Consider the following 255,702-nt stretch of genomic DNA (forward strand, 5'->3'; position numbering starts at 1 on the left):
GGGGCTGCTTTCTATGCTATCCAATGAAAAAAAAAATGAGTGACCCAGATAAAAGTTTCCTTCTAGTTCATAATAAACCTTAATTAGAAGTAAACCCACTTTGTACTTTGAAGCTTGGTCAATTAGCCAAAATTTTCTTCTCTTCCCAAAAGGGGAAGTCAGAGTTCAATTGAAGGTGATGATACAGATCGTGATCAGAGTCCGTAAAAGCTGCATGCTACTATTTACGGCTGCAATCATCATCACATGTCCCTTCCTTATTTTGCCTAAATAATTATATTTTGATGATAGAAAATAAAGTAAAATTATCTTTAAAAGTAATTATTTAACGGTTATCTATGCTTAAGTGTTAAAGAATTGATATTTCGTTAAATTTTGGTTACAGATATAAAAATTGGAGGTGCCAAAAACAAAAATTAGAAAAAAATAATGAAGAAATGAAGAATCAGCAACAAGGCCTAGCCCAGTGTCTCACTAAGCGCATAGTAGTTTGCGCTAAACGAGATAGGAGACACAAACGCTAAACGAGGCGTTAAGCACGAGAGTTGGTACTCGCGCTCAGCATACACTAAGCGTGCGGAACAGAAACAGAACACGTGCTAAGCGAAAGGAGCTCACTAAGTACATGGTCAGCGCGCTAAGCGAGAGATGTCCGTTAAGCGCAGAATCTACACACACTGAGCGAGGGAGGTCGCGCTAAGCGAGCCTACAAAGGCCCAAAGCCTACTTCAACCGCTATAAATAGAGAATCGGACTAAGGAGAAACGACACAGCATTCTCACTACTACCCAGAGCTTGATAACTTTTACTTAGGGAATTCTTTCCTCTCTTTCATCATTTTTTCCTTTCTTTCACCCTTTTTTCTCTCACCAGTTCCTATACCCCATTCATTGTAAAGTCTTCAATAACCATGAGTGTCTAAACCCCTAGTTAGGGGGCCTGGCAGGCCTAAGCCAAGTAAGATGTATTCTTCACTATTTATCAATGCAATACCAGGTGTTCTTTATCCTATTATCTTCTCTGTTTATCTTTCATGCATTATTCATCATCTTTTCATTCATTTAGGGGTTAGATGCTCGAAAGAGAGTAACTTCTAAATAAGATTTAAAGAAGGTATGCATGCATTAGTTTCAGGGGTTAGACATTCGACAGAGGATAACTTCTAATAAAACAAAAAGAAAAGATATCATAAATAAATCATTGCTAGACATAGAATAATAAATTTTGTACTTCAAAGGAATTTGGAAGATAAATAAATAAAATAGGTTTGTCATTATGAGCCATCAAGAGAAGTAAATGAATAAATGTGGGTAGGATAAAATCACTTGAATTGATAAAGAAAAATAATAAAATCATATATTCTAGTCAAATAGGACATGTTAGGTCCTAACACTTGCATTCCATTGAATTCCCTCTTTAATTATTCTTCTAATTCTTTGCTTTCCATTACTTATAATTTCCTATTATTGTTCCCTATTCTTTCTTCTACCCCTCTTTTATTATTTTTTTTCTTATAAATTAAAAAGTATCAAAGATAAATGCAACACAAAATTCCTGTAAAATTCGACACTCAGATTTCTAAAACTTTATTAGTTGGACATTTGGTACACTTGCGCCTAACAAATACTAATGTTATAATATTCTATAATGATTGAATAATAATACTTAAATATAAGTAAGCACCAGAAAGAAAGAAAGGGAGAGAGAAAGGGTAGCATTAAATTATTATTATGGCATGGCAATGTCTTAGTTCCAACTTCCTAGTTTCCACTTAGGCCTTAACTTTGTTCCAAATTCCAATCCCAAAGATTTTGTGCTTCATCACAACCAGACATATAGATGCAGCTGTAACAGTCAAGTGGCTAGCTGGGATTTTTTATTCCCAAGCTGCTTCTAATAAAAACCTTACCTTTCTCTCTGCTCATCACAATTTCCCCTTTCAAGGTGGGTTTTCCCTTTCTGCATTTTCTTTCTCCTTGCTTCAACTGATTCTTTCTTCTTTTGGGTGGGTTTGGATTATCACTACCCCTTATACTCATATATTTGCTTTCCTTAACGTTTCTGATGTATGCATGTATGTACTCTTTTTGGCAAATGATAATTCTTGTTTACGTACTCGGCATGATGTTTCTGTCGTTTCCTGGTCAATTAAGGTCCCGTACCAATCACTGTTCCTGAAAATTAAAGTGGGAAAAATGAAAATCAAATTGCAAAAAAAAAAAAGTAGTTGTTTTGCTGAAAAAGTGTATATAGTTGAGAGCATGCTCATGAGTTCCTCTGGAGAATTTATAGCCTCTTACCACATGCATCAGATAACAGCGGAAGATTAATGATAAAGATTCTTAATATTATTATTATTATTATTATTGTTGTTGTTGTTTGATCTTTGGATAGAGTAGTACAACAGGATATGATTGGATCATTAATTATCATTGCTTACTGAAATCCTTTCAAAGTTTTGTCATTCATGTGTTGAAAAATCCACTTTCTCTTCTTCAATTGTGACAATGAGTAAGGATGATGTCAATTAACTTAGGACCATACTCTGGGCCTGTTAGGATACAAGTCTAAAAGTGTGAGAGCACTGGAAAAAGTTCTATATTTCCCGTAGAGAAGCTCTCAAACGCACTTCCGACTTGTATCCAAACAGGTATGTAGCTTTGAATCTGTATTAGAGCAAACGGATTCCATTCTTTGTTGTGAGAGAGAGTCAGTGATTCTATGCTTGTGGTTTCAAGTGCAGTTGAAGTGACAATGTCCTCCTCAAGGCTTAGCCAATCATCCAGCAACAATTCTGGGCAGATCTAGATCATCAAGACCCAGTGCTAGGAGGATATCTCAGACAAGTTTAGATGCAAAACCGCATGCAACATTTGAGGAATCAGGTAGTTCTTTTGACTACTCGAATTCAGTGAAAATGTCTCCAGCTGGTACAGGAGGAGGCACTGTCAGTGGAGAGCATGAACCAAAGTCTGATAGAGCAGCAACAACTGCTTACCTCCATCAGATGCAGAAAGGCAAGCTTATTCAGCCATTTGGGTGCTTGTTGGTCTTAGATGAGAAAACATATAAGGTCATCGCTTACAGTGAGAATGCACCTGAAATGCTCACCATGGCTAGTCATGCTGTCCCCAGTGTTGATGACCACCCTGCTCTTGACATTGGCACTTACATAAGGACTATTTTCACTGCCCCAAGTATTGCTTCTATTCACAAGGTACTTGGATTTGGGGATCTTTCACTTCATAACACCATTCTAGTCCATTGCAAGACCTTTGGGAATCCCTTTTACGCAATTATCCATCTTGTTACCGGTAGCACAATCATCGATTTTGAGTCGGTCCAGCCTCCTGAAGTTCCCATGACTGCATCCGGTTCCCTGCAATCCTACTACAAGCTTGCAGCAAAAGCAACAACTAGATTGCAATCCTTGGCTACTGTGAACATGGAAACACTATGTAACACAATGGTTCAAGAGGTTTTTGAGCTCACAGGTTATGACAGAGTGATGGCTTATAAATTCCATGACGATGATCATGGGGAAGTGATTGCTGAGGTGAAAAGGCCAGGCCTAGAGCCATATCTGGGGTTGCACTACCCAGCCACTGATATTCCCCATGCGACGCGCTTTTCTTTATGGAGAACAAGGTGCGTATGATAGTTGATTGTTGTGCAAAGAATGTGAAGGTGATTCAAGACAAAAAAATTCCATTTGATTTAGCTTTGTATGGATCAACCTTGAGGGCTGCTCATAGTTGCCACTTGCAATTCATGGTGAACATGAATTCTAGTGCTTCCTTGGTATTGGCAGTTGTGATCAATGACAATGATGAAGATGGGAATAGTTCTGATGATGCTGCTGTTCAGCAGCCACACAAGAGTAGTATGAGCTATGGGGTTTAGTAGTTTGCCATCACACTACTCCCAAGTTTGTTCCTCAGGGGCGGTTCAAGGACTTGAGAGGCCTAAAGCAAATTTATTTTTTGAGGTATATTAGTACTAAAAAAAAATTTATTGAGGTATATTAGTACTAAAAAAAAAATTATTAAAATTTATTTTCAAATATAATTTTACAATAATTTTTTTTTGAGGTATATTAGTACTTAAAAAAAAATTTGAAGCCTTTTTTTTTGGGGGTGTAAAGCTCTTGTTTGGATTGCTTGGGCCTTAAGTCGGTCTTGTTGTTCCTTTCCCTCTTAGGTATGCGTGTCAATTTCTGGCTCAAGTATTTGTCATCCACGTGTGGGCAAAGAGCTAGAGATTGAGTATCAGATTGTTGAGAAGAACATCCTGCGAACTCAAACACACTTGTTTGATGTGCTGACGCGAGATGAGCCCCTAGCCATTGTTTCACAGAGTCCTAATATGATGGATCTTGTCAAGTGTGATGGAGCGACCCTGTTATATAAAAACAAGGTGTGGAGATTAGGGGTAACGCCAAGTGAATCTCAGATAAGAGAGATAGCTTTGTGGCTCTCTCAGTGCCATAGGGATTCCACAGGTTTTTTTACAGATAGCTTGTCTGATGCAGGCTTCCCTGGGGCTGCTGCTCTTGGTGATATTGCATGTGGAATGACATCTGCCAGAATAACTTCCAAAGATATAGTTTTCTGGTTTTGGTCTCACACGGCTGCAGAAATCCGATGCGACGGTGCAAAGCATGAACCTGGTGAAAGGGATGATGGTAGGAGGATGCATCCAAGATCCATCATTCAAGGCTTTCCTTGAAGTTGTCAAGAACAGGAGCTTACTCTGGAAGGTCTATGAAACGGATGCCATTCATTCATTGCATTTAATACTGAGAGATGCGTTCAAAGAGACAGAGAGCATGAAGATAGCCACATATGCTCCCAATTCAAGGCTTGGTTGTTTGAACATTGAAGAAACGCAAGGACTGGAGGCAGTGACAAATGAGATGGTAAGGTTAATTGAAACAGCAACAGTGCCAGTTTTGGCAGTTGATGTTAATGGGATGGTCAATGGATGGAACACCAAAATTGCTGAGTTGACAGGTCTTCCAAGTGATGAAGCTATGGGAAAGCATTTTCTCACACTTGTAGAGGATTTTTCAGTAGATAGAGTCAAGAAGATGTTGCACATGGCATTGCAGGGTATGCCTTTTTTTCCTATCACCATCTTATTCTTATTCTAGCATTCATGAGCAAACTTTGAAATGAGTGTAATAAGTATTTAGATTTTGAGGATCCCATGTTCTCTACAACCATCCATAAATATTTGATTAATAAAGAATAACAGCTTCCAAGTTTTATTCAATTTTAAAAGACTTGGGAAGGAATGGAACATTGCAAAAGATAATACTTTATCCTAGCTTTCCATATTTCTCTACTTAATTGATTTGTTATTCTACAATATGATTAGGTGAGGAAGAGGAAGAGAGAAATGTCCAATTTGAGATCAACACATATGATTTCAAGATTGATTCTGGTCCTGCCAGCTTGGTAGTTAATGCTTGTGCAAGCAGGGATCTTCAAGATAATATTGTGGGAGTTTGTTTTGTGGCACAAGGTATAACTGCTCAGAAAACAATGATGGAAAAATTCCCCCGAATTGAAGGTGACTACAAGGCAATTGTACAGAACCCAAACCCATCGATCCCTCCATTATTTAGCACAGATGAATTTGGTTGGTGTTGTGAATGGAATTCAGCTATGGCAAAATTAACCGGATGGAAGCGAGAGGAGGTGATGGATAAAATGCTTTTAGGAGAGATTTTCGGGACCCAGATAGCTGGTTGTCGCCTAAGGAATCATGAAGCTGTTGTTAATTTTAGCATTGTACTTAATACAGCCATGGCTGGTTTGGAAACAGAGAAGGTTCCTATTGGTTTCTTTACTCGCGATGGAAAGCATGTAGAATGTCTTCTTTCTGTGGTGCAGTCACTGGTGTCTTCTGCTTCTTGCAACTAGCTAGTCCAGAGCTGCAACAGGCATTACACATTCAGCTCCTATCTGAGCAAACTGCAATGAAAAGACTGAAAGATTTAAATTATTTGAAAAGGCAAATCCGGAATCCTTTATATGGGATTATGTTCTCCCGGAAATTGTTAGAGGGTACTGAGTTGGGAGCTGAACAAAAACAATTTCTGCAAATGAGCACGCAGTGTCAACACCAGCTTAGCAAAATTCTGGATGACTCAGATCTTGACAGCATCATTGATGGGTATGATATCTGTGAATGTGTTGCTTCTAGTTTTTTTTATTTATTATTAGTTGCCATTTGTGTGGTATTTTGAGCATTTATCAACAAGAGTTCCTATTAAATCATACAATTGTAAAGTTAATAAACTTATCATACATGATATTTTGTAATTGGATAACAGTGTAACTGTTCTATATTGTCCATGCATAGACTATTTTCTCTTTTTACATTATACACTCACATTGGTCAAATAAAGACAAACAAGAATGTATGCATGGAGGGGTTGTTTGAATTAATCTTTTGGATGATACCTTCCTATGCTTGATACATGCCGCTTTGAGATTATATACGTAATTTCTAAATCCTTATGTTTGCTTTTGTTATTTTTTGCAGCATTACGCATGATGGTTTTGGGGTTCCAGAAACATTGCTGAACCAGATGTTTGGACGTGATGGACATGAATCTGAGGAGGGTATTAGCATGCTGATTAGCAGAAAGCTCATGAAGGGAGACGTACGTTACATAAGGGAAGCAGGGAAAATCATCTTTCATCTTATCTGTTGAACTTGCCGCAGCACATAAATCCAACACTTAACACTTTGGAAATAATACCAAACCATATTAATTTTTTCTAAATCAGAAAGTGAAGGAAGCAAGAAATTTGCATTCCTTGTTCAATATTTAACTCTTGTTATTAAGTACCCTGATGTAAGGTGATGTAGATATGTAATGTATAACTAACTAGCTATTTACACACTTTATAGACCTGTTCTCGTCTACAGCAATGATGATTCATTTGCAACAAAATGAAACATGGGAACTAACTAGGAGCATGTTAAATGGCATTGTTTTCTACCTTTATTTCCTTTTCTTCCAAAACTTTATTAAGAATATCCTGCTTAAAGATATTATAAGTATTAAATATTAGTATTAAGTATTTCTTATAAATACTTTTAATCACTTAAAAAATAAATATAAATCATTTTGTTTTTTAAAAGTAATAAATAATTTTTGTTATCTTCATTTTTTTTATCTGTAAGTGTCGCTTTAAAAACAATTATTTATTTGTCATTTTCAAATTCTAAAATGACATTAATTATTTTTTTTAAATTATATGCTTATGAAAAAGGAGAGAGACATAATAATGTATGAATGCCGAAAAAAATAAGAGAGGGGAAAACATATTAAGAAATTATAAATAATTTTAATAAAAAAATAGGAATTTATTAAATTTTCTTAATTTATGTTCAATAATAAATAAAAAGAAACAATAATATTTTTAGGGCATATATATATATATATATATATATATATATTAATATATGACCTTAAATAAGAAATAATTTAAAATGAAAGGCTTGCATTTTTATATGGATAATGATTTGTTTTCACAATTTATTAGGATCATTAGTTTTTCTAATAATTACTGTAACCAGGGGCGACTTAGACTCGGATAATAGGAAAGTGAATCATAAAAAAGAATATTCATCTAATAAATATATATCACTAATTTGTATACAAAATATTTACACATTAATATTCCAATACGTTACTTATATTAATAATTAACTTAATTATTTTAGATTTATGTGGCATAATGTCTTTCAACCTTTATTTTGCTGATTTACGCTTCTAAAATTTATAAATTATAACATTTTTTGTCAGTCTAATGATATTTTGAAAAACAAAAACTCTTTTCATTTGAAAAATAAAGTTTAACAAAGCTCGAGAAAAATAAAAATCAATTATATAATAACTAAGATTAATAAAATATAATGTTCAGATAAGTTTTTTTACAAAATGATAAAATTATTATTGATTTTATAATTTAAAAATTCAGGAGATAAAAACTGATGGTATAATAACTAAAATTTGACAAAATATAATGTTTAAATAGATTTTTTTAAAAAAAAATAAGATTGCTATTGAATTTGCACAAAATATAATTTAAAAATTCAGGAGATAATATTATGTTTTTAAAAATATATATAATATTAATATTTTGGATCGGAGTTCGCGCGAAATATTACATTGGTGATCCCTTGCAAGTTGCAATGTGGCTCCGATTATGCGTATATATGGAAAAGTCCAGAGAAATTAGGAAACAAAATTTAGTGGTCATTTTATATATATTGTAAAGCTTGAAAATTTTGTTGGATGATGAATTGCACATGTAATTTGCTCAATCAAATAAATAACTTTTTTTTTAGCAAGTCCGTCTTGTAATTGGAGAAAAGATACGGGGTTATATTGCTAATGCTGGCCCACGAGGGAATATGCCAGTCAGATGAATTTGGGTTGGTGACCTGACATTAGTTAGTTTATTTTGTAGTAATTTGCACCTTCCAGGGGGATGTTCATGGCCAGTTTATGACCTTATAGTATATAATTAAAATTGTCCCATACTTAGGTCACCAGCTTTTGTTGCCTTTTCAAAGATAATTGGAGAAGTGAAAGCGATAACGAATCTTTAACAATAGAATATCATCTTCTAGTACGACTTTATGACATTTTATGTGCATTAGCTACATAACATATGGGATTTAATAAACAGTCTACATGGTTTAAATAACTCATATGGGTTGCTATGCGCAGACACAATAGTATTTTATATAACAAGAAAGATAAAACTATCCGAATCTGTGCTAAAATGACATTAATTTTAAGTAATTATATTTATAGAATAAAAACAAAGAGGTGTGAAATAAAAATGAATGATGCAGTAAAAAAAGTAATTATAATAAAAAAATTTGTAGTAAAGTATTATACCAATAATATAATTAATTTTTTTCATATCAAAGGCTTGGTAGGAAGTTTCTGTAATTTCAAATTCAATGAACTTAAATAGATGATAGATAGTTACCTAGACAAGGAAAAAAGAAGAATGAAAAATACTTATCATAGATTTACTTTTCTCTATATTTATTTTCATTACATTATTTTATTTTTCTCTTTATCTCTTTTTTTTTCCGCTTATACACCTAAAAGAATAAGTGTACATTTGTTGTTGCTCAAATACAGTTAAGAGAGGAAAGTGTATCTCCATTCACATTTCACAATTTGACGGGAGAACAGTATGCAAATTTGTGGAGCATACATTCATAGTAACTATTAAGAAGTCAACACAGGACAGAACCACTAATAGCGCATTTAATTAACAAAACGAAGAAGCATGCAAGGAAGCAAGCATCTAATTTCAAATTCCAATCATCAAAGAAATGAATATGCTCCATTTTATACTCTCATTCCAAATCTTTGAATTTATGAGTTCCCAACAAACATGAATTGTAAAGCAACAAGAACAAGGACAAGAGAGGAAGGTGTAAGAAGTAAGAACAATGAGAGAGACATTACAACCACATCCCACATTAGTATTAATTATTTCTTAGGAGCAAGCCTAGACTTAATTTTCTCAACCTCCTTGGTACCCACCTGGAACGCCTTGGTTAACACATTGTCTGGAACCGGTGGCGTCGCTGCAAACAACGTTAGAGCAATGGACTGTGTGCCAGGCAATTGACTGTTGAATGCTGCAATCACTGAAGCTTGTTCCTTTCCATTGTTCTTTTGGAAGTGAACCAACCCTTTTGGGAACACAAATATTTCACCCTTGCTTATGCTCTTTGATATGAGCACGTTGGCTGTGGTTATGAACCCAACATCTAGTGTTCCTTCAAGCACAAACACTACCTCGGTGGCACGTGGGTGCGTGTGAGGTGGGTTGATGCCACCTGGGGCATAGTCAATGCGTGATAAAGACACGCCAAGGGTGTTGAGTCCTGGGATTTTCTGAACGTTGGCTCCAGTCACTAGGGAGCCATAGGTGTTGTTTGTGGCACCTGGTTTGGCTAGTATGTCTGAGAAGAAATCACTCGCATTTACCTTGGCAGCATCTTTGCATGTGAATCCATTCACTTTAACCGCTGTTGGTACCATCACAATTTACAACCCACCAACAATCAGAAATAATTGCATAAAAAAAATTAGAATATGTAGTAATAGCGTTATCATTCAATTATAAATTATTATGTAACATAATCTTATTAATTTTTATAATAATTACTTCAAACATAAATTAAATTGAAGATGATTTTTTATTATTTCAGATGTTAAAAGGATTTTGTTCTGTCTATTAAATTCTAAGAAAAATTCACCCGTTGAATTATCTCTGAATTAAAAGTTTAGTGTACAAATCATGCTACAAAAATATGCAATGATTCGTGGGATTTGGTAATAAGTTTATTTGAATTGGAAAAGTACAGTGTTTATGTGGTGGTGTTTCAATTACAGCCATACAGGGGAGGGGGGGAGAAAAGTTAATTATATGGTGGGGGTCCTGTACTATATGATTAAACTTTTTTAGTCATTAAAAAGCAGAATTAAAGTAGTTGGTAGGTTTAAGAGAGTGAGTTGGATTAAAGAATAATGAAATAGAAAGGATGAAATCTAATGATTAAGGGGAAAAGTGGAAGTATGCATGAAAGTGTGCATCATCAAGATCAAAGGAAAAGAGAAAAGTGTGATGTGAGAATAGAACCTGAAGCAAGGTCTGCGACACAGAGGTCTTGAAGAGGATCAGGATCTGATGCAGAGACGGTGGCTAACACCAAAGCAAGAGTCACCGCTTGCAGGAAACCTGTGAGCTTCATAATATGATATGTGACAAGTGAAGTTGGGAATCAAAGGACCAAAAGCCAGACTTTTAAAGAGGGGAAAAAAAAGAAAGAAAAGTATGTTAGAATTGTTTGTATGAGTTGGAAGGAAGTGATGGGTGGTTTGGGGTATTTATAACAAGATAGAGAACAATACTTATATACATAGGTTGAGGCGAACAATGGTTGATATAATGGTAAGAAATGAACTCATACCTAAAAAAAATATAGGTTTGATTTTTATAATTTATGTGAAAATTTTATTATTAGATAATCTATAAGTGTATATATGTAAGCGATCATTTAATTGTCAGGTTTGTCTTGGCCCTTCTAATGAATTCTCGAAATTCAACTCATCAAATTTTTTTTGAGAAAAAAAACATAGGTTGAATAAATGCTGCGCGTGTGGATTAATCGCATGCAACATGCCTCTAATTCTTGTGTGAACATAAAACAAAAGAATAGTCATAGACCTCTGTTTTGGTTTGGGCCATTTATGAAGCTACGCTATGTATGACCCAGTCTTGAGTTGTGTTGCGTGTCACCTGATCCACACCGTTATGTATTTCCTTCATTTATCTCTATTATGTAAAACAATAGTCCATTTAAAAGACAAAATTGGACATTGTAATATGTTGACATCTGGAGAGAATGAGGGTGTTTTGGTCATTATGTGAAGTGACTAATGAAAAGAGAGGTAGGTTTCTGCTCTGATTTTCCGAAAGTCCAAATCGTACCTTAGAATTTAGATGCCGTTTACTTTAAATTAAAATGTGTATATTACTTGCTTATGGCCATTCCTTGTGTTTATTTTAGTTCGTGTCTTCTACGGCATGAGCTGCAGCACATGGGTTTCCATTTCATTTTTACTTATAATTTTTCAAATCAATATTAATTATTATTTTGAAATATATTTTTAAAAATATACAAAGAACAAAAAATAATTTTAATGTAAACATGAAAAAAATTCTTAATTTGTACAGTGTAATGTAAATCAATAAATAAAAGAAGCGAATGGTGTATCATAGTAAGTGGTTTGTCTAACACATGATCTATCAGTTGGAATTTTTTGTGAACGAAATGTGGAATAAAACAAGTGGCACTTGAATCATTTTAAAAATTAAAAGCTTATCTAAAATGCATAGAATATAGGAGTCGATGAAGGGGCCAAAATGCCATGCCAACTTCCCCTTATGACTTGAATTGCTTTGGTGAGTGGGTTTTGATCCTCAAATAAAATAAGAGGCATAGATGGCCTCTATGATCTTGCTTGCAAAGAAAAGACTAGAGAGTGATACACGTTAGGTGTTGTGGGGACTTTGGAATATTGTAGTCTATGCTAAGGAAAGACAGAGACAAGCCATCCTCCAAATTCAAACCAACTACTCTTCTAATTAGTAGTAATTAAGGACTATTGTCTCTTGTCTTCCCTCTCTTTCTAATTGTTCTTATCACTACTTGACTTTTCCATCGTACCGTTTCTGCAACACATCTAATGGCGATGGCATCAAAGATGTATATCTACACAAAACGAGGGGTTGAATCAGATGCAATTAAATACTTTTATACAAGCTCCTCCATTTTGGGATGGACAGTGATCATCACAACAATAAAATATTGATGTGTTTGCCTTCTTTACTCCATTTCTCTTGTCTTCTAAATTAAATAACCAGCTACGAGTAGGAACACTTACCACGTCAAGTAGAGGAACATGCCCTCCTCATTCTTGCTATACATATATAGTATTTATTTCCTTATTAGTGATCCCTATTAATATTTATTAGATAAACAGATGAGTGTTATCAATTTTAATTTGTTTGTGCTAGCCTAACCAAACAATATGCATTCTTTATAGGATGTATTTGATTGGAAAAACCTAAAGGAGAGAAGAAGTTGTTTTAATTTTATCTCATTTCATTTTAAAAAAATTAATGGAAAGGAAGGAAAAATACGAGGAGTAAAACTCATTTCTTTCTTCTTTTTTTCTTTTCTCCAAATATTTAGAATTATGAATGAAAACATAAGTGATTTATAATTTTTAAACTGTATTGATTTGATTTAATATATACGTTTACAAGATATGTGTTACAAAATGAAAAACACACATGAATTATGAGAAAAAAGTATATGTAAAAATTATCACATTTTCAAGAACGGAAACTCAAACACATAAAATAAATTTTGGTACATATAAAACTTGAGCTTTTTAATCGTTTTATTTATATTAAAAGATAAGTTTAAAAAATTATAATGATTAAGTTCTTTGTTTTAATAAATAAAAAATTTCAAAAGTCTTGTTTGGAGTCGTTGGAAATGAGAGAGAGAGAAAGAAAAGTATTGTGGGATCTTGCATCTAAATTTTCTCAACTATGCAAAGTAAACAGGGAGAAGATGGTTTCTTATTCGATGACAAAGTACAATATTATATCTTATCATATTGCAGGATTTTAAGGATCGTTTAATATAAATTTATTTTCTTCTTTTTATCCAATAAAATAATTAGAAAGAAAATTTATTTTTTCTCTCTTTCACTTCTTTTTAACTTTTTTTTCCTTAATCCGAATAACCTATAACTGTTTTAATGCAATTTTATTTTCTGGTCTTTCTTTTTTGTGCAGATTTCATTTTTAGGTGACAGAAAATTAGAATAAGACCAACAACTCTATAAATTGGGCCCATATAATATAACTCTTTGTTTTTTGTTTTTTTAAAAATAAAAAGAGAAAACGACTAAAACGTAAGTTAACTAATAATAGAAAAAAAATTGAGGATGATTGTCAGAGATGACGGCCACTAACATTCCTCTTGGTATCAAATACGGTATGGGACACTTGGAATTTCGTTATTAAATTTTCGTTGGCTTACTATCCGTTAATAACGCACCAGCGTAGCCTACACGGTGCGTGCTTCCCACTGGACCATTTTCAAGTGGAAAAAACATTATCTAAAATACTTTAAGGATAAAAAATAAAACAAATATATTTTATCAGGAATAAAATTAAGAATTCTTTTTACTGGGATGAAAATGAAAAAAATACTAAATAGGATTTTTTTTTTATATTTAAGTCAATAAATTGACGTTGATTCAAAAATAGTAGCATTTCTTTAATTGAACTATACACCTTTACAAAATATCATTCAGCGAAAAATAGTAAGCTGTCATCATAGGATTGGTTGAATCGGGCTTGCAAATAATACGTCCAAATTCATTGGGTTCAGCCTAGCCCATTACAATGCATTCGAACTAGGCTTAGTCATAATTCATAAATGGCTCTTACTAAATACGCATCCTTATTTCCTAAGCAAGCCCCCCCTTTCTTTTAATCAAAATTATTATTACTTGTTACCCTTTATTTACACCCCCACTATTTTTTTATTTTATGAAATACACTCCCCACAGTTGTGTTATTCTTTAGAACCCTTTTACACCCTATCATTATATTATATTTAAACCTAATTATGAACCCCCATCTTCGCCCATCTTTATTATTCTTTAAACCTTCTTAATGTAATACCGTGTTTCACATCAAATAAAAATCAGATCTGACTAAAACTTGAATCTAACAGAACAATTGGTGATGGTGGTGGTTCGGTTCGATAGATTCTGGTGAGAGTTATCATGGCTTTTGCGGTGATACATCAGAGGAAAAGAGCATAGAAAGAAGGTTAAACCCTGAACGGTCTAACAAGGCTCTGGGACGAACACAATAGTTGGGGGTGTCGGGTATAATGAGTAATAACAATTTGAATTAAGAGAAAGGGGGCTTACTTAGTAGACATGGAGAGGTGTATTTAGCAAGAGCCTTCATAAATGTATATGAACATGAAAAAACGAAGCAACATACGGTAAAATGGTACGACTGAATATGCAGGTAGTACAGATTTTGTGCTGATTAGGGTGGTAACATTAGAGAGGACAGAAAAGTAAAGGTCCCAACCATGGTCCCTATGCCCTACAAGATCCAACAAACAAAAATGAGCATTATTATCGTAAGTTTTGAACCAACACGCACATCATCTAGCTGATTTTGCAGCTCTTATCTAAGGACCTAAAAATGAAAAAGAATAAGGCACTTAGGCACGTACAAACTTGTGATCTACACTATACACCAATGACAGTTGAACTATTTGCTAATTTTATTTTCTTAAAGGTAAGAAAAGAATCAAAGGTACCTCATGTTAATTTTAAGACATTTTAGTTGCTAGATAAACTTGTATAATTAATATGTTTACATATGGCCCGAAAATAACGAACAGTTGGCTACTTGATTTAGTGATTTAATATAATTGTATTTGAAGATTAGCTTGTGAAATTTTTTCTTATTATTTACATAATCAAAGATGGACACAGAAAGATTTATAATAATTTAGACATCATATTTAATCAGTTAAATTAGATTTCTTTAATAGGTTATGAAAGTTTTTAGTTCCCATCTAGGAGAGATGAGAATATATTGCTTTTAAAAAAATTATAATTTAATTTATATTAAGTTAAATTTGATCAGTCTTTTCTTTTCAAACAATATATTATAAAGTATTTAGAATGAATGTAAGACATGGAATTTGGATTGGAGTTAATTCATTTTTAAAGTAGATAATATCATTGAATTGAATGTTTCATTCTCCCTATTTTTACTTACCTTCTTACGAGACATGGGAGACCTTCAATATTTAAGGACATCTCTTTTAAATATGAGCATACAATGTATTAATTGTGCATTTAATGATTTGAATGTTTGGTGTTGTTTTTATATATTATGAAAGTTACTTTTGTTCCTCTAAAATCGATAGGAAATTAGAGAAAGTAGAACTTATCATTCTTGTATGTGACCAGCTAAATTTTGCTAAAATGTTAAATTATCATTTCACTTCTGTTATATATAATGCTCAAAAGTAATGTACTTTCAGAATTTGACTTTAATGTTTTATCTAGTTTTTATCAATCTTAAAATAATCTTCAACAATTCGAGGATAAAAAAAGTCTCCAAACTTTATTGTGGTATTATTATAGGACGAATATGTCCAGACTATAATCAGATATGGTCTTTTCTTAAAAAAATAAAAAATCAGATATGTTCTTAAGATAATAAAATCGTACATCTTTCATATTAAGTAAATGGCCACTTTTCAATCCTTGTACATTTAAAGTAAACAAATTATGATTCGATCGTCTTATTAATTTGTAATTCGCCAAAGTATAAGATTGAATCATTTTGACGTTAATTAAAATTGATGGAACAAATGCATCTGGCTTTTGTCAAAAATCAATTCGTTTACTTGAAATTTTAAAGTTCATTTTCATTACTTACATTAAATTTAGTCATTAAGAATTTAATAGTTTATTATTAATTAAATATATATTTTCTTTTAAAAATAACATCAAGCATGCTATTAATGTAATTGATGGTTGGATTCCGGAATACATTTTAGTTAATTTTTAATTTTTTTATTAGATTTGACTACTCGATAAATAAGTTTTTTTAATAATTTTTAATATTTTTTTAAATATGACCTAAAGTAATATTTTTTAAGATGTTAGTTTTTATTTTTTAATTTTTTATATTTTCTTTCATTTTTTTATCCTTAAAATTTTCTTATTATTTTTTTAAAATAAATTATGATTTTATTATTTTTATGTAATTTTGCACTTTTCAATTATTTTAATACTTAATTTTATTAAATATTTATAATTTAATAACTTAGTTTTTTAACTTTCAATTTTTACTTACCACTTACTAGTCAGCTTTTTAGTTTTATTAACTAACTTTTTAATCTTGAGTTCTTAACTAACGAGTCAACTTTTAAACTTTTAGTTAATTCGTCGACCTTCAATTAGTTTTTTCGAAGAAAACGAATATAAAATTATCATCTTTGATGCATGACATTAATATTGTATTAATACAGAGTAATTGCCTTTCACAATTAGTATCTAGTAGAGTTATTTTTAAAGAATTATTTTCTCAAATTATATAATTTATTTTTAACTATTATTATGTCAAAGTTAAAGTCCAGTCTTTCATATATAACATGTATTGTCTTATTTATTCGTCATCTTCAAAAAAATTACTCTTAATAATTAAACCAGTGGCACACACGCACAAAGAACTAAAATACAATCTGCCATAAATACCAGAAACTGTTAACATAGTATGTGCACGATGTCTTAGGCACAAGCACAACTAATAACTAATAATAGAACCGCTAAGGTTGAGAACAACTGGTACACGGTGTATATGTTTTTGAAGGAAAATTGTTTTGTGGGGAAAGGGATAACCGATTCAAAAGGAAGTAGAGGGACAGCAAGAAACCCAGAAGATCAATGTTGAGAGAACTGAATCACTCAAGCACTTTGGAAAAAGCATGAACAAGTTTTTGTGGGGAAAGTGATAAGAATGGGTTGTAATTGAAAAAGCATATAATATGTCATGGAATGGAAGGTGGGGTTGTTAATAATATAAATCAAGCTTTATGAGAAAAGAACATTTATGAATTAAGGACCGGAACATTATGCCTTTGAGATAGAGAAGCATCTACAGTCTCTATAAAAAGTCTAGTCATGAACAGAAATTCACCCTCCACGACAAAGGGATGCATGATGTAGATTGAAATTGATAGATCCAAAATTTTAAAGGGGCATTAGTAACTTCCATTAGCAGTGGTTATTGATTTATACTTTAGTACCCACCACGGCAATTGAATGATTTGTTTCTTCTGATTATAGCTGCTGCTGATAAGCAATGAGTAATTTCCTTGCTCCATACTTTATAGCTGGCTTATTATTTTTCTTCAATCAAAAGTGTACAAGAGTTAGTAACCTCAACTCATTTATATATAGTTCAGGTAATTAATAATTGATTAATTGACTACACAGAGGTAGGAACTATTTATTTTCTTTTTAAAAAAATGAAAAATAAAAACATGCTTAATAAGAATAATTTTTTAAAATATTTTTCAAAATTAATATATCTTTTTTATCTTCTAAATTAAAAAATAAAATAATTTCTAAATTATTTTAGTTTTTATTTTCAATTTATATCACATTTGGTGACAATTGATTATTTTATATGATAATCGATTTTTTTTTTCAACAAAACTTACATACAATTATTCGGGTGTTATTAGTGATGTTCTTTAATTAAAATTAGAGTTTTATTTCCATGATATGTTTAATGAATAATTTTATTAAATGTTAATATAATTATCAAGCCAAAACTCCAATTATGGTTGGATAACAACATCAATAGTACCTAAGAAACTGAATTTATCCCTAAAAAATGAAACTGAATTTAAGTTTTGTTTGTGTTTCTTAAAAAATTGATTGTTTACAACTAACAATTGATTATTTGTTAAAAAATATTTTTTTTTCCTATTTCTTGTATATTTCCCCAAAACTAGATGTCTCTATTTATCTTAAACCTAACACTTGTATTCTACTTTATCTTTCACCTATTTTCATTCATTCTATTTCTCTCTTTTTAATTTTTATTCATCCTATTTCTCATCTTTTTCTCTTACTGCAAAACACACCCTTATTGTTTACTTGTGTTTCCATTTTTTGTTTTCATTTTTTATTATAAAATTATCATCTTACTTCAAGCCTATTTCCTGCTATAAAAAAAACTGTACATGACCCAACATGCAACAACAAAAGGAAAATTTTAGTATTTGATATACACATCTTAAAAAAATACAAATTAAAAATAATGTAATAAATTTGTAATTAAAAAGTGAAAGCAAGAAATAAAAACATAAATAAAGGAGATTTTTTTTAATCCTACATTATTTTTTTTTCTTTTCTACTTGTCTTCCTAACCAACCAAACGATATAAAAACACTTTTTCCTTTTTCATTTCTCTCGTCCCAATATCTGTTGAACCAAACCAAGGCAAACTCAAAAAAATTAATGTTTGAAAATACCACCCCCATCCTTTAGAAAGTGGGATGTGGTCCATTTGACATTTCGGTTCCATTTCCCCATATGCATAAAATTTTGGTCACTTACAGCCTTCTGAGTTTTAAACTTTCAAAACTTGTAGGCACTAATGCTTTTAGTTTCATTGAGGATGCCAATTCATTTGAAAAAAAAGGGACACTTGCTCCCATTCTGAACTCTGAATTTTAAACTTAGAGTGATTAATTGTATAAATATCTCTTTTATTCTCCATCTTTAAAACCGGACATTGATAGCATCAGGTGTTTTGATATGTCCCTCAAATGCAATGAACATGATTTGGACTATTATCATGTGCATTTTCCTTTTGACAAGCAGCTACCTGAATACAGATGTTGATGGGCTCATTTACTATAATGTCTTTGTTTCTGTGGGACTAGTTAGCTCTGGCTGGATTAACAAAACCAAAAAACAAAAAAAAAAAAACTACCATGCATTGCATGGTAACTAACATGTCACGTTGTGCAGTTATAAATATCAGGTCAAAGTGAGTCACTTGTAAGGTGAAACTGTGAAAGGCCCTTCCTTTAGGGAAGGGATGATAGCAATAGCAATAGCAATAGCAATACCAGTTCTAACCACACCACACTACACACCAATCAAACAGGATGAGGGAACACTCAAAAAAGTGTTTTTTCAGTTGACAGTGATTTTCAAACAAAAAAGATTTAGCATGATTGAGATACTAGAAGTTAGACTGCTATTTTGAAAGAGACAGTTCAAATGTAAGATGGATTTTATGAATGGAATGAGATTCACAAAGCAAAGCAAAAGGCAAAGGCTCTTGAAATTTTGTGATGTGCATGATAAGAGAGGGAAAGTGACACTCATGGACTTTTATCAAACCAACGTAGCTCTTAAAGGACATTGAGGACACCATATGAGCTGTACCATGTGCCCCATAGTTTCAACTTTGAATATTAATTTGACTTAGGATTTCGGTTTTTCATATCATATATTGTACATCATTTTTTTTTACTGCCCTATCCCCTAGAAGGTCAGCTTTGGCCTAATGGGTAGCTTTATGTGTTCCCTTCGTAGTTCGTACACATGGAAATTTTTGGGCTATATGTGATTTTTTTTTTCCGTAGAAAGAAATAAAATAGATCCTTTTCCCTCTGACAAAGCTGCTTAACCTAAAGGACAAGTTTTCAATTTCAACCTTAGTCCTTTCATACGTATCATGATAATAATTAATTATCCTAGCTTAATACAAGGTTGCTTCTACAAGTGCCAGCTTTAATTTAACTACTAATATTAGTTAAGAGTACATATTTCTGATTTCACACACCCAATTTTGAATTACGAACCATTACAAGTTCTCATTATTAGTCATTAGGGACTATCAATGTTATTGTTATGACATAATTAAGAGCTAAATGATGAGGAAATCACGTGATGTAAGTATGATGCAGCTTTAAAGTTAATAAATAGTTGATGAATTTGAACAGTGATATGACCATTTGATCAAATAATGCTATGTATCAGGCAGAGAAAAGTCCACGCAATTTCGTAAAGCAGTCTTTTCCTTTCAATTTGACCCATGAAAGCTTCTGGTTTAGGAAGTAGATAAATGCCAGCAATGGATTGTTCAACGAAGACAAGCATATAGATGGAGTGTGGGTGGGGCAAGTATGTTGGGTTGATTAAGATAAATTGATTAAACATCCACAATTAGTAAGCCTTAAACAACTACTTGTGCCTCCAAATCAGTGAGTGATGCCCTGTCAAGAATACAACCCAGATCTTTCTTTTTCTGTTTTGGATTTGAAAATGCCAAACTGGTGAGCTAAGAGGCCTTGAAAAAGGAGGGACAGGGAGCATGATGAGTAGCATGGAGGACAATTAGTGAAGGATAGAGGGAATCAATTTAAGGTGGTGGAAATATTATAAACTAGGCCCTCTTGTGCATTTTATGCTCAAAGTTGCTCTCTCCTTTACCATCCTTGTCTGAGCTCTAGCTTTTTTCTCGAAAGCTTCCTTTTTGGGCTATATGTTCACAAAAACCATTTCCCCTGAACACCCCATTCCTGTCTAAAACACACTTCTCTCAATATCTATCTCTAGAACTAGAATGGTAAGCCACTAAGCCTAGTGACTAGTGACTAGTAGTGACTCATTCATTCATTCGGTTCAAGTGTTCAGCCCTCCTTCTCTATCTCTCTTTCTATCTTCTCTCTATGTGTGTATAGTTATGATTTTCAAATTCTTGTCATACAGGCTGACCATGATGCAAAAGAAGAACAAAGGCCCCTCAACCAATGGAGAAGAAGCAAAGGGGGATTCATGGCTTCCATGTTCATTTTTGGTAAGCAAAAGCAAAAAAAAAAAAAAAAAAAAGATTCTAACTTCATGTTTTGTGATTTGCTAGCAAGATATGTATTAAGCTTTTTTGCCCCCCCTTTCCCTTTCTTGTTGTTCATTGTAGTCTTGTCAGCATTGGACAACATGGGCTTTGTGGCAAACATGGTAAGCATAGTCCTATACTTTTATGGAGTGATGCACTTTGATCTAGCCAGTTCAGCCAACACACTCACAAACTTCATGGGCTCAACCTACTTGCTTTCCCTTGTTGGTGGCTTCATCTCAGATACTTACTTGAACAGATTCACCACATGCTTGCTTTTCGGATCACTCGAGGTTCTGGTAAGTGCTGAACACTGAACAATGAATTATATCTTCCAAAAATTCCCAATCCCAATAACCTGCCCAAACATAAAAACAAAATAATGTTATTTGAACAAAATAATTACTTATTTTTCAGTCTGTTGAAAAAGTTTCTGAAAAAACAAACTATCATTTCTTAAAAGGTAATCTCATACCAAACATGATTGTATTTGCATCTGATTTCACACATGGTTGTAGGCTTTGGCAATGCTCACAGTCCAAGCTGCTTCAAAACATTTACACCCTGAAGCATGTGGCAAGTCAAGCTGTGTGAAAGGTGGCATAGCAGTGATGTTCTACACATCACTGTGCTTGTTGGCATTGGGAATGGGAGGGGTGAGAGGATCCATGACTGCATTTGGAGCTGACCAATTTGATGAGAAGGATCCAACTGAGGCAAAAGCCCTTGCAAGTTTTTTCAATTGGCTTTTGCTCAGTTCAACTGTGGGAGCAATCACAGGAGTCACTGGTGTTGTGTGGGTTAGCACACAAAAGGCATGGCATTGGGGTTTTTTCATCATAACCATAGCTTCCTCCGTTGGCTTTGTGACCCTTGCTCTTGGTAAACAATTCTACCGCATCAAAACTCCAGGAGATAGCCCCACTTTGAGAATTGCTCAGGTATGCATCTCTCTCTATTTGGCTTTTCCTTCATTCATGATAATTAGTACTACTATACAACTAAACATACACTTACAGTTACATGCACATTTTATAATGTTCTAAAAAAAACCATTTTATTTTTAAACTACAGGTTATTGTTGTGTCTTTTAAGAACCGAAAGTTGTCATTGCCGGAGTCACATGGAGAACTATATGAAATCAGTGATAAAGATGCTACAGCTGAGAAGATTGCTCACACCAACCAGATGAGGTGACTCAATTTCTTACTTAACAACAGGCATACACAAAATAAAAGGCCTAATAATTTTTGTGCAAATGATAAGACTAATAAACTAAAATAGGTCCCAGCAAATTGGCATGTTAGGATTCTTTTTCATGTACCTCGTAGTAGGTAACGCCAAGCACTATGGCCCCACTACAACCTCTGCACGTTTAGGAACGGCAGAGATATGGGGAATGAATGATTATGGAAGGGGAAAAAAATCTATGCAGTGTGTAAACTGCAAAACACAAAAATAAAAAGTATACTGACAACTAAGGAAGAGGTCTTTAAAGAACAGTATTGGATGCAATCAATTTGTTCTTTTTATTTTTTACTGAGGTATAATTGAACTCAGGGAATAGCAGTGTTTTTTTTTTTGTCTGGGAGTAGTAAATTTAACTCCACTACATGGCAAAGTGACTTAGCTAATAAACTGTCAATGAAAATAAATTTGAATTTTAAATTTTGAGATAAATTTAACGAATGTTTTTTAGCATGATTCAATCATGACATAATATGAATTTAACCTGCTAAAACTCAAAAAAGTTAAACTTTCATTAGACTTACGCTTCATTTTAAAAAGCCTAAATTAAATTCAGATTTTTTTAGTTCGATCTACATACTATAACTTGTAATCTATATTGAGTTGGCCCACACCGAATAAGGTAACTCACCTTGCCACCTCTGTCCCTTCACTTGGAAGAAAAAATGGAAATTGAGAAACTTTTGACTCATCAATTGAGCCAGCCTCATTGATTTTCTTCTTTATCAATATTTAATTATTATTTTGGTTGCTTAAAGCATAGCCTTCCCATGTACAATAATTGAAAAATAATTGATGGCAAGATTTGGGTCTAGACACACATGTCTCCTCCCTTTCTTCTCACATACATGCATATTGAAAAGTTGTGGTTTGTTTGTTCAAATCACGCAGGTTCCTAGACAAAGCTGCCATCATACAAGAAAGCTCAAAACCCCAGGCATGGAAAATTTGCACTGTGACACAAGTTGAAGAAGTGAAGATCCTAACAAGAATGTTACCCATAGTAGCTAGCACCATCATACTGAACACATGTATGGCACAACTCCAAACATTCTCAGTTCAACAAGGGAATGTGATGGACCTAAAACTTGGCTCTCTAACAGTGCCAGCACCATCCATTCCTGTTATCCCACTTGTTTTTATAAGTGTCCTAGTTCCCTTGTATGAACTATTTTTTGTGCCATTTGCAAGAAAAATCACTAACCACCCTTCAGGCATAACACAACTACAAAGGGTGGGTGTAGGGTTAGTACTCTCGGCAATATCAATGGCAGTGGCAGGGATTGTGGAAGTGAAAAGAAGGGACCAAGGGAGAAAAGACCCTTCTAAGCCTATAAGCCTATTTTGGCTTTCATTCCAATATGGCATATTTGGAATTGCAGATATGTTCACCCTTGTGGGACTATTGGAGTTTTTCTATAGGGAATCACCTGCTAGCATGAAATCACTTTCAACCTCTCTCACGTGGTTGTCAACATCTCTTGGTTACTTCTTGAGCACAGTCTTTGTCAATGTTATCAATGCTGTTACCAAAAGGATCACACGAAGCAAACAAGGGTGGTTGCATGGGTTCGACTTGAACCAAAATAACCTTAACTTGTTCTATTGGTTCCTAGCCACCCTTAGTTGCCTTAACTTCTTTAACTACCTTTATTGGGCCTCAAGGTACCAATACAAACGTGAAGACTCAGGCCCAGGTTTTAAGCCTTTAGGTGAAATGCCTCTCAAAAGGGTTGAGAGAAAACAAGATTGTGAAGTTAGCCGAGAGTGAAGAAGAGAGAATGAATGGAAGCACAATGGGATTATTAGTGGATACTGAATAGAATAAGCATAAGAGGCTGCTATGATGTACTAAGCTTTGGGATGTGGAAATAGTTAATTAGTGGTTGAAATCTCTCTACTATTATGGTACATGTTTGCTTGTATGGTTGGTTTTTTTTTGTTGGCTCTGGAACTGTGTGTCCAGACTTCAAAGGTTTTCTTTTTTTTAATTTGTTCCTTTTTTTTTAATGTAAGTTGATTCACTTGGTTTTGTAATTGGCCAATGGCCGTTAAGCGATGTTAATTTAATAGTTAGTCATATAAAAGAAACTAAAATGTAATTAAGTTTGTTTTTTTAAGCAAATTAAGTATGTTACTAGCTTAGTTTTATAATTTGTAATGACTATTTGTGTGTGTGTGTGTGTTGTTGAGTGGGCGGATAAATAAATAGCAAAAACCGTTAGTTTTATATAAATCAAATTTAAGAAAAATGTTAAATTTTATGTTTTAACGTAATTTGAATTTAATATATTCTATTCTTTTTTACTTTATAGCTATTTTCTTATTCTATTTAGTAAAAGTACTAGGATAAAAATACCAGATGAAAAAAGGGAGTTAAAAAGATAAATAATATTTCTAATTTCTAACTAATATTTATACAAAAAAAAGAAGGAATTTTAAGTTAATAAAAAAAAATGTTGCTTGTTTTAAGAATATTGACTAAATACAGTAAAAAAAAAACACTGACTAAAGAACATTTAATACACATCTATCAATTAATATAATAAATTTTATAAAATTATTTATTTCAATCGATATTTATTAATAAATATTTTTAAAGTATTTATTTATTTATTTATTTTTAAATGTAATAAATATTAGCTTTTATTTAATATTTTTAACTTAGATTTGTTCAACACATAACATAACAAATAGCAATGCTAATTAGAAAAACTCTAGCACTAAAATGAATGACACGGATAAAAAGTGGGTGTGTGCTTTTGCTTCTTCTCATAGTAAGTTATTTTCCCCATAAATTTGCAGCGCATGCATCCTTTTGTAGAATCATCACATTCACAATCACAATCACACAGGGGAGAACATGAAAAAGAGAAAGAGAAAACCAAAATAGATGTTTGTTCGTGGATGGGTGTGATGGCGAAGTGACAAGGCGTTCCAACAGAAAAAGGTTGAAAACGAAAACTGAAGGCCCAAGGTTGTCCCTGCCTCCCTGGACTCAAATTACATTAATTCTGTTCTACAACTATAGCTTCTCATGTACCGCAGAGAGAAATTAATAACACCTGAATTTTAGGCAGTATATCTAATAATTTTTTTTTTTGTTTTAACATGAGGAAAAAATTTGTAATATTTTACAAATTGGACGCGGAAACAAATTAAATATGCAACTGAGTAATGAGTATAAACAAAAAACATGACTGCCATTAAAAATGCAATTGATTCTCATAATCTCATTGCACATAATTTGTCTCACCAATGATGAATTAATGAATGTATAATATTTAGTTGAGTATGGAATCCATTAAAAACATTTGAGAATTTAAGAATTAATTACAATCTTTGAATTTAATGGTTCAAATTAAAAATTAGAAGCTAACAAAATAAATAATGATCTTTAATCATAGAAAACATGAATATTAAGTTAGTATACTTATATACATATACAATGAACACCATAGAGAATTCAAATACAACCACCGACGGATTACCTTTTCCCAGAGTTCCAGATCCAGACTGAACTGAGGTCATCTATATATTATTCTTGATTTGCTCAATGGGGCTGTATGTCACTGAGAATAATTAATAAGATAAAATATCATATGCATTTGTACAAACTGGCCATGCGGATATAACAAATGTTTGGTTTATGCACTTCTTAAAGATCATGTCTTGCTAGATGAAAGGCAGCAGAGAGACCAAGATTGCCCCTTCTATTTTGATTCTGCTTCTTCTGCCTTTTACTTTATATTAATAGCTTGCCCTTTTCTCAACTTGTGTTGTTCACATCGGTACCTTGATTAGTGCCTACTCAACTCAATTGTTTGTGCATAACAGCAAATTTGTGGGATTTATACGTATTTATTCACTATTTTTTTTATAGCACTTTTTAGAATATTATATTTCTTTTTCATTTTTGTTTATAGCATAACTTATTTCTCTCTCTTCTCTTTCTATGTTCCTCATGATTATATAACACATTGTTATGAAAAACTAATGTATCAACATGTGGGATTGGCGAATAAATAGCTGTGTGTGCCTTTGCTAAATTTGCATCACGCATGTGATTGCGGGACATGTAGCTCTCACATGCACCCCGGTTATCTTACCCTTTATTTTTGTTATTGTGAGGATCTTGATTCGGGAGGATGAATTGGGTTCAACTTCACCATTAATCTTTGTGTCTATTGCACGTGATCCCAGACAATATTATGATTTATGATATATAATTTGATCATCCCATTACACTTTTTTTTTTATCAATTTTAAATAAAATGAAAATTGAAATTCTTAAATCGGAGTAGTTTTCGTACTTTTAAAACACCCTCCCGATGAAAATTGCATAACTAGTTAACTACTTTCAAAGATTAAGGATCCATTTGATTTGTTTTGCTAAAAAATATAGTATATTGGATGACATAAATGTGTTTGTTTTGTCATTTTTGCTTGATTTAAAAATAAAATTATGAGATGATACTAATCAAATGATAAAGAACAAAATAAAAGCTTAATTTTAAATTATGGAATAATTTTTCATTTCAATTTTTAAGTATAAAATACACCAAAGATAATAAAAAATATTTTTTTCCATCTCTCATTCATCATTATTGATATCATTATGATTGTCACCTATAATATTATTATCTTTTATAACTCTCATCATCATTATTATATTCATTATATTTTAATATTACTATTGTTATTATCATTATTTTCATGACAGTTTAGTTAAGTTTCAATAACATACCAATAATTACCCAAGAGGAACAAGTTGATTGCATGAGTAAATGACACCAACATGTGTTTTACTCGCCTCAATGCAAATGAATGAAATTAATTAAGCTTGGAGAAGAGTGTGTTGAGTGAATATAAAGCTTAGGCGTAAAGCACAACACAGTAACTAACTGCTAGGCACAAATGGAAATGGGATAAATTACGTACACGGAACGGGTGCAAAAGCTTGGGTGTATCTAGGGCTCATGAGGTGCCTGCCGTTTTAACACTAACCACTCATCCACTTAACCTTTAAGTGGGAAATGGAAATTGAAAAGAAACGCATATTTGACCCCAATAAGCAAAAGTTTAGGTATCTATGGCCCAAAGAAGAAGAAAAAAACCCAATTTGTTAGTTCCCTTGTATTCCTCACTTGGCCATGTTGGCTTTGCGCGTCTAGTTAGAAAAGTGATAAAAATGGACCCATGCACTGAATCAGAGCTTCAATTATATTTCTTTGATTTTGGCGGCAACTCTGAACTGGGTACCACGCCTAATTCAAGTGTTGGTTTGCTCATTATGTCAATTCGAAAAAATACGGCTAAATTAACCGATAACTCAACCTAAATTTGGAACTTTCATGGGTGGAAATCATGAAAATGTAATCTGGCGCTTTTATTGTAGGAAGTAAATTGGCGTTAGTTGTACGCCAAAGGTTGCAGGAGAAACTCAAAATATTTACTTTGCACCGATTTTTGAACAATTGATTTATGATTTTTAAAAGTTATTATAATAATAAAGCTAAGTTACCCAATTTTTTTTTTCTACAGAATAGCAAAATTATATTTGATAACTGTTTCGGAGCAGGTATTTTTAGGGTGAAAAAGACGAGCAATAGACATAAATAATATAATAGAAAAATAAAATGAATAAATATCTTTTAAAAATGTATAGTAAACAAAGAAATTGTAAAAGAATGTTCAATAGACATAAATGAAGGAGACAACATTATACTAAAGAAAACATAGCCTAGCAAAAAAACCCTAAAGAAAACATATAGACAATAATAAATTATATCTATAATAATAAATTTAAAATACAAAATATATTACTTTGAAGTTTCTATAAAAAAAAGTTAAATTACACTCACATTTTATGATTTTTTTAATTACACAACATCACCCTTTTTTCTATTCATACACTGATCTCTCTTAATGTTTAAAAATATTGCGTTGATACCTTCATATAAACACGATTTTCTATTTTCTCAGGCTGACGAGACGATCATGGTTAGAAATAAAATAGAAAATCTTAGTAAACAAAAAAGTATAAAACAACAAAACTGGCCACGCCGTAGGTCATTTATTGACAACTAAGAACAGAACAAAGAAGAACGCCACAACAGTCCATACAACTACCGCTCACCGTCATGTCTCGTGCTCTCAGTAAAATCAGAGTGCACTTTTATATTAGATTGCCTTTTTCTTTTCTTTTCTTACACAAACCAAAATGGCGTTTAATCCCATGAATATATGATAATTGGACAACACTTTTGTAAAATAATTTTATTTCGAATTACGCACATAATTAAAATTTGAATTTTTATCTTTTATAAATAAATTTATCTACCCTCTTCACAATTAAAGATAAAAATAATTATTTAGCTATATGTTATTAAAAGTTAGTAACTCTTTACACACTGTCATAAACTTTTGATTACGTAGCTTCATTGAATAATAATCAGTGCATGAAAATTAATGTATAAAAAGAAAAGTGCAAAGAGCGTCCGTGACACGATCGGTGCACACAAGATGTTTATATAGGAAAATCGTATACTTTATAAGATTCGAAACGTGCAGTAATAAAAACCCGGCAAACACTGTCGTGTGTATAAATCTCCCACCTCTTCACTTGTTCCTTCCTTCATTTTCTTCTTTATCTCTTTTATTATTATTATTATATTACCACCTCGTAACTCTTCCTTGATTAGCTCCGAGAAACATTTTCAACAAGAATGGCTTTTCATTTGTTAGATGTGCATTGTTTGCTTCATTAGCCAAACAAATTAAGTAGAGTGTTGTTTGTCGTTTGTCCAATGGAGAGAGTTTTGTGGGTTGACATTGCTATAGGACTTGTTGTTTTCAGCAACTGGGTCGATGGGTTCGTAGGATATGAACATCACTTCAATGAAACAGAGTTGTCTTTATTAGAGGCTCATGAAGCTTCCTTGTCCTACGCCGGGACCGAGAGGAATAATCTTCTGCTGGTAGGACTCACCCTTATTCAAAATGCTGCTGCTAAAGGAGCAGGTAATCTAATATCAATTTCAACCTTTCTTATTTCCTGTCAACTTTGTTAGTATTTTATTTATTTTTAATTTTATAAGCAAAATAACTTATGAAACAGGTTGAAGTATAATTGCTTCATTTTCTTTATGTGCCACCCGGAAACCGTGCCTTCTGCTCATTTTAATATTCGTCTGTTGCTTGGAATGCACTTTGTCTGATTGATTTTTTTTTTAATTTGATTTTATAGAAGTTTCGATTTTGAAATTTTTTATGCACTGATATTTTGTTTGCTCGTGAGTATTTATTTAAGTGTTGGATACTAGGTTGTTATTTAAAGCAAATCTGTTATTATCGGTACTAATAATTAATTTGATCTATTTGTCAACCTCCTCTTTTGTTTCCCTTTTGTTCCTACTAGAACTAAATTCTTGCACTTGTCTCTCCGTTACATTAATTAGTCTTGCGCGTCTCAATTAATTGTTAACTAACTAAAGTATGAATGTTTCTACATGAAGGAACTGCAGTATTTTTTTCGGAAAATTGGAATACGGTCGCAGTTTTTAACCATAATTGAGTATACTTTGCCTTTAACTTGGCTAAATATAATTCCTTTCTTTGACTTTGGCAGTCTGCTTGGACGGAACATTACCTGGTTATCATTTGCATCAGGGATATGGATCAGGAGCAAATAGCTGGCTTATTAATTTAGAGGTATTACTTTTTCTCTTTAGTTGTTCTGTTTCATTGTAATTTTCTGTAATAGATTTGTGTAGCAAACAAAATATGCCTTGCAAAAGTTTGATAAGTCTTTCTTTTAACACTTCAGAAGCATTTCTTGTGAATGTGTTGTTGGAATCTCATTTTTGTCACATGACACGACAAGGCAGAAAATATTAAGAAATAAAAGTTTTAGGATCCCCAAATGTCATTGAGATTTTTCTTCTTTTTTTAAAGCATTAGGTGTTGAACTTCAACTGTTGATCAACTTACTTCCCTACCCTTGCTGTAAGAGTTTATATTTTATAGTGATGTTCACGTGAAAATTCTGTTGCAGGGTGGTGGATGGTGTAATAATATTAGAACATGTGTTTATCGCAAGAAAACCCGGCGTGGATCATCAGATTTCATGGAAAAGGAGATACCTTTTACTGGTATATTAAGTAATAAGGCTGAAGAAAACCCAGGTTTCCATTCAATTAAACTAACTATCTGGAGTGCTCAAATTCTTGTATTTGCTTTTTTCTTGTCACAGGCATTAGCCGTTTTGCTCATGTTATTGTTCCTCGTGTTTGTAGATTTTTTCAATTGGAATAGAGTAAAGCTTCGTTATTGTGATGGTGCCTCATTTACTGGGGATAGTGAAGATGAGGTACAGTTTGATATCTTGGTGTTCTTAAATTGATATTTTTGGTTGCAAGAAGGTGAAATAACAAAAGTTGTTGCTTTACAAATTTAAGTATTATATGTGGAATAGCATTTCTAAACCATGGTTTTACATTTGCAACGGAAATTTTTAAGAATTTTTAAAATTCTTGGTGCATATGGTTTACTGGTAGTGTAAGACTCTTTCCGCTGTTAGTCAAACAAAACTAAATCCAACATGAAGTACAAGGGAAAAAAGCTTAAATGCACAGAGGACTAATTTTGCAGAATATAGATTCTAGGCTCTCTTGGTTGAGTAGATGTGAAGTGGGAAAATGGAATTAGAAAACAGGTTGAAATGAAGTACATCCACTTTCTTATGGATTTATTGTACCAAGAAAATATAAAGTGATTTTTGTTCTAAATTCTTCCTTCATACTTTCCACCTATTCAACCACCCTACAGGAGAATGCAAGATGCGTATGCTTAATTCCTTTTTGTTTCCTAGTCTAGTACTCTAGTTCTTCTGAAATTTTTAATTTTGGCCAAGTTGTAGACACATCTCTTTCTTTGATAAAAGTTAGCTTTAGATTCAGAATTTAATAGCAGAAAACTGTATGAGTGAGGCATTAGAAAGAGAAAATAACATTGTTGACATATGCCCCTTGAATTCACTTGACATTCATATATATATGATCAATTGAGGGTTATTCCACTATATTTACCTCCATAAAATTGTTTGTCAAAATAGACTGCAGAACTGCAATTCAGAGGACAGCGTATTTGGGCAGCTGCAATGGAAGATTTGATGTCAAAGGGAATGCGTTTTGCCAGTCAGGTTATAGACACTCATGTGCATGCACATATGTAAATATAATGCTACTATTTCAGTAATCTTTCATCTCATGTTATGTACATCTAATTTTGCTTCAGGCTATTCTTTCGGGATGCTCTGCGGGTGGCCTGGCTACTATTATTCATTGTGATGAATTTCGTGGTCTCTTTCCAAGGACCACCAAAGTGAAATGTCTTAGTGATGCTGGGTTGTTTCTTGATGCGTAAGTGGCAAACTGCAGTATTTCATGCTTTCAATTCCATTTCCAACATCGTCATAGAATTTTTGTTCTTAAATTTGTGACTAATTGTTGTTTCCTTTGGAATTATAGGATTGATGTATCTGGTGGGCATACCCTTAGGAATTTATACAGTGGAGTTGTAGGATTGCAGGTAAGAAATCTATTAAGAAAGCACTTCCATATTTCATGGTTCTCTTGAGAATTGACTAATAGTATGTGATTCAACAACTAGAGAACAAAAAGCTAATGTTGAATGTAATGTAAAATTTACTCAATCATTGTGTTAGACCTGTCTGGTCACTAATCTTTCCCATGGTTGCTGAACCTGAGCAGGAGGAAATCATATTGTTAGCAGTTAATTGTATTTTGAAAACCATTTTTTAATTAAAACAGCATGTAACGATGCTAATTGCCAAATAGTTTGTATGGTTTCAAAACTCAGTTAATTTACATTAGTATAAGTTTCAAGGCATGCTGATAAATATTTTTTTAATCATTCCAGGGAGCACAGAAGAATCTGCCACAGATTTGTACTAATCACCTTGATCCCATCTCGGTAATAATTGACTTGTCTTATACCAAAAATTTAGGAATATCAATTTCATTTGGAAGAATTTGCAGAAAATGGATACATCATTGTTGCTTGCTCTAATTGAACTTTCAGTGACTTGTTTTCTACCCCTTTTCAGTGCTTCTTTCCTCAAAACTTGATTGCCAGTGTTAAGACTCCGCTATTCATTCTTAATGCTGCTTATGATTCATGGCAGGTAAATTTTCTCACTTTATCAACTGGTAGTCTTAACTGGTAATAAATCATAATTTCTGGGAATAATGATCATTAAATTAATCGTTGACAGATTAGACTAAATAAGTAAATTTTCCTGCTTATCCTCAGATCCAGTCCAGCTTAGCTCCTCCATCTGCAGATCCCCATGGCTATTGGCATGAATGTAGATTAAACCATGCTAAATGTACTGGACCACAAATCCAATTTCTGCAAGGTAATAATATGTATGAGAAATAACATTGATGACAAGTGGAATGAAGTCATCAATAAATCATTCAGTTGATTGAGACGTTTCACTGTCTCTTGATACAGGATTCAGAAATCACATGCTGAATGCTATTAAATACTTCTCAAGATCAAAGCAGAATGGCTTGTTTATTAATTCTTGTTTTTCTCACTGCCAAACTGAGAGGCAGGATACATGGTTTGCTGACAATTCTCCTGTTATCAGGAACAAGGTGAGCCTGACACTTTAGACTAATGCAATTTCAGTGTGATCTATTGATATGAGCTTGTTTTCCTAATGTAAATTGTAGCCATTGAAAAGTTCAAAGAAAATAGAAGAGGAGGGAGAATATTTGATGGTTCTGCCATAAGTTAAACTTATGCAGAAGTTAAAAAAAACTTTTGGAGAAACTAGATGAAAAAACGTCTTTGAATTAGCTTATATATAAGTTAATTTTAACTTCGGGAGAAGCTTAATCTATTTTAACTTCTTATTTTCTTCTTCTATAAGTGCCTATTGAGAAGTTTATCCAAATATGACTTAAATCCTATAGCACTCACTAGAAATTCACCTGTAGAAACATTATAGTAAGTTATAGATGGTTTAAGAATATGTTACTTAAAAGTGTTTGCTTGCTAGTAATATATCATTGCTTTGGTCTGTGTTTGTAAGTCACCTCTGATAAATCTCTTTGATTTAAAGATGTTAATGTTTAGATATTGCCAATATGCAGGCAATTGCTCTGGCTGTTGGAGACTGGTATTTCGATCGAGCAGGTGTTAAGGCCATTGATTGTCCTTACCCTTGTGATAATACATGCCATCATCTGATTTTCAGATGAGCCAAATTCCATCCATCATCTCATTCATTTTTGCACTTCTTCTCATCAGTGGAGGATTATGCTATTCAATCAAGTTATGGAAAACAATAAAAGAAAAAAGGCAGCTGAAAAATGCAAATTTAATCTGTCAAACATTACCATGTTGGTGAAAGTACTTTTCAAGTTAGGAATGCCATGGTGCAGCAGTGATCCAATGTCATCACTTAGTTCCCTTTTAGCTTGGAATAAATAGAACGTGTTCCAACAAAGTTTGGTACACTTAAGATCGTTGTGTTCTTAACTGTCATAGGAGTTTGATTCATTATTGTGTATGTGAAAACACTTAATTAGAAATGGTCAAACTCATTTAGTAATTTACCTCTTCTAAGTTGTTTCGGATACTCTTAGTATATACATAAGTGTTGGAGTAAAAATATGAGGTGAAGTGAAGTTTTATATTAGGTAGGAAAAGGAAAGTTGAACTGAATGAAAAATTAATAAACCCGAGTCTTAAAATTTTAGATTAAATTGTAGTATTAAATTCACTTATGTGATTTGTTCAGTAGCACATTGATGAAAATATCTCTAGTGTTTATCATTTTTATCTATACTTTGTATGACCATGTGTTCCATACAAGCACGGAGATAATATTCGTGTATGACTTTGCCAATGCAAATCTTCGTTGAATAGGTTAACACTATTCTTACCCAAATTTATTGAGGGAATAACTCTTGCAGAGACCTAATTTTAAGGCACTCACCAGCAACATTTTGTTTAAAACGTGGGCACGAAGTCGTCAATTTTTAATTAGTATGTGACATTAACATAGTCCTCTGCATTGTTTCCTATGTAGTAGCTTGTACACATGCCTTCGAATTCATTGTGCACTGCATTAAACTTTGGCCTTAGAATGTTACGATTATTTGCCTTCACTTTCTTTCTTTAAACTATGCATAAATTATCCGTCCAAAGGATCAAATCTTCTGACAAGGTTATTTTATAATCAACACCGTCATTATTAGTTCGATCATTGTCGAAATCATTTTATTAATCTTTATCATAATCAACAAATTGTTTATTAGTTACTTGTCCTTGTATATATAGATTGTCTTGAAGACAATAATTAATAAATTAAAAATGAAAAGTTTTTGTTTAGAAAATGTAACATGATTGCAAATACATTTTTACCGTAATTTTAAGAAATAAAAAAACTATATATTATTTTTTTTAACAAAACCGTGTGTGCTCAAGCAACTTTGTGAACTTTGTTTAACTAGAAATTAATATATTATGGGAGATCAAACATGGGATTGCTTTGCCATTATCCTACCGGAGATTTTTGTTCTGTTCCTGTACAGTGATGATTGTAGGACCCCAGCAAATAAAGCCAATAATTTGTTTCACATGGTTGGAGATTCTAAACATGGAATCAGTAATGTCTGCAAATTAAACAATGAACAAAGTCGGAAATAATTAAATGTGTGTGTGCACATGGACAATAAAACTAATGCGAATAGGAGAAAATAGTGTTTGAAGGGGATGGCTTTAGTATTTGTACCTATGACTCCACAATTTGTCCTTATGTATGAATAAGCAAACTAGAATTTTTGAAAAATATTCGGTCTTCTGCCTCAGCCTTGTAGGGATCTCTCTGATTAGTACGATGTAAGAAGCTTACTTTTCTTCCTTTTCATAAGATGGTTTGTAAAATAATAGTTTATCATGTAATTTGAGAAAAAATAAAAGGCAGGTGTCACAGTCTCAGCAGCTAAAATGCTGTGAAACCGTTTAACTTAAGCTTTTTTGTAGTGGAGAAATGCTTAAGAAAGGAGGGCTACAAATTCATTCGGTTCAGTTTTTGAAGTGTGTTGATACATTGAGACAAAAGAAAACCTGAACATTTTAGTATTAAGTAATTGAGTTACAATATAAGTTTTTGTTTTTCCTGTAATTTAATGGTCAATGAATAATTTTAGTAATTTACTATTCTTAAAGAATATAACAGGAAGAAATAAGAACGGAGTAAGAATATCGTGCATTCTAGGACTATAGGACTCAATACTACATACAAATAGATGTAATACAAAAAGTAAGTCTTTACACATGTTACTCTCTCAACACACTATACAAAATTCAACCTCACCCATAACTATTAATAGAAAACAATAGGGTTTCACACAACAAAACAAAACACATGCAAATTTATTCGCCAGTGAAGTTTTTTTATTTAAAAAGAAAACGAGATGCACTTGCCCACATTGGTCATGAAGAAAAGAGACAATAATATTATATCACACTCTTTTGGAAAGTGAAACCGTAAAATAAAATAAAATAAAATAAAAATAAACTATCGTAAAAGAGTGTGACCGGTGAAGACCTCCATCATATCATAGGTGCGAAAGAGAGATTTATATAGGTAATTAATTAAGGTAAAATGTTAACCAAAATGGAAAATCTTTAGACAAAATTGCTAGGGTGTGTTTATGTCTGGTGTCTGAATTTTCTAAGCAAAAAACATCATTCTCGATGGAGTTGGTACTGACGGACATGAAGGTTTTATGGAGATTTTGTTGGTTTCTTAAATTTTTAATTGAGTTGTATTCAATTTTTTTACGAGTTTTGTTTTAATGCAGGGACATAGAATACGTGTTTTATTTAAGAGGATCCTTATTTATAAGTTTCATAATTATTTTGGAGAGGATTCTGTATACTCCACATTTAACATTTGGTGTTGCTGTAAATGGTGGTAGTTAATTATAAAACTTGTCACCATAATTATAGGCTTACTAGATAATAGTTATGTAGCTAAAAAAAAGTTTGATCTTGTCCCTATTTTTGACATTACGTACCAGGGTTGGATTTGACAGTAATTAATTATCTAGTCGGTAAGTTCATATTAATTAGACATGGTTGATTATATTGATGTGTTAATATATATAATGGGTATACTTATTAACTATTTGCTACAAATGTGTTATGGGATTGCTAATTGGTGTTGGAATTGAGAAACTACTGCATATGAAAAAAAAAAAAAAACTTAAATGCACTTTTGCTCTTACAGTATAATTATGTAATTTTGTCCTATAATATTTTATTTGCGCAAATTGAATTTTTCAAGTATTATAATTACGTTATTTTGTTATCTATTTTTTGTCAAATATTTGACAAATTTTGAGAATGTAGTACTAGATGATAACAATTAATGTATTGTTTGACACGTGTTGACATAATTTAATTGTACTTTGGGTCCTTTAAGATTGTAATATCATAGGGGTAAAAAATTTAATATAATTAAGTCATGTCAATATATTTATTAAGTAATACATTAGCATTAGCATGTATGATGTTATTCACATGTCATTATTTTGTTAAATAATTAATAAAAGATTATCAGAAAGACTAAAATCATATAATTGCAATATCAGGCCAAGATAATTTACAAAATTAAAGTCTTTGAATAAAAATGACACAATTACACTACCTAAATGATAAAAAAATTACAATTAAATCTTTAAAATACTATTATTTTTCCCACATCTTACCCTCACTATCCACTTGAAAGACAAAAAAAAAAAAGAAGCTTAAAGATAAATGCAAATCGTGTTTCTTCAAATCAATTAACTGATTTCACTTTGATTTTAGTATAATAAAAATTGAAAAAGAGTTTAAAAATGAGTAAATTACATAAATCATCTCTGAAATTTTATAAAATTACACAAATTAAATTTTTCCCTACTTTTTTTAAATATTTATAATAACTTTTCTTTATGGAAATTTAACGTAATATTTTTCAAATAATTAAGAAGATGTAGGTGTATATTTTTAAATTATTAAGGGACTAATGTAATGTATAAGAGAATGTCAATGTATATTTTTAATAACTAAGAAAGATTAATGTAAAAATAAATAAAGACAAAAAGTATTTGTGTAATTTCATTAATCCACTATAAGCATTGTAGGACGAGTTGATCCACTAAAGAGATGTGGACTATAATGGTTAGTGGGATGGGGGTGGGGCTTTAGCCCCCCTCCCTCAAACTCCTTTTTAATGTTATATAATAATTAATATTTTTATTAAAAATATTTTAAATAAAAATAATATACTAATAATAATTAATATATATACATATACACTTACCACTAATCATATATTAATTTTTTTTAAAATATATCTTGTAATCAATTATATTTTAATCCAAAGACATATATAGAAGTAATTAATATATGTATATAATAAAAATAATTTCTTTATGATTTTTTTTATTAATTTTTATTACTTATACTAACTATATTTCGTGTATTATTATGATTCTTATTTATCTATTGATATATCTAATTAGTATCATTAATTATTATTAATATTATATTGTAAACATATATATATATATATATATATATTATATAATTGTTATAAAATTTGAATATTTTTAATTATTATTATATTTAATGAGTTTGTAAACATATTTTTAATTGTTATCGAGCTTGTAAAATCAAAAAGTCATCCAAAACTTAAAATTAAAATTAGTATAAATACACATGCTTCTTTCTTTATCAGTTGAAATGAAAACTAATTTTAAATTTATCTGGAAAATAATAAATAATTTTATAAAAATTATTATTTATTAAGTATTTATTTATTTGAGGTTTGATACTTAAATAATTAAAATAAAAAAAATTCAGCCCCGTTTAATGAATTCTCGGATCCCTCCCTGGTTGAGATGTTCAATCTCAGCTAGCCAACCAAAATTAGCAAGATAAATAATTACACAATTATGCTTTATATATAGTAACGGTGTTACAATTTTAGGTATTAATAATTATGTAAACAACATTTTATAAATACTTAGTGATTTTTATCTTTGAGGTGCTTTGGAGAGTAAATACTGGTCAATGCTACCTTTTTCATGCCGCTTAGTCTAGTAACAATGTTTTCAAATTATCACTTATCTAAATCTTGAAGTATTTATATACAACTTATAATCCTTTTCAACAATGAATGCCTCACGTGTATATCAAACCATCAAGTATGTATTTTATAACTTTATTTCTTTAATAGTAGCTTTATATATATATCCCAATAATAAATTCTACTACTTTGAATTCATGATGAAGGAACATATGGTAGTGCTCGTGCTAGTCATATGCTTTTGTTTATGTTTTATATTTATAACTACTGATAGAAAAAAAAAAATTAAAACCTGTGTCCTCAAACTTCAAAGTATAAACAAAGAAAAACCCATATGATAGAACTGTTGTTGCGTAACACTATATACATCTATGAGGTGTTGGTAAGTAGATGGTGGGAGGTCAAGTGTCGTGCAAGGTGGAGGGGGAACAAAAACATGGAAAGAATTCCTAAATAAGAGGTGCACTCAGTGGAAGCATGTTTCTTGCAAAGACTTTGGTTATTGTGTCTTTCTTTTTTCTTTGGAAAGGAAGGTTACTATTAGATAAATACTTTTCTTTCTTTTCTTTTGGGATTAATATTGTATCTTGTGTGTTAACCGGTTAGAGGGAGTAGTGATTTGATTACCTGTTATTTATTTAGTATGTTATGTGATAAATATTCATTAACCTTATACGCCCTCTTGTGATTCTTATAACCTGGTGGTATTATTAGTACCTTATATAATACTCTTTGTTTGCATATATATATATATATATATATATATATATTCAACATGATATGTTTGAAATTGTTTGATCTAGGAATACCATTGCTAGGCCTATTAATGAATAAAAATTAAGGATGGAGAGCAGATTCATTTCAAACCTAAACATATGCATAAAGACCAAAAATTAATAATAAAAGAGTACAATGAAGAATCATTATCTTCCCGTTAATTATTCAACTCTTATCTTTTCTCATCTTTTCTCAATAAGCAATGACCAAGATGCATGTTCTTTGTCTCTAGTGAAAGGCTCTTTAGGGGACATTCAACGGCAAAAACACCAAAAGGGGGTCTTTTTATAAATTATTTATCAAAAAGGGACCCTTTTGTAATTATTTCCGGGGGGGGGGTCTGTTTTTTTATTGCAAAGCGCCCCCCACCCAGGCGCCTCCGCTGTGCGCGTGACACGTGGCACAGGACAGGTAGCGCCCCTGACGCAGGCGCGTCTGGTAGCGCCCTGCCACTGAGCGCGACTGGTAGCGCCCCTGCACCAGGCGCGATCCTAGGCGCCTAGGGACCAGGGCGCCACCCCCTCTTCCTGCCCGATAAAGCCCCCCCCCCCCCCCCCCCACCCTCTCCTGGTCACCCCACTCCCTCTTTCTCCCCCAAACTCTCCTGTGTCTCAGGCTTGTTCCCCCCCTCCCAACACTCCATTTTTGTTTCCATTCTCCCCAGCAAGGTATGTTATTTTTTTAATTGTTTCAAATTTATTTATTTTTTATAAATTGTTATATTTTATTATTTGTATGTTTTTTTTGCAGGTGGTCATCTTGTGTACAAGAAAATTGTATTAACTCACAACATAACAAATTTATTTTTTTTATCTTTATATATTTTTGCTGTTAGTTTAATTTGTTTATTATGTTAGTTATTTTTTATTAATTATATAACAAATTGTTTATTTGTGTTACGGTTGTTTAATTTTTAGAATATAAATTTAATTAAGATTCATAATAAATATTACTGTAATATTGTTATTAGGCGTATTTAAAAAAGAAAGGCATATTATTATTATATATAAAAAATATATATATACGTGTTCTTATATTATTTTCTGAAATTGGTGAAATTGAAGAAAAATATATATATATTTTCTGAAAGTTGAGAAAAAAAATCCTCAATGTGAAGAAATTATTTTTTATTATATATATATATATATATATATATATGTTTATTGAAATTGATGAAATTGACAAAATATATATATATTTTCTGAAAGTTGAGAAAAAAAATTCCTCAATGTGAAGAAATTATTTTATATATATATATATATATATATATATATATATAATTTGAAATTGCTGAAATTGACAAAATATATATATATTTTCTGAAAATAAAGAAAAAAATTTTTGAATGTGTAAAAATTAATTTTTATTATATATATATATATATATATATTGAAATTGCTGAAATTGACAAAAAATATATATATATTTTCTGAAAATGAAGAAAAAAATTTCTGAATGTGTAAAATATATATATATATATATATATATATATTGAAATTGTTGAAATTGACAAAATATATATATATATTTTCTGAAAATTAAGTAAAAAAATTCCTCAATGTGAAGAAAATTTAAATTACGTGTTTGTTTCTAAAATTTAAATTACGTGCTCGTTTCTAAAATTTAAATTACGTGTTCGTTTTTAAAATTTAAATTACGCGTATGTACTTGACTTTATTTATTATTTATGATATGTGTGACTATTAAATTTTTTTTTCTTTCTATACAAGAGTTTTAATATGGCTAGTTCGTCATCTTTTCATCATTATGACGTGGCATCTGGACCATTAGAGGATGATTTATTGTGGATGCAAAAAAATCATGTATCCCAACATATTTGGAATGGTGCTAATGATAGGACATTAAAAATTCGACGAGCCACACCACTGTACAATCATAGAGAAGCACCACCCGAAGAAATTATTCCTCTATTACAAATTTCGGGTTTGTACCCGATAATGAAATTGGCGCAACTGAAAGTGAATGGAGCATTGGTGAATGCTTTTATTGAAAGGTGGAGGCCAGAAACGCATACATTTCATTTGAAGTGTGGAGAGACAACTATTACACTTCAAGATGTTTTTGTGCTACTTGGTATTCCTGTGGATGGAAGACCATTAATTGGAAATACAAATATTGACTGGTTTGAATTGTTTCATGAATTATTGGGTGTCATGCCTGACGATGCTGCAATTGATGGGAACTCAATTAAATTGAGTTGGTTGTCTTCTCATTTTGCAAATATTCATGATTTTACAGGCAACCAAGAAGGCCTTGAAAGATTTGCTCGTGCTTGGATCTTACGATTCATAGGAGGGGTAATGTTTGTTGACAAAAGCAGCAAACAAGTGCATTTGAAATATTTGCAGTTTCTGAGAGACCTTAGAGAGTGCAACAGTTATGCATGGGGAGCTGCTGTTTTGGGTAACCTTTATAGAGAGATGTGCATCGCAACAGACTATAATGCTAAATCAATAGGTGATTTCACTCTCTTGATTCAATTATGGGCATGGGAACGATGCCCAACGTTAGCCCCCTCAGTTATTCCTCCACAACAACAAAACGCGCCACTTGGTTACAGGTATACTTTCCTTTACTATTTTGAATTCATTATTAATAAACATGTTTGGTTGATGTTAATCATTATTCTATGTAACATTTTATTTTGTTATTTAATTTTTTGTGAAGATGGTTGGGAGGTGAATTGCATCACATAGGCAATGACAATTTAATTGAGTTTCGTCGTAAATTAGATGTCATGAAACGCGACAAGGTAACAATTTTGATGTTTGTTTATTAAATGATGTTGTATTTCTTAATTAATTTATTAAATTTAACTTTTATATGCAGTTTGTATGGGTCCCTTATGCTGGACATGTGGAAATAAATTTGAGTCAAGTTTATTTTTTTGGGTCTGTATTATGGACATGTATCATACCACTTATTTGTTTTCAAAAAGTGGAATGGCACCAGCCGGATAGAGTCATGAGACAATTTGGAATGCAGCAACCTATTCCGGGACCAGTAATGCAACCCAACAATATACATGACTTGACATTAAAGGGAAAAAAAGGAAAAAAATTGGATGCGACTAATGCAACCCGCGCTTAATGAATGGAATAGTCGCTATGAAAGGAGAGTAAAGCAGACGCCGCCACAAACAGGGACCCTCAGTCTGAACACTGAATATATGAGGTGGTACAGGCGTAAAACAAAAGTTTATGTCGACCCAAAACATGCAAGAAGAGGACTATTGGTATACATTGTCCATTATAATTTAGAAAAGAATGTTGCGCTTATTTAAGATTATTTTAATAACTATTCATTTATTTTCTATGCATGGTGAAATCACCGAAACACTACATTTTATGGTGTCTCCTGTTGGGAGAAGGGTTTGTACTTTTGACAATTTACTGTCATGTATCGAGAAGATCACTCTTTTGTCTGAGGAAGAGGATAGGATACTTGAGGCACATGAAGATGCTCCCCCTTCTCAGCCACAATTTGAACATCAACAGTTTAATATACTACGACAAAGTGTGGAGACTCGAGGCTTAGCGCGACGTCGGGAAACTGTTGATGCAGCAACATATAGTTTGCCTCCGATGCCAGAACGACAACATGGAATGTATTACACACCGCCGACATTCACCCAAGAACCGTCTCAGATGTCGCCGATGTATTCATACCCACATGATTTTCAACCAGGGTATAGTTTTGCAGGCATATTTGGGTCCTCTCCTTCAACGGAAACTCCTTCATTTACCTAAAGTGGTCAAGTATCGACCCCAAATGCCCCACTTGCTGGTCCGTGGAATGTACCTGGAGATATACCCGACATGGACGACTTATTAGGGGTCGATTTACGTCATGATTTCTCTGCCGAGGCTGACCAAGTGGATGAAAGGGCGAATCCTAGAAGAAAAAAATCCTGATAAGGCAGCTAGAAATTGGGACCGGCCATGTGGGACTTCGTCGCGGCATCACAGACATAGTGATGATTGATTAATAATGAGTTTAACATTTTCATGCACTTTGTATTATTTTTTTTCATGTGTTTCATATTGTCATGTACTTTGTATGATTTTTTTTCATGTTAATTTTATATTATTGTCACTTCAACGTTTCAATCTTATTGTGCAATGCTTTTAAAATAAATAAAAATAAATAACCATGATGTTAATGACACATAAACCAAAAGTGATCTCTAACGTAATTTAATGGCCAAATCAAAAAAGAATTGACCAAATCAAAAAGCATTTTAAAACATTTTAGGATTTCAAAATGTATTTTAGGTGAAAATGTATTTTATTGAAAATGTACTTATATATACTTCAAAAAGAGAGAATAATAAAATATAAAAAAATAACAAATAATACTAATAATAAAAATGAAAAAAAATTTAAATTTTTTATAAACAAATTAAAAAATATACAATTTAGAGTGTATAAAAAATAATCTTATTGAAATTTTGGGGTGGGGGTGTGGAAATATAAAAAATAACAAATAATACTAATAACAAAAATGAAACAAAATTTAAATTTTTGATAAACAATATAAAAAATATAAAATTTTGGGGTGGGGGGTGTGGGAAGAGACTGGGGGGTGTGACAAGAAGAGAGGCTGGGGGTGTGGGAAGAGACTGGGGGGTGTGAGAAGAAGGGGCTGGGGGGTGTGGGAAGAAAAGGCTAGGGCCAGTGTGGGAAGGGGTGGGGGGGGGGGGGGGGGGGCAGGCGCCTGGCTGCCCTGCGCTAGCCGTAGTACCTGCAGCAGGGGCGCCACCAGTAGTGCCTGACCCCTGGGCGCTACCAAAGGCGCCCGCGTCAGGGGCGCTACCTGCTGTGCCACGTGTCACGTGCACAGTGGAGGCGCCTGGGTGGGGGGCGCTTTGCAATAAAAAAACAGACCCCCCTGGAAATAATTGCAAAAAGGCCCCTTTTTGGTAAATAATTTGTAAAAAGGCCCCCTTTTGGTGTTTTTGCCGACATTCAACTCTTATATTTCTTTTAGTTATATCGATCGTGATCCTCTCATAAATGTACACCTTCGTCTAAATCACAATGAGTAAAAAAATCATTTTTTTAAAAGAATAGAAAAAAGAGTTGCACATACCTCTCAATGGATTTTCCAACTTCATGACTTCATCCACCCCATATTTTATATGTTGCAATTGTGTTTCCCATAATCGATAACTGACTCTACTTGTGTGTCATTGAAAATAATTATAAACAATCAATTAAAATTTTAACACATTTTCACCGACAGATCGAGAAAGAATAAGATCATTAAATTTCACTTTCAATTTGAAATTCGATCAGTTTTATGCGCATTCGACAAAATAGAAGAATCAAACGTAACTAAATTAGGATAAAAGAGAAATAGGATCCGGTTAGAGTTGACAAAGGGAAGGAAAATGAAGATTCAATTTTGAAGGATGAGACACATTCCAGTATTTTAAGGTTTTTCATCTTCCTTAGTTTTATCAGGTTCATTCAAGGTTCTTTATTTTAAAGTCTAACATAGAACATATTATTCCAACAACAGTAATTTTTGTCAACATAAAATTGAAATATAGAAGACCAATAATTAGTTCTTCCACTTTTCATTTGTCTGAAAAGTAAAAATGAAGGATCAGAGACAAATAAACAATGTACAATGTACATATCTTGTTTCTTTTGAAAACCTTCAAAATATCTTTAATGAATTCATCCCACATTAAACAATTTTTATCAGAAAATTAAGAGAAATCCAAAAAAATAGAGCAAAAGAGAATTAGTTATTACACTAAAACATGCAATCCTCCCTTTATAGCAACCAAATTTTAAAAAAAAAAACTCAAATTTTTTAAATTAAAAAGCAAAATTATCCCAAAATCTCACAAACCTCTTTGGATTTGATGATTCATCAACTACTCTTAAATCTCCTAAACCTGAAACCACAAAATATGAACTGAATATGAAAAAATCACGAAATGGGAATGAATTGAATTTCAAAAATTAACAAAGAAAAAGACAAAAGGTTAAAAGAAAAAATAAAACCATCACTTACTGTTACAGCTCTGAAAAAAGAAAGCAAAAAGTTTATGATTAGAGAAAGATAAAATAAAGTAGCAGTTGAAAGAAAATTTCACGTAAGTGTGACAGAGGTAGGAATTATATTAGAAAGGGTGAGATAATAGAAACCAAATTATTTTTAATGTAATATCATAATAATGGGAACCAAAAGATGAGAGAGTGCACCGTTGCCAAATATTGAAGAGTGTATAATTATTCAGTTTTCAAGTATCGTTTCAACAAATTGAACATTACACATTTAAGCATCAATCACATAGAATAATGTATAAGATTTTCATGACATTTGAGGGTAAAAGCGTCCAAAAAAAATGGAGACCCAATAAAAGATATTGTCTTTGTCTATTGTTATAGATTTATGAATAAACTAAAATATACTCATTTCTTAGTCTAAACCACGAATTCAATTTCATTTAACTTTTTAGTTTTTGGTTGCGCGCGCCGCGTCTTTACAATAATGTTAACTGATGAAAAAACCCGTTAAACATTTGATGAAACTGAATTAGTCGGTGTGGTGCCATAAATTTTCTTGGTGAGTGGTTTTGGCCTATTTTTCTACCCTTCGGAGACTACAACCATTCAGTTGGGAATTAAAACCGTCAACAGTTTTCGATTGCGTACATTAGAAAGACGTAAATGAAATGAAAACTAGACTGCTCTATAATATTTTTTTATCTACACTCATTAAGGTGAAAGTGAAGGGAGCCAAGTTTGTCCAACAAGTGAAAACACTCTCTTTATCTGTATGAGACAGTGATAGACACCCATTAAAGAAAAACGATGTACCGCGACGCGCACACAAAAAATAACTTCCACTGGATTCTCAATTTGAAAAAGGATCAAAAGTGAAAAGCTGACTGTGTAGTAACAATTTCCAGACATACAAAATATCATCATACTATGTTGTGTTGTGTACTCACACGCCCGCTCCATCACCTTAATGGAAATCTGTTACACAATAATAATAAGAACAAAACAAAAACCCTTATTCAAAAGAATATAATTCTCAATGTGATGTAATCAATTGTATATATATATATATATATATATATATATATATATATATATATATATATATATATCCATAATAGTAACGTATATATAAGAAAGGAAGATCTGGATAGCTGGAACAAGCCTTACTTATTCTGTGTTTAATGAATAACAAAGTGATTAGAAGAAGAAGAAGAAGAAGCTTGAATTAATCAATCACAAATCTTAATTATACTGTAACATAATGCTGATTGCTTTTTTGGGTATATATAAATCAGACACATTTACAATATCAAAAGAAAATTATAAAAAGAAAAAAAAATTTACAGCACACACCTGCGGTCAGAACTCACGACAAATTTCTGACCTACTTCACATTGGAGTTGTCGGCATCTTGCTCTCCTCTCTCTTTGGTTGAGGTTTCCACGTGTTCAGTGCCTGAAAACTACTACAGGGTTTGTCCAAAAGCCACTGAAAATCTCTGCAGATCTTTGGTATATATCTCCGAAGGTTGAAAATTATGCTGGCTGTGGTGCCAACTCATGGTACTTGATTCGTCTGCTATGAAGCCTGTTGTTTCTGGCTTGACCTCATCACTACTGTAGAGAGAGTTTGTGGTTTGATGCTGCACTGGCGTGGTTCCCAGATAGAAAGGGGTGTTGTTGAGATATTCAGACCATTTAATGTCTTCTTGTTCTGCCTTGGTGGCAGATTCTGCTTGCTGCAGCCCCCATGTTATTGTGCTGCTGCTTTGTAATTGGATGCTGCAGCTACTGCTCCCATTGCTTTTGCTTGCATTGTTGTTGTTGTTGTTACTGATGGTACCTACTTCCCAGTTCTGAACACCATCAGAGGATATTGAAGAAGGGTTGTTGTTGTTGTTAGAGTGAAGACTAACAGTGGGTTTTACATGTGTTGGAAACATAGAATGGAACATGGTGGAATTCAGCTCTGACATCATTTGAGAAGAAGTGGAACTTGGTATGAAGCAAAGTGGGGTGTTGTTGGGAGTAGTAGTGAGTCCCATGTTTGGTCCATAGTTGAGGTGCTGGAAAGGAAAATATCCCATTCCCATCATATCAGAACTAGTGATGGAGCTGTCAAACCTGTCTAGGGTGCTGTTGTTGTTGCCACTGCTGATCTTGGAGGTGGAAGAAACTTCAAGGGGATGTCTATCCATAGGCATAGAAGTAGTTGCAGTAGTAGCTATTGGCTTTGGTTTTGGTGGCTCAACAAGACTCATCACCTCATTGGAGGCTTTCTGGTTGCTTTTGTCAGCTGTGAGAGGCTTGTCCTTGTCATTCTCAATCTCAGAGAGGGGTTGGTGTGTGTTTGGGTCAATGCCTCTTTGCCTAAGCTTCTTCTTCAGACAGGAATTCCATAGATTCTTTATCTCATTATCAGTTCTTCCTGGTAACTGAGCTGCAATCTGTGACCACCTGATACAACCATCAAAAACACATATACAAAACCATGAAACAAAGAACATGTTTTACCGACAGCCTCAAGAGACACCGTAATAGCGAAAATACTTGTAGTGATAACAATTAATCTAAACGACGAAAAGGCGAACTAAACTAGCAACAACTTTGAAAACAAAATATAGTAGTACCTGTTGCCAAGGACTGCATGAAGTTCAACAATGGAATTCTCTTCTTGCTGTGAGAATGCTCCTCTCTTCAAATCAGGCCTGAGATAATTTATCCACCTTAATCTGCAGCTCTTGCCACACCTCTGAAGACCTGAGACGCAAAGTTTGAGAGAAGGAAGGTTAATTAAGTAAAATGACTTCTGTGTTGTGTTGTGGACAAACATGATGCAATATTAATATTGATAAAGTGTTGTATAGTACTCATCATCCTACCAGCTAGTTTTGGAACGGAACTCCAACATCCATGGCCATGTTTGGTGATGTAATTCAAAAGCTTCTCGTCTTCCTCCGGAGACCAGAGGCCTTTACGAAGCTTCTGCTTGTAGCAGCAAGAGTGTCTCCCCATATGCACTAATATTATGCCTTAAGTCTTTGTGTCAGAAACCTACGTGGATATGGATTGTTAAGAAGAGCTTTGATGTGGAATTAAATGGGAAACGTTGGAACTTAAGAAAAAATATTGCAACTCTGGTAGAGAATCGAATTAATAGAAGGGAGCCTTATAATAAGAGGGGGTGATTCGACAGTGTTGTTTTGAATTTATATATCTGATGACATTCCAGAACTGGCTTTTCCTCTTTTTTCTTCACGGGACATTCCACATAATTGTTTTGGTCCCACAACCTCAGCCAACGCTCCTGATGCATTTGCTCTCTTCTATCCGATGGATAAGATACCTCCAAAGAGGATCATATGGTTTGACTTATTTATGTGAATGTCCCACAACAAAGGCTAGGCCACCCTTTTTCTTTTAAGAATTTTGTTACCAGAAAAATAGTTTATCAAAGAATTTTACTGTCTCATCTAATTATAATTACTTATATAGTAATTTCTGATTAGACATAATAGGTTAAAATGAGTGTGTTCTTCAGTTTATTGTTAAAAAATGATGTAAGAGATACGTAAAGCAAAAAAATATGTTATAATATTTAAGAAAAAAAAACAGTTGTCAATTTTTTATAAGAAAAAAAGTTCTCTTCCTTGTAAGACAGTGAATGAAATCCTAAAGATAGCTATATGCCAAATTTTGGTGGGTAATTGCTGCAATTCAAGCTAGGACGGTTTTCACTTTTAACCGACCTTGGTGGTTATGTAACATGTACCATGCTGCTTTAGACCATATAGTCGTTATCTCGTGAGTTTGAAACTTCTCGAGTGTGACGAAATGTCTCCATTCCCATATGACTTAGATGAGAGAGAGGAAAAGAAGAACCTTCAATGGAATTTCAAGGAGTGGCTTGGCCTAGGCAAAGCCTACTCCAAGATTAGTAATATGAAGTACAAATAAACTACAAGAATTAAGAAGGGCAAAATTCTCGTGGAAAAGTAAAGCCTTAGAGGGGTAAGGTAAGCAAACAAAGTATACTGCATTAAATTATCGATAACAGAACTTTCTCTAGGTTCCTTTGTTCCTATTGGTGATAATACTTCAAGTTTTGAAAACTCTATAGCCCTTTCCTTTTCTTGTCCAACTTTTCCACAAGATACTCTTCGGTAGTAAAACTGACCTTCTCTTCTTTTTAGCTTTTAGTGATCATTTTTGAAAAATCATTATCGTTTGGAAAAGTTTCATCATTTGGGTACAAATACAAATTTACATTTTGACATCTGAGCAAGTTAATTAAGGTCACATTTCTTCCCATAGAAATTGTTGGAATTCAACCAACTATCCAGATGATTCATCATTTTTGCAATTTGAAAATTACGTATCTTTTTTATTAAATGTGGATTTCTTCAATTTCAATGTTCGACTTTATAAAAATTCTGTGTTTGTGTGGAAAAATATATACTAAAACCGTCGCAATTTTAGGTAGAGTACTATAAAGATGTTAATAATAAAGACAAACAACTCTATGCAAGTGTGACAATCACAATAATATAATTGCCCCTTTAATTTGCTTATTGAAGCCTGCATTTCTGATATATATATATATATATATATATATATATATATATATATATATATATATATATATATATATATATCAAAGCATGAGTTTAAATAATTAATTGATATTCATGAAGCACAGATATTTTAAGCATGGATTGTATTTTGTATTGGACAATACTTTACATACATTACGTGTAAACACATCAAATTTGCTGTGTTACTATGTTTGCATCTGTGACATGCATCTAGTATTTATACTGATAACCATACTTATACTGTTACAGCCTGCAATTGATCAAATAATATTTGGGCTATTGTGTGTATAGTTTGCTCAAAAATATTCTCTGACCTTGCATTACCTCAGCATAAATAAAAATTAAAAATGCATACCGAAGAAGATGCAAAAAAATATGAAATAATTTCGCTAGGACAAAGGGTTATGCCACTTCAACAATATTACAGAATGGGAGACCAAAAACAACTAGACATTATTCATATAAGTGGTAACGATTGCATAAATGATTATGGGACAAATATAAAAATAAATAAAAAATTGAGCAAAAAGCTAGTTAGTTTAAGTAACACATAATTGATTTCTCTCGAGTAAAGTCTCATAATTTGAGCTGTGTGCATAGGAAAATTCTTTCAGAAAAGTTACCTGTGGGCTGTCGTTTAGATAAAAAAAAAAATGTGTTTTGGAAAAGATGTTCAACAATTTTGGCTAACGGTAGCTTTCTCCCTCTCTAGGGACAAAATCACAAAAGCGTAGCAGAGAGATCACAGGTCCAAAAAGCCCATGAGCTTTCTGACTTTTGCTAGAAAAAGTCAATTTTTAATGGCATTGTAATTCGTGCCTTGGATGGACATTGGAGGATTCCTCACTATGTCACTGAATAACTCTTGCATGTATGAAAGGTAAAATATCTAAACTAAGCCTTTCACTCTAAAAAGAGTTCGTCTTGAGAAATCCAAAAGTTAAATAGAAAAAAGATAATACCCACACTAGTTAGTTAAATCAGGGACTAGTGATTGTGTGCTAACAGCAGGACATGGCCATCAAGTAGTAAATTAATCAATTCATAGACATTCGCTTCAATCATTTCTAAACAGGAAAACTTAACAACAATAAGGGTCGCAGCATGTGTCTAAAGTAATGTAAATTGAAGATAGATTAAAAGGGTGACCTACTTTTTTTTTATATAGAAAAAATTAAATAACATTACATATCTTGGAATAGAAGTAATTATAGGACATTGTACGCATAATAAATTAAACTTTTCCTTTGTCCTTCTGAGATGGCACAAATTGTACAATATTCTCTGCGAGTTATTCATGGCACAGAAGAATCCAAAATAATGCTTTGTCTTCGAGTGCTTCATTTTTTCACGAGCACGTTCTAAACCCATAAGGGTATCTTCCTTCACCTCTCAATAATATAAGTTTATATATTAGTCATATTAATTTTGATATCTTCCTGCGATTGCCTGTCTATTTGTTCTGACATTGTGAGCTTCCGCGGCCTAAGCCATGTCCTAATTCAGCCATCCAATTGGAAAATTTGAATTATAAAATATTAGTCCTCAATGGAAAGATGCTTGTAATTGTAATCTCCATAGTCCACGACCATACCTCATCATGAGCCTCTAGGCTTATCTTATATTTCCCATATGAGCTGTTCCAAGAAGTCAAACTCCTAACATTTTAAAATGTTTTTATACTTTATACACTCCATTACTCTTATTGCTGTCTACATACGTCTATAATATGTGTCGGCTTCGTTGTCCTTTGGATATCCACAGCAAAATAATCAATTGGGTCATTTAATTAGTGACAAAAATTAAGTTGGTCAGCTTTATAATTGAACCAATGTTTTCTAGTCGTCGTCTTCTTCCCCCTCTTTTTATTTTTCTTTTCTTGCGTGAAATCAAAATTGATGTCTATGTTTATGGAACAAATGAAGCAGTCTAGTTTTAACAAAATAAGATAATAAATTATTATACTTGTTTTCTTATGATAAACGTTTAGTCTATAGAGGCAAATATTCGGTTCCAGGATAGAGGCTAGGGTGGCACCTTAAATTCTTATTAAGAATAAAACTGTTCAAGAAACACGCTTGTACATGGAATCTGTTTTACATTTTTCATATTATCATTATTATTAAAAAAAATAACTGACCATTAGTCACAGAAGGTAAGAGGCAATAGGTATGTTAAATTCTCTTGAGCCATGCATTTTGATAACCAGAGGCAGACAGTAGTTGAGACAAATCTAATCCAAAATCACTTGGACACTTTGTTGTGTATTTGTCTCACAACTTGCTTAGCTGGGATTGCTCATTGCTTTGAGATGGTTGAACATATATGGCAATTTTTATGGTAATTGCAGCTACTGATCCCCTAGTTATTCTGCAGCAAAGAGGACTGCATAAGAAAGGAATTGTGTGGCATTATCGTCAATATGGGAATATGTGATGTTAATCTTTGTAGGCCATATACCTAAAGTTAAGCTTATTGTTTACGTCCAGTGCATAGTGCCATAAATCAGAGATTAAATGACTATAACCCTCTTTTAAAAAAGAAAAAAAAAATGTACAGTATTCAATTTATCTTCGAAATTGTCCAGGAAATCATTGATTACAAATGTTGAAATTAATTAAACAAAATTTTTGTCCTTACTATGAACCCTCCCATACATCAACACGGTTCTAGAAATTACTCATAAATGTCCTCCTATATTTAAAGACAGATTAAAATACTTAAGAATACTTTCCAAATTCAAAAGTTATACGCATAATCAACAAATTTAAAGAAATCACGAAGCTCGATGTATAACTGAAATTCACGACCTGAATTTTCAAGCAGTAAACAAAATACCATCAGTACAGAACAATTGGTAGAAACCATGACACTTGAATTGGTATTCTTTTGCTTCAGTGACACAATATGGTTGTAACAGGTTCAGTGTAAAATGTCTCTGCGGCCTTCAGATTCTTTATTGACTACATAAAGCAAAAGTATAATTTGGTTTTAGAAATTATCTTTTCATTAAATTTTCTAAAACGGGTGCCAACTTGCATATATTCTGCAAGACCTATCTTATCATGTGGGAGGCTTTAATAACAATTCGTACTACAAACGATTTTAACCATTTTAGCGATAGCAAACGATGCAATCAAGGTAAAGCAAAATGTGTGATTTGAAATGCTTAAACGTTTGCAAGTTATAATATTGATGGGAAGTTTGTGAAGTAAATTTCATAAAGAGATCTTTTTAGATGATCATAATGGGCATTTGAAATAGAAGGAGACATAATCCACTTGCCCTTGAAAAATGAAGATGCCTCTGCATTATCCTAAAAACCAGCATTTCCACATCTAATCCTACAACAGACAACTAATTGACAAGAAAGAGCAGTTGTTACAATTCATAATTTCATGATACTAACCTATCTTTGCTTGGTAATTGGTATAATTGAATTAGCCTGCTAATGGGAAATATTTGATTAAAATAAGCAGCATGAAACTGTAGAAATAGTTGTAACCACTTTCAAGTTAAGCTTATTTTGCAAAATTTAGTCTCTGTCAAAGTTCCCACCAAAAACTATTATTTAGCCTAGGCCTAAAGTGAAGTGTCTTTTCTTGGGTTAGGCCCCAGTAATAAACAAGTAGATTACTCCAGAAGGCAGAAAAGTATAATTATCATTGCAAATTAAGCAGCACAAAAAATCTCAATAGTTTATGCGGTTGTTCCTTAAGATTCAGAGTAGCATTTTTTTTTCTTCCTTAGTTAAGTAATTAGGAAATTCCTATGAGTAGTAGGAGTATTAGTAGTACAACTATGATGGAATAGAATTCGTGGCCAGCGAGTTCCCACCTTGATTTGTTGGATAACTAAAACTAGTAATGTTCACAAAAGTTTCAATCTAAGATAAGAAGACCATATTATCCCGCTAAATTGGCCCATTAAGCGTGATTGGAAACACGGGCACATGCAAGTTTCATGTGTTTTAGTTAACAGCTACTTAGTTATCTTTAGTCTTGTCAAAGCAATAAGCGATGATGATGACAGAAACATGAGTGTCTCATTCATGACGTTGCTTTCCATTTATGGAAGATTAAGATCCAACTAATAATGATTATTAAGTTAAATTCTAGAAGTTATTCCCCACTAATCACTGGGATTAGTTATTTTATTAAGTGCACTGTGCACAACATGTAAGCATCTAGGAAATGACCAATAATAAACAGAGGAAATTGACTTGAAAAACAAGGCAAAATTATTAGTATAAGGGTTTTTTAATATCACACAAACCCATGAAACTTAAAGCCCTAACCCCATCAATTATCAAAAGCTTTGTCTGGTTGAAATGTTCCTTTGTACCCCATTCTTGAATAATTACATTTTCACTTTTGCTTTGTAGTGGGGAAATGATAGTCAACTTTATTGCTACATTTGCATCATTGCTTTTGATTTTGGGGGAGAGCTTATGCCTGTATTTGAACTATTTGAGATTCTAATAGGCATTAGCTCTAGGGGACTTGAGTCTTCTCAATCAGAACTTGTGCGTTGAGCTTGGGGAATACTCCACAGATTTTGATTACAAGGGTCTAATCAAACCCAAAAAGAAAAAAACTTTCAGGAGAACTAGTGCCAGTGCCAGACATTAGAAAGACCAATATCTAATTCGATCAAACTTGGACCTAGTAGATGGTTACTTTACAATACACCTTAATACATCCGAGCCAACCATAATTTATTTGTCCACAACATGCTTCTGTACCATTCTACGCATAATGCCATCATCTTCTTGTTTACATTGCCAGCTTTGCAAATTGACTTTCGTTAAGGATTTTTGGTTACACACTTATTTATATCCGTACACCTTTTGGTATTTTACAACCTTAATTTATCATATTGGATTACTTGAATAATTGTATTTCATTATTAGTTAGCGACATGGAATTTCACGAGGGTGCCTACTCTGATGATTCAAATACAATGTCATATCAAGCTTATCATTATTATTATTGGTGGTCTGGTCTCGTTAAGTTACTCGACAGTATCCATTATACGTATCAATGAGACCAGTTAAATGGTAAGGGCTTGTGATTTCAGTTGTAAGTTCGAAATGGATCGTCATGCTGAAATTCTACGTCTGTTTATAGTTTATATAATTAGATTTTGCAATACTCCTTCTGAATTGTGATGATTTTTTTTCTCTTAAATATTTTTGGTCTTTTGTAATTTAGTATTTTATTTTTTTATTTTCCCTAAAAAAATTGACTTTAATCCTTATAAGATGTGATTGTTTTGTTTTTTTTCTTAATGTGCTTTAGATAAAACGCTTTGAACAGTAAAAAAATATTATCTAAAATATTTTAAAGACAAAAAAATAAAACAATTACATTTTGTAAGGACTAAAACAAAAATAAAAAATAGTAAATTATAAGAACTAAAAATACTCTTTTTTTTACATTATCATGAAATTTACATACAATGTAAACATTTTTTTTAGGGATAATTTTACTAATTACAAACTAACCCAAAAAAATTAGAATGTTCTTTTACCAAATTAGAACAATCAACAGTGAAAAACTTTTGATGTCAACTTTTTTTTTTAATTTCGATTTATTAATGTTACTGTTAGGCGTTTGACAAGTGTATCAAATGTTCAAGTAATAAAATCTCAAAAGTCCGAGTGTCGATTTCTACAGAGATTTTGTGTTGTACTTATCTTGGATACTTTTCAATTTATAAGAGAAAATAAAAGGAAAATAGTAGAAGAAAGAATAGAAAGTAATAACAATGAATAGAGAGTAAAAAGCAAAGAATTAAAAACAGAATAATTAAGGAGGAATTCAATAGGATGCAAATGTTAGGACCTAGCATGTCTTATTGGCCTAGGATATATGAGTTGATGATTTTCTTTATCAATGTGATTAGATCTATTCTACCTATATCTATCCATGTACTTGTCCCTGATGCCTCAGGGTGACAGGCCTATTTTATTTACCTATCTCCCAAATGCCTTTGAAAAGATTCAATAAATAAAATACATGAGGATTAAGTTCTAGATGCTTCCATGAAATGCATGGGCATAAAAGTGTCATTCTATGTCTAGCAATGATCTTTTATGAAATCTTTTATTTTTGTTCTATTAGTGGTTATCCTCTCCCGAGCATCTAACCCCTAAAAGAATGTAAAGACAAAAAATGCAAGATAGAAACAGAAAGGATAATAGAATAGAAAAAATCTAGAAAGAATCCTTTTGCATTGATAAATCTGAAGTACATTATACATCGTTTCGCTTTTTAGGCCTGTTAGGCTCTAACTAGGGGATTAGTCACTCATGGCCATGAATGATGAGAGAAAGGAGAGGAAGAGTTCTCAAGCTTTAGGTAGTAGTCAGAGAACTATGAGACTCAGTATGTCGTTTCCCCTTGACTAAGCTCTCTATTTATAGTTGCTAGGGTGGGCTTTGGGCCTTTGTAGGCTCGCTCAGTGCGGCACCCCTCGCTTAGCGCGTTCAGATCATGTGCTTAATGAGCTCCTCTCGCTTAGCGCGTTCTGCGCGCTTAGCACGTTCTGTTTTTAGTTGTGCCCGCTTAGCCTGTGTTGCGCGTTGAGCGCGAGTAACGGACTCTGACTCTCGTGCTTAACGTCTCGCTTTGCGCGAGTTGTGCACTAAGCAAGAGAATGGGCTAGGCCTTTCTAATTTTTTTCTTCATTATTTCCTTCTTTTTGCTTTTAACACCTCCAATTTTTATATTTACAGCCAAAATTCACGAAACATCAATTCTTTAACAATTAAGTACAAATAATTACTAAATAATTATTTTTAAAGCCAAATTTATTTAATTTTCTATTATCAAAATATAATTATTTAGCAGTTATAAGTTACTTAGGACGTTGTAGTGTTAGTAATATTATCTAAAAACATTACTGACACGGTAGCATCCCAGGTGGAAATCAAGTCACGTTAAAAAATTAAAATTTATTTTTTCTAAAGAAAAGTTGACATGACATTGAAAAATTAGTTTTTTTTTAGCATTTATTGTCCCAATTTGGTAAAGTATTTCAAAATAGCTCTACTTTTGTAATTTATTTGTAAAATTAACTCCTTTAATCAATAGCCCAGTTATGCACAATTGTATATGCGATTCTATTTAAATTCAATAGCATTTTGGTATGGTTATAAGATTTAAATCATCTATTTCTTTTCCAAAAAATGTGATTGACAGTTTAATTTCCTCACTAATAATTATTATTTATGATCTTTGTCATTACTCGCTGTATTTCTCTTTCGGTATCAATTTCATCTCACAAGATAATAATGTGTATGGCTGGGGAGGGGGTTGGGGCTACCTAATGACAGAATCTAATCCTACTCATTTCACAAACTTTCTCACCGAAGTATCCATTGGGCCAATTTTCTCTGTCCATAGTATAGAGCTGCGAAAGAGCATGAAACACGGTCCCCAAAGGAATAATAGGCCCACTGAGCAAAATAGCAAATGTGGCAGCACATCTAACTTGCCTTTCCATACTTGCTTAATGCTCAAAATCTAATAAATAGAGAATAAATAATTTATGTAGATACAATATAATCTACCAGATAAATTTCTTGTTTTTTTGTAATAATTATATTTCTATAGATTATAATAATTATATTAAAATCCATTTTTTATATTATTTGATATTTAAATATAGTTAAATTTCCTCGAAAATATTTTAGCAAGAGAGTTTTAAATATTCCAAATGAATCAAAAGTACTTGTAATTTAATTTTTTATATGAGCCAGTTCTATTGAATTCTTTATTGCTGCATTTGTACTAACTTATTATTTAGGTTTATACACACTGTTAGAGGTGGCAAAAATATTTTTACTCATATCTACGAATAAATTTTCTAACTGATAGAAGATAGATAGTTCGATGAGTACCTGTAGATAATTTAAATGGATATTAAAAAGATCTTAACTAAAATATTAAAAAAAATTAAAAAAACTCAAAATTTGATTTAATAGATAAAAGTTTGTTTTATGAATAATGTGTAGATATCTCACTTTATTTAACGTTGATCAAATAAATTTGAGTGTTAATTAAGAAAATTAAGATAGATGAAAAAAAAAAACTTTTGAATGAATAACTAATTAAGGTATAAAAAAAATTGACATGCAGAACACGTAAGTGTTACATGATAAAAAAAACGTGACTATATGAGAAGGAAAGTATACGTTGAAATTATTTCATTCAATAATCATAAAGATTTAAATTTATAAATATAAAAATTAGCTTCTAAATCTTATAAATATTGACAACAAATATTAATCACTGTAACGTCAAGCACAGAAAGACGTTCATCAAAATTGTGGACGAGAGATGTCTCTTTTTTATTGGATGAGGTATCGAAAAGATGTGGTTGAATATCGTAAGTCGTAAAAACTTATTGATTTGCCATTTTAGTGTAAGAAAAATTTAAAGTTGGAATTTATTTTTATCTTGACTTACTTTATTCCTATATCTTTCTAAGTTATTATCGAGTAACTTACAACATTTATACTTATTCTACTAAGTGTATTGTTTGAATGCATCAAAACATATAGTTCTCAAATTTAAATTTAATCTGTGACCGCCCCCATTCACCCTTTTTTGGCGATGCCTGTCATGTGTACCGGGAATAAATATATAACAACTTTTCAAAAAAAAAAAATTAAAAAAAAAGAAGCTCTCCTACTCCTACAGTCTTATACTCCTATGTGATGATATTCGTATAAGATTAGCTCATTAGTAAGGGACGGTCTCGTTGTATTTTATGTGAATAAATAATTTATTTAACAAGACAAACTATGTTCGCTTTTTTTTTTTTTATGTTCAAAATTGCTTGAAGTCAACCACAGTTATCCATTAGAAGTGAAATTAATATTTAATCCAAAGAATTGGGGGTTAGATATTTGTGATCAAAATAATTCTATGTAATGACGAGTAGTCGAATACTAAGATAACATGTCTTTTGTATAGCTTCACTACCTCCGCACAAGTGTCTTAATCTATTATTAATTAGAATATACATTCTTTACGGTGTAAAAAAATTATACTCTTAATTAGTTAAAAAATGTTATTAATATAACTTTTTTAAAGCATAACTTTTAAAATAATAATTAAAAAAGTCAATATAGCATAAATAGTTTATAAGACTCTACACAATCAGTAGATACTATACTATGTATTCTCTGTTTGAATAACCCAAAGAACTTTAAGATATTTATTGAATAAGTCTCTAAAATGAATGTACAAATATAAGTGTTGTCTCCAAATATTTGCTTTATTAGTTCCATAAAAGGAATGCCAATGATTATTGTGACGGCTCAATCTCAATCGCTTTTAAGTAGTATTCTCTATGAAACACTAGATTGAACTTGCAGAGATGAGAAGCAAGAGAGTTTATTAGCCATAGTCTAGCATTAATCATAATTAACCTACAAGTACAGCTGAATGATTAATTTATAAGTAAAATGTCAAAATAAACACGTATATTTATCACGAGCATCTAGTAATACTTACTAGATTTATCAATCACAAGTGTTTATCTTCTTTACTGGGATTACTAGCTCCTCTGTCATTTGCCGAAGTGGCATGACCACTATTAAGTACCAAAGTTGAGTGTTCAAATCCACCAATGGTTGCTTCACACTAGCATAACAAAAATAGATACAGACATCAACATGCCTATGACTTTAAAAAAAAATGATCATAGAAACTAGCTAAATTTTCAATTAAATGTTTAGCAAACTCAAAAAGGGTCATATCATATCCTTCAAGTTCCACATTTTTTGTAATAAATAGACTTACTATCATGATTATACTAAACCTTAACTCCAACGAACATATATGCCTACAAAATCTTGAGAATTTTGTTAGCAAACAAACCTGTGTTGACATCTGATTTGTTGAATTACAACCGTTGTTGGTGTTTTGTACAAGTTGTGGAATCTGATCCTTTAAGCCAAAGGCTGAAGAAGCCTTATCCACAGTTTCCATCAGTCCTAAAGTTGATGATGGGTTGATCAAAGGTTCTCCTGGAAAAGAAAAGATGGGAGCATGTGGCATTGGCATGGGGTGAACCTGACTAGGATGATGCCCAAACACTTGAGCATTTGGTCTTGCCATCCCATGTAAAACAGAGGATCCAGGTGTATGTGTAATGGGAAGTTGAGTTCCTTGCATTTAGGGCACTTGAATAAATCTAGAGGACTCAATAACATTAGCATCAAGCATGCCCATTCCTAACCTCATTTGCATCCCAACACCTATAGGTGAAAAAGGACCCATATGTGGTGCATGCATGTGTTGCATTCCCGGAGGTAACATCATTGCAGGCACATATAAACCACTTCCCATTGACATAATCTATGTAAAAACATAAGGAACAATGAATGGGTCATAGATAATTTTTTTAAAATTATAATTGATAGCATTAGTGGAGATTGGGGAGAGGGGAAGAGAAAGAGTACTTGAAGCTGGAGTTGAAGTGTTTCGAGATACTCTATCGCCTCATCCAACATTGAAGCTTTATCCGCCTAATACACATGAAATCAGAAAAACCTCGAGTATAAAAATAGAATTTAAATTTGATCCACTAATAATGTGACGCGCTTTATGGTATCAAAGCTAACTAATTATATTGTGCAACCTGTTTAAAAAAATAATTAAAGCTTTTTCTATTAGTGGAAAGGCTTAATTTCTTTATTATTAATTTTAATGAGAGATCATATTGTATATTCAGGATGAGAATTGAAACCCTATAAACAAAAGCTAAACTTTAGTATTGACATGATACTGCCGTAAGTAAGGCAGGGCTAGTTAAAGCCTAAAGAGGGTAAAGTCTTTAATTTTGGTCTATAAAAAAATTTACTTGTTAATAATATTTTAAAAAAGAAAATAATTATAAATTGTATAATAAATAATATTTTTTACAAGGTTTAATAAATAATGTTAGTCCATTAAAAATAATTAAATATGTTTTTTTAAAAAAACGCATCAACTATGACTTTGTCTAAATACATAAACATTAATTATATGTTAAATATATCAATTACTTTTTTTAAGCAAAAAAAAGAGGCAACCAAGAAAAGTCATCCTCTTCCAATCATATTGGCACCCCAACCCCACTGCACCAAGGTTGTCCAAGAATATATATATATATATATATATATATATATAGGAGAGAACAAAATACACGAGAGGGCCTAATCATACCCATAGATACAAATCTAGGGAAATCTATAGAAAGCCTGTATAACTAAGAAGGTTTTGAGAGACAAAAAAAAAAAAAACGGTGGAGAATATATCAACTATTGATTAACACAACTCTTTCAATTTTTTTCACTCTTTATTTATCTCATCCGTCCCTTTATTTTCTTTACTAATTAATTAACATTATTCTCTGTTTCCTTCATTAATTATATCACCAGTCCCCCTCTACGCCTCTACCTATTCGTTTAACACGACCAATTGATAATTCTCGTTTAACAAAGGCCAACTGATTTGCACGATCTATTCTAGCCAATTTGAGTTTTTATATTCTCAAGTTTCATGTTTACCTGTCTCAGTTACTGAGTGTGTTTTCTTTGATTGAAATATAGCTCATTGTGTATTGAAAGATTTCATATCTGTTTGAGCCTCGAGTTCAAGTTTTTTATTTAACTACTTTGAAATGTCTATCTTGTCGCATATATATAACGTTTATCTAGCTAGTCTATCAAGATATTTCCACATTAATTTCAACATCGCGAATCTTACGCATAGCACAATAACAATGACAGAGATTCATAGAAGATGGACAAACTCCTACTTGCATGTACTGATGTACATATATTTCATTATTAATTATTAACACATGCTCAAACTCTCCTAAAATTTGCTTTCAAGCTTATCTATTTTTTATTTTTTTTTGACAGATCTACTAGAAGCTCAAATGATTTGATAAAACATTTTACGTTCCATCAAATTAAACAAACCCTAATATATCCAATTGAAGCTTAAATCCTCAGTGATAATCAACATACTATAATCTTCAAAACTTGCATAAACGAGAAAGCAAAGGTCGACCTTATTGCAATTTGGTATGAGTTCTTGTAACGCACGCATCTTCTCATTGATCCTGTCTCTTCGTCTCTGCGCAAATAAATCCCAAAATCTCATTATCATATACATCAGAAACAATATACTTAACACACACTTAATAAGGAACATTTGTTGTGATTTAATTAACACAACACTGATTCTTACTCACCCTTTCAGATAGATTATGCACTTCTGCTGAACGGCCTCTCGTGGCTCCAAATCCTCGTGCATGAACTTCCTTTTTGACACCAACTGATTCTTCCTCAACATCCTTAAATTAAAAAAAAAAAAAAGTTTATTATAGTGGAACAATATAAAACAATTTCACATAAAAGATAGGGTAATTAAGTCTAAGACACTAACTTCACTTTGGCTCTCAGAGTCCTCAGTGTCTATACTTTTTCGCTTCAAATTTTGATTTGGATCCTCCGAACCCCTCTCTGCACCATTGCCAGAGCAAACAGAGGAAGATACCACAGCTGGCTCCACTCCTTTTTCAACAGCTTCGTGTCCTTTATTCCCACTTTCACCAACAACTATATTTGAAGTTTGATTTTGATCAACCTTGGACACTTCGTTGCAAGAAGGGTCACCCTTTGTAGAAACAGTAACATCCTGATCTTGATTGTGTATGGCTGGTTTCTTTGGACGCTCTCCACGACTTAATTCAACTTTTGTTGATTCATCAGCACTTTTTATCTTTATTCCGACACTTCCTGATCTTGATGCCAAGCCAATGTTCTCAATAGCAGCAGGTTTTGCAAAATGGGAAAAATTCATCATGGTGGAACTATTATTGCTACACATAACTGGACCTTGCTTCTCCATCTTTAAGCTAGAAAAACAACTTGATCCAGATGGAACGTTATTTGCATTGTTTTCAGCTATATCTGCTACCCTGGATCTAACGGATGCAAATGGAGAGTGTTTATGAGTGTCCCTAAATATCTTACTACAATTATTTCTTCTATCTAGCAAAGAAAAATTATTTGATGCTGAAAGCTCATTCATGACCCCAGATGGTTCATGGAAAAAATCAGTACTATATCCATGTTGCAAAGAGTCATCATCCCTTCCATAACTGAACCAAGGCATCACCATGTCTTCCTCTTCTTCACTCAAATCCACTTCACCTGATGGGACTAGCCTTCTAATTTCATTCAATTCAGCACCTAAATTCCCACACTTCCCCATCCTTGTATTGGTAGTAATAGCATTATTAGCATATCCTATTGGAGTGTGAGATGGCAAAGTTTTACAATTTGGGCTCACTCTAGCTCTACTGGACTGACCCTGCACTGAAATCTGGCCCTTTTCCCAAATCAACTCAAACAAATCATTGTTGGGTCTGCCACAAAATTAGTGTTAAAAAACAAAAGAGGAAACAGTCAAGAGAAATAGAACAAAGATCAAATCAAATGGGATTAACAAAAACATGCTATTGAACTTACACAGAAGATTGATCAACTGCACATGTGGTGTTGTTGTTCATCTCTATTGGATCATCAAGTTTCCCTTTAGCCACACGGTATAACTCATGCAGAGGCATGATGAATCAATGTAAAAGAAACACTTACATTAAAAAAACTTAACCACCACTACTGTTGTCGTTCCATCCGACAAAAATACAATGTTAACTGCGAAGTCGAACCACCTTTGACAGCCCAAACACGGAAACCTGACGCTAGCCCCACTACTCTGTTTGATTTGAATATAAGGAGGAGAAAGATAAGAAAGTAGCCGTAATAAACAATTGTTCGTGGAACATGAAAATTTTCTTTTTAGTCCTCGTTAGGAAGTACTGTAACACAAAACTAATTAAATTAAATTAATAACATAGAGCATCAGGTCAAACCAATTCTTTAATAACCATATATCATAAACAAATCAACCTTGCTAAGTAAAGTAATGACCTCAAGACTTGAAAATGATTCGGTCTTATAGTTGTCCAACCAGCATTCAGTTCAAAATACACCCAACTTATAATATACTATTTCTAATATGGATCACACCACACCACAGTGAGACTGATTCAAGGTTGAGATCAAGGGAAAACCGTGCAACTTTTGCAGCATTCCATAAATCTCTTGTGTCCTTGAAAGTGACCTATCATTCGCAAAGAAAACAAAGGTCCTGTTATTAACATCAATCCAGCTACACCCACTCTCTTTCCTCACCCCATTGATCCCCATCAATCTTCTCACCTCATCAGCTTCTTCCAACATCCCGTGTCTTAAATAGATATTCAAAAGCAGCATATAGTTTCTTGGATTATCCGGTTCCAACTTGAAAAGTCTCTCTGCGGCCTCTCTTCCCATTTCAACATTGGCATGTTTTCCACATGCCCCAAGCAAAGCCCCCCAAACCAACGAGTCAGGCTCGAATGGCATGGATTCAATGAACCTACATGCTTCCTCCAATCGACCAACACGACCAAGCAAGTCAACCATGCAAGCATAATGATCAAGCCCGGGTTTAATGTTATGAACATTAGCCATGGAATTGAAGTACTTAAAACCATCATCAATCTTCCCCGTATGGCTGCAAACCGACAAGATGGAAATAAAAGTAATGTATTCAGGCGCAACCCCTTCATTGAGCATCTCCTCAAACAATTCAATCGCCTCATTTGCGCAACCATGTAGATGGAAAACTGTTATCATAGCCGTCCAACAAACCACATAATGTTCCTTAGTTTCTCGAAAAACTTGATAAGCGTCTAACATGCTTCCACATTTCCCATACATAGTCACCAACGAACTTGAAATATGAGAGTCTTTCACATGCCCGGTTTTTAAAACATGACTATGGATCATGGTCCCCTGTGTTAATGCTGCAATACTTGCAGAAGCATGAAAAAGAGAAGTGTATGAAGCCCCGTCGGGTTCTACGCCTTCCCTTATCATAGCTTGGAAATAGGTGCAAGCTTGTTCAAAATTTCGGCAATGAAAGCATCCCATGATCATTACATTCCACGTTACAACATTTCTATCTCCACCACCACAGAACAACTTGGTTGCATCCTCAAACAGCCCGCATTTGCAATACACGTCCACCAGCGAGTTCTTGACATAAACCAACCCCACCAAACCACGTTTAACAATGCTCCCGTGCACTTGATTAAAAATAGTACGTCAATTATTGAGATGAAACTTCCTTATATGGTTATTTTTTTAAAAATAAAAATAAATATAAAGATTGTTTAACCTTTAGGTAGGTTTGGACTTGTAATAAAAGGGATTTGAAATGATGATTTATTGGAGTTTAAATAGAAAAAAATATCAGTAAGAATTCAACATAATATCATAAATTTATAAGAACCATACTTATCCAATCAACTGAACTTTGGTAATTTAAATAAATATATAATTGCACCCGTATAATTTTTTAAAAAAATAAATACATTTTAGTAAGACATTAAGATATATAAAAATTTAACTGATACTTCTCCTCTCATAAATAATTTTTCAAATACCTGCTAAATTTGAGTGCAGTTACCATCCCTAACTCTTTTCAGGAGCTAAAAACACTATCTGGAGAAAACAGAGATCACTTTGGTTGGGTCAGCCAGAAAGCGATTTGGCACCTATAATGTGGACCATTATTTATTTATTATGGAGCATATACCACATCATGAACTGAGGATGAATGATCCTCTTCAAATTCACCAATCAGACCGTAATAATCAGGAAGAGAAACGCTGACTAGTTGCCTGTGGGCGTGGATTTCACGTGCGTGTTCTATCACTTTCTTTCATTGTCGTGAATCATAGTATAACTAATAGATTAGATTAGATGATGAGATGTGACTCAGTCATTTGTGGTTGTTCGTGTTCTATCATCCCTGTCCCTGCATGACTCACGCTGCCTTTGGAGTGTTGCTAGGTGCATTCAGTATTATTGCTGGTGCACCCAGTATTATTTGAAAATGGTAAAACTGTCCTTATAAATTTTTTTCCTTACGAATTAAGTTGAATTAAGTTGTTGACCTGTAAGTTGATTTTTAAGACTTACGGATCAACTTGATCCATAAAAATTTATGGATCAAGTTGATCCGTAAGTCTTAAAAATCAACTTACGGATCAACTTGATCCATAAAAAATTTATGGATCAAGTTGATCCGTAAGTCTTAAAAATCATCAACTTGATCCGTAAAAGACTTACGGATCGTCTTTTAGTGGTTAGTGTTGGGTGCACCTAGTAGCTTGAAAAAAATTATGAATTTAATCATTCATATTAACAAAATTAATAAATTAATCATTAATATTTGACATAAAAAAACTTAATATTAATTGTTAAGATTAATACAAAAAAGTGAAAGTAAACTATTTTTATAAAAAAAAATTCATTATGTTGAAAATATATTTTAAAACATTGTTTTTTTAAACAAAAAGCATATTTTTATTTTCTTAACATCAATTATAAAATCTCTCAAAAAACATCAATTATAAAAACTGGTTTATTTTCTTATTTGAATTAACTAATGTTAATAAAACTAAGTCTTCGGTTATTTATTAGATGAGGTAATTTGATGATTTTTTTCATATTAATGTCTAGACACAAGAATAACAAACTTCTAAGTTATATATAACTTGAATTTGAATAAATTCTTAAGTTATTTATAACTAATTGCTATCATGTGATCAATAGTATAATAGGTCACACATCTCTCAAAAGAAATAACAAAATCAATTATTTATTTGTTTATCATTTTTCCTGTGTCTTTAATAAAAAAATGCCAAGATTTGTACTAGAAACAGAAAAAAAATCAACACTTTTTTTACAAATTTTTAAAAATAAGAAAAAAAATTAAAATAAAACAAAAATATTGTAGTTAAAAAGTTAAGACAGAAAAAGAAAACTCAAGTAAGAAAGCCTCAATATATGTATTAGTAAAAAAAACTAGTTTGTGCAGTTTTAAATATATAAAAACATAAAATATATTTTTTTATTTTTTGATATATTTTCAAATGTTGATTTTAGTCTCTATAAAAATTTAATACGTTTTTAATTCTGTCATTTAGTAAAAGTCATGAAGGACTGATATCACATCAAAATGAATAGATTAAAAATGTATTAAATTTTTATAAAGACTAACACCAACATTTCAAAATATTTTGAAGGAGTAAAAACATTTTATCCATATAAAAAGTCTCAGAAATTATAAATTTAAAAGTGAAAATAAATCTGAATTCACTAATACTATATAATTTACAAAACGTATCTTATCTTTTAGAAATTTTCTTTGTATATTATTTTTTAGTTAATGTACAATGAAAATATTTAACCCTCTTTGATGCTTAACTCTTAAAAGTTAAAATTGCAACATATAATTTCTGGTTTTGGCAAGTGCATCCAAACATGTGACAATGTCTGACATAATAAAAATTGAAATTGAATTTTAAAGTAAAATATTTTAAATTAGTAAATTATATATGTTAAAAATTACTTATACAATATAAAATTTGTAAAAAAAAAAAAAGTCTTACTTCTTTCTTGTTATAGCTGCAACTTTATTATTCTTGACATCAGTGAAAAGGGGAGCTTAGTGACTGCCTCCAAATTAGGCAGTCATGTTCATTTGTTAGATGTGTTTCAAATTCAATCACCAATAATCCATACAAGAGCACGATCCATTTGTGAATCGATGAAACCTATTGATATCTCTAACAATAATTTCTCTCTGAAAAATCTCAGAAGCAAACTTCATAACAGTATGGCAATCACCACAGGTCCTCAAATTCTTCTTTATCCTAACCGGAGACCCAGGTGGGAGGACCAGAAGACCAAATGCAAGAGCCAATTTCTCACTGTGACACCACAAACTCTGCTCTTCAGAGCCTTCCACACTGTTAGTTGCAAACTGGGTCTCAGCCACATACCCTCTTCTCTTTATCAACTCCTTCAACTTTTGCAGCATTCCATAAATCTCTTGTGTCCTTGAATGTGACCTATCATTCGCATTGAAAACAAAGGTCCTGTTCTTAACATCAATCCAGCTACACCCACTCTCTTTCCTCACCCCATTGATCCCCATCAATCTTCTCACCTCATCAGCTTCTTCCAACATCCCGTGTCTTATATAGATATTCGAAAGCAGCATATAGTTTCCTGGATTATCCGGTTCCAACTTGAAAAGTCTCTCTGCGACCTCTCTTCCCATTTCAACATTGGCATGTTTTCCACATGCCCCAAGCAAAGCCCCCCAAACCAACGAGTCAGGCTCGAATGGCATGGATTCAATGAACCTACATGCTTCCTCCAATCGACCAACACGACCAAGCAAGTCAACCATGCAAGCATAATGCTCAAGCCCGGGTTTAATGTTATGAACATTAGCCATGGAATTGAAGTACTTAAAACCATCATCAATCTTCCCCGTATGGCTGCAAGCCGACAACACGGAAACAAAAGTAATGTATTCCGGCACAACCCCTTCATTGAGCATCTCCTCAAACAATTTAATCGCCTCATTTGCGCAACCATGTTGATGGAAAACTGTTATCATAGCCGTCCAACAAACCACATTATGTTCCTTAGTTTCTCGAAAAACTTGATAAGCGTCTAACATGCTTCCACATTTCCCATACATAGTCACCAACGAACTTGAAATACGAGAGTTTTTCACATGCCCGGTTTTTAAAACATGACTATGGATCATGGTCCCCTGTGTTAATGCTGCAATACTTGCAGAAGCATGAAAAAGAGAAGAGTATGAAGCCTCGTCGGGTTCTACGCCTTCCCTTATCATAGCTTGGAAATAGGTGCAAGCTTGTTCAAAATTTTGGCAATGAAAGCATCCCATGATCATTACATTCCACGTTACAACATCTCTATCTCCACCACCACAGAACAACTTGGTTGCATCCTCAAACAGCCCGCATTTGCAATACATGTCCACCAGCGAGTTCTTGACATAAACCAACCCCACCAAACCACGCTTAACAATGCTCCCATGGACTTGTTTCCCAAAATCTAACTCAACCAATCCAGCACAAGCACTCAATACGCTCGAGATACTAACTTGGTCGGGGCCAAGTGAAAGAACCTCCCTGAAAACCCCAATGGCACGACCGTACAACTTGTTCTTAACAAACCCGACAATCATGGAGTTCCATGAAACGAGGTTTCTATGGGGCATTTCGTCGAACACGTTCTCCGCCAACAACATGGAGCCACACTTAGCGTACATGTCTAACAACGCGGTGGCAACAAAAGGGTCATTTAGGAAGCAGTGTTTGTGTATCAATGCGTGGATTTGTTGGCCCTCTGAAAGGAGCGCTGCGTGCGCGCACGCGGGTAAGATCGCTGAGAAGGTGAAGTGGTTTGGGTATATGCCAGTGGTTCTCATGCGGTTGAAAAATGTCAAGGCTTGGAAGGGTTTGTTGGAACGGGAGAGTTGGTTTATGAGTGTGGTCCACGTGACGACGTTGGTTGAGGGGTGAGGGTATGTGTTGAACAAGAGGAGCGTGTGGTGGATGGAGCCGCATTTTGCATACAAGAGGAGGAGGGTGTTGATGTTGGCGAGGGACGCGTGATTATTGGTTGTTACGAGTTGGGAGTGGATTTGGGTCGCGTGTTTAAGGCTCTTCAACTTTGCGGCGTTGTTGAGGAGATGCTTGAGGTCGGGAACTGAGGAGAATTGGTGGAATTTTGGAACACCACTTGTGAATAGCTGCAACTGCAAGACAAGTTTCATAATAATCATCGCTTTGGTAGCTGCTACTAGCTACTTAGCTACACTTGGTTTCTACTTGTGTTGCTACTTGCTAGCCAAACCCAAAAAGCCACCTCACGTGACATTGGGCCAAGACCTTCAAAATTTGAGTTGGGTTTGCTTCGGGGATTTTCTTTCTGCACCTGTAATTTTTCTTCTAGACCCAGTAGTGAGAGTGAAAAACCAAAAATACTTTTACGTATAGTTGATAACTGCTAAATAATTGTATTTTGATAATAGAAAATAAGGCAAAATTGTCTTTAAAAATAATTATTTAGCAGTTACTTGCGCTTAAATATTAAAGAATTGATGTTTTGTTGAATTTTGGCTATAGATATAAAAACTGGAGGTGTAACAAGCAAAAAGACCAGAAAAATTGAAGAAAAGAAGAAAATCTGAAGCAGGCCCAGTCCAATACTCGCGCTGAGCGCGCGTCACGCGCTAAGCCCGCGATCTAACAGAAGCGTGCGCTAAGCCTGCAACATGCACGCTAAGCGCGCGATCTACACGCGCTGAGCGAGGGGGTGTCGCGCTGAGCGCGCCTACGAAGGCCCAAAGCCCACTTCAACAACTATAAATAGAGAGCCAGTCCAAGGGACAGAAGAAACCACGACAGAACCCCCTCTCCTAGGGGTTTCATTTACTCCCTTTCTTTCACCCCTTCTCATTGTAAAGCCCTCAATGGCCATGAGTAGCTAAACCCCCTTAGTTAGGGCCTGACAGGCCTAGAAGCCAATGTGATGTATGATGTACTCTTCACTATTTATCAATGCAATACCAGGTTTTTCTTTCCTATTTTCTTTTCTGTTTTTATCTTGCATACTCATCTTTATACTCTGTTAGGAGTTAGATGCTCGGGAGAGGGTAACTTCTAAATAAGATTTAAAGAAGATATGCATGCATTAGTTTTAGGGGTTAGACGCTCGGGAGAGGATAACTTCTAATAGAACAAGAAGAAAAGATATCATAATATAAAATCATTGCTAGGCATAGAGTGATTGCATTATGCCCATGCGTCAAAGCAAACATCTAGAATTAGAACTTCATGCATTTTATCTATTGAGTCTTTGCAAAGGCATTTGGGAGATAGATAGGTAGAATAGGCTTGTCATCGTGAGGCATCAGGGGCAAGTAAATGAATAGATGTGGGTAGGGTAGAATCACTTGAATTGATAAAGAAAAAATCATAAACTCATACATCCTAGGCAGACAAGGCAAGTCAGTTCCTAATATTATTTTATCGTGAATTTATCCTTTATTTAAATCTTTTATCTTTCTTATCTTTCATCTTTTTCTTTATCTTTAAATATCTTATCTTCTCTTTTATCTTCTAATTTTATCTTTAAATATCTTATCTTTTCTTTAGCTTATCTTCTATCTTTCTTTATCTTTTATTTTAAATTCTTATCTCTTGCTTTTAAATTGGGTTTGCATTAATTTAAGTACAAACAAAGTCCCTGTGGATTCGACACTCGGACTTCCGAGAACTTTACTGCTTGTCACGATTTGGTGCACTTGCCAATGAGTTAACAAGTTTTTGGCGCCGTTGCCGGGGACTTTGTTTTTCGTACTTGATTAATTGCAGATTCCAATTTGTAAGCAATTAGTTTTCAGTTTCTATTTTTATTTCTATTTTTATTTTTTGTTTTTTATCTATTATTTATTGTAGCTGCTTTATTTTATTTTTCAATTTTTTTTTCTTTACTCATTCTTACTTTATTTTTTTTTTTAAATAAAAAAAAAATTTAAAAAAAAATTATTTATTCTGTGATAACGTGCACGGTAGTTATTTCTTCTGTTAACAGTGCACACTCCTTCTTCGAAGAACGCATCATGACAGAAAATCATCCACAGAGAATGACGCTAGAGGACTACTCTAGCCCTATTATACCTCAGTACTTCACCAGCATAGCTAGACCAGAGGTGCAGACGGCCAACTTCTCATATCCATATTCCTTGATCCAGTTGATTCAAGGGAATCTATTTTATGGCCTACCAACGGAAGATCCATACGCACACCTGGCCACATACATCGACATTTGCAACACGGTGAAGATAGTAGGAGTGCCTGAAGATGCCATCCACCTTGACTTATTTTGTTTTTCCTTGGCCGGTGAAGCAAGAACATGGCTTCGCTCGTTTAAGGGGAATAGCCTGCGGACATGGAACGAGGTGGTGGAGAAGTTCTTGAAGAAATATTTCCCAGAGTCCAAGACCATTGGGGGAAAGGTGGAAATCTCATCCTTCCACCAACACCCTCATGAATCATTGAGTGAAGCCCTTGATCGCTTTCATGGGTTACTTTGGAAGACTCCTACACATGGGTTTAGTGAGCCAGTCCAGCTCAACATCTTTATTGATGGCTTGCAACCCCATTCCAAGCAGCTCCTTGATGCCTCAGCCGGTGGGAAGATCAAGTTAAAGACTCCAGAAGAAGCTATTGAGCTAATAGAGAATATGGCGGCCAATGATTATGTCATTCTACGTGACCAAGAGCCCAGCCCACAGGAAGAAAACACTAGGCTAGAAGAATTGCTGGTACAATTCATGCAGGAAACAAGATCACATCAAAAGAGCACTGATGCAGCAATCAGAAATCTGGAAGTACAATTAGCTAAGCTAGTTGCTGAAAGGCCCACCGAAACCTTTACGGTAAATACTGAGATGAAGCCCAAAAAGGAGTGCAAGGTAATTTTAACTGAGGAAGATGTGGAAGAAGAAAAGAAGGAAGAGATAGAAAGAAATGAGGAGAAAGCACAACAATGGGAGAAGTACTCACAAGTAGAAATTCAACAAGAAAGTATTCTCCAAGTCAATACCACTCCTCATCAACTGATTGTCAAGGAAGAAAGACATGGAAAACATGATAAACCCTTAAGTGTCCTTCTCTCCTTGACCACCAACACTTTTCTTGCTACAATATGGAAGGTGTTTCCAGCATACATGAGTTTCATGGCGTCTCTAGCTAAGAGGCGAAAATGCAAGGAAGATGTGTTCTTTGTGACCTTCATGCCACCTTGAAGGCATTTGACCCGTCAAGCTAATGACGTTAAAGAAGCGCTTACTGGGAGGCAACCCAAGATTTCTAACTTTATCTCTTTTAGTTAATTGCAATTTGTTTCTTTTAGGATAGTTGTGTTATTTGTTTTCTTTATTTTGAATTTGTGCATTTTGATTTTATGCATTTTAATTTCAGTAGTTTAAATTTAGTCATTGAATAAAAATTGCATGATATTTGTGAAGTCACTATTTAGGCTTTTTCTGAAGAATTCAACACTTGAAATGCTACATGACAATTGTGAAAATACTGGTTTCCTGGAAGCAAGAGTCAGTCAAACAGTGAGACATGAATCACAAAGAGAGAAAAGGTTAGCTTGATGGAAATAGATCATGTTCCGGTAAGCCAATAACTTTATTTTTTCCCGGAGAGTTGTGTGAACTTAATTATGAGAGAACGTCTGTTTTTAAATTCCTAATTTTGCATCATTCTTAGACTGTTAGATTATTTACATAAGGTGGATATGATCAAGGCCATGTTTTTTATTTTAGCCACATAGCCAAAAAGCCAACCTGTGATGAAATTTATCCCTTGCACCCTTGTTGAGCCAAATTAGTAATTATTTTTTTTAAAAAAACCCCTGAGCCTAATTGTGATATCTCTAACCTTATTTTAGGGTTCTAAGAGAGCATAAAGGTTTTAGTCATAATAAACCCCTAATTTGGGGGATGGGTAGAATGAAGATGGTCTAGGGAATGTAAAAATAGCACATAATAAGGCACCAAAAAAAAAAAAAAAAAAAAAAAAACTTGTAAGCCCAAAGTCTCTTTCCAAAAAAAAAAAAAAAAGGAAAAAGAAAAAAAGGGCAAAAAAAAAAAAAAAAAAAAAAAAAAAAAGTGCCATAAGTGCTAAGGTTGAAAATAAGAAAAATAGATTGCATATGTGTTAAGGCTGAAAAACAAATAAAGCCTAGGCTAAGTATAAGTTTTTCTAGGATGAATGCTCTCTTATAACCTTAAGTTTGAAATCCCAGAAAAACCATGATTTCTTGTCTAGCCAGGCCCCATTACAAGCCAATAAAAGTCCTTAGTGATCCACCAAATGTAAGTAAGAATAACTTTAATTGAGATGAAGTGCAAAATTTGGGAATCATAATTGCAGGTTGTATAAATTTTAAACACTCACCCCAGACACTTGTGCGTAGAGATAAACACTAACCTTGTGAGGAAAGTGAGGCAAACCAACTTGATTGATTTCCGATACTAACCAATTTCATCTTGATGTAATTCATGCTTCCATTGTGGGATTATGACAAATGCGGAAAAGACCAGTTGGAGGAATCTGAGAAATAAATTGTAGCCATTGAAAGTGTTGAAGCATTCGGAGCCTGCTTTTAATTTGATTTGCTTGGGGACAAGCAAAGTTTTAATTTGGGGGATTTTGATAACTGCTAAATAATTGTATTTTGATAATAGAAAATAAGGCAAAATTGTCTTTAAAAATAATTATTTAGCAGTTACTTGCGCTTAAATATTAAAGAATTGATGTTTTGTTGAATTTTGGCTATAGATATAAAAACTGGAGGTGTAACAAGCAAAAAGGCCAGAAAAATTGAAGAAAAGAAGAAAATCTGAAGCAGGCCCAGTCCAATACTCGCGCTGAGCGCGCGTCACGCGCTAAGCCCGCGATCTAACAGAAGCGTGCGCTAAGCCTGCAACATGCACGCTAAGCGCGCGATCTACACGCGCTGAGCGAGGGGGTGTCGCGCTGAGCGCGCCTACGAAGGCCCAAAGCCCACTTCAACAACTATAAATAGAGAGCCAGTCCAAGGGACAGAAGAAACCACGACAGAACCCCCTCTCCTAGGGGTTTCATTTACTCCCTTTCTTTCACCTCTTCTCATTGTAAAGCCCTCAATGGCCATGAGTAGCTAAACCCCCTTAGTTAGGGCCTGACAGGCCTAGAAGCCAATGTGATGTATGATGTACTCTTCACTATTTATCAATGCAATACCAGGTTTTTCTTTCCTATTTTCTTTTCTGTTTTTATCTTGCATACTCATCTTTATACTCTGTTAGGAGTTAGATGCTCGGGAGAGGGTAACTTCTAAATAAGATTTAAAGAAGATATGCATGCATTAGTTTTAGGGGTTAGACGCTCGGGAGAGGATAACTTCTAATAGAACAAGAAGAAAAGATATCATAATATAAAATCATTGCTAGGCATAGAGTGATTGCATTATGCCCATGCGTCAAAGCAAACATCTAGAATTAGAACTTCATGCATTTTATCTATTGAGTCTTTGCAAAGGCATTTGGGAGATAGATAGGTAGAATAGGCTTGTCATCGTGAGGCATCAGGGGCAAGTAAATGAATAGATGTGGGTAGGGTAGAATCACTTGAATTGATAAAGAAAAAATCATAAACTCATACATCCTAGGCAGACAAGGCAAGTCAGTTCCTAATATTATTTTATCGTGAATTTATCCTTTATTTAAATCTTTTATCTTTCTTATCTTTCATCTTTTTCTTTATCTTTAAATATCTTATCTTCTCTTTTATCTTCTAATTTTATCTTTAAATATCTTATCTTTTCTTTAGCTTATCTTCTATCTTTCTTTATCTTTTATTTTAAATTCTTATCTCTTGCTTTTAAATTGGGTTTGCATTAATTTAAGTACAAACAAAGTCCCTGTGGATTCGACACTCGGACTTCCGAGAACTTTACTGCTTGTCACGATTTGGTGCACTTGCCAATGAGTTAACAATAGTCTATACAAATTGTCAATCTGTAAGGCCATTACATATTCACAGTCCGTAAGACCTCACGCTCGCCACGCCCACTCCCTCCCCCTCCCTGACCAGCACCGTCACGAGGATCTCAGCAGCCTCGCGCGACTTCGACGCAACGATGCTGTTGGATTGGACGAGAGGGAGGGTGATGGCCATGAAGGACACGAGGGCAAAGAGTGCCACGGGGTTCAGCCCCGCCTCAGAGGCGTCGAGAGCAAAGATGGTGGCGACAAAGTACGCGAAGGGAAAGTGGTGCGACTAGGTTGGAGCGAAGGGTGACGAGAGTGGCGAGGAGGTGGCGGTGCTGCAATGCACTGGTCCATGAGGTGCTACGGGGCGACGGAGTTGGCGTAGCCGTCCATGAGGTGCTGTGGCGCGACAGTCCATGAGGTGTTGCAGTACTGCGGTGCGGCAAAGTTGGAGCCAAGGGTGGCAATAATGGATAGGAGGTGGCAGTGTTGCGGTGGGGTGGTCCATGAGGTGTTGCAGCACGATGGAGTTGGCGTAGCGGTCCATGAGGTGCTACGACACGGCGGTCCATGAGGTGTTGCGGTACTACGACGCAGCAGAGTTGGCGTGACGGTGGCAAGGATGTAAGGCCATTATGGATTTTCCATCCATAAGGCTATTATGGATTTTCCATCTATAAGACCATTATTGATTTACAATCCGTATGTTTTGGAATATTTCAAAAAGGATAATTTTGAAATATTTCAAAAGGTATTGGGTGTAGAAAATTTTATTCCGGTGTAGGAAGAAAATCCCTTTAGAGTATGTTTGGATGGAGAAATTTAAAATTCTAAAGAATTTAAAATTCTGAGAATTTCAAATGCTTAAATTTAAATTCCTTCATTTTTAAAATTTTGTGTTTGGATAAAAAATTAAATTTTTTCATTTTCAAAATTTTATGTTTGGATAAAGAAATTGAATTTCTTCATTTTTAAAATTTTCCACTTCCAGCAACCACCCATCCTCCCTGCAAATTCCCCACTTCCAGTAACCACCTAGGTTTCCTTTCAATTTTCTCCCTTCAATTGTAGTCCCCAAAACACTCAATTCCCAATGGACTCCAAAAAATACTGCCTGCAGAAACCCGAATTTTCCCTCCCAACAACTCATGACGGGGCAAGAGCTGCGCCACCGCCCGCCTCGTCGTGGCGCAGCTCTGCGACGTTGCGGGGCACCATTGCCTCGGCTATCGATGCCTTCGCTGACGTCGCTGTTCACTACCTCCTCGACCTGGGCCGAACCGTCGAGTCCCACGCCAACCACGCCGGCCGCATGCAGTGCACCGTCTTCGATGCAATTCGCGGCATGGAAGACTTAGAAGCGACGCGAGCCTTTGCCGATGCCAGCAGCATCAGAGAGATCATAAACTTCGTCGAATCCATTGTCGACGAAATTCCGTTCGCTCAACCGATTTCTAATTTTCTGGTTGTTCAGGAATGACGCCGCATCATCCTGAGTTTTGATCAAATGAGCGAGGTTCCACCGGCGAAGCATATACCCGTGTGGCTACTGGTGTGAGAGTGGCTGAGAGGGAGAGAGAGCATTAATGTGTACGTGAGAGTGGTTGAGTAAGGAATTTTAATTCCTTTATTTTTTGTGAGAATTTAAAATTCTACTAAATTAGTATATTAAAAAGCTTTACAAAAATGATAACATTTTAATTATTTCTAAAATATCCTATTCAAATAGATTATTTTACAGGAAGACATTTTAATACCCCTTTACCTACTTTAATTTCCCATCCAAACATACTTTTACTTCATTGTAACTATTTTTGAAGCGAATCCATTGCACTCCAGAATGTAATGGAAAGTCCAAGAAATAAGTGGGAGCGTAGGAAGCAACAACACATAACTATTACCTTTGTTTTCTGGACTTTTTTTTCCTTGAAGCTTGAAAATTTGGCCCTGCTATTGGCTTGTTACTTCTTGCACCTCCAAGTCTCTTCCTGCATTCTTTTTGGAATGTTTTTCTTACGCGAGGTTAAAAAAAGGGTATATTCCAGAATGTAATATTACATTCCGCCAAAAGGGGTTCCGAAATAAAATTGGAGATGCAGGAAGCAACAGCCATGCTATTGGTAATGCAGAGATAATCAAATTAGAAGCAAGCCCAAGGGATGGTGACGTGAGGTCCACGGGTGTTCAAGCATTTTTTTCTTCTTTTAAAATTAATTATTTTTAATTTATTTTTATATCACTTTTATTATTTTTTGGATCTAAAACTGAAATACTATACATTACATGAAATAGTTATTACTTAAATATTTTCTTAAGAATTATTTATATTTTGATTAATTCAGTTTTAAAGAATTGATGTCCTTAGTTTGTTACTTTAAATTGATTATATATAATTTTAATATAGTTTTAGTAATTGATTGTTTATAATATTCACACACAAAAAGTTGATTGTTTATATTTTTTTTAGATTTTCCTGCAATTAATTATACACGTGTTTTTCTAAAAACAAAAATACATTTTCTTAAACTTTGTAACGCAGATCATAATACATTGCTTTTGTCGGCCGACTTTGTCCGTTTGCACCTTGCACAATATCCGGCCACCACGATAGTTGTTGGTTCACATTGGTATTTGATAGTGACGGCTCGCAACACAGAAGAAATAACAAAATGAAAATATTTGATGGTGATGATCTTACAACAAGGAAAAAAAAAAGAAATTTAACATATGTTTGTATGATCCAAATTTATAATTCTCATATCTTAAAATAAAAAATATTTTTACTTAAATCTCATGTCCATTCAATAATTTTTTTGTATATATTAACTTTTATTAACTCAATGGTTGAATATTTCAATAAGAACTCAATGATCATGCACACAAAATTTTAGATAAATCAAACATTTGTAGTTATATAATCTTGTAATCAATACTTATTTGTGTTTTTAAAAAATATATTATATGTTAAATTAAATTAATTTAATGGCGTATCAAATAGATGTTAAATTTTATAAAAAAATATGTAAACATTATTTATCAATAAGAACTTTTAATTTAATCGTTGAATTTATAAATGTAATATTTTAGTATATGCAAAAACTTATTAAAAGTGAAAGTTTTTCTAGATTTACTTTTTAGTATATAATGGTAAGATCGAATAATTAAGTTTTTAAGAATTAGTATTTATGAGATCTTATAAATTAATAAAATAATTGAATGCTTTTATTTTCATAATCTGATAACACAACCATGCATGTGTCTCCTTTTTTTCGAATCATCCATTTAAGCATAAAGCATTTTTTTGATACTACAACTGAACTTATTCATAAAAATATTTTAGAATTTAGCTCCTTTAAAGTAATAACAAAACTGAAAAGGGGGGTTCATCCACATTCACATGTGAGGACAATTTCCTTGATTACTCCATCCCATTGTGCTGCTGAAAAAGAATATGCATCAGTAGCTGGCACACGTGATGGGCCAGTTTCTAACATGGAATGTGCGGTTAGCTTAACCACAACTCCACAAAAGCTAAAGAAAAAAAAAATTATGCTTAAAAATTATGATATACGTTGACGTTGTAGAGAAAAGGAGATGAAGAAGGTGGTATATTACAAGAGAAGAAAACGGTTAGTCTTACAGAGAATTAACTTGAGAGGGTCACACTTAACTTTCACGTACAATTAACAAGAAAGGTTTCCATTGTTATGACTTATGAGCAATTTCTCGAATGGTAAGAGTCATATTATTTGTATACAGTAATAATTTTTTGTAACATTACGTGCTCTTTCATTTTTTTCTTTTTTTCCTCTCTCTATTATACTTTTTTTTTTGTGAAATGTACATGCAAAGAAGAGAAAAAAGAGTGTTAAAAATGTCTCTTTAAAAGTGAGAAAAGTAAAAGGTTCACTATTTAAATTGTATATCCTAAAATTCTAATTTATTATATAAGAGTACACCGTGAATTCATATTATTTTTATAAAACCAATGTAAATAACCGTAAAGAATTAACAAGAAAGTTAACCTAATAATCAGAGTATCAGATACACAACTAAAAGGAGAAAATAAATAAGAAAATGGCGTAGCTCCCACATGGTACCATAAGGTCTTTCTCACTTTTCCTTTTATCTTCAACTTTTAGTCACACGGTGAGCTGTCCCTTGATTGATCCGTTGCAAATGCTAACGTTCCATACTTCAATTGTGTTTTTTCATTATCATTATTAAAATAAAGATCGTTCCATATTCGCATGAAATGATGATCAAAATATCAGATACCATTTACACCCAGGGAATCACGTGCTAGTTACTACTTCTATACTATGTGAGTTAGAGCATTATAAATTTATAATAGTCTTATCAATACATTTTTTATCAAGTTTTTTTTTATTGATTTTGTTCCAAGATGAACTAAGAGTGATCGATTATATATACAATGCCGATGCAATTCTTCTTGGAATAAGTCCAATGTCGTGTATCCATAGCTTCCATGCGCTCCCAATCCATATAGGAAATCCGTATACATGCATAGACTCCAATAATATACTCAAGTTAGAGTTTGATGAAGTAGCAACATTAACAGTTAGATAACATATCTGGTTCAAGTGGCCATGCACAAGGAGTATTTATAAACACAATCACCTCTAGGGTTGTGGTCCTTAGGTGATGATGAATTTGGTCTTAATTACAGTCAAGAGTGCGAGTTTCAAGGTGCAATAATACCTATCCCATCATATATACTATAAGACTTCTTGACACATGCATGAACAACTTCATATGTTAATGACAATGGTATTATTCCTCCAGAACAAATTTATATTCAGATAAATTTCACTAATTGAAGAATGATATTTACTAAATAAAATTCACATATTTAATTATATATATATATATATATAATATTATACTATATATACTTTGTGATCAAATCATAATAGGTACAATGCTGGTTATAAGTTATAAAATTACAATGCTAGGTGATCACAGGTATATAATCAATCAATATATATATATATATATATATATATATATAGTGTCATAATTAACTTATTTTTTCCTTTCTCTGCACATACAAATCGTAAAAGTATCTTTTTTTTATATCAGTAACAAAGAAAAAGAAAAATCGCGTTAAAGGATAAGTTCAGAATTTATTATTTTTACAAATACTTTTTTTTATTAAATTATTCTTACAAATGTTTCCAACATAAAGGTATATTATGTGCATTGAATAGGTTTATTTGAATATAAAAAATATGTTAAAATGAATATTTTATAAGTTTACAAAGTGTTATAAATGATTTATTATAAATAATGTATTTAGAATAATATGTGTATTTTATATATTAAGATTAATGATATTAACTGTTTACTTTTTAATGGGGTTATGATTGAAATTTGAAATATATACAAGAATGTAATTCAATTAATTGATTTATTAAACACTTTATTGTAGATTATATATTTAATTAATGGTGTTTACATATATCTCATTTAATTTACACCACAATAAAAATTAAAAACTTTTTTAAACGTCACTATTGATAACTCAACATATAATTTCTTGACATGAAATATCGGTATCCTTTATAAGAGGTAATTGAACTTAATAGGATCACTATGAATGGGAGGGCAATTGGATTTAGTAGGATCACTATGAATGATAATTTTATTATTTTTATTATTTAATGTAATTGTATATTTGAGACTCAAGTTTTAATATTACTTGATAAGTTAGAACAAGTTAACGTCAGTTGATCCAGATGTGCTTGATCGTCATGCAAACATTATACTTGAGTAAATTATATTGATATTCTTGAGATTTTGTAATATTATATAAATTCTATTTTTTTACTCCTCCACTAACCTCCCTCAATATTGTTTGAAAAATATTAATTGACATTTCTTATATGTTATATTAACTTCCTTGATTTTTGGAAAACAATACACGGCCTCTCTACCAAGAGAGGTTGTTGTTAATGTTTAAAAAAGAAGAGTTTGTACCATCTCACTAAATCACAAAAAAAGTGTGAATGTAATTTATTCTATAATTAATTAGGCATGATAAGACAGATAAGGTAATATTATTAGTTACTTTTGTCAATCAAATTTAAAATTTGTTTTTGTTTTTGAACAATGTTTATTCTTTTAGTTGTGGCAAAAAATTAATTACTGGTCTTTTTTTTACAGGATTATTGATCTTAATAAAAAGAGTCATCATTGTCTTTTTTTTTCCTTCTCTTTTATCTATATTTTACATGTTTTGTTCAAAATTTAGATTTGTACTTTGAGTAAATTGTTCACTGGTTTAAACAAGTATCATTTTAGTATTTTTGTCAAATTCAAAATATATTTTCTCTTCCTTATAATACTAGTATTTTTCTATCACCAACTTGTAAAAATTATATGTCAAATTCATATGATAAATAACTTACTCTATAATCTAAAAATAGAGTTTAATGATTATACAATATCACTTAAAGTTATACTGTCCCCCAATTAGAATAATTGTTGATATAACTTAGTGGTAAGTGGTATGAAAGATAGTATAAAATTATTTTTGTTACATATATTTATTCAAGTGCTTGCTTTCTCCTTAATTATTTTATTTATGAGACTTTCTCTTTAAGTATTTAATAATATTTAGAATATATTATGAATTCTATGTATGAATTAGTAATAATAATGGTGAAGTTTAAATATGTATACGTTATAAGTTAATTAAATCCCATTGTCGTTATTGCAACGAAAATGTATTAATTAAATGCATTTATTATGCTTAAAATTAAATATTTAATTAATAAAAAATTCAAGAATTTATCAAATGATTTTTATATTTTGAATGTTTTAGGGGTTATTATGAAATTTATCACTTAAACAACAACTTGATGATTACACCTTTTATATTTTGAATCTAATAAATAATTTTTATTAAATATTTAATAAATACTTTTTACTAAATATTGTTTCCCCCATAATTAGTGTTTTAATAATTTATGAAAAGGTTAATTAAAAAAATAGATATTCCTACAAGTATTAATTAGTATTAAATATTATACAAGCATTAATTATAAATTACCACTCAAATTAAGAAATTTATTAAAGAATTAAATGTTTCAATATATTTTTTATATTTCAATGTAATAATTAAAAGCATTTATTATAGTTGATGAGGCTATGATTTGAAATATATGAAAAGTTATAGTGGTTCATTAAATTAATTATTAAACACTTTATTTATAGATTGCATTTTTTTACGTAATACTATTAAAAATCACAACTATTTAAATAAGTAATTGTGGATGGTAAAATAAATATTTATACTTTATCAAAGGAGATCAAACTCGATTGATTCAAAATATATATTTTTTTGTGAAAATTTGATTTAACATATTGTATGGAGAGATTTTTTTATTTTTTTTTACTTTTTACTAAAACGAAATGTGCTTAGTTTAGTTAAATTGATAAGGTAAATGTAGAGGGCAGGTTGTCCATAGAGATATGTTCAATCAAATCTATGTATGGCATATAAATAACCACTCCCACCCACATCGTGTTCACTCAGCAGTAGCAAACAAAATTCTTCGTATTTGCTTCTTGCTTTTTTCTTTTTGAACCACAAAATGGCCGACGACAGCACAGCTACCTGCATCGACATCCTCCTTGCCATCATCCTCCCTCCTCTCGGTGTCTTCCTCAAGTATGGATGCAAGGTATATACCCATATATACTCTATCAACTAATTTTCTTTATTATTATTATTATTATTATTTAATTTGTTGCTTCTTCTCTACATATCTATGTTCTTGTAAATTTAATTCATTAATTATTGGTTGCTACTCTGCTCCATATACAGGTAGAGTTCTGGATCTGTTTGGTGCTTACTCTTTTTGGTTACATTCCTGGAATTATCTATGCTGTCTATGCTATCACCAAGTGATCATATTCATCACCTCTTGTAAGTACCTGTGTGCCTGTCCATTTCTTCTTTTAAATTTCTTAAAATTGAAGTGTTGTTTTAAAATTAAACTAAAGCAGAGTACTCATGCCATGCATATGTACAAGATATGCATTGCTCGAACTGAATGAACTCTTTATATCTTAAATTATTATTATTGGATTGATATTCTTTTAAGATCCAACTCCAAGTACATGGTTTTATTAATTTGATATTTATGTAAGGCATTATTTTTTTAATTATCCGTTAAACATGAATTTGTTTTGGTTTTATATAAAGGGACGGGATTTTGATATCCATGGGATGGGTTGGGATTTTGGAATGTGTTTCCTCTTGGATTTAATTATTTATCTCAAGCTAGGCTTGTCTGTTATATAATTCGGAAGCAAGTTGTAACTTGTAAGCAAGCTCAATATATATGCCTCCATCCCCAGGCCACAGATTTATTTCTATTTGTGAGATTGCTTTTATTCGATCTTGAGCACTTTACCAGCCCAACTCCAGCCAAATTAAATAATGAAATTCACAATCACAATATAAACACTAATTATGGTAAAAAGGAAAAAAAAATAATCTCATGGATAGGGATTACGATTTTCTTCAATTAATTATTTGAACACGGAAGTCTGAAGCTGTGTTCTGGCTAAATAATTGTGGTTAGGTAGTACCGTAATATACTTACTTTGCTTTGCTCTGCTTTACTTTTTGTATTGTTGAATTTCGTTCAGTAAGTAATAATAATAAGTGGACCTTCCTTTTTGTTTTTATGTGAAGAAAAAGAGGTGGACCATCTACTAACTAGTGAAAATCAATGTTTTTTTTCTGGCAGGTAGACAATGAATAATTTGTCAAAGTACAACGGTTATGCATGTTTCTCAACTCCAGCATTGATATAATCGTTTGATCTCAGAACAATGTGATTCTTTTTTGTTTTCTGTCTATCAGACTCTATTCGTTTTCAGTTTTCATTGTTGTGTTTTTAATTACTGTTATTGTCTTGTATGGAAACGAAATGTAGACATCGTGGCTTCTAGTCTTAATATATGGTAATCGAATTCAAACGTACTACTTGGTTGGTGTTAATTATCTTGTTCAGCTTTTTTTTTTGGTTTACTATCTTTGTTAATTTTTGTTGTTGAGAGGAACTATCTTTGTTAATTAGACATTAATGTATTCAATAGTTTTAACTATATAGTTAAAAGGGAATGTGTTAGAGCATCTTTAATATAAAAATTATAAAATTCAATTTGAGTTCTTAACTCTTTTTTAGTGGATCCTTTATTTATTTTTTTACATAATAATGGATCCTTTATTACTATATAAGATTTAAGAACATTCACTAATTTTTATTCTAATGATAAAACTCACCTTAAATTCCTAGCTTATTTTTAGTAGATTTAGTTTCGTGTATTTTTTTTTTGTAAAATAGTTCTTATTTTAATTTTAAAAACATTTTTTTATAATTAAACAACTTGATTCTATAAGAATTCTTGTAAAAAAGTTGCTCAAATGATATGCTTAATTTTAAGAACTAACTTGTAAATTAATGGTTCTACTATCTATTTCTTTAAAATTAATAAAATTGGGATTTTCTCTTTTCTATATCCCTTTTTATTTTTGAGAGCGTTTTCGTTAAGCAATGAGAGAGTTCTCTTTTATGGACTTCGTTAATCATCGTTCCCCACAGATTCATTCTTATCTTGCTAAAAACATTGCTTAATTAATATGATTAAAAGGTGGGGTTAGTTGCACATGCAAAAGGGATTGTCGCAATTTTTTTTTAATCTTAGAAAAAATTTATTTTTCTCAAAGATCAAACTCAAATAATATCTAAATGATTAAACTTTAATTTTAATATATTAATCACTAATATCCCAATAATCTGATTATTGTCCTAACAACTTATAACAAGAGAATTTAAATTGTTATCCATAATGTATGTAAAGTGTTAGTAAAAAGGTTTTATATTATTAAAATGATTGGCACTGTATTATCAAATTATACTAAACATTTTAAAATATAATATATATGACAGCATAAATTATTAATAATATAATAGTTTTACAATATGAAAAATTAAATTAAATCCAAAATTTAACTATTAAAACTTAAAAGTGATGCTAATTGAATTTATAGGTCATGTCCACGATATGCATGTTGGGGTTGTTGTTTCAAAATATTTAATCCGTATTAAACTAGAAACTATAAATAGTAACTTTCCGTTTCTCTTCACTTAAGAAATGGGACTCCTCATGAATTTTCGCTGCACATCAATTATTAATTTTGGGTCAGTAAAAAGAGTTATTTTGTAGATGAATTACTTTCCAAACCCTCTCCCCCAAATGTTATATCATCCGACCCTTTAAAGAATTTATTTCCAAAATTACCCTTTCTCACGTCACCACACCCCTCATTCATGGCTGCAGCAATTGAATTTTCGAAAACTGTAGTGCTTATACGATCACAGATTTAAGTGGCTCAAAACATCTACTAGGTGGATCTTCAGGACCATTGAGGTAAGAGAAATTTCAGGGAATAATAATTGTCCCATCCCAACAAGTATCTATCTTGAAGAAATAAAATTATATAGTAAGCATGAGCAAAAACAAACAAATAATTATAAGAGTCAATAATTAATGTTGCCAAGATAGACAGAATGCGACTGAGAACGCGTGGGACTAAGAGGGGCTGTTGGTAGAATCTGAATGAATGTGCAGGAAAGGGTAATTTTGGAAAGATATTAATTTATTGTTTTACTGTAAAACCATGGACAGAGATGTCTATCTTTTATTGGGTAGAAGGTTTCTCTTTTTATATATATATATATATATATATATATATTTCCCTCACTGTTATAAAAAGTAGCATAAAATAAGTAAAAAAGTAGTCACTCTCAGAACAAACGTCAGCATGGTCAAAATTTTACGATTAATAATAGCAAATACGGCCCCACACCTGCTTTCTGTTCTGTTGGCAAATGCGTATCAAATTTGGCTTTCCATATTTTATTAAAAGAAAAACTTTTTCATTGATCCTTTAAAATTACAGATATTATCATTACTAAAATCATTTTAAAAATTTAGTCAATAAGACATTTTTAAACATTTTTCATTGCAATTTTAATCTTATAAATTTTTATTGACCAATTAATTTAAATTTTATTTTTCATTAAATTATTTTTTTAATTTTTTATCGTTGTTTAATATTCCGTAAAGAATAATAATAGTTTTAATATGTAAATAATTTATCTGATAGAGAAAAAAAGTGTTATACACTAAAAGTAGAAAGTTTTATACCATCATTTAATTAGTAATTCAAAAATATTTTCAATTGTAAATATATAACTCTTTTTTTCTAAAGTAATTAAAAATAATAATTTATGATTAGATAATACTATAAAATTATTTTACATCATCAATATATAACTATTAAACTCATTAATTTAATGCTTAAAATTTTTAAGCATTTCATATGATAAAATATAAATATTTAGGGGGAAACCTTGAAGTTTTGTTATAAAATAATTTTTTTAAAAATGTTCTTTTGAGAGAATGTTAATAATGTTAAAGAGAGACGAAAACATGTTGAATAATGACACAATTGTATTAAAAATGAGTTTAATGTTGATGGACTAGTAATGTAAAATTTTATATTTATTATTCAATCATAAATTATCATTGATATGACTTTTAAAATAATTAACATAAAAATTAACAATTTTATAATATTGAACACGTTGTAAAACTAACTTTTGTCTCGCTTATATCTTTTTTCTCTTAAAAAATTAGCTATGGACAGTGGTAAATAGATAACTTATAGTAAGGATAATAACATATTTTAAGATATTTTTTTATAATATACTATCAATATAACTCTCTTATTCCTTTAATTTAGGAATATAGAATTTTCTAGTCTTCGATATGTAGTTTAAATAACGCTTATAAAAGAATGAAAAGTGGTTGAAATAACATTTGAGGATAAAAATATTACATTTCAAAATTTAAAAACAAAACTCTAGAGAAATTATATCAAATTGTAAAAAACAATACTCGCACAAGAAGGGTAGATATATCCTAGAAAGTAATAATAATGACTAAAAGTTTTTAGATGTCGGACTCGAAGAACTCATCTTATTCTCAAACAATTAATAATTTTATAAAATATAGTTGTGGTCAAAACCTATATTGTCAATTACCAATATAATGAGCAATATTGAATTGTGATTTCACACTTACTCCTATTTTTTTTCTTCTTAACTCTAACAAAAACCCATATTGTTAATTACCTGTATTTACAAATTCAATTATTAGCCTTTTGTCATAGTTTAATAACACTTTTTCTAATTAGTACTCATTGATTATAAAAATATCATATTAAGTTAAAGGATTAAGATCAAAACAAGGATGATCAATTAATTAATTTATTAAAATTTCTCATAATCAATTTTGATCAATTTCAAATTAATAATAAATAAGAGATCTAATTGATGAAAAAAAATTTCATTAAAATTATGAAAGGAATACAAAAGTATGACTACAAGACACTAAGAAGAGGTTTCATCATTTTTTATTTATAATACTTTTTCACAAATTTATACCAAAAAATGAGTTTTATCAAACAAAATATATGAATAAACGTGAAAACTCACATTTAAAATATATTCAAATATGAGTTTATCATAATTTTTTAAAAATAAAACAAAACATATTATACTCTGATATATTATTTAATAATTTTTAAAAAAAAATTATAAACTATACCAGTCTCAACTTCATTTACAAATTTTCTACCAAAAAAGTTGTACCAGAAATTTACAAAGACTTTTAATAAAATTTAGCTAATAATATATATATATATATATATATTTTTTTTTTTAAATAATGTGTTATATTACTAAGTTGATATATTCAATAATAGACACACGCAATAAGCCAGTAGGCAATAGCCAACTTTATCAAATCTTCAATGACCTGGAAGAATAATGTTGACATATCTAGCAGGTAAGATATCAGCGTAAAGCATACTCAAAATCAGATCAGAAAAAATTAGAAGAACCAACTTTATTGCGATACAATAAACTTGAATACTTTTGGTACATTGCATTAAAATTGTTAATTGTTGTTGCCTTAAAAATCTGGGAATAGATGGATTAGTAGCAAGGATATCAGTATTCAGTATAACCGACTACAATAACAAATTGATAAACAAACACTTATAAAAGGGCAGGGGATTCAAACTAATTAAAGCACGTTTGCATAAATAATTTAAATTTTCTAGAATGTTTTTATCTCTCCTTAATTATTGAATGAAAATATTAAATATATTTTATGTTTTATACGAAACATTTGATAAAATATTAGGAAAATTAAAAATATTTTAAAAAGATATTAATATATATTACTCTTATAGCAGAAAAACAACTCACCATTGAGGCTTCTTTGTACGTTAGCCAAATTTAGAAACTCCCCAATCCGACACACCACAAACAAGTGAAACAACAATAGACAAATTAAAGTAGTAACAACATATCTTACGTGCATGGAATATCTAGGAAGCGAGGAAGAAGAGTTACACAATTAGTTTAACTTTATTATTTTTTTAAATAATTACTTATTTTATTTAAACTTTATCAAAAAGTTTTTTTCTTAAAAAAAAACAATATAAGCTGACGGTGCCTGAGCCCTGAAGTATAATTGAGACTGCAAACTAAATGCGTAGGGGAATTGATTTATCTGATTATTTACACGTAAAACCAATTATGCAACTACGCTAATATATATTTAAATTATCTCTTTTTTTAGACTTTTTTTTTCTTCAAATGTTTACATCCAAAAAAAAGTATCTACCAATCTTTTTCTGACGCAACAGCAACTAGTATTTGGGAAACTCAGGAGTGTCCACCATGGCAACACCTAATTGTCATATATGATTAATGATTAATTATGAGTGATGTTTTGAGATTCATGCTGTTGTTTTTCTTATCTCAATGAGAGTTTTATCTCGATAATTTGCATTAGTATTGAATGAAAAAATTTGTTACACAGATTACTAAAAATATCTATAAATTGTATGTAAGTTTTTTTCATTTAATTTTGGAAAATAGTATTTTTTTTAAGGCACAGTAAAATAATCCAAGCGTGCATTACATCTCTTCCCAGTAGTTAAGAGAAAAACATTGATTCTTTTCGTTATATGTTGGGACTTGACAATAAGAACAAAACCATAAAGGGGAACCATTATAATTTGTATATTACTATCCGGTTTGTATAATGAGCATTTAAACTTTTTTTGGACAGATCTTGAAAACTTTATACACGTGACATTAGGTGTTAGTTAAATAAGGCCATTTTGTTGTAGTTGTATTGTAGTACTAGCCTGGCCTAAGAAGTAAGACCCCATATGGCCTACAGCTAGCTACAAGAATCAACTTAATTCATTGAAGCAACTACGAGCATTTAGAAGCTATATATATGGCATCGAATTTGATTAGAATTTTTGTGTACGTACTCTTGTTCAAGAACGTGAAGGAGTGTATATAAATGGATTTTCAGTTTGACTGATTTGTTTGTGTAAAAATATCCCTTTTTTGGTCATAATTTTTTTATATCCCTAACTCATGTGACTTATTCTTCAACAATTTCTCTCACATCAATTTGACTTGGCTAATTTGTGTCTTGTTTTCAATCTCTAGCTTAAGTTATTCAGACCTCAGGTTTGGTTTCATTAATTGCTTAAATTTGTGCCTTTCCTGTGTTTTAAACGTCTCGTACTTGTTTTTTTTTAGCCTCTTTTTTCGATCTGAACCCCCCACCCCCACCAACAAATATATTTATGCTAACGAAAGTTAATCAAATAATTAATGTTGGTAAATGAAAACTTTCTTAGATGAAAAACCTTACCTTCATCATAGGCATAAGTTCACGGGTTGAGATTGTTAGAATACAAGTTTGATTTATTTTTTATTGTACTAGTCTACTTAGTTCACCTTTTTAAGGAGGTCTGGGTTATGACTTAATACACGTTTTATGCTATGATTTTATTGATTTATTTTTATCAAAATACTCTTGACCGAAACACATTTTTGTTTTAGGCAATATATAAATATAGGAAACATGTTTCTCTTATGAAATATCTTATGCAAGGGGTGTGAATTCGTGTCATTGTATATTGGGAGACACACTCTTAATACAAGGCATACATGTTTTTGTTTTGTGTTGGGAGCCACACCCCTTAATGACACAATAAAAACATGTTTTTAATGTATTTTGTAAAAAGATACATAAAGAAAATATGTTTTTATTGTGTAATGCTAAACTTGAAGTTCCAAACAAAACGCCAAACATTTAATCAGTCTCAATCAATCATCAATGAATTCCACCAGAGTATTATGATAAAATTAATAAATAGATATAACAATGAACAAGCGTTAAATCGTTAAAAAGATTTTGTTAAAATATTAAAATGTGGCTTATTGACACATAAAGTGTTAAAAATATTCTATATGGCCCAAATATTAAATTTCCCATGAAAATGCATCATCATGATAATATTTATGCCATTGCAGTGCAACAGGAAGTAGTGGAGCCTTATCCTTCAAATAAACCTTTCTAAACAAAGTTAGAAAGCCACATGTTATAAGAGTAAATTACATTAATTAGTTTGGAGTTTTGTGAATTTACACAGTTTTTTTTCTATTTATAGCAACTTCCCTTATAGAAAAATATAGTGTAATATTTTTTAAATAATTAAGGGGTTAGTGGAACATATAAGAAATATCGATATGATATTTTTTTAAATTAAGGAAGATTAGTGTATAACTAGAAGAGTAAGGAAATTGTGCATAATTTTACAAAATTTCAAGAATGATTAATGTAATTTACTCCTCACAAGAGGACTCCTAATTTTGTTTCCTCTTTTTTGTTTAACTTTTTGTGTAATTCTTTGTCTTTTACCTTCTTTACAATATGTATAATGTAGCAAAATTATTACCAAATAAAAAAATAAATTTACTGGTTAAATTAATTTATTAGATTCATTTTGGATTTTATTTTTGAAAGTTTCAATTAAGTTCATTATTTTATAAAATAGGTTCAATTTGATCTCATTTTAAAGTAAATTTGGACCTTTTCTTTTGAATGTTCGAAGCTAACAGAAAAAATAAAAATTTAATTGAACCTTTTAAAAATAAAAGAATCATATATTTGAACCAATTTTAAGAAAATAAAGGACTTAATTAAAAATTTTAAAAATAAATATCAAATTGAACCTATTAAATAAATTAAGACAAAAAATAATAATTTAACCTTATTTATTCATCCGAAAATTATCAGAGTTCCCACTACTTCGAGCTCTATATTGGGCCAAGTGATTTCACATCCATAATCAGCCCATTTTTGGCGTATATGACTTTCTTTCTAAATTGTTTTTTGTGTACCCAATAATATTAAACTAGAGTTGCTATTAACTTCTACAAGAATTGTTATTGGTCCTACCAACTTTTAAAACTCATGGAAAATATTTATCCCTCATTTCAAAAACACCAATCCTTTTTTTTTAAGTCAAAACAAAAACACAACAAAACGTGATTTTGTGTACGAGATCTGAAACAGAATTATGATTTCATTTAAGATTTTGTATACAAAAATATGTTTTCATTGTGTGTATTTGTTTTGGCTTAAAAATTACATAATGAAAATACAATTCTATGTACAAAATCTTAAAAAGAATCTTCCACATACAAAATCTTAAACAAAAACATGATTTCATTATATATTTTGTATGCGGAATCATGTTTGTCGGGATATGAACAAAATATAAGACAGAAACACGTTTTTGTCTTATATTTTGTTTGCACCGCATGCACTATAGCATAAACATGATTTTGTGGGGAGAACATTTTTAAGAAGAAAAAAAAAATGTTTCAGCCACTTTGTAGGGACAAATAGCAATGGTGTCAGGGCCAATAACAATGCCCATATTAAACTTCAACATGTAACTTTCTGCATAATTGATTTCTCTGAATGTTAGCCCAAGGTTTAGAAGCTCTAAATAGTAAATACTGGTTACCCCAAAACAATCAAAAATCAAGACAATGAGCACACTCAAAATATGACGATTGATCGATGAATGAATCACTGCTGCGAATTTGAGTTCAATGACATTTCGTGACACATTACGATTTTGTTTTAAACTAGATACTCATACTATATGAATATTTTTTTTATATTGATATATTTTGTCTATCCCAGTCCAACAGCATCTACTGTGAGGTGCATTAATATGTATAGACGACTAGACGGAATGCCTGCAACGAAGTGTTCTAGAAGTTCAAATTTCAAAATATGTAACTCAGAAGCAATTTGACTAGATGCTGCTTTCTCGATAAATAATTGTAGTATATTTGGCAGGCTTCAATACAATGCAAAAGTTCGCCGCAGTGGATCATAGTCAGAATATTATTCTTATGTAGTGAAATAGTGATAATGATTAGTATAAAGAAAAAGTGAAACCTGATTATTTGGTTCGTTGTGGTAAAACAATTATTTGAATGATTCAAAGGAGAATGTTCTCAGCTTCTAATTACAAATATCAGTTTTGACTGATGTTTACATTCAAGGCTAAAAAGGGTAAAGCTAGCTAGCCTTAATTTAGCATTTTGAACACAGACACGGCCATATCCTTGCTTTCTACTGGACAGTCTATAATTCAGCTAGATTCAACCAGTTGACTATTCTCCAGCATGTTGACTGCCTGCTGATCAATCTCCATTCAATTCAGACCCATATATACGAAGCATGAACTTTATTAGTATCCATGTCACACCGTCCTTATTCCTTAATACCAAAAAACTAAAATGATATTTATATTTTGAAGAGTCACTCTGGTCCCATCCTCACCATTCTATTATTTGTTTCATAAGATGAGTTTATAATTGTGTTTTAATATCAACAAACTATTAAATTTAATCTTGATCGAAAAGTTATTATTATTTATTCTCATTTCTTATTCTAAGACGTGTTCTCATTTGAAGCGTCTTTGTATATGGAATATATCAAATGAGAAAAATTCTTATTATGATAAATAAAAACTATAAATATAGACTATTAATTAAATCATATTTAAATAATTAAGATTAATTAAAAAAATATGTTTTTTTAATTGATCGTGTGATCACTCAATAACTTTTAATTGTAACTACTAACATATGTTTGTGTGATCCAAATTTATAATTCTGATATTCTTAAAATATATATATATATATATATATATGAAATTGTTAATTATTTTAGTATGAGTGTATCAACAATTTATATTATTTGGAAGAAGAAAAAACTCACTTGCTTTAGTAAAACTAATTTATGCATATTATAGTAATGAATAAACCCACACCATTCATTCTATTATTCTGATTGTTAAAAACATATAATTATTTTTTTAGAATATTAATATTCTTGAAACGTACGTCCATCATGGTATTGGGCCTATTGGCTCAACCAAATTGATATAAAAAAAAACACTAAACGAAGAGTTTTAACATATATATATCAAACAAGTTTCGATATATGAGATTTCCGATTGGACAAGAAAGCAATAGTGGAAAAATGTTGTGTGGGAAGCATGGAAGTCGAAAAAGGGGATTCAAGGCAAGCGTCTCAAAACAATCGGCTAATAACACATGAGAAACACACAAAAGGACTCCTGCAGGTATCTTGAAAAGGTTGAGTGTAATACCCTTACTTGCATAGATGGTCACCATTATGTCCTGTAACACAAAAGGTGTACAACACTTAGAGATACCATTTCCTTTTAGCCTGGCATCACTAACCCATATGCACTCTATTTTGTTTTTATTTTCATTCCAAAAGGAAAGAAGGAAACCATTAGTGAGAAAAAAAGTAAAGAAGACAATATTTATTTAATGCCAAATGCCAAAGAAAGAAAATAGATGGATGTAGACAAGACAAGGGGATAATTTCCACAAAACCCACACACTCCCCAAATTCTGTGTTTACTCGTCTTTATTTACTTGGGAGGGTAGATGGAAGTTGGAACATCTCATTCGCTGAAACACTTCACACGTAATTAAAGCTGAAGTTGATAGAAAAGCGGGATTCTTACCTACCTTTTAAAAAAAAAATGTTTGGTTGATTATTTTTGGGAGTTTTTTTTAGAAAATAAAAATTGTGAATATGGTTTTGTCTAGAAATTATTTTAAATAAAATTAATTAACCCAGGTACAAACTAAGAAAATTAATCTCATATAGTGAAGTGACGCGGGGAAATTGGAAACATTTTGATGAATATTGGTTATGTGCCAGTGTCATTTCATCATTTCAGCGGTTAAATTAGTTTGTCGAAATATCAGGATAAATTATGTTGTGGAAAGTATTACAATTAGAAGTAAAAAAACTCTATAAAAAGTGTAATATTTAACATTAGCAATATATTTTTACACTAAAGGAGTTTGTACTGACAGTGTAAAAATAAAAATTTTGTAATAAAAAAATATATGTTGAATACGTATATGTTTTCATTTATGTACTTTAAGTAAAACTTGATTTTAATCTTTGGATTTTAACTTTAATTAATTTGATTCCAGCTGGCTTTTTTCAAAAAGCAGTATTTTTTTTATCCTTACTTACAGTAAAAACTGTATGTGATGAGAGAGAATCACTATTTTTCCAAAATTCGGGGTCAAATTAATCAAAGTAAAAATATGAGAACTAATGCCAATTTTTAACCAAATCAAAGTGACTAAACATATTTTACCTAAGAAATAATGTATACTATAAAAGTATATATATATATATATATATATATATTTTATATTATCACTCTATCACAGAATATCCTATAAGATAAATTTATTAACTTTTTATAATGAATCATTTTATTTAAACTTAAATAAATAATTTAAAAAATAATCTTCTAAAAAAATGAATTTTTAAGAAACATAAATGGTTCGTGAATAATAAATTTGTTAATTTTTATAATTAGTGATTTTGTTTAAATCTAAAAAAATAATTTAAAAATACTTTTCTAAGAAAAGTGATTTTTTAAGAAACATACATGATTTGCTTCTTAAAAAATTATAAAAAAAAAAACTGTTATTTTAAGATAAAATAATTTAGATCAATACTTAAAAAATATTTTTATCAAAAACATTTTTTTAAAATATAAGCTTAAACATATGGATCCAATAACTATCTTATAACTCATATTAAAGATCATTTAATTGATAACAGTTAAATTTATTAAAAATCATAAAATGAGGGATAGAAAAACTCGTTAATTGATAACTAAATGTGTTTAAAAAAGTGAGTCAATAGTACGTACGTTACGTTACTAGCATTTCTCTAAACTCAAATATCTTTATAACTTTATATAAATTATTTTTTTTTTGTAGGAAGTGGCATATGTCACTGAGAAATAGAAATAAAATTAAACAAAAGAGTAAATTACATTTCACTACCTTAAGATTTATCTAAATGACATTATGCAAACTTACTCAAATATTACACTTCACTCCATTTATATATATAAAAAGTTGGGTACAGTATGTTTTAGACTTTTCTAAAATGATTAATGTTCAAATTTAATTCCTCTAGAAAATTACATATTATTTTCGTCTATCTAATTTTAAAACGTAATTTTTTATCCTTACGAAAAAAAATACATCCTACATAATTGTAGCACCAATGTCATGAGAACCTAAGCTCTTGAGAACCTGAATTATTAATTTTTCTCATAAGATAGCGCCCTGCATCCATCGCTTCCCGACTGTTATTATATGTTTACTGTTATTGTATTATTCACCGGTTCTTATTATGACATACTATGATTACTGTTTTATTATACAACATACTATCTCCAGTTTTTGTTTTTAAGATTGTGGGACGACGGTGATGAAGTAGCTAGGGTATAATTTCCTCCATTATAATTTATAATCAGCATTATTTGCTTATTTGTTTTACCTTCATTTCCAAAGTGGAATTACCAAAATGTCAGAATAAGCTGGTAAATAATATAAGGAAGGAATAAATTAAGACGAGCAGAAAAGAAAAAAAAAAAAGAAAAAAGAAAGGGGGGATCTTTTAGGAACCAAAACCATAAAGCATGTGAAAAGTGATCAGACAGAATTGGAAATATGCATGCATGCACAACGTGCGATATTGTGCTTGGAAAAAGAAAAAAAAACTCCCCATGAGAACAAATAGAATTTCTATGTACAGCTGGTATTACTCATGCATGAAATTAAGGGTGTTCGATCAAAACGAATTAATTAAGGTCAAACAACTGAATCCAGTTTGAAATTAATTAAGATTTTGAAAATTAATTTTTGTATAATTAGGATTTCCATAGGCCGACCTGAATCCAAACCTGTCGTCATCGTTCAAATACATAAATAAAGAAATAGGTCTGAACAAAATAGATTACTGATATTGGATTCAGAAAATTAAATCTCATTCCAAAAGCTGTATATTGTACATTATATGATATGGGTTTTTGCCGTGCTTGGAATGTTTTGATAATCATATATAGTGATATATGATCATCCGCACAATAACATTGTACATATATCTAATCGACACTTTTAATTTTTTTTCCTTCTTATTATATTATCCATATTTTTTTCTATTGTATCCCTTTATGTCTCTAGATTGACAAGTGATTATAAATAATTTTTGCACTAATTATTGAGATAGAAAAAATATATATTTTAAATAAAATAATTTACAAAATCCTAGAAAAAATGACAAGGAAATAAATCATTAAAATTGTTTAGTTTTAAAAAATTCATTATGTGTATTTTTTAGAATGTGTTTTAATTACTTTAGAGGGCAAAGACATGTTTTACTTTAAATCTTATATTACGATTTACTTGGAGTAAGCACTGAATGTTTATGCACTCTCTGGCAATCATAAATTACAAACAAAACTATCCCTATAGTGCAAATAAAAGAAGCATATATATGCAACAAACTAAAACAGAATTGTTATATAAACTAAATAGAATTTATTTTATATATATATAACATTATCATACAACTAAAAGTTAGCAAAGCAATATGATCACTTTATGTATATATAATAATTAAATTAAGTCCATAGAAATAAACAAATACAGTGATATATATTCTTTCACATTATGCATGCAGCTTTCTTGTCAGATCAAGGTTGATGGTGAACACGGTTCTTTTGCTTATCAATGAAAATACGAGCTTTCTTGTCAATATTGGGCGAAGCTACCCCCCAAGTCCCTTTGTCGTAATCGCTTGGCCAATCACGAACTATCTCACAGCCACGACCATGATCACTACGCCCTCCTTTCGCCTTCTTATTACTCTTGAACAAGTTGAAAACAAACAAGAAACTAAATGAATACTTACCTCCCATAATTAATAACTCTTCTTTTCTTGGCTTATGATATGATCAACAACACTCTATCTAGCTAGCTAGTTCTTTTTATTTTGTTTAATTAATAATATTGAATGAACACACTGTTTAGCTTGATGAAGCTAGGATCTCAATTTATAGCACGTTGAAGAGGTCAGCATTGTAAAAATGGTTGATGAATAGCGATGAATACTAGAGAATCTGATAAAGGAGCGGGAACATGAGGACTCAAATCAACGTTGATGATGAGATGGCATGGTAACAAACGACAATTTGAAGGTACCATAGCACATTTGCTATGGTCCGTTAGTCACGTACTTGACCGGAACAAGCTTTTTTGTGAAGGGTAATAGCTAGGTAGGGTACTGTTAATAATGCTGGCTATATGCTTTTCTGTACTTTCTCTTCACCTGAGTGAAGATTCACGTTAATTATTATTAATTGATTGCCAGTACTTTTCGCTTTTTCTTTATGCACGTAATTCTGTGCCACCAATAATGGGCTTACCTATTCTACATTTCCTTCCCCACCACCACCAAACCCTTCAAGCCATTCTCAAAGACAAAAACGTATAAACTCTTCTTAAACTTCTTTCTGGAGTGGCACTCAAAAATTTTAAATTTGTCTAAATTGATTTTTTTGTTGTTGTTGTTGTTATGATCTTGTTATTAAATGTTTAATTGAATACCAAATAACCAGAGTTTCTCATTCACATATGATGAATTATTTGAAGCCTTAATTGATTGTTTCTTACTACAAATATTAACTATTTTATGTAATATTTTAGATATCTTATTATAAAGATAAAAATGGACACATGTACTTAATTGAGTCGTCATCTTCCGCTACATCACTGTGAGCTCTATATATATATATATATATATATATATATTACGTTTTTCGCATGGCATGAATAAAGCTCGACAAGATCGATATATATTAGACGATTTCATGGACATATATTTCAATGATGGCGCTGAGGAATGCGTTCTCCAATTGGTGGTGAAACCTATCATGATACGATTTCGATTTCAGTGTGGGATGGATAACAAAAATAATTAGATTGCTTTGGAGGAACTATATTAAATGAGTAGGCGTTTTAATTGGCTAGCTCAAGTGGCATATACCATTTACAACGAAAAAAAGGGTTATATAGGACCCAGTTTTTATAATGTAAAGATGTTCAAAATATTATTAGACAAGATATGATCATGGTTTTAATAAAAAAATCAAGGGGTCGGATTCATTATATACATGAAAGGCATACAGCTTGAGAGAATAACAGATTGCACATTATTTTAACAGCACATAGACAAAAAAGAGATTTATTGGAATATTACCTAAAGTTTAAAATCAGTCGTGCAAAGTGTACTTTTTGCAAAGAGGAAAAATTCACAGGAGATTTTACACTTCCTCCTTTCTAAATTTAACCTAATAACACTTGATAAGGTGAAAGATGGTGGGTAAGAGGTAACTGTGAAGGACGGAATAAAGGGAGGATACCAAAAAGGAGGGAAAGCGAATTAGGAGTCTTTGGAGCTCAAGCACAAAAAGAGGTTGATAAGAAACATGTACAACGTACGGTAATGTTTGCTTCTTAAAGAAAACCACAAACTCCAATTTCTGGAAGTCTATAGGATTCCAAGAGCTGGCATTCACTCAAATCTTCAAAATATATAGTTTTTTTTTATATTTCTGAAACAATTAATGTTTTTTTATTTTTAAATACTTACATAATCACTATGATTACTTAAATAAACATAAACCAAACGACTTAGATGGCTAGATATATCATGTTACTTTTATTTTTCTGTTCCGCGTAAGATACTATACAGGTGTCCCCGAATTCATTAGGACAAAAAATTAATTTCACTTGCCGTAAGTATTTTATTTCTAATTGTTTGGTATTCTAGCTAGGTTTTTAGTATGTCCTATTAATATTAATTCTAGAAAGAGAAACGAAATTTTAAACTAACAGCTATCAACATTAATAATTGATATTTTTCAAAAATTAATTTCCTCTCCTTTTTTCAGTGTGTGCACATGGATTGGATTTTTTTTTTTTTATAATAATTTTAATAATTGGTATAAGATATAATTGATTATTTTAATATCAATTATGTGAAATAATAAATGTTAATGGCGGCAATGAAACCTAGATGAAATACCAAACAATTAAAAACATAAATAAAATACCTAAACCAAAATTAAAGCAATAATATCTAAGTCCTAATGGCGGCAATGAACATCAAGCTTGAAGCATCATGCATTTGTTCAACCTCCTACCAATAGACCAATCCTATAATAAGTAGAAAGATTCTATCAGTAAAATTCCTCATATGAAAATAATAATCAAATTAAAACATAAACTTAATTTTATTTATAAAATTTTGACATTTTTTTAAATTTCCCTTCTCTTTTTTAATACTTTTCCTTTGTCATTACATTGTTAACAATATATTTTATTTTGTTTTTTAATATCTTTATCTTCTTTCATATCTCTTACTTTTTTCAATGAAATATTTTTTTTTTATTTGAAACAAGACAAATATCGATCAAAAGCCAAAAATTAATCTATCAAAATACTAAAATTTGTTTAAACAACCGATGTTTCTAAATTTTTCATACACATAGATATAGGAATTAAATTTTTGACCTCATATTTAAAGAGTAAAATTATTTATCAATTATAATAGGATAGATTGATTTTTCAATCAAGTGTGTAAACAAGCCAACACAGTGATACACAATTCTCCTCCCCGCTCCCTTAATTTATAATCTTTTTACTTTATTAATTAACTATGTGATTGCCCGATCAATTAAAAAAAAGAACTCCTTTCAAGAATATAATAGAGTGATGCATTTCCTCCCTTTTACCCCACCTCTTTATAAACTTCTATTACAAATGATTCCAGTCTATTCCAGTCAAAAGACTCAAAACAACAAATGAACAATCAAGTTATATTCTTTAGTGACAATTGACAAATACAGGTTAAGGCGTGAATGTGATGTCCCAAGTGTCAGTCATATCAAAGTAGCAAGGGAATCCATGTGCAGTTGTCCATTAACATCAAACCACCCCACGAGTGTTTGTTTGCTTGGAAAAAGGAGAAACAAATTAAAGGTGAAAATGGTGAAGCGCCATAACTCACTATTCTGCCATATTAATTCTTTATATTAATACTTGCAAATCAACATTCTCATATGTTCCGGCAAATATTATAAACTCATAGCAGCTCTTGACTCTTCTAACAGTGAGCAACTTTTGTTAATTCTGCTGTTGACAAATGTGATTAGTTTAGAAGTAGTTCAGTTTGTTACCAATTCAGCGCGTATATATTTTTGTATATTAATGAAAGCTTGATCATTTTTTGCTCACTTCAACATGGTATCAAAGGCAACATCCAAGACAAAAACTTTGAAATCCAGTGGTTATTGTTATTCATATTAAACATGATTTTGTTCTGCTTCACAGCTTATTAATCAATAATAACTAGAGACAAGTACAACGTAGGTACAATAAAAGAACAACCATATGAAAAAATTGTCTAGTGCTGGGATTGAGCTTGGCAATGAATTTCGGATTCTGAAACGCGCTTCTTGTATTGAGCAATGTAAGCTGTGGCTCTCATGTCAATGACAGGATCAGCCACCCCCCAACGACCTTTGTCCTCGTCACTAGGCCATATTTTGGTTCCTGACACCTTTGGCCCTTCATCATAAAAAGTGTTGTAATTGCTTCCTCCTCTTTGCTTGTTGTTGGATTTGAAAATGTTGAAAACTGAGAAAAAAGAAGATTTCCTTTGCCTGTTTTTGCCACCCATGGTTATGATTGTTGATTTCTTGGCTATGAAAGACTATAGTGTCACTTTTAGTGACTAGAAATAGGAACTTGTAGTATTTGTGGTGTTGGGTTAGAACTTCGAGGCTATGGGCCTCTCAATTTATAGTACAAGTTAGGCCACTTTTTTTAACTGAGATTAAGGGTGGAGAATCTGATTCAAACCAGTGTTTATGGTCCAATTAAAGCTGACATGGAACATTTGAAACTGTTCCATTTCATCTTTTGGCAAAGGCACATTTTCTTTGGTCCGCTGGTTTAATTTCACTCAGTCATAGGGTTGATCTTGGCTATGTCCCCTTCCCCGTTTGGTCATGAAAAATTGACAATTGTTGGGGTTCCATTTGCCACTTCTCGTTTTTCCTCTCTTAGTAAGAAACGTGTTATTGAATCAGCGTGAGTGCATGACTCTGTGCAGTACATGTTCTGTAATTTAATTTGCCCAATATGCATTGACAGCTATTAGAATGTCACTTTTTAACTAGATTTACCAAAGCTGACAGATTTTGAACATACTTTAACAAACCTATAAAATCCCTAGGGTCTAGATTGATTTGTTATATGTAAGATTTCACTAGACGTTAGTTCTAATTATAGTATAACCTATAAACTCAGACGCACAATCGGAAATTATAATAAGTATAGTTTTTTAAGTATTTTTTTTAATAGAAATTAATAAACTTGACATATGATGATGTTTTATTGAATTATAGCATAAAAAAATCTTTATCTCATTCGTGCATAAACTATTTTCTCTTAGAGAGAGAAAGAAAATTATGTCATGCTAGTATAAAATAATTTGTTTGTTAATATCAATGCCATGATAAAAAGAACAGTGGAACGCGCTAACTTAAATCAGTTACCTGCTTATGTCAAAAACATGAGAAAACAACAATAGCTGGAGTGTCCGGAATAATAATGCATAATCGTCCATTAAGGAAGTGAAAACTGAAGAAAGGTGGTTCAGTGGTTGGAAGACAGCTTTATTAATTGGTTCATGCACAATACAGGAGCGTAAGGCTCAGGCGTTTTCTAAATTTTTTTATAACAAAAGGAGAGTCTTTTAAATAAAGTTGATTCTCTATTTGGGTTAAGTTTTTCTCTTGAACCGTAGAAAGTAGTACTTAGTGAGTATAAACCAAAACCACGATTGCAAGTTTTAACATACAGAGTACTGATCCCAAAAATATCCAATTATATTAACAGTAATGAGCAAGGTACTGCTGTTGCGGGGAAATCAACTTTTCGCTTTTCTTCATCATTGCCTTGGCCCTTGTGTAGTTGTCTACTTTGCTGGAATCTGTAAAATATCTCCATTAAGATATTTATTGTTAAGATATTTGCAAGGGCCATGGTTTAGAATACCCATTTGTACTTAGAGTCTTAGACCCAGACCCAGCCCCTTTAATTAATATTAATATATTCTTTCTTTGCATTACAACTGCTATTTTTTAAGTCTTTGTGATGATGTTTCCTGGCTGTAATCACATTTAATTAAGCTTTTCAAAATTATGCCGAACAAAAGAATAATTCGAGTTCCGTGTCCAATATTTGAAGTACAAGCTTTGCATAATCCTCACACATGCAAATATATTTGACTGGTTTTCATTTTGATTGATGATTAATGTATAAAGTGTAAATCTTTTATATGATCATTTAATTATATTTAGTACATCATTAAAGATTTTTATTTTTTAATAGTTGTTTACTTAAAAAAATTGATATAGCATGTCACGAATAATAAATATATATTATAGTAGTTTTAAAAAAATTATACTTGTTCAACATCAATCTAATAAAAAATTTACACTTTAAACAAAATTCATCTTATACAAAAAAATGCCTAAACATATTACATAACAAATTAATTTCCCCTAACATATATAACAAATTAATTTCCCCTAACATATTTATGAACACAATAAATTTATTTCCCTTTTAATCATCAATCATGTTAATTATATAAAAATTATATATCATAATGTCTATCAGTAGTATATATACTTATAATTATTCTCACAATAATGATTCCATCACATAAAAATATATGTTCAACAATTATTTTAAATCTTATTTATATATTTATCCACTTATACATGAGTTAATTTCTCTTATTCATTAAAACTATATATTTCTCATGTTAATATATATTCGCATTCATTTATATACACATAAACATGTAGTCAAGATGTCCCCCAAATTGAAAGAATTAGAAAAATCTCTCATATTACATGTTTCAGGACATGTTGATGATTGGTCGAAAGAATAAAAAAAATTATGAATAACTATTACTTTCAACAAAGAAACAAGAGATTATGAGTGATAAGAAAATAAAAACATGTTAATTTGCAAAAAAAAAAAAAATCTCATGAAATCTCAAGGGTTTGAATGAGATTATTTAATGTATATTTTATCATAAAAAATCTTATGAAATCCATCCTACAAAAAAATTTATTGAAATTTGTATATTTTTAAATACCAAAAGACTTTTTTTAAGTTGTAAAAAATCTTAATTAAATATCAACTTACTTTATTGAATTTCTTAAAAAATTATAATAATTTTAATTAGATACCACAAGATTTATTTTTATTATTTAGAAATCTTTATCGAATACCTTAATACTTTTCTAAAATTAAAAAAATTTGAAAATCTAATTGAATGCGCCCTTAAGTATTTTAAAAAATTTCAATGTTTAAGTCCTTGTGAAAAGAAATTTCCGTGAGTTTAAGAGTAAGAAAAACTCACCATTAGCTTTCTTGTTGATATTTGGTGTCGTGCACGTGTGTAACGCGTGCATCTATCTTTATCTTGCTCTTAGGTGATCTTTATGAGATTTTTTTTTTTACTAGGATTTGATGTTTTGCACCTGCACCCTTTTTAGTATACAGCCAAGTCCATTAATTTGTTGTGTATTTTGGATCATCGGATTGTTAGCTTTTCAATGAAGATTGATGAACACTTTCATTTTAAATGATATCTAATGGTAATGGAAAAAAGAGAAATGTAGGTATGCTAAAAAATAATAATAAATGTTAATGAATGGTTTGAATTAGAGAAATGTTGCCAAACATTTACTTTTAACATTTTGGCTATTAGTTGTGTTTGGTTTATTGGTTTCATAACTTTTTGAATTCAATGATCATTTGAAGGATTCTAATGTCAAAACAAACATATCTTAAAGCATAAGTAAAATTCGAGTTTAAGAAAGATCTAATTTAAACCTTTCATTTTATCTTTTTCTTCTTATGTCGTTATGAAATATCTCTATCAAAGAATGTTAAAAGAAAGTTAAAAAATTTAAAGGTGATCATGGCATCCATCAATTAGTCCATAAAATGATATGTCTCCAATAATACATGAAACCAAAGTTTAAATATGCACACATTTAGCACCCCAGCTAGTGAGATAGATCAAAATTGCTTCTGAAGAAAGGTACTCTACCAATGTAGACCTCAAATATCGATCCAGTACTTGATGCAAACTAAAATCCAATATTAATTAATCTGTGTAAATGGGCACAAGCATGAGTAATTTGGAAAAGAGGTGGAGGTGGAATCTAATCATATATCTATGCACACACGACGAATACGGTTTGTCTTGCTTAACTGCTAGAAGCCGCCGCCGGCCAACTGTCAAAAGCAGGATTGTGAAAGAAAGCGTTCTTATAAGTTATAACTGAGAGAATCTTGCCTTTCAAATATTGACATCTTTGTAATATTCTGAAAATATTAACCATCATTAGAAGACAATAAAGTTCTGCCCTTTTCTTTCCTAGGTATTTTTGCAGAAATTCCATTCCTGAACAATGAACATGCACGAATGATAACCCAGTGTACGTATTATACTATATGCATTGTACAGTTTGAGACTCAGAGCATATAAAGCCTGGTATAATCTACAATATCGTACTGTTATATAAGAATGATACTTTTTTTTTTGAAGAAATATAAGCATAATATTTATTCAGTAAAGTTTCAATAAAATAGAATCATAATTATTTCAAACTTTTATTCTTAACAATATACTATTTCACCAATATTTAATAGTGACAATTTTTTATATTTGATGTGTTTTTAAATTTTTAATTTAAGTTTTCTTTAAATTTATTAATATTCGTATAATAAATGTAAAACTTGTTAATCTTAAAAAAATTAGTTTAAAAATAATTATTTATTTACAAAATCTATTTTTGAGAACAAAAAGTTTATTTTAATTAAAAACTGAAAATATAAGTAATATTTATTTCGAAAACAATTCTAAACAAACCTACAACTAGATTCCTTAACTTTGATTGATACCATTCTTTCACAGTAACCCTTGGGCCAAGCCCCAAACGCAGAAGACACGTATATCAACCCAAATTGAATGAAACCAACCCAATGTTCGATTCGATCGATATCCACCACCCTATTCTCTCTTTCATCTTTTTCCTTTTTTTCTTTTATTTTAAATTTTAATATTAAAATAACAAAATATATAATAGTTTTTGCTTCTTTGTTTTGATCCTGTTATTCCCTCACCTCATCACATCTGAATATCTCACGCCGAAGACCGTGCGTTGAAATCTTGCAAGGACGAGATCCAAGCATCGTTGTTTTCCTTCCCAGAATTTACGCTCTTCTTACTATCATCAAGGTTCCTTACTCTCTCTCTCAGACTATAATCTTTCCCCAATATTGGTTTTATTCTCTTTGACTGTTTAAGCTAGGGTTTTCTGGATCTGATTAAAAAACAATCCCTGAGGAATTTCCTAGTTTGGTTTTAGATTAATTTCAAAAGGGTAGTAGAAAAATCCTCCTTTTCTAAGTGGGTCGGTTTGTTAATTGAATAAGCTTATTAACCTTTTTCGTTGGCGAATTTGATTACCTTACCCATAACTTGTGTTTTCAGAGTGTTGTGAATACGTTTAATTTTTCTGAGTGTGTTGTCCTGTGTTTAAGAAGTTTTCATGAGAGTATTTTTCCATCACGTTTTATTATGCTTGTAAAATTTGCCTTGCATGTATCAATTTACGTTGGGTTCATGTTGTGTGCACTTCTTTTACTCATTTATTGGCACCTGAAGTTGTTAGGTAGTGCACCCACTCTCCCGATGGTGTTATTTATGTCTTTACGCTGTACTGACTTCACATCTTATGTGTGGTTCTTGTAGATACAAAATGGAATATCGACGGACCAGTGGTAGGCAGGAAACCGGTGGCCGTGACAGAAGACAATCTAAAAGGGAACAGGTAATAGATATTTTTCAGCCAAATTAAGTGATGTTCTTTTTTCTCTGCTCTTCTCTGGAAGACGGAGAGTTCTGACTGTGCATGCGCATGTGTGTATTTTTTTTTTTTTTTGGTAGTTGAACTTATAAAGTGTTTAGCTTTTTTATACTGGTAAAATGAAGAATTATTACTGTGATTCTCATTGTATTGAGATGAATTGGTTTTTCAGGCATATCAGGACTCTCTTATTGAGGATTTGTCACAGGATTTTCGTTTGCCAATCAACCACAGGCCAACAGAAAATGTTGATCTGGACAACGTAGAGCAAGCATCTTTGGACACACAGATAACATCATCTAATATTGGCTTTAAGCTCCTCCAAAAGATGGGATGGAAAGGAAAGGGTCTTGGGAAGGATGAACAAGGTTTGTGCCGTATTATCTCTTTACTCGATTTTTATCAATTTGTTTCTCTCTTTATGAAGATCCGCATAATGCATTATAGTTTCTGGTATGCTGCATGAGTTGCCCCTACTCTTTGATTTTTCTTGCAACATTTTCTCTCCCCCCTCTGTGCACCCTTTTTTGTACCTCCTTCATAGTGTTGACACAACCTGCCTTTTCCCCTTTCTTGTACTTTATTCCTATGGAGTGGGTGGCAAGGAAGAAGAACTCTCTAGCATGACTTCAATCTCATTAATGCTGCGGATAAACTGACATAATTATTTTTCCCAACTCATATTGCTGTGACATCTAATATCTTGCAAACATTTAAAACTTAGACTGTGAAGCTTTCTGTTTTTTATCCTTAATGCTACCTCATTCTGTCAATCTACACCTAGTAGTAGTAGTTTGTTGTAAGCATGACAAAGAGTATTGTAATTGTTATTTTGTTCCAGTATTTAAATTGACCTTATATTTGTATTTGTATTCAATAAGGATCTTCATAAATGTGACCTTTAGCACCCTTGTTAATGCTATGCAAACTGCGAAGTATTAACTCAAGCTTTTTTTTTTACCTTCCAGGAGAAGAGTTATATTTTTCTCTAGCTTAGGGCTTGATTCTCATTTATTGAATCACCTGTGTATTTGCACTTACCTCATTCAAACAGGGATTTTGGAAATGAGTTTGTGTTTTTTTACTTCCTTTCTTTCAGTATCAATTTTGTATGTTCCTAACATTGGGATTCTTTACCTGAAAGTGATTTGATTTTGGTCATTGGTGTTGTCCTTGATTTTCAATGTTTTATCTTGGTTTTTGAAATTGACATGGGCTTGTGTTTAGGAATCATTGAGCCAATAAAATCTGGAATTAGAGATCCAAGGCTGGGGATTGGTAAGCAAGAAGAAGATGATTTCTTTACTGCAGAAGAAAATATCCAGCGAAAAAAACTTGATGTTGAGTTGGAGGAGACAGAGGAACATGTGAAGAAACGGGAGGTATGATTTATAACTCCTTAGTAGTTGCTCTTAGTGCAAAAACCACATAGTAGTATTGAGGTTGATGTTTATATTTTCTCAAACCTGCACCTCATAGCAGAAGGCAGCATATAGCATATATGCATGTCTTTTGACCGGATTGGTATGTCATATGGAATCATCAACTTTGGAAGGTCTTGAGAATTTCCTGCAGTTTTTATTACCTGGTGGCTTCTTCTGCCTGCTTCGTGCACATTATGAAAATTCAGGTGTTAGCTGAACGTGAGCAAAAAATTCAAACTGAAGTGCAAGAAATCCGAAAGGTGTTCTATTGTGATCTCTGCAACAAGCAATACAAATTGGCAATGGAATTTGAAGCACACTTGAGCTCTTATGATCACAATCACAGAAAGGTAAACAGCATTAACTTGGTTCTGCTTTTGTCAACTTGATTCCCAAATTGGCTCGAATTTATTTTTTCTCCTAATGCAAAATCTTTGATGTTAAATACAGCGTTTCAAACAAATGAAGGAAATGCATGGTAGTAGTAGTCGGGACGATAGGCAAAAGCGAGAACAGCAGCGTCAAGAAAGAGAAATGGCAAAGTTTGCTCAAATGTACCCTTCCCTTGCTTCAGTGTCAATTTATTTTTATTCTCCTCCTTTTTGTTTTGGCTAAGCAGGTGGCCAGGGGGTCAATGTTCTAATTCTTACTGACTTCCTCTCATGTCATCTTGGTTTTTGATTTCCTTGATGTTAATCAGTGCTGATGCTCAAAAGCAGCAACGGCTTCAACTGCAACAAGAGTCTGGATCAGCAACAGTTCCATCGGAATCTAAAACTGCTACTGCACTTACGGATCAGGAGCAGCGAAATACTTTGAAGTTTGGGTTTTCTTCTAAAGGCAGTGGTTCCAAGGTATGTCCACCTAGTGTCTATAGGACTGGAAAAGAAACTAGCAACTGTCCTTACAGTACTTAGGAATTTGGAATGCTTACAGATTTTATACACTCGAGTTCTTGATGCTGTTGTGTTGCAATTCAAGTCTTAAAACATTTTCAACCGTGCCAATCCATTTAGTGTTGCTTTTCCTTTCTAACAAAGTCCACATTTTATGCATAAAACATTTTTATATGTTAACACCATTTTCTTTTCCCGGATGTCACACAGATTACATTTGGTGCCAAGAAGCAAAATGTTGCAAAGAAGCAAAATGTTCCGATCTCCTCTATATTTAGTAACGATAGCGATGAAGACTAATGATGGAACATTACTCGTGAAGTGACATATCAGCGTGATGACGAATCTCCTGTGTGGTTTGGTGTGGTTTGGTTTGTATTAGCTGTTTTATTTGATAATTGTTGCCATCCTCGGTTCGAGAGGAAGAAAACATTTGGGATTATATGATAGTTTGGAGTTTGGTAGACCAAAAATGTTACCTGCTTATCTGTGAGGTAATGTTATGTTTGTAAGGATTTTATGTTTACGAGAGTAGCATGGTTATGTTAGTTTTCATAGTTCAATTATTGATGTGAAATTTCGAGTATATTGCGGATGATAGTTAATTGGGTTGAACTCACTACTGATGACAAAACACCGTAAAACCTTTCGTTTGCTTGAAGCCACATGCTTCAGCCTTAAGCTGAAGCTGAATGCCGTGATTGCAGAACTTCGTTGCATATGCGAATTCTTCAAACGCAATGTCAATGTCATTGAAAAAAGTTTAGGTTGTGGGAATTTTATTTGTTCCATGTCTTTTGCTAGAAAGAATTGACCAGCGAACATGTGCATTTACACCGGCGAAGACATTATTGAACTGTTTTTTGTTAAGAAGTTTTTTTTTTTTTTTTATATATTTTCACTTGTTTCTTGAATAGATACAAAATCTATGGTAATAAAAAATGAAGTGAAAAATATACTCCCTCGAGAATGAAATATAAGGGAAAAAATTGTGCTAAGGATTAAAATATAAGTAGATTTTAATTAACTTCTTTTTATTTAATAATAATATCTTTAAAATGTTTTTTATTTAATTAAAATTTTATGTTTAATAATTTTCTCTTTTTTGGCCTATGCAATTAACTGTAAAAAGTACTTTAGGAAATGTATTAATTTTTAAAACAAGACAATCAAAATTAAATTTGACTTATTTTCTTAATTGGGTTGAATTATTTTTTTATATATATTTCAGTTCTGATGACGTACTTTTATAATAAAAAGTGAATATATATATATATATATATATATATATATATATATATATATATATATATATATATATTTCTCCTTTGAGTCATGGGAATTTATTGGTTTCACCTCTGCTAGAAAGTGATTTTTTCATTCCAGCAAGCATACGTGTATTGGTACCCGCGGAGACACTATAGAACTTTCTTTTTTCTTCTAGTTTTTATAAAAATCCGAAATGATTGGTACTAAAATTCTTATTTCAAAAACTGGAGTTAAAGGAGCAGTTGAGAAAAACTATACAGAGTAATTTTCCAGCCGTTGATCCTTTGCATTACATAAAATGAGGGTGGTTACAGCTATCTTTGCTCTTTTTAACAGCAAGCCAAAACCTTTCTGGTACCATTTTGCAATTGGTTTTGCCTTAGCAGATAATGACATTAGTAATTTTCCATTGGCACAAGTCATTGACTGGAGAAAGCAGGACAAGTATTGGCATCAGCATGGCACATTACAAGTATCCTAATTTTGAAAGGGACAGAAAAGGCATAATATTCTGCCCAACACGGAATGAAATAAAGAGTGAAGACGATGGTTTTTTCATATAAAAAGCACACAACACAACACTTCCAAGTTCCAAGTGGATACTTCTACGTCTTAAATGGATAAATCCATTCGTGATTCCATAAAGTGAATCCCAGCTACAATTGTTATAACAGCTTATTTACAACACGCTTAACAATTTTTCAAAGAAAATCCTCCAGAAAGCCTAATTAGACAGCTTCGGCAAAACCAACTTGTAGATTTCCGTAGTCAAAGACGGTGTGATATGCCCTCATGAAAACATCGCCAAGAATCCTGCATACAATACACTAGTATCAGAGAATGGAACATAGCTTAATAACATTTTATGTAATTCGCTTCATTCATACCATTCTAGTCTGTGCATATGTGATTTTAAATTGATAAATAATTTTAAAAGTTAATATACCACAATGGACCCTTTGGAGGAGGAACATCAAAAGCAATAAACCCACTAAGGCAGACTTCTGTAATGCCTTCTCCAGTTTTTAGAATATACTGAAAGCACAAAAAAATCATTCTTAGAATCCCAAAAATAAATAAATAGTTAGCCTTAAACTATCTACAGAGATAACAGCATAATTGTAGTTCAATTTGCTATTCAGTATTAGTATGTGCCCACGTCATTTTGAATGGCTATTACTGTTAGCTTTTCTTTGAACTTAAATTCCATAATTTTACCTAAAACCAAATATTGTCCAAGTTATGTAGGTACTTTCCCGACCCCAATGTTCTTATGACATTTGCAGTACATTTCTGGAACCGAAGCCACAATGTAATTTAATTTATGGAAAGTTCAAACCTAACCTGCTCTGGTGTGAGGACAAAAGGTTTATTTCCAATTGTGAATGTAATGTTTGGCATCTTGGAAAGACTATTACAGCTTATCACTGACTCTCCAGATGGACTTGGTAGGCTCTCACACAGCTGTCAATGATCAAAACAAACATTAACCACTTGTCTAAACTCCAAACTGCAGCACTGCTTGAGCTTCTGGACAGGATAATTCAAAATTCAAAGGGCTTACTTGATTCACATAGTTGAATACTCTGTCCTTCGTTGCCTTTTGTTTTAGTTGATTCTGGATCCAAAGAACAAGCATCTGACAAGAAGAACACAAAGGATTATCTCTTGCCGTCAACTCTCCCTGCTCCTTTTCAGTCACCATTTCAATTCCAGCACTGCACAAAAATAGAATTTGAAGTAATTTAGGAATTTGTTTCAGCCCAAATATCGCAGGCTTGCAGCATGAGTGAGGTCAAGACCTAAACTCTCCCAATGGCCAAATAATAGATTAATAAGCTAATCAATGTATATATAATGAAGGTTCCGTGATACTTCTGACTCTCTAATTTTCATAGTCAGAAAGAATCATCAAACATCCGTCCAATATGTTAAAATTATTACCAAATTGACTAGCAATGAAACAAATATGGTGAAAATCCATACAATGGAAGAAAAAACATTGATAAATACAAGGGCCGTCAAATAAAGACCTATCTAACATTCTAACCTCTTAGATTCATGCCTTTTGGAAGAACATAAACCAACTTGTGAACATATGTCATCAGGCTTCACCTACAGAATAAGATCAAGCTCGTTTAGGTTCAAAGAGTTGACATGCAAATGGGAAAAATATCACAAGCTGAAAGCATATTCAATTTTGACACTTACCCCTGATACCAAGAGATCCCATATCAACTCTCCATATTGAGAAACAACTTCCTTACATTCTACACTGAGAACTCCTTCAGCTCCAATAGCATGGTTGATTTCAGCCACAACAGGCTGAAATAAACAGTCAACAGAAATTATAAATAAAATATACTCCCTTTGGACTCATATATAAGCAAACATACCTAATTTCACACTGATTAAAGATGTTAGTTAAGTTCATTTAATTTTTTTAATTTCGTATATAAAAAAAAGGAACTACATTTCCTAAACTACCTTCAATCATATTTATTGTAGGTGCATTTGAATTGAACATAAAGGTATTTTTGGAATAATGACAATAAATACGATTTAAATAGTTGAAATATGCTTATATTTCAGCCCACCAAACTTGGGAATCTTTGGTTCAAGAGAGGGTGTATAAGCAATAAATCTTCAGAAATACGGAAGCACATACAGTTGGACCAGCAAGCAAAGATGTTCCTGAATCCACAATAGCAGCACAGCCACCCTCACAAACACCTAAAAGTAACGTTGATATATTACAGAATTAGATGCACTTTGGAATGGAAGCATATGCAACAAGTAAGAAAAAATTCCTATTTCACAAACATAAATGTAAAGATACACTTTGGTGACACTTGACAAACTGTATTTCTTCAAAAGATTTTCAAGTATAAGGAAGTAGAAAATTCATTCTAGATTCACTCCTTATACCATATTTCAAATTATATTAGCCACTCAATCACTCCCTTAGTGAATCTCCAAAATAGAATTTTCTTATTGTTGAGGAACAATAAAATTACCAGTTGAAACACCTCCAATGAAAAAATCTCCTATTTCAATCTGAAAAAGAAAATTTCCTTGTTAAAGTATTTTCTGATGTGAATAATTACATATTTAAAAGGAATTCCTAATCAAACTAAATGTGTTTTTGCTAACCTGCCAGTAACCTTTTTCAGTAATTGGAACATAAGTGTGGTTTCCTTTGAAGTGCTTTGGGTCAACACCACCAAAAACTAATTCGCCACCTTTTTTCGCATTTGGATCCCCATTAAGCCAAAAAGAGAACACCTTCTCACTGATAAGTTTTTGCTCAACCATTTTGTACCTGTGATTTTATGATGAACTGGCCAATTAGAGGCACAAAAACGATTCACAATACTTCACTCTAACATGGAGAACAGATACAGATGAAACAACAAAAGAGCAGATGGAACACACCATACTGGTACAGAATTTTCAACTGAGATCTCCTGAAATCCAAGTCCCAGTATTCCATCAAACTTTGCTGACAGAAAGGTAAGACTTCCTTCGTGGGTAGCCTCAATGAAATCCTACAGTTTACAATAGTGGCATTTGTAAGTATTTCTATCAACAAATTTGTACAATCTATATTGAAGAGGAAGCTCATAAATTAAGTACTCACCTGATGCTTAACAACAGCACTGCCAACTTTAACATTATCCTGACTGAAGAAACCAGATATTGAACCAGTTCCATAGCTTATTTTACATGATGTTCCTGATCAACAAGTTGATAGGTATGATTAAAATTACATTACATGGCATATATATTGTATACACCTATGACAGTACCACTATAATCAACATGAATAATAAGAAGCTCGCATTACCATTTTTGGCATGTGTCTTTGATTTCTTTGCCGTGTACCAATTATGGGTATAGCAGGCGAGCTGCAAGAGAGAATTGGTCAGTATGATATGCTTCTATGTACATGGTTGTGAAGACATACAGGTTAAGTTGAAAATATAAAAAAAAAATACAGGTTAAGTTGAACTTACAGTAAAGTAGCACTTTGATGATGGAACCCAAAGGTTGGAACTACCAGTATCAAACACAACAGTGAAGGGCTGTGGGGGTGTGCCAATTCCAATCTCACCAAAATATTGAGCGTCCATATAATTCTTCAAAGGTACTAGATCTTCACCTTTTGACTTACCAATATACTGATCATGTGCACCCATCATTGATCTTCCAGATCTTAGACCTTCTCTTGCCTTTCTAGCAGCATTAATACTATCAATATCTAGAGGTCTCTTCTTCAAACCGATTCTCAGAATTCCAAAGGAGAAAGATGGAAGAAGGGAACATGTTAAAGCCCATAAACATAAGACTGTCACTAAATGCTTTTGCCCCATGGTCAAGGAAAATCTGCCTTACAAGGAAATCCAAAGGTAAGTTGACCTGAATACATTCCTAATTTTACACAGAACGCAAATAAAATGAAACAAGGAAATAAACAGTTGAGACACTCAAGTCCTTGTAGTATATTCTCCACACAGCCAATCTCAGATAAATATATAATCAGAAAAATATATTCTCTTTTCACAAATATTTCACTTTCCTGGCAGTAATTACTAAACAAGAAAATCTTTAGCTTCCTAAACAATCTAGAATACGGGGTCATCTAACAGAGTAAATTTTTTCAAAATACAAACACAAAAAAAAAAAAAAAAAGAAGCATTGAGCTAACATATACCTTTTCCGTGTCTGGTCAACGATGCAGAAAGGAAAAGCTCATGATACGATTTTAATCCTAAGCTTATCAGTTATTATAACCAACGTTATTTGCAGTTGATTTTATCTTTTTGTCCCCTACGCAAGCTATAATATTACACCCGTTTAGCACATAAACACAAAGGGTATGAAAAAAATAATAATAAACAGAATCAGTTCACTTTACTGATGCTACAAATACAAATTGTACAGATCCGTAATACCCACATGCCAAATATACGAACAGATTCTTCAAAGTAAAGAATATAAAGAGAATCAATGGGTAATTTGAAGGGGGAAGTAGTTACTAGAAGTCAACAGGGTTAAACTCATAATGTTTGAAGATCAAAAGATTGAATATCAAAACAGAAACAAGATGTTACAGATACGAATCAAGTGGGTTGAACTTGAACACAGTAAAATGATCAAAATATTAAAAAAAAAAAACCTTTCGAAGCTTGAAGCTACTGCAGAAGCTGGTGGTGGTGCTAAGAACGCCCCAGAGATAAAATAGAGAGAACTTGGTAATGTTAGGCAAGAAAAAGGAGGAAGGTCGTAAGGAATAAATAGTAAAAATTGAATGGATGTCCATTCGTTAGTTAGCAGTAACTTATTCTCTCTGCAACCAAATTATTATTATTAATATTATCAAATAAAACATAAATAAATTGCCTTGGAAATATCTGCTTCAAAACAAAATACTACCTTGCTCCTTGTCCTCTTGTAATTACGATTATTGTTTTGGATTGGCAATTTGGCATTGCCTCCAAAATGTTATATTTAGGGAGGGAAAAAACATTAGTACTGCTGGTTGTAATTTTTAATCAAGAATTAATTTTGTTTTACGAAAAATGAAAAAATAAATGCATTACTTTTGTGAAGAGTTAAAAGTTTTACAATAAATTTTATGATAAAATTATTTTTTAAATATATTTTTTTTTGTCTGAGAAATAATTTTTTTAACATATACCATTTTTCCCTTCATATAATTTAATGAGAAGTTTTTATCATATATAAATGAATATTTTAAATTACTTAAAAAATAATGTTGGTTCTATTGATTATTTTATTCGCAGGAAAAACATGAATAGAACCAATAGGATTTAAGAATAATATGTGGAGATACTATCTTCTTAAATATTTAGTTGTTTACAAAAGCTGACTAAGGAAAAGCAAATGATGTGATTAAAATATTCATTCAGTTAGAAGTTAGTGTGGGGGTTTAGAGTTTAGACGATTGGCAACTAATACAGATATGGATACCCAAAAAGAAAAATACTGATTTACATTTCAAGAGTAAAAAAAAAAAATGTGCCGTGCTATATTAAAACAAGCATATTTTTAATATTCGAATGCTGCGCCCTAAATCCTTGATAATTTAATATCTTTTTTTTAATAATACTAAATGAGTTATGAGTTCTCATTTTGATGAGATTTTTTGATAAACACATGGAATTACTTAACTTATTTCATATATATAAAACTCTTTTTATATACCATTTAAATTATTTTTTAAATTTAAAATTAAATGTTATAATCCTACTCTAAACTAAAAATTCACTTTACATCATTTTATTTTAATTACCCTACACTATAGTATTATAAAAATGACTAAAAAAAGTAAGTTTCAAAATTTATTATGAGAACAATATACCTATTTTTAAAATGCAGAAACAAAAAATATTTATTATCATTACATGTTCTATAAGGAAACTACTTGGAACTTTCGCATTTTGGCTTTCTTTTCCTTTTTTGGTTTGCTTTTCTTTTCGCTGAAAAGGATTTTGTCTTTCCTTCCCTCATCCGAAAATAAGTTTGCATTTTGACTCCATAAATAATGTAAAATAATTGGAAGGGTCACTTGTCTTGCTTCACCAATGGAATTGAATATACCCAAACCAAATGCCAATTATTGGGCATCATAATGGGCTTCGAAATAAAAAAGCCCAATCGATACAAACCCGAGGAGGTGTGAATGTAATTGATGATTTTTATGTATTTATTTTGAATATGGCTTGTTTTTCCTTTTGCATTAACGACAATGATCAATGATGTACCTCAAGATTGAGACAGAAAAGTCGCACACCACAAACAAGCACATGCATAAAATCAAATGTTACTGTATGACGTAACTTACCGTGGTGTGGGGTCATGGTTTTATTGCAAATTGTAAATTTGCAATGACTAACATGCGTAAGTGGTCATGTTTGTTTCTGTTTTCTGTCTTCCCATGTCTGAATTAACTTAAAATCAATCAAAGTCATCAAATCTGTAAGAAATAATTGCAAGTTCAGTACACTACATTATTATTATGTCATTAATTTAAGCCCTTTCCACTCAAAGTTATATAATTAACCGTATAACAACTTATAGTTATTAAACTCTCGGTATATATATGTACACCACTTTAATGACAATAAATTTTTTTTACGAGAAGAGTTTTTCTTTTTAATATTTTGTTCACCGTATTACAAATTAAAAAAATGAATGATGCGTGTTATTATTTTTAAACAAAAAAAAAAGTGGGAATAAATGAAATATGAAGCTAGAAAACATATAAATTTATTGATAGGGACATGTTTAGATTAAAGTTTAGAAAGTACTCTTTCAACTTTAATCGAAACATACATTTTTATCTCATAACTGACTGTACCCCATTGATCAATTAGCTTTCTAAAAACCCTCCATGTTGTTTGTTCATGAACTGTTGTTTATATATAGTAATCCATGAAAGACATTTTTTTCCTTATGAGTAGCAATCCTTATTTTTTGGAAGGCGAGGAGCAATCCTTATGAATAAAATCAAGGATTCAACTGGATTCACCTCGGCGTCATTAAAATGCATGATAAACTTTAAAAAGTAAATAAAATTAACTAATTAATCGAAAGAAATTTCTTATCATTTCAAGTTTGTACATATTTGTAATCATGGATTAACTAAAATTGCATAACTAGAAAAATAATATGTTATGATTCTTCTCTTTTTTTCATGCCTTATTTTGGAGGTTTTTTAATTTCATTTTTCTTATTGCAGTTGTACGTTTCAAAAGTATCATGTTCAAGTTGTCTCAACTCTCAAGATTACTATGAAAACACACACTTCTATTGAATTGTGTGAATTGGGAGGGGGGGGGGGGGGTGCAATAAGGAGGGAGTGAAAAGTGGGAAAAATCTGTGACCTTTCACCGTACACGAATTCCTTCTTGAAAATTAGACCAAATTCATCACCTAAAAACGTGTCCTTCATATTTCTAAATTCTAATCGTTATTTGTCTTTACAACTGCTATAAAAAAGAGACATAATAGTGTTACTAATGTTGAAATAATAATTACTGCAACAACACATTTTTTTTAAGACTTCTCCGGAGTATACCAGTTCCATCATACATCTCCGTTTTTGCTTGAAAAATGGTACTTGACAGGATCCAAACAAGAACTAACTTGAGACACATTTCTGTTAAATACAATAAGGACAACATTTCTCTTTTAGCATGTATTAAGGGCTGTAATCGGTGGTGGACTGTAATGCCACACGTCTTTGTTGTTTACATTCGAGACTAAAACAAGTATTATCTATCATAACTTGGCACTGATAGGAGTTGAATAACTAGGCAGTGGTTTTCTAGTATTTGCAGCATGATGGGGCTAAAAAAATCAATATGTTGGGTAAATTTATGTAGGGACTGGAAGTATTCATTGATGTACTAACACTGTAACAAGAACAGGTTCCTTATGCAGGGGCCGCATTTATACGCTGTTTGGTGTGCTATTTTGGAAGCAATTGGCTTTTCATGTAAAAAGGTTTGCTACCTCTTATTATATAAAATTTACTTGACTTATAACAAAAAACACTAGTTCGAAACACTATGGTCCTGCTTGTTATGTTTTTTCTTTTTTTAAGAAATCATAATTTTGAAGTATTTAATTTAAAAGCTTTTTCATAGCTTTGTTTTAAGATAAATAGTCACTTTTATCCCTCAATATGTAATTCGTTGATAAATGCGTCTCTGAAACATGAAAATATAAAATTTAGTCTCTAAAAGTGTAAAAAGGGCAACAAATATATTCAACCGTTAATAAAATAACCTACATGGCACGGAGGGACAAATTATTGTCAATGTAGATTGCCAACATAAGGACATATTTGTTATAATATTTTTTTGACTTTTCGTCTTCCCAATCCGCTCACAAATGCGTCTCTAAAAGATGAAAAATACAAAATTTAGTCCTCGAAAGTATAAAAAGTACGACAAAAATATTCAGACATTAGTAATAAACTGTGACTAATTATTACTATTAGGTGTTTATAATTTACTGTTCCTATTCATTTAATATTTATGTAATATATTTTTTAAATTACATTTTAATATATATTTTTATTATTTTGATTTCCTCGACAAACCTTCATCTTTGCTGTTAAAAAAAACTTTATTTTATATCTTATAATGTTATCAAATTTCTACTAAATTTTTCACTTTCAATCTTTAAAATTATTTCATATCCTAAATTCAACTTAAGTATCCTTATATTTAGATTGAAAATAATATGTCGAGAGTTTTGAGTAGAAAAAATACGACTGACCGCGGGACCAAATTTATTTATTTATTTTAAAAAAAGAATTTAATCAACTATTTTTTTTTTAAAAAAAAGTCTCACAAAATTTAAACTAGATAAAAGTAAAGTGAAATTATAAGTCTTTTTCCTTAATCAATAAAATGTATATATATACCTCAAATATGAAAGAATACATTGGATAAATCTTATGTGCTTCCACTCGAGACAACACTTATTATACATAATATGAATAAAATGAAAACAGTTACTAACAAATAAAGAACCCAACTAAATTTAAATAAAAAAATACAATAATGTTCAAATTAATACAAATGTTAACTTCAAAATAAAAAAAAACTAATACATAGGTTTATTCTTTGCCTTTGGAACGTAAAATTCTATTTCTCGTTGATTTAAAGGTTGCAACGACCTTGTATTCCATTAGACATACTGTGACAGAATACATAATAAAGATTAATAATTAATTGAAGAAACAAAAAATTTCAAGAAATAAAAGACTTTTATTTTTTTAAATGGTCACTTAATTATTTTGTATCATAAAAATAAAGAAATTTATTTTATTTTGAAAAATAAGTAGTTATATTGATTAATTAAAAAACTAATTAACAATTTGATAAATGGATAAGTAGTTACATTTTACTATTTTTTGTAATCCTTTTTTCCTATTTTCTCTCCTATACAATTCATTATTAACCTTCGATATATTTGTTATACTTTCTATACTTTCGAGAATTAAGAGTGTGTTTGGTTTGCATCTTCATTTTCTTTTCATTTTCAAAAGATTAAATTTTGAAAATATGTTTGGTTTGACTTCTTATTTTCTGTTTTCAAGAAATAAAAACACTGAAAACGCATTTTCAAAATGAAATGTATTTTTAGATTTGCTTAAAATTATATTCCTTCCACCGCGTTTTCATTTTATCCAAAATGAGGTTCCTGATTTCATCTGAAAACGAGATTTTATTGTTTCTAGTTTTTGGTTCGTTTGGGAAAATATTTTCATTTAAAATGAAAACATAAAACAACCAAACCAAACATCTCATACATTTTGCATTTTCATCTTTGAGGGATATATTTGTCAGCGGGTGGGAAGACGAAAAATTAAAAAAATATTATGACAAATATGTCTTATAATGGCAATCCACGTATGCTATTTTATTAAGGGTGACGAACGAAAATTAACGGTCAAATATATTTGTCGCACTTTTTATATTTACATGAATTAAATTTTATATTTTCAGAAACTTATTTGTTAGTAAATTGCACTTTGAGGGATTTAGAAACCGAAAAACATTAAAGTCTAATGAAAATAAAAAGTTACTTTGAGTAGCTTCGTATAAAATCAATTTTATTTGAAAGTAGGTGTTATGATTGTAAATATAAACAGATGTTTGATTAATTTGAAATAACTATACATGATTTTTGGCGATAAGCAGAGAGTAATGCGTTTTCAAACTTGTTCCGGCATTCATTTCCAGTGCCTTGCATGTGCCTCTATTCCTCATTTCTCAATCCCCAATCCCAATGTCTTCCACCACCATTCACGAAAACAACCACCACAACGGCTCCCACATACCCAAAAAACCCAAACTCTCTTCCACCTTCATAACTCCGTCGGAAATCGAATCCGAATTCGGCCACCACGACGCTGCCGTCGCGCGCATCAACAACGGCAGCTTCGGGTGCTGCCCGGCCTCCATCCTCGCCGCGCAGCGCCGCTGGCAGCTCCAGTACCTCCGCCAACCCGACCACTTCTACTTCAACGATCTCCAATCCGGCATCCTCCAATCCCGAACCCTAATCAAGGACCTCGTCAACGCCGACCACGTCAATGAGATCTCCATCGTCGACAACGCCACCACCGCCGCCGCCATCGTCCTCCAACACACCGCCTGGAACTTCCGCGAAGGGAAGTTCCAAAAAGGCGACGTCGTCCTCATGCTCCACTACGCCTACGGCGCCGTTAAGAAATCCATGGAAGCCTACGTCACGCGCGCCGGAGGTAACGTCGTTGAGGTCCCGTTACCTTTCCCCGTTAATTCCAACGACGAGATCGTTTCCGAGTTTAGAAAAGCTTTGGAGAGAGGAAAGAGTAACGGAAATAGGGTTAGGTTAGCGGTGATAGATCACGTGACTTCCATGCCATGTGTTGTTATTCCCGTTAAAGAGTTGATTCAGATTTGCAGGGAGGAAGGGGTAGATCAGGTTTTTGTCGACGCTGCACATTCCATTGGGTGCACTGATGTTGATATGAAGGAGATTGGTGCTGATTTTTATACTAGTAATTTGCACAAGTGGTTCTTTTGTCCACCTTCAATTGCGTTTTTGTACACTCGTAGGAACCTTAAGGGTACTGATCCTGGTTCTGATTTGCATCACCCTGTGGTGTCTCATGAGTATGGAAATGGTTTGGCTGTGGAGAGTGCTTGGATTGGGACCAGGGATTATAGTGCTCAGTTGGTGGTTCCGGCGGCGGTGGAGTTTGTTAACCGGTTTGAAGGAGGGATTGAGGGGATCAAGAAGAGGAATCATGAGGCTGTTGTGGAGATGGGGGAGATGCTGGCGAAGGCGTGGGGGACTCGGCTAGGGAGTCCCCCGCATATGTGTGCTAGCATGGTTATGGTTGGCTTGCCGGCTTGTTTGGGAATTGGGAGTGATTCTGATGCCCTCAAGTTGAGGACACATTTGAGGGATGCTTTTGGCGTTGAGGTTCCAATATACTATAGATCGCCGAGAGAGGGAGAAGTTGGGGTGGTTACTGGATATGCGAGGATTTCTCATCAGGTGTATAACAAGGTTGATGACTATTACAAGTTTAGGGATGCGGTTAACCAGCTTGTGCAAAATGGGTTCACTTGTGTTGTTCTTTCGTCGGATTGAAGAGGTTTGCTCCGACCTCCTTTGAATTGTACTTCATTTTTAACAATAAATGTTTTTGCAAATGTCAAGTCTGCATTGGAACTAGATGTATGAATGCAGTGAAGCTGGTGATTGTGCCGTAATGTGGTGCCAATTCCATTGACAAATGTCATTATAAATAAAAGTTTTTGACTTTGACTTTGGCCAATTCCATGTTAGTATTTGACTCAATCTAAAAATTTTATTTCTGCAATTTTGTGGCATCAACATGGTTTGTCCCTTTGCATTTTATATGTTGGAAGAGGAACAGTGCAGGTATAACAAGAGTAAACATAATGGATTCTCATTATTTTTTCTAAATAATTGGAAATTTGCAAGGCCTCAAAAGGAAATTGTTTTTCTATCTTATTAAAGAGTTTAATAATGGCCATGAACTGTCAGCGTAAAAACTTTTACTTTGTCAACCAATAAAAAATCAGTGTTGGTATGACTTTAGAGGTAGTTAATTTTAAAGTCAATAAACCTACTATACTTTTTTTTAGGCAAGTAAACTTACTATACATGATGATTTATAATTTATGACACTGTAAAATTACTCATAACCTATTTCTCATTTGACCTAAATCTTATATCTAAATATCTAATTCCATTCAATTTAAAATTTATGGTTCCTCTTCCTTACATTTCTTTATTGTTGTTTAATATTGATAATGATGGTTATCATGATCATGTCCGTTTGGTATTATTATCTTCACTAGTTATACTTGGCATCTTTTTCTTTGCAAACTGTAACTTTTTACCATAGGGTTCTTTTGTTCTGTACTTGTCCATTGAAACCATTACTTCTATAAAATGCTTCTCATTCGAACAAGATTCAACGAAGGGTAAATTAATATTTCCTTCATAAAGCATAATGCATTACTGAAAATAAGTTGCTACTATATGTTTTCATGCTTCTAACCTTAGGAAAGAGCAAGTGCCTCATTCTTGGTTGGTACCACTTGTAAAATATATGTTTGAGGTTTTGGTACATTATACAAGTTATAGAGGTAGAACATTCTTTTGAAATTGTTAAGAGTAAATGCGATCTTTTATTTGCTTTGTTCTTAATCTTCTAGCTGTGTACGGTGTTATATTTGGTATTGCTCTAATTAGAGTGATATTCTTTTATTTGCAGTTGAGTGGTATCACTGTTGTCTTTCTGATGAATGAAAGCGCAATCATTTATGATTGCTTGCAAGCTTGACTAGTTTTGATGGTTTTGGTACCATAGACTGCAGCTTTGCTGCGAAGAATTCCTTAGAAGTAACTTCAATGTTGAGGTCTATGGAAATATTCTTGTATATATAATCGTCATTCTCAGATGATTTGATGCCTTTAAATTGTGCCAACTTAAGTTAAACTTGTTCAAGTTTATATAAAAAAATTTCCATAATCTTTTAGGTTTGATATTTTAGGATTAATATTGCAGTGCTTTAATGTTTTCAAAGATTTTGCAAGAAATGGTGAAGTGAAAATAATAAAATATATTGTTTTAAACCTTTTTCATACAAATCTTTTCATCAACAAAGTACTTTTTTTTCCTAGTATGACAATATTTTTAAATGTTTTGTTGTTAATTTAATTTTCAATTATCTTTCAGGATATGTTTAGTTCACAAAAAACATCTTGGTTGATTTTCTTATCAATCATATCTGCCCGTTGAATATCACTGCCATTTTCATTTTTCAAGCATTCCTACTACGCACATACATACATGTCCGAGTACCAAAGTTGCATAACCATAAAATTCCCATCTCATTTGTGTAGTCCCCCCATGCCAAAATTTCATAGAGATTCAAAGTACTCCGTACTCCCTGTTCCAACAAGAAGCCCTATTGGTAGTCATCATCACCACCCTTTATGCCATGTTGCATAACCTATACTCCAATTGTTAGAGGTTTATGTTAAAGAGGAATTTGGTTTGGTTATTGGAACGTGCTCTGTTTCTGTGGGTTCTGTTGTGTATTGCAAGTTGTGGATGGGGGAACATTTTTGTTTGTTTTCGTTTCAATTAGCTATAGGGGTGGATTTTGTTTGGATGATGGGGATTTGATTGGCTTCATAGATGTTGGTTCATGGTGCTCTCACTGACAGTTCTGGTTATTTTATTTACGATGATTTGAAGTGTGGCATCCGTAGGTAGAGGTAGGGATGATTTCTTGTATTTCATGGTTGAAAAGGGACAGATTCAAAGATTGTAACTAAAGATTATTTAAATAGGTGATAATGATTTTCAGCACTCACATGACGTGCAGAAAAACATGTGAAGTTCAGTGTGTTTGGTTGCTCATCAGAAAAAGATGGATGCCCGTCTAATAGAAGCAAATTATACTAGTTTTTGCGTCATTTTTATGGATTAAACGTGAAAAATTGATAATACTAGTGTTTTCAAAGGGTAATCAGACACGCACGTCATGCATGATAATGATTTTGTAAGCTAAGGACTTGTTGGATTTAACCAAATCAAAATGTTCCTGGTTTTTATTTTTATCAATGATTATAATGATATTATCTTATTTTAAATTTTGAAATAGTTGTACCAAAAGTAATGAAAACAAGTTTCTGTCTGTATGAAAGGTTAAACTTTTGTGATTATGTAATTTTATTGGGTTCACCGATGCTCTTAATTTGGCTACTGGCTGAAGCTTTTGTCTCAATGGATACGTAATTGTTGACAAAGGACTAATCTGAAGTATTCAATTTAATGAGTTTGTCTGGTCCAATCTTGGTTAAACACGAGTAAGTAGTAACCCCGTACCAGAGGGTTGGGTATGCCTTTGGTTAACAAAAAGAATGCATAATTTGACTGGATGTAGTCCTTTTGGGTATTGTTTGATACAACAGAAAAGTAGATGAGTCGTAATGGAAGGAAAAGATGGAAAAAACTGTTCTTTCTTATATTTGGAACAAAAATGATATTTTTTCTTGTGTTCTTCTTTATAAAACTCAATTATTTAATTTATTAAAATTAAAAAAATGACTAATTTAATTAATAATAATAAATTTATTTTAAATTTATATATTTTAAAAACTATCATTATTATTAATTTATCTTTTAAAAGTAATTAATGAAATGAACATTACATATTCGGTCTTATAAAAAAATAAATGTCATTTCGAACTTGAATCTTTTATATATATATATATATATATATATATATATATATATATATAAAGTATTTAGTATAAAAAAATGAAAATATAATGGTCTCCTTCAAATATTTTTTTCTTCTCAATTTGAAGAGAGAAATACTGAAATAGGTGCTTGGGGACGAGTTACTTGTTTTCTGTTTAGTCCAAAATTTTAATAAGGTTAATTGTTTAAGCCCAAATTTGATCCTATAAAGACTAGATAATATATAAGACAAAATTAGATCAATGTAGATAAAATATTATTTATTAAAATTATTTTATTAATAGATAATTGTTTTAAAAAATAGATATTGAACCGGAATCGGATTAAGACGATCTGAAGTAGTATAACTCAAAAGTGCGAAGAAGACTATTATATGGATATAGAGACAAAAACATCCTTAATATACAAGTCTTTTTATTTAAGATATTTATTGTCGTTTTATATACAATTTTTTTAAAACTTTTATTTTTTAAACAACAAAACAATTTAAAAAATTATCTCATTATTTATTTATTTATTTTTCCTTCTCTTCTTCCTAAATCAAAGAGGAAATCTCTAGGCATTCAGTAAACTTAGTAAATCTCTAGGCAAAACAAGGTTCTATCCTAGGTTCTACTATATACAGTCTAATTCTGTACAAGAAACCCAATTTCGTAAGGAATGCCTCTATTTAGCAACCATTGGTCTGTTTGGACAAACCGACCAACTGTGTAACTAACCATTTGATCTCTCTCAAAAATTGTACTGTATCCATTCCACTTGACCCTCTTGTCAGTTCTTGTCTCTATGGCATTGTCACTCCATTTACACCAACCTTTTGGATGTATCACATCTCCTATAAATGATTCCATTATGATCGTTCTTGAGTACTCACTATATGGGGATCGCAAGTAAGTGGTAGCATTAAGAGTATTCATGTTTTGTCCATGTGCTGTGATGGTGTAGTTTTGAATCACTAACCCTGTTGTCTGATGCTTGTCTAACCTGGATTGTGCACTCACAACATTTCTTCTTAAAACCAAATCAGAGGAATTTCGAGGCTTCACTATGATATGTGAGTTTTGAGTTACACGGCCAAGAATCTCGCAGTCTCGGTAGAATTGGCGTTGAGCTACTGCCAACAAGGTTCCTTCGTTACCATCAATTTTGCAGTTGAAGAATGCTGAGTGATCAGAAAGGACTAGGAGTGTCGGTGCTCCTCCAATGTCAGCTGGGGCTGTGAAACCCATGTCTTTGCAGATGAATCCTTTCCCCATTACCACTGCATTTCACAAGAGCCCAAGTTAAAACAAAATGTCACGTTTGGTGTTACTTGCTTCTTAAGTACCCTCCAAAACTAAAAGGAAGAAAAGGGTGTTGAAGGCAAGTAAGTATTGCACGACCACAGTTACACACTTAACCAGAAGTTCAAGTAAATATTAAAATGACTCTAGCACATAATTCAACATGGTTTGCTATTATTTTAAGATTTAATTATTCATTAGGTTCCGATATACATGATAACATATTTTGTTTTAAGTCTTTATAGCTAAAAGTTCAACATTTTAGTTCCTCTACAAATATTTTGTTACGTTTTGGTTCTTATATCTATTTTGTTGCCATTTTACACTACCATAAATCTGAGAGACAAGAACATAAAAGTACTTGTATATATGAAGACTAAAACATAAATTTTTTACCTATAGAGACTAAAATAAAAAAAACTAGAATAATAGAGAGACTAAATGATTAATTGAACCTTATTTTAATACATACTCTGAAGTCTGAACTCTTGATTATTTGGTTGTTCTTATAAGTACTGTAGTTACTAAAAAATTGCTCATTGGAGGCATATTGTTAATGTTGAGGAGCTTACCGAAAGTAGCTGCTCGAAAGGAGGTTGTGAGTGTCTTGGGGTCTCTTGTGTTGGAATCAGTGACAATGGTATGCGCAGGTCCATCACCATACATGAACACTTGGTTTACACCCTTAGGAATCACCACTCTCTTCTCATACTTACCTCTTTTCACATAAATAACACATGCTATCGTTTTATTCTTTGGACATGCATTGAGTACTGAGTCAGCTATGGTCGACAAATGACGTCTTCCATATTGAGCCACAACCACATTTATTGGCCATTGTTCACCACCACCATTATCTCCTTGATTAGACTCTATCATTTTTCTCTCTGTTGCTGGGAACCACCTTGGAAATTCTTCTAGCATAAGTCGTGCTTCTCTTCTATTAGGCCTCTCAGAGAAATTATGAACAATGGATAAGGCTATCCTCGTGAGAAGAACTGGAACTTTCAATGAATACCCCAAAACCTCATAGCTTTAATTTATTCGCATTAATTCATCAGAACAAGTGTGTTGGTACGAAATGACAGCACTTAGGCTGTTCATCACATCATCTAGGTTCAGTTTGCACAACTCTACATGAAAACTTGCCACGAAATACAAAGATTGTAATTCTTCAATTCCTAAACTCAGCAGTTCCAAACAATCCTTATATGACTCTTGCTGCAGAAGCGTGAGGCTCCGTCAAGACGAGGTTTTGGCCTAATCACCAGCAACAATTCCGTGAGGGTTGCATTGATAGCCGCTTTCAAAACTGTGGCTTTCTCACCAACGTGCTTCAGCATGCGGAAACAGCTTTCTGGATCCTCCGTTTTGGAGCAAACGGAGAGAAGAGTCTTCACATTCTTCCCTGCGTCTTGTTTGGGACCGTCTGTGTGTGCAACTACAGAAACGGTGACCATTGCAATGGCGATCATGGATGCCACCATAATCGCTATGTTAAACGTCAACCTTTCCTTCTCTTTTGAATCATCATCCATTTTGTTATGATCTCTTCCAAAAAGCTGCTAATTCAAAGTCATGATCATAAAGCGTGATTATACTTCTTAATCTATGATAAGTCATCACTCTTCTTGTTTCATGTGACATGATAATAATGCTGAAAATGAGAATCCCTCATGATTGTGATGATAATTATGATGATGATGATGTTGGGTTTGTCTTTGTTATGAATATCATACTCATAATTTTGGTGCTTCGGTGGTCATGGCTAGTTGCACTGACACAGCTATTTTTAGGAAGTTGTATACGAATAGACAGATGTTTTTGTACTGGAGTTCCTTATTGTACGGTTGTCTGAGACAACCTCGTTTGACTCAAAACGCTTTTTATGCGTGGAATATACTCGTACCCAGCAAATTACTATAACCAACTTAATCCGTTATCATGCATTGGTACGCATTTGATTCAAGCAATTTATTCAAGAGTTCTTTTTTTTTTTTTTTTTACCAAAGAATTGTGTTATTTATATACTAATATTTTTCTACAATATTTTCCACACCACTTTTTTTTTATCTTTTTCTGTTACATATTTACATTATTCATGTAATTACATACGTCTTTCTCTTCTTATTTTTTGTACAATAAAATTGTCCACGATTTTTATTGTACAAAATTAATTTCTTAAATTCTGCAACAGATCACAAACTAAGAAGAAAATAATTCGATACTCATTTTAGGCAACAGGGTACACCTCTGGAATAGCTTGATAGTATGTATATAAGACACTTGGAAAAAAATTGTTTGTATTCTTTATAAGTTCATTTTAAAATTGTCTCTTCCATTGATTACTTTTTTAAGTATAATAAATTTAATTATTTTACAGTTTTTGTAGTAAATAAAAAATAATCAAGTATGTAATACTCTTTGTAGTAGCGATCCTTATCTATCGTATTAACAATCGAAAAATGATGAAAAGAAAAAATCCTTATTTAACAAGGCTTCTTACTATACCTATGAATTCTATTGGATCCAAAAATGATACATTGGAAGAATCATCTAAGTCTTCCACTATCACTAGGTTGATTGTTTGGCTCCTGTATCTTCCAAAAGGAAAAAAGATCTCTGAAGCTATTTACAAATATTTTTTCTTCTTACGGTTTTTCGTGGGCAGTCACACGCGTGTGCAAGTCATATTACTTTTTTCCCTATATGCGACACACAACGGCACAGCCTCAGCCTCGGCTCACGGTTTTTTAGTATTTTTTTTTAGATATTAATTTTGTTATGATTAAACATATAATAAAAAATTAAATATATTTTCATATATAAATTTTTAATAATTATATTTCTAATAATTTTTTTGAATATATTTATTAATATAAAAATTTATTTATTTAGAGAATTTATTATAATTAATTAATGAAAAATTAATTAGTATTATATATGTTTGTTATTAATCAATAATTAATCTAACAATTAAATATCTAATTCTAGTTATTCCAAATCAATTATATGTAATTAAGATTGTCCATCTTTTTCATTTTGATTATTTATTAATTATTTAATTAATTTTTCCATTTTAAATTTGAAATATATCCTTTATCCTTTTCTTTGTATGTTTTGCTTCCTTTTTTTTTTGTTTTATAATGTCTAACTTTTATCATCTTTATTTTTATTCCATCTCTTTTTTTTTTTTGCACTTTCTTTTTTGCATTACTTTCTATTTTTTTGTTTCACATGTATGGCAAAAAATATTCTCCTTAAATAACAATTTCTCTCATTTTTCATTTGTCACATTTTTTTAAAAGAAAAATATTTTATACATTCTCCTCTATATTAATATAATAATTTTATTATTATTTTTTAAAAAATAATAACATAATGCGATAGATATGTATCTTAAAATAAATTGCTGACCATGATTATGGATGACAAATAAAAATATTATTTCATTTGTAAATCCTCAACTTTCAGTTACCTATAATTTAAAATTAATTAAATAACTTTTACATATAAGTTAAAGTTATTCTTATATAATTTTAGTATGAAAATAAAAATTCAAAATTATTTGTTTTTAGTATAAATATGTTTTAAAAGTATTTGTTTGTTTTTAATTTAATTTTTTTATCATAATTTTTTTACAAATATCTATAAATATACATATGTAATACTCATGCAGACACATACAAACACATGCATAGACACAAAGATATATATGTATAAATATATATTTAAAATAAAATAAAAAAACATTACAAATATATTAAAAATTATAATTATAATAATAGAAAAATTTATAAATTGTAAATCTAAGACCCATATAAGATGAGTTACTACACTAGTAAGAATAAAAAGCAAAGAAAAATCTCTCTTTAAATCATAAATGTCCTTGAATTCATAAAATTATTGAACCAAACCAAACGAAGCTTATAATCGAACTCAAGTAGAGGTTGAACTAAGGTTTATGGTGTTTGGAATGAGTGCAGTTAACGAGTAGTAATAACTAAGAATGAATCACACATCAAATCTAAAGCCAAGAAAATGCACTTGTACAAATCAGTTGATGCTGAACCATTAAAAGATAAATGGGACGGTACATTACTTGCTGGCTGCACAAGTCCAAATCTGAGTTTATGTACAGCTATAACTCGCTGTGAGTCAACACCAGCCACACTAAGATTGAGAAAGTTTAATCTAATCAAACACAAATTGAACCATGCTACAGTCATAAGGACATACAACCCAAAAAAGAGAAGATAAAACTTAAAGGCGGAGGGCATATAACTTAACAATCTATATGATACAAAACAAATTTAAATTCGGACAACATTACAAAGGCAATAGGAAGCGGCAAGACCAGATTAATTACTCCCCACTGAATTACCGAATTCTGAACATTGTGCAAGGTATCCAGATGAATAATAAAATATCACAATTACGTAGGCATCATCAGCAACAAGAGATGCAATAAGATGCACTAACATTTAGTTTAACCATCTTTGAATCATTTTGGGTACTCCGTAACGTATTTTTAGTCAAATTCCAAGATCATTAACTTACCGGGTATTTTTGTTGTGATAACGAATCATGAGCTTCATGCAGAGGATTTTAAGAGTACAGTCTCCTTCAATTTTTTTTTGCAAATTAAGTGTTCTCTGTCCAGTAGTTTAACTTCTTGTAACATTTCGAAGATAGCCACCAACAAACATAAGCTAACAAAACAGTTTCAGGACTTGCATTCCACAGTTCACCCTGAAGAATTTGATTGGGTAGATCACTTCCTAAGTGATAAAGGCAAACAACATTGAGAATGGTTTACCTGACTAGCTCAAAGGTCCATCAATATCCAGCAAAAGTTCAAAACACATACTTGGTCAATGTCCCGGACACCGCTTAAGAATATATAAATAAAAGGATCCAAAGAGTCCAGCCATTTAATAAGGCAACCTCCAAGCAAAATATAAATCTGTAGGAAGAGATGCGTAGAAGCTCAGGACACAGGAAAGCATACTAATTCCAAGATACTGTGATGCAAAACAGGCCATAGTAGGAACCTCAGCAACCACACACCAAACAGTAGTGTTTGGTATAATTCAACTATTGTCCAAATGCTGCTTTCATTTCTCCCACAAAATCAACTGAAAGCTTTAACAATAGCCATAAACACACAAGATGCACATTACTAAAGTTCACCATTACTACCTACCTTTTGATTCAGATGGGGAAGAGAGGATTATTCAACCAATTCCTATTCCAACTGGCTCGTACTTTATTCATTAATAATTAATTTCAATGAGATTTCTCTAGCAGCCTTTCCATTACCAGAGTCAGGGTGCAGTTATGCACCAGCTAGGCAAATTTCCCCATCTGGGGTAGTTTTAGAAACTATTTCCCCAGATGGGGTCGTTTCTAAAATAATTGCAGCATGGGGCAGTTTTTTACGTGCATGGAAGACCCAAACCGCCATTGGTAATAGCGATTTGGTGTCAGTGAGCAACCCGCCAGATGCAATGGCGATATGAGCCTAATTCGCTAGCTGTAATGGCGATTTGCAGAAGCCATTGGGAACCGCCAGTCAAACTGGCGAGTTCCAACAGCTGAGGGTAGCCTGCCATGGCAGTGAACGGCAGAGCGCGTCGCGTCAGTCAGTCAAGGCCAAATCGCCAATGGTAATGGCGATTTGCCTTGGCCATGAATCGCCAACATGGCTGGCGGGTTGCTCCTAAGTATGCTTCTTCCATTATAAAAGCTCAGTCCGAGAGTGCACCAGCTACGCTTCCTTCGTGCCTTTGCTTCCATTGATCCTTCCATTGCTTTGCTTCCATTGCTTTCTCAGTGCGTTTTTGTTATTTTGGTAAGTGATTCTTAAGTTTATAACTTTAGTTGATAGGTAAATGTCAATATTATTTAAGTTAGGTTTTAAAAATAATATATTATTAGTTATGTTATATATATTTAGATATATGTTAGTTTAGTTATAGTTAAATTGATATATATTATTTTCTTTAATTATAGTGGTATATTATGATTTAAGTTAGGTTCTTATGATTTGCACGTTATATATATAGATATATGTTAGGTTAATTATGTTACAAATTTGAGTTGGTATATTATGATTTGTAGGTTAGTTGTATTGGATTTATTAATATGATTTTGTTAACATTTTTAAAATTTGTATGTTATTATTTGTGATAAAATGATTTTTAGGTTAATTTTAGTTATTATGTTATTATTATTTGGTTTAGATTTATTAGGTTTGTATGATATTATTTGTATTTTATATATGATATTTTTAGGTTTAGTTAGAATGTGAATATTATTTAATTGACTTACTTATAGTTTTTATTGAAATATATGATATTTTATTAATTATATATATATATATATACATTTTATTAATTATATATATATATACATATATATATATATGTATATATATATATACACGTTCTTTAAATTATTTATTCCATGAAATTTTTTTGATTTAATACCATTTTTTTGTGTATAATATTTTTGATTTAATTTAAATTTTAATAATTAGAAAAAAAATATGGTCATTTAATTAAATTTATGTACGTATTTTAATATTTAATTTTGTTATGTATAGAGTATTTTACTTAGTAAATTAAGTTTTTTTGTGTAAAATTTATGTACGTGTAACAATTTTTAATTTTATTATGTATTTTAATTTGGTCATTTATTTAAATTTTTGTAGCTATTTAATTTTTAATTTTGTTATTTGTAGACTATTTTAGGTAGTATTTTAAGTTTATTTGTGTACAATTTATGTACGTGTTTAAATTTTTAATTTTGTTATGTATTTGAATTTGGTAATTTATTTAAATTTGTGTAGGTATGTAATTTTTAATTTTTGTATTTGTAGACTATTTTAGGTAGTATTTTATGTTTTTTTGTGTTAAATTTTTGTACGTGTTCCAAATCTATGTATTTTAATTTGGTCATTTATTTTAATTTGTGTAGCTATTAAATTTGTAATTTTGTTATATGTAGATTATTTTAGAACATTTATTTAAATTTGTGTAGCTATTAAATTTGTTAATTTTTTTAATGTAAAATTTTTGTTGTCAATTTTTTGTATTATATTTAACTTTACAGCATCAATGGCATCTTCATCATCATCTTCATCTAGTATACACATTAAGTCTGGTCCAATAGAAGGAGACGTCTTATGGCTGCAACCTAAACATGTTTCCGAACATGTTTGGAATGGAGAAGCAGATAGAAAACTACATATCAGACGAGCCGTACCCATGTATCAAGGACAAGAAGAAATACCAGAGGAAATTATTCCTCTGCTTCGCCAATCAGGATTCTATTGGATAATGAAAATGGGGTACCTGAAAATTAATTCTTCATTAATTACAGCCTTTATTGAAAGATGGAGGCCCGAGACACACACGTTTCACTTGAGATGCGGAGAGGCTACGATTACTCTTCAAGATGTGTCAGTGTTGTTAGGTCTTCATACTGAGGGGGCACCATTAATTGGTCAGACTAATCTTGATTGGGCTGAATTGTGTGAAGAATTATTGGGAGTCAGACCACAGGAAGGTGAACTTCAAGGTAGTGTGGTCAAATTAAGTTGGCTGGCTCACCATTTTTCAGAAATAAATATCCATGATGGTAACGTAGAACAATTACAAAGGTTTACCCGTGCATGGATCCTCAGATTTATAGGAGGAGTTCTATTTGTTGACAAAAGCAGCAGTAAAGTTTCCCTAAGGTACCTCCAATTTTTACGGGACTTTGAATAGTGCAGCGCGTATGCATGGGGACCTGCCGTGCTTGCTTATTTATACAGAGAGATGTGCAGCGCCACCGATTACAAAATAAAATCAATCGGAGGTATGTGCATCTTAATCCAATTGTGGGCATGGGAACGCTGCACGACTTTGGCTCCAAAGAGAACTCCTTCTATAATAGAAAACAAACCACTCGGACACAGGTTAGTTGCTTTGAAAAAAAAATCATTTGAAAATAATCAATAATGTAACGCGTCCGCACTAATTATTTCATATTTTTTTTGTAGGTGGCTGCGACGTGGAAACCAACATATTGGCAATGATGATCTAATAGTTTTCCGTCGCAAATTGGATATCATGAAACGACATGAGGTAACAAGATCATCATATATTCGTTAAATAATAAATAAAATGTCATGGTTTAAGATAAATTAACAATTGTGTTATTGTATGCAGTTTCTGTGGGAGCCTTACACAGCAACTGTTATGTCGATGTTGCCTCCCATTTGTTTGGTTGGCAGTATGTCGTGGTGCGCAGTGGTGCCACTCATTTGTTTCCATGTTGTAGAGTGGCACCAACCGGATAGAGTGTTGCGACAATTTGGAATGCAACAACCTATTCCGGAGTCTCCTTCGCAACCATGGAATGTCCACGGGCTAACACTGAAAGGCAAAATGGATGAAAATTGGTTCCAGCTGTTGGCCCCATTTATCAGTCAGTGGAATAATCGAGCTGAGTTTAGGGTCGACGTTTATGCTCGACAAGAGGGCCTATTGAGTTTTAACTCGGATTACATGGTGTGGTATAGGCGCAAAACAAAAATGTTTATCGACCCAAATAATGCAAACACGGCTACATTGGTATTTATTTCTTTTTAATTATTTAACTTCAATTTACTTTTTAAAGCATCGACATTAATTTCCTTACCCTAATAATTGCAGGGTGAAGTTACCGAGACATTGCAGTATATGGTGTCACCCCAAGGGCGAAACACATGGACAGTTGATGATCTCGTGTCATATGTGGAAAAGTTAGCGATTTTATCCCAAGAGCAAGAGAGGATCACTGAGCCTGTGGCACATGGTCCAGCATCAGAGCGTCGATTTCCCCCACAAGAGTTTCACATGCTTCAGTCAAGTGTTGAAACTCGAGGTTTTGACAGACGAAGGGAGATTGTTCAAGCGAAAGATTTTTCCCAACATATGGAGCAGCGTGGCCATGGAATGTATTACACGCCACCAACATTTGCTCAGTATCCTTCGCAGATGTATCAGTATCCTTTCGAGGGCCATGACACTGATATGTCTACAAGCGAACATTCGTTTGGTGGTGTTGCCGAAACACAGCCTCATTTTTCATTGCCGACCATGACCCCTTCGCAGCAACATGATGCCCCAATGGCAACACCTAATGCCCCATTAGGTCAGCAATGGGATGTACCTGGAGCAATCCCTCCTATGGGTGATTTATTAGGTGTTGATTTGCGTCACGAGTTTTCTGCAGAGGCTGAGGAACAAGGGCGGAGACAGCGCGCAAGAAGAAATCCGGATCGTCAAGCCCGAAGGTGGGATCGACCATGTGGCACATCCTCGCGCCATCACGAACACCATGATGACTGATTTTGATGTCTCTATTTGAAATTTGTTTTGTATCTTTGAAATTTTAATTTCAGACTTAATTTATGGTATCTCATTGTGCTTGTTATTGAATTTGTTATGGAATTGCGTTTTTTTATCACCATTTGTTATTGAATCACCATCGCGGACACCATAATGACCATTTTGATGTCACGCATCAAACTAGAATAATAAATAAAGTCATAAAGAAAAAGTTAAGTACACAAATCAAATAAGTAACGGTTTATTTTTAGGGTTAGTGGTTAGGGTTTAGGGTTAGTTGTTTATTTTAAGGGTTTGTGGTTAGGGTTTAGGGTTAGTTGTTTATTTTAAGGGTTAGTGGTTTATTTTAAGGGTTAGTGGTTTATTTTTAGGGTTAGTGGTTAGGGTTTAGGGTTAGTTGTTTATTTTAAGGGTTAGTGGTTAGGGTTTAGGGTTAGTTGTTTATTTTAAGGGTTAGTGGTTTATTTTTAGGGTTAGTTGTTTATTTTAAGGGTTAGTGGTTTATTTTAAGGGTTAGTGGTTTATTTTTAGGGTTAGTGGTTAGGGTTTAGGGTTAGTTGTTTATTTTAAGGGTTAGTGGTTAGGGTTTAGGGTTAGTTGTTTATTTTAAGGGTTAGTGGTTTATTTTTAGGGTTAGTTGTTTATTTTAAGGGTTAGTGGTTTATTTTAAGGGTTAGTGGTTTATTTTTAGGGTTAGTTGTTTATTTTAAGGGTTAGTGGTTTATTTTAAGGGTTAGTGGTTTATTTTAAGGGTTAGTGGTTAGGGTTTAGGGTTACTAGTTTATTTTAAGGGTTAGTAGTTATGGTTTAGGGTTACTAGTTTATTTTTAGGGTTAGTAGTTAGGGTTTAGGGTTAGTGGTTTATTTTAAGGGTTAGTGGTTAGGGTTTAGGGTTACTAGTTTATTTTAAGGGTTAGTAGTTATGGTTTAGGGTTATGACTTTGGGTTAGGGGTTATGGGTTACTAATCATAATCACTATTTTTATGTCGCGCATCAAACGAATTCATTGGGGTTTAGGGTTAGAGGTTAGGGGTTATGGGTTAGTGGTTTTGTTGTAACTACCGTATTCAAAGAACCCCAGAAATTGAATACATTGAACAAAACGTAAACAAATACAAGTCACTCAACTGACATACATAAATCAACGATTTGAACAACTCCCACGCTCAGATTGCATTGGACACCGACGCCTGTTATGCCCTTCGGCTCCACATCTACTACATTTTGTTCGGTGCTCAGATGGTTCGACCCAATCCATCTCATTTCTTATCCTTGTTGATTTTGGCCGACCTTTCGCACGAATTGTAGTTGGGTCAGGGATAAGTGTCCATGCGTCATCAGAAGGAGGAATAGCCGCTTCATTCCCAAGAGGCCACCATTGTGCGGAGTAAGCTTTTAAGATGTGCTCGTTTGTATAAACAACATCTATATATTGGTAGTAGTTCATGCTCACGTAACCACAAGCTGCAATAATGTGTGAACATGGATAGTGAAGCGCAGAATACCTTCCGCATTGACAATGACGATCATTCAAGTTTACTGCCCACTTTTGTCCGCCACGTTGCGTTATAGGGTTGAAGCTCTCCTCTACTTCAAACCTTGTGGAGTGGATATCATACACGCGAACGATGTGCGTACAAGCTTGTTCTTGATTTTTCCTCAGTTCTTTAACAAGCTTTGAACAATATAGTTGGCCTTCATTTAACTGTCTTTGGGCTTGGCGGCCACGCTCAACAAAGTACTTTCGACACCTACTGTACGTTGATTTCACCAATGCTGTTATGGGAATGTTGCGACAATCCTTTAAAACCTTATTGATACATTCTGAGAGGTTCGTTGTCATGTGGCCATATCGACGTCCTTCCCTATCGTAAGCCATCGTCCATTTTTCCTTTGAGATGCGATCTATCCATGTTGCTATGGCTGGACTCAGTTCACGAAATTTTTCTAAATTTTGATCAAAAATGTGCTTGCATGGAGTGTAAGCTGCATAAAATTAGTTATGAATAACAATTTTAAGTATAAATGAAAGTAAAATAAACGTAACCATCAAATATGAAATCTTACCCAATTTCTTCAACATTTCTTTTTGTTTGGCATTATTGAATTTTCGATTGAAGTTGCTTGCTATGTGTCGCACACAGTAGACATGATAACCGTGGGGAGGTTGCCAACCAAGTGCTTCGTTAGCGACAGCGGACTTTATACTCGCGTGTCGATCAGATATGAGACAAATACCATTTTTATCAGTGACGTGTTCACGCAAGTGTGCCAAAAACCATGACCACGCTGTCAACGTCTCACCTTCAACCACAGCGAATGCTAGAGGAAGGACGCCACCATTTCCATCTTGTGATGTGGCCATTAAGAGGGTCCCACGGTATTTTCCGTACAAATGTGTGCCGTCAACTTGTATGATTGGCTTACAGTACTTGAAAGCCTCTTTACATTGGCCAAAAGTCCAGAAAACTCTATGAAATTGGCGATGTTCGCGACTAACCGTATTTCCAACGATAAAATCGTCATGTAGTATTTGAAAATACGATCCAGGAGAATGATTTTGCATGTGTGTTAGCCACGACGAAAGTTTCGCATATGACTCATCCCAATCGCCATATTCAATAGCAATGGCTTTATGTTTCGCCAACCAAGCTTTTTTGTACGACACCTTGTACGCAAATTGACTGTTAATCCTCTCTTGAATCAATGAAATTTTTATCGATGGATCTTCTCTGATCATGCCTGTCAATAGAATAACAGAATTTAAATGACAATTAAGGCTAAACAATAACATAATATGAACATCAAATACGTACCTACTACACAAGTGGCAATTAAATCTGAATCAAGTTTCTCGTGATCTTGGGTCATGGTCATATTGAGACATGTGTGCGGTCCACCCCATTGAGTGACTTTCCATGAATCAGTCTTTTTAGATAAAATTGCCCTCATGTAGAAAGGACAAGGACAATCTGCATTTCTATTCAAGCAACAAACCACATACTTGTCCCATTTGCTTTCAACCACTTTGAAACTTTGATGCACCCTCATAACATATTGTTTGACCGCATTCTTGACCGCATCTTTACTATCAAATTCCATGCCAACATTAAAAGTGGATGGCATCTCCAAACCACAAATGTCCTCCTCATCAGGATGGCTCCAGTTGATATTATTATAATGCAAAGCATCATTCCAAAATGGATTCTCAATTGCTTGTACACCTTATAGTCCAAAAAAAATTCAAATCATACTTATTTGGCATTAAATACAATTGTCGTGAAATAATAAATGTATTGAGTGAAATATTTTTTAAGAGTAAATCATACCTTCTGCTGGGTGAACAATTCTTACTGGTGGAATCATGTCGGGGACTTCATTGTCTGTATCTGATATACCGTCAACACTGTCATCTTCGTCTAACGACTCTTCAACGTATGAGTTAGACACAAGATAATCATCATCATCATGATCATCATCTTCGTCAAGATTTAAATTGCTCATATTTGTTGGCGGTTGTGTGTAATCATTAGATACATAATTTCCACATGATGTAAGGGAATTTGCAGAATGAAACATTGAACCACCAGCCACATCCTTTTCTATGTACAATTCTAGAACTGACATTTCTTGTTGTTGTTTAAAACTTTCTAGCATCGTTTCAACGTCTTCGTCATCGCAAATTTGCAAGGCAATATATTTTCCTGACACTAAAAATCTACAACTGATAGCAGAAATAATTTCATTATTTTCTAACTTTACCTTGTCTCCAATTTTTTTCTTCAAAGCATTGAAACTAATTCCACGTTTAATCTGAATCGCTTTTTTACTGCCTTCAAATATTACACCATCATTATCTTCATATACCCTTCCATTGAAATACAATACTGTTATAACCGAATTCATCGTGTACCTACAAAAACAATATTTTAATTAATTATTCATAATAAATTCAAAATACAAATTATTTTACTGCAAACTAAGAAATAAAAAAAATTACTTAAAAAAATTACTTGAAAGTTGAAATGTAGTTTTAATTAAAAATTACTTAAAAAATTTATAATACAAATTATTTTACTGCAAACTAACAAATATAAAAAATGACTTCAAAGCTGAAATTCACTTTTAATTAAAAATTACTTTAAAAATTTATTATATAATTCATTTTACTGGAAACTAAGAAAAAAAAAATTACTTACAAAAAATAACTTGAAAGCTAAAATCTAGTTTTAATTAAAAATTACTTTAAAAAAATTATAATACAAATACAAATTATTTTACTGGAAACTAAGAAATAAAAAAAATTAGTTAAAAAAATTTTCTTAAACCTTAAATCTAGTTTTAATTATAAATTATTACAAGAAAATTATGTTATAAATTATTTTACTGCAAACAAAGAAATAAAAAAATTACTTCAAAAAATTACTTTAAAGCAAAAATCTACTTCTAATTAAAGAACCAAATTTTTTTGACCTATATATAATTTTTTTCATATTTACTTCTATAAATAATTACTTACATAAAATTATAACAAAAATTTATTATCAATTACAATTATTTTGACTGTTATATAATTTTTTTCATATTTACCAACTTTTTTCAAGACTCAAATTTTTTTTATTTAAATAAATATCATGACATATTTCTTCTCTTTTATACACACAAACAAGGGATATAAAATATAAAATTAATTTAATTAAAAAATTATTAACAATTATAATTTCAAATTGGTCTAAAAAATTACTTCAAAAATATCTTATAATATAATTTATTTGACAGAAATTTACGAACTTCATTCACAAATTTAACTCTCAAGAACCAAATTTTAAACCAATTAAAATTTTGATGACAAATTTCTTCTATTTTATACACACAAACAATCATATAAAATATAAAACTAATTTAATTAAAAATTTCATAAAATTTATACATTGAAACTGCTACAAAAAATTACTTAAAAATAAATAATACAAATTATTTTATGGGATATTACGAAATAAAAATATAAAACTAATTTAATTAAAGAGTTACTAAAAAGTATACCTTCTAACTGCTATAAAAATATAGGTTACAAAAATTATAACACAAATTATTAATTTCAAAATTATAAACCTAATTCAAATATTTAACTTCAACCAAACAAATTTAAAACAGAAATCCCTACACACTTACAAAACTCAAGGCTCTTTCTGTATTCAGAAAACTCTAAGTCACTGACCACACACAACTAGAGCTCTCAGCATACAATGAAAGAAGAAAGAAATTTCTAATTTGAAGCCGTGAGCAATGAAAGATTTATTTCTAATTTGGAGCTGAAAACGTGAGTTCAAGTTCAAAACGTGAGCACTGGTATTTATAGCCAACAAACCGCCATTGGTGATGGCTATTTCTTCTTGTGCAACCCGCCAATGGGAGTTGCAACTTGCAGGCAACTCGCCAATGGCAGTTGCAACTCCCTTTTCTGAAAAGCAAGCTCCTGCACCCCTGCAAAAGCGCCTGCACGCCTGTACCATGGAACTCGCCAGTTTGACTGGCGGTTCCCAGCTGCTTCTGCGTATCGCCATTAGGACTGGCGACTTAGGCTCTGCACGGTCATATCGCCATTGCATCTGGCGGGTTGCTCACTGACACCGGTTTGGGTCTTCCATGCACGTAAAAAACTGCCCCATGCTGCAATTATTTTAGAAACGACCCCATCTGGGGAAATAGTTTCTAAAACTACCCCAGATGGGGAAATTTGCCCACCAGCTACAACCCCTGAAGTGGGGTTTATCTCGGGAAGAGTAATGTTAAGTGGCTGCCAACCAGATGGATGATGTGTAACCCATTTTTTATGGGTAATTAACATGTTCAATATCTGAAGGACATCACCCAAAACAAGATCTTTAAAGCACATACTCTTAATCACAATACCTGCTTCATACCTAGAGAAGAAAATAAAGACATATCAAATGATCAAGACAAGTTTGAAAAGATGAAAATAAAATTAAAAGTTTTTAAGACATATCACAATATGCTTACTTGCACTGTGTACCCATTAGTGCTGATCTTCCAGCAGGAGTTGTTAAAAACTTTCCAATTTGATCCCATGTTTCTTTTGAATGCTGCTTAGGAGTACCACCTAAAGGATTTACACATTTCCAAAGTTTATCATTCTTACCAACATACAACGGCAAAGCACCTAAATTTTGTTTCACCACCATATTCTGCTCTATAGCACTTTCAAGAGCCTTCTTAACATCAGTGTTGCGGTGCTTGGGATCTCCATACCGGATGCAGTCAGTTATATTTGCCTCAGTTGGCATCATCTTTGCATTTTTTAGTGAGTTCAAGGCAAGTAAAACAACCCCTATTAGGCCTTGTACATATTCAGAAGGTTTAGGACATCCCGGAGAACCCCACATACCATTACCAGAAGGGTTATTATTACCCATTGCTGCCAACGGCATAGGTTGATATTCTGGACCATGTTGATAACCTTGGTGTAATTGTTGTGTGCCACTGTTCTGTACCATATGTCCATTTTTGTCATCAATTGATCTTAAAAGAAGTGGAGCATTACTATTAGGATTCTGTTTCAACTCTCCACTCCGTTGCGGAACAATAGGTGGGTTATGAACACTATTAGGATATCCAGAAATGCTCAGACTACCAATATCTGGCACATTGGTATGTGGTCCTGAAGTGAAATTGGGACCACCAGTCCTAGGTGGAACCACTGAAGTTGGAAAAGTATGGGAATTTGGTGTATATGAATTACTAGGTGCAAAAGGAGGTTGCAATGGGAAGTTGTTTGGTCTTAATGGCTGTGAATAAGGGATTTGATGATTGCCCTGTAGATTACTGTTATTGCTCCATAACTGATCAGTATTGCCATGACCATGATTTGTAGCACTTGATGGAACATTTAGATTAAAGTTGCCAGGTTGAGAAGAGTTTGCATTATTACGATTACGATTATCTTGAAGTACAACAGGCAGAGGATTCATGGCTCTAGGTCCATTCGATTGGCTCAGGTTTCTCCAATTTGTTTTCCCCTGATATCTAGAATCAAATCCCCTTCCTCCATTTGTAAATTTTGAATTTCCTACATGTACTTCTGAGTAGGAATCCACCTGTTGTTGTATCTGAGTAGCACTTGTAACCGGAATTTGTAAGGAGTCAGAAGATGATACATGGCTGAGGCTACCATTACCAAGTTGTTGTGATTCACCATTAGAAAGAGGAGGTCCTCCAGCTAAGAGGCTAGTCCAAAGCCATACACTCTTGGCGGCTGCAACTAGGGGTGCAGATGCCTTCTGAGGTTGCGCAAGAAGAATATTATATCTCCTCATCCGAAGTTGATGGAGAGCATTCGAGAAGTCTCGGTCACCCGAAATTAATAAATAATTAGCAGGTGCGGGATTGTCCAGTGCCCAGAACAGCATATCAACAAGAATCTTCTCGTCTCTTGCGTCTTTCACACCTATTACCAAATATCAAAACGTCAGTTTCAAAGAGAGAAGCTTCAAGCTTCACGGCACCTACAAAGCCAAAAAAATCACAGTAGATTTGATAAAAAAAAAAAAACTCCTGACCAAGGTTTCTAAAATTGGTCTGTGAACAAGGTTTTGACTGTGTCTGTGACTAAAATTATAGCTTCATCAGCCGCATTTATCTACAATTTCTTACAACATCAAAAAATGCAACAAAACGGCAAGATCAAGGTTTTGGCGGTGTCTATGACCGCACTAATGGCCACATACCCATATTTATCAGCAATTTCTGGAAATATCAAATGCTACATCAAGGTTTTGGCGGGATCTCAAAGTGCAATTATGGTCGCATCAGCCACATTTTTCTGCAATTTCTAGCAATCTCAATAAATGCTACAAAACCGCAACCACGACACATCGACAGGGTTCAGGAGAGAAAACTAACAGCTCGTCAAAATCATAAATAATTTTTCATGATAGGCAAATAGCCACGTACACAAGTCCCCTCACATCCACTCAAAGTAAGGAGAAAGAAACTCCAAACTACTCAGAGTTGAAATAATTTCCAACTGTTGAGATTTGATAATCACAAGTTAACTTCAATCCAACAGACTAGTTATACAGTTAAAGAGTTCACGCGCAGTGTTTTTATTAGATCGAAGATATCAACAATCGAAAACCAAAATCGTGCATGTAGGAATCGCAGAAAGTGAGATATGAAGTTGAAATAGGGAGGTTACCGACCGGCCGGGACGTGATTGAGGGAGATTCCGGTACTGGAGAGCGCGTGCTGTACAGATGCTGGGATGCGCGTGGTGTCGCCGTAGGAGGAGATGGAGACGGGGCCGCAGTAGTTCATGCGAACGAGAGCAGAACTGATGTTCTGCGCGATGGCGTGCGGATCCGAACCCTTGGGGACGTGGCAGTTCTCGATGTCCCACCACACCGATGTCTTCGCCGTCGCGTACTGCGCCTCCGCGATCGTCGTCGCTCCATCTCCGTCCATGAGCGACCTCTTCAATACCCTAATTTCTCCGATATACACAAACACTGTTAATGATGACAAGGCGACTTTCCTCTATCTTTTCTATACGATGCGTGCCGGCAGAGACGGAGTTAGAAAAACGAAGGCTTCTCGGCTTTTATTGTTAGGGGAAGAGAGAGAAAGTGAAAGTGGTGTTGTGAATTGACTCGCTTGCCCTTTTGCTTACAGCATGCAGCCGGATTCGGTGGGTGTGGATGAGCAAAGTCATCAAATTCCTCTTGTTTGTTTTTATTTGCTGGAAGCTGAAAGACATTATTACAGTTACTCTCAAAGCTTAAGAGAACATTGAAGTGAATTGTTTTGTTTTTCTTAATAAAATTTTCATCATACGAACATGGTCTTTCACGATTCTCTTCCATTTAGTATTTTGATTTTTCCGTATGTCGTTTGACTTGGAGTCCAGGTGTGTGCGTTGGGTTGGGGGAATAAAATTTTAGGACGTGGCATGATTTGTTAAATTCCTCTTTGATGGCGGGGGCCAATGAATTTTATTTGTCAAGCAACTAGCAAGTAAGGTTTTATTCCTCCCAATCCTAACGATTAAGTTAAAAATATAACATTAAGACCCCAAAAATCTTCGAGGTATCATCTTCGATTCTTGTAAAACTCTGCGAAACCAGGGAATCGGTGACTTATTTTCTGCTACACACTAGACTGTCACAAATCATCGAATAAAATGACTAATTTTCTTCCTTTTTTCTCCTACAATCCTTGGCTAGAGCACTTAATTGATAAAATTTATCAATTCATTCTGGTAATACTTGTTTGGATTATTTTTTTCTAGTGCACTGAGTCTTCACGAATGAAGGTTTTTGAGCAAAGGAAAGGATCCTATTCTTTTAATGTTATTTGCCGGGGCATGCTTTGCATGATTCTGAATTGGCAATTATCGGGTAAAGTTTTTATAACACTTAATTTAAAAACTTTTGATTAAAATACCTAAAACAGCAGTACTAAATAATCTTAGTGTGGATTGAAATATGTGATGTAGATCAGCTTAAGATCGATGTAATCTTGTAGTTGTTGAATAAATGTTCTGGACTGGATCACGTAAGCCCAGTCCATGATAGTCAGGCAACCTTGGCTCAAAACATGCGTCAGCTCAAAACTAAAATTAGATAATTCAAAGTAAAAATAAAATAGTTAAATTATTATTTAGGTACTCTAATTATTATCTAATTATTATTAAGTGATTCAATTGGATTCTCTGATTATTTAAAATGGTTTAATTGAATTTTTTCCGTGAATTAAGTGTTAACCTAGTAATGTTATTAATGTTAATATATTTCACTGTTATTGTCATATGCAAAGTTAATACTTAATTGAGAGAAAGGACTCAATTAAATCATTTTAAATAATTAGATGACCTAATTAAACCGCTTAATAATTAAAGGATCTAATTAAACATTGAAAATAAATTAAAAAATCTCAACATTAATTTAACCAAATAAAATTCCTAAATAGTAAAATAGGAGAAGTGAATCGTCAGGGGCACAATAGAAAAAGGTGTAACAATTTCATATATATTTTTTTATTAATTCTCATAGCTTGTGTAGACAAACCTTAAATGACTATCAATTTAAAAACAAATAGAGTAATTAACAACAAATAATCCAAAACCAAAAGACAATTTTGAAATGAAAAATCTTTAAATAAAATAATAAAACTCAATGATGGTAAAAAATAACTCATTGAATAAGAAGAGTTTTTGAATATGGATAATAAAATTAAAAGGCATGTTGGTGAGCATGATGATTCAAATCCATTAAAGCATCCATGCTCTATGACAAATGATGTTGGAGTGGTTCCCCAATAAACCTTCACAATTTACCAATACCATAAATTGTTGCTTTACAGATGAAACGTGACACATTTTCATTACTCTTTCTAAATTTCGACAAGCTCTCATAATAGACTCTTTCATAATGTGAAATTGTTCCCTTGACCATCTACGAGTCAGTTAACCTGGTTTCTAACTCTACATATCCACGTGAATCATTTTGCAGAATAAGTACAAACCCCTATTTATATGCAAATGAATTTCGAAAACAAACTAGACCAATGCACGCTCAACTACATACTACTACACCCTTGTACCTGAACCTGACCATAACCTGTCATCATCAAGTAATCTCTCTTCTTCTATTCATTCTACACTGTCATTATGCACTTGTAGAGCTGTACACTGCTTGTAATATTACAACACAACTAACTCCAAAGTGACGTGTATCGAAACTTCACCGCTGATTCTTGTGGAAAACTCATGTAGTGAGTCTTACAGTGACTAATGATATTGCCAGAACCATGCAGCCAAGAAGAGGTCTCAGACCAGCTGAATACGAGGTATTTAAATCAGGAGGGCTTTGGGACCCTAAAACTGGGCTACCAGTACCAGAGCTGCAAAAGATGGTATCATGATTAGTATCTTGAAGGCTTAGTGGTACCAAAAACTTTTGCAGCAAAACTAAGAAAACCATGTCATATCACTTACCCGGATGCGCCTGCCCCTGAAGATGATGGGTAGATGCAAGAACCCGAGCCTAGTCACAATTTAAGAGTTTTAGAAATGGTCTTCAATTTTGTGAAGCATAATATATAAGAGTTTAATTTATATACAATTTATCTCTTAACTAAAAAGCCAGAAGTAGAGGTTAATCTCTCCAGCTAATGAAATTCATTTAAAAAGATTGATTTCTTCCAACAAATACTCTTCCAATACATAAACCAATAATTTTAGTAAAAAACATCTTTACATAATCATCCAATAAGATTTGACTGTAATGAAGTATATTCTTATTGAATATCTGCCTAAAGATGTTTTAGATTAGGTAAACTATTCCTTTCGTCCTTATAGTTCCCTCCATTTTAAGACTTAGTCACTGTACAAGAAAACTGTAAATTTCAGTCCCTGAACAGTTTTCGTGGCGTTTTATTATAAAAAAAAATGTAGCAGTTTTACACCACCAAAAAGTGTTTTCTGATATTAGTAATGGGGACCTTAACTTTTATCCTTGTATAGGAACTAAAACTTTCAGTCTTCTCTATTAGAACTAGAACTTAAAATGAGGACACCAAATGAACAGTATAATCTTTAGACTAATGGTATGTATAAGTCAAACTCTAAAAAAATAAGGATATTAAACTACTAAGATCTTACTCGGATTGGTGTTCACTATGTTGGCAGTGCCTCCAAAGTCACAGCTTGTAGGCGCAGGATTCTTTTGGTAGTAGCTGTTGAAGGCAAAAGAAGCATGGTTTTGTAATGAATTTGGATTGTAACAACTCGCACCTTGCTGTATCTGTGAACAATCCACACCTGACATTCCACAAGCATAGTCCAGTGCTGATTGAAGAGAAGCTTGTGGAACTCCAGTCTTTGCCACACACCAACTCTGCCCCGCTGGCATGGCTTGAGCATTTGTGCTTGGAGGAGGAGGCAGTGCACTTGTGACAGGAACACTTCCTGATGATGGTGGTGGATAAGAGGCCACAGGATTGGTAACTGGATTGGCTGGATTTGTAGGGGGTAAGGGAACAACTGGTGTGGTAGAAGGAACTGTGACAGGTGTTGAAGCTGGATTGGTGGGGGAAACCGTGACAGGATTGGTGGAAGGAACTGTGATGATGGTTGGTGTATCTGGAGGTGTGATTACTGGTGAAGGTGGGGTTGGATTTGTGGGGAAAACTGTGGTAGGTGTGTTGGTTGTGTCTTGTAGAGTTCTTCTGATGTGGACTTTGCTTGGATTTTCTCTTAGGGACAAAGGACATATCTCTTCTCCCTCTTCTCTTTTGAGCAGTAAAAAATCATTGAGTGTGTATACTTGTGCAATCAATGCAACTATTCTGTTTGTAAAATGAGATATCGCTTCAAGATACTTGGATACTGCCTCACTGAATTGAGATAATTCCATTGAATTGGGAATATCATGGCTCTTGATTGTGAGAACCACAGGAACATCTTTGCAGGGAAGAATAGAAGCAGCAAGGGTGGCTCTTTCGATAACAGACTGAACAGTACTCAATTCTCCACCAATGATGTCTTCTATCATGATAAATGAATCTATTTTCTTCAAAAACATAACAATCCTAAGGAGATCATTTCCATACAATGCATTCAAATTCTCTAAGAATGAAAGAGGAAAGGCCACGGAGACTTTTATTTCCCTTCTCAGTTGAAGATTGCTGAGAAATGAATGAATTGATTTGAGAATAGGTATGAGTGAAGGCATCTCATATTGGCCTAAGCACTCACTGCCACATCTAACAACGATGCTTCTGATGTCAACTTGGGGAATAATGTTCATGAGATGAGTTTCTAGCCATGAAACTAGAGATGATTTTGATTTTGAAGAAACAAAATTTTCAACCAGGCTTTCGTTTAAGAAGAAATCAACTGACAGGTTGGTGTTGGTCAGAGTGCTCAAAATCTTGCAATCTGATACAGAAAATCGAATCTCAGATTTGGAGATCTTGCTTTTTTGGAAGAATGTTGTACCAACGGACGATGAAGAAGAAGATACAGAAGTCCCTGCAAAGTGTAAAGGAACGAGCTCGGTTAAGTGTTGCACAGATTCAGAAACAAAAGCAAAGAAAGGAGAAAGTGTTAAATAGTGACTAACCTGAAGAGCAGAAAATGAGAAAAGAGAGGAACAAGAGGCATAGAGAAGTTTCCTTGGCCATTATGCAATGTGGAATGAGCGAGCGTGTTGGAATATTGGTGAGTCAGATTCGTTGGTTTTAAAAACAAGAAAAGATGGGAAAGAAGAAATGGAGCTGAGCACTAAAAGCCTCGGACAGGGGTGGGGGGGGGGGGGGGGGGAAGCCATAAAGGTGAAGAGTCAAAAGATGGGAAAAGTTTCAACTTTTAACAAAAGAAAAGAAAACGACCAAGTTCTAATAATCATTCAAAAACAAATTAAAAATATGTTACTTTGTCACGAAGAATGGGTCGGAAAATGTTTGGGTGCGATCACAAGTGCGAAGAAACATGTTTTTTTTTTTTTAATATTTCCCAAAGCCCATATGTCCCTAGTGATGAAGATTTAAAGCATTCCCTGTTTCTCTGTTATACACGGACATCACCTCGTGTCTTTTGCTTACCTTTGTTTGGCTGAAGAAAAATAGGACAGATAAGTGTGTTTATTATTTATTTTTTCTCTGTTACTCTTAATCTAAACACTTTTATTTTTTCACTATTTTCACTTTTTTTTATGTATGTTGTCTATTTTTATTTATTATATTTCTTATTTATTTCATTCTTTTTTATCAAACGAATCCTTATTATTGAGAAATTTTAATTTTTATACTATTTTATCATTTTAGGCACGCATAACGATAGTGAGCCGTTGGATTCATGACTCATCATGAATGTCTGAATGGGTTACTGGCAGATGGTTGCAACTTGCAAGTTCAAATCAAGACGGTAGTTGTTCAATAAAGTACGAGTGTTAGACAAAGGTAGACTAGAGACTAGAGAGTATTTTAAGAGCTTCATGCTTCTATTATTGTGGATGCAAACATTTACTAATAAGATACAGTCTGTCTTATTTTATTTTTATCTGTCACTTACTAGTACATTTATTTCTTAACATAAACAAAGGTATTATTTTAAAAAATTAACAGCTATGTTTAAATATTCTAAAGTCATAAACGGTTTGAAATATAGGAATTATCGAAAAATAAGATACAGAATGGCACGGAATGAACAATTAAGAAATTAAAAATATATATATAATTACCATAGTTTAATCATTTTTTTAATGAAAAAATATTTATTAATTGTTTAGGATATTAGTTAGTTAGGAGGGAGGGGGACAAGCCTGGAAAGTAAAGAAATGAAATCAAGAATTATTTTGTACGGTTATTTCTTGTATCAATTTCTTTTAAAGTAAGAATATAAAAAAACTTATTTTTTAGAAGAAAAAAAATCTGTAATGGAACAAATATTACAAGACTACCGAAATTTTGTTCGTAGTTCAGGGATCAGACCATGTGCATTGGCTTTAGTTTGGAGTATCTACTAAGGATCTATAAAGTTGAGTGTATGGTGGAAAATATTTATATAAGAAAAGAGTCATATTCTCTCAGCTAAAACCACTACCAACAGTAATAGATTTGACCCATAGTAAGGCATAAGAAAGTCATGATTTTTTTTCTTGGGTGCAAAGGCATGGATGGAATTGAAAATGAGTTATTAGGCTGAGTAGACTAAAATATTCTACTTGGATTATTGGCTGTGTGTTAGCCATGTGTGGTTTGGGCAAAATATTCAGAAAAGGCAATGCCCTACAAGCCATGTAGAAGAATCTATTCCGCCTGTTCTCGCTTAACAAGGACTAGAGTCTGACTAGGTCTCTAGCCGAAAGCTAAGAGTGAGTGATAGGGGTGATGCACAAAAGGATCCACTCAGAATCTCAAAACCACAAAGTAAGAAGAAGAGGTGCAATAAGACAATCCGTCTACTAGGATTATGGGTTTATAAAGTTATTTGTTGTGTCTTCCTTATAAAACAAGGAAAACGTAATTTGATAAACACGGGTGTGAGTTTTGGTTTTTCACTCTTTAATAGATATTGGAGGATTAAGTAGCTCCATCCCACAGTCAAGAAACAAAAAGCAAAAATTCGGGGCTAATGCAATTGAAAAAGTATTGTATTTGCATGCTATTAAGCGATTGCGGATTTTACGGGATATCAACATTTTCTAACTAGCACGTTAGTGCAAACATAACATGCGTGTTTCGGCATAGAAAGCTTACTTACTGCCAAATGATAATACCTACATTTTGATTTTACCAAATCTTGAGGCAGATAAAACTTATTACACATTTTAATCTTAATATAATAAGCTACTTGTAATGTTTTGAATCTTTAATTTTATACTTTTTTCTTAATTAACCTAAATTTTTCTGTGTATATCCGATAATCCTAGCATCTGCTTAGTAGATTATGTGATTAACCCTTTCCCTCAGGGGGGAAAAATAGTCTACATTTTGCAGGACTTACAAAGTTTGTGAAGTATAAGCATGAAAATTAAAATGTGATAACATTAACTCTGAAAAATATACAAAAGAAAATTATCACAGTTAACCTGCATTGCTGTAGAAATTTTGAAGCTATATATTCAGTTATCACATTTCGATCTATACAATAATATTTTAACTTAGCAAAAACAAAATTCACCTTGTACGGATCAAGTTGAACAATGGAGTAAGCTGTCTCCAAGGATGCAAGAAAGTTGAGTAATATTTTGACAAAATGCCATGTTAGGCGGGAAAAGGAGCTTTAGCTTGTTAAGCCTTTGGGTCCGACTCAATGAACAAATCAGTGAAGAAGGGGTCAAGAACTGCTTCCTTGGCCGAATCATACTTGTCAAGACGTTTCTTCAAGGATCGTAGATCTCTCTCGTGCTTTGTAGTACGTTCCTGCAATAACAATAGTTCATTATATACTGCCTTCTTTAGGGTCAATATTTTGCTGTTGACATTTTTCAATTCATTTAAGACTAGATTATGACTATTCAAAATAAATGCTGTTTAACTCGAGTAACAAAAAGTAACACACCAAAGTGAACGTGAACTATTCAGTAGGGAAAAGAAAAAGGCTGACTTTCTTAACAAGTATAACAGTGAAACTCATGAAATCAAGTAATGCAGTGGTATTATATCAAAGCATACAGAGCAAGATTTGCAAAGTTATATCTAAAACTAAATTAAAATTCTACAAGAATCCATATCCATATAACATAAATAAGCAAAACCGGTACATGGTTGCTAAAACTAGAGATAAGACTTACAAATGATTTCTTCATGAGGAGTATGTCTACCAAGTAGATCAACCATAACACGTTTGTTTTAGGACAGCTGTAAATTTGAAAAGGTTACCAGAATTCAGTGTATAGAAAATACAATAACGTACAACAAAGAACATTGGAACTTATATACCAGTACTAATGTCAAGAGTGTACCAACAGCCAAATCTTTTAATACCAAATCAAATTATCATATTGGCGAGGACATGTGGAATTATACTTAATCGATCAAAAGTCATGTAAATTTTTTTGTCACACAATTAATTTTCTTTACATGAAGAATGCCAAAGGGAGCTTTAAAGGGACAACAAGATAAAAAGGTGGGAGCGGTAGAAAAGAAAATGTGTGAGTATAGAAAAATTTGTCATTAGATTCAAATCCTCATTAGGAGGTATTCTCGTATTTAATAACAGAATTATTTCTAAAAATGGATTATGGATATCCGTGGTAAACCAACAAAAGATTAAAAGAATGGTATGAGAATCATACCTTCCTTCCCAGCAATCTTCAGTCACCTCCTTCATCCTCCGATATGTTTCTGACTGCATGTGTTATTTAGAATCATTAGATTAATCAGATGGAACTAACAGAAGTACAGAACTTACAACTCTATAAGCATTCCTTACCTGTTTGTCCCCTTTCGGTCCTTTAAATAGGTCAGGATCAGAGGAAAGATCTAAATACAGTATGCTATCACCTGTGTGAACAAGACAGTTAATCATAAATAACTAGTGACAAATTTAAAACCCGATATCATACTAAAGCCAAAATATCAAGTGCTCACCTGTGTTTATTGTAGATAAAGTGAAGTCAATAATAGATATTATTAATCCATGCGTTTTGATTAACATATTCTTGCCATTGAGAGTGAACTGCAACGTTTCAGAATCACTTCGGCCCACAAGTATATTTCCCCTGAGCAATTGGATATTCATAAATTAGTAATCATACAAATACATTCACTCTGAAGTCCCCATCAAAAGGAACTATTTTGCAGACATAATTGTTAATCTTGAAAGCTTCTCCATATGTTCCTTCACCAACTTTCACAATAGTTTATGAGCCACTCTGGAAAAAGAAAAAATTGCATTCCTATGAACATGAGGGCACTGATTCATAATTCAGAAAATCACTTGGAATGATTGTCAAAATGTCGTTGCTGCATTTTTTGTTACACCAAAGGCACTAGTGAATTAAAAATGACTGCAGTAGTTATTGTATAATAGATGTGAGCTTCCGTTAATTGATTTGAGTTCAAATTAGAGAGGGGCAATTATGCCCCCAAAATATTTAGTTTTCAACCTCATGCCATGAATCTTACATCCTCCCTAACACAAGTTTCTTTTTTGGGTTCAAAGAGAGGAGTCAAATTCCGGTACACTATTCAACCAACTGAGATAGACCTTGGTTGGTCCTAACACAAGTTACTGTCGAGAATAAAATAAAATTCTGATTTATAACAAGTACCTAGAGATCTTGAAGGAAAAGAAAAAGTATCTATTTTCAGTTTAACAGCTAATGTGAGATTACAAAACTGTAATGCATTTAAGGGAAGAAAAACCTTCTTAAACATAAAATTGACTTCTTAACATCACAATCCAATATTAATTGCAGACAAAAAATGGCATGCAAACTAAAAACAACAATACCAAAACCAAAAAAGTCTTTATCATAATTCATAACACACAACTAAATAAGTAGGTAGCATAGGAAGTAGAAACAGTGCCTCTCAAACAACAAATTATCATATAGGGATGCAACGAGGAATTAAATTTATTTCAAAATCCACAAGCGCACACTTATGCCAACCTTTGTCACTCAAACCAAGACAGCATGTTACTTGAAAATAAGGAACAATCCAATACCTAGAGAAAATATCTTGTAACACTGAAGGTGCAGACTGTCCACAAATCGATAATAAAACAGAAAATGGATTAATTTGGTCATCATCCATTGAAGATGACGTTGATACCAGAGAAAGTTTCTTAACAGCAGCTTCAATATCTTCAGATCCTTTACCACTTGGAGCAGACAGCATCTTTTCATTTGTTTGCAAATGACTGCCATTCTCGATAGAGGTTTTCTTCTCTTCAGTTTTGATGGTATGAAGAAGCAAATTGCTTCGGTCAGTTCGTTCCAATGTTTTCAAGTCAGAAGCACTGAAATCAATATCATGAATAGCTTCGAAACGTGCGGATGGAGTATCTAGTATCTTCGATAGTGTGCTAGAGGGACCACAGAAGGGGTTTAACCTTCTAGAGTGTAACCATTTTTCCAATCTGGAGCATACGGGTGGAACTGGTTCCTCTTGGGTGAGGGGCTTTCCTCCAACAACTGACTCGCTTGTTTGGATCGGCCAAACTCAGCCGAGTCGGACACGGAATAGCAGCACAATCGGAACGCTTTCTGGAAAATCGATCAAAAAGGATAACTCCTTTTCAAAAATGAAAATGGTTTGGGGGATGCCGAGAGTGTCCTCTCCGGTAAACGACGTCGATTCATGATTAAGCATAAATATCACAAATTATTAATCAAAAATATTAAAAGTCATGTTAAAAATATGTTAAGAACTACGGCAAAATACAAAATATATTAATAATATTTGTTTTATTTATATATTTGTCTTTTCACTTTTACGTCACATGTGGAATTTAATTTAAATATACATTTTTCATTGTTATTTAATTATAAATTATTATATATTGTTATTTATTTTTATAATAAAGTAGAGTTTTCTTATTCATAGTAATCAAGCATAAATATCAGAATTACGACAACTAATATTCATTATTCAACTAATTAAATTAGTTGCTATTGATTCATTATTAAGCATACATAATTTTGGAATAAGTAATCCAAAAAAATAATATATTACGGATTACTTCTTCTGGAATCATGTTTCATAATTTTAGAATGGACAATTTAGAAGTGTCTTGTTTTTTTTCTATGCCGAATTGGAGAATCCAGAATTATAACCAAATCCAAAAAAACTTGGATGCAGAGCAATCGAACGGTGACCCATGGAAGACAATTGTGGCAGCAGACCCTTTCAAAAGTAGGAAACTGGAAAAGGTAGTGGTGGTGGTGGTGGTGGAGGCTTTCAAACGGAGGCTTCATGGTGGACAATCTTGGGATATTTGAAAATAAGGAAGTGCAGGTAGAAAACAATGGTGCAGAAAGCAATTACCCAAAAGCATTAGGGATTCAGCCTGATGGAAATGCGTACGTCCAAGTTATAAATTGGTTTTGCTCTTTCGTTCTTGTAACTGTGGAACAAAAAAAAATTATAAAAACCATTTTATTTTTTTTAGTATAAACACCATCCTTAATGTTGACAGTTAGTACTTAATAGTAGTTATCCATCATTTCAGAAATAAATTGAATAAAAGAAGTCCTCAATGTCTTATGCTTAACATTATTTCTCAGCTAATTCATACATGAAATAGCTCTGTATATTTTTTATCCTTATATGAATAAATTTTTACAAAAAAATATTTGTCATCTATTGATTATAAGAGTGACAGATTTTTTTTCTATAGGGACTGGAACAAAAAATGATATATCAATTGTAGGAATCAAAATATTGTTTTTTTAAAACATTAAAATGAAATGGAGTTTTGTTTCATATAATAATTTATAAAAAAAATTATTATTTAATGCAGGAACTAAATCTAATATTGTTATAATATTGACAAATAGTAAAGACTAACCTGTAAACATCTTTTTTATATAGAAATTGAATTGTAAAACTTCTATACGTAAGAATTAAAATGAAGTATTATATCAAATATTTCTTCGGGTACATATATTATCTCAAGTATTGATACTAACTTTTCAATTTAACAATTAATCAAATAATTATGGATGTCCTCACGGAACAAATCCAAGAGATAGCGCCGAGATGCATGCTTTTTGCATATGACATAGTCCTCCTTGGAGAGTCGAGGGAGGAGTTGAATGAGAGGTTGGAAACTTGAAGACGAGCTCTAGAAACACATGGTTTTCGCCTAAGCAGAAGCAGATCAGAGTATATGGAATGTAAGTTCAACAAAAGAAGGAGGGTTTCTAACTCAGAGGTGAAAATAGGAGACCATATTATCCCTCAAGTCACACGGTTTAAATATCTTGGGTCTGTAATACAGGATGATGGAGAAATTGAAGGGGATGTGAATCATCGCATTCAAGCAGGATGGATGAAATGGAGAAAAGCATCGGGGGTGTTATGTGATGCAAAGGTACCGATCAAGTTAAAGGGAAAGTTTTATCAGACTGCGGTAAGACCGGCGATTTTGTACGGAACAGAATGTTGGGCGGTCAAGAGCCAACATGAGAATAAAGTAGGTGGATGTGTGGTAAGACTCGACAGGATAAAATTAGAAACGAAACTATTAGAGAGAGGGTTGGAGTAGCGCCTATTGTAGAGAAGATGGTGGAAAATAGACTTAGGTGGTTTGGGCATGTAAAGAGAAGACCGGTAGACTCTGTAGTGAGGAGAGTAGACCAGATGGAGAGAAGACAAACAATTCGAGACAGAGGAAGACCCAAAAAGACTATAAGAGAGGTTATCAAAAAGGATCTCGAACTTAATGATTTGGATAGAAGTATGGTACTTGATAGAACATTATGACGGAAGTTGATCCATGTAGCCGACCCCACCTAGTGGGATAAGGCGTTGTTGTTGTTGTTGAATTAATCAATAAACAAAACAAACAAATAGTGTTATCAACGACTTGTCTTGTATTGAATTATTAATTTATTATGCTGCCATTGAATGCGTATCAAACGCATGACGCTAACTTTCGTGTCCCTCTCACGCCCACCGTCAATGAATTGCATTTCACAAAGTTTGTGAAATCCGAGTTGAGTTGAGGGTTGTATCGTGGATCATGACAAATATGCATAATTTTCATTGGGTCAATTAATTAGATACTATCACCTACCATATATATTGCAGGTACTTTAAATAAAGTTGCATTAACCCCATGATGTGCTTTAATTAGAGAAGCCTATGTAAACATCTGTGTGGTCATTGACATGCTTGGCTTGGTTGTTTGTGGAATAATTTGCCAACAATACACACACATGCAAAATTTCTTGATATATACATCAGATCAACCCGAGCCATGAAGCTTCCTAAGTGGAGCAATTGAGACCATTCAAGACCAATCTTTTTGGCGTAGATGATTCATATGATTTGATCACTGACAAAGTAGACAACAATTATGCAGTTTAAGAAATACCAAAGAAAAAATGTTCTTCCATTCCAAATCAGCTGAGGCCGAGTATTGTCCATAACAACCACAATATATGATTTTGGCGACGACTAATTCGATCCACAATTTGCTTGAGATTAAGCATTAATACATATCAAATCAAATTTGTTAGGGTATCTTTTTCAGTTTAAAGTACTATCTATACCAGCCAACCTACTTTCCTTCCTTAGTTGATCGTGCATATAGTTTTGCTATCATTATTTATTTCGTAACTTTCTTGCTCCCATTATATCCGAATAGGTTTTAACGCGGTTTCAAGCTTTTTCCCTCGACGTTCCAGCGAGTTAAGTTCATTTCATTTCAAAGAACTTTCAGCTTGATCGTGGATGATAAATATACATGTAGTACTGAAAAACTACTTAACAGAAAAAAAGTTTGAATCAGTCAAAAAAAGAAAAAAAAGTTTAAAGTTTGCTATAATTTCGTTTTCCCCTTCTCAATTTCTTAGTTTTTTGTGTTGAACTTTTAAGCTTTTTGCCAGATCTAATTGGCAACTATATTTATTAGTTATGGTGAATGTCTAAAAGATAAAGATAAAAATAAAAATAAAAAGGAAAAACACTTATTTTGGTCTCTCAAAGTATGAGTCAATGATAAATTAATTTTTAAAAGATGAAAAAAATTAAATTTAGTCCCTGAATATATAAAAAGAAAAGTATGACATATTAGTCATGTAAATAATTTAACGATAAATATTATATTTAACAAGACATTTTAACTAGTTTTTAGTTTTTGTTATTAACCAAAAAAGTTAATGAATTATTTGATAAACAAACTTTTTTTAAATAGTTTTTTAGTAACTTCTAATTGTTTTGAAATTCTGTTTTAAGTAGCACTTTTTAAAACGTTAATTTCTAATTTTTATATTGTTTTTGTTTTTTATCCTTAATGTATTTATCAATTTTTCATACTTATCCTTTATAAATAAATTAGAATTTTATGGTTTTTCTTTTTTTACTCATTTATATGTTTGTCTTGCTTTTCTCCTCCAACTTGTAAATCCCCTCATTTTGTTTCACAACATACACACTAACCTTTTTTTCTCTAGATAATGGTATTTTTATTTTTTTTTCCACTCCCCATATAATATTTTAATAAGTTTTCTTTATAATATTTTGATTGTGAAATTCCCCAAAATAAATGAGTAAAAAAAGAAAAACAATAGAAAAGAAACATAGAGGTTGATTATTTTATTTTTATATTATGTTTTGGATATTTTTATCTCACATTCTTAATTTAATGATTATACTATTTATTTTATTAATTTAACATTATAATGATAAATGATATTTTATTTATTATATTTTACATTTTTATGATATAGTATTTATTTTAATTATTGTACCACTTATAATATTTAATTTATTATTTCAATAGTATATTTTGTCCTTTATTTTTTTAATAATTTTATATTATATGATTTATTTTAACTATTACACTAATTAGCATTATAAAAATATAATGTCTACTCAACTATATTTTCTTATATTATTTTTAACTTGATTAAAAATATTTTAAGAAATAATATAAGATTAATAGTAGAATACTTAACATAAAAAAATGTAACATAAATTAGTAGAATATAAATATATCTATTTATGTCATTTTATACTTTTTACCTATTTTAAAAAAAATTTTTACCAAACACTTCTAATTTAATAAGCTAACTTTTTAACTTTCATTTATTAACTAATTTTTTAGCTTTCAGCCATCAACTAATTTTCTAAGCTTTCAGTTAGTTAGTTTTCTCAGCTAAATTTTTCAGTCAGTTCTATCAAACAGTCAAATTGATCCCTAGACTTTATAACTTAGGCTATGTTTGATAAGATATTTCCTCTACTAGCTGAAAATCTTATTTGATTGTTCATTAAGTAAACTTTTTTTAATAGTTTCTCAATAACTTTTAACACTTTTTGAAACACTACTTAACTTATGTTCAACAAAATTAGCTAAAAAATTATCTGATAACTGCAAAACTAGCTTATTAAATTATAAATGTTTAGTAAAATTAATTGTTAAAGTAATTAAAAACTGTAAAATGGTAAAAAAAATCATGATTTATTTAGAAAAAGTAACAAAGAAAATAAATAAATATATCAAAGATAAAAGTGAAAAAAAATTATAAAAAAGTATAAGCTAGCATTTAAAAAATACTACTTGAAGTAGCATTTCAAAAAACTTTATAAACTATTAAAAAAACTTATTTATCGAATAGTCAAATGAGTTTTTCAACTAGTAAACAAAAAATAAAAATTAGCTAAAATGTTTTGTTGAACATAACTTTGAAGAAATGTTTTTTGAAATGCTAGTTTTTTAACCTCTAGTTTCTTTATATTTTCTTTCACTTTTATTTTTGATATATTTAATCATTTTCTTTGTTATCTTTTTAAATAAATCATAATTTGATTACTTTTATGTCATTTTATACTTTTTAATTACTTCAATAATTAATTTTACTGAATACTTCTAATTTAATAAGCTAATTTTTCAGTTTTTAGTTACATGTTAACTTTCCAACTTCTAGTTAATTTTGTTGAACATAATCCTAATGTCAACTTGATCTTCAAAAAATACAATTTATTATCAAATTGATCCTTAAACATTATAATTTAATGACAAAATAATCTCATAAGTTTAACAACATATAGGATCAACGTATCACACTTTTTACACACTCAAAATTAAATTTAAATTTTCCATCTTCCAATGATCAATTATCATTGATTCACACTTTTAGAGAACAAAATAGTATTTATATATCCAAATAAAAATTAGAGTGACGATACATGAGCCACCCATATTTTTTAAAACACCTAAAAAACACTTTTTTTTCTTTTTATCTTTCTTTTCATGTCAAATCATAATACCAGTAATACTAATATTTTCTCACTTTTATGTCTCTGGCTACGTGCTAATTAGCATATTGGGTGCCCATGTATAATTTTTTTTTAAAAATTATACCAAAAGTTATAGTATTCAATATTTGATAGTCTAAAATAAATAAATTCTGCAATATAACATTTTATGGTTTATTTTTTTTTAATTTAAACTCTAAAACAAGTACTAAAGTATTTTTTAAAAACGTATATAACCAGTATGATTTATAAAATGTGATTTTTAATTAAAAACAAGCTTATTTGAAAATTTAAGGAAACAAATCTTATTTCTAAGTCATCATGATAATAATATAAAATATTTATTGATTATGTTTATGACTGATGATGAGAACCTAATTATATTTACTTATTAATTAATGACTAATCTCCATCCAAATATAATTCCCGCTCCCCAAACCAAAACACACGCTCCAATTAATTAAGGAGATTTATCATAGGAATTAAGAGATAAAACATCATGTGCAGTGTAAAGAAATTTGGAGTATCGGGACAATTTGCTTAATTCTTTATTGTAGGTTTCCTTAAAAAAATTCCATGCTAACGAACATGTGCGATTGCATCTGTCAAAAAAAATGTGTAACTACATCTTTTTTAAGTAAAAAAATATGTGTGTCTACGTTATATAAAATATGCAAAAAAAAAGCAACTACTTCACATAGGTTACAAATATATAAGATAAATATATATTTAATTTAAATACATAAGTTAAAACTATAAAAAAATATTAAGGGGAAATGATTTCAAAAAACATGATAAAAGTATAAATGATTAAGGTTTTATATGCAAAAGAAATTCTAATATAAATAAAATTTAAAAGTAACTAAGTTTAAAACTTGTAAAAAAAAAAAAACTTTGACATTAGAATGGGTAAGAGAGAATTTATTGGAAAGTTGCTTTAGTTGAGGTCACTTATGTCTTAATTGTGACTTATTAAAGTTATATAGTTGTTAATGGCTCAAAAATGATTATATACGTTTAAAATAATCTAAAAGGTTAGGTGGTAGAATGTAATTGTCAAGATATCAACTTTTAAAGGAGTTAAGATCTCACATTTAATAGAAATATGATCAATATAATTCTTATACAACTTAAACTATTATCACCTTGTGAATTTATTTTATGGGATTAAATTAAAATTTAAGTTTCAAATTCCTCAGAACTCAATATATAAATTTGTCTTTATGGTGTCAAACTTTGAAAGAAAAAAAATTAATTAACTCATTTTTTTCCTTCAAAAACCTCATTTCTTTTATACAACAATATTAATAACATCAAAGACTTCTCTTACTATCAATACAACGATGATTACTGAGAGTTTAACATTATATTTGAGTGATATAACATACTACTTTTAGGTAATAACCTAGTTTTAACATAAACCTATCATGAATAATCTTTGTTTGATATAACAAATTTTACTTGATCATTAACGATCTAACACAACTTTCCTCCTAATCAAGATTTAAAACCGAACACAGACTAAGTTTCTTGTTCTTGTATTTTATTGACTTTGATAAAATTGGATGTTCATGCAACCTACTTTTTATTTTAATATTTTATTATTTTTTTTAATGCGTGAAATTTTAATTTAGTATTTTTCTTTAAAAAAGTTGGGTTACAAACCAAAAAAATGTAAAGTAGTACAACCATATTTTATTATTTCTATTATTTTATAGTTTTTTATTCTTTTTTATTTTTGAAATATTTATATCATATTTTTTATTTAACTAGGGAAAATTAAGTAAATAAAATAATCAATGAAATGATATATTTTTCATAAGAGAAAAATACATTTTTTTATAAAAAAAGAGAAAACAATTTCCTTTTTTTATTAATTATTATTTTCCTTGAGTCATTCATGATAAAATTATTATTTATAGAAACCCCAAATTTTAGTGAAATTTACACACCAGTACCTTTATTTTTGTATTTTAGGCTTTTTAAGAACCGAGGGTAAGGGGAAATGAAATCAATGAACGCAATATATATCTGTCGTTATAGTCATTTTGGCATTTGGATGGAGGTGAAGGAGGGAAGATTGTAGTTACAATAATGGTGAGACCTAAAACTTGTCCCAATGCACTCATGAAAATTAATTAGTGCCATGCATACTTTTATTCATAGGACCCTCCACTTAATTCTATGATCTTTTGTTTTTCCTCGGTGGTTGGTGTTAAATAGGTTTAAGCTTTTCGCCCATACACTCTCCATAATTCATGCTGGGTTGGCACCGTGTCTTTCTTATTAATTCTTCCCTTCCAACCTCCTATACACGGTGTTGCCATTAACGTGAGACTGTTTACGTGTATTTGGTTTTTTTGTTTAACAATGTGTGTAAATATATGGGGACTTGATCTATCTAGCTTAACCTTCTTAACCATGCACTAAAGCTCGTTTAGACGGAAAGTACTGATCATAACTACTCTGCAAATGAAGTGATTAGACTCAGAAACACCTCCTATATACATCATCAATCTGACACACTAGAAACCTAATGAATATAATAAGCTTAAGAAGCCTAATACATGCATGCATATATATATATATAGACTCTAATTTTATATACCTTATCATCTTCTACATTTTTTTCCTATACTACAAATACTTTTTTTGAAAGCAATGTTGTTCCAATTCCAATTTTTTAAAAATATTTAACATAATTATATTTATAATAAGACTCGAATTTAAATTTGAGATCATTTGTTAAATTAAAACAATTTCTATTTATTAAACTTTTAGGTACGTGTACTCTCTCTCTCTCTCCATATGCTCTTATTAAGCTTCCTATGACTAAGATGTTTAGGTCTGCAAGTGGCTTTCATCCTTTGACCATATATATAATGAGTATGGACCACAAATACTCCGCGTGAAAGAATTTAAGACCTTCCTAAACCTATCAACCAAACATTTATACTGTTATTTAAGTTCACAAGGTACAGAAAAATAGAACTGATCATCCATATTTCGGTGCTACCTTTTAATTAATTTGTAGCATCTAGCTATATATTTCCACCTACCTAGATTTCCTTTCTGTACACATTGGATTAGGCCAGGCACATAAAAAAATAGTCAGGGTATATCATCATTGTTCGTTATGTACAGAAATAATGTTCCTTGTCTTTCATGTAGTGGAAACGGCTTCTTCGGTCATGGCTACCCTTTAGCCTAACTGGAAGAGAAGATAAGTTTATGTGCACATCATTATTTAATTGAACTTTGGGTATCCGTCAATGTATTTGCCCTAGAAAGATAAGGCATGCAGACCCTCACGGGCATAGTAAATAATTGACTCATTCTTCTTTGGGGGGGAAGAACCTTGGAATAATGGATAACATAAAGTATGTGGTGCAACTTTTCATCTAATGCTACGTCATTGTTATTATAATTCCCTGGGTCTATTTTTGTTGGAGTTTATAAGTCAAATATATAACATCTAGCTAATCACTAGGCTCCACGAGATTAATTGAATAATAAATTAGATATTCTTTATTCTTTAACCACCTATATATCTAAGATAATGCACATGATTTGAAGACAATTGAATTGAATTGGTCTAGTTAATTAACGCATATACAAAAATGGTGGTCCCAGAAACATTATGTATATATGGGACTGGGATCGATCAGCTGCTGGAGATGAGTTAGACCAATAATACCAAACTGCCAGCAAAGATTTGTTAGATTTATACATATGGCCCTATTAACTAGGGAATGTTATTTGCATAACTATTTTTCACACGCCGGATTATTAATTATTAAAACTTGTATTGTGTATATAATTATTATTTTTTAAAATATAGATCATATATATTAAAAAAACGATTTAAAACAACTCGTGAACTCAACGGTTTATCCTTGGTAATGATACTCATGCATATATTTAATTTAATCCCAAAAATGTCTAGTTTGATTCATCCTGAAAATGTCTTTTCCTCCGGTTAAGACTGATCATATGAAAGTTGTGGCCTAAGTTTCCACCGCAAAAGAATAATACCTACCCAAATTTCATACCCAAAAAAGGGGGCACATCAAAATAAATCATTTAAATGTCACCCCAAATAAGAAAAATACATTGAACTAAAAGCAACAGATCGTGAAGAAAGCCCTTCACAGCTCTTCAAAATCAAATCATCAATTCTTATTTCATATTTTTTTGACATAAAACTGTATAAGTTATGATTTGTTCACAAGAGCTCTTCTTCTGTCTCATGTCGTAACGTGGAGAAGTATACATATGCATGTCCAACGCATATCAAAACACACACTAATTTTGTTTCGTTCGACACACACTTCTGTTTGCAGAATATTTCAACGAAGTAATAGAAAAATAAAATAGTGTATATATACCTAATCAGGGTGAGTTTTCTCATTTTAGACTTTGATTACGAGCGAATAATTGTTTGGTGACGCAAGCAAACCACTATAGTCAGATAAAATTTTTGGATGATTATATTTTTATAAAACAAATAAAAATTAAATGGGCGATTCAGATTTGGTTCAAGTTAAACAATTTTATTTAGACCATGTGTTGGGCTTCGACCCTTACTTCTGGGTAAAGGAAATGAAAGTAGAAAAAAGCAAAATTAAAACTTTCTCTTATTTAATTGAAAATAAAGTAACAAAAGAAAATATAACTTTAAAAAAATCTCTTTTTTTTCTCTTTAATTTAAATTCAAAAAATTTCAGGTCCAGAACCAATTCGTTTATATGTCAAATCAATTATAAAAATTGTGCTTCCAAACATGCGAATTTGGGTGTTGCCTTTGGGAGTCCATTGCCGTTCAAAAACATCATCAGTGTCCTTTATAAATTGTTGTGCATTTCGTTTGGTGCTTGCTTCGTCCAGTATATAAAATTACTATAACTTATTCAATGACATCATCTGCATATTAAATTTAGTATAATTTTTATGTCATTTTTTGTTTAGAAAATAAAATAATAAAACACATAGTTTTTTATATTTATTCTTTCAAAGCAAGAAAAAGAATAATTTTATTTCCATTGGAATTGATAGTATTCTCCAATTTCAAGAGAAACTTCCCTTACATATATATATATATAAAGTGAACAATTTTTATTACATAAAAAATAAATCATAATAGAATTTTTTTTATAATATTGATGTATTTAATTAATGAAATTCCCTCTCTCTATATTTATAATTTCATAAAAAAATATAAAAAATGTTATACCCACAAATATAAAATTCTTATTTCTACTCTTATATATATCTTAAATAAATACATGTTTAAGAAATAATTTTAATTATATGCAATTTATGTTAAAAGCTGTAAAAATCACTTTAAAAAACTAATTTAAAAATGTTCTAACTAGAACTATAATGGTCAAATAGCTGTTTAGAGTTTAAAATAGCCATGTTAAGTTGCATTTAATGATTAAATTATTGTTTCCCCTCATTCTGACTGTTAAATTGATGTTAAAGGTGTTAATGTTCTATGAACAAAAAAGTTATTCATATATTTTATTAAGAAATTCATTCATGTTTTATTAAAAAAGGAAAGGATAAATATAAAAAATGATATAATACAGAAAAAAGAAAAAAAAGTAAGATAAAAGTAGAATGAAAAAGAAAACTAATATATTATTATAATTACTCATAATGAATGATCGGCATAAAATTGAATAGTTGATTTTTGCTGTTGATGGATAGCTCATAGCAGTGGCAGACCTACATTTAAATGAGAGGTGCACTCGCACCCCTCAGTTTTAAAATTTATTAAATTTATAAATAAAATTTTATATTTTGTTATTTTATTTTATTTATATTTATATAATTAAAATTACTAATTTTATTTTTTATAATTTATTTCCATTAACTTAGGGTCTTAAATTTGGTAAAATTTCCAGCTTATACCACCATCAAATCAAATGAAGGAAAGGAAAGGAAAAAGAAAAGCAAATACAAATAAAAAATGAAAAAGGAGTGAAATTAATTTTTTTATTTAAAAAAAAGAGTGAAATTAAATAGTTACCGACAACGAGTCACGTTCATGAAATGCCAAGAGGGAGAGGCATACCTTTCGTTTAGGAATTAAAATCTTACATGATAGATGCTAGTTAGACAAATTTTTATAAGATTTCTTCTGTAATTGATTAAAATTTAATAAAAATTACCTTTTTAGTAAATTTTATTTTTCACTTAATAATTTTTTCTCTTAATTTATATCAAATAAAAAATAAAATCTATCATCAAAATAGTTTCTAATAAATTATAATCAATCAATAAAGTCTATGAGAAAAAATTGAGAGAAAGTGTCCCTATCATTCTTCAATCTTACATCAGAGAATTTCATGTCATTACCAAAAAGAAAAAAAAAAAAAAAGGAGAGAATTTCATGTTGGAAAAAAATGGATGTTTTATAAGCATAGTTATATGCATGCGTTGAAAGGCATCTATTCCAAAACACTCATCACCTACCACTGATAACTCCATCCCTTCCTTCCTCTTTATCATCACTGACATTTTCCCTTCATGTCCCTCTAACTCGACCACCTTTGTGTATGTTCTTCTTCTTCTTCTTCAGATAGCTCCACCCCATCTTAGATTCACACTCACATTTTCCACACATGGGAATATGATGTTACTTATATAGACACTTGCTTTTGCTGACACCCCCAAGATTCGGGGGTCTCAAAGATCTGGCCTTTTGGGTTTGTTCCCTTGTTTGAGCCTCTTAACTTGTGATGGGGCTGTTTCTGAGATCTAGGATTTGAGGCTTGTCTTTTGTCCTTGTGAATGAGTAGTGGTAAGAGTGATACCATGAATGGTTTATAGGTTGTTGTTGGTGTATTAATTTGAGATAATTTTAATCTCATGTTTGTGCTTTCTTGGTTCCTTTTCCTTCCAAATGTTTGATGAATATGTGCTGTTGTTGTCTGAATTGATTGATAATGTCTTTGTGTTGCATATTGTAGGTGTCAACTCTCAAGACTTTCTGAGAAATGGGGTCTAATCTTAATGCTGAATTATCCAAGAAAACTCCCATTTTTGGTCTAAAAGTTTGGGAAATATTTGGAATTGTAGTTGGATTGTCTATAATAGTCATTCTTTCTGTGGTCTCACTTTGCCTAACCTCAAGGAAGAAATCTAGAAAAGATAAAGACAAGATTCCCCTTAGTCAAATACCAACTGTCTCAAAGGAAATCAAGGAAGTGCGGGTTGAACAAGTGCCAACTAATGTATTTGCTCCTCGTGATGGAATACTTCTCACGATTCAGGATAAGTCCAGTGACAAGGAATCAGACAAGGTCATGGTTCATTTAGGTGTGGGGAAGATGAAGAATGGAGATAGTGGCACTCACTCAGATTCATTTCATTACATTGAGAAAGATGGAGGCGTTTCACACTCACAGTCAGGAGAAGAAGGTAGCTCTGGCACGGTTACAGTGTACAAGCAATCTTCTTCATACCCTATAACAGCTCCTTCACCTCTATCTGGCCTTCCAGAATTCTCTCACTTGGGTTGGGGTCACTGGTTTACCTTGAGGGATCTTGAACTTGCTACGAACCGTTTTTCCAAAGAAAATGTCCTCGGTGAAGGCGGCTATGGAGTGGTTTATAGGGGACAGTTGATCAATGGAACTCCAGTGGCAGTTAAAAAGATACTTAATAACACGTGAGCTTCAGTACAGTGCCCAATTATCCATTATAGTTACCTTAGCTGCTTTGTTTTTATTCCTCTCTAGTCTCTATTCGGCTAAAATTCAACTCCTAAGTTTTTTGTTTTAGCAGAGGTCAAGCAGAGAAAGAATTTAGAGTAGAAGTTGAAGCTATTGGCCATGTCCGACACAAAAACTTGGTTCGACTTTTGGGGTACTGCATTGAGGGAACTCTCAGGTATCACAGTTCTCAATTACAGTAGCATCATCTCAACATATATGATTTCATATAACGAGCTTATAAAAAAAGTATGATTTCATATAATGAAGGTTGTTAAACTCCTAAGTTAACTCTTAGACTCTAAAGATTTTGCAACTCTAGGTAGGCAAAACGAGTTAACTTGTGTTGAAACTATTTTTGGGATAAACTCCGGTAAACTCTTGAGTCAACACGTGAGTCAGCGAGTTTGAAATCAAATGCAATTTTTGCCCCACATTTACCCCATGGTTACAGTATTCTACCCAAGTTCAAATGTTTTTGGTACAATGATTTGAAAAAATTAACTCCTTTTTGAAATGTTTTTCACTTTAGTATCTTATGTTTTTATGAACTTATATATGATTTGGTCATTTAGAAGTTTGATCTTATTTTGTTGTACTATCACACTTTATTATTGTGTTTTGCTATTTTTCTCTATTATGAAATTGAAATGTTGAATTGTTGTTGTGTTAAGAGTATTATGTTATGCATATATGTCATTAATAGGTTTTTAATATTATTTTTTATATTAAGTAAACTCTACAAGTTTACGTAGACTCTCGAGTTTGTAATGCAACCTTGAATATAACATTATAACCTGCTTAGCTAAATTAAATAATTGTTGCCAGAATAACTGGTAATCATAATATGAATTGCATGTTTATTAATCTGCTACTCTGGTGGTTGGTGAGATCGTTCTCATGTTCACTGAAAAATATTTCTTTTGCCCTATTGTGATTATTTACAGGATGTTAGTTTATGAGTATGTCAATAATGGAAACTTAGAGCAATGGCTTCATGGAGCTATGCGTCACCATGGATACCTTACGTGGGAAGCACGTATCAAGATTCTCCTTGGCACAGCCAAAGCGTGAGTGTCTGCATCTGTGTTGCTTATATTTTTTCCCTAGTCCTCATAAACCAATTTACATGTTTCAGGCTAGCGTATTTGCATGAAGCAATTGAGCCAAAGGTGGTGCACCGTGATGTAAAGTCAAGCAACATATTAATTGATGATGATTTCAATGCCAAGGTTTCTGATTTTGGCCTGGCCAAATTATTGGGTGCTGGGAAGAGTTATGTCACAACAAGAGTTATGGGAACTTTTGGGTCAGTAATTTTGTGCTCTGCTGAAGTTTTCCCATGCTCAGTATTGTTAAAATTTTGTAAGAAAAAATTATTCTTATTTTCTTTTTTGCTATAAATATTTCACAGATATGTGGCTCCTGAATATGCAAATACTGGCCTTCTAAATGAGAAGAGTGATGTTTATAGCTTTGGTGTTTTGCTATTGGAAGGAATTACTGGTAGAGATCCAGTTGACTATGGTCGACCAGCAAATGAAGTGAGTAAACTTACTTTTTATCTTGGGCACAAAATCCAGCTTTCAGTATGCGTGCACAGTGTTTTTTTATAGCAATTCACCAAATGCAGCTGTAAGTTTGTTCATTCAGCCAAATTGTGACACTAAAGTAATTGTCCAGTTGTCTTGTGTATCTGGGGCTGATCATAACATATGCTATAGCTATACTACACTTCTACCTTTTGCCAGTCAACTTGAGGATGAATATTGCCTAATTTTCTAGCTTGATGCTATTAGCAAGGGATCTGTTCATTCAAAAAATCTTGCCTGTACCATTCTGTTTTCAATTTCTGGTGCATGGCAATTATATAATCTCTAGACCCTAATTATTTTCTGCAACACTAAAGAGAAGAAAATAATTGGGACATTATAGAGTGACCAAGTGCACTAGGCTCCCACCTGGCGAAGTTTGGGGAGGGTAGATGCATGCAGCCTTATTTTCAGGATTTGAACCAGTGACTTAGCATTATGTTGGGACATTATGCTTAAAAATTAATTACTAGTTAAAACAGAAACAGGACTTAAAGTAAATCTTCACTTTTGAATCAACTCTTTCAAAAACAGGAAACACATAGCAGATAGCACTAACATTCTCAATAATGCTAGTAACTATCCTTTTCACATTTTCATTATTGACACTACTACTTTAGGATAAATTCTTAGTTGTTTCTAGAGAAAGAACTTTTTCATGCTCTATAGCTTTCAGTGTGTACCATCTCAGCTTTGTGGGTCATCTGTCTTCCACTTTCACAACATTTTGAATATGAGGGGGCATACATTGAAAGACCAGTAGTGCTATTTTTTCTCTGGGATAAAAAATTCTCATTCTTCTTCTACTTCTATTATTCCTATGAGGGACCCCCCTCCTACAAAGCAAAATTTATTATTCTATACTTTTGAAGCTTATCCCAAGCTTGTTCCAACACCATAGATAGTTTAACTACACAGTATATGAACTCTGGCCTGGCACTTGCAATATGTATTATAAGAGGATTAGTTTGTGTGGAGGGCTATAAATATCCATCTCTTCAGAAACTTATGCTCAATTATTAACAAGAATTGTGTGCTCTTAGTAACTTATTTCTATATGACAGGTTCTGATCAAGTGTTTTAACTGACCTATACCAATTATCTGCAATGCTTTCAGGTGAACCTTGTTGATTGGCTGAAAATGATGGTTGGAAACAGGAGATCAGAAGAAGTGGTGGACCCCAACATTGAGGTGAAGCCATCCACCAGAGCTTTAAAACGGGCTCTCTTAACTGCTTTAAGATGTGTAGATCCAGATTCTGAGAAAAGGCCCAAGATGGGCCAAGTTGTACGAATGTTGGAGTCAGAGGAATACCCTTTACCAAGAGAGGTTTGTTTTCCTCACTGTCATGATTTAAGTCCTCAAAATCTGTTGCTTGTTTTTTTCCCTTTGCTGTCTTTGGTAATATGTAGTAAAAATCATCAAAAGCTTACTACTGTTTTTGAGCCAACAGTCAAGCCAAAACTACTGTGGCTTGTGACGCCACTAGAAGAATAAAATTGGTGAAAGTGTATAAATTTTTAAAAATATTGAACCCGCAAGTCAGATGAATCCAATAGATCCCTACCAAGCACGTGGATTAATTGGTGCAGGATTGTTCCACCTTTATCAGTGGTCTCTAGTTTTGTTGCCCATAATAGTCTACCGTCTACCTATGGTCTCTACCAAAAAGATGATCCAATAGTTTTTCATTATAATTTTTTTTAAATAGTATGTTAGAACAACAATAAAGTAGTTATATTATTATTTCCAAAGTTGATCTCACATCTTTTTTCAAAAATTAATGAATTAGTCCTTGCCATTCCATCTTAGGGATGCATGGTGTTATGAGATATTTTAAGGCTAACATTTGATTTCATTGGTTGTGTGTATGTTCAGGACCGAAGACACCGAAGAAGAAATCGAGAGGGTAGTGGAGAAATTGAGTCCCAGAAGGAATATTCTGACACAGACAGGAGTGAGATTCAGGATTCAAGAGAAGAAAGAAGAGGGTGAACAACAGACATGACCCCAAGAATTCGGTGGGTTGGTGGGATTTATAAATTGGTAGCTTTTTTTTTCCTCCATAGCTTTTTAGATTCTTGGATTTTTGCCTACCTCAGATGGGCATGGCAAAGGGGCTGGCACAGCTGGAGATATTTTTATTTTTTATTTTTTTCCCATGCATTGGTTCTTGGTGTCCTTTTGTTTGTATATAGGATAGATATTGTTTGTGTATGAAGGTGGATGGTATTTCTAAGATAAGAACCCATAATATTGGGGTGTGTACAGAATTTGATATCTTAATTCCAAAATATGTTCCATAAATCTGTGAGAAGGATCAATTAATGATTTTGAGAAACCCCTCATGAAACTTTTCAGTTCAACTCATTCTGAAGTCCATAGATCTCACTTTCATGAAATAAATAATTTGTTTGGCCGGTTGCTAAAATTTCACAAACTTAGATATAATTTTGCTGGAAAAAAATAAAAGAATTTAATGGTCATGTTGATGATATAAAAAATTTTATATTATTATTTAATCATAAATCATATTTATTTAACTTTTAGTGGGTGTTTAGATAGAAAATTTTAACTGACAAAAAAGTAATTTATCAGAGAATTTAAATTTCTTTAATCTAAAATTCATTGTTGGAATGTTTTTTTTATGAAGAATTTAAATTTTTGAAATTTTAAAATAATTTTAAACAACTAAAAATGTGAAATTTTAATTTTCATCTAAAATGTGAGAAATTGAAATTCTCTTATTGATAGATAGAACAACCTTCCAAAACATTTGTATATCCTCTCTTTCACTTGAAAGTTTTCGAAATCTCCTTCTTGAACACGCGACTCTTTCCTCACGCTGATGATCTCGCGGAGCGTTCATCGGGTGTGGGTGTAGGGAGACATGTAGAACTGCACCCACCAGTCAGGGGAGTAGTCATCGTTGTCTATCACGTGGTGGTGCTTGCCGGCGCGAAGAGCCTAAGTCATGCCTTGTGCCATTGACTGAATGCTGTAGTCGGGTATGGTGGTGTACGCCGTCGTGTCCTAGTTTCCTGCGACTCTTCATACCGCGTCAATATTCTTCTCTTTGAAAGTACATCAATCATATTTTCTCTTCTCTTTGCATTCATTTTCTTTCACTCTCACAATTTTAATTGACAAACTGTGGAGTGATGTAGGCAAGTTCGACACTTCGGAGCTAGAATTCAACGAGATTTGCCAACACCTTTCTGCCACTCATGTTCACTGCTTTGTTGTGATCTGTTGTCGACATACACGACTGTCGAAGTTCCAGCTAATAGTGTACAGTGATGATGCAGGTAGCTTAGTTTCCAAATTTGTGGAGACTATGATGCTGAGGGTGTACCATTGCCAAAAATTGTCTTCGGTGAAAACAGACAATGACCAGCAACTGGGGAGGAGAAGATAAACGGTGTTAAAGTGTGGAGGATGCATTCATATATCATGGAATGAGATCGATATAAAGATATTTACTTTTTGTGCACCATGAATAAGCAAAAATATAAAGTTTACATACTGTTCTAATTGCTTTTGAGAGTTATTTTTAAACTTTATTAAAAATATAAAAAAAATTTAATAGAAAAGATCTCAAAATTACTTATAACTAATTAAAACAATCTAATTTTACTGATTTGAGTAGTATGTATAAATAGTAAACTTTTTTATACCGTCTTAAAAATATAATTTTTTCATTTAATATATCATTTTGTTTTGTTTTTAAAATTTATATAAGAAGAAAAATTAACTATTTTATATAAATATTTGAAAATAAAAAATAAAATGAAATTGATGCTAACATATTTTCACCTATAACCATAAAACACAGACGTTAACATATTTTCGCCCATAACTATAAAATATTTTGTCAATGTATTTATGCTAGTTATATATTTGTTTAATTAATCAATTTTTTATAAAGAGATTTATTCATTTGGAGGTTTTAAAAAATATTTTTTAAAGTTTAATTTACATGTCAGTCAATGTATTTTTTTAATACAAATAACTAATTAAAAAATATCTCAAATATTACCTTTAAAATATTCATTATAAAAACTAACAAATATACTAAAATGTTTGTGAATCGAAAACCCGACATTCAAATGTTCAGTTTCAGTCTGACACCCCCTCCCACCTAAATTATCCCCGCAAATTATTATATTAAGTTTTGTTATATTACTTAATTAATAATTAAAAGCCACTGATGATAAAAAAAATATTTTTTATTGTCTTAAATATGTTTTTCTTTTTATAAGTTAGGGTTTTTACATTTTTTTGTCTTAAGTTTATTTTTCTAATTTTAATTCTTATAAGTTAACAGTTTTCAATTTTGATAGGATATTTTTCTTATTTTTATTTATTGTAAGTATGAATTTTTTTAAATTTGATATCCGTAAGATTCTAATTTTTTATTTATGGTCCTCATAAATTCACATTTATAGAAATCAAAATTGGAAAAATATAAATTTACAATAACTATAACTAAAATGAACAAAATATTTTAAAGAGATCACAATTAAAAAGACATAAATTTAGCAAGACTAAAATTAGAAAAATAAATTTGTACGAACAAAATAAAAAATACTAACTTTTTTTTATCAGCATAAAAAATACTAACTTAAAAGAACAAAAACATATATTTATGTGTTTTTTTTATCTAAGATACACTCGAGTCTGGTAGAATAATTCTCATAAGAGGAAAGTAGGAGATAGGATAAAGGAAAGTTACTGATTATTTTTTAAGTGAGATTCTGAAAATTTGATAAAGTAAAATGTTGTGTTAGAGGTGTAAAACTGCAAATAATCATGGGATCCCTTATATTTGAAAAAAAACGAGAAAAAGAAAAAAACGAAGGAGGATTAGATCAGGTGATTTTTATTATCAAAATTGATTTAACCCAAATTATGAACACTCCTACAACTCATTGCTCAAATATAACACGAAAATTATTGCTCAAATATTATTAAAGTGGGTAATATAGGAACTATAAAGTTATAACTTATCTCACTTTGTCCTTTTTCCAAACAAGTGAATGGAATCTCCATCCATTTTATTATAAACTAGTATTTTAGCATGTACGTTATACATAATAAATATTTGTTTTATACAATTAAACTTGTAATTTATAATAAAAAATCATTTTTCAGTATATAAATTAGATTGTACTTAAAATATTTTAACAATTAAGTTATATTTTAGATTTATGATAAATAACTTATGTAGTGCTACATTTTTATTTTTATTTGTTTATATTTTAAAAAAATAATCAAATTCAAGTTAGAACTAAAAATTTTAAAATGGATAAGTTGAAAGAAATAAAAAGTTAAGTTAAACTGTTCGGATGATAATCAGTTACATATTATTAAACCATTCAATTGATTTTAAAATTTAAGAACATGAAAAATTATACTAAATGCAGGAAAGTAAAGTTAACTACTTCATCAGAAAAAAGTATTAAAGTGAGAACAGATGTGAGGGAGAGAAGAGGAAGTAAAAGTCTGAGGAAGTAAATAGGCTTAGAAGTTTGTATATACATGAAAAGGGATAGAAGTCACAGGAAGTAAATAGACTTAAAAGTTTGTATATGCATGAAAAGGGGATACTCAAACATTAAAATAATATTTTTAATTCATTTCATTCCCCTCCATTATGTTTTTGATCATTTTATTTCATTATCTACCATCAATCTAAATATACTATTTTATTCTCTCTTTTTTTCACATGTATCTCTTTTTGAAAGTAACTTTATTGAAGATATGGAAAAACATTAAATTCAAACACATTTCTTAAAGAAAATTCGAACGGTGATTTTTCAGAGATTTTATCTTATCTTATAATTATCAGCTAAAGCATCATATTCTCTTTACATTACAATGATATGCTCTTTACTTACCCAAGCTCCCGTTTAAAGAATGCAAATGGAACCTAATATTCAATTCACAATAAAATTTCAGTTGGGCGTGTAGAATGGAATTATGAACATAAAATAAGTAAAGAAACAAGCCGAACAAAATGATAAAGAGAAAGAAAAAGAACATAAACTCAGAGAATCAGGAATGTAGAAACATGAGAGATTGGGGAAGGTATATAACTAGATTTTCATTATAACATGAAGTATATTTATATTTTAAACTGAAATGCAATAATAAAATGATTTAGTAGTTTAGTTGATTAGAGTGTTATTCTTATCAAAACTTGCGGATTTAAATTACGCTGGGATCATTTGATATAGATTGATAGATTATACAAAGGGTTAAATATTTTCAACTTTCTTAATATATTTTTTTACTTAATCAAAAGGAAAATATATGTAGAAATTGTAATGATAGCTTAAAGCTTTAATTATGGTATGATTAACTAAAGATAGATATATTAAAAAAAACTAAAGCTAGATATGGTCTAGAGATGAATAAATGGTTTTATATTTAAATTACCTCCACCTTATAATAAGATGTAAATATCAATATGTCATTGTTTTAAATAAATATAAGATTTGAAGTAAGTCTTGTAAACAAAAAAAATATTTAAGAAAAGAGATTTCATTAAAAGTAATTAGTCAAATTTCTTAACCAAGATTAATTATACAGAAAATTGATATATACTATTGAACTTATATGTTAAAGAATGTGGGCAATTTAACTTCAAATCACAGGCAAGAGGCTTTATTAATATTATGTCATGAATTAACTACCCGAGAAGCTTAGCTTTGGGAAGAATATGTTCTTGATAATGAGCTTGAGAAATCTTTGCACTTGTCCTTGATATCAACAAAAAAGATTTCAAGAGAGAATCAAATATGGAACTCAACACTTTAAGGAAAAATCGCCAACTAAGATTACATTTTTCACGGATACTATTGGGGATTTTTATAATGTTTAGTCAAAATATAACAATAAAATCACAATAGGAAGAAAAGATAAGAATTTAACAGTTTCAGGCTTGTAACATCTATCATCTTCACCTTATTACTCTTTGCTTTGGTTCAGATTATGGACTTATATCAATATATCCATCAAAACACCACCAAATTAGTTTCACAAATGAAACATGATGAGACAAAAATTAATCTTCTTTATGCTTCGGACATGATGCAATCAATAGCTTGTTTGCAGATACCCGTCATCGTGGCCTCCGGTCCATAAACCTGGAACCACAAAATTACTACAATCACACAACAAAATACAGAAAAGAATTTTGTATTTCAATACTTTTATACCAAATGGTAAAAAAACTCTTTACCCAAGACTCCAACGCATACACACAGCACAGCACCTATTTAGCTTTAAAATCCTCAGGCTTACTGCCAAAGCCTTAAGGTAAAGAACTAAAAGTTACAAGATTTCTCAATTTACACCATTTACTAGAATAGTTTGACTACAAACCAAAAAGCATTAATTTAGTAACTACTCGTTGGCCCCGGATTCTGGTAACTAAAAGTTGCTGGTCAGTGGTCAGCAGGTGAGCATATTCATGGCAGATTTAAAAGCATGACCCCTAGAAAGATTGTCATCCTTATTTCTTACCTGAATTGGTACTCCCAACTCCTCCCCCAATGCACGCATCTTTGCCAAACCAGTCTGGTAGTTTGGACCACCTCTTCTGACATATATGTGCATTTGCGCTGCTTTAAGCTTTGATTCCTGTAGAGTGATGAGGAAACCAACTCATAAACTTTCAAATTAACAAGTTGAAGCAGATTCAGAATACAACTAACGATAACACACCTTCTCTTTCAGGGCTCGAATAATCCCGTTGAATGTGGCAGCAACATCAGTGAAGTTTGCTATGCCACCTCCAATAAGAAGGGCTCTCTTACGGCCATCGGGGTCTTCAGTAGCACACTGCAACATAGTCATGAGCACAATCTTCACAAATATAGTGATAAAACCACTAGCTATGAAAAAGCGAAATTGAAGTCACAAGAAGAGGAAAAGAAATCACTTGGATATGATCTTTACATCAATTACAACTCTTGCATACTGCAACACCTCCTCCTCATTCGGAGCTCCACTATACTCAGCATAGTTTCCAAGCTCTGATGCATAGCCTAAATCTCCAACCTAGTAAACAAAAGGTATATTAACTCACCGAAAGACCTACTAAAAGAAAACTTCCTAAAAATATCTGTTTGAGGTGTCCCTTTATTCATATTTTTAGCCAGAATTAAATATATCCACAAAACATGAAAACTTACCGTATCAGCATAAATTACACTTGCACCACCTCCTGCTACCATTGTCCATATGCGTCCTTTCGGATTCAATATAGTAAATTTCAATGATGCACTTGTCTGCAATACAAAAAGAGTATATTTTAGGAATCTGTACACAGAAAAATCCCATTTGTTACTATTAAAATAAGGAAGTATGAATTTTACAAAACTAAGGTACTGCAACAAGAAGATCACTGCAAGGTGTAAGTTATCTAGGCTACATATAGCTTATTCTAGAGCTCAATGCTTAACTATATGCAGAATTAATGTAAGCAAAGCCCACGTAAAATAAACTGGCAAAAAAAAGTGTGAAAAAAGTTTGTTTTCAGCAAATTATAAAAGCATAAAGAAAAGCTTTCCTTAATTTTATAACAATAGCACAGAAATTATACAGATAAAAGTAAAAAAAAAAATACCTTATCATCCAAGGAATGAATGAAGCTTTCTGTAGGGCTCAGAATTCTTCCAAAAGGCAATGGAAATTCTATATTACCCCACCTGAAAGCATAAAGATATATAGATTGGATAACAACTAGTTATATGCATTGGATGGTAAATTTTCATGACTTGAATACTAAAATATTGAATTTTGAACAAAATATGAAAGGCTTATACTTGTTGAAGTTCTTGAATGCGGCAGTGTCATCCAATTCCCCTCTCATATCCAGTGGATATGGCTTTTCATTCACCAGTGTAAATGGATTCATCTCTAAAAAACTGAAGTCCAGATCTATGCACAAAATGGGAGTGGAAAAAAGGTTAGACTTTAAAACTGTGCATATAAGAATAGCCACGGTACTTGGCATTGCTAATCGTATTTAGTATTTTCCCATAGTTTGTATCAGTGAAAGGGGCACACAATATTCATAACCCTCCTTTAAGTAGCCCTGAACAATTTGGCAAGTTAAGATAAATGACTTAAAATAACATATGAAAGTTCGAAAGCGTTTTCTAATTCCTACATTCCAGAGTTCATATTATCCTTCAGGTTCCAAACAATGAGACAATACACCAGTTTCCAAGCTTGTTAATTGCGTACCTTTGAAGACAGCAAACACACCCATTATGAAATCGCCAATTGTCCCCCTAATCTGCAAATTAGAGGTAGAATAAGCATTTGCTAGATGCACAAGCGAGGAAAAAAGAAGCCAATAGAAGTAAATAGTATTGAATGTAGAAATGCATTATCCTAAAAAAGCAGAATTTCAAACTACTGAATAAAGACAGGAGAATGGTTAGCTCCAAACGGCATTAAACCAATCCAGATCATGCAGTCACATATAGTATAGTTCACAAAATGCAAAGTCAAAATTATTCACATTTGATTAGATTCTGGAGACTATATCAACTCTTTGAATGCTGAACATGATACAAATTCCTGTGCAAACTCACAAGAAACTGAGAGACATAAGGGAAGTGCCAAAATTCTGACCTCCAAAGGAAGTATAGCAATCAATGGCGCACATGCCTCCGGAGTCAATGGTTTTTCCGTCGGAAGGAATATAGTTTTGACCTGATAATTAACAGTAACAAGCAGAAACGAAGCATAAATACGGCAGCAAACAAGGCAGAGCAAATAAAACAGTAAGAGTAACATGATTCAATAACACCTTATCCCAATTCTCTTCAATTTCAATGCCGCCACATTCGGAGAAGCTGATAGTGGAGCCAAGCCTTTCAGAAACAATAGACAGATAAAACTCTTGGTCGTGAGGAACAAACGGTTCGACAATAAAAGTGGTTATAGGCGCCTTGCAACCTCCCATCTCAACCTACAAAAAGTTCAATCCAATACACATACAGTTCAGACGAAATATCGAAAAGTTTTGGTTTTGGTTTTCGGCGATCACACCTCAACGCCGAGGCGTGCTTTGACGAACTCGGCGACTTGAGCTATGTCTAAATTGAGAGCAACTAAGCCACTCTTGCCGCGCTTCCCGAACAGCATGTCTGGCTTGACGACCAATCTGGTTGACGAAAGCCATGGATGCTGGTCTGTCAGCTCAGTGAAATCCGTAGATTCTGTCACCTGCGAAGAATCCAAGTTCAGAACAGAACAGAACAGAACAGACATGTTAAAAAGTTGGTGAATTGAAACCTGAGCTGAGAGGATTTGGAGGTCGATAGAGGCGAGACGTTTGAGATGCTCCTTGAGAAGCCTCTTGGAGTGGTACTCTCTGATCTTCTTCCTCGCCATTTACGAGTGAGTAGGTGCTCTGTCTTACTATTATCACACTCTGTTCTGGGAACGAAGGAAGGGGTGGGTCAACCTATATTATAACACTTTCAACTTTTAATTTTAAATCATTTCTTTTCCTCTATTTTTTTTCCAATTATTTTAGAAAACAACTGCTTGTATTTTATATTTTATAGGAAGCCAATTTTGTTTTACCATGCACCATTTTGAACAGTATTGTTTCTAATATAAAATTTTCTAGTCTATAAGATAAATTATTTGCAGTTGACATAATTTTGTTATCAATAGTCAAATTATTTATCATAAATTACAATTTTGATTCTTTAATTTTTGGTTCATGACTTGGAGTGTTTCTCTATTTTATTTCTTAAATTTTAGAAAAATCACAATTTTACATAAGTTTATTTTGTTATATTTTAATTAATTAAATTATTTCTTAATGATGCTTAACTAAATTTATTATATTTAAAATTTAATTAAAATAAAATAAAACGTGTGTAAAATTGAGAATAAAAAAATTAAGAATTTAAAAAAATGTGAACTAAAATAGAGGGAAAAAATAAAAAGACCAAACTCAGCATAAAAGATAAAGGAATGATCAAGATTGTAATTTAACTAATTATTTATATAGATATTCTTTTTAATGTATTTATATAAATATTCATGATATGAATTTACATTACTAATTAAATTTAAATAATCTCAAGCCAATTAATTATCAGACTAAGTTTTTTTTTTTTTCTATATCACATGTCCCCAGCTAAAATAATCTCATGAGAATTCATCTACACATTTGGTGGTTATGGGTCTAAATAATATATTCTTTAAAAATATTAACGCAGTATGTTAGCTTTTATTAGTCATGTCTTTATTCTGTCTAATATTTAAATTTAAATTAGATATGTTATATTACATTTGTCATGAATAATAAAAAGTTGAATTAATGTCAACCAAAGTATGAAATACGCAATAAATGGATATAAGAAAAGGAAAACTTGCCAGTTTGGTGTAAGATAAGGATGAGGATGGGCATGTCGTCAAGCTTGTCATGCTCATTTTATTTTGTCATTTGTATTATGCACTCAGTACTCGTGGGTGGCCATTCAAGAATGATTAATTATCGTTTTGCGGGTAGGTGGGCGGCGCACAATGATTTTCTTGAGGAAAATTAAGTCATTTAAAAATGTTATTAATGTAATTTAGTTTAATTTTAATAATATTTTTTTATTATTGGTTAAAAATTATTATAAACTACAAAATTATTAACAAAACTAATTAAATAAAATCTAAAATACATATTTAATCTTTTATATTTCAATTTTTATTGAATTTGATTTTTTAAATTTTAAAAATATTAGTTTAGTCCCTAATTTTTATTATCGCTGTATCTTTCTTTATCATTTATCATTATTTATCTTTTATAACTTTGATTTATTTCATGTATTTAGAAATAGATTACTTTATATTAAAAAAAATTAAAATATATCTTTTATTTCTATAAATATAAAAAAATTTGAAGTTCATTCTTATAAATTTTTTTTATATTTTTTATTTTCGTAAAATTGAAATATATTATTTTTTTGTCTGAAAATTCAAGCCTACTTGACATTATTTAAAACTTAAATCATAGGCTAAAATATATTTTTTGTCTCTATACATATTAAAATATTTGAAATTGGTTAATGCAAAATTTTGAGTCTTTTGTAATTGAAAAATTAAAATCTATTATTTTTTTTACTTGAACCTAGGTTTGAATATCGAAACCTACATTCATTGGTTTCATTGATGATTGTGAAAGTGACTGATCTACAGGGATTAAAAACTATCACAAAATATAGGAAAAAAATTCATAAATTCCTTTTTTTTAACCTTCTTATTCTGTAACTTTCTTCATCTTCTTCAAATTTAAATAAACATTTTTTTTCTTTTTCTTTTTTAAATATTTTGCTCAAATGGAATGATCAACACCATCTTATTGACCTCATTATCATCGTCTTCTTATTTAATTTTCCCTTCCTTCCAAAAACCTAGCACTTTCGCTCATAAACTCAACATTACTAATATCAATTCTAATGTTCTATTGAAATCAAGCATTCTCGACAAACTCAATAACCTGACTTTGACTTTCAAATTCACCTCTCTCTCAGATTAACCTTAACCTGATGGACGAAGAAGATGAACAAAGGTAGGGAAGATGAAATTACAAATTTGTGGTTTTTTCTACATTTTGTAGTGACTTTTAACTCTCAAAAATCACCCACTCTCGTATCAATCAATGAAACTAATGAAAAAGGATGACAGGTAGATTTAGACTTACCCAAACCTATGTCCTGGGCAACAAGTAACAAATTTCAATTTTTGGAGGATGAAAAAAAAACTCAAAATTTTGCAGAAACGGATTTCAAAATTTTTGATATTTATAAGAATGAAAAATATGTTTTCGCTTATAATTTAAGTTTTAAAAAATGTTGTATAGGCTCGAATTTGTCAAGCCTGCTTTAGGCCAAAAAACGTACACATCTTAATAATTTCATGAGAACGAAAAAATACTAAAAATTTTACCGAATAGATTTTAAATTTTTCAATATTATAAGAATGAAAAATATATTTTAGCCCGAACAAGATCAAATCTTGGAAGCAAACAAGTGCTTTGTCCTCTAGACTGGGCTGTTGTGGTGGTAATATTGAACATGAATGGCAGTTGTTCTTGGATTATGATCATGCAAGGAATATCTGGACTACAGCAAATTTATGGCACATGATTGATAACAGCGCTGGACCAATGCAGACAATTTACGTGATTTTATGTTCAAGCTTATGCAGGATTCCCAACCAAGCTTACGTTCTCGAATTGGTGTTGTTCTGTGGTGCATCTGGAAGTCTCGAATCACCAAATTACGGGATGATACAGCCATTCCACCAACAATTGCTTTCTCCTCTGCGTGGCAGCAATTAACATAATGGAGGAATGTTCAGTCATGGCAAACCCAAACCTTCAAACAACTTCTACCACCAAGCTGAACACTACCTCATAATGACTCCTTAAAGTGCAACACAGACGCAACAATCTTTTATGATGTGAAATGCTTTGGTTTCGGATTGTGTTTTGAGAGATAACCATGGAAACTTCATCAAGATTCAAGGCTAAGACCTCCCCAAAAGGGGCCGAAGCTTGGGCCTTCTTCTTAACTCTCTGGGTAAAAAGCCTTGATTTTGCAACCGTGATTTTTGAATCCGATTGTAAGGCTGTGACAGAGTGCTTTAATAGTTGCTCTAAAGGCTTTTTATTTTTTATTTTCATGTTACAATGAATAAATCTAGACAAGTCTTCTCTTCAATTCCAAACAAAGCGACAAACTAATCATGTAACTCATAAGTTAACAAAGACTTCAAGATTATATATGTTAACTAAGTGTAATTACATCCCACCGTATTTTTCGTGAATGAAATTATATAACATTTATCCCTCTAAAAAATTAGTCTTTTCTACTTCTCTGCTCCAAATTATTTTATTTAACAGATCTGAAGCTAGCAGAAAACAGTGTGTAAATAGCAGGACCTATGTTTATTTCATAAGGACGATTCTACGGTGGACCACCATTGAGACAAATGGTCCACTGGTGCATCAGTAATTTTACAATGCACAGTAGCTTAAAGTATAAAATATATTTTAATGTTAATACATAAAATGTCTATTACACCCTGAATTAATATTTTTTTTTAATAAAAAAAACATGATCATCATGTTAGATCATATTCTGCAGATTCATGTTCATCCTTGTTCATGTAAAAATTTGAAAAATTCTCAGTTTGATTCATTAGATTTTGAGTAAGTTGTTGTTTAGATGTTAAATAAGTACCTGATTTAAGTTGTTTTAAATCTAGATCCTTGATTTAAAGCAGAAACAACTTTAAAGAGCCTGAACATACCACATATAGATTCAAAGATTATAAACTTCTCACCAACCATCCTAACGTTGAATGAAACAACTATAATAAGATGTAGCAAAAGGCTAAGAAAATCCACAATTTTTGTTTTGCTTGTCTCTTTACTAATGTTTCCCAACTACATCAAACTATTAATTTTAATCATAACAATCAAGCTCATAAGAACAGAAACCTCCACGCAACAAAATAACAAATAGATCCCTCATCAACCTCCAAGCTTTTCTTGCATGAACCATTACTATCACCATATGACTACCATCACCAACCACAAGCCTTTGCCAAACCAGGAAAATACCAACTTGCAACAACAAAAAATAAAACAAATAATCTGTGTAATGAAAAGGAGAAAAAGGAAAAATCAAAGAACAAAAAGAGAATTTTTCTCTGTCGTGGATCACTGTGCGCGGTTGACGGAGGCGATTTTCGGTGGCGCCTTTCAAATTTTTTTCGTTGATGCACAATAGATACGGAAGCAAACAAAACGTAGGTTGCAGAGCTGGGATGTTTCAATTATTTTCTCTTCATCTTTGTTGTACCATGGATCTGGAAACAGAAAGACCTAGGCCGCATATCTAGAAGCAAACATGGGGCGACTTTGAAGATAGAAGGATGCGACCATGGACTCCATTATCGGTGGTGAAGAGCGGGAGCAAGCGAACAAGAAAGAGAGCATCGTGAACGTGGTTCAGTCTTGGCTCGTGTGATCAATAATGGCTTAGCCTTGACGGCGGCGGTGTGTTTTGCCGTCCTCCTCCCCTTTTCTATCTTCGTGACGGTGGCGACGATTCAGTTTTTTTTTTTAAAGTAGGGTTAAAATGGCCTTCTCATATACAATTTTATTTTGATATATTTTTTTAACCCAACTACTTCATTTTAATATATTTTTTAACCCAATTACTATCTTATAATATGAACCGTCCAATTATTTAATTATATATCTAACGGTGATGAATGTTAGTAAAATTGGTATTTATGTATTTTAAAAGTCTATTTGACTATTTCAAAATTTCAACCATTTGCAGCTAACTCTCTAAGGAAAATTACTTTCTGCACCTCTGGAATTGCTTTCTGTACGTCCTATATTACTTTCGGAATGATCATTTCAAAAGTAACGTGGGTAGTGCAGGAAGTTTCTGATGTGCAGAAGAAATCACGAAAGCACCCCTCTCGAGGATGTATAAATAGAAATGGGCCTACAATTACAGTCCAGCCAAAAGTTGGACCACGAGCCCAAACGACGGCCACAACCGGAAAAAAAAAAAAAGAAAGGAAAGAAGGGTGAAATTCGTAGAGTTCTAGTCCTTGCAGAGAAGGTGCTCTCTGCTTCGTCTGGGTGTATCAGAAGAGAGGGTCCTTACCCGAGTTTAGCTCAATCGTGCGGTGCGGATCAGCCTCTACTTCTACGATCCAAATCGTCGACTCGGTGAGTCATCCTCTCTCGATTTGAATTTCCAACTTCTTCTATGTCCCCTCCCCTATTTTTCTCGATCTGTCACATCACAAATCCACTTAAATCCAAATCACCTATTAGGCCTCCTACTGTTCTTCTCAGAACCCTAACACTTCCGTCTCTGTATCCTTCTCCTATAATCTTTCTTCATCTAAGTTTAGCAATGTTCAATTCTCATTCATCTTACTACTTGTGCTATTTTCAATGCGTCCGAGGCTAGTTGACCGTGCCAAAGTGAACCAAAGTGCTTCCCTTTTTTACAATTATTGATGATTTGAACTGTGTTGTGTTTGGTTTCTTTTTATGTATGTATTGAACACTGCGTGCATCGAATTGCTTTCTTCTGGCGGACTTGGTGATGGAACAGGTTTTAAGTTTTATTTGAATTAGAGAGAAGAAGTGATTTGGATTGTTTTCTAATAATCTATGGGGACTGAAAATCCTGGTCGTCCAACCTTCCCTCCTTCAAGACCTGCTTCATCGCCTTTTGCCGCTGCACAGACAGTGTCACCTTTTTCGTCAACCGGTCCCGTGGCTGGATCAGAGCCTCCTTCTTTTCGCCCTAGTCCTTCTGCTCCTCCACCGCAAGGCGCCATGCGGTTTTCGTCGGCTGGACCTGCTGCAGTTAGACCCGGAGCACCCAGTTTTAGACCTGCACCACCAGGGAGGTTCAATGATCCATCAGTACCTCCTCCAGTGGGACCTTCCAATGCCCCACCGGCTGCTGGACCTTTCCAGCAGTTTCCGCCACCGCCTTTTCCCCCAACAATGCAGCCACGTGGTCCTCCGCAGCCAATGTTACCGCCATCAATTCAATCTCCACCTAGTCAAGCACTGCCTTTTCCCACGTCTCTTCCGGCTCAACCACAGATGCCTTCTGTTCCAATGGGCTCTCCCCCGCCGCCGCCACAAAGTGCTGCTCCTGCACATTTAGGTTCAAATTTTCCTCCTCCGCCACCTACAATTCAGCCATCTTTTCCTGGGTACCCGAGTAAGCATGCCGGTCCTGAAATGCAAGCTCCACCTATGCACTCCTCGTTCCCTGCTAATCAAGGAAATTTTGGGCCTGTCCCGCCTGCGGCTTCTTCTCCTTTTTTGTCTCACCCAGGAGGTTATGTTCCATCACCCCCAATGGCTCCCCCACTAGGTATCCAGCCAATGCAGCAGCCAGGATCTGTGCCCCCAATGGGTGCCATTCAGGGCTTGGCAGAAGACTTCAACGCACTCACATTGCAAACTCGTCCTGGAACAATGGATCCATTATTTGATGCCAAGGAACTTCCAAGGCCATTGGAAGGTGATGTTGAACCAAAGAATTTGGTTGACATGTATCCCATGAACTGCAGTCCCCGGTATCTACGACTCACAACCAGTGCAGTTCCTAGCTCCCAGTCCTTGGCTTCAAGGTGGCATCTTCCTCTTGGAGCAGTTGTATGTCCGCTTGCTGAACCTCCTGATGGGGTTAGTGCTTCTTTACCCTGTTTGATGAGCAGAAACATACTGGGTCATGTTATTTTCAATTATTTGCTGTTCTTTGTTTTCAGGAAGAGGTGCCTATAGTTAATTTTGCTCCAGCTAGTGTTGTCCGCTGCAGAAGATGTCGCACATATGTGAATCCTTATATGACATTTTCGGAAGCTGGAAGAAAGTTCCGTTGCAACATCTGTACCTTGCTTAACGATGGTACTTTTTACTTTCATAACCTCATCTTTTGCTTTTGAAGATAAAGAAAGTCAAAAGAAGAAAATAGTTGGAATTTAGTCTCAACTCAACACTTCAGGCCAGCACCTTTTAATCACGAGAAACTGTTTTCTTGGTTGCTCTGAAAATTCATTTATTTCTGTTTGTGTCATTTGCATTATAATGATTATATTGGATGTGCCCAAAGGGGCATTTCATAATCACATACTTCACTTTTTTACCTTTGCAAGGTGGATTAAGTTTCAGTTTCATGAGGGACTAAACTTGTTCTATGATTTTTTTACTCTCTATATTCATGTCAGTTTTTGTACTGTGTTTATTACTATCGTGATAAATGGACCATAACTATTCTATGATGTTAAACTATTCAGTTAACCTGCTTGCATGATTAAGAATTTCTGCTAGGAAAATTACTTGTTTATGTGAAATATATTATGTTATGCATATTGTAATTGGTTGAACATTATCTTCGTAATGATGTTAATATAGAGTGTTATGTACAGTTCCTAGTGAATATTATGCTCAATTAGATGCAACTGGAAAAAGAGTTGATATAAATCAACGACCTGAGCTTACAAAGGGGACTGTAGAATTTGTTGCCCCTGCTGAGTACATGGTGCGGCCTCCTATGCCACCAGTGTATTTCTTCCTCATTGATGTTTCCATATCTGCTGTTAGAAGTGGCATGATTGAGGTGAGTTCTTTACTTTTAGCACAATGTGTAACCTTGTACAGCATTTTAATAGATTTTACAGTTTTTTTTTGAAAAAATAATAAATTGTACTGTTGGTTAGCATGTGGCCCTATTTTTGTGAGTTAAAAGATTCAGGATTAGTACCAGTTACAAACAAATTTTTATTTCATCTACCATAAAAAAAGAGCTATCATATTTTGTCTTACATTAGATTATTTAGATAAGAAAATGGTCTGCTCACCAGAAAACATATTAATATGGTTTTCATTTTCACTAAAATTTATAGTTTTATACATCATATTTTTTAGATTATTTTAATCGTTCAATTTTATTTCCTTTGAGTAATTTATTTACTGCTGAAACTCACAATAATTGGTTGAGTTTATTTCTTATGTGTATTTGAGGGTTGCATATTAAGTTATTAACCTTCGTTTATTATGCTTCATGAGCATGTATGGGTAATTTGTGCATGATTACTTTCATATAGAATGAATTCTGAAGAATTACTTTTAGAAGATTGAATTTTATTTTGGGAATATTCACTCAAAATGAGTTTTGTAGAAATGGGTTTCTTTTGGATATTGCAAGAACAAAATTGTCCTACATAAAGGGCAAGTATTAAAAATGAAATTTGCCTAGAAGTAACATTTAGTCATTTACTTCTTCAGAAACATTTATGGGCAACTTTGGGTTGTTGGATGCTTTTTTGCATTTGAGGTTAATAAATTAACAATTCGTCCCAAGTACCAACTATTTCTGAGGTGTTTAGTGCACTTTATTTTTCGCGCTGATGATGTTACTGTCGTAAATGCAGGTTGTAGCCAATACAATAAAGTCATGCTTAGATGAGCTGCCCGGCTTTCCACGTACGCAAATAGGGTTTGCAACTTTTGACAGCACAATACATTTTTATAACATGAAGGTTTGCTGTGTTATTAGTATTACCACAATTAATATATCTGGCTTTCCTCAATTTATACTAATTATCCTGTGTGTTATGCTTTTGCAGTCTTCCTTGACTCAACCACAGATGTTGGTAGTGTCAGATCTCGATGATATATTTATTCCACTGCCAGATGATCTTCTCGTTAACTTGTCTGAATCAAGAAATGTGGTAGAAACCTTCCTAGATAGTTTGCCAACCATGTTCCAGGACAATGTAAACTTGGAATCAGCTTTTGGTCCTGCTCTTAAGGCTGCATTTATGGTTATGGTATGTCAGTCTCTTTTAAACCTTCAATGGTGATTTTTCTTATCAAAATATCTGTTGCTAGTTTTTTTTTTTTTTTCCTTCTTTTTCAATAGGCAGTGAACTTAATACATTGGATGAATCTGGTATTAATTGATACAAAGTTACTGTTATATTACATATTTTAAGATTTAATTGCTTGCTCAATTCCTAGCTCCAAAAATGGCCTTGGGACATTGCTGGGCACACTAAACTATCAAAAGGTCACTTAATAAATCAGATGAACCATAGAGAAGCAAGTTACATTCTATGCAGAATGGTGGGCCCTCTAGTTGGTTAAATTTAAGAGAACTACATCCACTGAGAATTTATTGAGTTTTCTGTACATTTTTCCTTTGCATTGATTTAGCAATGTCATTTTTCTTATACGTTACTTTGTTGTCGTCTTTTCATGCATCACTTTGCAGAGTCAACTTGGAGGGAAATTGTTAATATTTCAAAACACACTTCCATCTCTTGGTGTTGGCCGCTTGAAGTTACGTGGAGATGATTCTCGTGTTTACGGGACAGACAAAGAATATGGATTGAGACTGCCTGATGATCCATTCTATAAACAAATGGCTGCTGAGTTTTCCAAGTACCAAATCTCAACAAATGTGTATGCATTCAGTGATAAGTACACTGACATAGCCTCCTTAGGTAAGTTTTTTCAGTCTCTTCAAAATTATGCGACACTCTTATTCTCTAAAAAAAGCCACAATTTGGATAGGAAGGCTTGTAATTGATAAATCTAATGGATGGTTCTTTATCGTTACAAAATGTTACTTGAGAGACTTGAGATGTGAAAATTGGCACAAAATCACTGACTATTCTCTCTGCTGATGTATATTGTATGTAAAAAGAGGGTTCTAAAGAGGACAATCAGAGGGTCAGAAAAGAGAGAAAGGCTACTGCCTATGACAACTAATATATAAAAAAGATACAACAAAAATCAGCTTTATAAAGCTGTACAACAGATGATAAACAACTTTTTTAACAATGTTTTATGATGTCTTAATCCCATGATTTTATAGCCGTTTATAAAGTATGTTAAAATCTTATTTTGTATCATCTTCATTTTAAAATGCTTTTGGAGTCTGGCAATCTTGCCAATTAATATGTCTGAGTACTTTGTATTGTACACAAATGATTGCACTCTTCCCTTGATACTTGACAGCATGACTTTGGTATACAGTTAAGAGTTCTACAAAGTTAGTTCGTCACTTTATTTTGACCATTGAATAAACTTAATTGAATGACTTCCATGGATGTGTTGCCAAAAATACTGGCCTGCAAATGCTTAATTGAATTAGCAAATTATGCATGATGTTTAGTTATTCTGTAAATAATGCACCCCCCCTAATTCTGTTAGATTTGATTCTCTCCCAGAGTCAGCATATGTGTTCTTCTTAGCACATATCCCGGGTATGCTAATGATCCTATACTTGACAAAGTGAATTATGTATTTATAATTTACTGGCTGTTTAGGAACTCTGGCAAAGTATACTGCTGGTCAAGTGTATTACTACCCAGCTTTCCAATCAGCCATTCATGGGGAGAAATTGAGACATGAATTGAGGAGAGACCTTACCAGAGAAACTGCATGGGAAGCTGTAATGCGCATTAGATGTGCAAAAGGTCTGTGCATCTATTATAGCTTGAAAATTCTTTTCTTCATTGCCTCCTTTTGTTTATCTGCTGTTCCATGCAACTCATATATGGTATTACATGCATAAAATTGCTGATAATTGCCTATATTTTTAGGTGTTCGCTTCACAACTTATCATGGAAACTTCATGCTGAGGTCCACTGATTTGTTAGCACTTCCTGCTGTAGATTGTGATAAAGCCTTTGCCATGCAGTTATCACTTGAAGAGACATTGTTGACAACTCAGACAATGTATTTGCAAGTAGCATTGTTGTATCCTTTCTTTGATAACTTTTGAGATGAGCTATAATATTAATCATAATTTTTAATCTAATGTTTACGATACTAGATATCTTTATTGTAATGTAAGAATAACATGTTTTCTTATCTGAAAAGTATTATTATCATAAAGCGTATAATTGATATTTGCCAAATTATGTTGGCTGTTGACTACCTAATGCTATCCTCCTTTATTCATTCCTGTACTTCAGCCATTTATGTTACTTGTTGGAATTGTTGCCTTCCTGGTATATTTAAAGTTAAGAGATTCATTCACTTTTTATGCATTGAAATATTGTTAAGTTATTCTTTCCCCAAAGGAATGACTATCTCTATTTGAGATGCTGTCCTTAGACATTCAGTTATACTTTTCGAGAGTTTGTTTCCTTGGGAAGTACAAAAAATAAATTTAATCTTATGTGAAATTGTTTCTAAGCTAGTTGCATCCATAACAACAAAATAGATATACTGCATCTTGTGGTGAAAGGCGAATAAGAGTACACACAATGGCACTTCCAGTAGTTACAGAGTTAGCAGATATCTATCGGCTGGCTGATACGGGTGCAATTGTATCACTGTTAAGTAGGCTAGGTAGGTAAACTGGACTTCTGGTCCAGAGACATCATATGTGATGGATGATAGTTGCTTTTTATCTTAAACAGTTCCTTCATAATTGCAGCAATTGAGAAAACATTGTCCCAAAAACTGGAAGATGCACGGAGTGCTGTTCAACTAAGAGTTGTGAAAGCCCTCAGGGAATATCGAAATCTTTATTCTGTGCAACATCGCTTGGCAAACAGAATGATATATCCTGAGTCTTTAAAGTTCTTAATGTTGTATGGATTAGCCCTTTGTAGATCAACAGCTTTACGTGGAGGGTATGGCGATGTTCCACTGGATGAACGGTGTGCTGCAGGACACATAATGATGACTGTATCAATAAAAAGACTGTTGAAACTTCTCTATCCTAGCTTAATTCGACTTGATGAATATCTTCTGAAGGTATACGTTGCTTACCTTAAAAAGATACCAATAATATGGTTAAACTGTCAGATGCATGAATTATTAATTCCTCCGGTGTTCCAGGCATCTGTACAGGCTGATGACTTAAAAAGTGTTGAGAGAAGGTTACCTTTGACTGGGGAGAGCTTAGACTCTAGAGGCCTTTATATTTATGATGATGGTTTCCGGTTCATTATATGGTTTGGTCGGGTGATTTCACCTGATATAGCCAAGAATTTACTTGGGGCAGACTTTGCAGCAGAACTATCAAAGGTATTGTATATTCTTGCTATTCAAAAACAGGTTCATAATAGGTATTTTTCAAGGCAGAGGAGAGTTTATTATAGGTTGTCACATTGAGCAGATGCATCTTTTTTTTATTTATTTTTTGTTTTTTCTTTCTAACTTTTATCTCTTGTTCAAATTGATGTTGGTTGCTTTTTGGTTCTTAATGAAATAAAATCGCATTGATCTTGCATGCATGTAGCCAAATGGCGTGGTGTGATCTCTGTAACCAACCTCACTTAATGGGATAAGGTTTTTAATCTTTGATATTTTTATATTAGAATTGAAAAGAAATATTGTACGTTACCCATGTGATTTCATTTAACTATACAGTAGTTATAATTAACTATGAAATTCTATGATGAGCATCATCTTCATGATAGAACACTTGATTCAATGGTCAGCTTTTGTGTGACGTTCATTGATAGTGTGGTATAGTGGTGTAGTGCAGCCTTGGGCTGCTACAAAGTTTGCATGATGGTGCATTTTTGAATGGTGACTGCAGTTGCAATCACAGTGAAAATAACCAGCTATTATGGTGCTACAGGGAAGCATTTTTGAAATCCCATTTTGCCTCAATGCTGTGACATTTTGGGGGTTTGTTGGGGGCAAATTAGAGATTTTCATCCTCCCTTTTCAAAACTTAAAAAAAACAAAAAGAAACTACTTGGATACAGTTTTCCATGCTTCTCTCTCCTGTGTGACCAAACACCTGTCTACCCAGACTACCCCATCTATGGGTTCCGTCTGAGTATTTTTGGCAACACCCAACTACCATTATTTTCTCTGTTTTAAACTCTGAAGCACATCCTGAACCACCTCTGTTCTTTTCTCCATGCAATGGCCATGCCATTATCTCAGCTGCTACACGTCGCTATCTGAGTTTGATAACTATGATTTATCCTATACAAATTTTATTCTTAAGGATTGACATTTAGATGCACTGATATTGATAGATATTATTCTTAACTCAATTGAATAACTTCTTGTATGGCAATTCATAGCATCAAATCATTGTAGAGTAGATATGTTTGTGTATTCCTCTTGTATTTATCTAATCGAACAAGGTGCTGTGTGTATGCTTTATTTCTTTAAACAGACTACTCTCAGTGAGCATGATAATGAAATGTCAAGGAGGCTGGTGAAGGTACTTGAGAAGTTGAGATATACAGATCGTGCATATTACCAGTTGTGCCACCTTGTGAGGCAAGGTGAACAACCCAAAGAAGGATTCCTCCTTCTTTCAAACCTTGTTGAGGACCAGATGGGTGGTAACAGTGGGTATGCTGAATGGATGCTGCAGATATCCCGACAAGTGCAGCAATCATAATATATAGGTATGCGTGACTTGTGATCCTCTTTAGGAAATCAAAGTTAAATCTGGTGATTTTTCAAGGATTACCAATGGACACTGATTTTTTTGGTTATGAATATCTAGTATCTTTGGCTTTGACTACTGTAGTGTTGTCCTTGAGATTCTGTTTTAGTGTCCAGAAGGCAGAATTTGTTTTAAATTCCTATTTACGGTGATCTGAACATAATCACTTATCAACTTTGTATATTGATTCCCTTTTGGCAGCTTCCCTGGCTAAATAAGCAAGTCAGGTCTGCTATTTGTCTCACAAGTGACGACCATTTCTTTCTGCATTGGAGATATATTAAATCTGTCCTTTGGGGGTGCTTGGAGAAGCATTCTTGACCTGGCTAATTGATCGTTACTTGTGAGAAGCATGCTTTTGAGAGATTGTTGATTCATCCTGGGATGTATCCGTTAGGTGAACTCTACCACAGAGATTGAATTTAAACGTGTTTTCATGTTTTTGATATAGAGGGAAGAAAGAAACACTTTTTTGGTTACTTTACCTTGTGAGATTAGTTGTCACTTTCTGTTTTATATTTCCTTTTGTCGTCATCTTATGGTTGATTCTTTCATTGTAGAAAAAGAAAGTAGACAGAGAACTGAGAAGAGATGGCATGTCAAATTGGTCTTGCGAAATCTTAAATTTTGTTTGTTGAAAATTATTATTTATTCTGATATTTAATGTTGAAACTTTGTTTTTTTTCAAATTGAAATTTAATTTATTTTTTGGTCCATAGAATTATAGGAAAAGATGGTGCCACTCTGAGTGCGAGACTAAAGTCACGTTGGAATTGCTATAGCAATACAATTTCCGAAATTAATTAATTTTTACAAGACTATTAGTAGTCACGTTGGAGCTCCTTTCCTGGTGGTGAGATAAATTATGTTAAATAAATAAATAATTTGGGAGGTTTTGTAAAATGTTAAAAAAATTATTTTGATTAAACAATTAGACGTGAAATCTGTCAAAAAAAATTATTAGCAACATAAAATTCATAATAATTCATCAAATTTGTATCTTTTTTTAATATCAATTTTTTTAAGTTATAAAAAATTAATTGAAAATGATTGAATTCTGTTGTCCCCTTTAATTTTTTTAATAATCTTAATTCAATACATTCCCTATTTATACCAAAGCCTAATACATGTGCATTCAAAACATTCCCTAATTTGTGTTAAACCATATAGGCGCTGAAAAAATTAAATTACAATTTTAATCCCCTTTAATTTTTAACTTATATTTTTATTTTTATGTTTTTAAATTTTAATCCTCATATTTTTTTTAAAAATTATAATTTTATTTTCAATTGAAAATTAGATCTAACATATTTATTTAAAGTATAATCAAGAAATAATTGATTAGTTAACTGTAAAAAATATATGAAATAAATGTATATAAAATTAAATTTTTAATTAAAATTACTAATTTTTAAAATATAAAGACTAAAATCCTAAAAAAATAAAAGACCAAAATCACCTATTAAGAATTAAATATGACCAAAATTACAATTAAAAAAAATCCCATACAGTTTCAAGACATAATGGATGCATAAACCTTTTAAACATCTAAATCCCAAAGAAAAATTAAGCGGGAAGCTGTAATGGGTATTAGATGTGCAAAAGGTGGATGAATCCATTATGGCTTGAAAATTTCCTTCATTGCCTTCTTTGTTTATATGCAACTTGTATGTAGTATTGCTATCTCATGCATAAAATTGCCTACGTTTCTAGGTGTTTGATTCACAAATTCTCATGGAAACTTCCAGCTGTAGATCGTGATAAAGCCTTTTCCATGCAGTTATCGCTTGAAATTCTGTTTTTGTGACTTATATTTCTATACAAAGTGATCTGAACATAATCACTAATCAACTTTTATATTTCTTTCCGCGTGAAACAAGACCTCCTCCACCGCATCAAATCCCATTCTGGTCGATCCTTTCTCAAGATGATTCTAGGTTGTGGGGAGGTGAGTACCCAAAGCACTGCCTTGTAGCCAAATTCTATAAACATACTCTCAAATCCTTATTGATCTTTCGTGACTAACTAACTATACATGGTAATAAGCTGTTAGATAAATAATTAGGAAGACATAAACAATAAGTATAGCAGTAGAATAAGTTTAAATAGAACCATAATACATACAAAGTTTATAATAATCAATTAGTACTAAATATCAAATTTAATAATAGAAGAGTTTAAAAGAGTTCATTGAAAGGATTCCAAATCAAAAAGAACATCATACTTCAAAACATATAATTATAATAATATAATATAATATAATTTTATGAGAGGAAGCTATAAAAAAAATCATCCCCAAATGTGCATCCCAAATATCATAACTAGTAACAAACTAATAACAAGCATAACAACAACTCTTAAATTTCTAAAGACTTAGTCAAACACAATTTCTAAAAGATAGAAATAAATAGATAGGGAATAACTTTTATCTTTAAAAAAATATTTACTTTAAATTTTAAATTATAAAAAAAAATATTTTCCAACATAAATTGAATAAGATTTGAAACTAGGATTGAATAAGATGATATTTCACTCCCTCCTTGCCCCCTTGAATTGGATCAACAATTTCAAATCATAAAACTAATTTATCCTACTTTTATATATTCACGAATTAAATTTAAATTTTTCATATTTAAGGACCAATTTATTAATCCCTTCTATTTTTAATAACAAATTTGACTATTTAGCTTTTTTACTTTTTTTTTTTCCTTTCAAAGAAAATCGGTCATTTTTTTTCCTGCTGCCCTGCATCTGCATAGCGGGCTCATTGCTCTAGTTTACTACAAAATTGAAGTTCTGAACATTCATTTTAGATGGAAAAAGGTATATTTTCGTGTTTTATTCGAACATAAAGTTATATATTTTTCAAAAAATGAGATTCCCTAATTAGAAAGTTAGAAACTGTTGGACTAGATCGGATCCTTTTGGGTTTTTCTTCTTTTGAAGCCAGATTCTTTTGAATTCAAACCAATAATCTGATATTGAATTTTTTTTATTTTGTTGAAGAAAGTGATCTGATATTGATAATTCAAGAAGAAAGGGGTCATTGAAGCTTTAATCTAGTATTTAGATTTTAAATACACAAAATTTAGATAAAAAAATATTTTTTTGATTGAGTATATTCTTAAGATACGTGTAGATATATGTAAAAGATAAATGAATAATATATCTTAACAAGTTTTTTCCCTACGTTCTCATACTGTAACCACCAATGATATGACAGGCACATAGCCAATTATGTTATGACTTTCTTCCGATAGAATAGATCTGCCGTGAGAAAAAGCAACGGTCAAGCTTAAGGACGCAAATAAATAGCACAAAAGGCAAAAGGCGTTAATTATATTAACACGTATAAATTTTTAGAGTACTTGTAAATAATTTTAAAATATTAAATGAAACATGAAATGCTACTATATCTTTATTAAAATATTTTTGATTTCAATTTGTTACTAATTATTTTTAATAGACTAAATGAACATGACTGATAAATTAATACGAGAGGGACATTGATGAGTATCATTATCTCGATGACGACATTGGTTGTTAAGGTACGTGTTTGTTTGATATCTTTGTTAACCTCAACATTTTATGGAGAAGAAGAAGAAAAATAATAAAAGTGGTTCGGTTCTCTAACGTGACTGGAAAAACGCTCATCAATTTTGGTATTGCACGAATTCACGACAACGACGCTATGGAGTATGGACTAAGCTTAAAGGAGGACGGCACCCTATCATAATTCATACATGATTTTTTTTAGATATAATTTGTACATGATAAAATTAGTTAAAAATTAAAAAGACATGTTGTTGTTTTTCTGTTTTATTTTAGTGTAGTTGTTACTGTTATTGATTTTTATTTGTCATTTTTAAGAAAATAATGCATTTATTTACTTATTAATTAAAAATTGAATGATATTAATTATTTTCTTTTCAGGATGAAAAATAATAATATATACAATATCATAAAATAAATGATATTAAGAAATAAAAAAATATTAAATAAATGTCAAAAAATATTAATTAAATTATCAACTTGTAATTTTAAATGTCAAAAAAAAAAAACTCTAATGAACCATAAGGCCATATCCTAACAGCGAAATAGAGAGAGTGGCGGAAAATCTAATATTTTAAACAAATTAATGAAAAAATGAATTGGCACCAAACAAAGTTTTTTTAAGGAGTGTTAGCAACACATTTTAAGATATTATTTTTTTTATATTTTTTTAATTCAACTTTAACATATTTTTATAGTACATTTTTTTAATTAGTTAAAATTTATTAAAAATTATGAAAGTATAAGAGATGTTTGATAGGGCGTCTTATGATTTAAAATAAATTTCAACTAATATAAAGTTTATAAAAATGTATAAGATCGAGTGTGTTCTCAAAATAGTGGTGTTATATAATAATATGTTGTTATTATTTCTCAATATATTTTGGTAGACCACCAAACAAAGTTTATTTTAAAAGAAAACATTTTATTTATAAAAAAACAAATAATTTCTTTAAAATAGTTTTTGGACTATATGATAATCAAGTACACATTAGGAAACTATCAGAAACATTACAACATCCATTTCAAATTATGGTATCCTTAACTAAAGGCACAAAATAATGGTGGTTTTGTTTACTCCTTTGCTTGAAACAAAAATTCGTTGAATAGATTTTTTTTACTCTTAACATTCATTTATTTACTTATATTTATATATCCTTAAACAAGTACTTGTGTTATCTTTTTTTAATTCACAAAATAACTGAACACGAGACTTATCTTTAAATGCGGAGTCCAATAGGAAGAAGTTTTGACTGAATTCCACCAATCACATATTTCAGTTTATGATGGGACCTCTACATGAAGCATGATACTCATAATTGTTTCATTGATGTTCCATCTCTATATAAACCTCATCTTAGTTGTCTATTTTTCCATAGAACTGAAAGCTCATCGTCTCTTGAAATTTTTGTTCTCTCTTGCTTCTTTGTTCTCTTTCTTTAATTTTTGCCCGATTCCATAAGTTAATTAAAATCCTGTGAAATGAAAAAACAAGATGAACTTTTTGGGTTTTGTGAATTGTGGGACTAAGCCATGGGATTCCAAAAACTTGGTATTAATGGCTTTTATGATGACATTGATTATTGTTGATAAATACAAAAATTGCATGATTATTGGTAATAGTCATCATCACTCACACAAAAACTCAATCATGAAAATAATATTTTATATATGGTGATTTCATTCATCGAAGTGACATTTATTTTTTTATATAAATGAAAAATGATCCTACTTAAATGAATTCAATTCTTATTCAATCAATTTAAGATCTGATTTTTTTGTTGTCATTTTTTAAGTTGTCTTTGTGCTTTTTATTCAAAAACAATACTATTTTCATGATTTTTGAATGGAGAGCACAGAGAAACCAAGTTGATTCATCTACCAGTTCTATGGTCACTACAATTTTTTAAGAAACTTTTCAGCATAATTTTAATGTAATAAGAATCTAGGCATTCAACATGGAGGTTATAATATCCTTCAAATTTCTCCCGATTCTTACAACGAAAATGTCTTCAGGGTATCTTAATGTATTACCTAAATAAATGTATGTTTTTATAGCGTGCACGGATGTGTAGGATTTTTTTTTTCAAGAATAATTAAATGTATTAATTATTTTTATTTCACAATAAAAAATTATATTAAGTGCATGACTTTGAAAACAATTACTAGTATATGAAAGGTATTCAACGAGGGAAAAATAATATTTTTAAAATCTTTTATCAAATAATTTTATTAATTTGATAATCAAAATACTTGCAACCTCCTTTTTTTTTTTTACTGAAATTATTCTTTCTAAAAGCCATGTTAGGGGTTCACGGTGCGATTTGGACTATTTTTTTTTTTCAAAATTACGTCCGAACCCAACAATAAATTAACATACGGTTTGATTTGGTTTTAATTTTTTAAAAAATAAAATTTAAACCAAATCAAACCAATCTATGTGGTACGGTTGGGTATATTTTTGGTTTTTTTTAATTATAAAATCTTGTTTATAATCATAATAAAAAATAACATGTTATAGATCTAAATATTCCTTAAGAAAATAAAGTATAAAAACATAAAATAGTAAATTGATTCAAGTAATTCATAAAAATTTGCTACAACAATAATTCAAATAAAACACTCAAAGAATTAATATTTCTTTTAATACTCAATAGTGAGTTGAATTGAAAATGTAAGGAGATGTGTCATCCAAATCCAAATCTATTTATGCTTCCTAGAATAACTCTGATTAAAACAATAAATCATATCATACAAACACTTTCAGATACTAATCAAACATAAATTTTTTGCAAATTTTCCCTACAATAATTTGTTCTTGAGAATCTCCCCTTGAAATTGAAACGCAATCCACTCCTAATGGGTAATGTCACACATACTAAAATAAAAATTAAAATATATATATATATATATATATATATATATATATATAATATGTAAATATGCGGTTTGGTTCAGTTTGGTTTGAATTTTCAGTTAGAAACTGAAACCGAATCAAACCGTTCGTTTTCTATAAAAAAAAATCAAACTAATCCAAAAACTCGTGGTTTGGTTTGAATTCCAGTTTTTTTTTTATGGTTTATAATTTTCTGTTTGGGTTGGTTTGATTTTGAACACCCCTAAGCCACGTATATATGAAATTGTACTTTATCCCTTTCTTAAAAAAAAAGTCTCAAAAAACAATGTAAAAATTATATAATATTTTATGTTAAAATGTGCTTTTAATACTTACAAATAGAGTAATATTTATTTTTAGTTCTTCAAAAATAATTTGTCTCGTTTTGCTCTCATTTATGAAAGTGTATCATTCGTAGTCTTTAGTTTCTATCAATTAGGCACCAAAAGGATATGACTTTTTTTTGTAAAGGAGAATGAATAAATACGATGCATGCATTTTAATAAAACGAGATAAATTAAAAAATAGAGAATATATTTTGTAGTGACTAATTCTTTGGGCAAAGTGGAATGATGATGCCAAACTTTATTATATACAATTTTACTGTTTGTTTTACAATAATTTGTATTTGTTCCGATGGCATTTTAATTAATTTGGTGCTCTTTGGTGAACTCTATGTTTTGTAGGGATTGGATTTTGTAATTTTAGGAGCAGGAAAAAATGGGGTGCAACTGATACTAAGTCTAGTAAATAACTAGAATGATTATGGTAGGAAGAGTCAATATGTTTAATGGGCAAGAGAACATGGTTAATATATAAACAATGACATGACTTCTTCACACGTCCCATCGTTAAGGAACACTACAAAAATCACGTCAAAGTAAGAATGCCAATTGAGGGAGTTGAGAATATTTAATTATAATTATTATATTAAAAATAATTATTTAAATTACGTATCTAATTACAAATTTACATGTTTTTTTTACTCAAAGATTACATGAGATTTGTAATTAAATACGTAATATGAACAGTCAATTAATATAATAATTGTGATTAAATGTTATTTTTTACATAATAACCAAAAATTCTGAAATCATATGTATTTTTTATATGCTAGTTAATATAAATTTAATAAGTAAACTATAGTATGGTGTGTATTTAATTTAATTTATTTTGATAAAATAATCATTTTTACGGCTTCTTCTTTAAAGGATTTTTTTTTCACAGCTTCTTAAAAACATGAAAATTAATTATATTAAAAAAATTGTACCGAATATGCATTTAAATATGTGAACATACATAAATTTAAGTAAAAATAGTTATGTAGCTCAAATTGGACTTGTTCAAGAGTTTTTGTAAATCTTTAATTAAATTGGCATTCTAGTTAGCAATTGTCTTAATTTCGTTATGCATTGATGGGTTTGTCGACCGAAATTCATCCATGATGCAACTTGTTTAATATTTTGAGTGATTAAAAAAAATTAAATATGATGGAGTATATATATATATATATATATATATATATATATATATACTAACAGTCTATCGTTCATACAAACTAAGCTATGTAACCAATTAGTTAATTAATATAATATATTTTTCAATTATTTAAATCTTTTGTAAATTTGGATTGTAATGTAGATTGTACTTATAAGAAAGAATATTATAACTGGATTGATATATAAGAATAATCTAATAATTTTTCGATGAAAACTTATGAATGAATCTCATTTTCAAAATGACTACTCCCAAAAATCAATTCAGGTCTCCTTTTTTTGGGGTCTTTGTTTTTATTTTTGAACTTATACTCAACTACAAAGTGTCATGATTACATAATTCTTACTTGAGATCATAAAAATAAAGTTGTTGAGATATATACAAAAACTTTGTTAAATATTGCATGATTGGGTGAAGGAGATGGCAACCTATGTTAAATCTATTGATAACAATCATTTACTTGAAGTAAGGCTTGAAGGATTTTATGGTGAATCAATGTCGAAAAAAGAAATAATTCAACTGTGGATATCAAGTAAGAACTGATTTCATTTATAACACCACGTTCCTAAAATTGATTTTGTCACCATCCATCTCTACCCTGATCAATGGTAAATCCTCTATAATTATTTTTCATTTATTCCATATATAGAATAAAATCCATGCAATATAGTGTATATTGCCAGTGGTGTGAGTCAATGGATGCTAATGTATAAGGTGAATTTGGATTTAGGATATCGAACGTAGATGAAACTGCTTAAAACGACTTTGTTAGCAAATGGTTCCAAGCCCATATTCAAGACTCAAATGTTTGTTGTAGGAAAACTCATTTTTGTCACTGAGTTGGGAAAGTCTTCAAGGTCTTCAAATATATGGTGTTGATAAAAGAGATGATTACTTTGAGAAACTATACAATTTCATATTCAATAATGGGAGGTGGACTTTTTTGGCAACTAATGGCCTAGGGAATTGATGACTTGCGTGATGGTTATAAAGTCATCTTCAATGAAAATCCTTCCACGACCAATGTCATCACTCCACAATCTAAAAAAATGTCAAATCTTGAATAATTGTATGTAAAAAAATATCCTTCTCTTGTAATCAAATAATTCAATGTCACTAGCCATCAAAATGGTGGGTGGGACAGTATGATATCATAATAACTAATAAGAAAGAAAATTCAAAATAACACTTTGAATCAATAAATGTGCCTTTAAATATAATACAATTTATCATGCTTTATTGAGCACCCTAAGTTATAATTAAGGGTGTGTAAAAATATTAAATTGAATTTTTTTAATTTAAACCAAATTGGATTTTAAAAAATAAATTATTTTGTAAAAAAACTAAATCAAATCATTTTTTTAAAAGAGTTCAATTAAAACCGAATCATTTTATGATTCAATTTGAATTGAACTATTTTATAAAGCAATTTAGTTTGATTTTTTAAATTTTTTAACTATTCATAAGAGTGAAATAAATAATCGAACTAAATCACTTTATTAAACCGTCCCAATTTAAACTAAATCACTTTCTAATCTAATTAAATTATGCCTAAATGTTAATTTTCTTAACTTTTGTTTATAAGTGTAGTCTAAGTTAATATCAAGGACAATTTTTTCATTCATTTTGGAATTAATTCTGTTAAAAAATGTTTTAATTTTTTATACATTTTTGTTTTAGTTTAAGAAATATGAATCATTGCTTTTTAAAAAAACCTTTGTCTTGACGTTATTTATAATTTAATGCGTTTGTAACTTTTGAAAATTTATTGCTAAATGTCAAGCCTAATTAATTAACTCTTTCGTTCCATTATAATTGTTGTTTTGGATTGTTTTACACATAGAAAGAAAAATTAATAAAAAGATGAAAGAAAATAATAATTTTATAAAATTAATCTTATCATTATTATTTCATTTTTTTAACATATATCATTATAAAAGATATAAGTGAAAAAAATTAATGTTACATTAAAAAAATTAAAATGAGAATTATTTTAGGATAAATTTTTCTCTTTACATGACGATTATTATGGAATGAAGGGATTAACTTTTTTTTGTTATCATTTTTCAAAAACTTTTCTCCTATCCTCTATGCATTTATTTTGACTTATATTTTATTAAGTGGATAGTGTTGTTAACTATGTTTAACAATTAAATTGAATGTGTTCCTAATTTGAAGAAAAAGTTTAATAGAAATTTTATACAAATAAAAATCATAGTTACCTGATTACTTTAAAAAATATGTTTACTAATAGACATCATGTATCATTTTGTACCCTTATTTTTGTGATTACATTATCTTTATATATATTCCTATGGTCTCATTTAAATTTAGTTAAAGAGGAACTTATAAGCTAGTCAAATGATTTTATAAACTTTTCAAATTTATTCAATTAATTTTTTCACTTAAAAGTGATGCAATTTGTTTATATTATTTCCAATGGTGATTTAAAAAATTCACACAAACTTTTGACTAAACTTGTTTTATCATTGTAATTAATGATTAATTCTTCAAAAGTACTTTGATTTTTAAAATATTTCTAACATTTATCATCATATATTGGCAATATATTTACAATTTTATTTTTTTAGAAACACTTATTGTTTAATAAAAGTAATAAAAGATTAAATATTATAAGTTGACATATTTATTTATAACTCTAAATAATAAAAAAATTATAACCCTAAATTGAAAGATTAAATCATGTCATATTTATTTGTTTTAATTTATATTTACATTTTAATTAAAAATAAAAGGTCAAATCATTTGAATTTATTTATTTATTTTTTAACACCTAACTTAAATAAATATTACTATATTATATCACAATTATTTTATACTTATTTTTTATATTTTTCATGCTTCAATTATATTAAAATATAAAACTTTTACGGTGTATTTTTAAAACTCTTATCTAGGTTCCCACCTCTATATAAACTTCACTCTAGTTGTCTATTTTTCCATTGAACTGAAACTCATTGTCTCAAAACTTTTGATTCTTTTTTTCTCTCTTTAATTTTCACTTGGTTGTACAAGTTTAACTTTGGAGCTTTGTGTCCTGAGACAAAGCCATGGGGTTTCAAAACTTGGTATTGATGATTTTTATGATGACATTGGTTATTTGTCAATATGGGAATTGCAAGGATATAGTCAATCCTCATCATCACTTACACAAAAAAAACGTTACCAAAATACCTAATGATAATGGTTTCATTCAACGAAGTGATACCCATTTTCTTCTAAATGAAAAGTCACAATACTTCAACGGATTCAATGCCTATTGGTTAATGACTATGGCATCTGATCCGTCTACAATTTCTAAGGTCACTACAACTTTTCAAGAAGCATCCCAACACGGTTTGAACGTAGCAAGAACCTGGGCATTCAATGATGGAGGTTACAAAGCCCTTCAAATTTCTCCCGGTTATTATGATGAGAATGTTTTTAAGGTACTATTGCATGTGCTGCTTAAATAAATGCATTTCTTTTTTCATGCGTGTACATGTGCAGACTTTGTCTTTTTCTTTTTAAAAGAGAAATATTATATTGTATATCTCAATAAATGACGACTTATTTGATACGTGAGAATGTGAGTCCTATGAATTATGAACTCATCAATATTGTTCTCCACCATAAAAATAATAATTATATGAAAGGTATTCAATGTGCAAAAAATGTAATTTTTTTTTCGAATGTAATTTTTTAAATTTGATTATTAGAATTTTTTGCCTTACTAAATTACATTATCGTAGTTTTTCTATGTTATTTAAATAAATAAATAAACTATTTTTTAAATTAGATGTATATGAAAATTTCTAGTAGCTAGATTCTTAATTAAAAAAAGCTGTGAAAATAATGTAAAAATTATATAGAATTTAAGTTACTAATAACAATATGGTCAACTTAGGGGTTTCAAGTGTTGAAAGCAAAATTCTCTCTTGATCAAGTGGAATGGTCCTGGAGTTTATAATATATATATATATATATATATATATATATATATATATATATATATATATATATATATATATATATATATATATATATATATACTAGTTTATTGTTTATTTACCGAATTGTGTTTGTTTAGATGGTATTTTAATTAATTTGGTTCTTTTGGTGAACTCTATATGGTATGCAGGGATTGGATTCTGTGATATCACAAGCAGGAAAGAATGGGGTATGGCTGATCCTAAGCCTAATAAATAATTGGAAAGATGGTGGTGGAAAAAATCAATATGTTCAATGGGCAAAGGAACATGGTCAAAAAGTAAACAACGAGGATGACTTCTTCTCACACCCCGTCATTAAGCAATACTACAAAAATCACGTCAAGGTAAGAATCTAAAGAAAAGAATGATGAATAAAAAAAGACAAATACGGGCCATTTTTCTTAAATGGTAGCATATAGACAACATTCAATCATAATTATTAGACTAAAAATAATGATTTAGATTGTGTATTTAATTATAAAATTCATTTAAATTTTTAAATTAAAGACCACATGAAACTTATAATTAAATGTATAATCTAAATTACTAATTGATTTAATGATTATAATATGCATCATTTGTACATGTGTTATATCATATTTAAGTTTAAATAATAAACTAAAAGTTATCACATTTCTCATTTGTATGAGAGTTTAATTTTAGCTTTTAAAAATAATTTATTTTTAATACAAGTTTATAAGTTCACTATCAACTAATTAAAAAGTATCTTACAAATAATTCTTAAATTAATTATTAAAAAAGTCGATAATCTTATATAGATGTGAATTTAGAGGCAAGGGAAGGTAATTTGATGGGGCCATGGTCACTCCCAGTTTTTTTAAAGAGTATTTAAATTATTATAAAAAGAATGTAGCCCTTAAAATATATTATATCTATCTAATCCACCAATTTAATGTTTATTTACTATTTAAATTGGATTAATTATAAATTATAAATTATTGTGAGTATAACTTTTAAAGTGGTTATCATAAAAAACCAACAATTTTATTTTTTATAACAAATTATAATTAGATGACCACATAAAAATCAATGTATTATTTTTGTATTAAAATTAAATATTTAATTTATTTCATTCCTCATATATTACTTTTGTAGTTAATATGTGATGTATTTTTTTATTCATAAAAGTATTTAACTTTATATTAATTTTTTCATATGTTATCAATGTAAAAATTAAATTTCCCTTACTAAGTTTTTTTTCTTCCTATTATTGGCTCCTTGAGTTGAATTGTTGGCTTCATCATTGTTTCAAGTTACAATTAAATGATAATATAAAATATGTTTCACTATTAAAGAGTACTAATTAAATGATAATATTTTTTACTAGTATTATATCATTTATGAAAATCAATCTAATAAAGTAACCATAATGTATTTTTGTTTAGCCATTTAACTTTTTTATAATTTTGGTTGTAACACAGACTATATTAACTAGAAAGAATACTATAACTGGATTAACATATAAAGATGATCCAACTATTTTTGCATGGGAGCTTATGAACGAACCTCGTTGTTCAGAGCTATCTGGAAAACAAATTCAGGTACTTTTTTTTTTTTTCTTTCTTACTTTCTCTTCTTGGACATTTAATCAATTACAAACTATCTTAGTTATATGCATGTCTCTCATTGGTCATCATAAATATAAAGTCATTGTGATACATATAAAAAGTGTGTAACTTAAAGGATTGGGTGAGGGAGATGGCTGCCTATGTGAAGTCCATTGATAGCAATCACTTACTCCAAATAGGGCTTGAAGGATTTTATGGTGAATCGATGCCAGAAAGGAAGCAGTTCAATCCTGGATATCAAATAGGAACCGATTTCATTTCTAACAATCAAGTTCCGGAAATCGATTTTACCACCATCCATCTATACCCTCAGTGGTAATTCCTCTAAAATTATTTGAATTTGTTAACTATATACAATATATAACCAATTGTGTAAATCAATAGTGCTAATCTATAAGGTGGATCTGGATGTAGGATGTCTAGGTTTAATGAAACAGCCCAAGATGTCTTTATTAACAATTGGGTCCAAGTCCATATTCAAGACGCAAATGATGTTTTACGGAAACCCATTCTTCTTAGCGAGTTTGGGTTATCTTCAAAGATTTCAGGATATGGCGTGGAGAAAAGGAATAGTTTGTTTGAGAAACTATACAATTTGATATACAAGAGTGCAAGTAACAGGGGGTCATGTGCAGGAGGGCTTTTTTGGCAACTACTGGCCAAAGGAATGGATGACTTTCGTGATGGCTATGAAGTCGTTTTTGAAGAGACTCCTTCAACTACCAATATCATTACTAAACAATCTAAGAAGATGTCAAGTCTTGCATAATTCTATTTCATAAACACATTCTTTCCTTCTAACCAAGCATTCTATCATCTTGGAATAATATAATCTATAGCAATAATAAAGTTCATATGACTATTTAAATACATATTTTTTTAAATATTTTTTCTATTAAATTGTAATAAATTACTCATCAGTATGTTCTATTCTCATTTTCACATTTTATCTATTGAGTCACTCACGTCTTTCTCTCACATCTTTGTATAAGAGAAAGTGATATAAAATAATAAATTTTACGTCATATTTTAAAATTTAAAAAAGAAAAACAAGTTCGACAATGTTTTTCTTTTCACAAGGAATGTCATAACACAAATAAGAATAAAAAGAAAAAAAGCAAAATCAAAATAACACTTTGAAATAAAAAATGTAGCTTTTAGAGATAATACAATTTATGCAAGCTTTACTAAATGACCTAATTTATAACTCCTCCTTTAAATTAGTGACTGAGTCTACTAACTATCAATTTTTTGACATTCCTCAATTTTAGTCCATGTCTTAGGCAAGGACAGATCCAGAAACCTTCAATGAAGGCTATTTTTTTTTACTTTAATTATTTAAATATTTAACTTGTAATAAAATAAATATTTAATAAATAATATTTTTATAAAATTATTTATTAGTCATACAAGTCAAATTAAAATTGATTTTTATTTCAAATGATAAAAAAAGAAATACATATATTTATAATTTGTACTATTTTTTTTTTCAATTTTTGTTTTTTTGTCTGAAGCACAATAACAATAGAAAAAGGATTCACAGTAATCATCTCCCAATAAAAAGAAGATAAAGTTCATAAAAAGATAATAACTAAAAATAGTAAAATTTTATAATAATTATATATAATATACATATAAATATGTTTATAATATAATATCAATAATAATAAGTAATATTAATAGTTAGTATATAGACAAATAATCAAGTTGATCAAGTACAGTGAACCTATTTATTAGTCTTACAGGTAAAATTAAAATTGATTTTTATTTCAAATGATAAAAAAATACATGAATTTATAATTCATATTAATTTACATTGCAACACAAATCCAAAGTGTTAAAACGTGAAAGAACATACAATTCTCTATGATGTTTTATCTGCTGCTATTAAAAAATAAATAAAGTTTCTTGCCTGGTGTTGTGTATTGCTGTTAGTTGTTCAACCACAATGCTGTGTGTATGTTTTCTTATTTGATCTCATTTATGCAGCGGCAGGGGTTTACAATTTTTTATGGGTTATGATTTTTATAAAGGAAGAATAAAATATTGAATATCTTAAGTGAGATTTTTTGATATGTTAACCTATATTTATTGTTAAAAGTCTTCATAAAATTTATTCCAAAAAAATCTATCAATATATATATATTTTTAAACATTAGAGTACTTTTTATAAGTAAAAAAAAACTTAATGCAATACCAATATACCTTATTATTGTATTTTAAAAAAATCTTAATAATTTTAATTGATTGTCACAAAATTTATTTTATTATTTAAAAGTTTTTATTGACTATCATAACATATTTTTATAAAAAAAATATTTTAAAATCTTAATTAAATACACATTAAATTTGTTGAAATTGGATAATAATTATCTTAAACGTGATTGATTAAATGACACGCATGACTTTAAACTTTTATTTTATCTATAAATGTATATTTTAGATTTTTAAAAATTGTGGAGATTAAAATTGAAGAAAAATAAATAAATAAACAAAATGGAGATGAAAATTTAAAGACTAAAATTATATTTTACCGGAAAAAAAAAAACATAAAACAGTGTTCATCTTTGAGTGCCACAAGCTCATTACAGTACACCACACAAAAAAGCAGAAGCAGTGTTTTGCTCACAGAATTCCATAAAGAATAACCTCACAACCCTCCTTCCTTTTCCTTTACTTTTTCTTACATACATACATTCATGCCACCAAAGGCACGTTTTCCTCTTCTTCTTCTTTTTTTACCATTTTTTTTCCTATTTCTTCCCTTTTCTCATTTAGTTTTATGTCCTTAGATCGGAACTACTATTTCACGTTCTATTGTGCTATATTGATTTACGAGGATCTTTAGGACCGTTTGTTTGGGAATTTTAATTTTAATTTTATTTTCTCTGTTTTTAACCGTGGGATTACTGATGCAATGATGGGTTTCCCGTTGGATTTGTGATGCTCGATAGATGGATCTCTAATTTTCTTCAGTAGTTTCCGCAAATAAAAGGCGTTTACATTTTTACTTTGTTTATATTTCTGTGTGTGGAAGATGCAACTTTCCTGTTTTGGCTTCTTTTTCTGATTTTGGTGCTACTAATTCCAGTAGGCAAGAGATTGGGTTTTAAGCTGTTAAAATAACAGTGAAGTTTGGTACAAAATGGCTTCAGTTGGTGTGGCACCAACATCATCAGGCTTGAGAGAATCCAGTGGTGTTGATAGATTGCCTGAGGAGATGAATGATATGAGAATTAGGGACGATAAAGTATGTCATACGCTGTGTTAATTCTCAATACAATATCATTTTTTTGGGGGGGATACTTCTTTTGTTGAGACATTGTTGCTTACAGCATGCTCCATCTTGCAGGAAATGGAAGCCACCGTTGTCGATGGTAACGGAACGGAGACCGGACATATCATTGTTACTACCATTGGGGGTAGAAATGGTCAACCGAAGCAGGTGTTCCTTCTCCCTTCTTTTTCCCCTAACATGTACTGTGCTGTGGAAACTGGGATGTAGTTTGAAATAATTTGACTATTGACTGTCTCCTTTGCTCTGCTGACTGACATCTTGGTGCTTGGAAGTTGATGAGCAATTAATGCTTCAGTTTGGTGCTATTAATTGGGTGTAAATGTCTTTTTTCCTGTCTTTCATAAACAATAATGCTGCTATGAATGTGAGTACTCAGTATTGAAATGAGATTTATTGTATTTGTCCTCGAAGCCACCCCCCCCCCCCCCCCCCCACCATCAATATTTGTTGGGTATTATGTCAGCTGTACTGCCTGATAACTTGAATATTTATACAGTGGGTCGTTCTACTATTTTCTGTCTTCAACATGTTTGTGTTGTGCCTTCCTATTGGAAAATATCCCCACCAAATACTTACTGACTGGTGGAGCTTAATGGGATATGCAATATCAAATACTAGATTTTTATCCTTGTCTACATATTTACTTTAACCATATTTCTCAATTCATTTTCTCCCTTTCTTAAATTTGTTTGTCTCTATAACAATAGAACATTTTTTTTAAAATATTTCAGACTATAAGCTATATGGCAGAGAGGATTGTTGGGCATGGATCATTTGGGGTTGTCTTCCAAGTATGAATTCTTATCCACTGAATGATGTATTAGTTTAGCCTTTCAAACAGAGCGACATATGATGCTGACATTTTTGTATAATCGCAGGCTAAATGCTTGGAGACTGGTGAAACTGTGGCTATCAAAAAAGTTCTTCAAGACAAGAGGTATAAAAACCGGGAGCTGCAAACAATGCGCCTTCTTGACCACCCAAATGTTGTCTGTTTGAAGCATTGTTTCTTTTCAACCACTGAAAAGGATGAACTATACCTTAATTTGGTACTTGAGTATGTTCCTGAAACAGTTAATCGTGTGATCAAACATTACAACAAGTTGAACCAACGGATGCCTCTGATATATGTAAAACTCTATACATACCAGGTATGCTTAATCATGTCAGTTTGGTTTTGTCATGACCCTTTTGTCAGTTTTATTTTGGAAAATAGCCGTGTTAATGTTTTGGATTATTTTCTAGCCCTCTGAGTTATTGCTCAAATTTTGGAGCATGCACTTAAACGGCAAGATAAATATTGAACCATGCTGTTGTTGCTCAAGTGGTGTTAATTCTCTTTGCCAAGAGTTGCTGCTTTATGCCATTGGTTGACCTTTGAATTCAAGTTGCTTAAAGTTTGATTACTAGTTACACCTAACAGTCTGCACATTTGATTCTATTTTGTGTTGGGTGTGGATTTGTGTATTTTGCTAATATGAAAGCAGAGCTGGCTTGGTAAATGTAGAGTAGATATATATCCAGTGTTGTCCTTCCTGTATTCATTTCTTATCTTGCCGAGGCTGTATCTGTTTTCTTGATATACTGCAGATCTTTAGGGCACTATCTTATATTCATCGTTGCATTGGAGTCTGCCATCGGGATATCAAGCCTCAAAATCTATTGGTATGTATTCTATTTTATTTATCTGGTCAAAAACTGCTGCTTAGTTCAAACTATGGAGATTCATGACTGTTAGTCAGCAAATACTAACTGAAAGTTTTTCTATGCAGGTTAATCCGCACACTCACCAGGTTAAAATATGTGACTTTGGAAGTGCAAAAGTCTTGGTATGTTTTATGTACGTATGTGTGTGTGTGTGTGTTTCTGTCTTTTCTACCTTCACGCATTCCTCTTGAAACTTCAGTTATCTGGGTGGTTTCACCTTGTTTGCTCTAACCTTTGACAGGTGAAAGGCGAACCAAATATATCGTACATATGTTCTAGATATTATAGAGCACCTGAGCTTATATTTGGAGCAACTGAATATACTACAGCTATTGACATTTGGTCAGTTGGCTGTGTATTGGCTGAGCTTATGCTTGGACAGGTAGGTGGTTGTTGATGGGAGCTCCTTTGATTCTGTGGTTTAGTATATGTAAAAATGAAGTTTGTTTCTTTTTTATTTTTCCAGCCCTTGTTCCCCGGTGAGAGTGGAGTTGATCAGCTTGTTGAGATCATCAAGGTAATCTTTCTGATTATTTTCTTTGTTGTTACTGCTATGTCTGCCATAGAAATATATTAAATCTGTCAAGCTCCAATGCCTAGTGTTATAGTTCTGTCACTTTTTCTTTCTTGTTCAGTGGCATTTCTGTCAGTTCAGTTATTTTCTAGAAATAGAGACATTTGTCAATTTTCACAACTGTGGGATTTTTGTGATTTCTTAAAAAAGGGATCATTTGAAAGAAATTTCATGTTTTCCCATGCATTAGCACAGATTAGTGTTCTAGTTTCCATTGAATCTATCTATCATGTTTGGATAGTTCAATTAACTCAATTGTAATTTGTAACACAAAAATGCAATGGATGATGACTTGTGGGTCATTTATTTTGCTTCAACTTTTTTATCTTTTAGGCTGAATTAGCTTACTTGGGAGATTCCTTGTTTGAATCACTGATTCTCTGATCAATTTGATGGATAGGCTTGGTTGTCACAATGTCAGTATCTTTAACGTGTAAACTGTCCACTTGTTGCTTTGGTAGGTTCTGGGAACTCCAACAAGGGAAGAGATAAAGTGCATGAATCCTAACTACACGGAATTTAAATTCCCACAGATTAAAGCGCATCCATGGCACAAGGTATCACAAATAAATTTAATAGCCTTTCGTGTTTTATACTTTATTCACCATAGTGAAAATACTAATATATCTAGTAACTTGTCTTGTTTAGCGCACCACACTGATAAATTTGTTGATTTGGTCCTTCTAGATCTTTCACAAGCGCATGCCTCCAGAAGCTGTTGATCTGGTATCAAGACTACTACAATACTCCCCTAACTTGCGGTGCACTGCTGTGAGTACATTTGACTTCTTAGCAGGCCTTTCTAACTCTAATTTCAATCCACCTAATTTGCAAAATGGAGCTGTACTGTACTGCTCATGTAATGATTGTTTCTCCGCCTTTGAAGCTTTATATAATGTGTTTTTTACTTTATCTTGTGCAGTTAGATACCTTGACCCATCCTTTCTTTGATGAACTTCGTGACCCAAACACTCGCTTGCCAAATGGTCGTTTCCTTCCACCATTGTTCAATTTTAAATCTCATGGTATGATACTTTTTGAATAAGCTATTCTGTTTATTTATTTAACTTTGCTCTGTTAGTTTATTAGTTCTGGCTGATGTTCTTGCTGCCCGTGTACCAGAATTGAAGGGAGTCCCAGTTGAGATTTTGGTGAAATTGATTCCAGAACATGCGAGGAAGCAGTGCCCGTTTCTTGGCTTGTGATAATGTGAAAAATGTAACGAAACTGCAATAGTGTCGTTCCCATGTGAATGCTCCGTCATTCTCTATTTATTTATTATGAAATGAAATCTGTTCCTTTATGTATCCTTGTTGTATTTCTGTGTCTAGTAAAAACTGATTTAAGATATATGATACTCGATATGACCCAACACTCGATGGGTTTTCAGAAGAAAATCGTGTTTCCTGTTTAACAGCAGGTTGTAACATCGAATAGAAGACATTTTAAACCGGTGTTGGTATTTGTGAATACAATGATGGGTGGTTGGCTAATTTAGATATGCTCTGTTCTGTATGGGGATGTCAAGTTGTCATTGTGTGGCTAAACTTAGGTGAAATTATTAGACAAAGAGCCCGTTTGTTTATGTTTATTTCAAAAAAATATTTTTAATAAAAATAATTAGTTTTTTTTATATAAAATGTTTGTCTAATTTTTTTTTTCTTTAAACAAGCAGTTTTCTATCTAATTCTTTTGAAAAGTTTTCTTTAAACAAGCAGTTTTCTAATTGTTTTATAAACTGGAAGAGTGTGCAGTTTACAAGTCTGTCTAAACTGGCATTTTTTTTTTTATCTTAACTACTGTATTTTTTACGTACTTAGTTTGGTTTTTACTATTTCAACGTGGTGCGCGTATTATATTAGGACGTGGTCAAAGTAGGAGCCCAAAGCTTCAGAAGAAATGGCAACTATATTCCAGAAAGTGTCTCTCGCTTTTCTTTTTATAATGTGGAGACTTTATTCTGTATTATTATAGAAGAATCATGAAGAAAGATAATTTGATCTCTAATATTTCAGTTGTCCTTATTATTTTCCCCTTTTTAACAAAGTACTTAATTTATCTTATATTTTAGTTTAATATCCCTAATTCAACAAATCAAAGTTCACTTAGCACTTGACAAAATCTGAACGTCAGCAATTTAATTTATTAGAAAAGGATACTAGAAGGGTATGAGTTAATTATGGAGTGGAGCAATCACTTATTCTTGTTTACATGAAACAATTGGTTCTGATTGGTTGACCCTTTCCTGAATAATTGCCCTAGTGAATGATTTCTTACCATGCAATGGTTTGTTTTGAGTTCTTTAAACTATAAACTGCTTATATAAAGACAACAGGTTAGGTTCTAAATTTGGTAGTCTTGTAAAAGAAGTAAACCTTGTATGCCACTAAGAAGGCATGTGCTCTTTTGTTACTATTATTTATGAACCCAATTCTAAAATCATGTTTCTATCGCTAACTTGCAATCACCTCACTTCTCAACCTTCGTGATTAGCGATCACATGAGGTGTTAAGATAGAATAACCACAGTTATTGTGTAAATTATAATTAGTCAGTTTGTTAAAACAGTTTCAGTTGAGTTAGTTAGCCACCTAACTGATCTATATAAAGTGTAATCCATTCTATCATCAAATGGAATAATTGTTTTTTGTGCCAAATCATCTTAATATGAGGAGGCTAAAATACACTTACAATATGTTTATGCCGTATTTTCTTAAGCTTTTGATATCCTGGGGGCAACTGTAGGTTCTCACGATGATGCTTTTGCTATTGTTGGTACCAAAACGGTTGTGTTTAGTTTCTTCAATGTGCTGAACCTGCTGAGGGTGAGGGAGACACCAGGAAGAAAAACCAAGCACCTATCACCCCCATGCTATTCCTCTTTTGCTCTCGACCTTGTGTCACAATATGCTGCAGCATCAGAGTGCCACTCTCAATGTAATTGGTCGGTTTTGCATCATTATTATAATCTATAATGTCAGATTAAAACATATACACAAGAAAAGTTGATTCCACTAAAGCTCTCTGATTGCTAGTTAGTGTTTATAAGTTACTTCAATCTGCAATATTCTCTGCTTGACCTTGTTTCAAAGTCTATATGCCTTGATTCTCCAATACCATGATTACTATCACAATGTCTAGCCAACGATAATGACCCACAACCAGAGCTATGCGGTTTCAGTTTCCAATGTTTCATACTCAAAAAAATATATTTAAAAGAATTTCTTCGATAATAGAGTTTTATAATTGATAGGAGTTACAAATAAAAAACGTTTTCCTTCCCTTCTTCACGCGTTGTGTTGCATATCACTGTGTAAACAGTGTATTGAGACTGAAGTAAATTATTTCCTTGACCTGAAATACTCAGCATTAGAGCTTGAGGAGCGAGGAACATTTGGCTATCTAATACCTATGAAGGAACTAGGGCAAAGTGTGAATTCTTGTACCACAATCTCTAGTAATATCACAGGATATTTTAGTTGAAGCACAAATAGAATAGTAGTTGAGAACTGAGAAGCAGCTTCTGTCTGCCTTTGAATTTGATCTATTCGTCTTCTGCTTTAGCAATGATATCAACCATTAAGAACCCTTTGTTAACTGTTGGAATTTGGCCCAGAAGGCTCTCTTTATTTCTTGTTTTTCTAATAGTCGTCTAAAATAATTCTCACATTATATTTTTATTTTTATTTTTCAATATATCATTAAAATTAAAATTAAGAGAATATTTTTTCACTTATTTTTCTTTATATATTAATGATCAACTGTAAAATCAAAAAATAAATTAATGATAATATAAAATTTATTTTATAAAATTATTATTCTTTTTATTTATTTAATAATATTTTTTTGGTTTATGTATAACAATCTAATATGAATATTATTTTAAGATGGAAGAAGTACTAGAGAAAAATTATATATAATTTTTAAAAGTGTATTTTTTATTCCTCTAAAAAAATAGTTTTTTTATTCATAAAACTTAAAAATAGATATAAAAAATTTATAATAATTTACACATCTTATTTAATTAATTGTGTTTTAGTAATATATGTATATTCATTTTTTAAAGTAAGTTTTTATTTTATAAATTATTGAGCTGAAATTCTAATTTTGATTGAAAACAATATAAAAAACACTTTTACTCATCAAAATTTTGTTCATAATTGTAATTTTGGTTCTCTTAATTTTTAAATCCATGATTTTGACTTCATTAATTTTTAATTATAACATTTGCTTCCTTAATTTTATAAATTTGTGATTTTGATTTCCTTCATAGATTATTAACTAATAATTATATTCATTAAAAAAATTAATAATTGTGATTATTAGATATATTAAACTAATTATAAATTAAATAAAAATTATTAATCATTAAAGTTTTTTAATAAAAAACTATTAATCCTAATGTTATTATTTTTGGTAGAATTGTGTACGACAATAGAGATAAAATAAGTGTTTGTGGATAAGAGGAAAAAAATATTATTGTGAAAAATTAGGATTAATATTTTTTATTCAATGTTTAATAATTAATTATTTTAATTAATTTATAATTAACTTAATAATTCAATTAATTAAAATTATTTATGAGTAATCCATCACAAGGATGGAGATCACTAATTTATAAGATTAAAAGATCAAATGTTACAATTAAAATTTTAAGGAATTAAAACCATAAATTTAAAAAATTATGAAAAAATTAAAATTTATACTTTTATATAATATGCATTTTTTCCCTTGCGGTTCGTTACGTGTCCGATATTGAAGTGGTTTAAATCGCATTGCATGTCATGGACATAATGAGTATAGTGGTTAACGGACAAAAATAAATAAATAAAGCTAGATAAGAAGAAAAATGATAAAATAAATAAATTAAAGCATTATATGTATGTGTGGCGGCATGACCATGGAAGAATACTATAATATAAATATTAAGAGAATTAAAAGGTAAATGGGTATTTATGGATATAAGAGTGAACTTATTTCAAATGAATTTGACTTGGTAAAAACATAACTTTTTCAGCCAATATTAGATTACACAGAACTACATAAAAGAGAAAAAATAAAATGATAATGATAATAACAAATGAGATTAATAATTATACACTATCAGCATAAAATTGTTTTACACTAGTAATAAATTAAATATCTTTATTTTATTAGTGTAAAATAGTTTTACATAGATCATAATCACTAATCTAATAACAAATATAAGTTGAATTAAAGAAGGAAATAAAAAATTATATGTATGTAGCACGTGTGCGTATTAAAATAGGATAGTATTTATTAAGTACATGAAAAACAGAAAAATTATAAAAAGATAAAGTACAAAAACTAATTTGAACGACGCGAGAATAAAGATGGATGAAAATCATACTAGTATTGTTTTGGGGCTATTAAGCTTAGGCCCATTGATCCTCTTGATAATGAATTAGGCCTGTGAGCATGTGGTTATGTCAAGTTTTAGATGATGACAAGTTTCGTGTTAGGGTTGTAGCGTACCCCTAAATGTATATGTTATGGATCACTATATATATTTATATTTTTCCAACTCTATCTTCTAATTAGCATTTACATGTTGTTTAACAACGTTGAATGATAATATATGTTTATATATACGCTGTAATTTCCATATATGATGCCTAACAATGCTTTGTGTTGTTATAGGTTCTTTGCAATTACAAATTAATAAATGAAGTAATATATGTAAATTGGTGTAAGTATAGGGTAAATTCTGGGCGTCACTGATGTCACTTTCATTTCACTAGTTATGATATCAAATTTACCAACATTATATATTTGGTTTTAACTATTTTAAGGAAAATAAATAATTAAATATTTTGTAACATAAATTATTTAGATATAAAACACATTAATTTAAGAAATAATTACGAAAAATAAAAATAAAATCTTGCACAAAAACAAAAAAAATATTGTTTTATCTTGTTATGCTCTCTTCTTACACCAACCTTTTATATGATAAAAATAATTTAGAACGAAAAGGAGTGAAAAATCTTCTCTTTTTCTCTTCACTCATGTTTCTATAAAAGATAAAAGGAAAAAGCAAGAGAACAAATTCGAGGATTAAAATGTATAATATTAACCAAAAGAAAATCATCATTCACCAAGTAGTGATTCTTTATTCTTGCACTTTTTCACCTATCATGAGCAAAAGTGAAGTGAAAGACGGTGGAGGAAAAAATCTTGCCGTAAAAGTTTTTAAAATTTTTTAGGTGTAACAAGGAGTGAAAATAAAAATTATGATTTACGACTACTGAGAAATCCTATTTCAAGCTATTTGTAGTGTAAGTTTAGAAAATAACTTGTGAAAAAAGAGAGAAAAAAAGTAGAATACTTTTCTTAATTGTGGACGAAAAAATATGGTTAAAAATGAAAATTCTACTAAATGTTAAAATTTTTATCCAACTTTACAAAAATGATTCAACCCATTTTGTGTCTCAATTTTTAGAAGTGAATGATAGGTGAGACATGATGAGTCAGTCAATTCTACCACCACGCCTAAACTCTATATTTCTTCTTTCTTCAAATAGTATTATTTTTCAGTTTTACTGGGGAACAGCCACATGTTGTTATACACTAATTCAGAAGCATGATATAATAGGGGGAAAAAAGAGCTTATTATAAAGAAAATGAACATTTATTCACAAGGTAAACATTGAAGATATCAAACTGTCATCACAATGTGCTGGAACCTTTAATCAGAAACATTTACCAATGAGAGCAAATGCCCTCTACAACATATGCCATTTTCATTAAACCGTTTCCATTTAAATACAATATTTTTATTATAACTATCTCATTCAAGATACCATCATCCACTTTCATAAGCATAATCACACCAGAATAAATATAGGAGCTCCCACTTTTGAGGGTCTGAGATCGAGTGTAATGGTACTACTGAGGTATAGAGGCAAGCACCTCTAACAAGGAAGCTGCGAATTGCATTTGAGTCTCTTCATTTATTGTCACGAAGAGCGGCACGTGCACGAAAAGGGATTTGATCCCGTTTTGCTCGGTGAAGCGAAGGGAATGATAGTAAACGTAATTGCACACAAACCTGCCTGCATCAACTGATACCATAACTTCATATCCCTTCTCTGCCAAGGCTTTGGTGATCTCCACAACAGGAAGTGAAGTCTGCACAAAGTTAGGTAGAATTCTCTTTAGTAAGCAGAGCCAACCATGTTTTACCAAGTGGTTTTTTCATGTTATCTATGCATAAAATTATTTTCTACCTGTGTAAGCCTCCCCCATTAAGGAGAAATTATTACATTGCAAGTCTATGTCGAGTTTTTCAATTTACACGAGAATTAATAACATTCAATTACTTGTCATATAGAGATTGATTGGAAGTCTCAGACCATGGTAGTCTCGAACCATGTAATATTTTTTCCCCATCAAGGGGAAGGGGCACAACCCCACATAACTAAATTCCTCTATACCTCCTTACTTTTGATTTTTTAACAAAATGAGGAGCCCAAAAACGTAATTTGCTAATGATTTTTAGAATAGCATAAGAAAATTGGCTAGTGTAAGGAGTAAGCAGCAGCTCCAGTGCCACCAAAACAAATAGCACCTTAAAGTACTTGAAATGGTCCCCCCAAAAAAAGATCTTCCATGTTAAAATAGTAATCAGTATTTACAGTGTCAGGACTAAACACCAAGCCCAAGAGTACACACTAGTTTAGGAATTAAGTATATGTGAAATATAAGTGGTCTATTTACCTCCCTTGTTCGCGAAATTCCACCATCCGAAGGAACAATGGGGACTTTCTGCAACATAAAATTATGCAAATTTCGGTGAAGATGATCTTTGGACATCCGTTCTTAAGGTTTGTTGATGAAAGAAAGTTTGAAATGAATCTACTACTCCAATCTCACCTGGGGCTTCCATCCCATTTCATCAGGGCATCGGAAATTAGCCTCATTGACAGCTTGGTTCTCTATAGCAAACCTTGTTGCACCACTGTTAACCCCAAAATGCAGCTGAATAAACAAAAATCAGAAACAGCCAGGGCTTGCAGGAATGGAGGAATAAAAAAATATATTCAACTTAATAAAGATATATCTGAGCCTAACCAACGAAAAATCCCAGTCAACTGGTTATTTTCTCACTATTCATTCCGAGACTTCTTATGACTATAACATGATATTTACTATTCAGATGCTCAAGCTTTCATTGCCATCCTTTTTTGTTCAGCCTTTGAATTAATGTGTAAAAGTACTAAAAATAGAAGTCCAAAGTCAACTGATTTAATCACAAACAAAACGTTAACAATATGATCTTCACAGTATTTAATGAGCAGATTTTAATAGAGTAATTACTATAGTAGTCACAAAGACTCAATCCATTTCACAGTGAGCAATGCTTATTTTAAGTTATTGGAGCAGTGTTAGGTTGTTCCTCTGCAGTTCCTGCAGACTTTTATTGGTGTGTTCAGAAATTCACAAGGAATGTGACTGACAGTCTTGGATTGTGCTATCTACCATGTTGGATGATAATGTTATTCTCCTTCTTGGTTTTTTATTTCTTTTTTGCAAGATAATTCAGCTAGAATAACATAACATATCCAGGTTCAGTGGGAAATTAATTGACAGGTATGAATTAATTACATAAATGACCAGCACTAAAGAATGAATACACAAAGCTATGAGCACAAACAGTGACGCTATAGATCGAGTACAGGGGCAACTCACCCAAATAATTCTATTGGAATTTGAAGATTCAGTGTCCTTGGCAATAACGGCGGATTGTAATCTCTGGTACAGTGGAACAAGTGCTCCTTGACCAGCAGTCTCAAGAATGCTGCAGCTCCCAATAACTAAACCCTTTGGCAAACCCTTCTTATTCATGTACTCCGTCAAATTATTGGCAATTGTTTCTGTTGGATTCTCTGAAACTCCATGGAATTTCTTAAATCCTGTCACATGAATTGTTGTTGTCGGTGTCGTAGGACCTTCAGACCCCATTTGCCAATTATATTAAATCTGGTAATGATTAGATCCTCAACTCAAAACTATTTTCCAAATACCTGCATCAATAGATGAGAACTTTTGAGCATATTATGGGACAGAAAAATTGAAATATTTTCCTACATGGTGGATCATATCCAAAGAAATTATTTAGAAACACATCAAGCAAACTTTGATTCAACATAGAGTTCAGATATTAATATTATCATTGATGAATTGCATAAAGTACCAGAAAAGAAGTTCACTTCGGAATTTTTCGAAGCATGAGGCAGTGAAAGAAAAAAGTGCAACCATTTCAACAAAAAACCAAAAAACGGCAAAAAAGGGAAACCAGAATCAGAAGAAACGGGTCTTTACATAATCTCATAATTCACTAATCTAAGATATGAGTAACCACCAACAACACAAAAATCAGTTTCAAGTGTGATGCAAAGAAGAATAATCGCATATGAGACCAGAGTTTTTAACTTTTCAGATAGATAACAGTTACGGAGGAAGCAAAGCACTTTGTTCATTGCTGAATTGTAGTAGAACCGTAAACCCAAGACCCCATCAAAATAAAATTGAGAAAAAGATGATGATCACGCACCCAAATGATCAAAGAGCCATAAATTAGAAAAATTGAAGGAGAAAACGCAACGGAACTTTGATTGAGAGAGAGAGAGAGAAGGTCTTACAATAATTAGAGACGAGACATCCAGCAGTATTATCTACTCAAAGTTGAGTTTCTATTAACTGGCGAAGATTCGAATTAGATTTAGAAGAGAAGAGAGAAAGAGGAAAACATTTATACGAATACCAAAATAATACAAGTACAGGTGGGTGCCGCTGTCAATGTCACCTTCAAACAACAAACGTTGCTGCTGTTCCGTTTTTATTTTTTATTTTATCTATTTTGATAACAGATTTGTCGTTTGTAGATTTTTAACCTCACCGTGCGTAACAATTTAATAATTTTGTGGTACAAGAATGTGAATAACACACCTTTGTAGATTGTACGTCCTACAAATTACAATGGTTAAACCAACAAATTGTAGAAATAAATAAATAAATAAATAGGAAGAAAGAGAAAATAAATACGTATTTATAAATACTCAAAATAATAAAAGGTGTTTATAGTTTTCAAGAAGGTGTCGTATTGAAATCATCATAGTGGGTTTTGATAAAAAAAAATAAAAGATACTAGTATAGAATGTCATCAGTATGGCTTTGTGGTTATAACATTTTCTATTTATAAAATGTGAAGAGATGTAATTTTTTCTCTTTTTATTTTGTTTTATAACATGAAAAGGAAAATGCCAAGTAATAAAGTTTATAGTTACTTCTTGAATAGTTAAATTTTTATAATTCATGTTTTTATTTTTTATATTCTGTCTCTTTTTTCTTTGTATCGTAATCTAAATACCACACATTATAACTAATCATTTAGCATAGGACAATAATTTTATAATCGAAAAAAAGGCATTTAAGACATAGTATTAGATACATTATATGTTATTCTATGTAATGTAATGTTAATTACATGTAATGTATGTAGGTAGTGCTTGCCCATTCAAAAAAGAAAAACTATAGTGACTTGTGAATATTTTATCGCTAAGATTAATAATGAGAGAAAATGTCCTATTGGAATATCAGTGTGGTTAAAAAGAAAAGAAATCATTATAATTAATTATTTAACATATACTAATCAAGGCAATTCACTTTTTTGTCTGTTCCTTTTTCAAAAGATGCGATTAATTTTATTTAAACTCAAAAGGGCATTTGAAACTTATTAGAGTACAACACATTTCATTCTATTTTATGCAATTTAATGGGAATCACATGTAAAGTTTATTCAAATATATATAATTTTTTACGTTAATGATGCATAAAACGTGAAAACTAATATGACAGAGATTAAAATATTTTACACTAAATTCACCTAAACATTAATCTTAACTGTGCCGTTAAGGTTTGGTAGTTGGCTGAAGTTATAATTTTGTTGATTATGCTCTATTGGAGTTGCAATGCATGGCAGCGGCTTTCACCTACACCTTCTTCGTCAATTCCTGCCACACAGCACCAGTATTTCTTTTGACTTTAATAAGGAAAACTTAAGCGGATAATTATTGTTTTGACTTTAATGACAACCTATAAAATTAGGTTCAAGTTACTTTTTTTTTCACCAAAGAGAAAGGTTCAGTTTCTTGTATTAGCCAAACAATTTAATTTCATAAAAATTAAAACAGTACAATTTAATTTCTAATTTTCTAAAAAATTAATATTTATTTCTACGTATTGGTTATTGTTCATGCCAAAAAATATCCGCCAAAGATCTTACAATTTAGTGTGAACTCAAAAATCTAACAAATTCAGTAATGGGTGACCTAGTGTGATCAAATGCCTATTTAACGAGGGATCCCGTATACTACTATAATTATTTTGTCTTTTTTGGAGTGATGTCAATGGTGTCTTAGATTTATGAAATTATATATGAATATTTTTATGAATTTAATTTATAATTTATATTTATGTGTGTTTATCTAAACATGCAAACTATCCATATAAATATTACATCCATTCTTATTCATGACACTCAATTTTTATAAATTATTTGTTATTTTATATGAAACTTAAGCATTAATTATTTTTAGTCTAAAATATAAGAAAAAATATATTAACATGTATTAGAGAAAAAATTATTAACGATAATAATATTTAAAAAATACATATATTTAAGATAAATTTATTATTATTAACTAAATTAATAAATTTTGATGAATTTGATAATTATAAAATGAACACTTTAAAAAAAATATTCACATCATTGGAGTAAAAAAATATTTAGCAATAATTTAAAGTGTTTCCGACCAAAATACAAAGATCACGGGCTTTCCAATGAGCTCACCTTTGGTTCAGCAGAGTGTCTTCAGTCTTGGCTCCGAACACTGTTTGCAACCGTCCTCTCTTTAATCACTCACTACCTCCGAACACGTAGGTAGAAATGTCTGTGTCTTTCTCTTCAACCTCGGTTTCGTTCTCGGAATCCTCATTTGCATTCCAAAGACCTGCTCCAGCACATCTTTGCTCAAATTCACTCACCGTATGCTTCTTCTTCACTTTAATTTTTGCGTTCTAAATTTGTTGCTCCAAGTCCACTCACTGCTGCATGAGTTTTTAATTGTTGCAGGTTGCATCGAACAACTTTCATTCAGCAACAGGTGGTGGTCGTCTTGTGCTGAATGTTGGAGGCACCTGCTTGTGTCGAAAGTTTCGTGGTTTGAAACTGTGGCTACTTGAGAGACTCAGCTTCCAATTCCAGCCACCAAAGCAACCTAAGAATAGAAACCATCACTTCAGGAATAATTTGGAAAATGAAAAGGGATCGGTTTCTGATTCATCTTCAAATCTTCGTGTTCCTGATGGTGTGTTGACTTTTAATTGACCACTGTTCACCTGTCTTAATTGTTTAGGCTTCCATGTGATTAATTGTCTTCAAAATTGTTCATGATATTCATTCACACAGATAAGGTCACTCCGGTGGAGTCTCTATCGTTGCTGCAGACAGGTTTGTCTGGTACTCCCGTGGATGTTGGCAGAAAGCCCTCACTTTGTATTGCTGTCATAGGAGCCACCGGTGAGCTGGCAAAGAGGAAGATTTTCCCTGCTTTGTTTGCCCTCTACTACAGTGGCTTTCTTCCCGAGGTACAACATCTTTTATTGCATTATCGCACCTGTTTTTCAACTTAAAAGTTCTCGTACATGCATTTCAAAAGCCTCAGTTCATATCTTGAGACTCAAAATTCTTAGAATTTCGATTTGGGCATAACTCATCCCGATAGCTCATAAAGTGAGGATTACTGGCCACTTATATACACTATTTTGACCGTATTATTAGTTAGAGGATCTCTGGCACACCTTCCTCATGCCAAAGACTGAACATCTTGAATGTGAGGTTTGCAGGATTGGACATATGCGAGTGGTCCGATAACGAGTAGCTCGACAGGCTTAATAACAACACTAGCATAAGTTCTAATACCATATTAGATTTTGGGTTTGGATTTAACTCAATCCCAAAAGTTAGTTTATAAAATTTTACTAGCCTTCCACTCATATACACTATTTTTGCCATTTCATTTGCTGCTAGTCAATGTTGGATCTTCAACACAAATTCAAATATAATAAAATTGCATTGGATTCAATCATCCACCTAACGAGCAACAAAAACAACAGCACACCATTGTCTGTCTGGATTGAATCAACCTAGAGTCTAACAGAATCCTCCTTCTTTAGCTGGGCTCAAATCTGGCTATGAGACCATAAGCAAGTTCATCATCCATCTAATGAGTCTTTTATGTAAATTAATTTGTAGCTTTGTTCTTTTTCTACCTCGAATTCCTTTGTTGTGAATACATAATCTGTTGGATTTTGGCATGATATTTTATTCCAATATTTTTTTACTATGATAAAGAAATTGGAACATATCAAGAGTACTTGTTTCTAGTGAATCTTATCTTTTCCAATTGTTACATTGCCATGTCTGCAGAATGTAGGCATTTTTGGTTATTCAAGGAAGGATATAACTGATGAAGACCTGCGATCTATTATAGCTTCAACATTAACATGCCGAGTTGATCATCAGTATGATTTTCTTACCAGTTTCCAAATTGTTACCTTCTATGTATTGCTTCTTGTTCATGGACAAATCTTTAGCACTGAACTTTACACTCAGAAACTTGGGAAACTGCTTCCTAAGTCATGTTCTGTAAAAACTTACTCCCAACCTATAGCAGATAAAATCTCCTACGAATTTATTTTTCATGTTAACATTTATATGTGTCTAATTATTTAATATTAAAGTTCTAATTAAATTGACTAATTTCATTTGAAACAGAAAGTTATGCGTCTTTCTGGCTTGAGAATAAAAGAATAATGTCCAGTTCCCTTTTTCCCCCTGTGCTTAGTCAGTATTATACAATATTCTAGCTTGGTGGCTAATGTGAAATGCAAAAACTTTCAGAGAAAATTGTGACAACAAATTAGATGCTTTCCTTAGTAAAACATATTACATTAATGGAGGCTATGACAATAAATATGGGATGTCCATGCTGAATTCTCGAATGGAGCAAATTGAGGTAACTTCGGAAAAATCTCACCAGAATATATGAAGTTCTTTTTGTCTCAAATGAGTACCTGTAAACTCGTTCACTAGCTGTATTCCCTTTGGTATCTGATTCTATCACAGCTTATTATCTACCTCAGGGAGGATCCAAAACCAACAGGATATTCTACCTTTCTGTGCCACAAGAAGCACTTTTGGATGTTGCTTCATGCCTTGCAAGCAGTGCTCAGACCCAGAATGGATGGAATCGCATAATATTTGAGAAGCCATTTGGCTTTGATGCACGTTCTTCTGATAGGCTGACACAATATATTCTTTCAAACTTTCAGGAAAAGCAAATATTTAGGTATTTATTACTTCCTCTCACCTTTCAGCTCATGCACCCAAAGACATAGATGGATGAACCACCTGGGCAGATACAGAAATACTGTTAATTAAATTGATGATTCATGTTCATCTGTTGCTAGGATTGATCATCTACTAGGAAGGAATCTCATTGAAAATCTTACAGTTTTAAGGTTTTCAAATCTAGTTTTTGAGCCACTTTGGAGTCGTACTTACATAGATAATGTACAGGTTAGTCCCATTTTTAATCTGATTAGCATGCCTTAATTTCTGGAATTTATGAAAATTCAAATGTCTCTTCTGCATATTAATGTTTGTCATTAGATTGTTTAATTAAATTGCTGTAGGTCATTTTATCAGAGGACTTGGCTGTGCATCCAGGAAGGTAATTTAGTGACTATTATGTCATTAGACTCATTTGAGTAAATATCATGCAATGCATAATTCTGTACTGAATATGTATAAAGAATTTTTCCTCCAAAGTAGTTGTTTGTTATATGATAGCAGCTTAGTCCTCTGTTTACCCAGTACCCATGCAGATATTTCAGTGGCTACGGAATTATCCGTGATATTGTTCACTGTCATGTGCTCCAAACAATTGCATTGCTTGCCATGGAACCACCAATAAGCCTTGATGGAGAAGATATTAGAAATGAAAAGGTACACATGCAAATTATGGATTATAAACTCTATAATAAAGTAAACAAACCTTATGATATGCCTTAGCAAGTGTACCAAGTCAAATAAGTAATAAAGAATAATCACTAATTCGTTGTATTGAAGCTACTCGGATAAATGGTAAACGGATTGAAGGGAATTCTATTGGAATCAAAGTGAACATTTGAAACTAATTCTTATTCTGAGGAGTGCTAACAATACACTCTCAAACACACTGTTTTTGGTTGAAATCAGTTGGATTATACTGGGATTCACAAAATACTGTGTTAGACTCATTAACTAGGGTGTGGGATCCATATGATTTTTTGAGTCTTAATAAATTTCAATCAATAATTAAAAGTGAATTAAAGAATGTGTTATTAGCATTTTTCTCTTGTTTTTTGAATTAATTGAAATGAACAGCAAGACAAAAACAACACAAAAGTTCATGCAATGGGACAGGAAGCTAGGGATTTGATTTCCACATAGTTCATCCATGGATTAACCAAATTTAGATTTCTTTGTAACTCAAAAATTTAAGGATGGTAGAATTCCCAATTGTAAGTTAATATCCAAGTCCTTAGCGTATTAATTCTCTTTTAGTTAATTATGAATTTATGATTATCTAATCCCTTAGATTGGCCGTAATTGAAGAAGGCTAGAATTCGTATGATGTGATTCTGACCACAAGCATAGTAATCATCCGGATCTATGCTAGACATGATGATTAAGCCATGCATTATCATACAATTTCCCAACTGTTAAGCATGATCGTCGAATCACATCATGTACAGCCACTTTAAAAAAAGCATTAAGAATGTAACTAATCGTCCAGTTAAAGAACAATAAGTTTGAATTAAATCCAAATATGGATTACATCTAATTCAGAACTAAGATCCATCTTGACCCTAGCTAGAGAAATTCAGCTAAAAATGAATATAGAAAGAAAACAGGAGACTAGGCATAAGAATTTCCTCCTTTCCAATTAAGCTAACCTGTTCTTGCTTCTTTCTCTTTTCAGCCTCTGATCTGGTCTGTCTTTTTAGATTTGTCCTTCTGTCCTTGTATACTGACAGGAAAAATAACTATCACTTTCTCCTAGGCGGTGACATTCCAGTTTTCGGGATCTGATGGTCACATGGGGTACTTTGAAGCATACATGCATGCTTAGTGCTGCCCATTGGATGCTCAGGTGCGTGTCAGCGTTCAGGTGCAAGACAGTGCTGACTAACCAGCACTTGATGCTGGCTATCCTGTGAGTAATGCGCATTTTCCCAGTGCGCACACAGGCACTAGTCTTCTGGTGCTTAGGTGCTAGAACCACAGCTTACTTCTCCTGTGAAACTTGAGTTCTTTCCACTTATTCATGCCTTCTACTGCTTCCCTTCATTCATTAACTTCAAGACAAAGAAACAACTAAGTAAGAAACTTGCCTAATTGCAATGCAGAAAATGCTAAAATATAAAGGAGTCACTCTAAAACATACTTAACAATACTCAAAACAACAAATACACTAATACTATTTTAATATTTGTTAAGGACAACTTTTTCTTAAGATATTAAGGTTGTTTGTTACAATGGCAACTTGAAGGATGCTTTATTTCCTCATTATCACCTAGTATCATTAGTTGCTGCCTTCTTTTTCAGCTCAAGGTTTTGAGGTTAATTCGCAAATTGGAGCCGAAGGATGTCATTCTTGGCCAATATAAAGCAAGTGGTGGAGCCAAAGTTGATGCATGCGTAAATGGTCTGACACCTACTTATTTTGCTGCTGCACTATACATTGACAATGCACGATGGGATGGTGTGCCATTTCTGATTAAAACAGGCTTGGGGCTCATCAAACACCAGTAAAATCATCATCTTTTGTGTCAATTTTCTTTAGATATGTACTTTTTATGTCCTAGATTACATATTTAGACTCCTTGGCATGACTATCCCTGTTCCAATAATTTCTCCTTATTGCAGTGAGTTTAGGTCTTGTAGCCTGTGAGAAATATTGATCTTGTAACAATTATGAAATTTCCAATTCTGAAAACTGGTCTAATAAAAGGGTAAAGAATAGTGGTAGTAGGATTTTTTGTTATTTCAAGGTCAGTCCAGGAAAGGCTGAATAGTACAATGAATTTGCTTCCTTCCTCCCCTGCCCCCATGTCTTAAACTTGTACACTCAAAAGAAATATTGGAGGGTGGAGATCTAAGAGTTGCTTATGGCTGTGTTTGAATGCAACAATTCCTTTAAAAGTACAATATATTGGTTCAAATGTAGTGTTATTTGCTGACCCAGCTAAGAAAATATGTTAATGCAGAATGGAGATTCGGATTCAATTTCGCAATGTTCCGGGGAATGTATACCATGAGTGCATCGGGCATAACAGGGACCGTGCCATAAATGAACTCATTCTTCGGGATGTTCCTGATGAAGCTATTTTGGTGAGAGTGAACAATAAGGTTCCAGGACTAGGCCTGCAACTGGACTCTTCAGAATTAAATTTGCTTTACAAGGACAAGTAAGCTCTTAAATGTTGGACTATTTGTTTGCACCATATTTTGACCAAATGATGCTAACCAACCATGCCTGCATGTTACATTATTAATGTTGAAGGTACAACATGGAGGTGCCGGATTCATACGAGCATCTTCTTCTGGATGTCATTGATGGAGACAACCATTTGTTTATGAGAAGTGATGAGTTGGCAGCAGCGTGGACCATTCTAACTCCAATTCTGAATGAGATAGACAAGAACAATATGTCAGTGGAGCTTTATGAGATGGGGGGTCGCGGTCCTGTTGGGGCATACTACCTCTGGGCGAAACATGGTGTCCGTTGGGTGGAGGATTAAAACTTGCATCCTTGTTTTTGTTTCTTCTATAGCACGTTACTTCTGTGTTTATACTATGTTACCTGCCTGCCCTGTAAGGACTACCTACCTAGGCTGTGTCAAGTATTTTGGAAAAAACTTCAACTGCCGAACAGCGTTGTTTTTGTCTTGTTGACAATTGCATATATTTGAAAACTGTAATTTTTTTTTTTATTGAATTTAGGTGAAGAAAAAAATTCAAGAAAAATAAGGAGAATTAAGGAAAGCATATATTTTCAGCATTGGACCGCTTTTATCAATTAATTTTTAAAATGAAATAAAGTATTTTTTTTGGATGAAATTTCAAAGTTGATAATAGGTGTGTTTAAAATATCCTAACTCTTTCGTGATAGGGTGTTTATTTGAATTAAAATAGACTAAATTAAAATATAACATTAATTATCTCTTGTGGGAAGATAGTGTAATTTTAAAAATCAGAGATGACAGTATAATATAAACATTTTTTAGGAAATTTAAATCTGATTTATCTGTTTTTAACTATTTATTAAAGCTCTTTATTGTGTAAAAAATTATTTATTTGATATTAGAAAAGTAGAGATGGTTAATTTGATGTACAAACAAGTTATTGTCCCTCATATATGTACATACGAAGAAATGGGGAGCCCCCCCCATCCCCCCCTAATGCATACGTACGTGATGAGTAGGTCATGTTGCTCGCCACTTGCAGCATTACAATTAAAACGTGTAGGGTAATCAAGTCTATCGAAATACTAAAAAGACTATCTCAGATGAAGGCCACTTTGCAATCAAGACAACGAAATGAAAGTGGATATTGAATTATAGTTTGCACACTCCAAATCTTAGTTTGGAGAGTGTAACTTGTGCTTTATCCACAAATATCGTCATGTTCGACAAAATTGTGGTTGATTTGTATTCAAACATGGTTTTGAGTCCTAAACCATGGTTTGGATAGACGTTAAAAAAGTTTTTGTTTTTTCATTGGGTCTAATCATGGTCTGTCAACTGTAATCCAAACGCATGTATCATGGAATTAGAATGAGGCATCTCATCTTCTACACTTTAATAACAGGGGAGATGTCACCTAAAATGAATCATTTTATGACAACTTTAATATAATAAAATCATATTAAAATTTTCTGTCTATCTTTTTTCCTGATAGATATCAAACAATGTTCTCCCACTGGGTCACCAACCAATCTGACTCACGTCGGGTTACCCAACTTGATCATTTCTTGCTAAATTATTGGATCCTTTAGTACTTGAATCATAATGTGAATAGTGTGATAAAACTCGTGAGATTCCAATTTAGTCAAAATGTCCATGAAGGATTCATAATCTTTGATAAATTCCCATGATGATGTATGTATCTGTTGGAAAAATTCAGACTTTCTCGTTTGATGAAGTTAAGATAGACACTTAGTAATTAAAGATAGTAATGAGAGATTACAATTCTCTAATATGAAGATTCTTCCACTATGCAAAAGAATAGTAGGGTTATAAGGATGTGTTTACAAGATTGACTCACTCTACGGTGACTTACCCAAGTTTGAGGATAGAGACTTTTCAAGCTAATTATCTTCTCTCTCAATGAGGCTATCTAACTTTCTAGCTTTCTCACTCTAAGAAGTGGACTCACTTTTGTCTTGAATGGTTAGAAATGAAGACTTCTACCCTTATTTATACTACTTCACCTCTACAATGAATGGTGAAGATTACTTATCCTAGGATGGAGAATTATCTCTAGAATGCTCCACACATTTTAAGAGTCTCTACCCTCTTCTACTTCCTTCCATACCCTTTCATAAGGGTCTAGAAGGTTCCACACATCTCCAGAATATTTCAGAGATTTTCACATTCTTCCACAAGTTTCTAGAGAGTTTTACACTACTCTAGAGTTCTTCAAGACGCTTTAAAAAATTCTACACTTTTTTTAAAAGCTCTAGAATTTTCTAAAATCTTTCCAATTAAGGAAGGATCCGGACAATATGTTATTCAAGAGGATAGGGAGTTGTTTGCTAGTATCACAACATTTGATTGAGTTTATATTGTCCTGGGTCTGAATTTTAGAAATTAAGAAGAATAAATGAATCGAGCTTATTTAAGGTTTACATTGTGATAAGTATAAAATTGAAACATAATCTTAACGAGAATTCCATCTCAAAATGGCACATGGATTATCCTTGCTTCCATTCCACTATAGGGGCCAGAGTACTTAAGATCATGAGTAGACGTCGCATGCACAAGCATCCTTACAAATTACAACTTTGACAAAAGTATAGTGCTACTTTGTCTTCTTCTTTCACTGTCACGATGAATATATTATTGATAATTTTTTACTAAATGATGAATATATTATACTAGTATGTAATTCACACCTATCATTTTAAAACATTTAAGAAATACTAGCAATATATTTTTTTACACACATTTTATTATTGAATGAAATTGATTAAAAATCGAAAAATTTTGTGAGATTTACTTTTTATTTAAGGAGATTTACTTATGATTTTAAATTTTTAATAAATTTTAATCAATAATAAAAAAAATGTTACTAATCCTCTCAAATGCTTTTAGTTAAAGTAATGAGTCAACTCATCTAAGACTAAGCCCATTGTAGATGGCTCCTTAAAAAAAAACTATGGACAGAGGCCGAGTAGCTCGTACAAAGAATTGAAATTGGTCCACTAACGCAACAAAACAAGGAAGATTCGTTCTTTGCTTTTTCCCATCTAGATTCCACAAATTAATAAAATTCAAGTTGCACTAAACAAAGCATTTTATTTTTGTTACAACTTGAAAATCGGAGGTATGTCACTTGGCTCCTTTAACTAAAGTTTAGAGTTCAATATTCCATTTAGACATAAAGTAATAATTAAAAATGTTATTTTATCCTAAATAACTAAATTGATAGAAGAAAATTAGTTAAATGTGAAATAAAAATTCTAAATATCACTTGATTATACTAAATATTACTAACAAGTATATAAATTTCGTTTATTAAAAAATTAATGTAAAATGCTTTTATGTTAGAAACTATATGGAAATATATTGAAGTATACTGATAAAAGAAACATGAAAGTATATTGATAACATTAATGTTAGAAATTTCACTTTTGTTATCTTATTTAGTACGCTCAAGACATGGTCAACATTTTTCTTAGAGCAGCTTCGACTGTGCTTATATTAGTTATTTAAAGTTAATTCATATTACTTAACAAACATTTTCGTTAGATCATAAATGACTTGAGAGTGCGTTATTTAAATAATAAAAAATTGTTTAACTGATTGAAACTAATAAAAAAGAATCATATTTTCGATAAAAAAAATTAATATAACTCAAGTTATTTTTGACAAGCAATATAAGTTAAACACTAGCAACAGTATAATATAGTAGCATCATCATACTTGTTAAACATTACAAGAATAAAGTAGTCGAATGATGTAGCAATATTACTTTATTAAGAAAATACTAGTATATAGAAACTGATTTGAAATCTGATGATGCTACAGTATTGTTGAGTCCAGACACGCATCATTAATTCAGGATAAGTATTCCATGTTTCTTATGGGGTCCACTCATCTCTATATATGTTCACCAACCTAAAGTATTCTCGATGGAATCTATCACACTTTAAGATGAAGGAATTATTGTATAGTTTGTATTTATATTTTTTTTATTCCAATGACTAAAAATAAATACTAAAAAATTAGAATAATTTAGTAAATTGAGGTATATTCTCTTGATAGTCCATATCTATATATTATTTTTATGTAATATGTTATAAAATACAATAATGTATATCGTGAAAATTGGTCCAAATAAACTCTGACCTTATAATATTTTTTCCTTAAAATCACACATCATGTGTCTTAAAAAGCAGCCATGACAAAAAAAAAAAAAACTATTATGAAGGTGGAAATATTACGTTATGGGATGACGTACGAAAGATGCATCTACATGCTTAAATGCTTTCGATCAAAGTCTCTTCTCCATAAACTTAACATCCTACGGCAAATTTACTGTATAGGGTTTTTTTTAAAAACAATTTACGTAACTGGGTCTGTTTCGAAACTAATTGCAATGGGGGTCTAAATTTTACGTTGATTCCGCCATTCTTACTGGCGGCAAGCATGTATCGCCACTGCCATCGGCGATATGCATGTGTACCGCCATTACCAAAAGCGGAACGAGGGTTGGGTATCGCCATTCACATTGGCGGAACAAGCTGGAACAAGGTGACTCACGTGCCATTGGGTATCGCCATTCACATTGGCGGAACGTGCCATTGGGTATCGCCATTTGTATTGGCGGAACAAGCTGAGCCAAAGTTGTCCCGCCATTGGCAGCTGCGGAACGCGTTGTTCAGTCTGAAAAAAAAAAAGGTATAGGCTTGCAGTGGTTGCAGTGTATAGTCTGAAAAAGATAGGGTTAGGGTTTGCAGAATACGTTGCATGTGAACGTTAAAATTTTGAACGTTGGTAGGTAAGTTTTCAGCTATAAAAAAAATGCTTCAACCTTATTTACGCTTGCATTGAGTGTGAGCTTGTGCTTTCGTGTGTGCTTCTTCTTGCTTTGTTGTGTGCTTCTTGCTTTGTGCTCCTTGGTTCAAATTTGGTGTCTGCTTCCTTTCCTTCAAGTGTGTGCCCACCCTTACTTGGTAAGTGTTTTTGAAAGTAAATAAAATTTACATATTCTGTTAATAAGTATGTAAATAGTAGGTTAGTTAGTGTTAATAAAAATTGTTAGTTTAAATTAGTTAGGATCAGTAGGTATTGGATTGGTTTTTTTTTTTATGTATTAATAGATATATTTTATTTAGTTTAAATTCTAAGTTTGTTTAAATATTATATTAGTTAGTATGAGTTTGTTTAAATTCTAAGTTAATTAGTGTGTGCTCTTACCATTTAGATATATTTTTTACGTAATAAAAATTTTAAGTTTAAAATAGTTTAAATATTTTATTTATTTATTGTATGTATTGTTAGATATATTTGGTTAGTTAGAATCGAAATTTTATTTAGTTATTATATATATTGTTAGATATTATATGTGTGATAATATTTGGTTGAAAATAATATTTGGCTTAAAATATTATTTGGTTACTTATGAAAATATTATATATTTGTTTAGTTAGTATAAAAATATTAGTTGTATATCTATTTAGTTGTTGTATATATTCTTAAATTTTATATATGTGATATTAGGTTTTGTAGTATTAAGTATATATTTACATGCATTTTGATACTTTAGCCTAATAAATATATATACATGCATGATACACTTTAGGAAGGCATACGTAATATTAGGTTTTGTAGTATTAGGCAGTTGTTAATATTAGCTTTAGGTATATATTTGTAAATTTTAGACACACCTAAATTTTTAGTTTTTGTAATATTAGTTAGCTTTAGAAATTTAAGCATTTTATAGGTAAATAAATAATTATAATATTAAATAGAAGTAAATTTGCCTTTTTAGTGTCTTAATTTTGTATGTTATATATAGATAATATAGATAAATGAATTGATTTTTTACAAATTTATTGTTATATATTTAATAATGTTTTTATAAATGTGCGTAGTTTAATTTATATTATTTACAAATAATGTATAAATTGATTTGTGCATTTTTTGTATTATATTTGATTTTGCAGTAACAATGGCATCTTCATCATCATCTTCATCACATATTAACATTAAGTCTGGCCCCATGGATGCTGATGTATTATGGATGCAACCTAAGCATGTTTCAGAACATGTTTGGAATGGGGAACAAGATCGAAAATTACATATAAGACGAGCTGTCCCCACGTATCAAGGGGAAGAACAAATTCCAGAGCAAATTTTTCCTTTTCTTCAACAATCTGGTTTCGGCTGGATTATCAAGATGGGATACTTAAAAATAAATGCTTCATTAATTAGTGCTCTGATAGAAAGATGGAGGCCGGAAACACATACGTTTCACATGAGATGCGGAGAGTGTACTATTACTCTCCAAGACGTCTCTGTATTGTTAGGTATAAGTGTGGATGGTTTACCATTAATCGGTCCAACAAATCTTGATTGGGCTGATTTATGTGAGGAATTATTGGGAGTCAGACCACAAGAAGGTGAAATTAAAGGTAGCATGGTTAAATTAAGTTGGCTGGCTCATAATTTTGCACAAATAAATAATGACGACAACGAAGAACAAGTACGAAGGTTTGCCCGTGCATGGATACTGAGATTCATTGGAGGTGTCTTGTTCGTTGACAAAAGCAGTAACAAAGTTTCACTAAGGTACCTTCAATTTTTACGTGATTTTGAAGAATGTGGCACATATGCATGGGGAGCTGCCGTACTTGGTTTTTTATATAGAGAGATGTGCAGTGCCACCGATTATAATACTAAATCAATCGGAGGTATGTGCATCTTACTACAACTGTGGGCATGGGAGCGATGTCCAACCTTGGCTCCAAAGAGGACTCCTTCCCAAGTAGAAAATACACCATTGGGACACAGGTTAGTCATTTTTAACAGCGTCTTTCATTTCAATAGAATAAATGGTTTTAGACGTGTTAAATTTTAATCTTTGTAGGTGGCTGCGACGTGGAAACCAACATATCGGCAATGATGATGTGAGAGTTTTTCGTCGCAAGCTAGATATTATGAAACGTCATGAGGTAAGAACATGGTATTATAGTTGTAAAATAAAAAATTATGTGTTATTTTACTACAATGTTCACAACTATGTTGTTATATGCAGTTTGTGTGGGAGCCTTACCCATCAACCGTTTTATCATTGTTGCCTCCCGTTTGTTTAGTCGGAAGTCTCGCGTGGTACGCGGTGGTGCCACTAATTTGTTTCCAAGTTATTGAGTGGCACCAACCGGACAGAGTTTTGAGACAATTTGGGATGCAACAACCAGTTCCAGAGTCTCCTTCACAACCCCTAAACATTCATGGCATAACATTAAAGGGGAAACATAACGAAAATTGGGGGCAATTGTTCGCCCCAATGATTCAGCAGTGGAATAATCGCCATGCATTTAGGGTCGACGCTTATCCCCGACAAGAAGGCCTATTGAGTTTTAACTCGGACTACATGGTCTGGTATAGGCGAAAGACAAAGATGTTTGTTAACCCAGCAAATGCAAAGACGGCTACATTGGTATTTTTAAATTTTTTTCAAATTTTAACTTGAACTTTTATTTAATGATGGTCATTAATTTTCTTACCCTTATAAATGCAGGGTGAAGTTGCGGAGGCATTACAATACATGGTGTCTCCTCAAGGGAGGAATACATGCACATTTGATGATCTCGTGCCTTATGTGGAAAAAATTACAATTTTATCCGAAGAGCAAGAGAGAGTCACTGAGCCAGTGTCACATGGTCCCGCATCAGAGCGTCAATTTCCTGCACAACAGTTTCACATGCTTCAGTCAAGTATTGAAACTCAGGGGATAGACAGAAGAAGGGACATTGTTGAAGCGGAAGAATATTCCCAACAAATGGCGGAGCGTGGCCATGGAATGTATTACACGCCACAAACATTTGCTGAGTATCCGACCCAGATGTATCAATATCCTTTTCAGGGTCATCACACTGATACTTCTGCAAGCCAGCAATCGTTCGGTGGTGTTGCGGAAACACAAGCTCATTTTTCATGGCCCACAATGACCCCTTCACAGCAATATCATGGCCCAATTCCAACACCTAATGCCCCGTTAGGAACACAATGGAATGTACCGGGACAAATACCTAATACGGGTGACTTATTCGGTGTTGATTTGCGGCACGCATTTTCTGCGGAGGCTGACGAAGAAGAAGCGGGGAGGCATCGGGGCAGAAGAAATCCTGATCGCCAAGCACGAAGATGGGATCGACCATGTGGCACATCCTCACGACATCACGGACACCAAAATGAATGATTTGCATGTCTTCGTTTATTAAGCCTTTGTTGTATATTTGTAATTTGACATTCATGGCGTAATGTATGATATTCAGTTTATTAAGGCTTACTTATGGATAATATTTATGTCGCGTATCAAACTATAATAATCAATGAACCGTAAACCAAATAAAACTCAAAAACTAACCCCTAAAATAAAAAAACCTAACCCTAACCCTAAAAAATAAGAACTAACCCTAACCCCTAAAATAAAAAACTAACCCTAGCCCCTAACATGTTCAGAACTAAACCCTAACCCTAAAATAAAAACCATAGCCCTATCCCTAACAAATAAGAACTAACCCTAAGTTTGTTGTTTGTTCTTGTAAAAAATTTCATTTGTTTTGTTTTTCTATAAAATTATAACATTGCTCCTTTTTTTATCTGAAGTTAGATTTGTTGGACTCCAAACCTGAAAATATATTTAAAGGGAAAAAATATATTTTAATTTATTTAAAAATCCTTATATTGATATAATATAATTTATTTCAGATAAATTTGAAATAAAAGTTTTAATATTCATAAAAATTTAAAACATCCGTTAATATATTTTTTTAAAAAAACAATTTATAATTCTTAATAAATACCTTAAAGACACAAAATTAAAATAAACACAAAATTTAATAATTTATTATGAGTTAAAAAATGTCAAATAAAAAAATATATTATTTGATTAAAGACACACCCTAAAAAATTATTATAAAACAAATAAAAAATTAAATATTCATTGAGATCGAAAATATATTTTAGTAATTTTTCTTTAATGCCAATACATTGTAATGGCGGAAGTATAATAGTATGAACGTTTCGAATTCTCTTCCTCGTACTTCGCGAATCCAGTTTTACCTCCTGTTTTCACATTTCAGTACTCCACTTTATCCTTCTCCTTTTCTCCAGACACTTCCTTTTGCATTTTCATGCACAGATTCGTCATTCAACCCTCTATCCTTCCGTACCCCCTACCCCCTCAAAAATAAGAACTAACCCCTAAAATAAAAAAAATAACCATACACCCTAAAATAAAATGACTTAACCCTAACCCCTAAAATAAGAACTAAGCCTAACCCTAAAAAATAAGAACTAAACCCTTACCGTTTAAAAAAATAAAGTAAAGTTTATTTCAACTTCTAAATGTAATTTTATTTCATTAGAAGTACACATTAAAAAAAACAAATTTTATTTCAACTTCTAAATGTAATTTTATTTCATTAGAAGTACACATTAAAAAAAACAAATTTTATTTCAACTTCTAAATGTAATTTTATTTCATTAGAAGTACACATGAAAAAAAACAAATTTTATTTCAACTTCTAAATGTAATTTTATTTCATTAGAAGTACACATGAAAAAAAACAAATTTTATTTCAACTTCTAAATGTAATTTTATTTCATTAGAAGTACACATTAAAAAAAATTAACCCTAAACCCTAAAATAAGAAAACTTAGCCCTAACCCTAAAATGTTCAGAAATACACCCTAACCCTAACACTAAAAAATAAGCCTAACCCCTCCAAAATAAGCACTCAACCCTAACCCCTCAAATAAAAAAATTAACCCTACACCATAAAATAAGAAGAACTTAGCCCTAACCCCTAAAAATTAAGAACTAAACTCTAACACCTAAAAATTAGAACTAAACCCTAACCATTCAAATAAAAAACTTAACCCTAACCCCTAAATCATAAAAAAACTTAGCCCTAACCCCTCAAAAATAAGAACTACACCCTAACCCTTCAAATAAAAAAAATAACCCTAACCCCTAAATCATAAAAAAACTTAGCCCTAACCATAAAATAAAAAGAACTTAGCCCTCACCCTTCAAATAAAAAACTAAGACAAAATACTTAGACACTAACGTTTCTAACTAACGATCAACACCAATGTCACTCAACCTCGATTGATCCACTCCATTTATTTCAACTTCTAAATGTAATTTTATTTCATTAGAAGCACACATTCAACAAAAAGTAACTGACAATTTCATTGAAGACCAACAAGTAAATACATTGAACAAAACCTAAAGCAATACAAGTCAGGCATGTAACATACATAAATCAATTAAATGAATTACTCCCACGGTCAGATTGCATTGGACATCGACGCCTATTGTGCCCTTCAGCTCCACATCTACTACATTTTTGTCGGTGGTCAGATGGTTCGACCCAATCCATCTCATTCCTTATCCTTGTTGATTTTGGCCGACCTTTCGCACGAATTGTAGTTGGGTCAGGGATTAGTGTCCATGCCTCATCAGAAGGAGGAATTGCCGCTTCATTCCCAAGAGGCCACCACTGTGCGGAGTATGCTTTTAAGATGTGCTCATTGGTGTAAACAACATCTATATATTGGTAGTAGTTCATGCTCACGTAACCACAAGCTGCAATAATGTGTGAACATGGATAGTGAAGCGCAGAATACCTTCCGCATTGACAGTAATGGCCATTCAAGTTAACTGCCCATTTTTGTCCGCCACGTTGCGTTATAGGATTGAAGGTCTCCTCTACTTCAAACCTTGTCGAGTGAATATCATACACGCGAACGATGTGCGAACAAGCTTGTTCTTGATTTTTCCTAAGTTCTGTAACAAGCTTAGAACAATAAACTTGGCCTTCTCTTAATTGTCTTTGGGCTTGGCGACCACGATCAACAAAGTACTTTCGGCACCTACTATATGTTGACTTGACCAACGCTGTTATTGGAATGCTGCGACAATCTTTCAACACCTTATTCACACATTCTGATAAGTTGGTTGTCATGTGACCATATCGTCGTCCAGATGTATCGTAAGCCATGCTCCATTTTTCCTTTGAGATTCGATCAATCCATCTTGCTATGGCTGGACTCAATTGACGAAATTTTTCTAAGTTTTGATCAAACACATGCTTGCAAGGAGTGTACGCTGCATCAAATTTGTTATCATCAAAAGTTGTACATAGACATGAAACTCAAATTAAATTAATGTATAAAATAAACCTTACCCAATTTCTTGAACATCTCTTTTTGTTTCGCGTTGTTGAATTTGCGATTGAAATTGCTGGCTATGTGTCGGACACAGTACACATGAAAACCGTGGGGAGGTTGCCAACCAAGTGCTTCATTAGCGACAGCAGACTTTATACTCGCGTGACGATCAGATATTAGACAAATTCCATTCTTATCTGTGACGTGTTCACGCAAGTGGGCCAAAAACCATGACCATGCTGTTAGCGTCTCGCCTTCGACCACGGCGAATGCTAGAGGAAGAACACCACCATTTCCATCTTGCGATGTGGCCATTAACAGGGTCCCACGGTATTTTCCGTATAAATGTGTGCCGTCAACTTGTATGATTGGCTTACAGTACTTAAAAGCCTCCTTGCATTGACCAAATGTCCAAAATACTCTATGAAATTGACGATGTTCGCGACTCACCGTATTACCAACAATAAAATCGTCATGTAGTATTTGAAAGTAAGAGCCAGGAGAATGATTTTGCATGTGTGTTAGCCATGACGAGAGTTTCGCATACGACTCTTCCCAATCGCCATATTCAATTGCAATCGCCTTTTGTTTGGCCATCCATGCTTTTCTGTATGAAACCTTATAAGAAAATTCACTATTTATCCTTTCTTGAATCAAAGAAATTTTTATTGATGGATCTTCTCTGATCATGCCTGTAATTCAAATAAGTAAATAAAATTACAAATTAAAATAACAAATAACACAAAAGTAGGATAATATGAACATAAAAAACGTACCTACTACGCAAGTCGCAATTAAATTTGAATCAAGCTTCTCATGGTCTTGTGTCATAGTCATATTTAGACATGTGTGCGGTCCACCCCATTGTGTCACTTTCCATGCATCAGTTTTTTTGGATAAAATTGCCCTCATATAAAAAGGGCAAGGAGACTCTTCAGTGTTGTTGGGGCAACAAACGATATATTTGTGTGATTTCGTTTCAACAACCTTAAAACTTTGATGCACCTTCATCACATATTGTTTGAGTGCATTTTTGACCGCATCTTTACTGTCAAAATCCATGCCAACATATAATTCTTGTCCAACATTAAAAGTCGTTGGCATGTCCAGACCACAAATGTCCTCCTCGTCCGGATGACTCCAATTGATATTATTATAATGCATAGCATCATTCCAAAATGGATTTTGAATTTCTGGTACACCTAATATTTTATAAAAAAATCACGTCAACAAACTACTCCTATTTAGTTACCATTAAATACAATTCTCATAAAAAGATAGATGTATTCAACTAATTTTGTATTTCACAATCATTTACCTTCGGTTGGGTGAACAATTGAAACTGGTTCAACGATGTCGGTCACTTCATCGTCTGTATCAGATATTCCATCGTCACTATCATCTTCATCGAAAGACTCTTCAACGTATGAGTTAGATGCCAGATAATCATCATCATCATCTTCATCGTCATGTAAATTGCTTATATTTGTTGGCAGTTTCGACTCATGATGAGGTACATTATGTCCACATGACGTAACAGAATTTGCAGCATGAAACATAGAACCGCCAGCAACATCCTTTTCTACGTATAATTCTAGAACTGACATTTGTTGTTGTTGTTGAAAACTTTCGATCATAGTTTCAACATCTTCGTCATCACAAATTTGCAACGCAACATATTTTCCTGAAACTAAAAATCTACAACTTATAGTAGAAATAATTTCATTATTTTCTAACTTTACCTTATCTCCAATTTTTTTTTTCAAAGCATTGAAACTAATTCCGCGTTTTATCTGAATGGCCTTTTTACTGCCTTCAAATATTACACCATCATTGTCTTCAAATAGTCTTCCGTTGAAATACAACACTGTAATAATTGAATTCATGATATACCTACATGAAGAAAATTAAAAATAATTAATCATAACAACAGTAATTTTAAAACAAATAACTGTATTTGCTTGCTTCATCTACTAACTTAAACTTAAACTACTGATTAAAATTTCATTCTAACTTCAAAAAACTAGAAGGGAATTGGGTAATTATTTGTAAGGTCTGTCCACCCATGAACAAAGGCTTGTAAATAATTAAACATTATTAAAATAACTTCAAACTAAAAAACCTAATTACAAAAATTAATAAGCTACAGGTTCACGTTAAAATTTTTTTCTAAATAAAACAATTATTACTTCAATTAAATATTTTGAGAATGATAAAAATAAAAAAAAAGATCCATTTGCTTCATCTATTAAACTTAAACTACACATTGATACGTCATGCTAACAAAAAAATTATTACTCAAATTAAATAGTTAAAAAGAAAATCCTTAACTTCAAAAACTTCAACAGTCACCTCTAAATAGTTTTAACTCACAAATATCATCAACAAAAGTTTATAACCAAAACGGTCACATGTCAAATTTCTAAGCCACAAAAACCATGAAGAAAGAGAATTACAAATAATTACTCATAATAATTTTAAAATAAAAATTCTAATTCACAAAATTAATACACTTAAGCTTTACCTTCAAATTTTAGTCTAACAAAAAAAATTATTACTTCAATTAAATATTTTGTCAATCATACAAATAAAAATATTTATTTGCTTGCTCTATTAAACTTAAGCTACACATTCATACTTTATTCTAAAAAAATTACTCTAATTAAATAATTTATGCAAAATTTCTCAACTTCTACAAAATTTCAAACGCAAAATGGGAGGGTTACACTTAAAAAATTTCAGACACAAAAACCATAAAAAAATGGCTTACAAATAATTACTTCTAATAATTTTTAAATAAAAATTATAATTCACAAAATTAGTACGCTTAAACTATAAGGGAATCAGGTAAATATTTTTAAGGTCTAATTACAATAATTAATACGCTTAAACTTCACGTTTACATTTTTTTCTACCAGGGTCAATTATTACTTTAACTAAATATTTTGTCAATCATAAAAATAAAAAAATGTATTTACTTGCTCTATGAAAAATTGCTCAACTTCAAAAATATTTCACACAAAAAATGGAAGGCTTATAAATGGAAGGCTTACACTTAAAAAAATTTCAAACACAAAAATCATAAAAAAAAGGCTTACAACTAATTATTGCTAATGATTTTTAAATAAAAGATCTAATTCACAAAATTATACGCTTAAACTATAATATTTGTAACACCTAATTACAATAATTAATACGCTTAAATTTCACGTTCAATTTTTTTTCTAAAAAAACAATTATTACTTCAAATAAATATTTTCTCAATCATAAAATTACAAAAATCTATTTGGTTGTTCTATGAAAAATTCCTCAACTTCAACAAATTTTCAAACACACCATGGAAGGCTTATAAATGGAAGAATTACACTTAAAAAAAATTCAAACACAAAAACCATTAAAAATATAGGCTTACAATTAATTACTGCAAATTATTTTTAAAAAAAAATCTAATTCACAAAATTACTACACTTCAAACAAAATGAAAGAAGGTTTTAAAAAATTGACTCAATAAAAAACATTCTTTTAAATAAATACAAAATATTCTTATTTTAAATAAATCACTAACTTTGAATAAAATAGCAAAATTCTGGAAACTGCCCTCTCCTCTTTGGACTGCTTTCTTTCTCTCTTCTTCAGATGCTTTGTTTCTCTTTGTTTCTCTCTTCGGACTATCTTTGATTGTGTGGAATTTTTTTGTTACAAATACTCCTATTTAAAGCCAATTTACACCCATAATCTTCTCCATAATAATTACAGGCGCATGTGAATCAAACTGTACCCATGTGAATCTTACCATGCCATGCCCTAGCCTGCAATGCAGAACCCTAACCTGCAAATAAATAGAACCCTAACCTGCTAACCTGCAAATGATACAACCCTAACCTGGACGTGAGCTGACGTGAGCCCTAACCTGGGTCTCGCTGCTGCTACTGGCGGAATGCCCAGGCACGTGGTAGCTTGTTCCGCCAATGTGAATGGCGATACCCAAGCCTCGTTCCGCAATGGCGATACCAGCCCTATTCCGAATGGCACGTGCTAGCTTGTTCCGCCAATGTGAATGGCGATACCCAACCCTCGTTCCGCTTTTGGTAATGGCGGTACACATGCATATCGCCGATGGCAGTGGCGATACATGCTTGCCGCCAGTAAGAATGGCGGAATCAACGTAAAAAATAGACCCCCATTGCAATTAGTTTCGAAACAGACCCAGTTACGTAAATTGTTTTTAAAAAAAACCCTATACAGTAAATTTGCCACATCCTACCCCTCACTTTTATGACTCCTTTTTCAATTTTGATCATTCGTCATTAATTTGGTTTGGTTATTTTGAAGTTAATTTTGACTGATTCATTTTTATAAATTAAACTTAATTAATATATTTTTAAGGATAAATTTTAATCATATATTTGGTCATTCCAATCCAATTTTGATGTTGCATATTTTTTTAAAAATATATAAATTTTTAAATAATTATGTATTAATATTAAAAAAAATTCTAAGAAACAATATTTTGTATAACATGATATTATTTACTTTAAAATATATTATAAAATATATTTTTATTTTGTTTTATACTTTTTTATTACACAATTTAACTATACATAATATTAATATTAATATATTATGTTAATAAATTGAGTTCATCTAGCCTTGATTTATAAAATATCAAATCCTGATATTGAGTCAAATTTAAAATCAAATAAATAGCTGTATGGATCAAAATTTCATGTCAAATAAAGAAAAATAAATCCATGGATCATATGGTCCTTATTAATTTTAACATAACATATAATTAAATAATATTAATTTTTTCTCATAAATTAAAAACTTAAATATATGTCATGATTGACAAAAAAATTAAATATATGTACAGAGACCATGAACATCATAACTACTTAATAATTTCTCATCTCAATTCTCAAGGGTACCTAGTACTCAAGGGCATTATTGTCAATCCAATAATATGACTAGTATAAAATAACACACGTACGGCTTGAGTTCATTGAACTGAGTAAGCAATTTCCATCGTTCATTTCTTTGACTAGAGGAAGTTCATGTCAGATCTCAACTCACGGTGAAAGAAGCCTATTAATTATTTTGGGTTGAACCCTTATACTATGCTCTAGGTCATCACCTTCTCAAACTTTTATTCTCTATGCTCTAGTATTTTATTTTTTGTTTGTGTATCTGTACAGTATAGGGAATTGAACTAGCATCATAGTCTTCTCAATATTAATTCTTGTTTTTTATTTTTCCTTTTTTCTCTAAACGGCTCACATATATATGTATACTAACGTACAGCTTAATTTTGCGTCAAATTAATACGTTAGTTATAAGGAACATGGAAGGAGAAGAAAGAAGGAAGAGAAAAATAGAGAATGAAGAAGAAAATGAGGAGCAGAAGATGGAAAAGTTCTTTGCCTTGATAAAGAGGACAAAGGATGTTCGCGATCGTTTCTGTAAGGAGAAATTAACAGATACTAAGAAGATTGATGGAGAAAGGGCAGCTGCAGGGAGTACTATTTGGAACCCAAAGTTTCAACCAGAAGACTTCATCGATTCTGGAGAAATGGCAAAGAGAAATAATATTATTAATATTGTTTCAGGTCATGATCATGCAGCTGCTCCTTCAGAGAAAGAATTGATCATAGAAAAGAAACAAGATTTACAAGAAGCAACCACGGCAACACCAGCAGCAGCCCAAGATAATGAAGAGAAAGACAAAGCAAGTGAACATTTTTTAGACTTGGATCTTACTTTATAAAATTATACTATATTATAAGAATAATATGCATTTATATCTGATGAATTGGCTATGCCCTATACTATATGAGTATATGACTATGATTTGCTAACCTTACTAATGTCTTTGTAATCCAGTTTTCGTTGCTCTTGATCATGATTTTGACCCTAAAGTGGTTGTTGTACATTGAAAAGAAGCTATCATATACTTAGTAAATTGCGGTCACCGATTTTTCATTATTATCTACTTGGGTATGACTTCTCTCTTGATTACAAGGAAAATCCAACGGAAGAAAAACATGCATATGAGCTTTGTGGGACCCATTAGTAGTAATGGATCTCATGTAGTATTTGTTTCTCTGCTGTTGAATCGAGAATATTTTTCCTAGTTAATTAATTGTAGTATTTATGTTTATGAGGATTAGTAAATAAATTATTGAGAACCTTTAAATTATAATTCTTTTTTATCAATCTAATCAGCAAAAGAAAGTTTTGTTTTTGTTAATTTATTTATCTTTTTTAAAGTTTACTACAATATTCACTGTTATCCTTTTCGTTATACTTATTTTTTATTTAATTCTTAAATATTTATATTTTTTTCATAATTAAGAAAGAACATGCCAGCGGGAGCTTACGGCCTGACCGTGTAAGGTTTAATCTTGTCAAGTATGCTTATTAAAAATGTTAAATTTAGGTGGTATTAATTCCTCGGCATGCCATCTTACCTATTTTCACCCCTTTTTTTTTTTTTACTGTGAATCAGTGAATGATGATTAAAGAAATGAGCATAGGAAAAATGAATGTGTGACAGTGTTGAGTTAGAAAAACAAAAAGGGAATAAGTTTTTCTGTTCAACGTAATTGCAATACTAATTCAAACACATCCTTAATTTTCTTTTAACAAGTTTGACGAAAAAGATTAAAAATAAAAAAAAATTGAAACTTATAGGTAAAATATAAAAAATAATTTTAAGAACAAAAATAAAAAAAAGAGCTAAATTACAAAAATTAAAAACTTAACTAAGTCTAATTTGTTAAGAGTAAATAATTCACGCACTAATGCACTAATAGTCTAACATGTAGTTTAAATATTTTTATATTATTATCCAATATTTATTATTAACTTTTATAATAATTATTATAAAGATCATATTTATTATAATTTTGGATTGATATTTATCGACTTCTTATATTAACAGTACATAAAAAAAATTAATTACATTCCTTTTTATTCTAAAAATTAATTTCTAAATTATAAAATTATTCTGAAAATTAATTTCCAAAATATAGGAGGTGGTAAAATAAAAAAGCTAAAACTAATTGTAGTTTATTACAGATTTGAACGCACCGCTTGTTTAACACCCAGAAGCAAATGATTTAGTGGTAAAAATAATTCTCCTGAAGAAAGCAATATTAGATGTCATGACAATTTTTATTTTTATAGTATTTTGAATTTGTGGCGACGATAAAATCACCTGCAAAGTTATCTTATTTTTTTCCTCAATATATCATTTTGTGTTTTGGTCAAATGGTAATCGTGACGAGTTACAAATAGTATAAACGAGGATAATTAGGTCCACATATTTCACAGCTTGAGTCTTACATTTAATGAATTGAATAATGACAACTTTATGTGAGTGCATGGCATCTATTATGCGCAGCCATGCCACATCCGTTGAAATTGAAATATAATGGGGACAAAGCTTGGAAGTTGGAACCCTAGATTGAGATATTCTGCAGTTATGTTTTCAATTGCACAAATCCTAACCTTTCAAAAGATTTGTTATTTTAATTAAAAAAAATTGACAGTTATTTTAATTAAATTGAAACATGAAATTTCCTTTTGAAAATTAATCGCAGTTGGATTTAAAACTGCACCTCCAATGAGCCTGTTTGAATAACGAATTAGGAGTTTTTCTATTAGATTTTTTTTTGGTTAGAAAAGTTTTTAAAAACTTTTTTAACTTTGTATTCAAACAGGTCTAATATATAGTTGAATCACTCAATGAAAAGACGTTAAGTTAAAAAGAGAAAATCAACTGGAGAAGTGAACACTAAGATTATGATGAAATTCCTAAAGAAATCCATATATCGTACCTTAATTATAATTTTATATTATGATTGATTAAAATATGTAATTTAATTATTTATAGGATTTAGCTCATGAATTATAAATTCTTTGATATTGTTTTCAATTCCCATGAATATATTTTTCTTTTAATTATTATGGTTCAATCACGATACAACTGCAAATAAACCAGTAAAATGTAAGCAAGTAGTTTCACTTATTCCATTACCAGTCCAAATTTCTAAAACAGGCCAAAAATCATTTTAGTCATCAATTGTTTACATAATACAGCATACATCCAAGTTGGCAAAGAAAAATACAATTTCTGGTAACATAGGCCACTAGTTACAGCCCAATTGCAAGACCCTAATCTTTTAGAACTTCAGCGTGGGCGTTACTACATAACAAACTCTGTTCTTGGAGAACTATATTGATGGTAAATCAACAACTAATGAACTAACAGTGGATTCACTGTTTTGCACACTCAGTGTGCATAATCATTGGTGCAGAAGAAATCAAAAGGTGTCCGTGGTGTGGAATAAGCCATGGAAAGTATCTTAGAAGCTATCAATGTATTTGCAGCCTCAGTTTGATGAATTCCATCCCAACTCACATACCGAGCCCCTTCATCACAAACCTGATAACCAGGTTGACCACATGTCACCCTTACGTCAAAATTGTAAGGAGGCCCTCCATAGCCGCAACATACCATCAACGGATTCGAGAAACCTAATCAATAATGCATTCACAAACATCATCAAAATTATGATAATAACAAGAGTAATCCAATAACTTGAACCATTTGCAAGTTAACCCCATTGAGGAATGCTTGCTCACCAGTAGCAACACATTCCTTCAAATATACCTTCCAGTATTGGTTAAAATTTATTAGAAATTACAAAATTATAAGTGTGACATGTTAAATAAGAAGTGAGACCTACAAAATTTTGTGATATCTAACAAATTTCAGCCAATAACAAATGTGTTCAAACTGTGCAGATATATATAGTCATCTAAATGTGCCAATTATGTCATCATAATATATGGAGTGAAAGTAGGAAAACTTGATTCAGTTTAGCAACATAAGAGTGAGTCAAATAATAATGGATACTTAAATGAGAAGAAAGTGGTTGCTTGGATTTACCATATTTCGCGGCATTTGTGATGAGGTCATACTTAATGGTATAAATATCAACATAGACTAAAGTAGCATCTTTCAGTTCAGATCTTAGTTTCTGAGTTGAATGAAGCAGCTCTTCATTAAACAATCTTGCTGCAGAGTTATAACTAGAAAGACATCCCAATGAATCTAGATCCTTCTTCTGAGCCAGTGCGAGTATTTTTGGAAGACAGCCCAACGGCCCAGTATTGTGAACCCAAAACTTCCTGGCACCATCATTATATAAATTCTGCATACAGATAGAGAAGGCAAACATCACACTCTAAGAAGGAGAAATAAAAATAAAAAAATAAACTCAGAAAAATAATAAGATCAATGTACATCATCCACCCAAGATCTTGTTGCAGCTTATAGTAATAAAGGGCAAATTAGTAGTTACGTAGAAATGTCTTCTCACTCTTATCTATAATCTATTGAGTTCTGATAAAGAATTTTAACGCTCACAATATAAACACTACGAAACATTTGCCAATGCAGAGAATGCACTCAATTAAAGGGAAATGAATTAGAAGAAAAGGGAGAGATTATCTGGACATAAAGGATAGGCAAGAACGTTAGTGTCGCGGTGATTTTTGGATGTCAAGCTATTGATTAGCATTGACTCGCATTTTTTAAGATCACCACCGATCTTTTATTTTTTCGAAGAAAAGGGAGAAAGCTCGAAAAACCCTAGTTTTTAAGAGATCAAAGGTCCGGGGGTTGGTTACGCAAAGGGAAGGTACTAGCACCCTAAACGTCTATAGTACTCTATAGGAACCTCTTGCTTATTTTATCTTTATGCTAAATTAATTATTTGTTTGGAAATAAATGCTCAAGTGTGGAAAGATTAAAGAGATAGGTTTTAAAAGAAAGGAGAAAAAAGTTTTTTTTTTTTTTTTTTTAATTATGCGGAGATAAGTCTAAACGCGCCGGATCCCTTAAAATGACGTTGGATCAAGTGAGGGTCCTTTTCCTCGGATGCGGTTCAAATTACATGATCGTCCTCGGCAGAAAACATAAAAATAAATGTGAGTGTCGGTGCAGATTCTCATTTTTTATTTTTATTTACATTGGACCTAGATACATTCTAATTGGCAATAATAAATAAAAATTGCAAATGCATTAAAATAAATATGCTAGAAGAAATAATAAAATGCATGAAATACAAAACAATAAATACATATGGTGCATAAAATAAATAAAGAAAATAAAATGCAAGACATAAAAATAAATATAATGCCGGAAATAAATAAATAAAAAAATGAAAATGAAAATGCAAGACATAAAATAAACATGATGCTAAAAATAAAAAATGCAAGACATAAAGTAAATATGATGCACAAAATAAAAAATAAACAAAATAAAATAAAATGCAAGACATAAAATAAGTATGATGCTGAAAATAAAATAAAACGAAAATAAAAATGCAATACAGAAAATAAATATGATGCTAAAAAAGAATGCGAGACATAAAAATAAAAATGCAAGGCAAAAATAAATAGGGTACATAAAATAAAGAAAATAAAAGTGCAAGACAAAAATAAATATGTAGCTGGAAAATAAAATGCAAGACAAACAATTAAACATGGTGCTGGAAAATAAATAAAGAAAATAAAAATGCGAGGCATAAAATTAAATATGATGCGTAAAAATAAAAATGCAAGACATAAAATAAATATGGTGCGTAAAAAAAAAAAAAAAAAAAGAAAAAGGGAGTGCAGTAAGGAAAAGGGGGGGTGAGAGTAGGAATCGGAAAAGAAGAAAAAGAGAAAAAGAAACTGGGCCAGAGAGGAGTCCAACGGGCCAGAGGGGAGAACCGGACCGGTTTGGTTCAAGGGAAAAAACCAAACCGGTCCAGCCTCTATATAAGGGCTAGGGGGCCGGTTTTTTTCATTTTTCAAAAGCTTTTTCTCTCTCTTCTCTTTTTCTCTCTTCTCTTTTTCTCTCTTCTCTCTCCTCCTTTCCGAGGTTCTCAGCGGCCAAGAACACCCTCCGGCGCGGCGGCCGCTGGCGGCGCCACCGTGCCGGAGTAGCTCAAGTCCCCCCCTTTTTTTACCTCTCGAACCCTCTTCACTCACTCGTTATGAATCTGAGGTTCGTTTTCAGAAAACGCGACACAGCAAGCCTAGATCTAAACTTAAAGCGGGTAGAATCCTACCCTTTTCTTTCGTGTTTGGTTGGGTTGAAACGGTTTTGGGCTGGTGACTGGTGAGTTAGGGCCGTGTAGTGTATGGTTCTGGGTTCGTATTATTTTGGTTTATGCCGGTTCGGTTTCCGTGGTCTGTGCGATGATTGGGGTACGAATCGTGTGATTTGTGGTTTGAATGTGTTTCGGATTTTGATTCTGTTGGCCTTTTTTGTGGTTGATTTGTACGGCGGTGGGTGGTGGCCTGAGGGAGGTTGCGTTGGTGGTTTGTGGTGGCTTGGTGGTGTTGGTTCGCGGAGGAGGAGAGGGGCGGTTCTGATGTAGGCTTGGCCGATGGTGGTGGTTCACGGAGGAGGAGGGTGTTGCTGAGTGGTGGCTTGGCTGTTCCGGCATTCTGACTGTTCGTATTCACCTCTGACGCGCACAGTAATTAATGCAGCATTTAAAGGACATAATTAGGGTAAAAAACGAAGAGCCCCTCTGGGCCTGGACCAAAAAAAGAGACCGAAAAGAAGAAAAAGGAAAAAAAAAGGAAAGGAAAAAAAACAAAATATAAAACAGCAAAAATAAAATAAAATAAAATAAAATAAAAATAAAATAAAAAAAACGAAAAAAAAATACTAATAAAGATATTAATAAAAAACGGAAATAATAAAAACACTTAATAAAAGGAAAAAAAAAAAAGAAGAAAATAATAACTAAAAAAAATAATAATAATAATAATAATAAAAAAGGTAAATAAATAAATAAAAAAAAAAGGGCGTCTTCAAAACAAAAATGAGGTATTTTAAAATACCTCCCTGCCGAAATTTCATCTGAAATGATGGAAATTTCCGGCTTAAAAGACGAGAAAAAAGAAATAAAACGGGTCAAAAATGGGGTATGACAGATGCCCCTATTTAAGTCTCTTCGTTACGGAGATTTAAAAGTGAAACTTTTAAAGCGACGGGTCGAAGAGATTTAAATACAGAGTACACCATTTTTTACCAATTTCAACTACAAAATGCTATGAATGCACTGTTATGCACGTAATGTTGCGAATGCTTGCGATGCAAGTATGAATGCAAGACGAGGTAAATGGCTCGACTGGGAATAACAAAACCAAATGGTACCCGATTTTGTTAAAGAAAAGGGGTCCGACTGGGGATCACATGGTTTTACTGGGGGTAAATGTCAGCTGTTCGGGTTGACGACGAACTGCCACTGACGACAAAGGAACAAAGATAAATGTCAGATGTTCGGGTTATTGCCGAACTAGCCAACTGACCAGAATTGAAGATAAATGTCAACTGTTCGGGTTATTGCCGAACTAGTCAATCTGACCAAAAACAAAGATAAATATCAACTGTCCGGGTTATTGCCGAACTAGCCAATTTTGACAAAAAGCAAAGGTAAATATCAACTGTCCGGGTTATTGCCGAACTAGTCAACTGATAAGAAACAAAGATAAATGTCAACTGTTCGGGTTATTGCCGAACTAGTCAACTGACAAAAAACAAAGATAAATGTCAACTGTTCGGGTTATTGCCGAACTAGTCAACTGACAAAAAACAAAGATAAATGTCAACTGTTCGGGTTATTGCCGAACTAGTCAACTGATGACATGAAACAGAGGCAAATGATGCATAAGCTGTTCATTAAAGAAATTGCCACTTGGCGAAGAGAGGGTGACATCTCTGGATCAGACACACTGGGGATGACACTTGCGGGAAATAGAGGGTTACAAATTATTCATGATTGATTGAAATGAAAAGATGATTGAAGCAAGACTCATGATGGTTAATGCAGCCATGTATGCATGATATTGTCTTTATTGTATATGTATGAATGTGTATATGCATGAATGTATGAATGCCTGAATAACGACACGACTTGTATGACTGTATGGAGGATTGACTTGTATGATTGTATGAATGATAAATTTGGTGGAACAAGATTGGACGGGTAAGATTGAAAGTGACCCGACGTCGCATCACAAACACTCGGCAATCTTCAATGGGGATGATGCCACCAGGGTATATCAAAATAGTGACGGGGTAAAGCCCGCAGCAACTGATGGGGAATAAACATTTCTTGGGGAGAACGTGCCAATCCAAAAAAACATGGTAGAAGAGCTAGTGCTTCTGTGGTCATGCTTATTATTATTCTTTTTTTTTTTTTTTTTTTTTTTTTGAAAAAAAGCAATTGACCACGTGCAACCTGCAAGGTTTATCCATTCTCAGGGTAGCTGTTGACACACCCTTCATCTATTCACGAGTTCAAAGAAAAAGTGTTTTGTTGTTTGT

General features: G+C 31.9%; 23 protein-coding genes and 4 pseudogenes across 39 annotated transcripts in view; 14 read left to right on the forward strand and 13 right to left on the reverse strand.

Moving 5' to 3' along the window:
- The first annotated feature begins 1,950 nt into the window (after positions 1 to 1,950).
- Positions 1,951 to 7,021, forward strand: LOC114407504 (annotated as a pseudogene).
- Positions 7,022 to 9,292: 2,271 nt separating this feature from the next.
- On the reverse strand, positions 9,293 to 10,944 carry LOC114407505 (rhicadhesin receptor-like). The gene is made up of 2 exons (XM_028370622.1): positions 10,698 to 10,944; positions 9,293 to 10,083 (listed from the first exon to the last, which is right to left on the reverse strand). Exons 1-2 carry the CDS (start codon positions 10,807 to 10,809, stop codon positions 9,539 to 9,541), a joined length of 657 nt encoding a protein of 218 aa, XP_028226423.1. The 5' UTR covers positions 10,810 to 10,944; the 3' UTR covers positions 9,293 to 9,538.
- Positions 10,945 to 20,230: 9,286 nt separating this feature from the next.
- Positions 20,231 to 24,483, forward strand: LOC114407506 (protein NRT1/ PTR FAMILY 4.6-like). The gene is made up of 6 exons (XM_028370623.1): positions 20,231 to 20,840; positions 20,984 to 21,071; positions 21,192 to 21,409; positions 21,629 to 22,051; positions 22,185 to 22,303; positions 23,250 to 24,483. Exons 1-6 carry the CDS (start codon positions 20,838 to 20,840, stop codon positions 24,127 to 24,129), a joined length of 1,731 nt encoding a protein of 576 aa, XP_028226424.1. The 5' UTR covers positions 20,231 to 20,837; the 3' UTR covers positions 24,130 to 24,483.
- A 4,486-nt stretch (positions 24,484 to 28,969) lies between these two features.
- On the forward strand, positions 28,970 to 34,009 carry LOC114407507 (pectin acetylesterase 10-like). Of its 4 annotated transcripts, none has more exons than XM_028370624.1 (12): positions 28,970 to 29,381; positions 29,989 to 30,071; positions 30,415 to 30,544; positions 30,656 to 30,729; positions 31,474 to 31,560; positions 31,656 to 31,780; positions 31,889 to 31,949; positions 32,301 to 32,354; positions 32,488 to 32,565; positions 32,694 to 32,799; positions 32,898 to 33,043; positions 33,545 to 34,009. In XM_028370624.1, the coding sequence occupies exons 1-12, from the start codon at positions 29,168 to 29,170 to the stop codon at positions 33,650 to 33,652; spliced, it is 1,266 nt and encodes a 421-aa protein (XP_028226425.1). In that variant the 5' UTR covers positions 28,970 to 29,167; the 3' UTR covers positions 33,653 to 34,009. The 4 variants fall into 4 exon arrangements, with proteins under 4 accessions (XP_028226425.1, XP_028226428.1, XP_028226427.1 ...); XM_028370627.1 differs by lacking the exon at positions 28,970 to 29,381 and adding an exon at positions 29,645 to 29,714; XM_028370626.1 differs by lacking the exon at positions 28,970 to 29,381 and adding an exon at positions 29,745 to 29,853.
- A 12,014-nt stretch (positions 34,010 to 46,023) lies between these two features.
- LOC114407508 (transcription factor MYB61-like) lies at positions 46,024 to 48,585 on the reverse strand. Of its 2 annotated transcripts, XR_003665652.1 has the most exons (4): positions 48,241 to 48,585; positions 47,989 to 48,118; positions 46,713 to 47,815; positions 46,024 to 46,334 (listed from the first exon to the last, which is right to left on the reverse strand). XR_003665652.1 is itself a non-coding variant. In XM_028370629.1 (3 exons), exons 1-3 carry the CDS (start codon positions 48,371 to 48,373, stop codon positions 46,825 to 46,827), a joined length of 1,254 nt encoding a protein of 417 aa, XP_028226430.1. In that variant the 5' UTR covers positions 48,374 to 48,585; the 3' UTR covers positions 46,508 to 46,824. The 2 variants fall into 2 exon arrangements, 1 of the variants encoding a protein (XP_028226430.1); XM_028370629.1 differs by lacking the exon at positions 46,024 to 46,334 and having other exon boundaries at positions 46,508 to 47,815.
- Positions 48,586 to 59,201: 10,616 nt separating this feature from the next.
- On the reverse strand, positions 59,202 to 64,001 carry LOC114407510 (annotated as a pseudogene).
- A 47-nt stretch (positions 64,002 to 64,048) lies between these two features.
- On the reverse strand, positions 64,049 to 64,948 carry LOC114405323 (pentatricopeptide repeat-containing protein At2g13600-like). Its single transcript, XM_028367911.1, has one exon. The coding sequence runs from the start codon at positions 64,946 to 64,948 to the stop codon at positions 64,049 to 64,051; it is 900 nt and encodes a 299-aa protein (XP_028223712.1).
- A 2,609-nt stretch (positions 64,949 to 67,557) lies between these two features.
- On the reverse strand, positions 67,558 to 69,774 carry LOC114407511 (pentatricopeptide repeat-containing protein At3g24000, mitochondrial-like). The gene has a single exon (XM_028370630.1). The coding sequence runs from the start codon at positions 69,747 to 69,749 to the stop codon at positions 67,647 to 67,649; it is 2,103 nt and encodes a 700-aa protein (XP_028226431.1). The 5' UTR covers positions 69,750 to 69,774; the 3' UTR covers positions 67,558 to 67,646.
- A 13,284-nt stretch (positions 69,775 to 83,058) lies between these two features.
- Positions 83,059 to 84,555, forward strand: LOC114407512 (hydrophobic protein RCI2B). The gene is made up of 3 exons (XM_028370631.1): positions 83,059 to 83,227; positions 83,371 to 83,472; positions 84,302 to 84,555. Exons 1-2 carry the CDS (start codon positions 83,138 to 83,140, stop codon positions 83,452 to 83,454), a joined length of 174 nt encoding a protein of 57 aa, XP_028226432.1. The 5' UTR covers positions 83,059 to 83,137; the 3' UTR covers positions 83,455 to 83,472; positions 84,302 to 84,555.
- A 21,643-nt stretch (positions 84,556 to 106,198) lies between these two features.
- LOC114407513 (G patch domain-containing protein 8-like) lies at positions 106,199 to 109,883 on the forward strand. Of its 2 annotated transcripts, none has more exons than XM_028370633.1 (8): positions 106,199 to 106,346; positions 106,863 to 106,941; positions 107,150 to 107,345; positions 108,205 to 108,359; positions 108,533 to 108,751; positions 108,852 to 108,955; positions 109,102 to 109,255; positions 109,508 to 109,883. In XM_028370633.1, exons 2-8 carry the CDS (start codon positions 106,870 to 106,872, stop codon positions 109,595 to 109,597), a joined length of 990 nt encoding a protein of 329 aa, XP_028226434.1. In that variant the 5' UTR covers positions 106,199 to 106,346; positions 106,863 to 106,869; the 3' UTR covers positions 109,598 to 109,883. The 2 variants fall into 2 exon arrangements, with proteins under 2 accessions (XP_028226434.1, XP_028226435.1); XM_028370634.1 differs by having other exon boundaries at positions 108,608 to 108,751.
- Positions 109,884 to 111,075: 1,192 nt separating this feature from the next.
- LOC114407514 (aspartic proteinase-like) lies at positions 111,076 to 115,894 on the reverse strand. Of its 2 annotated transcripts, none has more exons than XM_028370636.1 (14): positions 115,746 to 115,894; positions 114,583 to 114,956; positions 114,414 to 114,474; positions 114,207 to 114,301; positions 114,002 to 114,114; positions 113,720 to 113,888; positions 113,584 to 113,623; positions 113,235 to 113,299; positions 112,778 to 112,891; positions 112,617 to 112,681; positions 112,131 to 112,284; positions 111,911 to 112,030; positions 111,513 to 111,601; positions 111,076 to 111,379 (listed from the first exon to the last, which is right to left on the reverse strand). In XM_028370636.1, the coding sequence occupies exons 2-14, from the start codon at positions 114,937 to 114,939 to the stop codon at positions 111,295 to 111,297; spliced, it is 1,527 nt and encodes a 508-aa protein (XP_028226437.1). In that variant the 5' UTR covers positions 114,940 to 114,956; positions 115,746 to 115,894; the 3' UTR covers positions 111,076 to 111,294. The 2 variants fall into 2 exon arrangements, with proteins under 2 accessions (XP_028226437.1, XP_028226436.1); XM_028370635.1 differs by having other exon boundaries at positions 114,583 to 114,952; positions 115,746 to 115,888.
- Positions 115,895 to 121,259: 5,365 nt separating this feature from the next.
- LOC114407515 (probable L-cysteine desulfhydrase, chloroplastic) lies at positions 121,260 to 125,026 on the forward strand. 2 transcript variants are annotated; one of them, XM_028370638.1, is made up of 2 exons: positions 121,260 to 122,756; positions 124,374 to 125,026. In XM_028370638.1, exon 1 carries the CDS (start codon positions 121,397 to 121,399, stop codon positions 122,750 to 122,752), a length of 1,356 nt encoding a protein of 451 aa, XP_028226439.1. In that variant the 5' UTR covers positions 121,260 to 121,396; the 3' UTR covers positions 122,753 to 122,756; positions 124,374 to 125,026. The 2 variants fall into 2 exon arrangements, with proteins under 2 accessions (XP_028226439.1, XP_028226438.1); XM_028370637.1 differs by lacking the exon at positions 124,374 to 125,026 and adding an exon at positions 123,909 to 124,173.
- Positions 125,027 to 126,449: 1,423 nt separating this feature from the next.
- Positions 126,450 to 128,870, reverse strand: LOC114405324 (annotated as a pseudogene).
- A 2,371-nt stretch (positions 128,871 to 131,241) lies between these two features.
- On the reverse strand, positions 131,242 to 145,435 carry LOC114407516. 2 transcript variants are annotated; one of them, XM_028370640.1, is made up of 4 exons: positions 144,796 to 145,435; positions 142,598 to 144,041; positions 142,322 to 142,500; positions 131,242 to 132,538 (listed from the first exon to the last, which is right to left on the reverse strand). In XM_028370640.1, exons 1-4 carry the CDS (start codon positions 145,055 to 145,057, stop codon positions 132,531 to 132,533), a joined length of 1,893 nt encoding a protein of 630 aa, XP_028226441.1. In that variant the 5' UTR covers positions 145,058 to 145,435; the 3' UTR covers positions 131,242 to 132,530. The 2 variants fall into 2 exon arrangements, with proteins under 2 accessions (XP_028226441.1, XP_028226440.1); XM_028370639.1 differs by lacking the exon at positions 131,242 to 132,538 and having other exon boundaries at positions 141,654 to 142,500.
- A 1,366-nt stretch (positions 145,436 to 146,801) lies between these two features.
- Positions 146,802 to 149,915, reverse strand: LOC114407517 (glucan endo-1,3-beta-glucosidase 1-like). The gene is made up of 4 exons (XM_028370641.1): positions 149,716 to 149,915; positions 148,254 to 149,624; positions 147,588 to 147,636; positions 146,802 to 147,493 (listed from the first exon to the last, which is right to left on the reverse strand). The coding sequence occupies exons 1-4, from the start codon at positions 149,774 to 149,776 to the stop codon at positions 147,358 to 147,360; spliced, it is 1,617 nt and encodes a 538-aa protein (XP_028226442.1). The 5' UTR covers positions 149,777 to 149,915; the 3' UTR covers positions 146,802 to 147,357.
- A 2,130-nt stretch (positions 149,916 to 152,045) lies between these two features.
- LOC114405325 (serine/threonine-protein kinase haspin homolog) lies at positions 152,046 to 156,624 on the reverse strand. Its single transcript, XM_028367912.1, has 7 exons — positions 156,615 to 156,624; positions 154,770 to 155,265; positions 153,689 to 153,819; positions 153,531 to 153,601; positions 153,394 to 153,446; positions 152,890 to 152,956; positions 152,046 to 152,518 (listed from the first exon to the last, which is right to left on the reverse strand). Exons 1-7 carry the CDS (start codon positions 156,622 to 156,624, stop codon positions 152,387 to 152,389), a joined length of 960 nt encoding a protein of 319 aa, XP_028223713.1. The 3' UTR covers positions 152,046 to 152,386.
- A 10,849-nt stretch (positions 156,625 to 167,473) lies between these two features.
- Positions 167,474 to 172,687, forward strand: LOC114407519 (probable receptor-like protein kinase At5g18500). Its single transcript, XM_028370642.1, has 8 exons — positions 167,474 to 167,840; positions 168,010 to 168,710; positions 168,827 to 168,931; positions 169,701 to 169,823; positions 169,892 to 170,062; positions 170,168 to 170,297; positions 171,463 to 171,675; positions 172,225 to 172,687. The coding sequence occupies exons 2-8, from the start codon at positions 168,037 to 168,039 to the stop codon at positions 172,339 to 172,341; spliced, it is 1,533 nt and encodes a 510-aa protein (XP_028226443.1). The 5' UTR covers positions 167,474 to 167,840; positions 168,010 to 168,036; the 3' UTR covers positions 172,342 to 172,687.
- Positions 172,688 to 177,138: 4,451 nt separating this feature from the next.
- Positions 177,139 to 180,824, reverse strand: LOC114407520 (ATP-citrate synthase alpha chain protein 2). Of its 4 annotated transcripts, XM_028370644.1 has the most exons (12): positions 180,664 to 180,823; positions 180,418 to 180,594; positions 180,176 to 180,337; positions 179,998 to 180,078; positions 179,605 to 179,656; positions 179,181 to 179,295; positions 178,982 to 179,063; positions 178,548 to 178,643; positions 178,312 to 178,413; positions 178,078 to 178,194; positions 177,877 to 177,993; positions 177,139 to 177,497 (listed from the first exon to the last, which is right to left on the reverse strand). In XM_028370644.1, the coding sequence occupies exons 1-12, from the start codon at positions 180,760 to 180,762 to the stop codon at positions 177,426 to 177,428; spliced, it is 1,272 nt and encodes a 423-aa protein (XP_028226445.1). In that variant the 5' UTR covers positions 180,763 to 180,823; the 3' UTR covers positions 177,139 to 177,425. The 4 variants fall into 4 exon arrangements, 3 of the variants coding, with proteins under 3 accessions (XP_028226445.1, XP_028226444.1, XP_028226447.1); XM_028370643.1 differs by having other exon boundaries at positions 180,418 to 180,824; XR_003665653.1 differs by lacking the exon at positions 177,139 to 177,497 and having other exon boundaries at positions 178,295 to 178,413; positions 180,664 to 180,824.
- A 5,174-nt stretch (positions 180,825 to 185,998) lies between these two features.
- On the forward strand, positions 185,999 to 195,064 carry LOC114407521 (protein transport protein Sec24-like At3g07100). The gene is made up of 14 exons (XM_028370647.1): positions 185,999 to 186,133; positions 186,528 to 187,621; positions 187,705 to 187,843; positions 188,365 to 188,555; positions 189,370 to 189,477; positions 189,565 to 189,768; positions 190,212 to 190,443; positions 191,272 to 191,421; positions 191,548 to 191,704; positions 192,174 to 192,301; positions 192,390 to 192,712; positions 192,797 to 192,985; positions 194,097 to 194,334; positions 194,577 to 195,064. The coding sequence occupies exons 2-13, from the start codon at positions 186,587 to 186,589 to the stop codon at positions 194,325 to 194,327; spliced, it is 3,087 nt and encodes a 1,028-aa protein (XP_028226448.1). The 5' UTR covers positions 185,999 to 186,133; positions 186,528 to 186,586; the 3' UTR covers positions 194,328 to 194,334; positions 194,577 to 195,064.
- Positions 195,065 to 197,902: 2,838 nt separating this feature from the next.
- On the forward strand, positions 197,903 to 203,387 carry LOC114405327 (annotated as a pseudogene).
- A 1,928-nt stretch (positions 203,388 to 205,315) lies between these two features.
- LOC114405568 (mannan endo-1,4-beta-mannosidase 4-like) lies at positions 205,316 to 208,719 on the forward strand. Its single transcript, XM_028368036.1, has 5 exons — positions 205,316 to 205,769; positions 206,462 to 206,656; positions 207,755 to 207,874; positions 208,017 to 208,216; positions 208,316 to 208,719. The coding sequence occupies exons 1-5, from the start codon at positions 205,392 to 205,394 to the stop codon at positions 208,668 to 208,670; spliced, it is 1,248 nt and encodes a 415-aa protein (XP_028223837.1). The 5' UTR covers positions 205,316 to 205,391; the 3' UTR covers positions 208,671 to 208,719.
- Positions 208,720 to 210,461: 1,742 nt separating this feature from the next.
- Positions 210,462 to 214,977, forward strand: LOC114407522 (shaggy-related protein kinase alpha). 2 transcript variants are annotated; one of them, XM_028370648.1, is made up of 13 exons: positions 210,462 to 210,612; positions 210,993 to 211,151; positions 211,254 to 211,346; positions 211,931 to 211,990; positions 212,078 to 212,350; positions 212,790 to 212,864; positions 212,972 to 213,028; positions 213,148 to 213,288; positions 213,373 to 213,423; positions 213,942 to 214,037; positions 214,168 to 214,251; positions 214,403 to 214,505; positions 214,603 to 214,977. In XM_028370648.1, exons 2-13 carry the CDS (start codon positions 211,047 to 211,049, stop codon positions 214,683 to 214,685), a joined length of 1,221 nt encoding a protein of 406 aa, XP_028226449.1. In that variant the 5' UTR covers positions 210,462 to 210,612; positions 210,993 to 211,046; the 3' UTR covers positions 214,686 to 214,977. The 2 variants fall into 2 exon arrangements, with proteins under 2 accessions (XP_028226449.1, XP_028226450.1); XM_028370649.1 differs by having other exon boundaries at positions 210,465 to 210,612; positions 210,996 to 211,151.
- Positions 214,978 to 220,109: 5,132 nt separating this feature from the next.
- On the reverse strand, positions 220,110 to 223,289 carry LOC114407523 (pyrrolidone-carboxylate peptidase-like). Of its 3 annotated transcripts, none has more exons than XM_028370650.1 (5): positions 223,145 to 223,289; positions 222,192 to 222,526; positions 221,376 to 221,480; positions 221,220 to 221,267; positions 220,110 to 220,631 (listed from the first exon to the last, which is right to left on the reverse strand). In XM_028370650.1, exons 2-5 carry the CDS (start codon positions 222,462 to 222,464, stop codon positions 220,389 to 220,391), a joined length of 669 nt encoding a protein of 222 aa, XP_028226451.1. In that variant the 5' UTR covers positions 222,465 to 222,526; positions 223,145 to 223,289; the 3' UTR covers positions 220,110 to 220,388. The 3 variants fall into 3 exon arrangements, with proteins under 3 accessions (XP_028226451.1, XP_028226452.1, XP_028226453.1); XM_028370651.1 differs by having other exon boundaries at positions 223,057 to 223,147; XM_028370652.1 differs by lacking the exon at positions 223,145 to 223,289 and adding an exon at positions 222,936 to 223,039.
- A 2,043-nt stretch (positions 223,290 to 225,332) lies between these two features.
- LOC114407524 (inactive glucose-6-phosphate 1-dehydrogenase 4, chloroplastic-like) lies at positions 225,333 to 231,662 on the forward strand. Of its 2 annotated transcripts, XM_028370653.1 has the most exons (12): positions 225,333 to 225,549; positions 225,637 to 225,871; positions 225,973 to 226,151; positions 226,993 to 227,087; positions 227,467 to 227,581; positions 227,709 to 227,914; positions 228,036 to 228,144; positions 228,261 to 228,298; positions 228,453 to 228,573; positions 230,218 to 230,420; positions 230,880 to 231,080; positions 231,176 to 231,662. In XM_028370653.1, exons 1-12 carry the CDS (start codon positions 225,451 to 225,453, stop codon positions 231,411 to 231,413), a joined length of 1,839 nt encoding a protein of 612 aa, XP_028226454.1. In that variant the 5' UTR covers positions 225,333 to 225,450; the 3' UTR covers positions 231,414 to 231,662. The 2 variants fall into 2 exon arrangements, with proteins under 2 accessions (XP_028226454.1, XP_028226455.1); XM_028370654.1 differs by lacking the exon at positions 228,261 to 228,298 and having other exon boundaries at positions 228,442 to 228,573.
- A 6,513-nt stretch (positions 231,663 to 238,175) lies between these two features.
- Positions 238,176 to 239,484, forward strand: LOC114405569. The gene is made up of 2 exons (XM_028368037.1): positions 238,176 to 238,560; positions 238,642 to 239,484. The coding sequence occupies exons 1-2, from the start codon at positions 238,306 to 238,308 to the stop codon at positions 239,320 to 239,322; spliced, it is 936 nt and encodes a 311-aa protein (XP_028223838.1). The 5' UTR covers positions 238,176 to 238,305; the 3' UTR covers positions 239,323 to 239,484.
- A 7,829-nt stretch (positions 239,485 to 247,313) lies between these two features.
- Positions 247,314 to 248,288, forward strand: LOC114407526. Its single transcript, XM_028370655.1, has 2 exons — positions 247,314 to 247,429; positions 247,634 to 248,288. Exon 2 carries the CDS (start codon positions 247,645 to 247,647, stop codon positions 248,065 to 248,067), a length of 423 nt encoding a protein of 140 aa, XP_028226456.1. The 5' UTR covers positions 247,314 to 247,429; positions 247,634 to 247,644; the 3' UTR covers positions 248,068 to 248,288.
- A 2,022-nt stretch (positions 248,289 to 250,310) lies between these two features.
- LOC114407527 (GDSL esterase/lipase At1g09390-like) overlaps positions 250,311 to 255,702 on the reverse strand; it is a 19,866-nt gene continuing 14,474 nt past the window's right edge. For both annotated transcript variants that reach the window (XM_028370656.1, XM_028370657.1), the window contains 2 exons: positions 251,257 to 251,521; positions 250,311 to 250,841 (listed from right to left, as the gene is read on the reverse strand). In XM_028370656.1, coding sequence (XP_028226457.1) covers positions 250,597 to 250,841; positions 251,257 to 251,521 — 510 coding nt within the window. In that variant the 3' untranslated portion in view covers positions 250,311 to 250,596. The remainder of the gene's footprint in view (positions 250,842 to 251,256; positions 251,522 to 255,702) is intronic.

This window comes from Glycine soja, chromosome 3 (genome assembly GCF_004193775.1).
Source record: "Glycine soja cultivar W05 chromosome 3, ASM419377v2, whole genome shotgun sequence".
Taxonomy (NCBI): domain Eukaryota; kingdom Viridiplantae; phylum Streptophyta; class Magnoliopsida; order Fabales; family Fabaceae; genus Glycine; species Glycine soja.

What these genes read in the sequence shown, in the direction of transcription:
- LOC114407505 (XM_028370622.1), bottom strand. Translation starts at nt 10,809, where the DNA reads ATGAAGCTCACAGGTTTCCTGCAAGCGGTGACTCTTGCTTTGGTGTTA. An exon ending in TGTCGCAGACCTTGCTTCAG is followed by an intron (nt 10,084 to 10,697) that starts GTTCTATTCTCA and finishes TGGTACCAACAG; the next exon opens with CGGTTAAAGTGAATGGATTC.
- LOC114407506 (XM_028370623.1), top strand. An exon ending in GGCTTCCATGTTCATTTTTG is followed by an intron (nt 21,072 to 21,191) that starts GTAAGCAAAAGC and finishes TGTTCATTGTAG; the next exon opens with TCTTGTCAGCATTGGACAAC. An exon ending in GCTCACACCAACCAGATGAG is followed by an intron (nt 22,304 to 23,249) that starts GTGACTCAATTT and finishes CAAATCACGCAG; the next exon opens with GTTCCTAGACAAAGCTGCCA.
- LOC114407507 (XM_028370624.1), top strand. Translation starts at nt 29,168, where the DNA reads ATGGAGAGAGTTTTGTGGGTTGACATTGCTATAGGACTTGTTGTTTTC. An exon ending in TAAGGCTGAAGAAAACCCAG is followed by an intron (nt 30,545 to 30,655) that starts GTTTCCATTCAA and finishes TCGTGTTTGTAG; the next exon opens with ATTTTTTCAATTGGAATAGA. An exon ending in GTGGAGTTGTAGGATTGCAG is followed by an intron (nt 31,950 to 32,300) that starts GTAAGAAATCTA and finishes TAATCATTCCAG; the next exon opens with GGAGCACAGAAGAATCTGCC.
- LOC114407508 (XM_028370629.1), bottom strand. Translation starts at nt 48,373, where the DNA reads ATGGGGAGACACTCTTGCTGCTACAAGCAGAAGCTTCGTAAAGGCCTC. An exon ending in TTCCGTTCCAAAACTAGCTG is followed by an intron (nt 48,119 to 48,240) that starts GTAGGATGATGA and finishes TTTGCGTCTCAG; the next exon opens with GTCTTCAGAGGTGTGGCAAG. An exon ending in CATGCAGTCCTTGGCAACAG is followed by an intron (nt 47,816 to 47,988) that starts GTACTACTATAT and finishes TGGTTGTATCAG; the next exon opens with GTGGTCACAGATTGCAGCTC.
- LOC114405323 (XM_028367911.1), bottom strand. Translation starts at nt 64,948, where the DNA reads ATGATAAGGGAAGGCGTAGAACCCGACGGGGCTTCATACACTTCTCTT.
- LOC114407511 (XM_028370630.1), bottom strand. Translation starts at nt 69,749, where the DNA reads ATGATTATTATGAAACTTGTCTTGCAGTTGCAGCTATTCACAAGTGGT.
- LOC114407512 (XM_028370631.1), top strand. Translation starts at nt 83,138, where the DNA reads ATGGCCGACGACAGCACAGCTACCTGCATCGACATCCTCCTTGCCATC. An exon ending in TCCTCAAGTATGGATGCAAG is followed by an intron (nt 83,228 to 83,370) that starts GTATATACCCAT and finishes CTCCATATACAG; the next exon opens with GTAGAGTTCTGGATCTGTTT.
- LOC114407513 (XM_028370633.1), top strand. Translation starts at nt 106,870, where the DNA reads ATGGAATATCGACGGACCAGTGGTAGGCAGGAAACCGGTGGCCGTGAC. An exon ending in GACAATCTAAAAGGGAACAG is followed by an intron (nt 106,942 to 107,149) that starts GTAATAGATATT and finishes TTGGTTTTTCAG; the next exon opens with GCATATCAGGACTCTCTTAT. An exon ending in CTAAAGGCAGTGGTTCCAAG is followed by an intron (nt 109,256 to 109,507) that starts GTATGTCCACCT and finishes GATGTCACACAG; the next exon opens with ATTACATTTGGTGCCAAGAA.
- LOC114407514 (XM_028370636.1), bottom strand. Translation starts at nt 114,939, where the DNA reads ATGGGGCAAAAGCATTTAGTGACAGTCTTATGTTTATGGGCTTTAACA. An exon ending in CTTTGCTTGCTGGTCCAACT is followed by an intron (nt 112,892 to 113,234) that starts GTATGTGCTTCC and finishes TGTTTATTTCAG; the next exon opens with CCTGTTGTGGCTGAAATCAA. An exon ending in TTGTCCTCACACCAGAGCAG is followed by an intron (nt 111,602 to 111,910) that starts GTTAGGTTTGAA and finishes TTGTGCTTTCAG; the next exon opens with TATATTCTAAAAACTGGAGA.
- LOC114407515 (XM_028370638.1), top strand. Translation starts at nt 121,397, where the DNA reads ATGTCTTCCACCACCATTCACGAAAACAACCACCACAACGGCTCCCAC.
- LOC114407516 (XM_028370639.1), bottom strand. Translation starts at nt 145,057, where the DNA reads ATGGACGGAGATGGAGCGACGACGATCGCGGAGGCGCAGTACGCGACG. An exon ending in CCTCAATCACGTCCCGGCCG is followed by an intron (nt 144,042 to 144,795) that starts GTCGGTAACCTC and finishes ATTTGGTAATAG; the next exon opens with GTGTGAAAGACGCAAGAGAC. An exon ending in CTAATGGGTACACAGTGCAA is followed by an intron (nt 142,501 to 142,597) that starts GTAAGCATATTG and finishes TTTCTTCTCTAG; the next exon opens with GTATGAAGCAGGTATTGTGA.
- LOC114407517 (XM_028370641.1), bottom strand. Translation starts at nt 149,776, where the DNA reads ATGGCCAAGGAAACTTCTCTATGCCTCTTGTTCCTCTCTTTTCTCATT. An exon ending in CATAGTGAACACCAATCCGA is followed by an intron (nt 147,637 to 148,253) that starts GTAAGATCTTAG and finishes AATTGTGACTAG; the next exon opens with GCTCGGGTTCTTGCATCTAC. An exon ending in TCAGGGGCAGGCGCATCCGG is followed by an intron (nt 147,494 to 147,587) that starts GTAAGTGATATG and finishes CATCTTTTGCAG; the next exon opens with CTCTGGTACTGGTAGCCCAG.
- LOC114405325 (XM_028367912.1), bottom strand. An exon ending in GAAGATTGCTGGGAAGGAAG is followed by an intron (nt 152,957 to 153,393) that starts GTATGATTCTCA and finishes TCAAATTTACAG; the next exon opens with CTGTCCTAAAACAAACGTGT. An exon ending in TCCTCATGAAGAAATCATTT is followed by an intron (nt 152,519 to 152,889) that starts GTAAGTCTTATC and finishes TTGTTATTGCAG; the next exon opens with GAACGTACTACAAAGCACGA.
- LOC114407519 (XM_028370642.1), top strand. Translation starts at nt 168,037, where the DNA reads ATGGGGTCTAATCTTAATGCTGAATTATCCAAGAAAACTCCCATTTTT. An exon ending in CTCCTTGGCACAGCCAAAGC is followed by an intron (nt 169,824 to 169,891) that starts GTGAGTGTCTGC and finishes TACATGTTTCAG; the next exon opens with GCTAGCGTATTTGCATGAAG. An exon ending in AATACCCTTTACCAAGAGAG is followed by an intron (nt 171,676 to 172,224) that starts GTTTGTTTTCCT and finishes GTGTATGTTCAG; the next exon opens with GACCGAAGACACCGAAGAAG.
- LOC114407520 (XM_028370643.1), bottom strand. Translation starts at nt 180,762, where the DNA reads ATGGCGAGGAAGAAGATCAGAGAGTACCACTCCAAGAGGCTTCTCAAG. An exon ending in TTGCTATACTTCCTTTGGAG is followed by an intron (nt 179,657 to 179,997) that starts GTCAGAATTTTG and finishes TCTAATTTGCAG; the next exon opens with ATTAGGGGGACAATTGGCGA. An exon ending in TTCATTCCTTGGATGATAAG is followed by an intron (nt 178,644 to 178,981) that starts GTATTTTTTTTT and finishes TTTGTATTGCAG; the next exon opens with ACAAGTGCATCATTGAAATT.
- LOC114407521 (XM_028370647.1), top strand. Translation starts at nt 186,587, where the DNA reads ATGGGGACTGAAAATCCTGGTCGTCCAACCTTCCCTCCTTCAAGACCT. An exon ending in CTGTACCTTGCTTAACGATG is followed by an intron (nt 187,844 to 188,364) that starts GTACTTTTTACT and finishes TGTTATGTACAG; the next exon opens with TTCCTAGTGAATATTATGCT. An exon ending in AGGCTGCATTTATGGTTATG is followed by an intron (nt 189,769 to 190,211) that starts GTATGTCAGTCT and finishes ATCACTTTGCAG; the next exon opens with AGTCAACTTGGAGGGAAATT.
- LOC114405568 (XM_028368036.1), top strand. Translation starts at nt 205,392, where the DNA reads ATGGGGTTTCAAAACTTGGTATTGATGATTTTTATGATGACATTGGTT. An exon ending in ATGATGAGAATGTTTTTAAG is followed by an intron (nt 205,770 to 206,461) that starts GTACTATTGCAT and finishes TATGGTATGCAG; the next exon opens with GGATTGGATTCTGTGATATC. An exon ending in ACTACAAAAATCACGTCAAG is followed by an intron (nt 206,657 to 207,754) that starts GTAAGAATCTAA and finishes GTTGTAACACAG; the next exon opens with ACTATATTAACTAGAAAGAA.
- LOC114407522 (XM_028370648.1), top strand. Translation starts at nt 211,047, where the DNA reads ATGGCTTCAGTTGGTGTGGCACCAACATCATCAGGCTTGAGAGAATCC. An exon ending in CTGAGCTTATGCTTGGACAG is followed by an intron (nt 213,289 to 213,372) that starts GTAGGTGGTTGT and finishes TTATTTTTCCAG; the next exon opens with CCCTTGTTCCCCGGTGAGAG. An exon ending in AAGCGCATCCATGGCACAAG is followed by an intron (nt 214,038 to 214,167) that starts GTATCACAAATA and finishes TGGTCCTTCTAG; the next exon opens with ATCTTTCACAAGCGCATGCC.
- LOC114407523 (XM_028370650.1), bottom strand. Translation starts at nt 222,464, where the DNA reads ATGGGGTCTGAAGGTCCTACGACACCGACAACAACAATTCATGTGACA. An exon ending in ATTCCAATAGAATTATTTGG is followed by an intron (nt 221,481 to 222,191) that starts GTGAGTTGCCCC and finishes TTGTTTATTCAG; the next exon opens with CTGCATTTTGGGGTTAACAG. An exon ending in AAATGGGATGGAAGCCCCAG is followed by an intron (nt 221,268 to 221,375) that starts GTGAGATTGGAG and finishes TTTATGTTGCAG; the next exon opens with AAAGTCCCCATTGTTCCTTC.
- LOC114407524 (XM_028370653.1), top strand. Translation starts at nt 225,451, where the DNA reads ATGTCTGTGTCTTTCTCTTCAACCTCGGTTTCGTTCTCGGAATCCTCA. An exon ending in AAATCTTCGTGTTCCTGATG is followed by an intron (nt 225,872 to 225,972) that starts GTGTGTTGACTT and finishes TCATTCACACAG; the next exon opens with ATAAGGTCACTCCGGTGGAG. An exon ending in CTCGAATGGAGCAAATTGAG is followed by an intron (nt 227,582 to 227,708) that starts GTAACTTCGGAA and finishes TATCTACCTCAG; the next exon opens with GGAGGATCCAAAACCAACAG.
- LOC114405569 (XM_028368037.1), top strand. Translation starts at nt 238,306, where the DNA reads ATGCAACAACCAGTTCCAGAGTCTCCTTCACAACCCCTAAACATTCAT. An exon ending in ATGCAAAGACGGCTACATTG is followed by an intron (nt 238,561 to 238,641) that starts GTATTTTTAAAT and finishes TTATAAATGCAG; the next exon opens with GGTGAAGTTGCGGAGGCATT.
- LOC114407526 (XM_028370655.1), top strand. Translation starts at nt 247,645, where the DNA reads ATGGAAGGAGAAGAAAGAAGGAAGAGAAAAATAGAGAATGAAGAAGAA.